General features: G+C 39.3%; 4 protein-coding genes, 1 long non-coding RNA gene, 1 other non-coding gene and 1 pseudogene across 12 annotated transcripts; 6 read left to right on the top strand and 1 right to left on the bottom strand.

Annotated features, from left to right (window-relative positions):
* Window positions 1-14,357: 14,357 nt before the first annotated feature.
* On the top strand, window positions 14,358-52,074 carry LOC148875876 (callose synthase 12-like). 4 transcript variants are annotated; one of them, XM_088965567.1, is made up of 4 exons: window positions 14,358-19,803; window positions 19,946-20,179; window positions 20,278-20,386; window positions 51,808-52,074. In XM_088965567.1, exons 1-2 carry the CDS (start codon window positions 14,810-14,812, stop codon window positions 19,998-20,000), a joined length of 5,049 nt encoding a protein of 1,682 aa, XP_088821693.1. In that variant the 5' UTR covers window positions 14,358-14,809; the 3' UTR covers window positions 20,001-20,179; window positions 20,278-20,386; window positions 51,808-52,074. The 4 variants fall into 4 exon arrangements, with proteins under 4 accessions (XP_088821693.1, XP_088821694.1, XP_088821691.1 ...); XM_088965568.1 differs by having other exon boundaries at window positions 20,278-20,381; XM_088965565.1 differs by having other exon boundaries at window positions 14,358-20,179.
* Window positions 17,805-17,885, top strand: LOC148875877 (small nucleolar RNA J33). The gene has a single exon (XR_016106433.1). It is a non-coding gene; the product is annotated as a small nucleolar RNA J33 (small nucleolar RNA).
* A 5,810-nt stretch (window positions 52,075-57,884) lies between the features above and the next one.
* On the top strand, window positions 57,885-59,189 carry LOC148875878 (uncharacterized). The gene is made up of 2 exons (XR_016098457.1): window positions 57,885-58,324; window positions 58,437-59,189. It is a non-coding gene; the product is annotated as an uncharacterized LOC148875878 (long non-coding RNA).
* Window positions 59,190-63,990: 4,801 nt separating this feature from the next.
* Window positions 63,991-233,259, top strand: TPC1 (two-pore channel 1). Its single transcript, XM_088965604.1, has 24 exons — window positions 63,991-64,518; window positions 67,393-67,533; window positions 67,788-67,895; window positions 69,076-69,171; window positions 72,869-72,999; window positions 93,402-93,462; window positions 93,705-93,871; window positions 96,490-96,595; window positions 96,987-97,064; window positions 107,017-107,078; window positions 142,224-142,296; window positions 157,723-157,788; window positions 157,930-158,073; window positions 169,545-169,602; window positions 181,090-181,197; window positions 185,674-185,737; window positions 210,086-210,254; window positions 210,687-210,751; window positions 211,035-211,125; window positions 218,606-218,692; window positions 231,568-231,642; window positions 232,254-232,288; window positions 232,402-232,510; window positions 232,923-233,259. The coding sequence occupies exons 1-23, from the start codon at window positions 64,387-64,389 to the stop codon at window positions 232,487-232,489; spliced, it is 2,205 nt and encodes a 734-aa protein (XP_088821730.1). The 5' UTR covers window positions 63,991-64,386; the 3' UTR covers window positions 232,490-232,510; window positions 232,923-233,259.
* Window positions 233,260-234,027: 768 nt separating this feature from the next.
* Window positions 234,028-234,953, top strand: LOC148875880 (MLP-like protein 423). Its single transcript, XM_088965605.1, has 2 exons — window positions 234,028-234,436; window positions 234,502-234,953. The coding sequence occupies exons 1-2, from the start codon at window positions 234,166-234,168 to the stop codon at window positions 234,783-234,785; spliced, it is 555 nt and encodes a 184-aa protein (XP_088821731.1). The 5' UTR covers window positions 234,028-234,165; the 3' UTR covers window positions 234,786-234,953.
* A 930-nt stretch (window positions 234,954-235,883) lies between these two features.
* On the bottom strand, window positions 235,884-236,231 carry LOC148875881 (guanine nucleotide-binding protein subunit beta pseudogene; annotated as a pseudogene).
* Window positions 236,232-251,319: 15,088 nt separating this feature from the next.
* Window positions 251,320-255,967, top strand: LOC148875882 (mannan endo-1,4-beta-mannosidase 2-like). Of its 4 annotated transcripts, XM_088965634.1 has the most exons (7): window positions 251,412-251,572; window positions 251,658-251,754; window positions 252,224-252,585; window positions 253,396-253,593; window positions 254,214-254,336; window positions 254,472-254,683; window positions 254,888-255,967. In XM_088965634.1, exons 2-7 carry the CDS (start codon window positions 251,730-251,732, stop codon window positions 255,279-255,281), a joined length of 1,314 nt encoding a protein of 437 aa, XP_088821760.1. In that variant the 5' UTR covers window positions 251,412-251,572; window positions 251,658-251,729; the 3' UTR covers window positions 255,282-255,967. The 4 variants fall into 4 exon arrangements, with proteins under 4 accessions (XP_088821761.1, XP_088821760.1, XP_088821762.1 ...); XM_088965635.1 differs by lacking the exon at window positions 251,658-251,754 and having other exon boundaries at window positions 251,320-251,572; XM_088965636.1 differs by having other exon boundaries at window positions 251,412-251,750.
* The last annotated feature ends 18,833 nt before the right edge of the window (window positions 255,968-274,800 follow it).

Raw genomic sequence — 274,800 nt, forward strand, 5'->3', positions numbered from 1 at the left:
GAGAAAAAGGAGCTGGAAGAGCATGAGGCGACCTTGAAGAGGGGGCTTGCGGAGCGGGAGGCAGCACTAAAGAGGGAGGTGGAGAACCTCAAGGCTCACGTGAAAGAGCGAACTGAGATACTCCTTCAAGCAATGGAGGAGGCCAAGGTCAAGGTTGTCGAGGAGTACAGGTCTTTGACGGAGTACCTGAGGGAGATGGTAGAGGTGGGGGCGGCGAGATACTGCAAATGTTTTAAACTTAGCTGGTGGCTAACCCGATGTGAGTTCCCCCAACTCAACCTCAGTGTCATAACTACTTCGAGGGTCACAGAGGAGATGGCCATCGAAGCTGCCCAAGATCCAGACTCTGAAGCAGAAAGTGACGGCAACCTGTTTGATGAGGAGGAGGAGGAGACTGTGTTAGACAGTTTTGTATGCCCTTATCTTCAATATGATTTGATGTACTTTTGTTATTTAGTGGAAATAAATAAAGTGCATGTTTGATTCATATTGTTTGGTTTAATTCTGTGTAAAACCCTAAAACTGGACATTTATAGAGACTCGTGTTAGTTTTAAATGTTCACAGCCGTTGGATAAGTCTGGGGAGATTTATCCTGCCAAGGCTGATGCTGTTGTGCCACCAAGTGTTGGGATGGCCTGTCTAAGCCACCAGGGTAAGACCCGAGGCACATGCAGTATGGGATTACTTGAATCCTTGAACCGGACCAGATTTCCAGTATTGCCCTGGACCTTGGAGATAGATGGGAAAAACTGGAAAGTTACACCTGACCCCTAGACTCGATTATGACATTTCACTAGGTGTTGGATCAGGCTGCCTTTGATATGCCAATCAGTGAGATCCTTAGCGGGGATCAAAACCTGGGTATGTTGGGGCAGTTTGATAATTCATCTGAGTGGGTGATCATAGTGACAGAATCAGCCACTTTGTCGGACAAAGGGTAATGATCGGGAATGCACTCTCTCTGATGGAAACCAAACTGCCGGCAGTTGATTTCAATCGTTGGAATTTTGTTTTGCAAAATTAATATATTTATATATATATGTGTACGGTTTCAAATTGTTTGCAAATGGTTTTTATTCCCGGGATCCATGTGAGAGGAGAGTGCGTCACTGTTCCTTGCAGCCGAGGGAGAGGTCCTCTCTTGTCGGGCAGTGCTTGATCATTAAGGGCTGAGAGGTTAAGTGTAAGACCATTGAGGATAATACCTGATGGGCTAATCTTGCACCTGCCCATAGTCCCTGGGTTTTTATAAGATGGCTTGGCCCAGGGACCACTTAATGTAAGTGTTGGGCCCAAAGGGTCCATATGATGGACTCAAGGGGTTCATTGAGTTTTTCAGTGAATTCGGCTGGGCCTTGTTTTAGAGGCTAGGCCGAACCCATGTGGTTGGTGTGTAGATCAATGCTTGGGTCCCACGCCATACAAATAAGCCCAACTGGGCAGCAGATTGGAAAGTAATTAGACACTGAACACTTAATGGGCCAAAAGCCCATTTCGAGGTGGGCTGATATGATCACCCATCCATGGGGCGAATTTGAGATTAAAGTTAGTAAAAGGATTGGGCCTTTAGCCTTATCCACTCTTAGAGACCAAATTCAAATTAGATTTGAATCTGGTATCCTCTTGATAAGATCAGGAGTAAGCTAACTTTATCTGCAGAAAGGATTAAGATTATCCCCTATCCAAATACTGATTTGGATTGGAATAACTCCTAATAAGGAGGTTTCTTAATCAAGAAGAAAGGAGGAGAAACCCTAACCAAGAAAGAGATTACAGCAGATTTCGAACCAAGAAAAATCGCAAGAAAGTTTCCTGCGAATTGAGATCATATCTCATACTCTCCAGAAAAAGAGAAAAAGCAGTTCAACCTTTTTCGTTTTGGAGATCTCCTCCTGCCGCCGCCATCTGCCATTGCAAGATTAGATCTTTGCAGAAAAGAAAGTCAAGAAATCTGTTCTTGACATCAGTCTTGCAAGAAAGACTGAAAAGGGTTCAGTGTTTAGTACTTCCAGAGGATTCTTGTGAAGGATTCAGTGTGTAGGACGCACCCTGCTGGTTCTGTTCCATTCACAGCTGTGTCATCTTCAGCAGGAACAGATCTTGGAGCATTCTTTGGGCGTGAACACCAACTTTGGGAGATACTGTTTCTCCGGATCAGGTATATTCCTCCCATTTATCTTTTGGTACAGATCTGGTTTGATTATGGTTCAAATAGGATCCTTGAATATTGTATTCTAAATTTAGGGAATATGATTCCCAGTTGGGAGAAGGTAGGAAATTTTTGAAATTCGCCCACCCATTCTGCAACCTTTATGGCGTCCATTAGATGGATCCTACCATTCTTTCAGACTGGTGGTGGCGAAGCCTCTACCAAGGACGAGGAGCCCCGAAATGAATATAAGCTTCTTTTTTATCCTTTATGATGTATACCCCGAGTCTCCAAGTTCGGTTCATAGTGAAAGTTTCACTTTTTTTTTGTACTCAAAACTTTACATCAATGAAATACAAGTATTTTGGCTCTCTGTGCAAGAAATTGTGTAAATAACTCCCGAACTGGCGAACTAAACCAAATAAGAGTAAAAAATGTGTTAGTCACCCTGAACTTTCGAGCTAACGAGCTGGATTACGAGTAGGGATAACCGGAGTAGATTTTTTTCAAAGTGTTGGTTACCCCGAATTGTCGAGCTAACGGGCTAGATTTCGAGTAGGGGTAAGTTCGCATCATTGTACGTCGAGGTGGGCAGACACTGTAGGGTATATACCCGACCTGTCTGCACACAGGCTACTCATTTAGGTGTCAGTTATCCCTCAGTGCCGAGCTGTCGGGCTTGACTTCAAATGGGATCAACCTGTTGTCATATGCCAAGGTGGGTTTGACATAATAAGGTTTGTACTAGAACTGTCTAAGCTTTAGGCATGAGAACGGATTTGCCTATGCCGAAAAGGCAACTAGGACTTGTTTGCCTATGCCGAAGAAGCAACTAGGACTTATCTGCCCATGCCGAAGAGGCGAATGGGACTTATCCGCCCATGCCGAAGAGGCAACTGGGTCTTATCCGCCCATGCCGTAGAGGCGATTAGGACTTATCGTAGTGCCGAGGCCGTACGTCAGCTTGACATCATGTCCCTTGGGCTTTTAGGAATGACTCACAGTTCTCTCTCCAGATCAGTGATCACAAATAATATCTTCTTAGGTTGCCGATGTTCCACGCTCGAGGTACTTGTCCCTTCCAGAGTCTCGAGCTCATATTTACCTTCCCCGAATACCCGTCTTACTCGGTTCAGACCTTCCCAATTCAGTCCAAGCTTACCAATGTCAGGCTCAGGTACAATAAAGTTCCAAAGAACCAGGTCGCCAACGCAGAGCTGTCGCTTTTTGTCCCGGGCGTTATAGTGCCGAGCTACTCTCTGTTGGTAAGCTGAGTCTGGATGTATGCTAGGTCCCGTACTTCTTCTACCAGGTCTAGGTTGGTATGGAGCTCGTCATCATTTGTCTCTTCGAAATGTAGGCTCCTCAATTTCTGCTGGGATCACCGCTTTTGTGCCGTAAGTGTGGTTAAAAGGAGTCTCACCTGTGGCAGTCTTGATGGTAGTCCAGTAGGCCTAGAGTACACTGGGTAGTTCATCTACCCCCAATCCGTTGGCTCGAGCTAAGCGAGCTTTCGGTCCGTGAAGAATGACTCTATTGGTGACTTCAGCTTGCTCGTTCGCATGGAGGTGTGCTATCGAGGTGAAATTTTGCTGAATTCCTATTTCGGCACACCAATTCTGAAACTTAATATCCTTGAATTGCTTCCCGTTGTCGGAGATGAGTACCTGAGATAGCCCGAAGCAACACTCTATTGGTGACTTCCACCCACTTCATAAAATAGTTTATTGCTATGACCAGAAACTTCCTTTGTCCTATCGCTAGCAGGAATGGGCCAAGTATGTCAATTCCCCACTGTGCGAAGGGCCATGGGCTAGTGAGGTATTTCATACCGACAGCAGGTCGGTGGTGGATGTTAGCATGCCTCTGACATTTGTTGCATTTCTTGACGAGCTCGAGTTTATCTGCCTTCATCGTGGGCCCATAGTACCATTGCCGTAACACCTTCTGTGTGAGACCCTACCCCCAAGTGTCTGCCGAACAAGCCTTCACGGGTGTCGCGGAGTACGTACTCGAGCTCTGAGTGTTGCAAGCAGCGCAGATAGGGGAGCATAAAGGACCTTCTATACAACTGCCTGTCTATAATGATGTACTTAGCTGACTGGCGCTCTACCCTCCGGGCTACCATTTGGGCCGCATGACATTTTGCAGGGAGGGTCCCGTGAAGCAGGTAACTCACGAGTGGGTCGGTCCAGCTCGGTTCTGCTTGTGCTACAAGAACGACCTCTCCTGCCCCCCCCCCCCCGAGAATGCTAGGCCGAGGTAAGTCCTTTATATACACGGTCTACATGGTGTTACTGCTCGTGCGGGCTAATTGGGACAAGGCATCAGCCTCAGCGTTCTCGAACCTCGGGATCTATCTGATGAAATAGGAAATGAAGTTGCGTAGGATCTCCTTAACTTTGCCCAAGTAAGCAGCCATGGTGGGGTTGCGGGCTTCATACTCACCGTTGACTTGGTTGACTACGAGCTGAGAGTCACTACATATTATGAGGTGTTTCTCCTCCATTTCCCTTGCTAGGGTGAGCTTGACGACCAATGCTTCCTACTCTACTTCATTGTTTGATGCCACGAACCCAAACCGGAGTGCGTATTCCAGCTTCACCTCACTTGAACCGTACAAAATTGTTCCTGCACTGCTTCCTTGTTGGTTGGACGAGCCGTCAACGTAGAGAACCCAGGGCTCCTCATCCCAGGCTGGACCTGCTTTGATCGGGACCGGTGCCGCACTGGTTGATGCTTTCATCGTGTGTTCGAGCTAGATCAGCTTGGGAGTTACGGTACTAAATGTATATTCTGCTACAAAATCGGCCTAGGCTTGGGCTTTGATTGTCGTCCGAGGTTCATACCAGATGTCGTACTCAATTAGTTCGATAGCCCACTTCGTCAATCTGCCAGAGACCTCTGACTTGAGCAGGATCTGTCTCAAAGGATTGTTGCCGAGGATGACGATGGTGTGGGTTTGGAAGTATGGACAAAGTTTGTGAGCTGCTATGATTAGCGTGTACGCTAGTTTCTCGATCTCTGGGTACCTGGTTTATGCATCCAGCAAAACTTTTCTAACATAGTAGATGGGTCGTTGGACCCGATTTACCACTTTGATTAGTACTGAGATGACCAACTTGTCACTCATGGAGAGGTACAACTTTAGTACATCCCTTACTTCGGGTCGGATGAGAATCGGGGTGCTAGCTAAGTATCTTTTTAGCTCGTTGAAGGCGAACTGACACTCTACAGTCCACTCGAAGTCTCTACTCTTTTTTATGGCTATAAGAAAGGGTAGGCAGCGATATGCCAATTTAGACATAAAACGACTCAGGGTGACTATCCGACCATTCAGCCTCCGAACCTCTTTTAGTTTTGCAAGGTAGCCTCATATCTAAAATAGCCTTTATTTTTTCCGAGTTGGCTTCGATGCCACGCCGGTTAACTATATAACCCAAAAATTTACTTGACATGACCCCAAAGACACACTTGTTGGGATTTAATTCCATATTATATTTTTGTAAAATTTGGAAAACACTCTGCAAATTATCTAACAAAAAATTTGAACACTGGGTCTTCACGACCATGTCCTTAACATAGCATTTGACTTTATTGCCGATTAACGGCTCAAAAATTTTGTTTACAAGTCTTTGAAAGGTTGCCCTGGTATTTTTTAGTCCTGAGCGCATGACCTTGTAGTAATACAACCCGAGCTCAGTTATAAAGGCAGTTTTTTTTTCATCGATGGGGTCCATCCTAATCTGATTGTACCTGGAATAGGCGTCCATGAAGCTTAACAACTCATGCCCTAAGGTCGTGTCCAATAGGCGGTCGATCTTGGGTAGCGGGAAGCAGTCTTTCAGGCAGGCTCTATTCAGGTTGGTGTAATTGATGCACATGCGCCACATGCCATTAGCGTTTTTTACCAGAATTGGGTTAGCTACCCTGCTCGGGTAATGAACTTCCCTGATGAACTCTGCTGCTAAGAGCTTCCTGACGGCTTCATCGACTATCCTCCAGCATTTTGGGACGAGGGTTGCGCTTTTTCTGTCTAACTGGCCTGACTAAGGGTTCGATATTTAATTATGAGTTAGAATCTTTACCGCGGACCAGGCAAATATATCTAAATTTTTTAGTAAGAAGTTTACCAGTTGAGAGGCTCATCGATCGAAGTGCCAATATGGAGAGTCTTGGCTGGGTCATCAGTTGAGACCAGGATGTCGGCCTTCTCCTCTGTTGGGGCAGCCGACTCATTGGCATACTCCATTGGTCGCTGAGCTCGATGTTAGCCACTAGCTTTGCTTTGCCCTTGAGGGCGGCTATGTAGCACTTGCGATATTCAAGCTAGTCACCTCGCACAACTCCTACTCCATAGTTCGTTGGGAACTTCATTGCCAGGTAGTAAGTGGATACTACCACACGTAGGACGTGCGTAATGGGCCGACCTACTATGGCATTATAAGGAGAGGGATTTGCGACCACCAGAAATGTGTGCTCGAACCTCGTGATATTCGGCCACATGCCGACCTCTACGGGTACAGAGACTCGCCCAAGAGGTTTGACCTCCTCATCACTAAAGCCTACCAGGGGAGTGTCTGTCAGCTTTAAGTCGCTTTTCTAGAGCTGCAGCTTGTCGAAGGTGTCCTTGAACAGTATGTCTACTGAGTTACCCGAGCCCACCAGGATGCGCTTGACTTTGAAGTCGTTAAGCCTTAGTTTTATCACCAAAGCATCGTCATGAGGATATTGGATCCTGCGCGCAATGTCCTCCGTGAAGTAAATTGGTTCTTCAAGTCAAGATCGCTTTTGCGGGTTCTCCTCTTTGTTTTCTAGTTCACGGACTGAGGTTCGTCCGGCTACTGAAGTACACCCTGCGATGATGGACCCGCATGTAATCATGTTGATTACCCTACGGATCGATCTCTCCTCGAGCGACTACTATGGCGACTGATCGTTCTGCCTACTGCTAGACTCGAGGGCATTCCTTCTCTGGTCCCCTTGTTGGTCTGCTTGCCGATCTTCCTGGCATCTTTCTTCTCACTGTACAAAATTTTTCAAGTACTCGCGGCGGATGAGCTCCTCGATCTCGTCGCGGAGGTTCCTACAGTTCTCCGTATTGTGCTCGTGATCTCTGTGGAAGTGACAATAGACATTCCGGTTTCTTGTTGCAGAATCTCCCCTCAACCTAGGAGACCACTTGACAAAGGAGGAGTGCTTGATGGCCATTACGATTTCTCCTCGCTAAGCGTTGAGAGGTGTGTAGTTCGTCATTTCAATAGGTGGGGTCCTGGAGCGCCGACCTGACTTGCGAGATTGCGAAGGAGATTGGCTCCCTGACTTGTTTCCTCCCTTGGTCGGGGAATTGCTCTTTCTTCTTTTGTGTCCGTCACTACCTGTGTTGTCACTATTTCTTTTTTTTTTCTGCCGGGTTGTTAGCCTTTTGGTTCATTTCCTCTTCGGTTCCGATGAAATGGTCAGCTAGCTTGAGGAATTCTATGATGTCTTTTGGCTTATTAGCCACCACATGCAATTTGAACTCTCTATGAGTTATTCCTTTCTTGGATGTCGTGAGTCTTACTGCCTGGTCTAAGTCAGGGATCTACAGGTAGGTGTTGTTGAAGCGCTTGATGTAGCTTCTAATCAACTCTCTTTCTCTATGAACCACATTGAGGAGGTTTTCCTACAACCTTTGGCACTTCTTGTTGGTGATGAAGTGCGAGGTAAACAACTTTGCGAACTACGCCTAACTCTTGATCAATCCTGGCGCGAGGTTCCGGTACCAGGTCCAAACTACCCCCTTAAAAGTGGTGGAGAAAGCCAAGCACATGCAAGACTCATTTGCCCCAGTTAGGTGCATCTGAGAGTAAAAGGAGTCCATATGATCATTAGGATCAAAAGGCCCGACATATTGTTCAGGGGAGGCATGTTGAAATCTTTGGGCATCGGGGTTGCCAAGAGCTCGGGTAACAGGGGAGACGACCCGAAAAGTAGGGGAGGAGCGACCTTTGTAGTTACCGAGCTCGCCTCCTCCTTACCTTTAGCCTGTCCTTCTTATTGGTTTGGTCTCACTGACTGGTTGTTCTAAGGTGAAGTACGGCATGCCTTGCGACTCCTCTGTGGCTGCTTCTTTATCGGCTCGGCATTTGTGCTGCTGATTTCGGTATGCTCCGGTACCGTTATGTCGCGAGGTAGCTCCTGGTTCCTTGTGGATTCTGGGGCTGGCTATCATGGACGAAGTGGCCTAGCCTTGAGTTTGCGCCCCGAACCTCGAATTGGTTACCTGCAAGCAACCCACCTTGCTGCAAACGCCGAGGAAGATTGGCCTTGTTAGGATGAGTATCCCCGAACCTGTTTCTGAGGTTCCCTTGCAAAGCAGGTGGAGTAACTTGACCGTTTACCCTCCCGCGGGTTGAGACCTAACTCTTGGGAGGAACTGGGACTTGGGAAGCCTCTTTGGCTCGACGGGGAGATTGAATGCTATGGTTCATGCGAGGTCTATTCTGATTCTGTTGGGCCCCTGGGTGCCAAGGTGGGACTGGTTGCTGGCTTTGCGGCAATGGGGGGTACTATTGCTGCTACTGCTAGTAGAATAAGTACTATTGAAATTAATGAACATGTTGCATTTGGACCTGGATGGTCCATACGAATTGCACCAGGTTGTCAAATTGTGATTCAATTTGTTGTAAATATTAAAATTCTTCGTTCTGATAATGGCCACAAGTATTTTTCCACACACTTTCAATAATATTTGGAACAACATGGCATTATCCATCAAACTTCATGTACCTACACCCCTCGACAAAATGGGGTTTCTGAAAGAAAAAACCGTCACTTTTTGGAAACTACTTGATCCCTCTTACATCAGATGAATGTCCTCAAACCTTTTGGAGTGATGTTGTACTCACATCTTGCTTTTTATTAACCGCATGCTCGTGTCTATCCTTGAAGGCCAGTCCCCTTTCTCTGTTTTGTATCCCACGTTGTCTCCTTTTCCCATACTGCCAGAGTTTTTGGATGCATGTGTTTTGTTCATAATCTTGGGCCTGGATGGACAAGTTAGATCCTAGATCGACTAAGTGTGTCTTTCTTAGCTATGCAGGACTCAAAATGGGTATACGTGTTATAACCCTCGTTCTCGACATTCTTTTGTGTGTTTTGATGTTACATTTTTTGAGTATGTTCATTTCTTCTCCAAGTCGGATAATTCTTCTCCTCTGTTGCTATCACCCCTTTTCCAGTTCCTGTTGAGGATCCCATTCCTATTGTTCAGGTCGTCACCCCGTCTTTGCCTCCAGTGCAACTATCTGAGAGAGAACCACCTATCCGGCAAATGTATACACATCATCAGGCATCGGATCCTCCCCTAGCTTCGCCATCGTCGACAGATCTGGTAGTTGATTCCACCCTAGCCCCAACTCCAAGTTCTGACATTGATCTTCTTATTGCTTTGCGGAAAGGTAAACGCAATTGCATTCTCAATCCCATTTCCAATTATGTTATCTATATCTCACATTTCGGCTTCCCATCGACGATTTGTTTCTATGTTATCTTCTGTCTCTGTTCCCAAGGATGTTTAGGCAGCCCTCAATTCTCTAGGGTTGCGCAAAGCAATGGAAGAAGAACTCTCGGCCCTGACTCGTACTCATACGTGGGACCTCACTACTCTTCCTCCTGGTAAGCATGTGGTCGGATGTAAGTGGGTATACACGGTTAAATACTTACCTGATGGAGGTGTTGAATGGTTGAAAGCTCGGTTAGTTGCCAAAGGCTATTCACAACAGTATGGTATTGATTACACGGACACCTTCTCTCCGGTTGCCAAAATTGGGTCAGTTCGTGTTCTGATTTCTCTTGCTGCTATGTTTGATTGGCCCTTGCTTAAACTTGACCTCAATAATGCCTTTTTACATGGTGATTTTCTTGAGGAACTGGACATGGAGCAACCACCAGGGTTTGTTGCTTAGAGGGAGGGTCAGAAGGTATGTAGACTTAAGAAGGCTATTTATGGACTTAAACAATCTCCTTATGCATTGTTTGGGAGATTTAGTGAAGTGGTAAAGAAGTTTGGAATGAAAGTGTTAGGTTGATCATTCCGTATTCAGCTATGAATCAAGTGCTGGGAAGATTCTCTTGATGGTACATGTAGATGACATTGTTATCATAGGCAGTGACGGACCAAGAATTGATAGGTTGAAGACTTATTTGCATGATCACTTCCAAACAAAGGATCTTGGCAAATTAAGATACTTTTTAGCGATAGAGGTTGCAAGGTTCAAGAATGGTATTAATATATGCCAAAGGAAACATGTTCTTGATTTGCTAGAGGAAACATGGTTGTTGGGAAGGTACAGAAGGTTAGTGGGTAAGCTTAATTACCTAACCATCACTCGACTTGATATCTCATTTGCGGTTAGTGTAGTGAGTCAATTTATGCAAAATCCGAGAATCCCACACTGGGAGGTAGTCCTAAGGATTGTGAGGTATTTGAATGGTGCTTTTGGTCATGGTTTGTTTTATAAGAGTGGAGGAAGTGTTGAGATAAAGGGATACATAGATGCTGATTGGGTCGAGTCCATATCTGAGATAATGTCCACTACAGAGTATTGCACTTTTCTTGGTGGGAACTTAGTGACATGGAAGAGTAAGCAGCAAACAGTGGTAGCAAGAAGCAATGCGGAGGCTGAATATAGGGCTTTGACTCACACAACATGCGAATTGGTGTGGTTGAAGCATCTACTAGAGGATATGGGACATTAGATTGACACTTATGAAGCTATACTGTGATAACCAAGTTGTAGTTCATATATCCTCTAATCTAGTGTTTCACGAAATGATGAAGCACATAAAAGTGGATTGCCACTTTGTACGTGAGAATGTGCTTAGTGGAGTGATAAGTACAACATATGTGAACACATGAAATCAATTGGTAGATCTGTTTACCAAAGGGTTGAATCGGGGAAGAGTGGATTACATATGTAATAAGCTGGGAATATATGACATATACTCACCAGTTTGAGGGGGAGTGTTAGAGTCGGTTGTACAAGGGTAGTACAGTCTTTTTATGTATAGTTGTATATGTACTGATCTACTGATGTGGCTCTCACTTAAGTGTGGGCACAATGGTAATCCTTGTATATCTTAGAAGAATATAAATAAAAGAAGGGCCGATTAGAGGTTTTGAGATTTTACTTGCTAGTTCGGCTATGACTTTTCTCATTCTTTTTCTTTTCTTTCTCCTTCTCCTTCTCTCACTCTTTTCCTTCTCTTTCTTCTGATCTGAACATATAAGAACATCTAATTTGAGTTTTATCAAGCTCCTTAGGGTTAGTCTCAATGTTCCCTTCTCTTTTCAAGTGTTGAGTAATGTTGTATGTTCAAGTAATATTCGACATATAAGCGTTATGGTTCAAAGAGATTTGCAAGGAAAAGAAATATGAAAGAAGGTTGTGTGTGGCTCCAGGGTTCAATTGGTATTTAGTATAAAGAAGGCTATAATCAAAGGGAAAGTCAATGTTATGTTCAAGCTACTCGTATGCTAATTAGTTTAAGTTTGGAAGAAAAGCAATTGATTTAAAGTTATTCTAAAGCAATCATACTAGGACCTGTGTGTAACTCAACAAGATGAAAAGATTAGTGGGGCATAAATTTTTTTTTCTCCCACACCTTAGGAGATTGAAATATCTATTGGATTTTAATCTCATAAGAGATTAAATCTAATGGGTTTGATTGGTCAATTACATGAGAAATTGCACCTGCACACTTGGTTGAAAAATCAATTTTCTCTTACAAAAAAAAAACTCAGTTTTGAACTTGTCCCACATTGGATAATTACAAGGTTTGTTTTCAGTATTTCAATAGGAGTTGGTTTACACTCCTTAGAATTAGTAGAGGAGAGTATAAGGATTCGATACCGTGCAACGCGCGCGCACGCGTGTGTGGCGCAATGAGGCGCTTTAGAGGCGCACTTTGCTCGCACCCGTGTGGCTCGCGATGGGCGGCTCTGGTTTTGGTGCGTTGATGACTGTTGATCACCTTTGATGAGATCAACGGTCATGATTCGATCGGGTGTGATCAAGAGGCACAATTCAAAGTTAACAGTCACCAACTGTTAACAACTTTTTAAACAGTCACAATGTTTGAAATTGTGAATGTTCAAGGTGCCCTATCTAACAGCACATACCTTTTCCTCATACATATTCACAAATTATTTAAGGAGCACGAATTTGACTCCAAAACATACAATTTCGAAATTCACTATCTCTCATCTCTTAGTCCGGTCTGCTACAGTCTCACAGAAGGTTTTTTTGGAGACTCTTCAACTTTGCTGGTTGCAGATTCTCGCCCAAGGCTCTGTTGTCTTGGAAACGAATTTGCCTGTAACCCAACAGCAAACTTAGTAAAACTGAGTGGGGGCAAATAACGTTCTAAAGACAGTGTTTTGAGACGCGCCTCAGAGCTTCTTCTCCAAAGTTACAATGTTCCCATCTTCCCCAACAATATCATCATCAATATCTAACCATGAACTCCAAGCCTTGATGGTTTTGGAATCCATCAATATCTAACCATGAACTTTGACTTTTACTGCACCATAGACCCTCTTGAAACCCTCAAGAGCCAACCCTCTCAATATCTAACTCTCTGAGTTGTGCCCAGCACCACAGAGTCCACGGTCCCTCTTGAAACTCTGAGTTTCCAGAGCCAGCCTTCTCAATATCTAACCCTCTAAGTTGTGCCCAGCACCACTGGCCCGAATAGGGATGGCTCCTATTTTTGTTTTGAATTACTCTGAGTTTTACTGCACTTTTATCGTACTCATCACCCTGTGACACTCACTTTCTCTCAGTCTCTCTCTCTCTTTCTCTTTACCTCTGTGAGGTCTGGAGACCCTAAACTGCACTTCTCTCAGTCTTCTCTGTTTGTCCGTCGACTCCATCCTTCCTCGGCCAATTGGCCTTGACGAGATTACTGAATGGTCGAAAGACCACAAAAGACAAACATAAAAACAGAAGAAGCAACTTCTTCTAGTTTGAAATAATATTTTGTATGAGTGCAGGTGCAGGCTCTTGATATGATACGAGGTAAAAGCATACTTCGATTCACATTTAGAGGGAAACCTTTCAACAGAAGAAGCAACAGAAGTCACGAGGGAAAAGTACCAATGAGAGCTGTTTTCAAAACAAAAATTGGTTTGCTCTGTACTAGGGTGGTCGGCGGTTCTACAGTGGCGGCGACGCCCGGTGGTCGGCAGACGAATGAGACTTCTTACTTCTTAGTTTCTCAGTCTGCAAAAACGATGGTCGCTTACAGACTGAGCTGCAACTCTGTGCACTGTGCTATGGTGATCGGCGGCCGGCAGTCGGCGGTTATACGGTGGCGGCGATGCCCGGCGGTTGTGTTGTGCGACACTGCGACTGCGAACTGCGGTTCTAATAATATGGTTCTACCTCTGCAAGTGAAGAAGTTGAACAGTGAACAACTCTTGACTGAACGTATTACTCTTACCCTAATAATTTAATACACTATATATAAGGGGTATAATTGTAAATTACGACCGGGGTCGGGGCGGGTTCGGGGATTTGCAGGCAGACTCCATCCCCGCCCTATCCCCGGTCCGGGGCAAAAAAAATCCCCGACCCTCTTGCATTTGCTACCGGGAAAAATCCGCCCTGTTCGGGTCGGGTCGGTCTGGGGACCCCGCTTTGTGTGTAAAATTACCACCCTTAAGAATGAAAGCAGAGGAAAAAGCGAAAAGGCCAAAACGCCAAGGAATATCTGATGGAACTGCAGACGCAACATTGTCAAAAGGTAATCCAATCAGTTTATTCTAGACTGTTGTAGATTCTCTCCGGTTAGTTCGAAGAGAGAAGATCGTAGAACCGGCGACGTGGAAGTTCCATTTCACGACATTCGAAAGACCTAAAAGCTTCGGAGTTCGGAGAGCTGGCGCCGGGATCGGAGCTAACGTGTCGCAGAAGCAAGATTGTCAAAAGCCGATGATCCAATCAGCCTACAGAGTTAGTCTGACAAGTCTCATGAAAGAGTAAAAGCTGTTTCCGCATTGGAGCTGACGTGGCTATCTTATTCCAATTGTCATATGGTCAGCACTGACTCCTTGAGCAATAATTGTGCGTTAAACACTTAAACCGTTTACAGACTCCAACGGTTCTATACTTTCTATTTTACGGTTTTTTCTCATCGGAAAAGGCCGATTATATAATTATTATTTAAAAAGTTATTATTATTAGATTTTAGAAGTTGTACGTTGGAATCGACAGCTTATCAGGATAAGACGCAAGCGACAAAAAATTGAAACGTAAAGAATAAAAGGCGCCCTTTCATTTTGGGGCGGGCAATCTAACAGCAGGTCGCATATGAAGGACAAGATTTCACAGTCGGATTCGAATCTATGAACCATCTCTACTCCTGTATCCCACCTTGTTCGTCTGCATATTCCATCAGATATCAATTCAGCGGTGAAATCTTTGCTCTTACGTAAGCGACTGTTTATCAAATCACAGCCCTTCAAATTTTCCAAATTTCTATTTCAGCACGCATGTGACTTCCTGTCATTTTTCCCGTACTCTATCGTCTTCGCCTGCTAAGGCGGAGGCAGCACACACTCACACAAACGTGACAGAAGCATTGTCCGGGGTTCCCCCGATGCTGCCGCCGCTATGAGCCTCAGACAGCGCCCGGCGGTCCCTCGCGGTGGTCCGGGGTATGGCTCCGTCTACGGCCCCAACCACGGCCTCGACGGCTCGGCCCCATTTCCCACCCCCGTCTTATCTGAATCCTTCAACATCATTCCGGTTCACAGTCACCTTGCGGTTGCGGATCACCACTCTCTTCGTTGCCCTGAAGTCCGCGCCGTCGCTGGTGCCCTCCGCAACGTCGGAGACCTTCGCATGCCCCCGTTCGTTCCATGGCGCGAGGGCATGGACCTCCTTGACTGGCTAGGCGTCTCTTTTGGCTTCCAACGCGACAACGTTCGCAATCAGAGGGAACACCTTGTGCTTTACCTTGCCAACGCCCAGATGCGCCTCCATCCCCCTCCTGTCGACGTCGACGCCCTCGACCTCAACGTCCTACGCCGATTCCGTCGCAAGCTGCTGCACAACTACACATCTTGGTGCTCTTATCTCGGCCGCAAATCCAGCGTCTTGCTACGCAGTCGCCGTGATGACTCCCGCCGCGAACTCCTGTACACTTCTCTTTACCTCCTTGTATGGGGCGAGGCTGCTAATCTCCGCTTCGTCCCTGAATGTATCTGCTACATTTTCCACCACATGGCGAAGGAGCTTAACGCGATCCTCGACGACTATGTAGACGGACCTCCTACCCCTTTCACCTGTGGCGAGAATGGGTTCTTGATCCATGTCGTTACTCCTATTTACCGGATAATTAGTGCTGAGGTTGATAGAAGCCGTAACGGCACCGCCCCTCATTCGGCTTGGAGAAATTACGACGATATTAACGAATATTTCTGGAGCCACCGCTGCTTCCGCCGACTCGGGTGGCCACTCAATCTTAACAGCAAGTTCTTTCAAACTAAGGGTAAGGACAAGGGCGTGGGTAAGACGGGTTTTGTTGAACAGAGGTCTTTCTGGAATATATTTCGCAGCTTTGATCGGCTCTGGGTTATGCATATATTATTTCTCCAGGCCGCCATTATTGTTGCTTGGGAGGGCACGGAGTATCCGTGGACGTCACTGGAGAGTCGTGATATTCAGGTTCGGCTGCTCACTGTATTCATTACCTGGGGATGTCTTCGTTTCCTCCAGTCAGTGCTTGATGCCGGGACTCAGTACAGCTTGGTCACAAGGGAAACATGGTTAGTCGGGGTGAGAATGGTACTGAAGAGCATTGATGCCATAGTATGGACTGTTGTTTTTGGTGTCTTCTATGGAAGGATTTGGTCCCAGAGGAATCACGACGGAAGGTGGTCTGATGAGGCAAACCGTAGACTGGTGACTTTCCTCGAGGCTGCGCTCGTTTTCATAGTCCCGGAGCTTTTGGCTTTAGCTCTTTTTATTGTACCTTGGATTCGGAACTTCCTTGAGGAAACAAATTTCATCTTGTTCTATATTTTAACTTGGTGGTTTCAGAGTAGGACCTTCGTAGGCCGTGGCCTTAGGGAAGGTCTTGTGGAGAATATAAGGTATACTTCGTTTTGGGTTGCCGTTCTTGCTTCAAAGTTCACCTTCAGTTATTTCCTCCAGATAAAGCCCATGGTTGCTCCGACGAAAGCTGTTTTGAATCTCAGGAATGTATCTTACAATTGGCATGAATTCTTTGGTAACACTAACAGAGTAGCAGTATTCTTTTTATGGCTTCCAGTGGTTTTGATTTACCTCATGGATTTGCAGATCTGGTACTCAATTTTTACCTCCATTTTTGGGGCAATAGTTGGGTTGTTCTCCCACCTGGGTGAGATTCGGAACATGGAGCAACTGAGGCTGAGGTTCCAGTTCTTTGCAACTGCAATACAGTTTAATCTCATGGCGAAGGAGCAACTTCTGAATGCAAGGGGGACATTGCTGGGCAGGTTGCATGATGCCATTCACCTGTTGAAACTGCGGTATGGGCTGGGCCGGCCATTTATGAAGATTGAATCGAACCAAGTGGAGGGGAAGAAGTTTGCCCTACTGTGGAATGAAATAATTAAAACTTTCAGGGAAGAAGACATTATTAGTGATCGTGAAGTGGAGCTCTTGGAACTGACACCAAACATGTGGAACATTAGGGTCATTCGCTGGCCATGTTTTCTTCTGTGCAATGAGCTGCTTCTTGCTCTCAGCCATGCAGCAGAGTTGGTGGATGCACCTGACCAACGGCTCTGGTATAAGATTGGCAAGAATGAATACAGGCGATGTGCTATTGTAGAAGCTTATGATAGCATCAAATATATGCTCATTCAGATTGTCAAACATGGCACTGAAGAGCATTCCATTGTTAGGCATGTGTTCCTGGAAATTGATAGCGCACTTAACATTGGGAACTTCACTAAGACGTATAAAACAACTGCATTGCGACAGTTACATGCCAAATTGGTAACCCTTGTTGAGCTCCTTACCAAGCCCAAGAAAGATGTAAATAAGGCAGTGAATGTATTGCAGGCCTTGTATGAAATATACATTCGAGATTTCCCCAAGGTGAAGAGGACCATGGAACAGCTGAGGGAGGACGGCTTGATGCCTCTCAAACCTGTTACCAGCAGAGAATTGCTTTTTGAGAATGCTGTTCAGTTGCCTGACATTGCAGATGTATCTTTCTATCGGCAGGTGCAGCGTTTGCAGACAATTCTTACATCTAGGGACTCGATGCATGACATCCCAAGGAATTTCGAGGCAAGACGCCGTCTAGCCTTCTTTAGCAACTCGTTGTTCATGAACATGCCCCATGCTCCTCCAGTTGAGAAAATGATGGCTTTTAGTGTTTTGACACCTTATTACAATGAGGAAGTCCTGTACAGCAAAGAACAATTGCGGACGGAAAATGAAGATGGAATTTCTACCCTGTTTTATTTACAAAAGATCTATGAAGATGATTGGGGGAATTTCATAGAGCGAATGCGCCGACAGGGGATGGTGGGTGATGAAGAGATCTGGACGAAGAAGCTGAGAGACCTCCGTCTTTGGGCATCCTACAGAGGCCAGACGCTATCTCGTACTGTAAGGGGAATGATGTATTACTATAAGGCTCTCAAGATGCTGGCATTCCTTGATTCTGCATCCGAGATGGAGATCAGGGAAGGTGCACAAAAGCTTGCTTCTGTTGGTTCAGTGGGGCTAGATGGCATTTTGAATGGTCACAGCTCAGGTATCCAACAGTCTTCATGGAGTCTGAGTGGGGCGAATAGTGATGCAAGTATTTTGTTCAAAGGCCATGAATGTGGGAGTGCTCTGATGAAATATACATATGTAGTCGCCTGCCAGATTTATGGGACACAAAAGGCAAAGAAAGACCATCGAGCTGAAGATATTTTATATCTAATGAAATGTAATGAAGCTCTTCGAGTTGCCTATGTTGATGAGGTTCACAAAGGGAGGAATGAGGTTGAGTATTACTCTGTTCTTGTGAAGTATGATCAGCAGTTGCAGAAAGAGGTGGAAATCTACCGGGTTAGGTTGCCTGGTCCCTTAAAGCTTGGAGAGGGTAAACCAGAGAATCAGAACCATGCTATTATCTTTACCCGTGGTGATGCTGTTCAGACCATTGACATGAATCAGGACAACTATTTTGAGGAGGCCCTTAAGATGCGGAATTTATTGGAGGAATATAATACCTATTATGGTATCCGGAAGCCTACTATTTTAGGAGTCCGTGAACACATTTTCACTGGTTCTGTGTCCTCTCTTGCTTGGTTCATGTCTGCACAGGAGACAAGCTTTGTTACCTTGGGACAGCGTGTTCTTGCAAACCCTCTCAAGGTACGAATGCATTATGGCCATCCTGATGTGTTTGATAGGTTATGGTTTCTGACTCGAGGTGGCATTAGTAAGGCTTCCAGAGTAATCAACATCAGTGAAGACATATATGCTGGATTTAATTGCACATTACGAGGTGGCAATGTGACACACCATGAGTACATCCAGGTTGGTAAGGGAAGGGATGTTGGATTGAATCAGATATCAATGTTTGAGGCTAAGGTTGCTAGTGGCAATGGTGAGCAGGTTCTGAGCAGGGATATATACCGGTTGGGTCATCGACTGGATTTCTTCAGGATGTTGTCGTTCTACTACTCTACTGTGGGGTTCTTTTTTAACACAATGACGGTGATCTTGACTGTTTTTGCATTTCTCTGGGGTCGCCTTTATCTGGCTTTGAGTGGGTTAGAGAAGGCCATGAAGAATAATTCAAACAATAACAAAGCACTTGGTGCAATCCTGAATCAGCAATTTATCATCCAGCTTGGTCTATTTACTGCTCTCCCAATGATTGTGGAAAACTCTCTCGAGCATGGGTTCCTTCCTGCAGTATGGGATTTCTTGACAATGCAGTTCCAGCTTGCATCTGTTTTTTACACGTTCTCTATGGGAACTCGTACACATTTTTTTGGCCGGACAATTCTTCATGGTGGTGCAAAGTACCGAGCCACTGGGCGTGGTTTTGTTGTGCAGCATAAGAGTTTTGCTGAGAATTATAGACTGTATGCCCGTAGTCACTTTGTAAAGGCAATTGAGCTTGGAGTGATACTTACTGTTTATGCTTCACATAGTGTTGTTGCCAAGGACACCTTTGTTTATATTGCCATGAGCATCTCAAGTTGGTTCTTGGTAGTATCATGGTTCATGGCCCCCTTTGTGTTCAACCCTTCTGGATTTGATTGGTTGAAGACTGTATATGACTTTGAAGATTTTATGAACTGGATATGGTATCGGGGAGAGATTTTCACTAAAGCCGAACAGAGCTGGGAGACTTGGTGGTATGAAGAACAGGATCATCTGAGAACTACTGGTCTTTGGGGAAAATTATTGGAGATAATTTTAGATCTCCGTTTTTTCTTTTTCCAGTATGGGATTGTGTACCAGCTTGGCATCTCTGCTGGAAACACTGCTATTTCTGTTTACTTGCTATCTTGGATTGGTATAGTTGCAGGTGTTGGAACTTATATGATAATAGCATATGCTCAAGACAAATATGCTGCAAAGGAGCATATATACTATCGGTTAGTCCAGCTCCTTGTCATTACAGTTACAGTGCTTGTGATAATTGTCTTTCTGGAATTCACCCATTTCCAGTTTTTTGATATCATCGCGTGTTTGATGGCATTTATCCCAACTGGGTGGGGATTAATATCCATAGCACAGGTACTCAGGCCATTTCTGCAGTCCACTGTGGTCTGGGACACCGTGGTTTCTCTAGCCCGTCTGTATGATATGCTTTTTGGTGTAATTGTTATGGCCCCTATGGCACTGCTAGCATGGCTTCCTGGCTTCCAGTCCATGCAGACAAGGATCCTCTTCAATCAAGCATTCAGCAGGGGTCTCCAGATATCTCGCATTCTAACAGGCAAAAGATCTAATGTTGATTTGTGATATGAGGTAAGTTTTTATTTTCATCTTTCTGGAGTCTTGATTTCTGAAGCTATAGATTAGTTTTCACTTATTTCTATATTTTTTTTTTGCTTACTTGATTGCAGTAGTAAATTGGGGTCTAGCTGCATCATTTGTTTCTTTTATTTAATAGCGTATATGTTGGGACGAAGCCTGTTAGCGCATGGCTGTGGCAAGGAGCAATATCCATGTGAGGTATTACCTTATTCTTGGTTTCTTGTTGCTGTTTAGAATGTCAACTCTGACAGTCTTTTCATTTGAGCTAATGGCTTATATGAAATTTGTGTTTAAAACCTCTGCTGGAAGTGGTTGTAATTATATGCTTGAACTGTTCTCTTTACGTGTAGTGTTTTAATTGCTTTTTTCCTCTGCAAAGTTAGTTTGATTTCTATTTTGTTATTAGTAATCAAAGAAAATCCATCAAGACGGAATAAGCAGGAGATAGTAAACAGGAAGCATATGGACTTTGTGGCCCAATCACTGTCAAAAAAGTTTTCCTCACCTCACCAAAGTGCCCAACTCAGTCAGAAACAAAAACTCCCTTCTCCATAATCCACACTCATCTAAACACCCATGTGCCTAATCTCATTGTGGTATCAGTCCCTCCCTTGAACTTCTCATTAAATGAAATATCTCTCATGTTATCACCCCCTTCTACACCCCAAAACATCACTTACCTCTCCACTCTACCCCATATAAGATTTTAAAGAAATATTCCTGAAAGCAAAATGCCTATTTCTCTCAAAAAAGAATAAAATCACCCTCCAATTTATCAATAAGTCAATAGTTCTCTCTTCTTGTGCACCAATTGAATTTATGCATGAAGCAAAATACCACTCCTAATCCCCAAAGTATCAACACTAAATGGTGCATTCTCCAGATTTCAGTACCACAACTTGAACCTTTGCAAGGAACGACAGAATACTTCTAATGGGTACAGAATCCTTCGGTCATTGCTGTTGGAGGGTAGGCCAAAGGCCGAACCATGTAAATTTGTGTGTGCTTGCTTCTAAGTTCTAACATATCTTCCTTTGCTTCGTTTCACTGTGCCATTTGAATATGTATTTCTAGGTTTTGTGCAATGCCACATGAATATAATTGTAGATCTGAAGGCCTGTAGGCTTGAATGATTTGCTCCTAGTCTTTTTTGTTTTTTTTAAGAAACTTAATTGGATCCACTATAACCTAGTCAATAAATATAGATCCCAACTTGGTATTACTTAGACAAATTTAGTAAATACATTCATAAGTCATTATTTAAATGATATTGAAATTCAATTATCATCCCGTAAAAAGAATTGGTCAATAGGGACTTATCAGACCTCAATGGTTTTAAAGAGCTTGAATACAAAATGTTTTACTAGATTGACAACAACTCATCATTCTACTTTCTATGTCCTAATTTCTAGCACCAAGGCACCAAATTAATACCAAACAAGAGAAGTTTAGGGTTTCACATTTTAGGGCTTGGGTGTGGGGATTTTGTATTTATGGCTTAGGATTTGGTGTTTTAGGGTTTGGTTGTTGGATTTAGGTTTAGTATTTTCAAATTTTTGGTACGTGTGCAACTTGGGTGGGTTGGTTTGGGTTGAAGGTTAACTAACCTAGGGCTAACTCTAAACTCTAAAGGTGCAAACCTCAGGCTTGAGCCTAGCCCAACCCGAGTTTAAGTGGAAGTTTCTCGACCTAGGCTCAACCTGAGCTTAACCCAACTTGAGTTGGGTTGGGCCAAGCTTGGGCGGGTTTAAATGAATTTATGTATATATATTTGTATATAGTCATCTTTTATTGGGCTTTATGACCGAATTTAATAGTAGAATTGATTGCAAATGTGTTAAAATTCCATTTACAAATGTGCTGTGAATAAACCCTAGTTCATTCTAGGTCAAAGTAGAGAAGAAGAAAGAAGAAAGAAAAGAGAAAGAAGGAGAGAAGAAGAGTGTTCGGTCATACTAGAAGAGAGAATGTGAAAAATCACTCTCCTAGCCGACCCACTTGAATTTTATTCATAAAACTTAGAGTTACAAGAAAGACAATTTTGTCCCTTATAGAAGATGGGACACATAACTTAAACTCAGATACAATAGACCTTTCACTTTCAAGAAGATACACCAGAATGACCAAAATACCCCTGACTCGAGCATTCTAACAGTCCCCCTCAAGATGGAGAGTATATATCATATAGTCCCAGCTTGTTACAAATGTAATCTATTCTTCCCCGAGACAATCCTTTTGTGAAGAGATCTGCTCACTGATTTCTTGAGCTCACACGAGATGTAGTTATTACCCCACTTATCACTTTCTCTCTCACAAAGGGACAATCCACCTCAATATGTTTAGTTCTTTCATGGAAGACGGGATTGGATGAGATGTGAACAGCAGCTTGGTATGGGCCACAGCCCTGTACTCTGCTTCTACACTACTTCTTGCCACCATCGTTTGCTTCTTGCTCTTCCAAGTCACAAGATTGCCACCCAGGAAGGTACAATACCTTGTGGTTGACCTCCTGTCTGATATAGAGCCAGCCCAGTCAACATCTGTGTACCCTACTATCTCAAGAGTTCCTCCATTTTGGTATAACAAGCCACGACCTGGAGCACCCTTTAGGTACCTAACAATTCTCAAAACAGCTTCCTAGTGAGGAACCCGGGGGTGTTGCATAAACTGACACACCACACTCACAGCAAATGATATATCTGGTCGGGTAATGGTTAGGTAGTTCAACTTTCCCACCAACCTTCTGTATCTTCCAGGATCATCAAACTCTTCACCTTCATCCACACTTAACTTGACATCGAGTTCCATAGGAGTCTCTGCTGGTTTAGCACCTAACAACCCTGTTTCTTCAAGTAAATCAAGAACATATTTTCTCTGACATAGGTTGATCCCCTGTTTTGACCTCGCAACCTCTATTCCTAGGAAATACTTTAGCTTCTTCAAATCTTTCGTATTGAAATGGTCCTGTAAGAATTTTTCAGCCTGTCAATTCCATTGTTGTCACTTCCAGTTATGACAATATCATCCACATACACGACTAGCAAGGTTTTCTCATCTTTTGAGTTATAGATAAACATAGAATGATCAACCTGACACTGTTTCATCCCAAAGGCCTTTACCACTTCACTGAACCTGCCAAACCATGCACGTAGAGATTGTTTTAGTTCATAGATTGCATTTTTGAGCCTGCACACCTTACCAGCCTCCCCCTGAGCAACAAACCTTGGTGGTTGCTCCATATACACCTCCTCAACAAGATCATCATGTAGAAAGGCATTTTTGATGTCAAATTGTACGAGAGGCCAATCATACATAGTAGTTAATGAGATCAACACTGGTCTTTCTTTTGGTGAGTCTTCCCTAGCTCTCTTTTTTGATTTTGCGTGTTTCCATTATGTCTAGCTTTAGTTTCGAAAGCCTTTTAGGCGAGAGCGGTGAATCTGCTTGAGCAGAGGTACCTCGGCTCAGGCCATAGATCTTCGTCCTACCGAGGAGGTTACTTCGGGTCAGGATGCGATCTGCGGTCCTCCCGAGGTGGACTCACTTCAGGGGGAGCGAGAGGCCTTTGGTGACTTGGCTCCCACCTCGCATCGAGGTCGGATGCCAGATAACTTTGGCCCGTCGACAATGATGACGGATAGGCTCCTATCCCTAGTAGCCCACTATAGACTTCCAAACGACCTCATCTACAATATCCCCTTAGGTAATTTCCTTTGGGAGCATGGTCTGAAATGGGATGAGAAGTACAAGTATGTTTACCATTCCACGAAGCAATAGGGTGATGAAGATCTGAGGGAGAAGGGGCAGTAGCAGGATCTGTCGACAGGTGCTGAAGTGGAGGAGGGGCCGAAGCACTTCTGCGGGTATACACTTGAGTAACTGGCGGCCTCTCTGTAGTAACAGGCATATGATGTGCATCTGCAGTAGGAATGGGAGCTACAGGAAGAGGAACCACAGAGGGAGAAGAAGAGACCCCGACATCTGAGAAAAATGGAACTGATTCAAAGAAGGTGACATTAGAGCACACAAACGATTTATGAAATTTTGGGTTATAACACTTATACCCTTTCTAAGTCCTTGAGTAGCCAAGAAAAATACACTTCGTAGCTTGATCATCTAGCTTGTCTACTCCAGGCCCCAAGTGTTGAGCAAAACAAACATAGCCAAAGACTCTTGGGGTGAGAGGAAATGGAGACAAAGTGGGAACCAACACAGAGAAAGGGGATTGACTTCCAAGGATTGACATGGGCATCCGATTTATCACAAAATAGGATGTAAGAACAACATCACTCCAAAAATGCTTTGGGACATGCATATTGATCATCAAGGACCGAGCAGTTTCAAGAAGATGTCTATTTTTCCGTTCAGCTACACCGTTTTGTTGTGGGGTGTAGGCACAAGAAGTTTGATGACTTATTCCATGATGTTGTAGGTATTGCTGAAATGGTGAGGAGATGTATTATTTGGCATTATCGGAGCGAAGTATTTACATATGAACACCAAATTGAGTGCGTATTTCAGCATGAAATTTCTGAAAAATAGAGAACAATTCACTACGGTCTTTCATAAGATAGATCCCTATCATCCTTGAAAAGTCATCAACAAAGATTACAAAATACTTAAACCCATTGTATGACACCACTTTAACTGGACCCCATACATCGGAATGAACTAAAGCAAAAGGACTTGAGACATGACTATCAATTCTTGGACTAAATGAGACTCGATAATGATGAAAGATGACTCAAGGAAGGAACTACCAGCTTCAAAGCCTTGAGAGAGGGATGACCAAGTCTGCAGTGCCATTGGAGAGGAGTAAGAGACGATTGAAAAGCCACTGGGGGCCACCACCATCAAGGTAATACATACCACCGGCTTCATGCCCTCCACCAATCTTCTTCCCCGTCTTGAGATCTTGAAACACACAAGAAGAAGGATAGAAGGTTACAGAACAATTAAGGAACTTGGTTAATCTGCTAACGGACATAAGGTTAAAAAGGAACTTAGGAACATATAAAACAAATGCTAAAGACAAGGAGGAGATCAACATCACCAACACCACAAATAGGAGATGTAGAACCATTAGCAAGTGTAACTATTTGAGATGTGGAGGAGCGAGAAAGGGAAGAAAATACATCAAGAGTCCCAGACATATGGTCCGAGGCTCCGGAATCAATGATTTAGGGTGAGGTTTTGGAAGCTAAGCAAGTCATACCTGAATGGGCAAGTGTAGCTGTGTTTTGCTGAGATGTTTGAAGGAACTGCTCATATATTGCCCGTGGTACACTCACCATTTCCTGCCCAGAAGCACAAGTGGGTGTGGAGGGGGTTGGGGCAGTTTGCTGGGTTTCAGTAATTGTGCTACTACTCTTAGATGTAGCATGGTTAGCCCAAGTGTTGGGTGGACCACGCAAATCATAGCAGAAATTAACTGTGTGCCCCTCTAAGCCACAATGTGTACATTTTCTCTGAGCATTACTCCTTCCTTTTCCACGGCCTCCCCCTGACTCTCGGCCTCTAGTCCGGCCACTTGCCCGGTTAAACATGTGTCCACCACGGTTGCTTGGAGGGCCATTGCTGCCACCTCCACTTCTATTTCCACGGCCACTTCCTTTAGTCACTACCAAATCAGATCTATCAGAGAAGGAAGAATGTTCCACCGGCTCAATGGATGTCTTCTTAAGACGGGCAAAAACTTCTTCAAGTGAGGGGAGAGCTGATCCCCCCAATATCTATGCTTTGATTGGCTCATACCCAGCCTTCAAGCCCACAAGAAACCTAGTCACATCAAGTTGTTCACGTTGCTGCTGTTGGATCTTGACATCTGATGTTAGAGGGTGATACACATTTAGCTCATTGCGGATGTTCCTCAAACTTGCATAAATACTCTTCTAAGCTTTGACTTGTTTCAAATTGAAGTACTCTTGGTATAACTGATATACCCTAGTTGTGTTGTCTTGTCCAGGGTAAAACTTTTTTAGCATGATCCCAGATCTCTTTGGCTGTATCTAGGAACATGAAGTTCACACTAATCTTTGGTTCCATGATGTTCAAAGCCATGACTTTATCTGTGCATCATCTTGTTCCCAATCACTGAACCCAGGGGAATCAGAGGGAGGTTTCTCCTTCCTCACATGTTTTTACTTTCCTCTTGGCCTTCACGAACACGTCAACAGATTTTGCCCATGGTACATAGTTCTCCCCATTCAACTTGATGGATGTCATTTGAACATTTAGATAATCTGGAGAAAGCATGATGCCGGTTTTGTTGTCATTCCCATCTACAGATGAAGCCATCTCAATTATTTCACCTTTGAATATACACCACCATCTGACACTTCACAAGACTTATCTCATTTATGATACCACCAACTCCACATTCTTCAACTGCACATTACACACAAGACTTATCTCACTTATGATACCACCAACTCCACATTCTTCAACCGCACATTATACACTACACTCTGAAGCTGAAATCATTCAGTCAACACATCAAACACTTGGACTGCACACCGCAGAACCATTTACCATCAACACACCACGACTGAAATTACTCAGTCATTTCATCGAACACTTGTTCTTCATACTGCAGAACTGATTACACACAAGGTCTAGGGGTTCACTTTTAAGCATTTAGAATCGTAGATATGTCAGCCACCACAACACAACCATCACCACACCACTGCTGTCGTGGACATCAGCAGTCTACTATTCTTCTTTCAGCACACATGCGAGCAAGAAAACAAAGGAACATGACTGATATGTGTATCAGTTTCACCCAGCACCACAACAACTAACTTTTGAAGCACAAAAAATTAGTATTCACAGTCCATTTCTGAACACACGGCAGCGGTGTCCATACCTGTATATGTCTAGCCCTCTTCGTACACTGAATAGAGGGTCTAGTATACCACTTCAACGACCACCACAGCACTGACCAAATGCATTCTCACCTCCAGGCCCTCAAAAACGACAACTCCTTTTCAGCCCTTTATCGAGTCTTCAATCAGGTCAGCTGTAGGATGAAACCTACTGTGAAGCTGACGGTGAACCGAGGAAGAAGGCAACAACAAGAAAACACGAGACCTTATTGCTCTGATACCATGCAAATAAACCCTAGTTGATTCTAGGTCAAAGTAGAGAAGAAGAAAGAAGAAAGAAAAGAGAAAGAAGGAGAGAAGAAGAGTGTTCGGTCAGATTAGAAGAGAATGTGAAAAATCACCATCCTAGCTGACCCACTTGAATTTTATTCATAAAACATAGAGTTACAATATAGACAATTTTGTCCCTCATAGAAGATGGGACACATAACTTAAACTCAGATATAATAGACCTTTCACTTTGAAGAAGATACACCAGAATGACCAAAATACCCCTGACTCGAGCATTCTAACATGTATAAACACATATTTTGGTCCAAAAACAAGGCAAATATCTGCTTTAATGCTTTATATAGTATAGATATTTAGATATAGTATATATGTGCCCTATCAAAAAATATATGATATGCCAAAAAAAAGATATGATACATATATGTATGTACTTATTTAGGCAAGTTGGGTTGGGTTGGGCCAAGCTTGGCCACATTCCAAGCCCAACCCAAGTTAAAGTTAGGCTTGACTTTTCCAGCCCATGTCCATCCCACAACTTGAAAACTTAGGCCTAATCTGTGCAAAAGCATGGGTTAGGCCCACTCAAGTTCCACCCCTAGTTTTTGTGTCTATGGTTAGTATCTAAGGTTTTGGGTTTAGGTGGTTTTCGACAGGGTTTAAAATGTCGATGTTGATGGAAATGTTGCTTACCCAAATATAGGGCATATGTCGGTAATGTCGGATGGAAATATTGAATATTATGAAATATGTGGAAATATGCAATGATATCCTGTAAAATGATAGAAGAAACGTTAATACACCTTTCTAGACTATTATCTTGCATGGTATCATATAAATATTATGAAATATGTGGAAATATGCAATGATATCCTGTAAAATGATAAGATATGCAGTGATATCATATAAATAATACAAACCATTTAATATTTTTATTATTAATAAGATTATTTTATTTTATTCTAATAGTATTTAGTTTAAGTAATATATTTATTATTATATAAAATATCTCACTATTTTTGTTTTTTATGAATATTTTATGTCAAATATTAACTTTCTTATTATGATTTCATTTTTATTACTTTTATAACGAGGGTCTACAATATCACCACATAAACTATTTATTAAATCATATAAATTAGATAAACAATTTAATAATTTATAATTTTAAAAATATTTTATTCATGCATTTTATTTTATTTTAATAAGTAGTTAGTTCAATCAATTGTTTTTATGTATATTTTATATTTTATCTTAAACATTAATTTTCTTTTCTTTATTCATTTTTGTTGGCTTTTATAATGAGGGTCTACAATGTTGCTATCGACCTTCATATACTTGTGTAATAAGACTATAAGAATGTATTAAAGATTCTTTTTATTAGTTTTCTATTAGGAGCATGGTTCAAAATATCAATTGTGTATCGGGAGAGGCACATTGGTACTTAGATACAAGCGGAAATACCTTTTTTTAGTTTTTTTTTCAAAATTTGGTTTTTGAGAAGATATTTAAGCATGTTTTTTATTAAAAAAGAGTGGGGTCCTGAAATGCTTGTAAACAGGCGTATCGGACCCCCAAAGATACGATACGATACACCCAATATCAAAATTTTGAACCTTGATTAGGAGGTCTATAATATTCCAATAAACGATATTGCATTGTAACACACTTGTAGTTTTGTTTAAAGATTCCATTTATGGGCTTGCTTTTGTGGTGGTCTATAGACTAAGGAGCCGTTTGGCAAGTCTTTTTGAAAGATATTCTGGAAGCTTTGACAGTCAAAAGCTGTCGTGAGTTTTTGCATCAAGATCTTAACAGCTTGAAGACTGTTTGGTTAAGGCATGTCTTTCCATGCATCTTTCCGCACGGAGACAAGTTGAAAAAAACCGAAAAGCTCCATTTGGAGCTTCCTGAAAATAGCCCAAAACAGGCTTTGCGCATCTTTTCGACGCAATTTCTTTTGGCGGCTAGATCTCCTACGAACCAAACGGAAAAAGACCACAATGCAGTCTTCCGGGCTTCTAAATAGACGACAGATTGCGCAGAAAGACGCACCAAACAGGGCCTTAAATAGACCATCGTGTACTGTAGCATTTCTTTTATAACATAAACTTAAACATTTAGGCTTAAGGGTTCATTGGTCATTTGAACCCTCAACCTGAAATTTCGAAGACTCTACAAAGATGCAAAGATGCAGTGGCTTCCAAGTAGGGAATGGGGAAGTAAAGATTCCTCTTCTGTAATTTGTAGATGACGCTCTTTTTCTGTGACGCATCTTGGGAGAAAGTCTGGAATGTAAAGGCAATCCTAAGATGGTTCGAGGTGGTTTCAGGCTTACACATCAACATCCAAAAGAGTGAGATAATGGCAGTCGGGGAGGTGGCGAACCTGGTTTCTTGGGGGGGTGATTGGGGATGCAAAGTGGGTAAACTTCCTTCAAAATACATGGGTATGCCTTTGGGTGAAAGCTGTAAATCCAAAGCCATTTGGGAACCCATTATTGAGAAGGTTGATAGGAAACTGGCCTCTTGGAAAACCAAGTACTTGTCAAAAGGGGGGAAGTCACCTTAATTAAAAGTGTCTTCCCTCCCTGTCTACTATTTGTCTTTATTTCCAATTCCAGCTAAATAGGCTGCAGCTTTTGAAAAAAAAAAAAGATGAGAGATTTCCTGTGGAGGGGTTGGAAGGAGGATTCTAAGTGTCATTTGGTAAACTGGAAGAGAATCTTCTCATCCAGGGCAAAGGGAAGTTTTGGGATAAGATCAGTGAAAGATGTCAACTCAGCCTTGCTAGGGAAATGGCTATTTGAGATTCAACGAAGAAGATTAGTTGTGGCAAAGTATGGCTCTAGCAGCAGGGAGTGGGAGACAGAAGAGGCAAAGATCCCCTTATGAAGTGGGAAATGGTCACAGGGTGTTTTTTTGGAAGGATTATTGGTGCGAGGAGGTCCCTCTATCGACCCTATTTCCTGATCTGTTTGAGATGGGTGTAAATAAGGATGCTTCTGTGGCTGACTATATAGCGAGGCAAAATGGTTATGTTGCATGGAACACTCTGTTTAGGAGGAACTTGAATGACTGGGAGGTGGAGTCTTTGGTCAACTTGCTGCAGATTTTGTATGATGCCAAGATCCCGGGCTCAGGGGAGGACAAAAGGAAATGGTTGTTTGAGAAGTCGGGCTCTTTCTCAGAAAAGTCCTTTTTTAACTACCTTTAAGGGAGGAAACCTCTCACTTTCCGAGCAACGGACCTGGATCAGGCCTGTTCCATCAAAATTAGCTTTTTTTTTTTGGTCTGCAGTGCTGGATAAGATTCTAACTAAGGATAATGATATCTAGCTAGAAGAGGTTTAGAAGTGACAGATCTGGAATGCACATTCTGTAATGGAAATGTGGAAAGTACTAGCCATTTGTTACTGCATTGTGATTTCACTTACTGGGTTTTGGACAAAACTGCTAGAGCTTTTTGGAGTTAATTTATGTTTCCCAAAGGATGTGAAGGGTTCCTATTCCTAGAGGCTTGGTTCCTAGGAGGCCTCAGAAGGCTGGAAAAGTAGCTTGGAGTATCCTCCCCCCTGCTGTTTTCTGGGCAGTGTGGGGTGAAAGAAATATTAGAATTTTTGAAGGCAGAAATCAAAACAAGAGGTACTCAACAGGGTTATGGGAGTGGTGTTTTCGTGGCTGACAAATCATCCACTTTTTAAAAACAGGCAAACTTGTTCTTTTTTTTGAGCCTGATTTCCTTTTTATAAGAAGATCATAGTGTTTTTTTTTTTGGGAGGGGAGGGGGGTTGTTTTTGGAGGTCGGCTTTTCTGAGTTTTACTGTCTATTTTGCTGTTCAGTCTTTCATTGTACAGCATGGTTCAAAGTATCGATACGCCTCCGTGTATTGGCAGAGGCGTATCGGTACTTAGATACAAGCAGAAATAACTTTTTTTTTTGCAAAATTTGGTTTTTGGGAAGATATTTAAGCATATTTTTTATTAAAAAAGAGTGGGGTGCTGAAACACTTGTAAACAGGCGTATCGGACCCCCAAAGATACGATACGATACGCTTGATACGGGGCGTATCGTATTGAAATTTTGAACCTTGTTGTACAGGGGCCTTTTTGTATGCTGCCCTTTTGTTATTAATGAATTACTTTACCTTACAGTTGCCAAAAAAAAAAAGATGCAGTGTGACTGTGAGGATTTTAGGAATCTACAGATGAAGACGAAGAAATAGAAGAGGAAGATGAAGACAAGCATTCTCCTCAACCTCAAGTCCTCAAGTCCTCATCTTCTATTTTTTTTTTTCTTTTTTCCCCTTATTTTTCATGGTTTGTGATGTGGACGTGTATTGGGAGCAGCAGCAGCAGCAATGATCCGGTGTTCTCATCTTATCCAATTCGGCAGCAACAGTCTTATCTATTCAGCAGATTAGATTAGACTATCTTGTTATTTTTATCTTATTAAGTTAGATTATCTTATCTTATTAGATTAGGATTAAGAGAGATTATCTTAAGGAGCCACTATTATTGAATAAAGGCATCCAAAATTTTCCCCTTGTAATCTCCTTGTAATCTCTTTTTTAAGGAGCCACTATTATTGAATAAAGGCATCCAAAATTTCAGTCAAAGAGAAGAGTAAAGGAGAGTTAGGGTGATCTCTTGGACAAATCACCCCTTAGGTCGCCATGATAGGGTAAGCACGCAAAGGGAGGGGCAAGGGGAAACTGTAGAGAAGATGGGCCGAATGGCCCATAGGCTGTTACTGTATATTATCTTTATGTTCGTTCTCTATAATGGGCCTTATTCTGGGCCCATACTCTTTTATGTTCATCTTTTGTAATTTCTTGTCCAACTAAGGACCTCTCTTGTAATTACTAAAAGATTAACTTAATAAAAGTGTATTAGAGAGTTAGAGGGAGGTTAAGTTCGATCTCCTCATCCTCTAACCCCTCTTGCCGCAGCTCTCTCTTCTCTAATCCTCTCTTGTTAGTTTTCTTTGTTTCAAACACAGTCCCTACTTCTAGGACTGTTTTTCAACTTGGTATCAGAGCAGGCCATTGCTTGGCGTGCCCCTCATGTGGTTCTAGTTCAGCCAACTACATGAGGAGGTTTTAGGGCTGAGAGTTTACAGTCATCTGCCTGATTCTTGGAGGTCATTGGAGGGTTCCCAAGATTCTACACACTTGGAGAAGGGTTCGGTGACCAGGAAGAATCAGAGAACAAGTTGCTTTGCTTGATTTAAAATCAGAGAAAAGGGTTTTCGAAGTCATCCTAGAGGACAAGTGTTCGGCCTGGTTTATTGTTCAAACCAGAGACTCTCTTGCTGTAAGTCTTTGCTCAGTTGTTTATGGGTTAAATTTTCACTGTTCTGGACTGTTAAAAGGTCCGAAGTTTCCTTGGAAACAGTACAGCTATTCGGCTATCCTCTAGTCTGATTTAATCCAGAGACTTCTGGGTTGTTTTTTATTTCTTTTTTGGACTGTCAAGTAGCCGAAATACCTTTGGAATCACTACTGCTGAGACTACTTCATTCGGCCACTGTTGCTGGAATGCTCCTACTCAGAAATTTTTGGGTTGCTTTGGAGATCCTATTCGGCTGATTATTGGGTTGGGAAGTTGCTGAGACTGTTTTAAAACTAAGTGATACTAGTCTCATCTTCATTCCAAACCCTTCTTGAAGGCTGAAACAGTAAACAGTGGGTTGTTAAGTATTGCACACTGGGTGTCTTTTTTGAAGGCTCAAACAGTAAAGAAAGAACTACCACCGAACTCTGCATGATGGATTTCTCAAACTTTGAAAACAAGAATACTGCTGAATATGGGCAGATTTTGGGAACCCCAACCGATTCTATGCTGGCTGTAACTACAGTCATGTTTGATGGGACCAATTACTTAGCTTGGTCACAATTAGTGAAAATCCATATTTGTAGCAAAGGAAAATGGGGTTTTATTTCTGGGAGCAAGAAAGCTCCTTTAGAGGATGATCTATCTTATGAGAGATGGGTACAAGAAAACTACACTGTGATTGGGTGGCTTGTGAACTCAATGTAGCCACAGATCAGTCAACATTATCTGTGGATGAATTCGGCTAAAGAGATCCGGGATAGTGTTGCAGAGACTTATTCCCAGAAGTTGAATGTTGTTAGAGCTTACAAACTGAGAAGTGATGTGAAGAATCTAAGACAGGGGGAGAAGTCACTTGCAGCATACTTCTCAATCTTAAAATCTATATGGCAAGAGATTGATTTGATAGAGGCTGTGACTTGGGATACCCTTAAGGATGCTGAAACATTCAGGAAATTGGTTGAACGGAATAGGGTGTTTGAGTTCTTGACAGGGATGAATTCTGAATATGATATTACAAAGCAAAACATCTTGTCCAAGGAAGAAGTTTCATTGTCACAAGCATATACTCTGGTCAGCAGTGAAACAAGTAGAAGGCAAGTGCAGGTTCAAGGAGTTGGTATTAATGATCATTTTGCAAATATGGGAATTAAACCCAAAGGGGTTACAGAAGCTCACAGTGGCACAGGAAGGAAGGAAGTGGTGTGTGAATATTGTAAGAAGCCAAAACATTCAAAGGACAAGTGCTGGAAATTGCATCCCAATCTTGTACCTATCAGATTTCAAAAGAAGAATGATAGTAGAAAGACAGGAAGTGCACATGCAGCCACATGCACAGATACAGAGGTTGAATCTACCAGTGCATAGTTGGCAGCCATGAAAGCTGAATATGAAAAGTTTGGAAAGATGATCAGTCAGCTTGAAGGTGCATCTTCATCATCCATCCCTTCTGGAAGTTCAATCACCATTGCATTTGCTCACTCAGGTATAAGGGCTTCCGTTAACCATGCATCCACCTCAGGTAAACACAAAACCCCTTGGATCATAGACTCAGGTGCTTCTGATCACATGACCAATCTTTCCACTTTATTTGTTTCATATGATTTACTTCCTGGACGTGACAAAATCACCTTAGCTGATGGTTCTCTTGCTCCTATTTCCGGCAAGGGAACTGTCAAGGCTACAGACTCCTTACTCTTATCTTTCACTTTTCATGTGCCTAAATTAAATACCACATTGTTATCTGTAAGTAGCCTGACCAAATCATTGAATTGTTGTGTAACCTTTTTCCCTTCTCACTGTGTGTTTCAGGACCTGAAGTCCCAGAAGGTGATTGGGGAGTGGCCATGAAGCGAATGGAATATACTTGCTCGACACCCCTGGCCAATGCTTTGATCATCCCAAGAATGTTGTTTTTGGTTCTACTTTTTCAGAGTCTGTTAGTCAATTTATGTTGAGTCATTGTCGGTTGGGTCATTTACCTTTTTCTGCTTTAAGCCATTTGTTTCCAAAACTGTTTAAGGGAGTCAGTTTGTCCAGTCTCAATTGTGAGTCCTGTCAGTTGTCAAAGCATTGTAGAAAAAAATACCCTGTGAGAAATAAAAGATCCTCTTTTATTTTTCATATTGTGCACTCTGATGTGTGGGGGCCATACCATTTATCCTCTATGGGGGGTTACATATATTTTATCTTGTTTATTGATGATTTCTCTAGATTCACCTGGATATACTTAATGAAATCCCGGGATGAAGTCCCAAGACTTGTGAGGCAATTTCATGAGCTTGTTCTAACTCAATTTGGTACCAGAATTAAGGTTTTCAGATCTGACAATGCAAAAGAGTATTTTGAGAAGAGTTTATCCTTGTATCTTTCAGACATGGGGGTTATTCATCAAAGCTCCCGTGTTAGAACCCCTGAACAAAATGGAGTTACTGAGAGGAAAAATAGACATATTGTTGAAGTTGCAAGGAGCCTTTTGTTTGCCTCACATGTTCTCACAAGATTTTGGGGTGATGCTGTACTTACTGCTACCTATCTCATAAACCGTATGCCATCCAGGGTACTAGGGTTTAAATCCCCCTTCAGTCTTCTTCATCTAGACAAGGATCTCTTCCCAATTCCTCTTCGTGTGTTTGGCTGTACCTGCTATATTCACATTCCAAGTGTGCAAAGATACAAGTTTGAACTGAAAGCCCACAAATGTATCTTCCTTGGTTACTCCCCCACACAAATGGGTTATTGCTGTTTTGATCCAAAGACTGGCACCCGACATGTCTCTAAGTATGTTACTTTTAATGAACTTTCTCCTTTTTACGGTTCATCTCAGGATGGACATTATCCACAGGGGGAGAGTCTGTCACAAGTTTTTGCTCTTCCTCTTCCTGTCCTAGTTGAGTCTCTTGACAAACCTGCATCCTCACCAAGTGAGTCAAAGGAGGATCAATCACTTCATACCTCTTGTCCCAGGGACCTTATTTCTTTACCCCCTCGCCCTATCCATAACGGGTACTGCTTCAACTCCTTTGGAATCATTTTTTCCAGACCTTGATGTCCCCATTGCTATTAGGAAAGGGAAGCGAAAATGTACTGCACATTGCATTTCCAAACACCTTTTTTATGACATGCTTTCTCCTTCATACTTTGCCTATCTCTCTTCTGTTGCTTCTAACCCCATTCCTAGGTCTGTCTCAGAAGCTCTTGGGATTCCAGAATGGAGAGATGCTATGGAAACCGAAATGGATGCTCTACATGCAAATGGTACTTGGGAGGTAGTGGATTTGCCTGAAGGGAAGGATCCGGTTGGGTGCAAGTGGGTTTTCACCATTAAATACAGGGCTGATGGAACTATTGAGAGGTACAAGGCTAGGCTTGTTGCAAAAGGCTATACACAGAGATATGGGATTGACTACTTGGAGACTTTTGCCCCTGTTGCCAAGATGACATCTGTGAGGGTTCTTTTATCTCTGACAGTTCACTTTGATTGGCCTCTCTATCTGTTGGATGTAAAGAATGCATTTCTGAATGGTGACTTACATGAGGAAGTCTACATGTGTCTTCCCCCAGGGATGTATGGGAAAGATATGCAAGGAAAGGTATGTAGATTGAAGAAATCTCTTTATGGTCTTAAACAATCTCCTAGAGCCTGGTTTGAGAGATTTAGAGCTGCACTTGTTAAATTCGGCTATGTTCAGACACAGTCGGATCATACTCTGTTTGTGAAGAAAAGTAGATCTTTGGCAGTGTATCTCATTGTGTATGTTGATGACATTATAGTGACTGGTGATGATGCCTCAGGCATTTTGGCTCTTAAGTCTTTTCTCCGTACAGAATTTGAGATTAAGGATCTGGGGGAGTTGAGATACTTCCTTGGCATAGAAGTTGCCAGATCCAAGGATGGGAACCTTATTTCCCAAAGGAAATATGTTCTTGATTTATTATCTGAAACTGGAAAACTGGGTGCAAGACCAGCTGCAACTCCCATTGATGTGAGTCACAAACTTTCAGCTACAGATGGAACTTTGTTGGAAGACAAAGGGGTTTTTCAGAGACTTCTTGGGAAGCTTCTGTACCTGTGCATGACTAGACCAGATATTGCGTATGCTGTCAGTTGCATTAGCCAATTCATGCATGCTCCTAGAGATATTCATATGGCAGTAGCAGAACGGATTTTGTGCTATCTGAAAGGCTCTACAGGGAAATGAATCCTATTTACCAAGCATGACCACTTGAAACTTGAAGCCTATACTGATGTTGATTGGGCTGGAAATATGGATGACAGAAGATCTACTTCAGGATATTGCAGTCTGGTGGCTGGTAATGTTGTCTCTTGGAGGAGTAAGAAACAATCTGTTGTGGCCAGATTTTCTGCAGAAGCAGAGTATAGGGCCATGGCACATGGGGTCTTGGAATTGTTGTGGCTAAGGTCCTTAATGGAAGAACTTGGGATTGATCATGACAGACCCATGATGTTGTACTGTGATAATCAGGCTGCCATCAACATTGCTCACAACCCGGTACAACATGATCGAACCAAACATATTGAAGTTGATAGACATTTTATTCGAGAAAGAGTCTCCTCCAGAGAAGTGTGCCTTCCATTCGTTACCTCTGAAGGACAATTGGCAGACTTTCTTACCATAGGCATCTCCAAGGCAAGACTTCATCATGACACTGGCAAGCTGGGCATGATTGACATCTATGCTCAGCTTGAGGGGGAGTGTAGAGAAGATGGGCCGAATGGCCCATAGGCTGTTACTGTATATTATCTTTATGTTCATTTCTGTAATGGGCCTTATTCTGGGCCCATACTCTTTTATGTTCCTCTTTTGTAATTTCTTGTCCAACTAAGGACCTCTCTTGTAATTACTAAAAGATTAACTTAATAAAAGTGTATTAGAGAGTTAGAGGGAGGTTAAGTTCGATCTCCTCATCCTCTAACCCCTCTTGCCGCATCTCTCTCTTCTTCTCTAATCCTCTCTTGTTAGTTTTCTTTGTTTCAAACACAGTCCCTACTTCTAGGTTCAACTGAAACTAGAGGTTCTCCCCGTGGACCGACCCGTGACAAGATTCTACGCCCGGGTCCATAACATTTTGGTATCAGAGCAAGGCGTCATGGGTGATCTGGAGCAACTGCCGTCCAGGGTCCACGAACTCGAGCACCGGCTCATGGAGACCAGCTCAGAAGTACAGGAAATCAAGGACGAAGTCAGGGAGCTACGACGCCTGATGGAGTTATTCCTTTCTAGCAAAGAGAGGAACACAGAAGGGGTGACAGCCACTAGCGGCTGTCGACCAGATCTGCTAGAGTCTTTCGGCGAACAGCAGTTCGGCAACCAGGGGGCCGCAGTCATCCCCAAGTGCAGCAGGTTAGAATTCTCGCCGTACAACGGCAACGGAGATCCCTTGGGCTGGCTTTACCAGTGCGAGCAGTTTTTTCGAAATCAACGGACAGACGACCGGAATAAGGTAAGCCTAGCTGCCTTTCACTTAACAGAGGAAGCGCAACTCTGGTTCTATCTACTACCTTCTTAAATTTGGGCCCCCACTAACAAGCAACCCCTTAGGTGAATTGATTAACCTTAAACAAACCAACACGGTGGCAGAATACCAGTGCTAGTTCCAGACCATTCTCGCGAGGGCATCTTTAGTGCGACCGGACTAGCAGGTAGACTTGTTCACCGCTGGGTTAGCAGAACCCCTGCGGGTGGACGTGGAAATGCAGAATCCCCCCAACCTGGTTACAGCCATGAATATAGCTCATGCCTTCGAACGCAAACTACAACTCCGTCGCGGAACCTTCAGTACGGGGCGGCCTCCATCAGCATGGGCATCCCCGGAACCACTCGGAATGGCTCCATATTCAGCAGCCAGCCAAGAACGGAAGCCATAGACGAGCAACAGATTCATATCAGCATCCAGTGTGGGGAGCAGCGTCATTGCACCCCCTATTAAGCACTTGTCCAGGGCTGAGATGGCGGAACACAGGGCGAGGGGACAATGTTTTAATTGCGATGAACTCTACTCAGCAGGGCACAAGTGCAAGAGACTTTTCTGCCTCCTGGTGAAACAAGAGGAAGATGAGGATGAACCCTCTTTCATTGGAAGCCGATCTAGGAGGGCAAAGTCATTCCACCTATCCGGGATTCCTTTGATGGTGTTTCTTGACACCCATCCTGAATTTGAGCTTGAGGACAAGCTCGTAGTCCAAGAGGGGAGTAATGATGTGGACGCGTATTGGGAGCAGTAGCAACAATGATCCGGTGTTCTCATCCTATCCAATTCGACAACAATAGTCTTATCCATTTAGCATATTAGATTAGACTATCTTGTTATTCTTATCTTATTAAGTTAGATTATCTTATCTTATTAGATTAGGATTAAGAGAGACTTATCTTATTAGATTAGGATTAAGAGAGATTATCTTATCTTATTAGATTAGGATTAAGAGAGACTTATCTTATCTTATCAGTCTTATCTTATCAAGATAGAGTTGGAGGTCTGCCTATTCAGCAAGGAGTCTCCCTAAGAGCAGGACTCTTGTAATCTCCTATTTAAGGAGCCACTATTATTGAATAAAGGCATCCAAAATTTCAGTCAAAGAGAAGAGTAAATGTGAGTTAGGGTGATCTCTTGGACAAATCACCCCTTAGGTCGCCACGATAGGGTAAGCATTCAAAGGGAGGGGCAAGGGGAAACTAGAGGTTCTCCCCGTGGACCGACCCGTGACGAGATCCTACGCCCGGGCCCATAACAGTTTGAGAGGGAAATAGGGATAGTATTGCATACCTGAATCAAGATGAAACTTGAGAGTGTGATGAGAGCAATTTCTTTAGAGTTTTAGATGTCTAGTGCCTTGTGTCTTGTTCGAAGAAGGTATTTCAATGCAAGACCGAGGATAGAAGCCACTCTTGTGCCTATTCGAGCTTGAAGTTATAGTTCCTTTTTTTGACGAGTATAGTGAAATTTTATTAATTCAGAAATTGATTTAGAATTGTAATTTCGTACATCCCATGGAGAGGCGCGAGCTGCAGCCCCTCCTAGAAGCTTACAAAGGTAAACTAGGAATAAATTACAGAAATCACAGCTGAGCCCAAAACAGTTCTTCCCTATTTACCCCTTGCTTGGCTAGCACATCAGCCAAAGCATTTGATGATCTCCCCACCCATTGTAAAGAAAGCAACATATTCCTTGTCATCCAATTAAATTTCTTAACTTCATTATTGTAGCACCATATAACATCCTTAGGGTTTTTCAACCAGCCCCACCACCACCATGGAATCCCCTTCAATTATCAAATGCTTTACCCCAATTGGTTTGCAAATTGCACCCCTTGTACAACAGCTAATACTCTATCTTATTAAAATCTCCGAATCCTAAAGGGCCCGAGTAAAGTAGAACAATCTCTCCAATCTTGTTCCTTGGAACACCCCCATTCTAGATAACCCTGGGTTACCCAAGATACTTCCATCAAAGTTCATCTTCAGTGAACCTTCAGACGGAGGAGACCACCTTGTAACTATCTTGTTCTTAAAGGAAGAACACCTCGCTACTACTGACCAGTTTCTCCAAAAGTCATTATATGAGAGTTGATGAAAATTTTCCCAAGTCTTCAGCCAAAGTATTGCCCAATTCAACAAACATTCTTTCGGTTCCTGGCTTCTCCTTTCCTTCTCTTGAAAGATTCTAGCATTCCTTTCTTTTCATAATGTCCAAATCAGGGCTGCTTGAGCACATCTCTACGTAATTCTCCCTCTTTTTATAGGCCAAGAGAAAGTAGAATGGTCAAAGATCATGCGATCTACTGGTAAGCTCCAACTACTCCCAAACAACAAGAGTAACCAAGTCCATAAGTCTGTAGAAAATGGACAAGGTATTAGTAGATGGTAACGATCCTCCCCATGAGCTCTACAGAGGGCGCACCAATTGGGAGAAATACAAAGGAAACATCTTTTCTTTTGTAAGTTACCTAGTGTGTTTACTTTCCCATTGTACACTTCCCAATAAAAAGCCATAATCTTTGGGAGAATTGGCTTGCACCAAACTTCCTTTGATGGAAAAAACTGTTGGACAAAAGATTGAGAGATGGACTTGAAGTAAGAAGAAGCACAAGTAAAGGTCCCTTTGGGCCTAGGAGTCCACACCCTTTTGTTTGGCTTAGAGGGATCCATGCAAACCCGAAGGCAACAAAGCAAGTCAAAGAGGGATTCAATTTCATTATCCCTTAATCCCTACGAAACCTGAAATCCCAATTAGGAACCATAGGTGTTCCCGATGATGAGACAAATTTTGAAACCACCTCTTTCTTATACAATGAAATAGAAAATAAGAAAAGGAAAAGGTCCTGTAGAGGTGTGTTTCCTACCCAGATGTCCTTACAAAATTGGACAACATTGCCAGGACAAACTTCATACCTGACAAACTTGAGAAATTGAGGAAGGGTGTTGTGAATGGCCTTCCAAGGTGCTACGAAGTTAGCCTGCCTTGATACACCGGCAACCCAACCATTCTCTGAACTCCCATGAATGCTTCCCACCACTTCATGCCAAAGCTTCTCACTTTCCAATTACCATCTCCACAACCATTTCCCCAACAGAGATTCATTTTTTTCAACCACCTTCCTATTCCCAAACCCCCTCTTCTTTACTTATACAAACAATTTCCCATTTAATCAAATGGTTATTTTTTCCTTGTCCCATCTTCCACAGGAAATCTCTCATCAACTTCTCCAACTTCCTAGCTTCCCTAAATGGTATCTTACAAATAGATAAGAAGTAAGTGGGTAAGTTAGCCAATGTAGCTCTTATTAAGGTGATTCTCCCTCCCAAAGAGATGTAGTTCTTCTTTCACGAAGCTAATCTCTTCTCAAACTTTTCTAGCATTGGGTTCCAAAGTCTGTTCTCCTTAGGATTTGCCCCTAATGGAAGCCTCAAGTAGGACATAGGCCAAGAAGATATAGAACACTCAAGACACTCTGCAATAGCCTTAACCTCTCCATCCTCCAAGATAAGACCCGCTATGTGACTCTTTTCCAAATTTATTTTCAGATTAGATATTCTTTCAAAACCTTTGATTGACTCCTTTAGGTTTTCTTCCTTCTCGCTAATACCTTCTTCACAAAAAATCAGTAGGTCATCTGCAAACTGAAGGTGGGTGATTGGGATCTAGTTTCTCCCTACTCTTCAACCCCTAATGGTATCTTCTCTGTTTTCGTTAGTAATGGTTCTACTAATCACATCGACTACCAAAGCAAATAGGAAAGGAGAGAGTGGGTCCCCTTGCTTGACGCCTCTGCAAATTGAAATTAACCAATATAGGGTAGTGACAAGTACTAATACACCAAAGCATCCAACTACACCGCTTGTCCCCAAATCCACAGTTCCTCATCACCTTTGATAAAAACTCCCAATGCACCAAGTCATAGGCCTTTTCAAGATCGAATTTACAAATGAAACCTCTTTGCCTAGACCTTTTCATTTCTTCCACACATTCATTCGCAATTAGAATTTTATTTGTTATTTGTCACCCTTGAATGAAAGCCACTTGGGTTTGACTTCGGCTGATGATAGATGGGAGAGCTTCTTTGATCCTCAAAGAGAGCATTTTAGCCAGGATTTTATAGATGCTTGTCACTAAACTAATAGGCTTAAAATCTTTCGGGTGGTTGGCATCAATCTTCCTAGGGATTAAGGCCAAGAATGTGGCATTGACTCTAGTGCTTATTATGTGGTTCTCTACAAATTCCTTAAAAACTTCAACCAAATCTTATTTTAGCACCTCTAAACAATCTTGATAAAAAAGCCATTGTAAAGCCATCTAGACCTGGAGCCTTGGATCTATCCATTAGAAAGACAACTTGCTTAATCTCTTCTTCCTCAAAATTCCTTTCCAACCACCTTGCCTTTTTATCATCCAGTTTTGGTCATTCCACCCCTTCCACAAACTTTCTGCCTATGTCATCTTGATTGGTAATAACCTCCTCATCTATCTCTAACTTGGTCACAAAATTCGTTCTTCATCTCCCATTGGCCAAGTCATGAAAGAATCTAGTGTTCCCGTCACCTTCATCTCCCATTGGTACAAGTAGAGATACAATGCAGAGTGGGTTTAATAGGAGGAAGGTGATAGTCCAATGTTAGACAGTTTTGTATGCCCTTAGCTTCAATCTGATTTGATGTACTTTTGTTATTTAGTGGAAATAAATAAAGTGCATGTTTGATTCATGTTGTTTGGTTTAATTCTGTGTAAAACCCTAAAACTGGACATTTGTAGAGACTCATGTTAGTTTTAAATGTTCACAGCCGTTGGATGGCCTGTCTCAGCCATCAGGGTAAGACCCGAGGCACATGCAGTATGGGATTACTTGAATCCTTGAACCGGACCAGATTTTCAGTATTGCCCTGGACCTTGGAGATAGATGGGAAAAACTGGAAAGTTACACCTGACCCCTAGACTCGATTATGACATTTCACTAGGTGTTGGATCAGGCTGCCTTTGATATGCCATTCAGTGAGATCCTTAGCGGGGATCAAAACCTGGGTATGTTGGGGCATTTTGAGAATTCATCTGAGTGGGTGATCATAGTGACAGAATCAGCCACTTTGTCGGACAAAGGGTAATGATCGGGAATGCACTCTCTCTGATGGAAACCAAACTGCCGGCAGTTGATTTCAATCGTTGGAATTTTGTTTTGCAAAATTAATATATTTATTTATATATATATGTACGGTTTCAAATTGTTTGCAAATGGTTTTAATTCCCGGGATCCATGTGAGAGGAGAGTGCGGCACTGTTCCTTGCAGCCGAGGGAGAGGTCCTCTCTTGTCGGGCAGTGCTTGATCATTAAGGGCTGAGAGGTTAAGTGTAAGACCATTGAGGATAATACCTGATGGGCTAATCTTGCACCTGCCCACAGTCCCTGGGTTTTTATAAGATGGCTTGGCCCAGGGACCACTTAATGTAAGTGTTGGGCCCAAAGGGTCCATATGATGGACTCAAGGGGTTCATTGAGTTTTTCAGTGAATTCGGCTGGGCCTTGTTTTAGAGGCTAGGCCGAACCCATGTGGCTGGTGTGTAGATCAATGCTTGGGTCCCACGCCATACAAAGAAGCCCAACTGGGCAGCAGATTGGAAAGTAATTAGACACTGAACACTTAATGGGCCAAAAGCCCATTTCGAGGTGGGCTGATATGATCACCCATCCATGGGGCGAATTTGAGATTAAAGTTAGTAAAAGGATTGGGCCTTTAGCCTTATCCACTCTTAGAGACCAAATTCAAATTAGATTTGAATCTGGTATCCTCCTGATAAGATCAGGAGTAAGCTAACTTTATCTGCAGAAAGGATTAAGATTATCCCCTATCCAAATACTGATTTGGATTGGGATAACTCATAAAAAGGAGGTTTCTTAATCAAGAAGAAAGGAAATTTCGAACCACCTTGAAGAGGTAGAGGATATCTCCTGCGAATTGAGAGAGGATCTAATTCATACTCTCCAGAAAAACAGAAATAGCAGTTCAGCCTTTTTCGTTTTGGAGATCTCCTCCTGCCGCCGCCATCTGTCATTGCAAGATTAGATCTTTGCAGAAAAGAAAGTCAAGAAATCTGTTCTTCAGTGTTTAGTACTTCCAGAGGATTCTTGTGAAGGATCCAGTGTGTAGGACGCACCCTGCTGGTTCTGTTCCATTCACAGCTGTGTCATCTTCAGCAGGAACGGATCTTGGAGCATTCTTTGGGCGTGAACACCAACTTTGGGAGATACTGCTTCTCCGGATTAGCTATATTCCTCCCATTTATCTTTTGGTACAGATCTGGTTTGATTATGGTTCAAGTAGGATCCTTGAATATTGTCTTCTAAATTCAGGGAATATGATTCCCAGTTGAGAGAAGGTAGGAAATTTTTGAAATTCGCCCACCCATTCCGCAACCTTTATGGCGTCCATTAGATGGATCCTACCATTCTTTCATCCAAATCTTTTATCTTTGAAGAAGGATTAAGAAGGTAGAAAGATTGGGGTGGGGGCTAAAAAGGCAAAAAGAAAGAACAAGAAAAAGCAGTAGTAGAAAGGGGTGGGAGAGGGGCAAAGAAATGATCCAATAAAAGAGGAGATAGAGACACTGAAAAGAAAAAAAGACGATGAGTGAGGTGGAGAGGCTGAGATGTGGAGTTGACTATGAAAAAGGAGGTACAAGGAGAAAGGAAAGAAAAATGGATTAGTTTAAGATAACCTTAGGGTCTTGACTTATGTTGTTTCCTATGAAGATAACCAGTTGGAATGTAAGGGGTTTGGGAAGTCAAAAGAAAAAGAAGGGTGATTAGTGAAGTTTTTAGGGAAAGAGAAACCCGATATTGTTTTAATTCAAGAAACAAAACTAGCAAAGGTGGATAGAAGATGGGTGAGGAGTATGTGATCAGCCAAAGGATTAAGTTGGGATTTTGCACAGTCATGGGGAGCTTAGGGGGGCATTATAACAATTTAGAAGAATGAGGAGATGGAATGTATTGAAGAATTGGTTGGCAACTTTATTGTCATAGTGAAGTTAACTAGGAAAGAGGATGGGTTAGAATGGGCATTAAGGGGCCTATGGAGTTTTGGGAGGCACTAACAGCCATAAGGGGTTTATGGAGTGGTCCTTGGTGTTTGGGGGGTGATTTTAATGTCATTAGATTTGTGAATGAAGCAACCAACCCTAGCTAGAGTATGCTTGGAGGGGAATGGTAGTAAGGGCTCTTCTTAGACCAATCTTTGATCATTGTTCAATTAGGCTCACACAAGAAAAAATAGAAGGGCCTTGTCCTTTTCGGTTTGAGAACATATGGCTACTTCATCCCGAGTTTATAAAGAAAGTACAACTATGGTGGGAAGAAGATCAGGTGGAGTTCAAGTGGAATGGCTATGGATTCTATAAAAAGCTACAAGCTTTGAAAGCTAGGATCAAAGAGTAGAACACAGAGGAGTTTGAAAGAGTGAAAGAAAGAATAGAATGGATTACTAAAAGGATTCAAGAAATTCAGTAATAACACTTTGGAGAGGTTGGATGGAATGGAGACAAGTATTTATCAAAAGAAAAAAGTTGGAGACAAAAGTCTAGATGTAAATGGATAAAGGAGGGAGATGGAAACATAGTTTTCAAGGCGCCAAGGCGATAGGTGACCACAGGGCGCCTAGGCTTGGAATTTTAAACTGTTAATTTTCTTGAGTATTTACTTTATCTATGCTTTTCTAAGCTATTTTATTGGTTTTGTGTGCTAACTAGCAAGCTGTACACCAACTATTAACTCTATAAATCATTCAAATGAATATAAATTTCATATAACTAGCAAGCATGTACACTAACTATTAATTGGAAAAAAAAAGTGCAGGAACTAGGAAGGGAGGAGAGGAGTATAGGGGCGAAAGAAGAAGATGAAGAAAAATGGGGGATTAGGGGCAGGGAGGAGTATAGGCCCCTGTTTTTTTTTCTTAAAGGGATTGTAACTATCGGAGAGGAGTATAGGGGCGGAGCCCCTGTTTTTTCGAAAAAAAAAAAGCAAAAAATGACTGAAGTTGGGCTGGAAGAACTTACCTGTTGAAGCTGAGGTGTGATGGAGTTGGGCTGGCATGAAGTCTTCGGTTCTCCTTCCTCTCCAATCAAACCGAAAAAAAACCCTTAGGTTACGAATAAATAAAAGAAAATGGCTTTGTATTGTTGTCTTAATAATAAAATGATAGCATGTAACCGGTTTTATTTTAAAAGAATAAAACATCTAAGAAAATATCAAAATAATAAATTAAAAATTAGATGTATGTAGGCGCCCGCTTAAGTCTTTGAGCGAGCACCTAGTATACAAAATCCGGGGCATTTGGGCGAGGCGACCATGGAAAACTGCTTAGTCACCTAGGCGTCGCCTTGACAACTATGGATGGAAATACCAAATTCTTTCATACCTTGGCAAATGGAAGAAAGAGTAAGAACACTTTGGAGAGGTTGGATGGAATGGAGAAGTGCTTACAAGGGAGGAAGAGATAGCAAGAGCTTTTATGGATAATTTTAAAACCATTTATGACAGCCCAAGTAGAATGAGAGAGGACATTTTTTATTTTGAGTGGCAAACAGGGAGTAGAGAACTAATGGAAGAATTAGAAAGAAATTTTGAGATTAGGAAGTGAAAGATGTTTTTTCAATGGAAAGATCTAAAACCCCGGGTCTAGATGGTTTCACGATGGCCTTTTACCAAGATTGTTGGGAAATCATAATTGGTGACTTAATGGAGGTGTTTCTAGAATTCTTTGAGAGAGGTAGGATTAACTTGGGTGCCAACGCTACATTTATAGCTTTGATTCCCAAAAGGTGGATGTAGGACACCCAAAGGATTTTAAACCCATTAGTTTGGTGGGCAGCATGTATAAGATCATCTCTAAGGTGTTAGCATTGAGAATTAAAAAGGTACTTCCTTACCTGATTTCTCCAAAGCAGGGAGCATTTGTGTTTGGGGGACAAATCACTGGTCACTTCCTTATTGCCAATGAGTGTGTCGATTATAGAAAAAGAAAAGGAGAAAAGGGGCTGATTTGCAAACTTGTCTTGGAAAAGGCTTATGACTTGGTAGACTGGGGTGTTTTTATGGAAGTTTTGAGAAATAGAGGTTTTGGAAAAAGGTGGTGTAGATGGGTCAAAGGTTGTGTGTCTTCGTGCCACCACTCTATTTTGGTGAATGGGGTAGCCATGGATTTTTTCCCCGCAAAGAGAGGTTTGAGACCAAGAGACTCACTCTCCCCTTCTTTTTCACCTTAGTAGTGGATGTGTTGAGTGTTATGATCTCTATAGCTGACTCCAGAAATCTCATCAGTGGGTTGAGAGTAGGGAGGCAAGAAGTAGTTGCCAATCTAAAATTGTTAGTAGAAGGTTTTGAAAAGGTCTCTAATTTGAGAGTAAATTGGAGTAGAAGTTGTGTGGCTGGGATTAATAGGCTAGATGAGCAAGTGCCTTCCTTGGCTAGGACTTTAGGTTATGGGACAACCGAGTGGCCTTTAAAGTACTTAGGGCTATCTCTGGAAGGAAACCCAAAGTCAGAAAGCTTTTGGTACCCAGTCTTGGAAAGACTCATAAAGAGACTAGTAGGGTAGAAGAGGAATTACATCTCATTAGGGGGTAGAATCATTTTATTAAGTCAACACTAGCAAACTTGCCAATGTACTTGTCTACCTTCAAAGTACCTATTAAGGTTGCAAATTAAATGGAAAAAGTAATGAGAGATTTTCTTTGGGAACATGGGGATTCAAAAAAGGATAATCTAGTGAAGTGGGAAGTGGTCTTTAGGACAAAAGACAAAGGGGGATTAGGAATTGGAAATGTCCAATTAAGAAACACAACACTGTTAGAGAAGTGGTTATGGAGATTTCCAAAGGAGCAAGAAAGTTTATGGCATAGAGTGATAGAAAACATACATGGATTGGCAACTAATGGATGGGATGCTGGTCTCGACCCTAGGGCTTCTCGTTCCTCCCAGTGGAAAGACATCGTTGGTATCTTGCCCGCCTTTCTCATTTATTCAGGTATGATGCTTGCATGGGTAATAAGGTTCTTTTTTGGGAGGACACATGGATTGGGGGACCATCTTCTTAAGGATAAGTTTCTGACCCTCTACTCCCTTTCTTTGAACAAATTTAAAATCATCTCTACCTTTCATGTCTCTGGAGAGTTGTGGGATTTGGGTTTCAGGAGATGGTTGAGGGATTTAGAAATAGGGTTGGCAGATGAACATTTCTCTCTTCTAAACTTAGTGTTTTTGGACCAATCTTGTCTTGATAGTAGAATTTGGTTAGAAGATTCCTCTGGTTGCTTTTTGTGCTCTTCTTTCTTCAATGCTTTAATGCACTCTTCCAATTTGGTTTACACTTTGCTGTAAAAGAAGTGTGGTGTGCTCCTGTACCCCCAAAGGCCTCACCTTTTGTCGGGAAGTGGTTCTCCAAAAAATAAACACCTCGGATATGCTTAAGAGAAAACGACCAAATTGGTGTTTATCCCCTCATGTTTGTAGCCTTTGCTTGAAGAGTGGTGAGACGGTAAATCATCTACTAGTCCCATGTCCTTTTGTTACTCTTATTTGGGATTGGTTCTCCTCTCTCTTTGGGTGCAGGTGGATTCCTCCTATAAGCGTGGTGGATCTTTTTGAATTTAGCCTTTTCCGTCAACCAAAGATAAGAGAAGGGTGATGTTGAGAACAACGAGGGCAGCAGTTATTTGGACAGTGTGGGAAGAGTGAAAAAACATAATCTTTCGAGGGCAAGAAAAAACTACACATGAACTCATAGAAGGGATCACAATCAAGGTTGTACATTGGCTGAAATTGTTGGGGGTGTCTTTGGAGATGGGGAAGGAAGAGTCCTGGCCCTGTTTTCTGGCCCAATAGGTTTGGGGGATTCTCTTAGAGCAGAAGTTTTGGCACTAGTACAGAGGCTCAAACTGGCTAAACAACTGGGCTTTCAACAATTGGAAGTGGAGGGAGATTCAAAGTTGGTAATAAGCTGGATGCAAACAAACAATTTGGCACCTGGTCCCTTAGACAACCTATAATGGAAATTATGCACCTGACATGGGAGCTTGAAGTCTGCTTTAAATGGGCTAGGAGATCAGCCAATGCAATAGCCGATACTTTGTCAAAGCAAGGAGTTAGCAGGGAAAACCTTTTCTGGGCATGTTTGTAATTTACTTTTATGTTGAAGGGTCACCTTGATTATGAAGGTGACAGTTGTACTAAGTCTCCTTAAGGATTAATGAAAGTTAACGTTTCCTATCAAAAAAGAAAAAAAGTGTACTCTCACATCCATGCCTTGTGTCACACATTTAAACTTCTTTTTTTACTGTTATATTTATACAGCCTGACTTCTTCCTTTTGTAGCTAACCCACCACCAGCTTTGAATTTCCATCTATAACCAACTTACTAATGTGCATATTGTTTGGCTCTTTACAGCCTTTCCATCATGGCCAAAACCTCAGCCCTCAAAGAATCCCCTACACCTATTGGCACTGAAAACAGACCAATAATATTTCCCTCCTCATTCCTGAAATCACCGCCAATTCCTCAAGGACCCGGATTGCTTGTTCTACTCCCCATCAAAATTTAGCTTAGTGAAGCCCTGGGGTGGTGGGGACCAAATGGGAGTACAGCACTTGTAACAGTCTTATGTCGATCTGAACAAGCCACTTCTTTCCAATTTCTCATAATTCCATTGAAAAACCAGCCAACAACTAAGTATTTAACCCACTGAACCACCATAACAGTGATAGTCTTAACTAACTAGTTGATGCTTTGATAACATTGCTTGTATCTCCTCTTTGCTCATTTATTAATAAAACTTATTTTGTGTTTTCCAAAACAAAGTTGTCTAGTTTCAGAATGAACACTCAAGACCACCCTCATCACATCATCCTTAGAAATCATGGCATCCCCCTCCTCCCAAACAGATCAAAGCAAGGTTGCTTTTATACCACATTAGTGGGAGATGAGGAAAGGGACCTCTCAAATTGCAGAAGAATCTCATCTGGAGGAGATGAATTGGCATCAAATAGGGCAATGACAATAAATACCTGATTCAAAACAGTAGATCATAAAAATGATAATGGCCAAGTTGATATTTTGCAATGGCACATCGCAGGTTATTAGTCTTGAGCTTCAAGTGCATCCCTTCCCTGCCAAAAAAGCTCTTATTTTGGGAGAGTTAAGACCAAGTCAGATTTCCTGTACGGGAAGTATCAGGGAAGATGATTTCATTGGGATTAAGGGCTTTAAAGAGAGAGGACCATCTTTAGCACACATTGGGAGCTAATTTTCATTAGACTCCAAGATCTGCAGACTCACTTGCTGATTCTCTAGCTCATGGAGGAGTCAATAGGCAGGCAATGGAATGGGGCCTTTGCGCTGAAAAATGTATTTGGGTCAAGGAGCTACACCTTTTGTAATACATGGTGAATAAAGACTATATATTGTTTCAGTTTATATTTGCATCTATAAAACTTATCCAGTTAGGTTTTCCATGGCAGTTGAAGGTGAGGGTGGACCTTGGCGCAATGGTTGGTTTGCTCCATTGTGACCTGGGTGACCAGGGTTCAAATCTTGGAATAGCCTCTATGTATGTGAAGGGGTAAGGCTGTGTACATCTGTTCTTTCCCAGACCTCACATTGGTGGGAGCCTTGTGTACTGGTTTGCCCTTTTATAATAGTTGAAGACCAAATAAAGTTATGTTTAACTTAATTAGAAATAGTAAAAATATTGCATCAAAAGGCCATTACCCAATGTTGGTCCCAGCTATCTGGGATCTTGGGAGGAGTGGAAGTCGAAGTCGGAATCTCACAAATGCCAGCTATCTGGGGTCTTGGGAGGGGTAAAACTCAAACACGTGTTCTCACACTTGCCAGCTTAGAATTTTGCTATTATACCAAGCAATGACCCTTTAATGAAGCATGCACACACACACACACACACACACACACACACGCACACACACATTCTCTAAACAGTTGAAAATTTAGAAAGGTAGAAGGCATAGCTGCCTTGAAGGAAAGTGAGGTCTTTAATGGTAGAGAAAGCTTTGCAGGTGATCTTTCTAATACAGTTATTGCTCCTTATATGAGGGGTGCTGGCAATCAAGAAGTACTGGATGTGGGCAACATCTTGGTGGTTCTCTGATTATCGTCATAGATCTGGTTTTGCTGTTGAGGATAGGCTGGGGTTACGGTTCTAAGGTGGGGAAAGGAACAAAGAGATTGCTTTTGAGCATGCACATATACATATATGTGTGAGTTTTTTTCTCGAGTTGCATCAGTTGCAGAGCCCACCTTTATTTTGAACGAGAAATCTATGCTTCTGGAAACATGATGAAAGCTGTGGTCAGTCAACCCCGGCCCGCCCGAACGGTCAATCTACTTGCTGGACTAGCTTGATGCTTAAATGTCACTAGCATAGCTCTAAACCACAGAATGCACCTTGTTTTTTATATAAAAAATCCTAGTCTGAGTGTTCAAGGAATATATGGAAGTAGTGAATAATTGCTCATTTTGTTTAACCATCCATCATTTTTCATCTTTTATAAGAGAATATTAGATCTTTTCTGACCACATATGCATGTATTATGGTGTTGCTCCATTGTTATTAACTGCAGTACTCTCTGACAGGAAAATGATGTTATTTTGCAGGTTTAAAAATGGAACTAGGTGTAGAAAACTAGAGTAGAGAGGCTGCAGCTTCAATTCCACTGACAAACGTTCTTAGTGTGAAATCCGCAGAGGTGGGTTCCATCTTTGTTTCTATCAACTTCATGGATGGAAAAAATGTAATCATGTCTTCATCTCGGCCCACCTTCCCTGTACTTGTCATGTAACGGATTTTTGAATGCTTCCCTTCATGTCTAACACTAGTCTGAACACGTTGTAAATAATTTTCAATAGAAGCCTTTGCTTTTAGGATCGTCTTCCTCCTCTTCTATAAGGAAATAATCTGCTGTTCTTGCTGAAAACCTGTCAGCTGTAGACTGTAGCCAACAGTCATGAGAGTATGATGATCTAAGGCTGTGTTTGATTGAAAGAAAAGGTAGGGTAAGGAAGGAAACTTAATGAAACCTGTACAAACCTTGTATTAGGTTTCCTTGCTTTTCCCTTCCTTTTCCTATCTTTTTCTTTCAAATCAAACACAGCCAATCCAATAATTCCATCATTTATACTGTTATTTGGGTATATTTGTCTTTTCATGCTTATGCTAGTGCTTCCCTGATCCCTCTCTAGGCATGTGACCTTATTAATGATGGCAGAGCGGAATGACGAAACAGGATATCATGTAAATGGTAATTGGGACAAGGCTTAGATATAATTTGGATATATGTCTCTGTGCTCATGCTAGTGCGGCCCTTGCCCCTCGGAAGGGACGTTCTACATTTTATTAATGATGATAGAAAGGAATGGCAAAACAGTATTCATGTGACCACCTCATATAGACCGGATCTGCTCCTCACATATACGCGCTTTACACGCACATTAAAGAAAACCAACAAATTCAGGACTCCAGTCTTCCTGGTATCTCTTCCTACTCGATTTATAAGAGGCGCATAAATAAGTTCTGCCGTTTTTCTTAGTTGATTCTTGACCCGGCCAGTCGAACCATTCAGACCGTTATTTGGTCAGGATTCTACGTCTGGTTAGTCAAGACCCATTAGATAAGACCCATTAGATGATAAAAAATTGTTGACTTGGTCAAGAATTATTCGACCCGGTCATTGGGTTGTGGGTTGTACACTCAATATATGCAAACTTTTGAAGGCCATAATTTTGTACTCTGAATCTCCAATATTTGATTAGGGTGATTTTTGGTTTTTTTTTTTCTTTTGATTTTTTCTTTTGATTTTGGGTAACTTTTCAAGATCTATGCGTCCCAAGGTATCGTAAGCACCTTGCCCCGCTATTTTCATAAAAAAATCCCTTTTGGCCTCAAATTGTAATTTTTAATATTTTTATAAATAAAAAATTAATAATAGAGCAAAAAAATATAAATTAAATATAAAAATACATGTAACATATCTAAAACACATTTATACACCCGGAGGCAAAAACAGTTCAACCTCTGGGTCAGTTTTTTAAATATTGATTTTGATTCTACATTGCACGTCATGCCATTGCCCGTTGGTTATGGCTATTGTTTAGAATATAAAATAATAACAAATGAGGACAAACATTATCAAATCACGGTTCCTTGGTCTAGTTGTTAGGACATTGGACTCTGAATCCAGAACAAGTTGGTGCATGCCCCTGCAACTCCTAAGCCATTATTAAATCCTAACAAAGGTAAATGCTTTAAATAAGACAACTGCTTAACAATATCTATATTGAAATGGAACCATTCTGATCATCAGTTTTCGGGTTATATATTTTGGTCGTTCAGTTTAAATGGATTGTCAGTTCTGATTAAAGATAATTTAAAAAATAGATAAAATAAAGAAACAGTCAAAAACCATTGTCTGGGTCAATAGTTTGACCACCTGAGTCAGTGATGAGTTGCTAACTAAATCAGCAGTTTTAGCCCATGAACAGTTTTAGGGTGAAATAGAACCAGTTACCTGACCGATTCCTGGGTCAATCAGTTCGATCATCTGATCTGGTCCGGTTTTCAAAACCATGATTAAAAGAAATTGTCCCATTTTCATTTTCATTTTGTCTTAAACGTTTTCACTAGTTATTGAATAGGTTGCATGACCTACTTATCTCTCCAACTACTATGATTTGAGTGGTGGCATTAGACCGTTAAAATTGAAGGCTAGAAACAAGGAATATTAGATTCAACACTTGTTGGGCTATGATTCCGGAAAGACATAAAATTCAACGGGGGAGGGGGGTTTGATTGGTCAGATGCTTTCCCTCCCTCTTTCTGGCATCATATATTTTTCCTTCCAAGAACAAGTCTTTTTTTTGGCTTGAGAAGTCCTGATGCAAATGCGTTTCGGATGATGTAATATACTAATATTTTAATGGTTAAAACCATGCCATTCAAGCTAGAGCGTATGATATCTGAAGTTAATCAATATGTTTTTAAAATTGGTTAGTTTCCTCATATTTTTATCACTTTACATTTTGAAAAGTCATAGGGACACCTCTTTATCATGCACACATGAATATTAATATTCACTAGATTCTACAATGTTGAACAATAAGACTTTTAATTTCTAGTTAAAAGAAACGTTTTAGTAGTATACAGGAGTGAATACATTGTGTTGGAATCTATTGAAAACCCCTCAAGATTTCCTTGCATACTCTTAAAGCATGGGAATCCAGTGATACATTGGAAATATTTCTCCATGAATTTAACATACATGTACGAGATATATTCTCAATTTTACATGTGCAGAGTTTTTGCTTGTGGGAGATCGGGCTCCATGGAAATTACATCCACCAACTTTCTTACCAGCTAAGCCAATTGGTACTGTTGAACAGGGATGGTAGTTGAAATGGCAATTTGGCAAAGATAAACTTTTAGTGTGCAGTACAAGAAATACCCCTCGTTCAAATTTGTAGTGAACCCCTCATTGATTTCTTCTAATTGTGCGTAAACTTGGGATTGAACCCTACTTGCACCTGGGTTGAGAGGTTTATGGGTTTGGGAGATAGGCTATGCATTGAAATCTAAAAGTTCAAGGTGGGCCTTTGTTGCAAATGAAAGTTTAAGGGCTAAGTGTCACTAGTCCAAAATATAAGATACCAGTCTAATTTCACCTTTTAATTTGGGGCTTAAAATGCCAAAATTATCCATGATATAGGACACAGTAGGATTGGAGGTATATCCCGTATCAGAGGTGTATCATACAACACACATATTTGACTCCCTATTTAAAAAGGGAAAATCTATGATGTGGAAAAGATATGGTATGGAAAGAGTTTTGGCCAATCAAAACCCACCCATGAATTTTGATAAATAACACCTGATTGGCTACCACGTTTATAATTTCAGTTGACTTGTTAGAAGTTTTTCATATATCATATCTTTTCCATATCATAGTCGAACCCATTTAAAAAAGAGGAGCAAGTAAAATTTGATTTCAAGTCACCTAGCGCCCAATATTTAAATGTGTCATTAGCCACTAAGTCACCTTTCACTTTATGATAATAAAAGAAATAAATTAAAATTTTAACTTTAATGTCTCATGTGCAATCTAAATAAATAAATTAGTTAATATCAAATTAAAATTTTTATCAATTATTATTAGTATTTTAATTTCCATTAAATAACAACACATTTATTATTTACAAAATATTAGAGAATATACTATAAATTGAATTTATCAAATCCACTAATCTACATTTATATCAAAAAGTTGATTTTATATTTCAGAAAATTTAAAGAAATAAAATATTAATAATGGAATAACTATTTTAGTAATTAAAGTTTATAAATTTTCATATGATATGTATCATTGAAATTTTAATAGATTTGATATATTTTAAGCTAAGATTATACATTTTTTGTAAATTATTAATTGATATTTTAATTTGCATTTTATAATAATATATTTTTTATTTACAAAAATAAAAATTTTATTTACCAAACATTTGAAAATTAATTTTTTTTAATTGACCATTTTGTTAATGGTAAAAATTAAAAATAGTAAAATATAAAATAATTCATATAATAATTCAAATATAATGGTTTCTTATGTTTTGTGCCTTAGACTTAAATAGAAAATAAAATTATAACAGCTTTGTGCATTTATTAATTTAAAAATCTTATAATGTTTCTTTGACTCTTGATTGATGTATTATCAATAAAATTATATGATATCTATGCATCCTACTATATTAATTGTAATGTATCACTTCATATATACCATAAGATATATATTTCATATGTATTTATACATAATTTATGGCTAATTTGATATTAAATTTAGTATTATTAATATATTTATAGAATTCATATAAATTTTCTTAGTATATCCAAGTGTTTTTATATTTTTAGCTCATTCTCAATAAATATCTATATTCATATCAATATCCAAATTGTTCAATAAAATACTATATGATTAATTAAAACAAAGAACAATGATGAATGATCTAGGCCCCTAGCAGTTTACAAAAAAAAAAAAAAATCTAGTCCCCTAGCATTATTGATTAGCGATTCATAAGGGCCCGGCCTTGGGTACCAAAAGGAAATGATTCCAATGCAAAATCATTTATTCTAAGGGAAAATTCCAGATTAGTACTTTGTACTTTGGGTCTAGTGTCACTTTGGTCCTCGAACTTTAAAATGCAACAATTCAGTATCTGAACTTTCAAAACGTGAAAATTTAGTACTTGTCATTAACTAGCTCTTAATCAGCCGTTAAGTGACATTTTAAAAAAGACACAAACTACCATTCGAGTGTCATCTAATTTTCTTTATCAATTATCCAAACATTGACAAAAAAAAAAAAAAAATTAATAGTCCCAAATCCTTGCCTCTTATATTCAAGGTTCAAAGTATTGATATGATACGCATATCGATAGTATCGTATTGGTACTTAGAAATGACCGAAACTCTTTTTTTTTTTTAGTTTTTTTTTCAAATTTTGGTTTTTTGGGAAGCTAAAATGATGTTTTTTATTATTAAAAAAAGTTGAGGTTTTGAAACCCTGGAAACAAGCATTTTGGAGCGTATCTTTTTCAAAAGATACGATGCGATACACCCGATACGGGACGTATCATATCGATATTTTAAACCAAACATCTATTCGAGAAAATTGGGGTCACCAAAATGCCCACTCAAACATAACCCCAACTTTCTTGAATGAAAGAAGCAAGGACTTGGGATTGTTAATATTTTTATTAACTTTTAGATGGTTGATAAAAAAAATTAAATGACACTCAAAGGATAAATTAAATGACACAAAAATAAGAGGGTACTAATCGAAAATTTCCCTAATGCATGGATACCTTCACCGCTTTACGAGATGTGAAACGGTATCAAATCCGTTTCCATTCTGTCCCTTTCAGCCTTCAATACGATAGGGACAGCAATGTCATGTTCAACCAACCATACACGCGGTTTTGCTTTTGCATTATCCGGAATTTCCAATCGTTGTATTTGTACTGTTCCAAACTGAGCCTAAAAGCTTTTCCGATTCGAGACCGCGTAAAATTGACCCCTTTTCTTATTTTTACGTGCAAACAAAACAACTTTTTTAAAAGCTTCCATCTCACCTGTCGTTTAGTAAGGTTGATCACATAAATCTTTTAGGCCCTGCTTGGTTCGTAAGAATAGGAGTTATTTCAATTTCAATTGTTTGATTGGATAGAATTAGAATTCCCTTTCTATTTCTGGTGGAATGATCATTATCTCGTTTCTCTCCCTCTTTTGAGAATGAAATATCATTCTTATATATTTCAATTTTCATTTTCATTTTTGTTTGAATCAAATAAATCATGAGAATAGACCATTTTGATTCTAATTCTGATTATAAACCAAACAGATCTTTAATAAATCAAGAAAAAAATAAAATAAAAAAGTCTTCATCATCCCAAATGATGAATTCACACTGGTGCCCCACAATACATGTGGATCCAAGAATATTTGTGTGGGGGAGGGGGGGGCAACTTTATCATTATAATTTCTAAAATAAAGTAACCTTTTAAAAAATATAAAAAAAAGGTAAAATACTGTTCATTTCCTTCTTGCTTCAGATAACTACTTCCGATGACAGCTAATTCATGATAAAAGATTATTTGCATTATTTATAACATTGTACAAGATTTATTTCCTTCTCATTTTCTTTCCCCTTTAATAAGAACCTAGCGCAAGAATTGGATTCATTCTCCAAAGCCCTACTGCTTTACCTCCATCGTTTTATCTTTTCCCCATTTTTCTTCTCGTCATCCTCCTCCTTTCTTTTGTTTCTCCCCATCGCTTATTCTCCACAGTCGACGAACCAGAATCAAACAAGCTCAGCCCACCGTCCCCTTCTCTTATTTTCCTCCTTCCCCTTCTTCTTCCCCCCTCTTTTCCTCTCCTTCTCTTCTTCGTTCGTCTTCTTCTTCCCCTTTTCTTCCCTGTTTCCGCAACTGAATCAGACCCGGGCTTCCTCGTTTTGTTCTCCAGTATCGAATATCTCCACAGATGGCAGAATGATAAGGATAACACAATGGGAGCTTCAAGAGACATTAACTCGACCCAGAATTCCAGTTTGAATCGAACACCATTGTATGTTACCATAAGATGGCATTGATCTGTTGAGTTCTATTTGAACTCTTTTTCCTGTTTTGTGTAAAACTCTGATGAATTCCGTTGACACGCCCATCTTTCTCCGTCATAGGAACACCGAATCAGTTGCAGCACCGAACATTGCAGTGAAGACCACATCGAGGAAGGTCAAGACCTCCCTCATTCATAGCGAGAAGCACGGGAAATTAACTTCTCTCTCGTTAATTGTGAAGATCCGAAGTGTCTTACGGACGGTTGATTTTCAAGAAAAAAAAGGGATTATAACTGAAGGAAGAAGGGAGATGAACAATATTTTTACTCATTTTTTTATATTTTTATTTAAAAAATATATTTTATTCTAAAAGTTATGTTAAAATTTAAAAATATTATTTTTATTGATTATACGATGCAAAAATTACCCTTATCAGCCATAATCCAAAAAAAATCTCGTAACCTTTTGTGCACGATTTTGTTTATAGCCCATTGGTCTGCCACTGTCTGAAGTACAGGAGACGTAGATTGGTTATCCTTTGAGTTTGTGGAGATAAGAACGAGAAGGCTCAACATGTGGTCATGGGCCCTCCATGTTATCACTATTGACTTACACTGTATGATGTACATTCTGACACTTTCTAGCGCATTGCCCCCAACTCTCCCTCCCAACTCCCAACTAATGCAGATAATGAATTGAAAATAATTTGTTTGAAATTTGAACCTTGGACTCTTTGGAGAGAATGGATGGCAGTGCGAATGAAGAATTTCAGAGTTTTGTTTAATTTTGTTTTGGATTTTTTTCTGCTTCATTTCTTATTTTACTTTGTACTGCAATTAAATAAAATAAAGTAAAATTTGAAATAAAAATAAATGTATACTGTTTCATGATTCCTTTCTTTTTATTTTGTTGGGTTTTTATTCCTTTAGGGTTTCTCGTTCTCTCTGTTTTATTCTTTTTTTTTCTTATTGTTTCCGTATTTTATTAACAAAGAAAAGACCTAATTAATAGTAAAAGAGAGTACATGTTTTCTAATTATAAAAGTTATAAAAGGGATTCGACTATAATACCGAAAAGATATCATATCCCAAAAACTTGTGACCAATTAACCAGTATCAGAAATGTGGTAACCAATTAGATGGTATTTATCAAAATTCACGAGTGGGCTTTGATTGGTCAAAGTTATTCTTGTACCATGTCTTTTCACCTACTAAAATGTACAAGAACCAATTGGATCCCTCAATTAATAACTAATCCTCTCTAATATCTTACTAATTGATAAATCTTAGAAGAATATTTATTTGTATTATTACTTTTTTTTTTTGAAAAGCACAAAGTAGATTCATTGAATTTGATCATCATCCAATACAGGTGTAAGGAAATTAGGGGTGAAGACCTTATTAGGATGCATTTTCTTTATTATACTAGTAAGTGTGCACGTGGCAGTCCTAGGTGATGATAATGATAGGAATAATATATCCAAAATTTTAAATAAAATTCATATAATATATATATATATATATATATATACATATATTATTTTCACTATTAACCGGATGCAGATTGCAAAATCCAAATCTGATTATGTAAGTACCTCATATTAGGCTAAAAGTTTTGGGTATCATTGACAGACCTACCCACTTGGCTAGACTCTTCTTTTTATAATGATTTATCTTCCTAGTGTTTTTTTTTTTTTACATTTGTCAAAAAAAAATGTAAGATTTAAAGAGAGGGAATTGAATAAGGTCAAAATTGTAGTTCAAACTACATTTTAAACGTCACAAATTAAATACGGATTAAATTAAAAAAATGGATCTTTTAGTCTAAAGAAAATTCCATAATCTTATTCATATTTTTAATAGTAGTATAAATATGAAGTTATAGATGCGTTCAATTTTTTCTATATTTTTTCTGTGTGTAAAAATAATATTGTTATTTACACTTATTTTTTATTTAATATGATAAATATAGGATATTATACATGTGCCAAAATATTGTTTTTGTAAAATTTATGTACTTCTTTTATTTGTGTTTTTATATTTTATTAATTTTTATTATTTAATTATGACATTAAATGTTGACAACTTTTACCCAAAAGTTGAACTATTGATTTCCACTAAACAGAAGAATAATTTAACTTTTTGGTTTGTTTTAGATCATGTATTTCATTTTCATCGTCAATAAAATTATTCTTGTTTATTACATTTGTTTTTAATTTGATTTATTAAAAAATCATAAATGTGTCTATTTTTTTACTTTTTTTTATAATTTTCTATATTTTCATTTTCATCAATAAAAATATTCTTGTTTATTACACTTGTTTTTTTTTTTAATCTGATTAATAAAAAATATCATAAATGTGTATTTTTTCTACATTTTGTAAATTTCTATATTTATTTCTATTTATATTTTTTTATTATCTATGATTACATGGGTTGGCTAGTTTGATTTGGATAGTTGAATTGCTTAGCCATCACTTGGATAAAAAAATATTTCATTTTTGAGTAAGTTTAAAATATATAGGTTTGTATTATTAAAAAGTATCGAGTATAGAGAGATTTGATAACTTAAATATGAGATTAGTGAAAAATAACTTAAATATGAGATTTAATAAAGGAGAATAGGAGTTAATACCTTAAATACAAGAGTTAATTAGAGGGAATTAAATGAGGTGAAAATCATTAATTAAAGTTAATTATATTTTCAACCTTCATAATTAGAGATGGACTTAATAACAAATGTGGACATTTTAGTCAAGAAAGATTCCACACATAGATTTATATATATTGTATACTTACGCATAATTTATTTATTCTAGAGATATAAGATGACCTTATTGGGTATTTTGCTTATTTAGGAGAAGACCCATTTAGACAAGGATACACTAGGATGATTAAAATTTCCCAACTCTAAGGTTTGAACACATTCTACAAAAGGACAAATAGAAACCCCCTTTTTCCTTCCATCTCCGTGATTAATCCAAAAATCATCTCTTCCCACCCATAATTTTCAAAATAGTTGCTATTAAGAAGTGACCATGGCTTATAATTTCAACAATTTATAGTTCTTGTTCACATCGGAAAGGGAACTTCTGAATTGTCAGGTTATTATTATTATTATTCTCTTTTACTACAAGTCTACAAGTTAGGATTTCAGAACTATTTAGGCTGCACTTGGTTGCAATGCAGATTTGAATTAGATATAAATTTTGCACCTAGTTAAGTTTTGCATCGACTTGTTTGAGATTATGGCTCGGTTTGAAAGGAGTATAAATATAAATATGGAGAGTGCAAACAATGTATTTTGTATTATTTTGTATGTATTTATACTGTACATATTTGTATTTGTACTTCTTCCAATGACTTGGCTTAGAAATACAGAATACAACTATACAAGGCTTTGCATTATACATATTTGTATTTATACTCTTTCCAATTGATTCAGTATGGGAATAGTGCACACAATGGACAGTAAAATTACAAGATTTAGAAATACCACATATAAGGTTTTTCACTTTAACATATATAAATTTGCACTCTTTCCAAACTGATCCTATAGCTTGTATTTTTATCTGATGCAAAATTTGTACTCTTTGTCTCGTTATATCAATTGTTAGTGCAAATTTGCACCACTTCCTCCTACCTTGATATTCTCTTATGTAAAGTGGGTCTCATATCAATTTTCTTGTTACCTTACTCCCCCCCCAAATAAATAACCTCCCTCCCCTACCTCATTTGTCTTTCATTGGCAAAGTTTTTAAAATCAGACCGGATAGGGAATCGTTGTAGGTTCGGTTCCTGAGTCGAACGGTCTGATCGTCCAGTTTAAATGGATGGCCCACTCTGACAAAAAAAAAATAAAATAAATACAAAAAAGAACGGCCAAAAACCGTTGTCCAATTTGACAGTTCGACAACTCAATCACCTAGGTCAGTGGTTTGCTTACCAAATCAATGATTTTTGGCCAAAAGACAATTTTGCGGTTAAATAGAACCAGTCAAGTGATTGGTTCCCAATTTTCTAGTATGACCATCCCATCCAGTTCGGGTTTGAAAACAATGTTCATAGGCACTATTTTACTTCTTACAAGCAAACAAATTAAGTTCAAATCTCAAACAAAAGTAAGATTCACACTTTGTTCATTTGCATTCCTATGCATTTACACCAATGCAAATGAAATTCAATCTATTCCATCATTTTCAATGGAGATACGAGTATACAACAAATATTTCAAGAACGAGGTGTAAAAAGGGAACTATAACTTAGGGTCTTTCTCGAAAAGAAAAAAGAAAAAGCTAGAACTTAGGACATACTTGGAATCGGAATTGCAATCCCTTGAACTGGAGTCAAAATGATCTATTCCCAAAATCTATTTGGTTCAGACATGAATTAAAATCAATTGGAATAGGATTTCATTCCAAAGGAGGGAAGGGAAATGGTTCAATTGAGGGAGTGCCATAGGGTTCAAAGTATTGATACATATTGGGCATACTGTATCATATTGGCAAGGTTTTGATACACCTATTTAAAGGTGTTTTCATAAATCTATTTATTTTATTTATTAAATAATATAAAATATTTATAAAAATGAAATTTTGAGAAAACAAAAAATAAAAAACGCATTGTATCAAGGTTTTTAAAATCAACCGGGAGAACGAACCGGTCAGGGGTTTGGTTGCCGGGTCGAACGGTTAGCCTGTTCTGACAAAAAAAAAGGTCAAAACTGTTCAAGTGGTTAACCGCCCGGGTCAGCGGTTTGCTGACCAAAATCAACAGTTTTTGGTAAAAATCCAGTTTTGGGGAAAAACGGAACCGGTCACCGATTCCCAGTTTTTCTAGTCTGGCCGTTTGGTTTGGTTCGGTTTTGAAAACCATGCATTGTATAAAGTAGCAATGCACCTTTGTGGATGCATAGAAGTGTACCGATACGTGGATTTGAGCCGAGTTGAGCCGAGTAGCTAGCTATTTGAGCTCGGCTTGCCAAGAAAGTATGGTGCTCGAGCTCAAGCTCGGTTTGAGCTAGAGACTTGAGTTCAAGTTTGGCTTGAGTCAAAAGCTCATAAGCTTGAGCTTGACTACGAGCTAAATGCTTTATAAAAATAAAAAAATTATATTTAAAAATTATTGTTATTTGATATTTAAAATATTAAGAATTATAATAATTAGTTATTGTTATTATTATATATAAAAACAAAATATTATATATATATATATATATATATATATTAATAACATTTTTATTGTATACATATTTTTCTATATGTATAATGTTTTTATATTTATTATTTTTTATATGTATGTATACTTATATAGATATATGTAGAAGCTCGATTAGGCTTGCGAACTTCATGAGCCGAGCTTTATTAGGCTCAAGCTCGACTTAATTAGCAAATATAACTATAAATTAGGCTCGAGATCGATTCAAAACTAGGTTTAAACCGAACTAAGCTGAGCTCAAATAGCTTGTGAAAAGCTAAACTCGTGGCCACCCCTATGTCACTTCGAACCTTAACCCAGAATGGGAATGGAATTCTAATTTTGTGGGGTCACGAAATTCTGATTCGAGACCCCTATTAGCTATTCCCTCTAACCAAACGGGCCGTTAGAATAGATTTTTCCAAACTAAGTGTTGCGTGTTGTATAATAGAAAATCAAAAAAATCGAAAGGGCGTGGCGAGAAGTCAGACAACTATATTCTATTAGTCTATACAAACAGGGGATGCTTTGGATATTGCCATTAGACGTCATTAAATTCTTCGTCCTTTTCGTATTTAATAAATACAACGCTGGACATTAAATCGGCTTTTAACCATTATCACTAATGCGATGATCCATCCATAATTTGCAGTCAAAACAGGTGGCATTGATCGTACACTTCCGTTTTCACAGAACTCTTGAATCTTAACCGACGACTTGGATCTTTTTGTTAAAGCGGTCCTTTGATTATTTCTTACTTCACATCCTTCTCCCGCTTCGTTCACTGACATAATTATTAAGCCTGCTTATCCTAACCAGAATTCAACAGCGAAGAAGAAGAAGAAGAAGAAGAAGAAGAAGAAGAAGGAGAAGAGATGCTGAAGCCTTTGCTTGGTGGCGAAAGCAGTAGTAGTGACCAACAGTTGGGACAAAAGGTGTTCCGCAGAAGGTCTGATGCCATCACTTATGGCTCACGTTATCAAAAAGCGGCAGCACTTGTAGATCTGGTTAGTTTCTCTCTCACTCTTATTCAGTTTGGATCACTGGGGGCTTTTGCTCTATAACTGAGTCGTGTTGTGCAGCTAGACATCATTGTTTTCAGTTCTGGATGTTAAATTCTGTGGGCTCAGTGGTGAAAATTCTGGAGATCCTCTAAAGGTGGATAATGGTTATAGAAAGAACCTCTATGATCGGTCAGGAAATTTAGTGTTGATGACGGGTGCTGAAGGTGGTGACATTGTACTACAATTAAATGCCATCTTGAGGAATTTGACAGAGAACTGAAGATTAACAAACAAAAATAAAACCCCCGGAACATGAGTGTTGTTATGACTTACAAGATCATTGGAAGATGTAATGATCATTTGGTTTGTGAAATTATAGATCGATAAAGGATGCATGCATGGTTAACACAGTTACAATAGTTTGTCATGTTGTAGTGTGATTACTTGTCTTAGTTATTTGATACCTTTGCAGCAACTAATTATTTCCGAAAGGGGTGGTGTTCTCTGCCTTAGTATTCCATTGGTATTGATTATTGAAGCAGATGGACATTATGTAGGAGTTATTGCAATGTATTTTCTTGGTTGCCTTCTAGGCCTTATGTCATATAGGTCAAAAGAAGTGCATACGAATTTGAACTGTTGGATGTTGTAATGCTTCTCAAGTGGATCATAGGCCAATGGCTACAAATCAGATGGTTATGGTGCTATTTTATTCTTTGGCCTTGGTTCACTCTGTTTAAGTTCTAACGAGACTCTTGGTATTCTCTGCCTGATGCTCTTCCATTTCTGTTTTTGGTAAGCACATGGATAAGTGAATGAACAAAGAGCAGAATATTTGTCAACTTTGATGTATGGAGATTATTGAGACCTTCACCCATGATGCTGCATCTAAGATTGTGTAAACAAAATTGTTAGCTTTTTTCCTAGTGAGCATAATTGTTCACCAATTATCCTGAAAACTCTTAAGGTTCACAACTGAAGAGGTTGACTCTGGTCCTTTGTATATCGCAAATGTTTTAAAGATTGGAAGCACTGTGAAGTCCAACCAAGGGCTATGAACCAACATTTGAAATGTTAGTCATCCAAACATAGAAAGCATGGCAGAAATGTTGTATAGAAATGTCATAAAAATTACAAACACGGTGTAATCATTGTGAGACACACAATCATATAGAATAGCATTTTATGCAATGATGAAAGAAGCATAGATAAACCCTTTTAAATTATTAACTTGGTCCAAACCATCTAATAAAGCTAAGAAACTAAGGTTAGTAGACAAATTCATACCTTGCAAAGTTGTCTTGTAAACTTTAAGAGTTAAAGCTAGATAGTAGAGTGAGTTTAAGCAAAATTAAAAACTCATACAAAGTGGTGTTTCTAATAGATCAACCAAATAATCTATTACATGAACAAAAACTATCATTTATGTCTGGAAAAAACTACTAAAACTAGGATCATGGCCATTAGGCAGACAATAATACTGCTACTCCACACATCTATAATAATGTTGCCAACTTGTGTTATAATACCATTTCATGTATTCCACATAATGCCAGTAGTTTTGACAGGGAATTTGTTGATTCCAGTAGTATATTGTGTCAATACCCATGGAAATGGAAATATAAGGGAATATGTGGACATTTTAAACTATGTTATGAATTGCACATTGAGAAAGCTATTGTTAGCTATATCACCTAGATATGACACTTATGAGGCACCTCTACATCATTTATTCGAAGGAATTTAGGAGTAGATTTAATAGGTGATAAAATGAAGGAAAGTAGACTAAGATGGTTTGGTAACATATTGAAGAGGCCATCTATAACACCCATAAGAAGAAGAAATCTGTTACAAGTTGAATGGATAGAAGAGCTAGGGGCAGATCAAAAAGGACATGGGTTGAAGTAGTGAAAAATGAAATAGCAAATTATGATTCATGTAGCTGATCTTATATTATTAGGACTTGGGACAAGGATTAGATGATGATGATCCTGAGGGTAAACGATGCCCAATGTGTTGTTGAAATCCTAAGATGGGTAGAGAGAAAGGAAGTTGTGGTAGTAGGGGTCATTACGTTAGGGCCATAAAACATTGGCTGTTTGGTGGTTGGGGAGGGTAAGAGGTTGGATTGTTTACTGGTTGTAGGTGATCCTATATGGGTTCTCAAAGGGCAGGCATTTTGTGATATCTTGTCTGAGGGGTGTGGTTTCCATATCTGTTTGGTTTATTTGGTATCTCTGGTCGTCTGAGTTGGGGTTCAAGTGGGATGCTGCATTAAATATCTTTTTATAGGAAGGTGCTGTCAGGGCTTAAGTATTATCTTTTCTTCTCCCTTTTCTTTTTTTGGTTCTTTTTTATTCTTTCATGCCTCTATTTTTGTTTCTTTAGGTGATGAATTTTGTTACCTTTCAACAGAAAAATAATAGTTGAAACTGTACAAAGGTTGTGTTTTGGTTATACTGGTTGTGGATACTTTTTTTTTTTTGAGGAAAAAAGGTCAAATATATTGTGTTTCCATAGTACTGATTACAAGTCTATGTGCAGTAATTGCACAGGATAAGACAAAAAACAAAAAAAACTCCCGTCTGTTTTTCATCCATCTAATTGTTTATGCTGATTGTTAAGTGAATGCAGCAATGCATTTCACAAATTTGATATTCTCCAATTTTTCCATGCTAATTAGTAATGAGTCTTTATCAAGTTCTTTGCTCCGAGACATTTTTTGGCCTTTGGACATGACCTAACTGCAATCTCCCTGCTCCTAGATCATCTTCTGAAATAATTGTTGTTTTCTTAAGTTGTAGCAAGTCATTCTGGTTCTTGTACAGACCACAATCAAATAAGTAAGAAGTGTATTTATTTATTTATTTATTTCAGGCTGAAGATGGTATTGGCTTACCTGTGGAAGTTCTTCATTCAAGATTCGAGAGTGGAGCAAAGTTCTACTTCATCTATATTAAGTTTGACTTCCTCTGGTTTCTTAATCTTTTTGCCTTGATAGTATTGAATTTCTTTGAGGTCAGTTGAATTTTTATGGTTTCTTGTATTACTTTTTCATATGCAAACTGGTGCTGGGCCTAGTGTAGTGTATATTGAAAGATGCCATTTACTGGTTTATTGCGTTTTTCTCTGTATATAGCAACATGCATGGCTTTGAATTTTATGTTTCTGTGCTCAATATTATTCTCCTAAGTTCAGTGCCAGTTTCTGGAATGTTACTGATATGGATAGCTAATTAACTCTCCTTTTATTTTCCATTTAAATTTTTGCAGAAGCCTTTATGGTGTGCCAAGACTACTACATACTCTTGCAATAATAGAAAGTATTTCTTCCTTGGGCAGCTACCATACTTAACTGCTACCGAGTCGCTTGTTTATGAGGTTGTTGTGGTTGATTTTTTGGACATTTAAGAAATGTTTTTTTTTTTGGAATCTTACTGTTTTTCATAAAAATTTTCAAAATACCCTTTTAAATTATTGGGGGAGGGGGGAATTGCTTGGTGCAATGGTAAAATCTTGGTCTGACAAGCATGAGAACAGGGGTTCAAGTCTGAGAGTGGCCACTTTGTGTAATTGTAAACAATGACAAAGGTTTGGTCTGTATCCAGTTCACCCCTCCCAAGTCTGGACCATCATTGGGCAATGCCTTTTAAGCTATATATTAATTAGTGCATGCAAGCCGATCCCAATTAGTTGGGATTAGGGATTAATTCAGTTGAATATCTATTAGCACTTATAAATATATTCAACTCAACTCAACCAAGCCTTGTCCAAACTATATGGGATCAGCTACATGAATCCTGTTCTGCCATTCAACTCTATTCACTGCCATATCTCTCACTATTTCAATCCATGTTTGTTTCGGCTTGCCCCTATCTCTTCTATACCCTTCCATTTGCAACAGATCACTCATAAATATATTACTTGTCCAAACTATATGGGATCGGCTACATGAATCCTGTTCTGCCATTGAACTCTATTCACGGCCATATACATTGTTAAATTATGGGCCATGAAATTATCTTTCATTATTTTCAATCCATGTCTGTTTTGGCCTGCCCCTATCTCTTCTATACCCTTCCATTTGCAACAGATCACTCATAAATATATTAGTTGTTTAAGTTCAATCATTTTTATGGGATTCAAGCATGACTCAGTCATGATATGCCTGTTTGAAACACTGTTGGTTCAAAAGTCTATTTTGATGATATTAATATGGTTTGTTGTGGTCTGACTAAGTTTCCTGACAGGAACTAGATGGACTATCACAGTTCTTGGTCGTTAATGGTTGGGAATGTCTAGTTGATTTTTCATCTGACAGATAGTATATTTATTTCCAAACCTATGAGACTTCATTTATAATCCATATGGTCAAAACTAGACTAGAGGAAGGACACTGTCTCATCTGGAGTTTGTGCCTCAAATGACAATGTAGAGATGACTATAGGATTCCATTTTATTGTGTAAATGCAATTTTTTCTGACTGTTAATCAGAACCTATCCATTATATGAATCAATTCTATTTAAATGACTTGTGTCTTTTTTCTTTTTTCTTTTTCAGGGGATAACTCTCTTAATACTTGCCATACACACCCTGTTTCCAGTTGCATATGAGGGATACCATCTTTATTGGAAGAATCATTTGAATAAATTAAAGGTATTTAGTTTTTAATTTTTCTTTGAGGATTACTTTTCAAATATCAACATTTACCCTTGAAAAGGTTCTGGTTGATTATTGAAGGATGGAAATCTCATTTTTTTTTTCTACAAACATCCTTAAACCAAGTCTTGAAAACCTATGAAAATATTCTGCTTTCTATGTGGTTCCTTCCATTTTGTCAGCAATTAAAGAGTATCAAAAAACATGGTTGAAATGAAAATTCCCCTAGTTCATAATCAAATTAAAGGTTAAGTTCGTAAAAGGCTTGACTTTATATTGACTATTGTCTCTGATGAGTTTAACTATTTTTTTTTGATAATAAAAAGAGAAATTTTATTAAAATAAAAAATACTAAAAGAGTGCAACCAACCACATGAAGCGTTTTTAACAAAACAAGAAAGCTGAAAACATAAAATGCATTGAATACAATTTAATCCAATACTATGTAGATCCAATGATGTCCAAAGCTTCTCCTCTAAGTATTCCCTTTCTCCATTTTTGAATTCTTGATGCACATGAACCTAGTCAGCAATCATTTGTGAAACATCTGCTACCAATTTCCTCATTGATCTAAATTTTTCTTCAAATATGTTCCTGTTTATTTCCTTCCAAACAGTCCAGCAAACTGCAAAAAGGTATCAAAACTCCAAATGATTTTTGTCTTTTTTCTACCTCTTATCCCAGAGCCTAAGCCAGGTTGCGGAAATTTCTTTTGGAAATTTAGGGCAGAATTTCTGCACATTGAAGATGCCAAAAAAGAAGTCCCAAATGAAGTATATAATTACATCGGATAAGTACCTTGCATTCTTCTAATTTTCCAACATATAGATGCTTTTTTGAAAAACTTGGGTGGCATTTTGTTAGGCTTTCTAAGATCCTTTAGATCCCCCAAACCTGAAAGATCTCTTAGGCTTTCAAAGATGAAGATAAAGCTTGGAAAGTCTGTTTGGTAGCATTGATCTCCAAACCATTGCCTTTGGTCTCATGAGTCACACAAAGAGCGACTTCTAGTTGTTTTATAAATAACTAGAAAGATTTATGAGCTTTAGAATAGAAGCTTAAAGCAAAAAATTGGAATGATTCTTCCATTGAAGTTTCCTGTTTTTGGTCCTTGGCTTCTATTGGACTGTGGCCTTCGAAGAACAGCTTACCAAACTCTAAAAACTTCGTGGTGTTTCTTATGTAATGCTTAGCTATTAAGGATTATATGGATCTAGGAAACAAAAGAGAAATTAATGTAAGTGTAGGATCTGAATAGGGGGTCTACATATATTGGTATGAGAAGCTAATTGTTGTCAGTTATATCTTAAGTTGAACATTACATTTCTGAATTTACTGAAGCTCCTGTTATGTTTGGTTCAGTTAACCATAACCAGCTAATCAGCTTTTTCTCTATTATACTACTTAGCTCTTCTGTTCTTTCTTTTTGTAAGACTGAGTTTACTGCTGCTCTTCTTCTGGATCTTGGATATTCTTGACATCATATCTAGAAAAACAACAATATGGTTGAGTTCTGGAGGGGAATTACATGTTCACAATTTCCATACAAAACAACATTCTAAAGTCAAACTCTAGACCACTGTTGTCACCCTAAATGTCCTTTGAATGCTTAGTTTCTCAAGCCAAGCAAGATGGTTCTGTTTGAGAATGTCTGACAAAAGTGAGGATAAAGATGATTAATTGAACTACCTAAACCCTAAGGAGGTTTCAGCAAAAACTTCTTGAAGGTATCTTTTTAGAGAGAAGCACTTTTAACATTTATATGAACAATCACCTATTAACAAACAAGAATTTCAGTTCATGATGTAGGACCAGCCGAGTTCTAGTCCTTAGAATATGTTGAATGATCTTCTTGATCAGAGTTTTATGGCTGTTGATTGCTGTAATAGCTTCTTGAAGGAATAAGAGAGAAAATAGGGAGAAAAAAAAATAATACCTGGAATCACTCACAGGGTGCCTAGAATCACTCTAGGGCATGGGAGTCACTCACCATAGCTAGCATAAGCTGAAGAAAACTCAATATATTTCATTGCTCTTTATGTAAAACGTCCATACATATTTATAGACTCTAAACTCGTAACAATCCTAGGAGTCAAACTGTTAGACTCATAATAGTCTTAGGAGTCAAACTGTTAGACTTAATAATCCTAGTAGGACTCAAACTAAGCTGTCATATCTTATTTCAATTCAAAGAAGACTCAATAACTCTAATCCTACTTATGCAATGACTCTGAAATTTTAAACATAAACAAACTATAACTAGACAACCAAACCCTATTATTGGACCCCACAGAAAATTGAAAAAATAACAAAAATACCCTTACTGTCCAAAAATACAGAAATACATAAAATATCGTAAAATTCCAAATTTGACTCTTAAGCGCCTGCATCAGTTCAACTTTGAAACTAGACTCATTGATTGTATCTCAAAATGAAAATAAAGATTCTGATTTTAGCTTGATATTCATATGTTATGTTCAACGTCTCTACAGGGATCCATTGAACATCATGGCCTTTGTATTTGGCCCTGTACACATGTATAAGTTGTAAAACAAGAGTAAAAAACTAGGGTTTAGAAGAGAGAAAGGAAGAGGAGAGAAGAAGAGATGTGTCGAGAGGTTGTGTGTGATTGTTACTGTTCACACCCTCAAAAGATCTTTATATTTTGAAAAGAGAAAATTACAAGGAAGCTCCTACGTGGGCACCCAAATACAAAAAGAGTACAAGGGAAGAGAAAAAGTCCAAAAACACCCAGCCCACCTTGTCAAGGTTCTTAGCAAACTTTGGATGGTGAACACCTTTAGTGAGGCAATTAGCTAGTTGGTCTTCCGACCTTACAAAAGGAAGGCAAATCTCTCTGCTAGCAACTTTTTCTCTAATAAAGTGTCTATCCACCTCAATATGCTTTGTACGACCATGTTGGAGAAGGGGGGTATTTCTGTGGATTTTTTTTTTTGGTTATTTCTCTTTTATCTGAGCTGTAGCTCATCTCCAAGTAGGGTTTTCAAGTATTGGGAGCTTGGGTTTTGAGGAGTCGACCTATTTGGTGCCTTGCAATCCCTCTACCACTATGTGTCTGCATAAAAGGCCAGCTTGATGCCATTATTACTGCAGTTCACTGTTCTAGGAGGAGTTTTCTTCAGGTTCAAATCTGAAATCCTTAACAATCCAACTTGTTTGTGTTGTTTTCAGTTTTGTATTTTTATACTTATTGCTGTATTCTTGAAGTGCTGCATGGATCTTGCTTTCCTGTCCATATTAGAAAGGAAATGGAAAAACAATTCTTCTTACCTTACTTCCTAAAACATTAGAAAAGGGCAGGAAAAATATCCTGTTACCAACTCTAACAAGGGAATTCTATTTAGGAAGGACAAAAAGGACAAAAAATTTAATCTGGCTGAAACGTGAGAATATTTATAATAAAATTTAGACATTGTGACTAAGATAAGGGAATCTAGTGTTAAGGTTTTACATATTGAATGTAGATATCTGATCTATGATCTATAGCCTTACATCAAAATATTTGAAATACTTGTTGCAAATGGTTACACATTTTGAAGTATATGTGGTCACCCTTTTCTGTCTTTTCATTTAAATACCATAAAATTAAGTAGCACACTTGTCATATAATAATTTGTGGTAATCCATGGATTCTCTTACACTCGATTTAATTGACATATCTTTGCTTTTGCAGGTTATTTCCTTGTTAGTTTTGATTGCCGATTTAGTGATCTATTCTCTCTATTTATCTCCAGTGCCCTTAAATTCCCTGCCTTTGAGGATTGCTCCATATGTCCGTGTTATCTTTTTCATTTTAAACTTTAGGTATGCTATCAAATCTATGTTTATTGATTATGTGGAGTAGTTAATGTATCTTTGCAGTTATATGGAAGTATTGAAATTAAATGTGCATGATGCAAGAGCTAATTAGTCAGGTTTGGGATATTTTGAATTTTTATGTATCAAAGGATAATAGGGATATTGATGTAACTTTTCAGAAGCTATTTTTTTGTTATTTGTCAATTGTCATTAGTAGGTTTCCTAATGGCATTAGGAGTGGATTTTAGGAATTAACTCTTATAACTGAATACAGAGTTATTTTGGCAAGTCAGAATTTTTACTAGTTAAAGAGTCTTAGTCCTAAGTCACGTAGGATTTGTCTTATTCCTAAGCCTACTTTGGTAGTGCTTCTTAGTTGTTATAGAGTAGGAAAACAAGGAAAAGAGCTGACAAACCTTCCCAGTTTTTCTTGTAAATGAATTTGAGTTTCTAGGTAGTGTTTTTAGCTGATTTTATCCTTTTGTCTGGTAGATTTATCCTCTAAGTTTTATTATGCTTGAATGGAAACCAGAGTGTCTATCCTGTAGGGGATGTAAAAAATGTCACTACATTACATCTTGTTGGTTTTCTCGATGTTGGGCTGTACCTATATCAATCTATTTGTTCAATTGGTAACTCCAACACTTGATTTGGGAGAACTAAAAGGTGTAAAAGAACTATTTTTTCTTTTCTTCTCTATTGTAGATTTAGCTATGGTAAATCTTCATGGTTACCCTTACCTAAGGTCTCATTGAGGTGTATTCTGATGAAGTTCTCTCATTTCATTGACACATAGAAAGTAGAGGTTACTGTTGGTTCGGCTGATTTAATGTATATGTTAGTCATTGCTGGGTCTTAAGTCATTAGTTATTGGGCCTAAACTTGTTTAATGTTTTATTTGTCTAGTTGTCCCATCACTAATCAGGGGCATTCTAGTCCATTCATGTAGCACTATGTGATAAACATATATATAAGATAGTAGGGTCGGCTGAAAGGTTTAGAGCCGCCATTCTCAAACTTTCTCCTCTTGTTCTTCTCTTCTTCTTCTTCGACTACTGTGTTCCAGCAAACATGGTATCAGAGCATTAATCCATTCTTATCTATTCCTTCTTTTTCCTTCTCTATCTTGGTCGCTGGGAAGAAACCCTAGGGTTGACCGTAGAACACAAAAAGATCTGTATCTAGGGTTTCCCTTGGTTGTAGGGCCCAAGGGGAGTTTGTCCCAGAAGCTGATGCCCTACTAGACTCCTTACAGCAGGTAGTAGCCATTCGGCTGCTAAGAGAGATCTGTGTGGAACAGATCTAGGTGGAAGGACTGATTTCGGCAGTCCTAGTACTGGTCGTAGGGGTGACTACAGTCTACGACAGCAGAAGTCAAAGCCCAGCAGAAGTCAGCACAGTGCAGTGGTGGGTTACTCTTGGTTTCAGATCTGTTACGAGTTCTCAGGACTGTAACAACCTCGCTAAGTCTGAAACAGTATTCTTTTGTAAGTAAACCCTAGTCGATTCTAGGTCGAAGTAGAGAAGAAGAAAGAAAAGAGAAAGAAGAAGAAGAAGATAAAGAGAGTTTGACCAGACTAGAAGAGAGTCTAAAAATCCTTTCTCCCCTAGCCGACCCACTTGTATTTATTCAAAACCATAGAGTTACAAGAAAGACCATTTTGTCCCTCATAAGAGATGGGACACATAATTTAAACTCAGATAAAGCAGATAAACCAGAATGGTCAAAATACCCCTGACTTGAGCATTCTAACACTCCCCCTCAAGCTGGAGAGTATATATCATATAGTCCCAACTTGTTACAAATGTAATCTATTCTTCCTCGAGACAATCTCTTTGTGAAGAGATCTGCCCACTGATTTCCTGAGCTCACATGAGATGTGGTTATCACCCCACTTATTACTTTCTCTCTTACAAAGTGACAACAACCTCAATATGCTTAGTTCTCTCATGGAAGACGGGATTGGAAGATATGTGAACAACAACTTGGTTATCACAGTATAGTTTCATGGGTTTATCAACTGAGAATCCCATCTCTTGTAGCAAGTTCTTCAGCCATACTAGTTCACATGTGGTATGGGCCATAGCCCTGTACTCTGCTTCTGCACTACTTCTTGCCACTACTGTTTGTTTCTTGCTCTTCCAAGTTACAAGATTGCCACCAAGGAAGGTACAATACCCTGTAGTTGATCTCTTGTTTGATATAGAACCAGCCCAGTCAGCATATGTATACCCTACTATCTCAAGAGTTCCTCCATTTTGGTATAACAAACCACGACCTGGAGCACCCTTTAGGTACCTAATAATTCTCAGAACAACTTCCCAGTGAGGAACCCGGGGATGTTGCATAAACTGACTCACCACACTCACAGCAAATGATATATCTGGTCGAGTAATGGTCAGGTAGTTCAACTTTCCCACCAACCTTCTATATCTTCCAGGATCATCAAACTCTTCACCTGCATCAACACTCAACTTGGCATTGAGTTCCATAGGAGTCTCTGCTGGTTTAGCACCTAACAACCCTGTTTCTTCAAGTAGATCAAGAACATATTTTCTCTAACATAGGTTGATCCCATGTTTTGACCTCACAACCTCTATTCCCAGGAAATACTTCAGCTTCCCCAGATCTTTCGTATTGAAATGGTCCTGTAAGAATTTCTTCAACCTGTTGATTCCATTGTTGTCACTCCCAGTTATGACAATATCATCCACATACACGACTAGCAAGATTTTCCCATCCTTCGATTTACCGGGAGGAAGAGCGGTGAGTTCCCACGTGTGATTATGTTGTAGTGCAGAGAGTTCTTCCATGGCTTGCCGCCACCCTGGGGTGTTAAGAGCTTCCTAGACAGTCTTGGGGATGGGAACAGATGAGAGTAATGATATAAAATTGAAATGAGCAGTAGAAAGGTGAGCAGTAGAAACATAGTGTGAAATGGGGTGAGAAGTACAAGTACGTTTACCTTTCCTCAGAGCAATAGGAAGATCAAGATCTGAGAGAGGAGCAGTAGTAGGATCTATTGACAGGGGCTGAAGTGGAGGAGGGTCCAATGCACTTCTGCGGGTATACACGAGTGATTGGCGACCTCTCAGTAGTAACATGCATAGGATGTGCATCTGTAGTAGAAATAGGAGCTACGGGAAGGGTGTCCACAACAGGTACAGGAAGAGGAACCATAGAGGGAGAGGAAGTGACCCCAACATCTGAGAAAAACGGAATTGATTCAAAGAAGGTGACATCAGAGTACACAAACGATTTATGGGATTTTAGGTTTTTAACACTCATACCCTTTCTGAGTCCTCAAGTAGCCAAGAAAGATACACTTAGTAGTTCGAGCATCTAGCTCGTCTACCCCAGGCCCCAAGTGTTGAACAAAACAAACACATCCAAAGACTCTTGGGGTGAGAGGAAATGGAGACAAAGTGGGAAACAACACGGAGAAAGGAGATTGACTTCCAAGGGTTGACATGGGCATCCGATTGATCAGAAAACAGGATGTGAGAACATCACTCAAAAAATGCTTTGGGACATTCATATTGATCATCGAGGATCGAGCAGTTTCAAGAAGATGTCGATTTTTCCATTCAGCTACACGTTTTGTTGTGGGGTGTAGGCACAAGAAGTTTGATGAATGATCCCATGATGTTCTAGGTATCGCTGAAATGGTGAGGAGTTGTATTCTTTGGCATTATTGGAGCGAAGAATTTTAATATGAACACCAAGTTGAGTGCGTATTTCAGCATAAAATTTTTGAAAAGTAGGGAACAACTCACTATGGTCTTTCATAAGATAAATCCATGTCATCCTTGAAAAGTCATCAACAAAGATTACAAAATACTTATACCCATTGTATGACACCACTTTAATTGGACCCCATACATCAGAATGAACTAAAGCAAAAGGACTTGAGACACGACTATCAACTCTTGGACTAAATAAGACTTTATGATGTTTTCCCAATTGACATGACTCACAATCTAACGATGAAAGATGACTCAAGGAAGGAACCAACAACTTCAAAGTCTTGAGAGAAGGATGACCAAGTCTGCAGTGCCATTGAAGAGGAGTAAGAGACGACTGAAAAGCTACTGGAGGGCCACCACCATCAAGGTAATACAATCCACCTGCTTCATGCCCTCCACCAATCTTCCTCCCTGTCTTGAGATCCTAAAACACACAAGAAGTAGGATAGAAAGTTATAGAACAATTAAGAAACATAGTTAATATGCTAACAGACATAAGGTTAAAAGGGAACTTAGGGACATATAAAACAGATGATAAAGACAAGGAAGAGAGATCAACATCACCAACACCACAGATAGGAGATATAGAACCATTAGCAAGTGTAACTATTTGAGATGTGGAGGAGCGAGAAAGGGAAGAGAATACATCAAGAGTCCTAGACATATGGTCCGAGGCTCCGGAGTCAATGATCCAGTGTGAGGCTTTGGAAGCTAAGCAAGCCATACCTGAATGGGAAAGTGTAGTGTTGTTCTACTGAGATGTTTGAAGGAACTGCTCATATACTGCACACGGTACACTCACCATTTCCTTCTCAGAAGCACAAGCAGATGTGGAGGGGATTGGGTCAGTTTGCTGACTTTCGGTAATTGTGCCACTACCCTTAGTCATTAGCATGGTTAGCCCAAGTGTTGGGTGGACCACGCAAATCATAGCAAAAGTTAACTGTGTGCCCCTCTAAACCACAATGTGTACACTTTCTTTGGGCATTACCCCTTCATTTTCCACGGCTTCACCTTGAGTCCTGGCTTCCCGTCCGACCACTAGCCCAGTTAAACATGTGGCCCCCACAGTTGCTTGGGAGTCCACTACTGCCACCACCACTTCTATTTCCACGACCACCCCCTTTAGTCACTACCAAACCAGATCTGTTAGAGAGAGAAGAATGTTCTACCGACTCAATGGGTATCCTCTTAAGATGGGCAATAATTTCTTCAAGTGAGGGGAGGGCAGACCCCCCAATATTTGTGCTCTGACAGGCTCATACTCAGCCTTCAAACCCACAAGAAACCTTGTCACATCAAGCTGCTTACGTTGTTGTTGTTGGATCTGAACATTTGATGTTAGAGGGTGATACACATTGAGCTCATTACGGATGTTCCTCAAACTTGCATAGTACTCTTCTAAGCTTTGACTCCCTTGCTTCAAATTGAAGTACTCTTGGTACAACTGATACACCCTAGTTGTATTGTCTTGTCCAGAGTACAGCTTCTTAGCATGATGTATCTAGGAACATGAAGTTCACACTAATCTTTGGTTCCATGCTGTTCGAGAGCCATGCCATTATATGTGCATCTTCTTGTTCCCAATCATTGAACCCAGGGGAATCAGAGGGAGGTTTCTCCTCCCTCACATGTTTTACCTTCCACTTGGCCTTCAAGAACACCTCCCCAGATTTTGCCCATGGTACATAGTTCTCACCATTCAATTTGATGGATGTCATTTGAACACTTAGATAATCTGGAGAAAGCATGACACCTGTTTTGTTGTCATTCCCATTTTCAAATGAAGCCATCTTAATTATTTCACCTTCAAATATACAACACAACCTCACACTCTTTCACAAGACTTATCTCACTTATAACACCACCAACTGCAACTTCTTCAAATGCATATTACACACCACACTAAGGCTGAAATCACTCAGTCATCACATCAAACACCTGGGCTGCACGCTGCAGAACCATTCACCATCAACACACTATGGCTGAAATCACTCAGTCATTACATCATACACTTGTTCTTAATACTTCAGAACTGATTACATACAAGGTCTAGGAGTTCACTTTTAAATATTTAGAATCATAGATACACCAATTACCACGACACAACCACCACCACACCATTGCTGTCGTGAACTTCAGCAATCAACAACTCTTCTTTCAGCACACATATGAGGAAAAATGCAGAGGAACACTACTGATATGCATATCAATCACACCGAGCTCCACAACAACCAACTTTAGAAGCAAAAAAAAAAAAAAAAAAAACAGCATTCACAGTCCCTTACTTGGACAAACAACAGCAGTGTTCATACCTGTCCACCTTCAGTCCTCTTCGTACACTGAATAGAGGGTTTAGTATACCACTTCAACGACCACCACAACAACAACAGGAGGCATTCTCATCTCCAGGCCCACAAAACGACAGCTCCTTTTCAGCCCCTTATCGAACCTCCACTCAGGTCAGTCGAAAAATGATGACTGTGAAAGTTGGCGGTGAACCCAGAAAGAGAACAGCAGCAAGAAAGAAGGGAGAATACGACCTTACAGCTCTGATACCATGTAAGTAAACCCTAGTAGATTCTAGCTCAAAGTAGAGAAGAAGAAAGAAAAGAGAAAGGAGAAGAAGAGAAAGAGAGTTCGGCCATACTAGAAGAGAGTCTAAAAATCCTCTCCCCTAGCCGGCCCACTTGTATTTATTCAAAATCATGGAGTTACAAGAAAGACCATTTTGTCTCTCATAAGAGACAGGACACATAACTTAAACTCAGATACAATAGACCTTTCACTCTTAAGCAGATAAACCAGAATGACCAAAATACCCCTAACTCGAGCATTCTAACATCTTTGTACTGAGTTGCAATCGTGATCATTGTAAGAGGGAGGAGATGTCTTCAATATCGGGGGTAGTGTCTTCTAGGGATAATAGATCTGGTGGGAGGTCTCCTAATCTAGAGAATCCAAATCTGCACAGCTTGCAGATCACCAGTGTGTTGTTGGATGAATACAATTTCAGAGAATGGTCTATTTCTTCCATGCTCTTCATTACTTCCCGGGAACTCACAGGTTATTTAGATGGGCAGAAGAAGGAACCTGAAGTGGGTAGTGTGGAGTACGCAGTTTGGCGTAAGGAGAATGCTACTGTTATGTCCTGGCTGCTTGCTTCAATGACTCCAAGAGTAGCCAGGACTGTTCAACACTTTTCCACTGCTGCTAAGATTTGGGAGAAAGTGTCTAAAACTTATGGATAGAGAAAGAACAATGCCTGAATTTATAGGCTAAACCAAGACATTGCTGCCTTGAGACAAGGAGATATGACAGTTGCAACGTATTTTGCAACCCTAGAAGGACTGTGGGAAGAGCTTGATCACCACTTTATTCTTGATTGGGAAAATGCCAAAGACAAGGAGAGGCATTATAAACAAATTGAAGAGGGTAGAGCCTTTAAGTTCTTGGCTGGTTTAGACCCAATATATGAGAGCATAAGGTCTCAAATTTTGGGAAGGGATGAAATGCCAGATTTACATCATGTTTATTATCTAGTAAGGAATGAAGAGGTCAGGAGGAAAGAGATGCAAGTTGACACTTAAATACAGCCAGCTGAACAGCCTGTTGAACATTCAGCCCTGATTTCTTCAAATCAAAAGGGGAACAAGTATTCAGACAAGAGGCATCTTAAATGCACTCATTGTGGAGGTGAAAGGCATGTAAAAGAGAAGTGTTGGGTTCTTTATCCTCATCTGAAACCAGCTGCCTTGAGGAAAGACAAGAAGCACCAAAAGGTTCAAGCAGCAAGTGGGAACCTTGTTACTAGTCACAGTGGTGATAGCACAAAGAACACATCAACAATTGCTTCTTCTCCCATGGGACAAACTGCTAATTCCTCTGTATTTGGGTCCTTGGGTTTCATTGCTGATGAGGTAGAGGTCCTTAGCTAGGCTTTAACCCATCTAAGGACTAACTCTCTTGCTTCCACCTCCCTTGCCAGATTAGGTATTGTCTCTGCTTTTAGTGCAACTAGTTCTATTGACTCTACTTCTTGGATTATTGATTCCGGTGCAACTGGCCACATGACACATATGTCCTCTTTATTTTCTTCCTATCACTTATTGTCTGGTCAAGATAAGATGAGAGTTGTTGACGGTTCTCTCTCCACTATCTCTGGGAAAGGGGTGGTTGACCTAAGCAAGGACCTTTCTCTTAAATCTGTTCTGCATATTCCCAATCTTACTTCCAATCTCTTATCTATTTCAAAGCTAAGATTTTGAACTATAGCATAACCTTTTTTCCTACTCATTGTGTCTTTCAGGCCAGATTAACGAAGAGAACGATTGGGAGTAGTCATGAGTATGGAGGTCTCTACTATTTTGATGCAGACATCAGTTTGGCCTTACAAACATCTGCTGCTAGTAGTCAGAATAATGTGGAGTCAATAGCTAGGTTACATTTGTGGCATGCTAGGCTAGGTCATTTACCTTTTTCATCATTGGAAGGGTTGTTTCTTGAATTATTCAAGGGTATTTCAAGTCAAAGTTTAGTTTGTGAAGTGTGTCAGTTGTCAAAACAATGTAGAACTGTTTATCCAGTTTCTAGTAATGAAATTCAAGCTCCTTTTGATTTGGTTCATTCTGATGTTTGGGGCCCTTCGCCTCTTGTTTCTGTTGATGGATTTCGTTACTTTATCAGTTTTATTGATCACTACTCACGATGCACATGGATCTACTTGTTAAAAGGACGTGATGAAGTGCCACAGATAACCATGGCATTTTGTAAAATGAATGAAACACAATTTGACAAGAAGATTAAGCAATTCCGGTCAAACAATGCTGTTGAATATTTTGAAAGATCCTTGAACTTGTTCATGGAGGATGTTGGCACGCTACATCAGTCATCTTGTGCTAGTACCCCTCAATAGAATGGGGTTGCTGAGCACAAGAATAGACACCTATTGGAGACCGCTCAAGCCTTACTATTTCAGCACAAGGTTCCCAAGCACTACTGGTCTCAAGCAGTCCTTACCGCATCATATCTGATAAATCGGTTGCCACCCAAGGTGTTGGGTATGAAAACTCCTTTCTTTGTCCTTTGTCCTAATCTTCCAGACTTTCCTCTTCCACCTAGAGTCTTTGGTTGTGTATGTTTTATACTTGTAAAGGATCCAAAGAAGACCAAGTTGGATCCTAGGGCTACAAAAGGAATCTTTCTAGGGTACTCTCCTACACAGAAGGGTTACAAGTGTTATGATCCCATCACCAAGAAGATATATGTCACAAAAGATGTGGTACTTTTTGAGTCTCAATCCAATTTTCATTCTTCCCAGAATCCTCTTCAGGGGGAGACTAGTGGGGTGGAAGAGGATTCTTCTTCCCCCTTTTTGTGCCGCTTTCTGCCTCGGGCCTTCCATCTTCTCCTCCTGATCCGCCTAGTCGTAGCATCCTGGGTGAACCTAGTGAGGCTCCCATTGTGCCTGTTACCACTCTTGATGCTGCAGATGTTACTGAGGACTCCAGTAGGCAACAAAAAGATATAAGAATCACCTACAACAGAAGGAAAAAGGGCCCTCTAACTCATGGCAGCAACCAATCGGACTCGGATCAACCTGTCTCAGCAACTCCAGGTAATCTTATCACACATACTTCTGATTTGGATCTTCCTATTGCTCTTCGTAAGTCTACCCATTCTTGTACTATCCGACACCCCATTGCTGAATTTGTTTCTTACTCACATTTTTCTCCTCATTATTCCTTTGTGTCTGCTCTCTCCTCCGTGCATGTCCCTACTAGGTAGTTAGAGGCAGTGTCTGATCCAAGATGGAAAGAGGCTATGAATGAAGAAATGAAAGCCTTAATGAAAGCAAGGACTTGGGAATTAGTGGATCTACCAGAAGGGAAGAGCACTATCGGATGCATGTGGGTGTTCACTATAAAGCATAGGGAGGACGGGTCCATTGAAAGGTACAAGGCCAGACTTGTGGCAAAGGGGTTTACTCAAAAGGAAGGGAATGACAACTGTGAATAAACCCTAGTTGATTCTAGGTCAAAGTAGAGAAGAAAAAAGAAGAAAGAAAAGAGAAAGAAGAAGGAGATAATATGAGTGTTCGGCTAGACTAGAAGAGAATGTGAAAAATCACTCTCGTAGCCGACCCACTTGAATTTTATTCATAAAACTTAGAGTTACAAGAAGACAATTCTGTCCCTCATAGAAGATGGGCACATAACTTAAACTCAGATACAATAGACCTTTCACTTTCAAAAAGATACACCAGAATGACCAAAATACCCCTGACTCGAGCATTCTAACACTCCCCCTCAAGCTGGAGAGTATATATCATATAGTCCCAACTTGTTACAAATGTAATCTATTCTTCCCCGAGACAATCCCTTTGTGAAGAGATCTGCCCACTGATTTCCTGAGCTCACATGAGATGTGGTTATCACCCCACTTATTACTTTCTCTCTTACAAAGTGACAATCAACCTCAATATGCTTAGTTCTTTCATGGAAGACGGGATTGGAAGATATGTGAACAACAACTTGGTTATCACAGTATAGTTTCATGGGTTTATCAACTGAGAATCCCATCTCATGTAGCAAGTTCTTCAGCCATACTAGTTCACATGTGATATGGGCCATAGCCCTGTACTCTGCTTCTGCACTACTTCTTGCCACCACTGTTTGTTTCTTGCTCTTCCAAGTTACAAGATTGCCACCAAGGAAGGTACAATACCCTGTAGTTGATCTCCTGCCTGATATAGAATCAGCCCAGTCAGCATATGTATACCCTACTATCTCAAGAGTTCCTCCATTTTGGTATAACAAACCACGACCTGGAGCACCCTTTAGGTACCTAACAATTATCAGAACAACTTCCCAGTGAGGAACCCGAGGATGTTGCATAATTTGACTCACCACACTCCCAACAAATGATATATCTGGTCGAGTAATGGTCAGGTAGTTCAACTTTCCTACCAACCTTTTGTATCTTCCAGGATCATCAAACTCTTCACCTGCATCAACACTCAACTTGGCATTGAGTTCCATAGGAGTCACTGTTGGTTTAGCACCTAACAACCCTGTTTCTTCAAGTAGATCAAGAACATATTTTCTCTAACATAGGTTGATCCCATGTTTTGACCTCACAACCTCTATTCCCAAGAAATACTTTAGCTTCCCCAGATCTTTCGTATTGAAGTGGCCCTGTAAGAATTTCTTCAACCTGTCGATTCCATTGTTGACACTCCCAGTTATGACAATATCATCCACATACACGACTAGCAAGATTTTCCCATCCTTTGATTTATAGCCGAACACAGAATGATCAACCTGACACTGTTTCATCATAAAGGCTTTCACCACTTCACTGAACCTGCCAAACCAAGCACGTGGAGATTGTTTCAGTCCATAAATTGTCTTTTTGACACCTTACCAGCCTCCACCTGAGTAACAAACCCTGGTGATTGCTCCATATACACCTCCTTAACAAGATCACCATGTAGGAAGGCATTTTTTATGTCAAGTTGTACGAGAGGCCAATCATACATAGCAACTAATGAGATCAACACCCGAACTGAACCAATTTTAGCCATAGGAGAGAATGTCTCCATATAGTCCACACCATATAACTGAGAATAGCCCTTGGCCACTAACTGTGCCTTCAATCGTTCGACACTGCCATCAGGAAGATGCTTCACTGTATAGACTCATTTACACTCAATAGTGCTTAACAGGCGGAAGGGTGGTGAGTTCCCACGTGTGATTATGTTGTAGAGCAGAGAGTTCTTCTTCCATGGCTTGCCGCCACCCTGGGGAGGTAAGGGCTTCCTGTACAGTCTTGGGAATGGGAACCGATGAGAGTAATGATATAAACTCGCAATGAGAAGTAGAAAGGTGAGCAGTGGAAACATAGTCTGAAATGGGATGAGAAGTACAAGTATGTTTACATTTCCGCAAAGCAATATGGAGATCAAGATCTGAGGAAGAAGGAGCAGTAGCAGGATCTGTCGACAGGTGCTGAAGCGGAGGAGGGTCTGAAGCACTTCTACGGGTATACACTTGAGTAATTGGCGGCCTCTCTGTAGTAACAGGCATTAGATGTGCATCTGTAGTAGGAATGGGAGCTATGGGAAGAGGGTCCACAACCGGTACAGGAAGAGGAACCACAGAGGGAGAAGAAGAGACCCCGGCATCTGAGAAAAATGAAACTGATTCATAGAAGGTGACATCAGAGCACACAAAAGATTTATTAAATTTTGGGCTATAACACTTATACCCTTTCTGAGTCTTCGAGTAGCGAAGAAAAATACACTTTGTAGCTCGAGCATCTAGCTTGTCTACTCCAGGCCCCAAGTGTTGAACAAAACAAACACATCCAAAGACTCTTGGGGTGAGAGGAAATGGAGACAAAGTGGAAAACAACACGGAGAAAGGGGATTGACTTCCAAGGATTGACATGGGCATTCGATTTATCAGAAAACAGGATGTGAGAACAACACCACTCCAAAAATGCTTTGGGACATGCATATTGATCATCAAAGACCGAGTAGTTTCAAGAAGATGTCTATTTTTCCGTTCAACTACACCGTTTTGTTGCGGGGTGTAGGCACAAGAGCTTTGATGAATGAATTATTCCATGATGTTCTAGGTATTGTTGAAATGGTGAGGAGATGTATTCTTTGGCATTAACGGAGTGAAGTATTTTCATATGAACACCAAATTGAGTGCGTATTTCAGCATGAAATTTCTGAAAAATAGAGAACAATTCACTACGGTCTTTCATAAGATAGATCCATGTCATCCTTGAAAAGTCATCAACAAAGATTACAAAATACTTAAACCCATTGTATGACACCACTTTAATTGGACCCCATACATCAGAATGAACTAAAGAAAAGGATTTGTGACACGACTATCAATTCTTGGACTAAAGGAGACTCGATGATGTTTTCCCAACTGACATGACTCACACTCTAATGTTGAAAGATGACTCAATGAAGGAACTAGCAGCTTCAAAGCCCTGAGAGATGGATGGCCAAGTCTGCAGTGCCATTGGAGAGGAGTAAGAGACGACTGAAAAGCCACTGGGGGGCCACCACCGTCAAGGTAATACAAACCACTTGTTTCATGCCCTCCACCAATCTTTTTCCCCGTCTTTAGATCATGAAACACACAAGAAGAAGGATAGAAGGTTACAGAATAATTAAGGGACTTGGTTAATTTGCTAACAAACATAAGGTTAAAAGGGAACTTAGGAACATTTAAAACAAATTCTAAAGACAAGGAGGAGAGATCAACATCACCCACACCACAAACAGGAGATGTAGAACCATTAGCAAGTGTAACTGTCTGAGATGTAGAGGACCGAGAAAGGGAAGAAAATACATAAAGAGTCCCAGACATATGGTTCGAGGCTCTGGAATCAATGATTCAAGGTGAGGCTTTGGAAGCTAAGCAAGTCATACCTGAATGGGCAAGTGTAGCTGTGTCCTGTTGAGATGTTTGAAGGAACTACTCATATACTGCCCGTGGTACACACCATTTCTTGTACGGAAGCACAAGTGGGTGTGGAGGGGGTTGGGGCAGTTTGCTAGCTTTTAGTAATTGTGCTACTACTCTTAGATGTAGCATGGTTAGCCCGAGTGTTGGGTGGACCACGCAAATCATAGCAGAAATTAACTGTGTGCCCTCTAAGACACAATGTGTACATTTTCTTTGAGCATTACTCCTTCCTTTTCCATGGCCTCCCCCTGACTCTCGGCCTCCAGTTCGACCATTAGCCCTGTTAAACATGTGTCCACCATGGTTTCTTGGAGGGCCACTGCTGCCACCACCACTTCTACTTCCACGGCCACTCCCTTTAGTCACTACCAAACCAGATCTATTAGAGAAGGAAGAATGTTCCACCGGCTCAATGGATGTTCTCTTTAGACGGGCAAAAACTTCTTCAAGTGAGGGGAGAGCTGATCCCCCCAATATCTGTGCTCTGACAGGCTCATACTCAGCCTTCAAGCCCACAAGAAACCTAGTCACATCAAGCTGTTCACGTTGTTGTTGTTGGATCTGGACATCTGATGTTAGAGGGTGATACACATTTAGCTCATTGCGGATGTTCCTCAAAGTTGCATAATACTCTTCTAAGCTTTGACTTCCTTGCTTCAAATTGAAGTACTCTTGGTATAACTAATATACCCTAGTTGTGTTGTCTTGTCCAGAGTACAACTTTTTAGCATGATCCCAGATCTCTTTGGCTGTATCTAGGAACATGAAATTCACATTAACCTTTGGTTCCATACTGTTCCAAAGCCATGTCATTATCTGTGCATCATCTTGTTCCCAATCACTGAACCCAGGGGAATCAGAGGGAGGTTTCTCCTCCCTCACATGTTTTACTTTCCTCTTGGCCTTCAAGAACACCTCCACAGATTTTTGCCCATGGTACATAGTTCTCACCATTCAACTTGATGGATGTCATTTGAACACTTAGATAATCTGGAGAAAGCATGATGCCGGTTTTATTATCATTCCCATCTACAGGTGAAGCCATTTCAATTATTTCACCTTTGAATATATACCACAATCTCACACTCTTCACAAGACTTATCTCACTTATGATACCACCAGCTCGACCTTCTTCAACTGCACATTACACACTGCTAAAGCTGAAATTATTCTGTCAACACATCAAACACTTGGACTGCACACTGCAGAACCATTTACCATGGCTGAAATTACTCAGTCATTTCATCGATCACTTGTTCTTCATACTGCAGAACTGATTACACACAAGGTCTTGGGGTTCACTTTTAAGCATTTAGAAACATAGATATGTCAGCCACCACAACACAACCATCACCAACCACTGCTGTCGTGGACATCAGCAGTCTACTACTCTTCTTTCAGCACACATGCGAGCAAGAAAACAAAGGAACATGACTGATATGTGTATCAGTTTCACCCAGCACCACAACAACTAACTTTTGAAGCACAAAAATTAGCATTCACAGTCCATTTCTGAACACACGAGAGCAGTGTCCATACCTGTATACGTCCAGCCCTCTTCGTACACTGAATAGAGGGTCTACTATACCACTTCAATGACCACCAGAGCACCGGCCAGAGGCATTCTCACCTCCAGGCCCTCAAAACGGCAACTCCTTTTCAGCCTTTTATCGAGTCTTCAATCAGGTCAGTTATAGGATGATGAAACCTATTGTGAAGCTGGCGACGAACCCAGGAAGAAGACAGCAGCAAGAAAACATGAGACCTTATTGCTTTAATACCGTGTGAATAAACCCTTGTTGATTCTTGGTCAAAGTAGAGAAGAAGAAAGAAGAAAGAAAAGAGAAAGAAGAAGGAGAGAAGAAGAGTGTTCGGCCATAGTAGAAGAGAGAATGTGAAAAATCACTCTCCTAGCCAACCCACTTGAATTTATTCATAAAACTTAGAGTTACAGGAAGACAATTTTGTCCCTCATAGAGGATGGGACACATAACTTAAACTCAGATACAATAGACCTTTCACTTTCAAGAAAATACACTAGAATGACCAAAATACCCCTGACTCGAGCATTCTAACAACTACAAAGAAACCTTTGCTCCAGTAGCGAAGCTCAACACAATCCGGGTTTTATTGTCATTAGTTGCAAACTTTTCATGGGATCTACATCAGCTGGATGTGAAGAATGCTTTCCGAAATTGCGATCTACATGAAGAGGTATTCATGGATCCTCCACCAAGTTATGTTTTTGATAGGAAAGTGTGTAAACTGAGGAATGCATTATATGGTCTTAAGCAATATCCTCGGGCTTGGTTTGAGAAGCTTTGTGGGGTCATGAAGAAAGTGGGGTACACTCAAACAGGGGCAGATCATACCTTGTTCATATGGAAACTAAATAGCAAACTTACAACACTCGTTGTCTATGTGGATGATATGGTGATTATTGGGGATGATCTGGAAGAGATAAAAAGATTAAAGGAGTTCTTGGCTTCTGAGTTTGAGATCAAAGACTTGGGCCATCTGAGATATTTCCTTGGGATTGAAGTTGCTAGGTCAAAAGAGGGCATCTATATATGTCAGCGGAAGTATGTCCTTGACCTCCTAGAAGAGACAGGTATGATGGGGTGTAGGCCAGCAGATACTTCAATAGAACAGAACCATGGTCTACAGGAATCAGTAGGAGGGGACTACCTTGATAAAGAGAGATACCAAAACATGGTAAGGAAGTTGATATATCTGTCTCTCACTCGACTAGATATTGCTTATGCTGTACATGTGGTTAGCCAGTTCATGCAATCTCCAAAGATCCCTCATATGAGAGCAGTGAAAAGGATTCTTAGGTACTTGAAGACTTGCCCAGGAAAAGGAATTATGTTCAAAAAACACAAAAAAATTGAAATTGAAGCGTATACTGATGCAAATTGGGTCGGTTCTGTTGGGGACAGGAAGTCAACTTCTGGGTATTGCACGTTTGTTGGAGGGAATCTGGTTACATGGCGGAGTAAAAAGTAGAATGTGGTTGCTAGATCAAGTGCAGAGGTTGAATATCGAGCTGTGGCTCATGGTATTGCTGAACTTTTATGGCTTAGAACCCTTCTTAGTGAGCTCGGGATAAAGATCGAGTGTCCTCTTAGGTTGTATTGTGACATCAAGGCTGTCATCAACATTGCAAATAACCCAGTGCAACATGATAGGACGAAACATATTGAGATTGACTGACACTTTGTTAGAGAAAGAATAGTCTCAGGGGAACTCTGCATTCCTTATACTCCTTCCGAGATGTAGATTGTAGATGTGCTAACAAAGGGGCTAGCTTCAACGAAATTCTTGGACTTACTTGGCAAGCTAAACATGACTGACATCCATGCTTATCTTGAGGGGGAGTGTTGGTTCGGCTGATTTAATGTATATGTTAGTCATTGCTAGGTCTTAAGTCATTAGTTATTGGGCCTAAACTTGTTTAATGTTTTATTTGTCTAGGTGTCCCATCACTTATTAGGGGCATTCTAGTCCATTCATGTAACACTATGTGATAAACATATATATAAGATAGTAGGGTCCGCTGAAAGGTTTAGAGCCGCCATTCTCAAACTTTCTCCTCTTCTTCTTCTCTTCTTCTTCTTCTTCGGCTACTGTGTTCCAGCTAACAGTTACGATGTCATAGAAGTTGGATTTGGAAAAATTCAATGAGTTGTCAATTTGGTTGGAAATGCTTTTTCTTGGAGAGGAAAGGTTTTTGGAGCTAGATCAAGGTGGATCTTGATATGCATTTCTTTTTTGGTGCCTCTATTATTTTCAATGGTTTCCCTAGAATATTTTTCATGGCTAAATAAGGCATTAGGCGAGTTGATCCAATCTTGTCCTTCCTCCTTGTCATTGTTGGTGCTTTCTTTACTTGTTTGCTTAGTAAGGATGTATATCTAGATCTTTGAAGGTTTTGAGTGCAAATGGGATGTTTCTGTTAGATAGTGTATGCCCTCAACTCCAACAAGAGTGATGTAAACTGATATTTGTTATTGAATAAATTCAGTTCTTTATTATTTCATGTATATATGGTATGATTTTGTGTAATATTGCTTAAGCTGAACATTTATGAGACGAATGTTAGCTTAAAATGTTCTCAGCTGATTGATAAACATGGGGAATTTATCATGGTAAGGGTAACACTTTTGTGTTGCTAAATTGGTGTAGTGTGTTTCAACTGCTCAGGTTGGACCTAAGGTACAACGAGTGGGTGCCTAAGAAACATTGAATGGAATCATTTCTAGTTTAACCTTGGACCTTGGAGATTGAGCCGAATAGGGGTAGTTTAGTCATCTTATGTTTGTTAAGTGATTTGCTTATGTGGCAGTTTTATTAGAGACACTCTGCCCCACACTTAAGTAAGGGCAGTTTAGTCTTTCTAAATGTCATTAGAATCTAAATGACTATTAAGGGGGTCGACTGAATGGAATAACCATCAGATTTCGACAAACCCTTTTTTTCCTTCTTCTCTTCTTTCTTCTCTTCCCGGTTCGGGTTACTGTAGCAACATTCGAAACAGGATTAATACTAAAAAAACATATATTGAATTAAATATAAAAAATTCTATGAAATAAATAATTTGTATGCTTAAACTTAGAAAATATTACAAATAAATTTTAGTATATATTAATTGATTATTTAATTATGATGGAATATGTTATAAACATAAAATGAAATACAAAATAAAAATAAAAAACATTAGTTTCATATTAAAATATATGTAATAAAAAGAAAATATGCAAATTGGCCATAAAAGTAAATAAATTAAATTTATATGTATACCTTGATGCTTAAGCCTTGCCTATTGACACCCAACCGCCTCTCTGCTTTTAGCCTTTTAAAACCTTGTTTGGTGTAAATGTGCTATCCATTCCAATGGCTAAGATGCAGGTAGTATTAAACAAATTTCTCTTCATTGTCCTTTGAAATTGATGTCATGTTTCACTATTATACCTTTGCCACCCATTGTGATGTGGGAAGGGTAAGACTGTTAGATTCTAGGACCATAGGTAAGGGGTAATTTATTCTTATTTGTAAGCTCCCAATGCTTGGAAAATGGAAACAACCTCTCTGTATGTGCAGGGGTAAGGTTGTGTACATCTGTCCCTCCCCAGACCCCGCATTGGTAGGAGCCTCGTGCACCGGACTGCCCTTTGTAAGCTCCCAAGCTTTAACTCATTTTCACTTTTCATGGACATAGCTTGGGTGTTAGGTTTTTGTGGACACATGGTTGGTCCATGAAGTTTTCCATTTCTGCATTAAACTCAAAGGGTTGAGGGAGATAATGCATCAGGCTGTTCACAAGGGCCAACTTAATCCTCTTCCCCAGGGTATGCAGATGGAAGAACCCTAAGATAGTTGTCAACCTTGACTATCCATAATATACAATCCATATTATATCTAACTAACTGCCTATCTTAACTCCTCTCCTCTATGTCCTTGGCAGGTCATTGTTGTCTCAGAAGAATCTCTTAAGGGCATTTTAAAGTTTTTTTCACTGTTACTAAGAAAAAGTGAGCCACCAGTTGAAGTGCAAGATATCATCATTTTTACTTGGACAATTGGACACCCAACCTGTAATTGGAAAGGACCAAATTGTTAACAGCACTCTATCAACTAAGTTACATCCCTTGAGCCATGTGCACCATGCATGGAATCAGATGATTCTGTTCTTTTCCCTAGCACAAGTGGGCCATACTGGACTTAGGAAGGGAATCAATAGACTCTTTTCTGGAGCAAATCAACTAAGTTATATCCACTTGAGCCATGTACTCCATGCATGGAGTCAGATGCTTCTTATATTCTTTTCCCTAGCACAAGTGGGCCATCTTGGACTTAGGAAGGGAATCGATAGATTCTTTTCTATAGCAAATAATCCTTCCAGACTGCAACAGAGAACTCTTCATTTGCATTGTTCTCTCCAATTGTGTGTGTTTTACCCTTCTCTACAATGAAAAATCTTTGTTAAATTACTCCATCAAAGATAAAAGGATCTTAAATGGTATCTAATTATATAAACGAAACACGAGAATAATTGAAAAAAATAGAGTATAATAATGGTTTTGTACTAGGGTAGCTGTTATTTGGTGTCTATGGGGTGAGAAAAATACGATAATTTTTGGAAACAAAGTGTTTATATGTTTCTACAACTCATCATGATTTTTAATTATTCACTGTGTGCTAGCTAGAGAAGAATTCAAAGGGGGTTATTGTTAATGATCTTGTAAGGTGGCAGATAGTGAGGGGAGAAGAAAATAACCCTAGTGTTTCAGGTAGAAGTGATTAGAGATGGAGGAGTGGACATTATTATCAGCTTCTCTGGATGAGCAGGTGTAAGGAATCCACTCAAAGATGAATTATTAGCAATTCTGCAATGGTTAAAGTGTGCCTGATCAGCATGGTGGTTGTGGTTTGCAAGCTGAGATTTCTGGCAAGACAAGTCAGGACACTGGCTTCCAATCTGAATTCTTCATTAGATGGATGAGCAGATTTCTTTAGCAAGGTTTAGGTGTTCCAATGGAAAACTTTGTGTGGGTGGACCAGAGCCTAGAATCAATTTGTAAAGTAAGAATAGTAAAGGGTCCTGTCAGCTTCAGGCTGTCCTTTTCTTTCTTCAATCATGTAAAGTTGCTTTCTTGCGATAAATAAACTTTTTTAGAGGCCACAAAACGTTGCTTTTATTCTACATTTGATGTCTTATTCTTTCACTTTGGATCACTCAAATGTTTACTAGTTGCTACTTCAGCCAAGGGAACAAGCTAAGTCTAGGTTTTGGTGCCTAGGTCCACAGGTGATAATGTGTTCCCTTGTCAGAAAGCCTTGCCTTGGTGCCGTTTTTTGATCAGTAAGAAAAATTAATTTTATTGATTTAATGAGAGAGATTAGTGCAAAGTGATGAATAGGCTACCTTGCCTTAGTGCCTTGATAACTATGTCTTCCTGTATATGCTTTGGAATTGGATGGTTTTGAAGATAAAAGCTCTTTTGTTTAGGCTGGTATTTTAATTTTGCTTTTGATTGATTATAGAAATTATAATTTCAATATTTCAATTTAACAACAGAAATATTTAGTTAGATTAATTTATCAACAGAAATCTCAATTTGAGCTTCCTTGATGTGATTGTTCTTATTTTATTTTTGGACTTAGGGAATTACGAGCATGCATTGTCACCTTGGCTGGAATGGCTGGAACTTATTTAAATGTCTTGGTAACCTTCATTCTCAACAGAGTTATAGTTTAATAACTCTATTTTGGCTCCCTATTTTCATTCTTGTTAGATTTTAAGATGTTTAGAAAGATTAAATCAATCTTGTTATTTTTTGACAAGCTTTTCTGCAGAGAATCTACTTATTGGATAACTTCAGTTTCAGATCCACTAATCTGTATAGCGTTCTTTTTTTATTTCCTTTCGCTAATGTGCTTGATGTGTTGGGTTTTCATGTAATGCAGGCTCTTTGGCTTTTATTTCTTCTGTTCTCCAGTTGGTTAGCTTATGTTATATTTGAGGATACCCTCCAGGGGAAAACAGTATTCACATCCTATGGCACAACATTGTATCAAATGTTTGTTTTGTTCACTACCTCAAACAATCCTGATGTGTGGATTCCTGCATACAAGTAAGTTGAATTAGAATAGTGATTCAAATTCATGAAAGGGAGCGATTTAGATCCATGCTTTAATTTCTGCGGAACATTTTCGTTATTTTTTTTAGTGCGACCTAGGGTTGCAATTTGGGCATATGTTAGTTATACATTTCTTAAAATTTTGAAAGGCCAAGCCCTAATGCGGTGGAAATTCTTCAAATTGGGTACCCAATTTGCATCTCTACTGAAACCACAGGCCATTTTCCGCTAGATTTTTCTTTTTGAAAAGATTAAGTTCAGAATCTCCAACCCCTACTCCCTTTTTAAAATTTCCTTTTCTTCTGTGAAAGAGCAAGTTTCATGTGGGGTGCCACTGTAGTGATCGAGGTTCTTGTATGACTCAACAATGCATATTTCTTTCAACACATGTGTCTTTGGGAAGATAAATTGATTGGGAGTTGCAAGTCGTACTCTGAATATTTTCTATCCTATTAAAACATTCATGTAGTAAAGGGAACAAAGATTGAAGCATATTATGAAATGGTGGCAAATGAGTTTGTTTGGGTTTCATGTTTTAGTAGATTGACATGGTTGGGATTAGGATTAAAGTTAATCAACTGGTAGTAAATCTTTTGGCATGTATCAAATGGATTAGGATTAAAGTTAATCAACTGGATAGGAGGGTATATGATCCTGAGTTTTAGGGGTGAAACTTGTGCCAGGTTTGTCCAACAAGATAAGGAAGTCCCAATAGAAAATAAAAGATAAATAGCTTGATCCCTCAATGGCTCTGTAACCTACATATGGTGGAAAACAAACTCAATTAGGTCGCTAAATATTCCTTAAATAATCTTATGAATCTTATTAAGGTTTTAAACAAAAGCCCTTGGAAGAAAACTAGAAGAAACACAGGAATGACAAAGTGGAAACCAGGATTTGATTTGATTGATAAGAACTGTATAATCATAAAATTCATGAATTAAATTGTAAGATACAAGCATCAATTTTAAGATTTTTCTAGAAAAGGATTTAGATGCAAGGTTTGAATCCAAGCCCTTGGGTTTCATGATTCATATCATGAACTGTATCATAAATTATTAGATTCTGACAACTATGCTCATGCCTCCTAGTGATTCATTAATAGCCTTTGTCTGATGCATTGACCTTCCCCCAAAAGAGCTTCTAGTCACCTCCTTTGGTGATGTGGAGTAACTCATTGTGTCCATTACCTCCCTTGAGATTTTTTTTTTTGATAAATGATTAATTTATTATTATCAAAAAATTAAAACCAGTACAAGCAACTCTTGGAGAGGTGCAAGTTGTGACCTCCCTTGAGATTTGCAGGGCACTTTCCATGAGATTGGTGCGTATGCAACCAATGGTTGTCTAGAAGGAACAAATCCTATTGATTTCTTTAAGGGCATTGCACAATCCCTAACTCCAGCATAGGTAAGGAAAATGTCATTGTCACCTTCTTCACCCTTTATTTTCTACTAATATATAATTAAATAGAAGCTTTTTCAAATATTTTTTAGAGCCTTGGCTATCCTTAAATTATTTTACATAATTGACTAGATCTTCATCTCTTGTGGACTTGTTAAAACTCCTAGCCACTCTCATATTGATAAAATACGGATACCCCCATCCGCCATATCCTTCAAACCCTATCTTATATCCTATCAACTATTGATCTTGAAACATCTCTTGGTTTTCCTTGTGCATACTTGGTTGGCACAATGGCTAGAGCATTATTATGGTCTTCACTTGCCTCACCAAGCTTACCCTCAAGAATAAGTGAGCTTGAGCTCTAGGCATTTAACTTAAGATTTGGAAGGCCCACTTGCCACTTTTTATCCATGGGTTCTAGAGACACTGATGGTTGATAGTGGAGATGCCAAAAATTGATCTTGAACGGTTGAACTACATCTTGGTTTACCTTGCCCATAATTGATTTCATTAATGGCTAGAGTGTTATTCCAGTCCCCACTCACGTCACCGGGCTTACCCTCAAAGAATAATAGGTGGGATTGAGGTCAAGGCATTTTACTTACAATTTGAAAGATTCATTCACCATTTTTTGTGTCCATGTGTCCTAGAGGCACCGATTGTTGGTAGCAGAGATACAAAAATTGTTTATTCCATGTCATCATCTCTTTACTTCAATTACCTACAACGGTGCCTCTTCCTATGACTGTCTTCCCCTCTTTGGTGGTTTAAAAAATGTGGCCAATGTATGATGCTAATTATGTTATAAGGATCATTTTTCTTTCTTTCTTTTTTAATTTATTTGTTTTAGAGTGATGTCCCTAGGATTTGGTACTTTTTTGAATAGTAGGAAGGCTGATTGAATTTTCTGTTTCTTATACATACAATGCATGGAAAATGAGTGGGATTTTCAACAGGTAACCTTATATTTTGATCAAGAGTCGTGATATAGGTTTTCTCCTGCCTCATCTATGTCCAAATATTTTTGTTCCAATTTTTTTCCTTTTAATTTTGTTCTGAAAACTTTGTTGTTTGTTTCTCCTTTGGGCTACTTAATTACTCTGCCATGTTAAATTTATAATGGGACTTCAGACATTCTATCATGGCTACATATTGTTACATAATATTCGTAGCATTCATGTCACAACTCTACTTTTTTTTGCTAGGGTTTCACGTTGGTACTGCCTGTTTTTTGTTCTCTACGTACTATTGGGGGTCTACTTCATAACTAACCTGATTCTTGCTGTTGTGTATGATAGCTTCAAAAGTCAGGTAATTTGCTTTTTCAGGCACCAAGTAGAATACTAAGGGTCCATTTGGTTTGCAGGAATAGGGGTCTGGAATCGGAATCGGAATGGGCTATTTCGATTCCAACTGTTTGATTGGGCGGAATTGGAATCCCATTCCTGTCTGAACCTAACAGACTATGGGAATGGACCATTCCGATTCCGATTCCAGAGGATTTCGATTCCGATTCTGACTATGAACCAAACGGACCCTAAAAATGTAACTCTGTAGTGTAAACTCCTATCGTCTTTACAGTTTTATAAATTCATTTCCTACGGCCAAGTTTCTTCATTTGCTTTAGTAGTAACTTTTTTTTCCAAGAAAAGGGCTTGAGTTATCAAATTACATTCATGCTTATGCCTCCTCTCTTTTTCAGCTTGCAAAGCAAGTTGCTGAAATGGACTTGATGAGGAAGCGCAATCTGGGAGAAGCCTTCAATCTTATTGATGAGCATGTAAGTCTGCTTAACATTGTTCTGTTGATTTCTCTTGCTGGCTACTAATCTATTGCAAGTTTATGCTGCATTTGCTTCCTGTGTATGCATTCTACTTTTATATTTCAATCTCTGTTAATTATTCCTACTCATACAGTCACATTCCCTTGTGCTTAAAATTAGTTTCTCTCTCTCTCTCTCTCTAAGCGACATCGGTGGCCATGGTTCAAATCTTGGAAACAGCCTCTCTATATGTACAGGGGTAGGGTTGTGTACATCTGTCCCTCCCTAGACCCTGCATTGGTGGGAGCCTCATGCACTGGGCTGCCCTTTATCTATCTATCTATCTATCTATCTCACTCTCTCTCTCTCTCTCTCTCTCTATATATATATATATATATATATTGGAAACATGAAATGTATGCCTGTAAGGGCCTTTTAGTCTTTTGAGTATGGCATTGTATTTCCCCTGTTAAGAATCACTTAACAGGGGCACTTCTGTAATTTTTCACATTCAACAAGGAGAAGAGACCAGTTTGTATTTTCTTCTTGTAGATCCTTTTTCTCTTACACCTTTTCTTCTTGTTATCTATTGTACAAAGCATCTTTCTCTATCTTTTTCCCTCTTTTTTCTTCCTTCCTCTCTCTCTCTCTCTCTCTCTCTCTCTCTATTTTCAAGTTATTTCATGGTATCAGAGCGGTGAACTTGACAGTCGCTGTTCATGCTCCTTTTTGCACCCTAGGAGTTGAGAACTCTCTCTTTTCTAGACAAGCAGATAAAGGGGCTTAAAAGGACGTGTCCTCCCTTGGGAAAAGAGGGTTTAATGCCTTAAGTTGATCAGTTTGAAGTATTTGCGATGGTGTACTAAGCCCTCCCTTACTGCAGCCCTAGACGTGAATACAGGTACGTGTACTGAGTGCGGCTGGTTTTTTTGGCAGTTTATGGTGTTTAGTTTTGTGTGTTGTGGTGTGGGAACTTACCACGGTGTGTGGAGGGTTTTGGTACCCTACAAGTGCTTGTGTGGTCTGTTTTTTGTTCTTTTAGGTATGCAAACTACTGTAGCAAGTTACTGTTGTAGCATTTTTTTTTTGGGCGAAGAGTTGCTGTAGTGAGTTTTTCATCTTATGGTTGGTGCTTGTAGCTGTTTTTCTCACTGTTGGGTGTCTTATCCAACCCATGGCTGCATCCAGTAGTAGTTCCAAGTCTGTTCTAGTTGTACAATCAGACTTTATGAATACCCAATTAACTACTGTGAAGCTTAATGATAATAATTGTGTACAATGGGCTAAATCATGGAAGTCTCCCTACTTGCAAGAGGGAAGTTGAAATATGTTAAGGAAGATCAACCCAAGAGTGGGTCTGAGGGGTACAGTGAATGGGTGCAAGAAAATGCTCAGATTATGACTATCTTATGAAATAGTATGGAAAACAACATCAATGTTAATCTCATGTTTCTAGACATTGTTAAGGAGATTTGGGAGCATGCTTGGAAATTGTATTCAGGTCAAGGACAATGTGACAAGGATATACTGACTATATTAGGATTATTTCTCTCTTCAATAGGGTGATAAGAGTGTAAAAGAGTATTATGCTACATTGAAAATTCTACAGAATGAATTGAATGATTACCATTCATTCTCCTGATTTGGAGGTACAAAAAACTCAGAAGGAACATTTAGATGTTTCCAAATTCCTATCAGGATTGAGGTTTGAGTTTAAGCCTGTGAGAGCTCAAGTTTGGGGAAGTATTGGTCTTCCTTCCCTTTTCAAGGTGTTTTTTTTTTTTTTTTTTGTATCCGGAGACATGCCACCCCTAGAATGATCATTCTACTACTTCATAGAAGTCTGCCTTACTAGCAACCTGAGGTGGTGGTGGTAAAGGTGTTAGGGGAAGAAGTGCAGTTAGAGGTATTGGCTGTGGTGGAAGTAGGGAAGAAAGAGGTGGTGGTAGAAACGTTGGTGATTCTGGCATTGTTAGGGAGTTTAGATGTTTCCAGATTCCTATCAGGATTGAGGTTTGAGTTTGAGCCTGTGAGAGCTCAAGTTTTGGGAAGTAGTGATCTTCCTTCCTTTTTTAAGGTGTTTTTTTTTGAATCCAGAGACATGCCAACCCTAGAATGATCGTTCTACTACTTCATAGAAATATTCCTTAGTAGCAACCAGAGGTGGTGGTGGTAAAAGTGTTAGGGGAAGAGGTGTAGTAAGAGGTACTGGCTATAGTGGAAGTAGGGAAGGAAGAGGTGGTGGTAGAAACATTGGTGGTTGTGGCATTGCCAGAGAATGCACAAATTGTGGCCATGAGGAGCACACAGTTGCTTTTAGTTATGACTTGCATGGCCCATCATCTTCTTGGGCCAATCATGTAGTGGTGGAGGATGACATTGGTATTAATGATCTTACTGTTGAGTTGCTTGCCATAGGAGTTGGTAAGAGTAATGAATTGGTCTCCATCATCGTAAGGAATATGAGAGACTTTGTCAGGCTTCTTCCTTGTCTTCCAAGTCCACTACTACCCTTTATCAGTTAGGAACAACTTGTTTAGTTTCCAGTTCTGATCATTCACCATGGTTAATTGATTTTGGAGCTTCAGATCATATGACTAGATCTTCAGATATTTTTGAGTCCTTGTTTGCACCCTCTACTATACATATAGTTACATTAGATTGTGGCATTCTTCTCCTATTAATGGTATTGGTAATGTTTCCCTTGGTTATGATATTAGTCTCAACTTTGTTTTTTTACATTCCTAAATTTCCCTTTAGTCTCTTGTTTGTAAGTAAATCCACTAAGTCATTAAATTGTTTAATTACTTTCTTTCCTTCTTATTGTGTTTTCCAGTATCTTATGACAGGGAAGATGATTGATGTATTAGACAGTTATGCCCTTAGCTCCAATCAGATTGATGTATCTTTTGACATTTATTGTAAATGAATAAAGTACATAATTGATTCATGTCATTATGGTGTGTTTCTGTGTAATACCCTTAAACTGGACACTTATGAGACTCGTGTTAGTTTAGAATCTTCACAGCCGTTGGATAGATTTATCCTGCCAAGGTTGACACTGATGTACCGCCAAGTTGGTTGGGGTGGCTTGTCTCAGTTGCCAGGGTGAGACCTGAGGTACATGTAGTGTGGGTTGTGTCGGATCGGGCTATCTTTGATATGCCAATCAGTGAGATCCTTAGAGGGGGTCAAAACCTGGGTATGTTGGGACAGTCCGAGAATTCATTTGAGTGGGTGATCATAGTGACAGGATCAACCCCTTTGTCGGACAAAGTGAATGATCGGGGATGCACTCTCTTTGATGGAAACCTAAAGTGCCGGTAGTTGATTTCAACCGTTGAAATTTGTTTTTTGCAAAATATATTTATATAGAGATATACATATATATATATATATTATGGTTTCAAAATGTTTGCAAAATGTTTTAATTCCCGGGATCCATGTGAGTAGAGAGTGCAACACTGTACCTTGCAGCCAAGGGAGAGGTCCTCTCTTGTCGAGCAGTGTTTGATCATTATGGGTTGAGAGGTTAAGTGTAAGACCATTGAGGGTAATACCTAATGGGCTAATTTTGCATCTGCCCACAGTCTTTGGGTTTTCATAACGTGGCTGGACCTAAGGACCATTTAGTGTAAATGTTGGGCCCATTGAGAGTCCATAGTGATGGGCTCAAGGGTTCACTGTCTCCTACAATGAATTCGGCCAGGCCTTGTAACAAAGGTTGGGTTGAACCCATGTGGCTGATGTGTAGATCAATGTTTAGGTCCACACCATACAAAGAGAGCCAACTGGACAGTAGGTTAAGAGGTTAAGTGAACACATAAACTTAATGGGCCTAAAGCCCAATTCGAACTATGTTAATTAGATTAATTAAATAGGGGAGGATCTGGGTTTGGATCAGCATATAAGGATAAGAGGATAAGTCTTATCCACTTAAAGAGTCTAGATCCAAATAAAGATTTGGATCATGAAACTCCTAATTTGATTAGGATTAAGCTGATCTTAAACTACAGATAAGATAAGGGGTTATCCTTATCACTTAAAGAGTTCAGATCCAAATAATGATTTGGATCAGGAAACTCCTAATTTGATTAGGATTAAGCTGATCTTAAACTGTAGATAAGATAAGGGATTATCCTTATCACTTAAAGAGTCCAGATCCAAATAAAGATTTGGATCAGGAAACTCCTAATCAGATTAGGAGGTTGTCTCTTTAAGGCTATAAATAAGAGATCAGGGCGGGCATGAAAACATACCAGACAAGACACAACAAACTGCAAAGTTCTTCCCTGTTCTTGCCGCCCCTACCCAGTTCGGAGTGATCAAGAATTGTTCTTGATATTGCTTCTTGGTAGAAGCAGCAATCTGAAGTCGTGCTCACCAGCCCTCTACTCCATTCTTGCTGAAGAATTCGGTTCTTGTTGAAGAGCTGTCCTGCTGATCCTGCTTCACCTCACACTGTGTCATCTTTAGTGGAAGCAAGTTTTGGTTTTCTCCTTGGGCGTGAACACCTTCATTGGGAGTTACTGCTACTCTGTATCAAGTATATCCCTCTCCTCCCTTTTGGTTTCAGATCTGGTCCGGTTTGGTTCAAGATTGATCCTTGAAAATGTAGTTTTCTAAAATAGGGAATGCGATTCCCATATGGGAGAGAGAGAAATTTTTGAAAATTCGCCCAACCTTCCTGTAGGGTTTGGCCATCCATATGATGGTGTTAGATAGTTTTGTATGCCCTTAGCTCCAATCAGTTTGATGTACTTGTGACATTTATTATAAATGAATAAAGTGCATTTTTGATTCATGTTATGTGGTGTGTTTCTATGCAATGCCCTTAAAACCAGACACTTATGAGACTTGTGTTGGTTTAGAACGTTCACAGCCAGTGGGTCAGTCTGGGGAGACCTATCCTGATAAGGCTGACACTGATGTGCCGCCAAGTCGGTTGGGGTGGCCTATCTCTGCCACCAGGGTGAGACCCGAGGTACATGCAGTGTGGGATCAGCTTGAGACCTTGAACCGGACCAGAATTCCAGTATTGCCCTGGACCTTGGTGACTAGTGGGCAATACTGGAATGCTACACCTAACCCCTAGACTCGATTATGGTACCACACTAGGTGGCGGATTGGGCCATCTTTGATATACCAATCAGTGAGACCCTTAGAGGGGGTCAAAACCTGGGTATGTTGAGATGGTTCATGAACCAATCTGAGTAGGTAATCATAGTGACAGGATCAGCCCCTTTGTTGGACAAAGGTAATGATCGGGGAAATGCACTCTCTCTGATGGAAACCAAAACTACCGGCAGTTGATTTCAATCGTTGAAATTTTGTTTTGCAAAATATATTTATGCGATATAATATATATATTATAGGTTTCCAAAATTGTTTGCAAAAGGTTTTAATCCCCGGGGTCCATGTAAGAGGAGAGTGCAGCACTGTACCTTGCAGTCAGGGGAGAGGTCCTCCCTTGTCGGGTAGTGTTTGATCATTATGGGCTGAGAGGTTAAGTGTAAGGCCTTTAAGGGTTAAACCTGATGGGCTAATCTTGCATCTGCCCACAGTCCTTGAGTGTTACAAGGTGGCTTGGCCCAAGGACCACTTAGTGTAAGTGTTGGGCCCATAGAGTCCATATGATGGGCTCAAGGGGTTCACTGGGCTTTCTAGTGAATTCGGCTAGGCCTTGTGACAAAGGCTGGGCCGAACCCTTGTGGCTGATGTGTAGATCAACTATTGGGTCCCACCCCATACAGAGAAAGCCCAACTAAGCAGCAATTTGGAAGGCTTAAGTGAGCACATACACTTAATGGGCCAAAAGCCCAATGTGAGCTGGGCTAATTAGATTGGCTTGAATGGGGCGAATCTGAGATATGGACCAGCCTTAAAGGATAAGGGAAAATCCCTATCCACTTAGTAAGAGTCCAGATTTGAATTTCAAATCTGGAAACTCCTAATCAAAATTAGGAGGGCTGATCATGATCTGCAGATTAGATAAGGACTCTACCTTATCACTTAAAGGGATCAACATCTCCTAATAGGATTAAGAGCTGATCCCTTTAGGATTATAAAAGGAGGAGGGGGTGGCAGCCTCAAAACACACTCATTTGAGATATAGATACAACACAGAAGAGAGAAATCAGCATACAGTGAGACTGTGCAATTTCTCCCTGCCACCTCCTTCCTGCCGCCGCCGCCTTTAGCAGTTCATCTCCACTCACGTGGGAGTCATCAAGAAGGGTTCTTGATTTCAATTCTTTATGAAAGAATTGAAAAGAAGTTGTGCTTACCTGCCTTCCAGTGGATTCTTGCGAAGGATCCAATTCTTGTGAAGAACGTTGTTGATTCTGCTCCGTCCTACACTGCACCATCTTCAGTGGGAGCAGTCTTTGGTGACTTTTCTGGGTGTGAACACCTTTGTTGGGGGATACTAATTCTCCGTATCAGGTATTTCCTTCTCCTACTGTTTTGTTCAGATCTGGTTCGGTTCTTGATTCAAGATTGATCCTTGAAAATTAGTTTTCTAAAATAGGGAATGCGATTCCCAGTTGTAGGAAGGAAAGAAATTTTTGAAATTCGCCCATTCTATTCCACTTTATCCGGGTGTCCATATGATGGATCTTTCCATTCCTTCAGATGGATCTCTCATCCCTTCATGATGGAGGTCATGAAGTTGGAGCACTATACTACTTGGGTGTTGGTGGTTCAATGAAAGCTCCTCACTCATTCCTTACTCCTCACTAGGGGCATTGTTGTTTGGTTCATCCTTCACTTTGTGTCTTGAAGAAGTTAGTTCCTAGTTTGGTGTCGGTGTCTTAGTTGGATTACCAATCATGTCACTTCAACAAGTATCATAGAGTCACTCTTGTTCTCAAAAAAAGATAATAGAGTCACAAGTCCTTTTGATCTTGTTCACCTAGATGTTTGGGGCCCAAGTCATGTGTTGTCTTATAATGGATTTAGATATTTTGTGACCTTTATTGATGATCATTCACGAATGACATGTTTATATTTAATGAAAGAATGTTCAAAATTCTTCTGTATTTTCCTTTCCTTTCATGCTTAAATTCGAAATCAATTTGGTGTTTGTATTAAGATATTTAATGCAATGGAATACTTTCATATTTCCTTTCAAAGCTACTTTGATACTTACATCTGTCTTCCTGTTTCCACACTCCTCAGCAAAATGGTGTAGCTGAACGGAAGAATCAACACATTATTGAGACAATTTGTGCCTTATTACTCCAAATATTTGTTCCTAAAACCCATTGGAGTGATGTTGTTCTTACTTTGTGCTTCTTGATCAATCATATGCCTACATTTGGCCTTGTTGAGAATTCTCCCTTGTTTATCATGTTCCCTTCAAGATCCCCTCTCTCTCTCTCTCGTGTTTTGTGATGTGTTTGTTTTGTCCATCAATTGGGCCCTAGACATGATAAACGTGACTCCTAGGCAATCTATTATGTCTTTCTTGGCTACTACTGCACACAAAAGGGGTAAAGAAATTATGATCCTATCCTCCGTAAGTCATTTGTTGTTCTTGATGTCCTTGGTGGCTAAGCTGTTATCTATATGTATTATTATTTCTTTAGTTGTCTATTTTGATTGGCCCTTGTATCAACTAGATGCCAAGAATGCTTTTCTAAATGGTGACTTTGAGGAGGTGTACACAAAACAACCTCCGGGGTATGTTGCTCAGGGGGAGATTGGAAAGGTATGTAAGTTGTGTAAGGCCATTTATTGTTTAAAGCAATCACCACGGGCATGGTTAGGTAGGTTGAATAGTGTTGTGTAGGTGTTTGGTCTCAAGCAATGTGGAGATGACCATTCAGTTTTCAGTAAGGATACTATATTAGGGAAGATTCTCTTGGTAGTTTATGTTGATGACATAGTCATTATTGGTAGTGATGTTAGTGGGATTAATGATTTAAAGCAGTTTTTTCTACATCACTTTCAAACCAAGGATTTCTTGAAGTATTCCTTGGGTATCGAAGTAGCCCGCTCGAAGTGGGGCATCTTGTCACAATGCAAGTGTTTCTTGAATTTGTTGGATGAGGCGGATCTACTAGGGGCTAAGCTAGTGAGATCCCTATGGATCCTAATGTGAAAATGATTGATAGTCAAGAGGAACAATTCAATTATCCTAGAAGGTACAAGGAATTAGTTGGCAAATTGATTGATCTCACAATCACCCATCTTGATATCTCCTTTAGTGCAGGGGTTCTGAGTCTATTCATGCAAAATCCAACAATCATTCACTGGGAAGGTGTTGTAAGAGTGTTGAGGTATCTGAAAGGTGCTCTAGGCTAGGGATTACTATACAAGAAAGGGGGGAGAACTAACCTTAGAGGGATATTCCGATGTAGATCGGGCAAGTTCGTCAAAGGATAGGAGGTCTACTATAGGGTGCTTTTTCTTTTTATGTGGCAATCTCATTACTTGAAAAAGTAAGAAGCAGAGTGTAGTTGCTAGGAGTAGTGCTAAAGTTGAGAACAGAACAATGGCCCACACCACTTGTGAGTTGATAAGGCTGAAACATCTACTTCATGAGATAGGCATTCCTATAGGGAAACTTGTCAAGTTGTTTTGTCATAATCAGGCTGCTACTCATATTGCAACCGATCTAGTATTTCATGAGAGGACCAAGCATATAGAAGTTGATTGTCATTTTGTAAGAGAAAAGGTGATGAATGGTGATATTGTTACTCCTTATGTCAAGTTGGAAGATCAACTAGCAGATTTGTTTACCAAGAGCTTGTGTCGTACTAGGATGGATTATATTTGAAACATGCTGGAGCTCTATGATATATATACTCCAACTTGAGGGGGAGTGTTGAAATGCATGTTTGTAAGGGTGATGTGGACAGAAAGACAAATTACATGCACCTCAAGTATTCAGCAATAAGCACAAGAAATACCAAGTCGAAAACAACAAAATAAGTTGGATTTTTAGGGATTTCAGACCCGAACCTGAAGTAAAACTCCTCCTGGAACAATTCTGCTACAGTAACAATGGTAGCAAGCTGGCCTCCCACGTAGACACACAACAATGGAGGGAATGGAAGGTGCCAAAATGGGTCGACTCAAAACCCAAACTCCCAATGCTTGAAAACCTTAGCTGGGGATGAGCTACAGCTCAAATAAGAGAGAAAGAACCAAAAAAGAACCCTACAGAAACAACCCTCTTCTCTTTTATAAGACTCACTAGCTTGCTGGACAAGCCAGTTAAAATATTTACACATAAGCCCCTAGAATGTTTCCTCTCATAAGAAACTCCTTAAGAATAAACCAACTTCAAATGAACCCTCAAAAGATAACTTTTGTTATAAAAAGACCCAAGAGACTAAAACCCAACAGATATGCACCCAACTGCCCCTGACCAAAAGTCTGACTTAATGACAAAAACACCCCTGGTTCCAAACTGTCAACAAAGCTACCCAAAAACAATTTGGGATCCTACTACAAGAAAAGCATGCAAAACAGAATACATTCACACATTTCTTTTTCTTTTTTTTTTTCTTTTTTCTTCTTGCCTCATCAAAGGACCTTTTAGTCTTTCGAGTATGGCACTGTATCTCCCCTGTTAAGTATCACTTAATAGGGGCATTCTATAATTTCACACATTCAAAAGAGGAGATTAACAGTTCAGGTCGACAAGAAGAAGAGACCAGTTCGTATCTTCTTCTTTTACACCCTTTTTTTTCTTCTTGTTTTCTACTGTACAAGGCATCTTGCTCTATCTTTTTCCCTCCTTTTTCTCTCTTTAGTCTTAAGTTATTTCCAGAAATATCTTTCTTCCCCTCCCTCCCTCCCTTGATGCAAATACATTTCAAAAGGTGTAAGTTCCATTATGCTCATCTAAAATGGAAGAATGCTTATGTTTTAAATTTCCATGTGATGTCTTTGTGTTTTTATGTATTGTAATGATTAAATACATCTAAGTAACAAATGTTCTTCTTATGTGCATTAATAGGGTCTTGGGTTTATTAACAAGGAGCAATGCATTCATTTGTTTGAAGAGTTAAACAAATACAGGTAAAAAACTCGTCTCACTTCCTTCTACATGCCATCTTTCTTTTTTCTTTCTTTCTTTATTTTTATTTTCTGATGTTATGTAGGTCCAATGCAATCTTACCTAAATTATACATTCATCGTTGAGCATGAATATAGCACTAAGCAGAGCAGAATGGTGAAACAGGATTCACGTAGCCTGCCCCGTATAGTAGGGATGTGGCTTAGATGATGATGATGATTGTTTGTTCAGTGGCTTCAGCAGTTCAAACCACTTAAGAAGAAACAGAAGAACAGTCGAACCTCATAGATAAACCCTATCAGCAGACCATAATGTAGATTAGTCAATGATTAATTATACAATAACTAAATTGCCCCCACTTAAGTATGGGACATGAAGTCATATTAGAACTGCCACATAAGCACATAACTTAACTGAATAAAATGACTAATCTACCCTTATTCGGCTAGCTCTAACACTCCCCCTCAAGCTGGAGAATATATGGCATATAATCCCAGCTTGTTACATATATAGTTCACTCTCCCTGAGCTTAAGCCTTTTTTAAACAAATCTGCCCATTGACCACCTGAGCCCATATTTTCTGTGCTTATCTCTCCAGTAAGGACCTTCTCCCTCACAAAGTGGCAATCAATCTCTATGTGCTTTGTTCTAGTTGAAAAACAGCCCACTTGATGTATGGAACTGTTTGAGATTAGATGCAAACCAGAAAATAAACAAACAAGAGAGGAAGAGAAGAGAGAGCTGGCGGCAATGAGTGTTAGAGAGTAAGAGGTTCGAACATAACCCTTCTCTAACACTCTAAACATCTTATTAATAAGTTAATCTTTGACAAATTACAGAGAGGCCCTTGAGTGAGCAAGAAAATACAAAAAACAGAATATTACAGAGTATCGGCCCAGAATAAGGCCCACAACAGAGAGAAACATAACATAACATGAAATGACAGTCTATGGGCCATTCGGCCCATCTTCTCTACACTCCTCCTCAAGCTGAGCATAGATGTTAATCATGCCCAGCTTGCCAGTGTCATGTTGAAGCCTTGCCTTGGAAATGCCCTTGGTGAGAAAATCTGCCAGTTGTCCTTCAGAAGTAATGAATGGAAGACACACTTCACCGGAGGAGACTCTTTCACCAATAAAGTGTCTATCAACCTCAATATGTTTGGTTCTATCATGTTGTACCGGGTTGTTAGCAATGTTGATGGCAGCCTGATTATCACAGTACAACATCATGGGTTTGTCATGATCTACCCCAAGTTCTTCCATTAAGGACCTTAGCCACAATAATTCTGAGACTCCATGTGCCATGGCTCTATATTCTGCTTCTGCGGAGGATCGAGCCACAACCGTTTGTTTCTTACTCCTCCAAGAGACAACATTACCAGCCACCAGACTGCAATACCCTGAAGTAGATCTTCTATCATCAATATTTCCAGCCCAATCAGCATCAGTATAGGCTTCAAGTTTCAGATGACCATGTTTGGCAAATAGAATTCCTTTTCCTGGAGAGCCTTTCAGATAGCACAAAATCCGTTCTGCTGCTGCCATATGGGTATCTCTAGGAGCATGCATGAACTGGCTAATGCAACTGACAGGATACGCGATATCTGGCCTAGTCATGCACAGGTACAAAAGCTTCCCAAGAAGTTTCTGAAAGACCCCTTTGTCTTCCAACAAAGTTCCATCCGAAGCTGAAAGTTTGTGACTCATATCAATAGGAGTTGCAGCTAGTCTTGCACCCAATTTTCCAGTTTCAGACAACAAATCAAGGCCATATTTCCTCTGGTAAATAAGAATCCCATCCCTGGATCTGGCAACTTCTATGCCAAGGAAATATCTCAACTCCCCCAGATCCTTAATCTCAAATTCTGTACGGAGGAAAGACTTAAGGCCCAGAATGCCAGAGGCATCATCACCAGTCACTATAATGTCATCAACATACACAATGAGATACACTGCTAGAGACCCACTTTTCTTCACAAAAAGAGTATGATCTGACTGTGTCTGAACATAGCCGAATTTAACAAGTGCAGCTCTAAATCTCTCAAACCAGGCTCTAGGAGATTGTTTGAGGCCATAAAGAGATTTCTTCAGTTTACATACCTTTTCCTTGCATATCTTTCCCATACATTCCTAGAGGAAGACACATGTAGACCTCCTGATGTAAGTCACCATTCAGAAATGCATTCTTTACATCTAACTGATAGAGAGGCCAATCAAAGTGAGCTGCCAGAGATAAAAGAACCCTCACAGATGTCATCTTAGCAACAGGGGCAAAAGTCTCCAGATAGTCAATCCCATATGTCTGTGTGTAGCCCTTTGCAACAAGTCTGGCCTTGTACCTCTCAATAGTCCCATCTGCCCTGTATTTAATGGTAAAAACCCACTTGCATCCAACTGGATCCTTCCCTTCAGGCAAATCCACCACCTCCCAAGTACCATTTTCATGTAGAGCATCCATTTCAGCCTACATGGCATCTCTCCATTCTGGAATCCCAAGAGCTTCTGATACAGACCTAGGAATGGGGTTAGAAGCAACTGAAGAGAGGTAGGCACAATATGAAGGGGAAAGTAGGTCATAAGAAAGGTGTTTGGAAATGCAGTGTGCAGTACACTTCCGCTTTCCTTTCCTAACAGCAATGGGGACATCAAGATCTGGGAAGGGGGATTCCAAGGGAGCTGAAGCAATACCTGTTATCTCATCTGTGATTGGGAGGGTATGAGCCTCATCTGTTGTAAGGGAAACCACTTGCTCATTCCTGGATCTCTGCCTTTGATACACTCTGGGATTATGGGTAGGACGAGGAGGTAAAGAAATAGGAGCACTAGGACAAGAGGAATGAAGTGGCTGATCCTCCTTTGATTCATTTTGTGAGGATACAGATTTGTCAAGAGACTGAACTGGGACAGGAAGGGGAAGAGCAAAAACTTGTGACAGACTCTCCCCCTGTTGACAATGTCCTTCCTGAGAGGAACCATAAAAAGGAGAAAGTTCATCAAAGGTAACATCCATAGAGACATGTCTGGTGCCAGTCTTTGGATCAAAACAACAATAACCCTTTTGTGTGGGGGAGTAACCGAGGAAGATGCATTTGTGGGCTTTTGGTTCAAACTTGTGTCTCTGCACACTTGGAATGTGAACATAACAGGTACAACCAAACACACGAAGAGGAATTGGGAAGAGATCCTTATCTGGATGAAGAAGACTGAAGGGGGATTTAAACCCTAAAACCCTGGATGGCATACGATTTATGAGATAGGTAGCAGTAAGTACAGCATCACCCCAAAATCTTGTGGGAACATGTGAGGCAAATAAAAGGCTCCTTGCAACTTCAACAATATGTCTATTTTTTCTCTCAACAACTCCATTTTGTTCAGGGGTTCTAACACAGGAGCTTTGGTGAATAACCCCCATGTCAGAGAGATACAAGGATAAACTCTTCTCAAAATACTCTTTTGCATTGTCAGATCTGAAAACCTTAATTCTGGTACCAAATTGAGTCAAAACGAGCTCATGAAATTGCCTCACAAGTCTCGGGACTTCATCTCGGGATTTCATTAAGTATATCCAAGTGAATCTAGAAAAGTCATCAATGAACAGGATAAAGTATTTGTAGCCCCCCCATAGAGGATAAGTGGTAAAGCCCTCACACATCAGAGTGTACAATATGAAAAAGAAAAGAGGATCTTTTATTGCTCACAGGGTAATTTTTTCTACAATGCTTTGACAACTGACATGACTCACAATTGAGACTGGACACACTGACTCCCTTAAACAGTTTGGGAAGCAAATGACTTAAAGCAGAAAAAGGTAAATGACCCAACCGACAATGACTCAACATAATTTGACTGACTGACTCTGAAGAAGTAGAGCCAAAAGCAGCATTCTTGGGATGATCAAAGCATTGGCCAGGGGTGTTGAGCAAGTATATTCCATTCGCTTCATGGCCACTCCCAATCACCTTCCGAGACTTCAGGTCCTGAAACACACAGTGAGAAGGGAAAAAGGTTACACAACAATTCAATGACTTGGTCAAGCTACTTACAGATAACAAGTTGGTATTTAACTTAGGTACATGAAGAGTGGAAGATAAAAGTAAAGAGTCTGTAGGCTTGACAGTTCCCTTGCCAGAAATGGGGGCAAGAGAACCATCAGCTAAGGTGATTTTGTCACGACCAGGAAGCAAATCATATGACACAAACAAAGTGGAAAGGTTGGTCATGTGATCAGAAGCACCTGAGTCAATGATCCAAGGGGTCTTGGGATTACCTGAGGTAGATGCATGGTTAGCGGAAGCCCTTATACCTGAGTGAGCAAATGCAGAGGTGGCTGGACTTCCAGAAGGGTTGAATGATGAAGTTACACCTTCAAGCTGGCTGATCATCCTTCCAAACTTCTCATAATCAGCTTTCATGGCTGCTTTGAATGTAGAGAAGATGGGCCGAATGTATGTGGGCTTTGAATGCTTTAATAGTCCTCCCAAACAACAGAAAATAACTCAGCAAAGGACTGAGAAAAGACTTACAGCAAGAGAGTCTCTGGTTTGAACTATAAACTAGGCCGAACACTTGTTCTCTGAGGTAACTTCAAAAGTCATTTTTTCTGATTTCAAATCAGGCCAAACAACTTGCTCTCTGATTCTTCCTGGTCACCGAACCCTTCTCCAAGTGTATAGAAACTTGGGCACCCTCCAATGACCTCCAAGAACCAGGCGGATGACTGTAAACTTTCAGTCCTAGAACCTCCTCATGTAGTTGGCTGAACTAGAACCACATGAGGGACACGCCAAGCAATGGCCTGCTCTGATACCAAGTTGAAAAACAGCCCACTTGATGTATGGAACTGTTTGAGATTAGATGCAAACCAGAAAATGAACAAACAAGAGAGGAAGAGAAGAGAGAGCTGGCGGCAATGAGTGTTAGAGAGTAAGAGGTTCGAACATAACCCTTCTCTAACACTCTAAACATCTTATTAATAAGTTAATCTTTGACAAATTACAGAGAGGCCCTTGAGTGAGCAGGAAAATACAAAAAACAGAATATTACAGAGTATGGGCCCAGAATAAGGCCCACAACAGAGAGAAACATAACATAACATGAAATGACAGTCTATGGGCCATTCGGCCCATCTTCTCTACAGTTCTCTCATGAAAAACAGGGTTAGATGAGATGTGAAGTGCAGCTTGATTGTCACAGTACAATTTCATAAGTCAGTCCATGGAGAATTCGATTTCTTGTAGGAGATTCCTCAGCCATACTAATTCACATGTAGTGTGTGCCATGGCCCTGTATTCGGCTTCAACATTACTCCTTGCCACAACAGTCTGCTTCTTACTCTTCCACGTCACAAGATTTGCTCCAAAATATGTGCAATAACTTGTAGTAGATTTTCTATCCGACACTGAGCCTTCCGAATCTGCATCTGTATACCCAATTACCTCAAGTCTTCCTCCTATTTTGTACAATAACCCACGGCTTGGAGCTCCCTTTAGGTACCTTACAATTCTAAGAACTGTATCCCAGTGAGGTATTTGTGGGTTCTGCATAAATTGGCTCACCACACTGACTGCAAAGGAGATGTCTGGTCTTGTGATAGTCAAATAGTTCAGCTTCCCCACTAACCGTTGTATCTTATAGGATCATCCAATATTTCCCCCATATCACTGCTCAACTTAGCATTTGGTTCCATGGGAGTTTCAACTGGTTTTGCACCTAACAGTCCTGTTTCATCTAGCAGATCAAGAACATGTTTTCTTCGGCACAGGTTTACACCTTGTTTTGATCTGGCAAATTCTATACCCGAGAAATACTTCAACTTCTCAAGGTCTTTTGTTTGAAAATGGTATTGCAAAAAGACCTTTAGTTTATCAATCCCCAATTTGTCACTGCCAGTTACGACAATATCATCCACATAGACCACTAGTAAAATCTTCCCGGCTTTTGAATCATAGCTGAACACTGAGTGGTCAACGTAACGTTGTTTCATTCCAAAATTCTCCACCACTTCACTAAACTTCCCAAACCAAGCACGAGGCGATTGTTTCAACCCATAAATTGTCTTTTTCAGTTTGCACACCTAACCATCCTCCCCCTGAGCCATAAACCTAGGTGGTTTCTCCATATATACCTCCTCCATAAGGTCACCATGAAGGAAGGCATTTTTAATGTCAAGTTGAAACAAGGGCCAATCATATATAACTGCCAGGGAAATTAAGACACAGATGGAGCCAATCTTGCCATTGGAGAGGTCTCCATATATTCCACCCCATACAATTGTGAATAACCTTTAGCAACAAGTCTGGCCTTCAGACACTCCACACTACCATCCGGCATGTATTTAACAGTATACACCCATTTACAACCCACAACATGCTTACTGGGAGGAAGAGTAGTGAGCTCCCACGTTTGAGTATGCTGAAGGGCAGAGAGTTCCTCCTCCATTGCTTGACGCCACCCAGGTGAGGTAAGAGCCTCTTGGACATTCTTAGGTATAGAAATAGATGACAACAGTGAAGAAAACTAGCGATGTTATGCGGAAAGGCGAGAGACTGAAACAAAATTGGAAATGGGATGGAGGGTACAACTACGTTTACCTTTCCATAAAGCAGTGGGAAGATCAAGTCCTGAACGTTCTGGGGCAAGAGCAACAACAAGATCCACAGATAGGGTGGAAGATGGAGGGGGATCCGGTGTCTGTCGATGAGTATACACGTGCCAGATCGGTGGTCGTTCAGTAGGAATCTACACTAGAGGAGGTGAAGGGTCAGCCCCAATTGGAACAATTAGAATGGGATCACGAACTAGAAGAGGAAGAGGAGGCAAAGGTGGAGATACCAATTAAGGGTCAATCCACCGGCTTCATGCCCTCCACCAATCTTGTTCCCCGTCCTGAGATCCTGAAAAACACAAAAGGAAGGGAAAAATGTAATAGAGCAATTAAGGGTCTTAGTTAATTTATTGACTGACACAAGATTTAATGGAAATTTAGGTACATATAGAACAGATGATAAAGAAAGAGAAGTCGTGTCAACATTACCAATACTGCGGATGGGAGAAGAGGGACCGTTGGCAAGGGTAACAGTTTGAGATGTGGAAATTTCAGAGAGGGAGGAGAACACACTTGGAGTCCCGGTCATGTGATCAGAGGCTCTAGAGTTAATAATCGGGGGAGAGGGTTTGGATGCCAGACAAGCTATACCTAAGTGTGCAAGGGTAGCTGTAGTATGTTGTGAAGCAGCCTAGAGAAACCTCTCATCCTCATCACGTAGTACACTCATCATCTCCTTCCCGGAAACAGATGTAGATGTGGAAAGTGTTAGATCTGTCTATAGGTTATCACTGACATCAATCCACTTGAAAGAAGAAGAACTGCTTATCATATTAGAGAAGTAATACAGGTTCGAAGAGAGAGAGAGAGAGAGAGAGAGAAGGGGTTTGGTGGTTAATAATCTGCCACTCCATACACTTCTTTATTTATAGCTTTAGGTTCCTTACAAGAATAGGAAATAAACAAAAATTAGAAACAATAAGGCCAGCCAGCCTAACTTAAAAGAAATTAGAAACTTCTAATAAATGAAATTAGAAACTACTAATAAAAGAAATTAGAAACAACTAGGTGTAGGTATGAAACCACATACACTAGAGCTTAAGTGTGGGTATGGAACCCCACACTCGTGGCTATCCATTTCTTCACTCCCCCTCAAGTTGGGAGTAGATATTTGTCATGCCCAACTTGCATAGATTTGTCTCCAATTTTCCTTTTGTGACTGCTTTGGTGAAGAGGTCAGCTAACTGCATGTCTGAGGCAATGTAAGGAAGACATACTTCTTGAGATGTGATTCGCTCTTAGATAAAATATCTGTCAACCTCAATATGCTTAGTCATGTCATGCTGTATAGGGTTGTGGGCATCATTAATTGCAGCTTGATTATCACAATACAACACCAGAGGCTTCTCATAATCAACCTCCAACTCATTAAACAAGGATCTCAACCATAACACTTTTGCAACACCTTTGGTCATGGATCTGTATTCTGCTTTTGCACTAGAGCGAGCAACAACATTTTGTTTCTTGCTTCTCCAGGAAACAAGATTTCCCCCCACAAATGCACAATATCCAAAGGTGGACCTCCTATCATCAACACATCCAGCCCAATCCGCATCTGTATACACTTCTATTTTCATATGACCATTATTCTTGAAGAGTATACCTCTCATTGGACATCTCTTTAAGTAGGCAAGGATCCTTTCTACTAAAAGGAGATGGGTGGTCCTAGGAGAATGCATGTATTGACTGACAACACTGATGGCATAAGAAATATCTGGTCGGGCTAGATAGAGATAAGGAAGTTTCCCAACCAGCCTTTGGTACATAGCCTTGTCCTCAAGGAGTTCTCCACTTTCCGCACTTATCTTATGGTTAGGCTCAATGGGAGTATCAACAGGTTTCACTCCTAACTTGCCAGTTTCTTCCAATAAGTCCAGAACATACTTCCTTTGGGAGATGAAAATTCCATGCTTAGGTCGAGCTACCTCAATTCCTAGGAAACAATGTAACTTTCCTAGGTCTTTCACTTCAAATTCCTTGTGAAGGTGCTGTTTAAGGGTTTCAATTTCACTAGTGTCACTCCCTATTATCACAATATCATCTACATAGACTGCAAGTAGAGTCAGGGAATGACCTGTCTTCTTAAGAAGAGAGTGTGATCTGACTGAGTCTATATGTATCCAAATTTGGCCAAAGCCAATCTAAACCTATCAAGCCAAGCTTTCGGGGACTGTTTCAGCCCGTACAAGGCCTTCTTCAAAAGGCAAACTTTCTTTCCTGCTTCTATACTATAAAAACCAGGGGGTAACTCCATGTATATTCCTCTTGCAAGTCTTCGTTGAGGAAGGCATTCTTAACATCCAACCGAAATAGTGGCCATGAGAAGTTTGTAGCAATGGATAGAAAAACTCTAATAGTGTTCATTTTTGCAACAGGTGCAAAGGTTTCTGTATAATCTATGCCATAAGTTTGTGTGAATCCCTTTGCAACCAATTTGGCCTTATACCTGTCTACAGTACCATTGGCATTATGTTTCACATTAAACACCCATCTGCATCCAACAGGTTTCTTCCTATTGAAAGTGTTAAAATAATTGATTTATGTTTGCTAGGTTCAGTTTGGCTGATTAAAGCCTTTTTTATTTTAATCTATTTTTGTACTATCACATAGTAGGGGCACAAGGGTCATTTCACTTCTTATTTTTTTTGCCCTATATATTATAATGAAGCTGGCGCTGCCAGCACCGTTCCATTGCCTCAACACTTCTTCCTTCCTTCTTCTCTTCTCTTCTCTCATCTTCTCTCCTCTTATCTTCTCATCTCTTCTCTTTGCTGTAACCTTCAATCAGATTTACTGTCAAGATGGTATCCGAGCGTGGCCATTGAATCTGGGCGATCAAGTGTCTTCTCCAAGCTGCTGAATTTGGGCATCAGACATGCAACTGGTACCGCCCCATTTTTTTTCTTTTCTTTTCTTCTCTTCCCTTGGTCGTGTACCAAGAGGAAAACGAATGGACCTTGTTGAGCAAGAGCAAGAGAAGAGAGGAGAGGAGAAGAGAGAAGAGAGGAGAGTCGAGTGGACTGAAAGCCCTCCAGAATACAGGGGGCGAGTGAAAGAATTATTATTTATACTGGTCCAGTCGTACAATATAAACAAGAGAGAAATTACAACAGTACCCTTGTGGTACTAAACCTGAGTACACAAACAACTGCCAACACTCCCGCTCAAGTTGGAGCATAGATATCAATCATGCCCAACTTGTCACAAAGATCATGATGTCTGGAAAGGTTTAAACCCTTTGTAAAGATGTCTACAAGCTGGTTCTCAGAAGTGACATAGGGGGGTACACACTTTGCCTGTGATAACTTTCTCTCTGATAAAATGCTTGTCAACTTCAATGTGCTTTGTTCTATCATGTAGCACCGGATTGGCAGGAATGCTTATGGCTGCTTTGTTATCATAGAATAGAGTTATAGGTTTGGCCGCTGGGAAACCCAACTCCCCCAACAAATTCTTTATCTACATGCCTTCAGCAACCCTGTGGGCCATAGCACGATATTCAGCTTCAGCACTGGATCTAGCCACCACATTTTGCTTTTTACTCTTCCATGTAACAAGGTTCCCTCCTATAAAGGTGCAGTAGCCACTGGTAGACTTTCTGTCACTTTGGGATCCAACCCAATCTGCATCTGTATAAACTTCAACTTTCAAATGTCCGTGCTTTTGAAATAACAAGCCAATACCCGAATACTTCTTTAGATATCGGAGGATTCTCTCTACTGCTTCAAGATGGGAGGACCTAGGAGCATGCATGAACTGACTGAGGACACCAACAACATATGCAATGTCTGGGCGAGTCATAGAAAGGTATAACAATCTCCATACAAGCCTCTAAAACTGTTTCACATCCTTGAGAGGTTCACCACGACTGTCACCTAATTTATGGTTGGGGTCAATGAGAAATGAAGATACCCTTCTTTGATCGGGCGACTTCAATTCCAAGGAAGCATCTGGCAGGTCCTAGATCCTTCACTTCAAACTGAGTGGAACTTCAATCTCTGAATTTCATCCTCCCAGTCACCAATAACAATTATGTCACCCACATATACAGTTAGAGCAGCAATTTTACCTTCTCCTTTTACAAACAGTGTGTAATCTGATTGACATTGCCTGTGTCCTTTCTACTGAACTGCCACATGGAATCTACTGAACCAAGCTCTTGGTGATTGTTTCAGCCCGTATAAGGACTTCTTCAACTTGCACACTTTTTGTTCATTGCCTTGAGCTAGAAAACCAGGAGGTTGAATCATGTACACTTCCTCTTCAAGGTCAGCATTCAAGAATGCATTCTTGATGTCAAGCTGGTGTAAAACCCAATCCAGATTAGCCGCAAGAGAGAAAAGGACTCTAATGGAGTTCATCTTTGGCAACGGGGGCAAAAGTTTCTGCATAATCAACTCCATAAACTTGAGTAAATCCCTTTGCCACTAAGCGAGCTTTATACCTTTCCACTGTTCCATCAGCCTTATGCTTGACTGTGAACACCCATTTACATCCAACTGGAACCTTTCCCTTAGGAAGATCAACAAGTTCCCATGTGCCATTTTTGTGAAGGGCATTAATTTCTTCCTTCATGGCATTTGTCCATTCAGGAATTGAAAGAGCTTCTGCCACATTCTTAGGGATAGTGACATTGTCAATAGAGGTAAGGAAAGCACGGAATGAGGATGAAATGTTCTCATAGGAGACAAAATTGGAAATGGGATGTTTAGTGGTGCACAATCTAACACCCTTCCTGTGAGCAGTAGGATGGTCAAGATCATTAGTAGTAGAGGAATCATTTTCAATAGATTCAAGGACATCATTGGGAGCCAAAATACCTGAGTGAGTATGATCCTCCCCCGAGGAGTCTGGTGGCACTGGAGGTACAGCTTCCAGATTCTCTACAGCTCTTGAATTTGGATGGCCTTTACGACAACGAGAAAAAACACAAAATGGCGGAGGGTTAGGAAGAGAAGGAAGCTGAACCGGTTTTTCCTCATGCCTACACTCCCCCTGAGGAGAAACAAGAAAGAAAGGCTCATCTTCAAAGAAAGAAACATCCATGGAGACATAGAATTACCGAGAAACAGGACTAAAACAACGGTATTCCTTTCCAGTGAAGGAGTAACCAAGAAATATGCAAGAGATAGCACGAGAATCCAGTTTCCCACGAGTGGGAGACAGGTTTTGTACAAAACACCGGCAACCAAAGACACGCAGAGGAATAGAAAGAAGAGAAGCCTTAGGAAAGAGAAGTTGATGTGGGGTTTTGTACTCTAACCGACGAGAGGGCATACAGTTTATAAGGTAGGTGGAACAAAGAACGACTTCAAGCCAAAAACGTTTGGGAACATTCATATGAAGTAGTAAACCCCGAGCCACTTCAAGGAGATGTCGGTTCTTCCGTTCAGCCACACCATTTTGTTGTGGCGTGCGGGCACAAGAGCTATGGTGAAGGGAACCACGCAAAGCAAAAAACTCCGTGAGGTCACTATGAAAAAATTCTTTTGCATTGTTTGATTGAAAATTTTGGATTTCAGTTTGAAATTGAGTGAAGACCATCCGCTGGAAATCTTGAATAATTTTTGGTACTTCTTCCCTGGTTCGCATCGGGTAAACCCAAGTATATCTAGAATGATCATCAATGAGGGTAATGAAATACTTGTAGCCACTCTTAGATGGTAAGGTAACATGGCCTCATACATCAGAATGAACAATGTGAAAAGGAGATTCAGATTTACCATTTCTTTGAAGAAAATGAGTTCTACAATGTTTACTTAACTAACACGTTTGACAAGAAAAATCAGAAACAGACATTGACTTAAACAGTTATGGGAATACAACTTTCAAAGACTCAAAAGACAAATGACCAAGACGACAATTCCATAAATAGACTTTTTTCTTACAGGACTGACTCAGACTCTGTAACATGAAGACCAGCCTTATTCTCCAGCATGTAAAGTTCATCAGCTATACGCCCCCTACCAATCGTCCTCCCCGAGGCCAGATCCTGAATCACACAATGAGAAGGGAAAAAAGTCACTGAGCAATTCAAGGAATTAGTAACACTACTAACAGAGAACAAATTAATGGGAAATTTTGGAACATGAAGGACATCAGAAAGGGTAAGACTAAGAGGAAGAGAGAGAGTTCCTTGACCAGCTATGGAAGCGTATGATTCATCGGCTAGTCTCACCTTTCCTTGACCAGCTATGGAAGCATATGATCCATCGGCTAGTCTCACCTTGTCTGGCCAAGATAAGATGAGGGTTGCTGATGGTTCTCTCTCTACCATTTCTGGGAAAGGAGTGGTTGACCTAAGCAAGGACCCTCTCACTCAAATCTATCTTGCATGTTCCCAATCTTTCTTTAAATCTCTTATCTGTTTCAAAGCTTACCAAAAATTTGAATTGTAGCATAACCTTTTCCCTACTCATTGTGTCTTTTAGGACAGGTTGACGAAGAGAACGATTGGGAGCGGTCATGAGTGTGGAGGTCTCTACTACCTTGATGCAGACATCAGTTTGGCCTTACAAACATCTGCTACTAGTAGTCGGTCCAATGTGGAGTCAATAGCTAGGTTACATCTGTGGCATGCTAGGTTAGGTCATTTACCATTTTCATCATTGGAAGTGTTGTTTCCAGACTTATTCAGAGGTGTTTCAAGTCAAGAGTTAGTCTGTGAAGTCTGTCAACTATCAAAGCAATGTAGAACTGTTTATTCAACTTCTAGTAATGAAATTGAAGTTTCTTTTGACTAAGTCCACTCTGATGTTTGAGGCCCCTCTCCCATTATTTCTGTTGATGGCTTTCGATACTTTATCAGTTTTATTGATCAATATTCTCGATGCACATGGATCTACTTATTAAAAGCACGAGATGAAGTGTCGTGGGTAACCATGACATTTTGCAAAATGATTGAAACATAATTTGGCAAGAAAATCAAACAATTCAGGTCAGATAATGTTGCTGAATATTTTGAAAGGTCCCCGAATCTATTTATGGAGGATGCTGGAATGATTCATCAGTCATCTTGTGCTAGTACTCCCCAACAAAATGGGGTTGCTGAACGCAAGAATAGACACCTATTAGAGACTGCTCGAGCCTTACTATTTCAACACAAAGTTCCAAAAAACTATTGGTTTCAAGCAATCCTTACTGCATCATATATGATAAATCGAATGCCATCCAAGGTATTGGGGATGAACTCCTTTCTCTGTTCTTTACCCTCACCTTCCTGACTTTTCCCTTCCACCGAGAGTCTTTGGTTGTGTTTTCTTTGTACATGTCAAGGATCCACAGAAGACCAAATTGGATCCTAGGGCTACGAAGGGAATCTTTTTGGGGTACTCCCCTACTCAGAAGGGGTACAAGTGTTATGATCCAGTCACCAGGAAAAAATGTCACAAAGGATGTGGTATTCTTTGAGTCTCAGTCCTATTTTCATTCTTCCCAGAATCCTCTTCAGGGGGAGACTAGTGGGATGGAAGAGGATCCTTCTGTTCCCTCCTCCTTTGTGCCTCTCTCTACCTCGGACCTTCCATCTTCTCCTCCTGATCCACCTAGTTGTGGTATTCCGGGTGATTCTAGTGAGGCTCCCATTGTTCCAGCTACTCTAGTGAGGCTCCCATTGTTCCAATTGGACTCGGATCAACCTGTCTCAGAAACTCAAGGTAATCCTATCAATTCCTTTGACTTGGATCTTTCTATTGCCCTTCGTAAGTCTACCCGTTCTTGTACTACCAGACACCCCATTGCTGATTTTGTGTCTTACTCACAATTGTCTCATCGTTATTGTTCTTTTGTGTCTGCTCTCTCTTCTGTGCATGTCCCTACTAGGTATTCAGAGGCAGTATCTGACCCAAAATGGAAAGAGGCTATGGACGAAGAAATGAATGCCTTAATGAAAGCAGGGACTTGGGAATTAGCAGATCTACCAGAAGGGAAAGGCACTGTTGGATGCAAGTGGGTGTTCACTGTGAAGAATAGGGAGGATGGGTCCATTGAAAGCTACAAGGCTAGACTGGTAGCAAAAGGGTTTACTCAAAAAGAAGGGATTGACTACAAAAAAACCTTTGCTCCAGTAGCAAAACTCAACACAATCCGAGTTCTATTATCATTAGCTGCAAATTTCTCATTGGAGCTACATCAGTTGGACGTGAAGAATGCTTTCTTCAATGGTGACCTACATGAAGAGGTATTCATGGATCCTCCACTAAGTTATGGGTTTGACAAGAAGGTATGTTGACCGAGAAAAGCTCTATACGGTCTTAAGTAGTCCCCTCATCCTTGGTTTGAGAAGCTATGTGGAACCATGAAGAAAGGGGGTTACACTCAAAGTGGGGCAGATCATACCCTGTTCATAAGAGAAATGGCAAACTTACAACACTTGTTGTCTATGTGGATGATATGGTACTTACATGGGATGATAAGGAAGAGATTAAAAGACTAAAGGAGGTCTTGGCTGCTGAATTTGAGATCAAAGACCTGGGCCAACTGAGATACTTTCTTGGGATTGAAGTTGCTAGATCCAAAGAGGGCGTCTATATATGTCAGCGGAAATACATCCTTGATCTTCTACAAGAGACAGACATGATGGGGTGTAGGCCGGTAGATACTCCAATAGAACAGAACCATGGTCTACATGAGTCTGTAGGAGAGGACTACCTTGATAAGGAAAGATACCAAAAGCTGGTGGGGAAGTTGATTTACCTGTCCCTCACTTGCCCTGGCATTGTTTATGCTGTACATGTTGTCAGCCAGTTCATGCACACTCCTAAAATCTCTCACATGAAAATTGTGGAAAGGATCATCAAATATTTGAAGTCTTGCCCGGGGAAAGGAATTCTGTTCAGAAAAAACAATAAAATTGTAGTTAGTTGAAAAACAGTCCACTTGATGTATGGAACTGTTTGAGATTAGATGCAAACCAGAAAATAAACAAACAAGAGAGGAAGAGAAGAGAGAATTGGCGGCAATGAGTGTTAGAGAGTAAGAGGTTCGAACATAACCTCTCTCTAACACTCTAAACATCTTATTAATAAGTTAATCTTTGACAAATTACAGAGAGGCCCTTGAGTGGGCAGGAAAATACAAAAAAACAGAACATTACAGAGTATGGGCCCAGAATAAGGCCCACAACAGAGAGAAACATAACATAACATGAAATGACAGTCTATGGGCCATTCGGTCCATCTCCTCTACACTCTCCCTCAAGCTGAGCATAGATGTTAATCATGCCCAGCTTGCCAGTGTCATGTTGAAGCCTTGCCTTGGAAATGCCCTTGGTGAGGAATTCTGCCAATTGTCCTTTAGAAGTAATGAATGGAAGACACACTTCACCGGAGGAGACTCTTTCTCGAATAAAGTGTCTATCAACCTCAATATGTTTGGTTCTATCATGTTGTACCGGGTTGTGAGCAATGTTGATGGTAGCCTGATTATCACAGTACAACATCATGGGTTTGTCATGATCAATCCCAAGTTCTTCCATTAAGGACCTTAGCCACAACAATTCCGAGACTCCATGTGCCATGGCTCTATATTCTGCTTCTGCGGAGGATCGGGCCACAACTGATTGTTTCTTACTCCTCTAAGAGACAACATTACCAGCCACCTGACTGCAATACCCTGAAGTAGAACTTCTATCATCAATATTTCCAGCCCAATCAGCATCAATATAAGTTTCAAGTTTCAGATGACCATGCTTGGTAAATAGAATTCCTTTTCCTAGAGAGCCTTTCAGATAGCACAAAATCCGTTTTGCTGTTGCCATATGGGTATCTCTAGGAGCATGCATGAACTGACTAATGCAACTGACAACATACGCAATATCTGGCCTAGTCATGCACAGATACAGAAGCTTCCCAAGAAGTCTCTGAAAGACCCCTTTGTCTTCCAACAAAGTTCCATCCGAAGCTGAAAGTTTGTGACTCATATCAATAGGAGTTGCAGCAGGTCTTGCACCCATTTTTCCAGTTTCAGACAACAAATCAAGGACATATTTCCTCTAGGAAATAAGAATCCCATCCCTAGATCTGGCAACTTCTATGCCAAGGAAGTATCTCAACTTCCCCAGATCCTTAATCTCAAATTCTGTACGGAGGAAAGACTTAAGGGCCAGAATACTTGAGGCATCATCACCAGTCACTATAATGTCATCAACATACACAATGAGATACATTGCTAGAGATCCACTTTTCTTCACAAAAAGAGTATGATCTGACTGTGTCTGAACATAGCCAAATTTAACAAGTGCAGCTCTAAATCTCTCAAACTAGGCACTAGGAGATTGTTTGAGGCCATAAAGAGATTTCTTCAGTTTACATACCTTTCCTTGCATATCTTTCCCATGCATTCCTGGAGGAAGACACATGTAGACCTCCTGATGTAAGTCACCATTCAGAAATGCATTCTTTACATCTACCAGACTTGTTGCAAAAGGCTACACACAGACATATGGGACTATTGAGAGGAATCAGTTCAATCTTGAAAACTGTGACAGTCCAGCTCGGTGGTTGCTCTTTCTATACTATTTCAGCCTTCAAAGGACACCCAGCAAACCTCCAATCACCAGGTATTTCAGGTTCCCAACAGCTGTTGTCCCAAAGAGAAGAAAAAAGGCCACAGTCCTTAAGAGACCTTTTGTCGAACACTCAGTATGCAGTAGTTAACAGCCTACTCTTAAATAGAAGAAACCACTTGAAAGTATTCAGTATAGGTCCAAGAAGAGGCTGGGAAGAAGATGAGACTAGTACCACTTAGTTTAGATCAGTTTCAGCAGCTTGGCAGTCCAATAATCAGCCGAATAGCACTTCCAAAATAACCCAGAAATTTCTGAGTAGAAACAGTCCAGCAACAGTGGGCCGAATGGAGGTGGGCTTTGAATGCTTTGACAGTCCTCCCAAACAACAAAAAATAACCCAGCAAAGGACTGAGAAAAAACTTATAGTAAGAGAGTCACTGGTTTGAACTACAAACTAGGCCTAACACTTGTTCTCTGAGATAACTTCAAATATCTTTTTCTTTGATTTAAAATAAGGCCAAACACCTTGCTCTCTGATTCTTCCTGGTCACCGAACCCTTCTCCAAGTGTGTAGAAACTTGGGCACCCTCCAATGACCTCCAAGAACCAGGCGGATGACTGTAAACTTTCAGCCCTAGAACCTCCTCATGCAGTTGGCTGAACTAGAACCACATGAGGGACACGCCAAGCAATGGCCCGCTCTGATACTAAGTTGAAAAACAGTCCACTTGATGTATGGAACTGTTTGAGATTAGATGCAAACCAGAAAATAAACAAACAAGAGAGGAAGAGAAGAGAGAGCTGGCGGCAATGAGTGTTAGGGAGTAAGAGGTTCGAACATAACCTCTCTCTAACACTCTAAACATCTTATTAATAAGTTAATCTTTGACAAATTACAGAGAGGCCTTTGAGTGGGCAGGAAAATACAAAAAAACAGAACATTACAGAGTATGGGCCCAGAATAAGGCCCACAATAGAGATAAACATAACATAACATGAAATGACAGTCTATGGGCCATTCGGCCTATCTCCTCTACAAAGTTGAAGGATATACTGATGCAGATTGGGCTGGCTCTGTTGGGGACAAGAAGTCTACTTCCGGGTACTGCACATTTGTTGGAGGAAATTTAATTACATGGAGGAGTAAAAAACAGAATGTGGTGGCTAGATCTAGTCCAAAGGCCGAATATCGATCTATGGCTCATGGTGTTGCTGAACTTCTATGGCTTAAGATCCTTCTTGGTGAACTTGGAATAGAGATCGAGTGCCCTCTCAGGTTGTACTGTGAAAACAAGGCTGCCATCAACATTACAAATAACCCTGTGCAATATGATAGAACGAAACATATTGAGATAGACCGCTACTTTGTCAGAGAAAGAATCGTCTCAGGAGAACTCTGCATTCCTTATACTCCCTTCAAGATGCAGATTGCAGATGTTCTAACTAAAGGGCTAGCTATAGTGAAATTCTTGGACTTGCTTGGCAAGCTAAACATGATTGACATCCATGCTTAGCTTGAGGGGGAGTGTTGGTTCAGCTGTCTTAATTTGTTTGTTTTATCTTTGTTGTGTCTTAAGACATTAGTTATTGGGCCTTAGTTATTCGGCCTAATCTTATTTAGTGTTTTATTTGACTAGGTGTCCCATCACTAATTAGGGGCATTCTAGTCTATTTATGTAACATTATGTAATGTTCTTATATATAATAGATTAGGGCTGGATGAGAGTGATTTTGCCGCCCTTCTCATATCTTCTCCTTCTTCTTCTTCTCTTCTCATTCGACAGCCTTATTCCAACAAACAGAATTGAAGTTGCCCACTTTCACAAGGGCATCTTTATTTCCCAACGGAAATATGTACTAGATCTACTAGAAGATACAGACAAACTGGGGGTAAGATGAATTGACTCACCAATTGAACCTAACCATCATTTGGGAGATAGTCAGGGAGAGTTCTTGAAAGATGTGAAGAAGTTTCAGAGACCTGTAGGGAAACTCTTGTATTTGTCTATGACCAGACCTGATATTGCTTATGCAGTGAGTGTCCTTAGTCAGTTCATTTACAACCCTAAGACAACTCACCTTGAAGCTGCAGAGAGGATCCTCAGATACCTCAAGAAGTTTCCTGGAGCTGGTTTGCTGTTCCAGAAACATGGACATTTAATGGTGGAGGTATATACTGATGCTGATTGGGCAGGGGCAGTTGATGACCGAAAGTCTACCAATGGATATTGTGCCTTTGTAGGGGGAAACCTAGTCACATGGAGAAGTAAGAAGCAAAGTGTGGTGGCTAGGTCTAGTGCTGAAGCAGAATACAGAGCTGTCTCATGGAGTTGCTGAAATCAAGTGGATAAGAAATCTGTTAGGAGAACTGGGTTTTACAGTTAGCAACCCTATGTCACTCTATTGCGACAATAAGGCTGCTATCAACATTGCAACTAATCCAGTCCTCCATGATCGGACGAAACACATTGAAGTGGACAAGCATTTTATTAGAGAAAAACTTGTAAGTGGAGAAGTGTGCACCCCATATGTCAGCTCAGAAGAACAACTTGTAGACATCTTCACCAAAGGCCTTCATCATGTGTGGCATAATGATTTGTGTGGCAAGTTGGGCATGATTGACATCTATGCTCCAACTTGAGGGGGAGTGTTGAAAGTGTTAAAATAATTGATTTTATGTTTGTTAGGGTCTGTTTGACTGATTAAAGCCTTTTTTATTTTAATATATTATTGTACTATCACTTAGTAGGGGCACAAAGGTCATTTCCCTTCTTATTTTTTCGCCCTATATATTATAATGAAGCTGGCGCCGCCAACATCGTTCCATTGCCTCAACACTTCTTCCTTCCTTCTTCTCTTCTCTTCTCTTCTCTTCTCTTCTCTTCTCTTCTCTTTGCTGTAACCTTCAATCAGATTTACTATCAAGACTTCCCTTCAGGCTAGTTAACTAGTTCCCATGTATTGTTCTTGACAAGAGCATCCATCTCTACTTGCATTGCTTCCTTCCATTTAGGTATCAAAAGAGTTTCTTGCACTTTTCTGGGTATAGGAATAGCAGAAATAGATGCCAAGTAAGATCTATAGGATTCCAAGAGACAATTATAGGAAAGGAACTTGGAGATGCAATGGGCTGTGGATGAGGTGCAATGGCACTTCCCTTTACGAATAGCAATTGGAAGATCAAGGTCATCTATCGGTGAAGGCTGAATATCTGTAACAGTGGAATCAACAGTGGGAGCAGTAGTAGTGTCTGGATCTGGAGTTGTAGAAGATGTTGGAACTGGCCTAGATTGTTGTTGAGTACGAGAATCAACCTGCCTCCACTACTTTCTGTGATACACTCTCAACTCCCTGCATTTTTGACAACCTTCTTTGCAACTCCACCCCCCCCCTCCCCCCAAGTAACCGGGACAGGTAGAGGAACTCTTGGAGCTGAAACTGATATCCCTTCCTCCCTATTCTCCCCCTGAGGAGAAGCCTTATGATAGTAGGGCATATCCTCAAAAAAGGTGACATCCATGGATATAAAGCGCTTCCCTGAAACTGGCACATAACAGCAATACCCCTTTTGATTTTGTGAATACCCAAGGAAAATACACTAGTGGCTTTGGGATCAAACTTGGAGCGATGAGGTCCAAGGATTTGAACAAAACAAGTACAGCCAAAAGTTTTGAGGGGAATAGTGAATAGGTCCTTATCTGCATATAGAAGACTGAACGGGGTTTGCATGTTTAGGACCTGTGAAGGAACCCTGTTAATGAGGTATATGGTTGTACGGATTGCATCTCCCCAGAAGCATATGGAACATTGGAGTTGAGCATGATGCTTCTGGCTACCTCTAAAATATGCCTGTTTTTTCTCTCAGCAACCCCGTTTTGCAGAGGTGTGTGAGGACAGGTGCTCTGATGAATGATCCCATGATCAAGGAGATAGTATGCCAAAGGGTTTTGCAAAGTAATCCTTGGCATTATCAGATCTAAGAATCTTGATCTTGGTTTCAAATTGAGTTAGGATCATCTAATGGAAATCTTCAGTTAGAGTGGGAACCTCATTTCGAGAGTGCATAAGATAGATCCATGAAAAACGGGTATAGTCTAATTCCACCCCCTCCCCCCCCCCCCCCCATGGTGGGAGTATGGTAGGGACCCCAAACATCGGTATGCACAATCTGAAAAGGATGGTTGCTTCTTTTATTACTTAAAGGATAAGATGATCTACTATGTTTTGCAAGTTCACAACTTTCACATTTTAACCCAGACACTTCTACTGACTCAAACAAAATTTGAAAAAAGACTCTTTAAAGACCCAAAAGCTAAATGACCTAAGCGGTTGTGCCAAAGCATAATCTTACTACAAGGCTGAGAAACAAACAATTTCCCTACTTCACTTTGCCCCCCCTATGAATGCTCTAGTAGGTAGACTCCATTCATCTCACGGCCAATCCCAATCATCTTCTTCATTTCCATATCCTAAAAAATACACCAATCAGGGAAAAAAGTTACTGAACAGTGTTTTATTTTTAGTAATACTACTAACTGAAAGTAAGTTGGCACTAAGCTTGGGAACATGCAAAACTGAGGATAGGGTGATGGTATCTGATAATCTGATGTCTCCCTTGCTAGAAATTAGTACAAGAGAGCCATCAACAATAGAAACTTTGTCTCTCTCAGAGGATAAACAATAGGTGCTAAATAGAGTAGATATGCTAGTCATATGATCTGAAGCACATTAATCTATTACCCAGGAAGGTCTAGTATTACCTGGGATAGTAGCATGACAAGCAATAGCTCTTGTACTTGTATGGGCAAGGGCTGAAGTAGGCTGAGCTGAATTACTAAATTCATTTTCTAGCTGAGTCAGAGCATCTCAGACTGCAGCTAGGGTATCTAGAGGAGTGCCTCTTGTGCCTGATGAAGTTGTACTATCAGTGTTGACAACTATATTAGCATTCCCTTTCTTATTTCTGAGCTTTGTTGGAACTAGATGAGAGTGCAACTTCCAACAGTGTCCTTAGTATGTTTAGGTTTCTTGCAGTGTTCACATACTAAGTCCTTCTTAGCTTCCTTCTTCTCCTTCAGTCTTCAAACTTGATCAATCGGTTACTGTCAACACCTTGAATCTTGATCAAAGAACCAAGAAAAAGCTGATCAGCACCTCCAATCTTGATCAAGAGTCGATCTTGATCATTCAATTCCTGCCTGATTCTTCCTGATTACAAGAAGCTCTCTCCAATCTTAGGACAGCTGCTAAAGCCTTCTTGTAACCTCCAAGAATTAGCCGAAGTAAGGATCTTTCTGAACTTTCAGCCCTAAACAATTCTCATGTGGTTGGCTGAATTAAATCCACATGAGAAACTCTAGATCGAAGGCTCTAATACCAACTTGAAAGAAGAAGAACTGTTTACTATATTAGAGAAGTAATACAGGTTCGAAGAGAAGAAAAAGAGAGAAAGAGAGAGAGAGAGAAGAAGAGTGAAGAGAGGAGAAAAGAAAGAAGGGGTTCAGTGGTTAATAATCTGCCGCCCTATACACTTCTTTATTTATAGCTTTAGGTTTCTTACAAGAATAGGAAATAAACAAAAATTAGAAACAATAAGGCCAGCTAGCCTAACTTGAAAAGAAATTAGAAACTTCTAATAAAAGAAATTAGAAACTACTAATAAAAGAAATTAGAAACTACTAGGTGTGGGTATGAAGCCATAGACATTAGAGCCTGAGTGTGGGTATGGAACCCCACACTCGTGGCTAACCAACTATTTCTTCAAATCCCATGAGCTACTACATGATTAGCCCATGTAGAAGGTGGGCCATGGAGATCATAACAAAAATTCACTGAATGTCCGTCCCTGCCACAGTGGGTACACTTCCTAGTAGAGTTACTTTTTCCTTTACCACGGCCTCCCCCTGATTCACGACCATCACCACGACCAAATATAGAACCACCACAACCTCCTCAAGAAGCATGTCTTCCTCCTCTAGTACCACGTCCGCCTCCTCTGGCTATCACAAATGCTGATCTGTCAGACGGTGTGGGACTCTCTGTAGATCCCAAAGAAATCCTGCGAAGCCATGCAAAAACTTTCTCAAGTGTAGGAAGAGTAGAGCCTCCCAATACTCGGGCCCTAACTGGTTAATTCTTTGATTTCAACCCCACTAAGAACCTAGTGACATCTAGTTGCTCCCTCTGTTGTTGCTGAACCTTAACATCTGGAGTGAGGGGATGATAGACATTGAGTTCATTTTTGAGGTTCTTCATACTGGCATAATGCTCTTCTAGGGTTTTATTCCCTTGTTGCAGATCCAAATACTCCTAATAGAGCTGATATACCCTTGCAGTATTATCCTGCCCAGAACAAAGCTTCTTGGCATTTCCCATATGTCCTTAGCTGTATCTAAGAACATAAAGTTGGCACTTATTTTGGGTTCCTTGTTTCATAACCATGTTTTGATTTGGGCATCTTTCTGTTCCCAGTCATCAAACCCTGGAGAGTTAGCTGATGGTTTATTTTCCTTCACATGTTTCACTTTCCTCTTTGCCTTGAGGAAAACTTCCATTGACTTGGCCCATGGCACATAATTCTCACCATTAAGTTTAATTGAAGCCATCTGCACACCCAGAAAGTCGGAGGGGATCATCACACTCAATTTCTAATCACTAGAACCATCTCCTGTTGCTGTCATTATGTCCCCCACTGCTATTTCTAATGCTGAATTCTCAATCACCAACCAAATACTGCTGTCAAGGCAACACTACAGCAGTCTCCAAACTCAGATGATAGGTTCACAACTAGTCACAATCAATCACCACTGTGCACACTACCATTCAGATTAAGAACAAAAGGTAAACCAGCATTTAGACAGCACCAAGAAGGCAGAAAATTGATGTAGGCAATTCGGCCATTCCTTCCAGCCCAAAAAAAACACAACTTTTGTTCTTGTTCACACCACTACTGATTACACAGTCATAAATCACCATGACAGTAGTTCAGCAACTCACTAACCACATACAAGCCCTCTTGAAGCTGCTCAATAAAGGGTGAGCATCACAAGCACCACCACACAATCATAGCTGTCACACATGGTACAGGTCTGTCTGACCTTTTCAGGGGGAACTACCAGTCCAAAAACATCAACTACTACCACTGCAGTAACCTGTCAGTCGATTCAGGTCACTTGTGACCAACAAAGGTTTCAAAAACAATCGACAGACCCCCCCAAGAGGGTCAAACATACCCTTACACCATTTGGTCACTGTAAACACAGCCTGTTCTTGGACCTTTTGCCAAGAACCAAGGCTACAAACAACTTAGTTCTTTAGGTTCTAATCAGTCCGAGCAGATTTTTGAGGGTTTTCAACCCAGAAATACCAACAGCACAAAAAAAAAAAGTAACCAACCTTGATGGAGAGATTCAGTCGACTATCCACTTACTTCTGGAGTTATTCTCTTTGAAAGAAAATCATGTTCTGAGCAGAGAAAGAGGGGCCGAAGTGTTCTCAGACCTAGGTCGAGTCTGTGTTCTGCATTTGCAGTCCAGAAAGAAGAAAAAAAAAAGGAAGTCACGATCAGAGAGAAGCAGCAGTCACGATCAGAGATTTAGAGAGCAACGTCCTGCTCTGATACCATATTTGTTCAGTGGCTTCAGCAGTTCGAACCAGAAGAAGAAGAAGAAGAAGAGTTGAACCTGATAGCTAAACCCTATCAGTTGACCATAATGTAGATTAGTCACTAATTAATTATACAATGACTAAACTGCCCCCACTTAAGTATGGGACAGGAAGTCATATTAGAACTGCCACATAAGCACATAACTTAACTGAATAAAATGACTAATCTACCCTTATTTGGCTAGCTCTAACAATGATGATGATGATGATGACGACGACTTAGGATCAGGGAACTTAGCTCTTAGGAACACTGCTTTGTTGGGAAAAGGGTTGTGTAGTTTTCCATTTGAAAGAGACAGGCTGTGGCACAAGATATTCATATGATGATAGGATTGAGAATACTGTGGTTGAAGTCAGTATTCAAGATATTGGGTGTGGATGTGTTGAAGAAGATGTGACTGATAAAACTGATGGGCTCCATTCCAATGTCTATTGTAGATTTTGACACTTCATAGATTCTTGGGGAGGCCAGAGTGAAGATGAAGAAAGCTGGAGTGAAGATCACAGTGGATGTCAGGAAAGCAGGTATGATGGAGGAGAGGAAAAGGTTCTTCATGCAAGTCTGATAGGAAGAGTGGTGGGAAGATACATGGAGAGTTAAAAGACTGAGACCTGGGCAGCATTAGAATGGGGGAAAGAGAAGTTGATGGGAGTGAGAAGGCTGAATGCAGGTCTTTTTATGTTTCAGAAAAGGAAAGCAGCAGAATGGGTATTGGAATCTGAGAAGACAATGGAGAGGGAGTTTGACCTAAGATTAGATTGGTGGTTTCTGGCGGCCGATGAGCTAGTTTCTGGGGCCTGGGAGAGTGATGTATACAATTTGGATTGGAGTGGATGGAATTCCTTCACATGCTTGGAGAATCTTGACGTTCGAAGAAATTGCTGGGTCTTTCGGTAAATTCGTGAAGTACGATGATAGGAATAGAACTTGGGAGAACCTTGATATGGCAAGGATTTTAGTCGAGGTCAGGGGCTCTGTTGATATTCCAGATAGGCTGATACTGGAATTCGCAGGTGAATCCTATGAATTGAGATTGATTGTTGAGGGAGCTAATGTTTCTCCTTGTCGAGGGAGCTCATATAAATACTAAGACCTACTCTATAGTTTGCGTATTACTAAGACACCTCCTCTACTTTGCAACCTCTTTACTTAATGCACCTTTGGTTAGGAACCACTTGTATATCTGTTTGGTAACGATTTTTTTATTCGAAAAAAATACCTGTAAAAAGTTACATATGACCCTTATAGAAAAAACCCTCCTCCACATTATTTTATTCCAAAATATAAACAAAAGTTAAAGCAAAAATAAAGGAAGATAACAAAAATGAAAATAAAAGTAAAATAGACATTAATAGAAAAATTAGTTTTATTTTTTATTATTTGTTGCCTTCCTTTATTTTTTATAAGTTGTTATCTTCCTTTATTTTCTATTTTAATTTATTATTTTTCCTATTATTGTCTATTTTATTTTTTTAATTTTCTGTTACTTCAAATTGACATTTTGGTTAATTCTTTTCTTTTAACTCTTTTGGTTGAACAAACATTAGGGTCAAAAATGTCATTTTACACTTCTGTCTAAGAGAACCAGCAATAAATTAAATGGTTACAAAGCGGAGGGTGTCTTAGTAATATACAAACTACAGGGAAGGTTGTAGTAACTAAGTGAAACTGTAAGGGGTGTCTTAGTAAATGAACCCAAAATAAATTTGTTAATAATTTGAAAAGAAACAATGCAGATAAGAGACAGAACATACCAGAAATTTAACATCTTGGTTTGAATGGTCAACCCTCTCATCCTGTATTTAGAAAATTGATGGACATTCTTTATACTTATTGTCAGTTTGTGACTACAGCTGCCTACTGCCATGATTATTTATATTGTTGTTCAGATTATGTGCATCAATCATTTATTATTATTATTATTTACATTTTTCAGTGTTAGCCTATTCTGGAGACTCATACTGGGGATTCATTGGCAGTTTCTTCTGAAATTTCAGTTGGGTCATAATGGGTCAAATAATTAAATTCACTTTGTATTTTCATTCTGTATGTAAAACCATCCAAAAACTAATTAAATTCAAAGAAAACATGTAAGCTTTTATTAGTCTATGGAACTTAAACTCTAGTGAAGCCAAAGTTTGTATCTCAAAAATTACTCCACAAACTTATTTGACCCATTATGATCCAATTGCAAATTGAGAAGAGACTGCCAATGATTTTTCTGGGTTTGGTGGCATGCCAAGTGAGAACCCAATATCAAAATCAAGTTTTGGTCTGTCGACCAAAATGCTTCTTGAGTGAATCCATAGAAACCAGCCTTTGTATGACCCCAGATGATGCCCTTCCACTAACTGGTGGATCTGAAATTTTAGAATGAAAAGTTACGTGTAAAACCACCACACATTCAAAGTTCACGCTAACCCAATGGTTTGATGTTGAGATACAAGCTTGTGAACAGACTCTACAATGTGGAAGTTGTTGTAACTACTCAAAGTGGTAACACTCCCCTTTTTTATTACACTTCTTATGTTTAGGAGTTCCTTTTAAAATAAATTTTGCATCCTTTAGTTTCTAAATATTCCAGACTGAAGAAAACTGAAGAGAGGAGAGATTGAGAGTTCGGCAATGAGGGTTTGAGAATGAGAGTTTCGAACCTACTCTCTCTCAGCACCCTAACACTATTTTATTAAGATAGATTTGAATAATTACAAGGAGGCCCTTAGTTGGGCAAGAAATTACAAAGAACTTAATATAGATAGGATGGGCCCAGAATAAGGCCCATTACAGAAAAACATAAATAACAAGAAAGAATAAACAACCTATCAGTACACTCCCCCTCAAGCTGAGCATAGATGTCAATCATGCCAAGCTTGCTGGTATCATGCTGAAGTTTTGCCTTGGGAATGCCTTTGCTGAGAAAATCTGCCAACTGTCCTTCAGATGTGATGAAAGGAAGACACACTTCACCCAAAGAGACCCTTTCCCTAATGAAGTGTCGATCAACTTCAATATGCTTGGTTCTATCATGTTGCATTGGGTTGTGAGCAATGTTGATGGCAGCCTGATTATCACAATACAACATCATTGGCTTGTCATATTCAACCCCAAGTTCTTCCATCAATGATTTTAGCCATAATAATTCAGAAACTCCATGTGCCATGGCCCTGTATTCTGCTTCAGCAGAAGACCGAGCAACAACCGATTGTTTCTTGCTTCTCCAAGAAACAACATTACCAGCCACCAAGCTGCAATACCCAGAAGTAGATCTTCTGTCATCAATGTTTCCGGCCCAGTCAGCATTGGTGTAAGCTTCAAGTTTCATATGACCATGCTTGGCAAACAAAATACCCTTTCCTTGGGAGCCCTTCAAATAACATAGGATTCTCTCTGCTGTTTCCATATGAGTGTCTCGGGGAGCATGCATGAATAGGCTAATGCAACTGACTGCATATGCAATATCTGGCCGAGTCATGCATAGGTACAAAAGTTTCCTAAGAAGTCTTTGAAAGATTCCTTTGTCTTCTAACAATGTCCCTTCTGAAGCTGAGAGTTTATGACTCATATCAATAGGAGTAGCAACTGGTCTAGCACCCATCTTTCCAGTTTCAGAGAGCAAGTCAAGAACACACTTCCTTTGGGAGATAAGAATCCCATCCTTGGATCGAGCCACTTCTATGCCAAGAAAGTATCTCAATTCCCCCAAATCTTTAATCTCAAACTCTGTATGGAGAAAAGATTTAGATCATGAATTCTTGAAACATCATTACCAGTCACTACATTATCATCTACATACACAATGAGGTATACTGCCAGAGGTCCACTCCTCTTCACAAAAAGAGTATGATCGAACTATGTCTGCACATAACCAAAGTTAACAAGTGTTGTTCTAAATCTCTCAAACCATGCTCTAGGGGACTTTTTTAGTCCATAAAGAGATTTCTTTAGCCTGCATGCCTTCCCTTTCATATTAGTTCCATACATCCCTGGAGGAAGAGACATATAAACCTCCTCATGTAATTTACCATTCAGAAATGCATTCTTCACGTCCAATTGATAAAGGGGCCAATCAAAGTGAGCAGCTAAAGATAGAAGAACCCTCACAGATGTCATCTTGGCAACAGGTGCAAAGATCTCCAAATAATCAATCCCATATGTCTGTGCATAGCCTTTTGCAACCAGCCTGGCCTTGTACCTTTTAATGGTGCCATCAGCTCAGTATTTGATAGTAAAGACCCACTTGCAACCGACTGGATCCTTCCCTTCAGGCAAATCCACCACTTCCCATGTGTCATTCTTATGTAGGGCATTGATTCCAGATCTCATAGCATCCCTCCATTCTGGAATCTTAAGAGCTTCTGATACAGACCTGGGAATAGGGTTAGAAGCAACAGAAGAGAGATAGGCAAAGTATTAAGGTGAAAGCAAACTATAAGAAAGGTTCTTGGAAATGCAGTGTGCAGTGCACTTCCGTTTTTCTTTCCTAACAGCAATGGGAATATCAAGGTCAGGGAAGGATGACTCCAAAGGAGCTGAAATAGTATCTGTTGTCTCTTCTGTGACTGGAAGTGTATGAGGCTCATGTATTGTAGGAGAAGAAACAATCTGCACATTTTTGGATCTTTGCCTTTGATATACCTTGGGATTGAGGATAGGACGAGGAGGTAGAGTACTGGGACAAGGAGAATGGAACGACTGATCCACCCTTAATACATTTGAAGGAGAAGCAGACACATCAAGAGACTCAATAGGGATAGGAAGAGGAAGAGCAAACACCTGTGACAAATCCTCCCCCTGTGGACAATGTCCTTCTGGAGAGGAAGCATAAAAGGGGGAAAGCTCATCAAAGGTGACATCCATTGAGACATACCGATTGCCAGACTTTGGATCAAAACAACAATAACCCTTCTATGTGGGGGAATAACCAAGGAAGATACACTTTTGAGCTTTGGGTTCAAATTTATGCCTTTGGACACTTGGAACATGTACATAACAGGTGCAGCCAAAGACACGAATAGGAACAGGAAAAAGGTCCTTGTCCGGATGAAGAAGAGTGAAGGGAGACTTAAACCCCAAAAGCCTGGATGGCATACGGTTTATAAGGTAGGTAGCAGTAAGAACAACATCACCTCAAAACCTGGTAGGAACATGTGAGGCAAATAAGATACTTCTTGCAACTTCAACAATATGCCTATTTTTCATCTCAGCAACCCCATTCTATTCTGGGGTCCTAGCACATGAGCTTTGATGAATAACCCCCATGTCAGAAAGATAGCAGGATAGATTTTTCTCAAAGTATTCTTTTGCATTGTACGATCTGAAGATTTTAATCCTGGTATCAAATTGGGTTAGACCAAACTCATGGAATTGTTTTACAAGTCTTGGAACTTCATCACGGGATTTCATCAGGAATATCCAAGTGAATCGAGAAAAATCATCAATAAACAGGATAAAATATTTGTAGCCACCCATGGAGGGTAAGGGGTTAGGTCCCCACACATCAGAATGCATAATATTAAAAGGAACAAAAGATCTTTTGTTACTCAAAGGATAATTGTTTCTACAATGCTTTGACAATTCACAAGACTCACAATGAAGACTGGACAAACTAATTCCCTTAAACAGTTCAGGGAATAGATGACTCAAGGCAGAAAAAGACAGATGACCAAAATGACAATGACACAACATAATCCGACTAACAGACGCTGAAGAAACAGATCCGAGAGCAACATTCCCAAGATGATCAGTGCATTGTCCGGAGTATCAAGCAAGTATATTCCATTCGTCTCATGGCCACTCCCAATCACCTTCTGAGACTCCAGATCCTGAAAAACACAGTAGGAAGGAAAAAAGGTTAACAACAGTTTAGTGACTTGGTTAAACTACTTACAGACAACAAATTAGTTTTTAGTTTAGGTACATGAAGGGCAGAAGGTAGGAACAAGGAATTTGTAGCCTTGATAGTTCTCTTACCAGAGATAGGGGCAAGTGAACCATCAGCTAAAGTGATTTTATCACGTCCAGGAAGCAAGTCATATGAAACAAAAAGGTAGAAAGATTGGTCACATGGTCAGAAGCACCTGAGTCAATAATCCAAGGGATCTTGAGATTACCTGAAGTGGTAGCATGATTGGTAGAAACCCTTATATTACCTGAATGAACAAATGCAGAAGAAGTAGAATTTCCTGAAGGGTTGGAAGGAGAAGTCACATCACCCAGCTGACTGATCATCTTCCCAAACTTTTCATATTCTACTCTCATGGCTGCCAACTGTGCAGAAGCAGACATCTCTTCACTATCTGGCCCGGCAGCTACATTTGCACTTCTTGATATTTTACTATCATGTTTTTTCTGAAACCGAATGGGAACAAGATTAGGATGTAGTTTCCAGCACTTGTCTTTGGTGTGTTTCGGCTTCTTGCAGTACTCACATATAACTTCTTTCTTTCCTGTGCCACCAGAAGTTCCAACATTCCCTTTAGGTTTAAACCCCATATTGGCAAAGTGATCACTAATATCAGCCCCTTGAACCTGGACAGCCCTTCTGCTCTCTTCACCATTCACCAATGCATAAGCTTGTGACAATGAGACACACTCCTTGGAAAGAATATTTTGTTTTGTGATATCATATTCTGGGTTTAGTCTAGTTAAGAACTCAAAAACCCTGTTCCTTTCAACCAATTTTATGTAGGTCTCTGCATCATTGGTGGTGTCCCAAGTTACAACTTCTATTAGGTCAATCTCTTGCCATAGAGATTTCAGACAGCTAGAGGCTTCTCCCCTTGCCTTAAATTCTTTACATCACTTCTCAATTTATATGCTCGGACCACATTGAGTTTTTGGGAATAAGTTTCTGCAACACTGTCCCAAATTTCCTTTGCTGAATTCATCCATAGGTAGTGTTGGCTAATTTGTAGCTGCATTGAGTTCACAAGCCACCCAATGACAGTGTAATTTTCTTGCAACCACTTCTCGTAAGATAGATCATCTTCTGGGGGAGCCTTCTTACTCCCGGAAATGAACCCCCACTTTCCTCTACTACATACATAAATCTTTACTGATTGTGACCATGCCAGATAATTAGTTCCATCTAGTTTGACTGTGGTCACAATCAATAAGGAATCACTTGGAGTCCCCTGAACCAGTCCATATTCAGTACCACTTTTGTTTTCAAACTCCGAGGAGTACATCATGTGAACACTTCAAATATGATTTTAGATGACTTCTACAAGTATACTGAATGAGGACGAGCAAGAACTGAGTTCAGCCGACCACAAGAAAGCAATACACTGAGTTCAGCCTTCAAAAAGTAATCAGAAATTTCTAGGCACTGTGTACTCAGCTGAAGTACCTTTTCAAATCTGGACTTCAAGGTAACCACCAAAGAAATAGCCAAGAAAAGTAAATACCATTTGGTGTTGCTGAAAAGGCCTTTTTACAAACACGGTGTGGGCAATAGAGACAACCCCGCTGTCAAAAAAGAAAAAAAGGCCTCAAGAACAGTTCGTACAGCCTCCCAAAAACAGCCAAATATAAGTAACAATCCACAGCCTTGTTACAAGGATGTTTCGGCAATTTTGACAGTCCAAGAAGGAGTGAAAACAGCCCAGAAATTTCTGGGTTAAACCAGATTCAATGGCAGCTGAAGGTAGTACAGAAAAACCAGAAATTTTCGGACACTTCAACAGTCCAAACACAGCCGTAAGTAGTACAGAACAACCCGAAATTTTCGGACACTTCAACAGTCCAAACACATCAGAAAATAACCCAGAAATCTGAGCACAACTTACAGTTTCGAGCTTCAAGCCAGAACCGAGCTGTTCCCCTTCCTTTTTTTCTCTGATTCTTCCTGGTCACTGAACCACTTCTCCAAGAGATTCTAGTCTCGGGAACTTCCAATGACCTCCAAGAATCAGGCAACACGAGCCTAAGCTTCCAGCCCTAGAATATTGAAGTTCAGGCCTGCTCTGATACCATGAAGAAAATTGAAGAGAGGAGAGCTTGAGAGTTTGGCAATGAGGGTTTGAGAATGAGAGTTTCGAACCTACTCTCTCTTAGCACTTGAACACTATTTTATTAAGATAGATTTGAATAATTACAAGGAGGCCCTTAGTTGGGCAAGAAATTACAAAGAATTTAATATAGACAGGATGGGACCAGAATAAGGCCCATTACAGAAAAACATAAATAACAAGAAAGAATAAACAGCCTATGGGCCATTCGGCCCATCTTCTCTACACAGACACAATTCCTCCTCATCCTAACCCTTGTTTAGATGGACCTCAAGATCTGTTAACTCACTAGCTGATAGGGGGAGGCATGGGAAGTTCAAGTTTGCTATCATATATTTCTAGGTTCCCCTCCCCTGTTCTCGAGCTTCTCCCCCTCCCTCTCCTCCTCTTCCACATGGGAACAGGCACGAAACATCATCATTTTCCTCAGGAAATTTGGTGGTTCTCCATAGCGTCGCTTCAGCTTCTGACGTGATCCAGACTCTCTGCCAACAGCCATCCACCTGCAACTCAATTGATCTTTGGATAACTTCAGGAATCAGGATGCACCCCCGATATTCCCATTCTTGCAGCATGAAGATCCTGTAAATCCAGAAGCTTCACCGAAATTAAATCAACTGAGAAAAACTTACTGTTACAGTTAGGGAACCAGTGCTCCACTGTAACCACGCCATCACACGTTTCTATTGCCTGCAAATCCATTATTTCTTCTTCAGATTCAACAGTAGCCTTTCTTCTCTCAAAAGGTCTGATCAACAGAATTTGGTCGTGGGCACCTCCATAACCGGCTTCCAGTCAGCCACCTTTCCTTTTCTTCAATTAGAACCATCCTTGGAGTCACTGTCGGTCAAACCACCGTCATGGTATTGAAACTTTTTTCTTCAACTTCACCCCCTTTTGAAACCGACCTTCTTCTCCTTCCCCTTCGAGCTTTGTTTTCTCCTTCCTCATTTGAAATTCCTGCATTGCCTCAGCTATCAAGGCCCAGCCCCTCCTCTGTTATCCCATTGGGATACAAATCCTCTTTATTCTTCTATCTACCAGTTCTTCTGTGAAGGCAACGGACCAGGCTTTCTCATTTCTCTTCATCACTACATCGAAACTCCTTCCCTCCTTGAAACTATTCCTCCATTCTGGTATCCTAATAGCGTAAACAGCCACGCCCAGAAAACCTTTGAACCAAGTCACTATGTCTTCCAGCAATAACATTGAGGTCCAATTTTCCTCATAAAGCTTCAGATAATCCAGTCCTTCACATCTCAATTTTACCAGCCTGAATTTCTTTGCTTCTATCACAATTTCCTTTGACCGCACTATTTTTGAACCTAAATTTCCTCTCACCACAGTCCCTTCTCATAACCATCTGACCTATTCAATTTTTTTTCTTTATCTAATCTTGCAACCTCCCATTCCCAAATCTCTTTGTTTGCTTCTCTGCAATCTACCTTTTTTCTTCTATAGCGTGGTTTGAACACTACTTTTCCCACCTCGAACTTGGTGTTATGACCAAGAGAGAACAGCAAAGGAGAGAGAAATAAGCTGATCTCATCAGGCCAACTAGAGATCCTTCACTCCATTCCAAAAACAAAGATATTAAATACAAAAATAAATAACACTAGTAGACATCTTAGCAGCTTCCCTCTCGCCCATCTCTTGAAAATCATTTGTGCCAATATTTGCCTCCATCTATTTCCTCTTCAAAGAAGACATCCTATAGGACTGGTGGTTTCACTCTTTGCTTTAAGCTTAGGGGATTAAGTCTTTGTAATTATCTCATTTTTTTGATAACATTGACTTGAATTATATTAAAATGAAAACAGAATATGTACAATACAAACGGGCATTCCTTGGAAAGTTAGAGGCACTCCCCCCTCCAAACAATTTAATCTCAAATTGCAGTTGTCCCCAAAACAATTGATCCCTGTTAGCCCCCTGTTTAGCTAATGCATCAGCTATCCCATTGGCCGACCTTTGGACCAATTGAATCCTTGTAATCATGTTTCTTGTAATTATCTCATTTTTAGTCTTAATGAGATCTACATTATTGATATAAATTCTTGCTAGGATAAAATTCAGTAGTACCAAATACTATTGGAATGGATTATAGCATTATCCATTCTAAATTTAGCTTTTGAATCTTAACCACTGATAATGTGTTAGTGCCTTTATATACAAATTAAGAATGCCATTTTTATGTCTGCATCCTCATTTGTTTAGTAAATGGATTAACTAAATTTCTCTTACTACAGAACAAGTACATTATCTCTTCCTTTTCTTTTATTTATTATTTGTCTTTCTACCAAGTTTCAGTGGTCCATTAATTTCTTGAAGATCATTCATAAAAATGTGATTTATGCAGGACTTTGCCAAAAATATCAAGGGAAGATTTTGAGTCCATATTTCATGAACTGGATGATAGCCATGACTTCAAGGTATTGTGTTAATGTTTTTGATGAAATGATTTGTCTGATCAGCTGACTCTTCAGAGTCCTTGTAAAATTGCAGATGTCACATCAAATAATGCAGCTACTGTTACAGTGTAACAAGAAGGGTTGATGAGTATCCCTGCTATACAGTTCACCAAGAAGTCCCTAAACTACTTGTCAAGGTTAGGGAAGAAGGGGCTGAGTTGTAGCAGTATTGAAACCACTAGGTTCTGAAAAATCTGACAGAAACCAGGGCTGAGATCCTCTGGTTTTTTTGTGCAAGAAAACTGAGAAGAGAAAAGCAGGAAATAACTAAACTCTCTTTATTCCTTCCAAGAAAACTGCCTTACAATCAGTTCTTGTTGTCTTAAATAGACCTTTCCATACTTAGACTTGGAAAACAACCAGGAAACCAACATTAGAAAGACTCCTAAACTGAAAATTACTCTTATTATAAGAATCATAAACTGACAAATTACTCTTATAAGAAGAATCCTAAACTGACAAAACTACTCTTATGACATGTTGAACAAGAGAAAGGGAGAGAGGAGAGGCGAGAGGACTGAGAGCCCAAAAAGAATACTGCAGGCATGCAGTATGTTATTATTTATACTAGGATGGCTGTATAACTTAAAGAATGAAGAAATTACAAAAGTACCCTTGCGGTACCAAACATATATACAACATCTGTCAACACTCCCCCTCAAGTTGGAGCATAGATATCAATCATGCCCAACTTGTCACAAAGATCATGATGTCTTGAGTGGTGTAGTCCTTTTGTAAAGATGCCTGCAAGTTGGTTCTCAGAGCTGACATAGGGAGTACACACTTTGCCTGTGATGACTTTCTCTCTGATAAAATGCTTGTCAACTTTGATGTGTTTTGTTCTATCATGTAGCACTGGGTTAGCAACAATGTTTATGGCTGTTTTGTTATCACAGAATAGAGTCATAGGCTTGTCCACTGGGAAACCCAACTCACCCAACATATTCTTTATCCACATACTTTCAGCTACACTGTGAGCCATTGCACGATATTCAGCTTCAGCACTGGATCTAGCAACCACATTTTGCTTTTTACTTCTCCAGGTAACAAGGTTCCCTCCTATAAAGGTGCAGTAGCCACTAGTAGACTTTCTGTCATTTTGAGATCCAGCCCAATCTGCATCTGTATACACTTCAACTTTCAAATGCCCATGTCTTTGAAATAACAAGCCAACACCAGGAAACCTTTTTAGATATTGGAGGATTCTTTCTGCTGCTTCAAGATGAGTGGACCTAGGTGCATGCATGAACTGGCTAAGGACACCAACAGCATAAGCAATGTCTGGGCGGGTCATAGAAAGATATAACAATCTCCCTGCAAGTCTCTGAAACGGTTTTACATCCTTGAGAGGTTCACCTTGGCTGTCACCTAATTTATGGTTGGGATCAATGAGTGGACCTAGGTGCATGCATGAACTGGCTAAGGACACCAACAGCATAAGCAATGTCTGGGTGGGTCATAGAAAGATATAACAATCTCCCTACAAGTCTCTGAAACGGTTTTACATCCTTGAGAGGTTCACCTTGGCTGTCACCTAATTTATGGTTGGGATCAATGGGAGAGTCAACTGGCTTCACTCCCATATTTCCAGTGTCCTGAAGTAAATCTAGGACATATTTCCTTTGGGAAATGAAGATACCCCTTTTTGAGCAGGCAACTTTAATTCCAAGGAAGTATCTGGGAGGCCCTAGATCCTTCACTTCAAACTGAGTGACAAGGAAACTCTTCAACCTCTGGATTTCATCTTTCCAGTCACCAGTAACATCTATATCATTAACATATACTATTAAAGCAGCCATTTTACCTTCTCCTCTTTTCACAAACAGTGTGTGATCTGATTGACATTACTTGTATCCTTTCTGCTGAACCGCAACATGGAATCTATTGAACCAAGCTCTTGGTGATTGTTTCAGCCCGTATAAAGACTTCTTCAACTTGCATACCTTCTGTTCATTGCCTTGAGCCTGGAAACTAGGAGGTTGTATCATGTAAACTTCCTCTTCAAGATCACCATTCAAGAATGCATTCTTGATATCAAGCTGATGTAGATCCCAATCTAGATTAGCAGCAAGAGAGAATAGAACTCTAATGGAGTTCATCTTGGCAACAGGAGCAAAAGTTTCTGCATAATCAACTCCGTACACTTGAGTAAACCCCTTTGCCACTAAGCGAGCTTTATACCTCTCTACCGTTCCATCAGCCCTATGTTTGACAGTGAACACCCATTTACATCCAACTGGATCCTTTCCCTTGGGAAGATCTACAAGTTCCCATGTGCCATTTTTATGAAGGGCATTAATTTCTTCCTTCATGGCATCTGTCCATTCAGGTACTGAAAGAGCTTCTACCACATTCTTGGGGATAGGGACACTGTCAATAGAGGTAAGAAAAGCATAGAAAGAGGGTGAAATGTTCTCATAGGAAACAAAGTTGGAAATGGGGTGTTTAGTGGTGCAAAATCTAACACCTTTCCTGTGAGCAATAGGGAGGTCAAGGTCATTAGCAGCAGAGGTATCAATTTCAATAGAATCAGGAACATCATTGGGAGCCAAGTTACCTAAGTGGATATGATCCTTCCCCGAGGAGTTTGATGGCACTGGAGGTTCTAGATTCTCCACAACTCTTGAATTTGGTTGGCCTTTGCGACGACGGAAGAAGACACAAAAGGGCGGAGGATCAGAAAGAGGAGGGAGTTGAACCATTTTCTCCTCATGCCTACACTCCCCCTGAGGAGAAATAGGAAAGAAAGGCTCATCCTCAAAGAAAGAAACATCCATGGAGACAGAATTTCCGAGAAACAAGATCAAAACAACGATATCCCTTTTGAGTGAAGGAGTACCCAAGGAATATGCGAGGAATAACACGAGAATCCAATTTCCACGAGTGGGAGGCAGATTTTTGACAAAGCACCGACAATCAAATACACGAGGAGGAATGGGAAGAAGGGGGGCCTTAGGAAAGAGAAGCTGATATGGGGCTTTGTACTCTAACCAACGAGAGGGCATACGGTTAATGAGGTAGGTAGAACAAAGAACAACATCAAGCCAAAAACGTTTGGGGACATTCATATGGAGTAGTAAACCCCGAGTCATTTCAAGGAGATGTCGGTTCTTCCGTTCGGCCACACCATTTTGTTGTGGTGTTCGGGCACAAGAGCTACAGTGAAGTGAACCACGCGAAGCAAAGAACTCCGTGAGGTCACTATGAAAAAACTCTTTCGCATTGTCTGATTGAAAAATTTGGATTTCAGTCTGAAATTGAGTGAAGACCATCCGCTGAAAATCTTGGATAATTTTTGGTACTTCCTCCCTGGTTCGCATAGGATATACCCAAGTATATCTAGAATAATCATCAATGAGGGTAATAAAATACTTGTAACCACTCTCAGATGGTAAAGTAATAGGGCCCCATACATCAGAATAAACAATGTGAAAAGGAAATTCAGATTTACTATTTTTTTGAAGAAAATGAGTTCTACAATGTTTACTTAACTGACATGTTTGACAAGAGAAATCTGAAACAAACATTGACTTAAACAGTTCTAGAAACACGACTTTTAAAGACTCAAAAGACAAATGACCAAGGCGACAATGCCATAAATAAACTTGAGGGCTTTGTACTCTAACCAACGAGAGGGCATACGGTTAATGAGGTAGGTAGAACAAAGAACAACATCAAGCCAAAAACGTTTGGGGACATTCATATGGAGTAGTAAACCCCGAGTCATTTCAAGGAGATGTCGGTTCTTCCGTTCGGCCACACCATTTTGTTGTGGTGTTCGGGCACAAGAGCTACAGTGAAGTGAACCACGCGAAGCAAAGAACTCCGTGAGGTCACTATGAAAAAACTCTTTCGCATTGTCTGATTGAAAAATTTGGATTTCAGTCTGAAATTGAGTGAAGACCATCCGCTGAAAATCTTGGATAATTTTTGGTACTTCCTCCCTGGTTCGCATAGGATATACCCAAGTATATCTAGAATAATCATCAATGAGGGTAATAAAATACTTGTAACCACTCTCAGATGGTAAAGTAATAGGGCCCCATACATCAGAATAAACAATGTGAAAAGGAAATTCAGATTTACTATTTTTTTGAAGAAAATGAGTTCTACAATGTTTACTTAACTGACATGTTTGACAAGAGAAATCTGAAACAAACATTGACTTAAACAGTTCTAGAAACACGACTTTTAAAGACTCAAAAGACAAATGACCAAGGCGACAATGCCATAAATAAACTTGACTCTTACAGGACTGACTCATAGACTCTGTAACATGAAGACCAACCTTATTCTCCAGCATTTAAAGTCCATAAACCATACATCCCCTAACAATCGTCCTCCCCGAATCCAGATCCCGAATCACACAATGAGAAGGGAAAAAGGTCACTGAGCAGTTTAAGGAATTAGTAACACTACTAACATAGAACAAATTAATGGGAAATTTTGGAACATGTAGGACATCAGAGAGGGTAAGGCCAAGGGGAAGAGAGATGGTTCCTTGACCAGCTATGGAAGTGTATGATCCATCAGCTAGTCTCACCTTGTCTCTTCCAGAAAGAATGTGATAGGTTTGAAAGTAAGAGGACGTTCCAATCATGTGTTTTGACGCTCCAAAATCAATGATCCATGGAGAGTCAAGGGTGTGAGAAGCAACATGGAAAGTTGTGTCAAAGTTACCTGACGTAGATGCAAATGAGGTTGAGGGAGGAGCATCCATCTGACGAATTGCTCTACCATAGAGCTCTAAATGGTACGGAAGGAATTCATAATATCCTCCCTTGGGTCAGATCCAGAGAGATGTGTCTGAGTCACAGTATGGATGGAGGGCTGATTCTCCCGAGTAGCCATGTTGGCCATAGTGTATTTCTTTGTACCTTGCTGTCCTGACCTTTTATTCACATCTGAACCTTGCTTCTTATTCAGATCTTGGGCCCATTTTGGTTTCCCATGAAGATCCCAACATGCATCTCTGGTGTGTCGGGGTTTCTGGCAATGAGTACACCACAATTTGTCTTTATCCTCTGTTTTTTCTAGAGATCTCCTTTCTTGGAAGAATTTCCCACACTAGTAAAGACACCCCCTTTTGCTGCCAACACAATTGCATCTCCACTAGGGCTGTTCATCAAATTCCTTCTGCTCTCTTTAGATTGTACAAGAGCATAAACTTCCTGAACTGATGGAAGATCCTTAGAACTGAGAATTTGGACTCTGATAGATTCATACATAGGGTTCAAACCATGTAAGAAGGCAAACACTCTTTGCTGGGAGACAAGTTTCTTATACAGTTTTGCATCCTCATCACACTTCCAGTCCACAATCTGGTAATGGTCCAACTCCTTCCAGACAGAATTCAAGTCAGAGTAATATACCGATAAACACCTCTCCCCCTGTTTACAAGTAGACGATTCTGCCTGTAGTTGATAGATCTTGGCATAGTGTCACAGTTCTGAATATGTAGATTTTGCTTGTTCCCAGATCTCATATGCTGTTTCAGCCCACATGAAATTCTTCCTTATTTGAGGTTGCATGGAGACTAAGAGCCAAGACATAACCATGCTGTTCTCCTGATTCCATCTATCATATTCAGCACTCCCAGAGTGTGGTTCTTTAATTCTCCCATTAATATAGCTTATCTTCTCCCTTGCAGTGATGTATGGCTTCATCCCTCTTGACCACTCTAGGTAATTTAAACCATCAAGAGGGACAATAGCCATGGGAAAGGATAGGTCACCACCTCCACTCATGATTTCAGATTTAAAAACAACACCCAAAGGAGGAGCACTGCCTAAAAAAAAAGATTGTTGTTGCAGCACACAAACAAGTCCTTATGACCTACAGTTTCACAAGGATCCAAAAACAAACACTTCTGTTGCATCACATAAATAGGTCCTTATGACCTACGTTTTTTACAGGGATCCAAAAAACAAAACACTGTTGTTGCAGCACATAAACAGGTCCTTATGACCTACGGTTTTACAGGGATCATATGACCCCACAACAGAATGGAAGGAGAAAGGTGAAGTTCACCACACACCTAATCGGCAGACCTGGTACAGGTCCAACTTTAGGGCAGCCAAACAATCAATGAGAGCAAAGTAAAAAAGGTTACTTTAGTCCATCAACAGGGGAGCTGAACAGTCAATGAGAACAAAGTAACAAAAAAAAGGTATTTCAGTCGAATACCAGGGCAGCCGAACAACAGATGAATAGTAGATGAACAACAGATAATACCTTCGTGAACATCAGATGATAGCCTCTGAAAGTTTCAGTCGAACATCAGGGGGTGAAAACAAAACTTCTCCATGAAAGTTTAAGTCGAACGTCAGATGAAAATTTCTCCATAAAACATAACCTTCTCCACGTTGGAAGATGAAAAGTCAGGCAGACTTCTACTTGCTGAAAGCCGAACAGCAGATGGACACAACTGGAAGATGAAGGGACAGACTGCTCAACTTTGAAAGATGAAAAAAAAATCAGACTGCTTGACATCACCCTTAAGGTCTGGATGACCTGCTCTGATACCATGTTGTACAAGAGAAAGGGAGAGAGGAGAGGCGAGAGGACTAAGAGCCCAAAAAGAATACTACAGGCGTGCAGTATGTTATTATTTATACTAGGATGGCCGTACAACTTAAAGAATGAAGAAATTACAAAAGTACCCTTGCGGTACCAAACATATATACAACAACATCTGTCAACGACAAAAACCCTAAACTGACACCCAAAAGGGCCTGTTCAAAAATAAAACTGAAGATAATGTAGGACCCACTTGGTTGAACTAACAGGGATGCCTTAGGGCTGATATAGCCCCCTTTGAGAGTTCTCCTTAGTCACCTTGGGGTGGTCCCACTGTTTAAAGAATTGATTTATGTCATGCTCAGAGTCTAATGGAGGTTTGATGAGCTGCAATTTATTATTTTGGGGGCAGTACAGGTTGATGTTATTGAAAGAATGGTAGGATCCATCTAATGGACGCCATAAAGATTGCGGAATGGGTGGGCGAATTTCAAAAATTTTCCTACCTTCTCCCAACTGGGAGTCGTATTCCCTAAATTTAGAATACAATATTCAAGGATCCTACTTGAACCATAATCGAACCAGATCTGAACCAAATGGGAAGGGAGGAATTATACCTGATCCAGAGAAGCAGTATCTCCCAAAGTTGGTGTTCACGCCCAAAGAAGACACAAAGATCCACTCCTGCTGAAGATGACACAACTATATGTGGAACGGAACCAGCAGAGTGCGTCCTATCCAAAGGACCATCCTTAATCCTATCCAAAGGACCACCCTTTACCAGCCTTGTGGTTCGGTCAACATCGATATGGCCAAGTCGGTAATGCTAGAGGCACATGGGATTTACTGTGTCACGAGTCCTTTTCTTGGGATTTTTGACCGACGTAGTTTCGGTTAAGTTAGTTTCCAGAGAAGGATGTAGAACATAGAGACCGTTCTCCAGTTCCCCGCATGCGATGAATTTGTTATTCCGTTTAACAGTAATCATAATACTAAAATAAATAGTATACCCATCAGCACACAGTTTAGAAACAAAAATTAAGTTTCTTCTTAAGTTCTGTACATAAAGACAATCCTTAAGTACAAGCACTCCTTCTCTAAAGACTAATTCTACGGTTCCTATTGCCGCAGTTGCAACACTTGTAGTCGTTCCCAAGAATAGTGTCATTTCGCCTTCACTCAATCTTCTGCTAACTTTGAACCCCTGCAGTGAGTTACACGCATGAGTTGAAGCCCCGGAGTCAACACACCAGGACACAGAAGTAACTAACATATTAGTTTCTATGGCACAAGTTTCAACGTTACCTTGCTTAGATTCCAGGTAGGCAGGACAGTTCCTCTTCCAGTGGTCGGTCTGCTTGCAGAAGTGACAGACATCAGATGCCTTGTTCTTCTTCTGCTTCTTAGGCTTGGCAGCTTTCTTCTGGGGCTTCTTTGCCTTTCTCTTTTTCTTGCTCAATTTGTTAGCTTCAGCAAGCATAACCACAGGCTCATCCTTTTTGAGTAGATCCTCGGCCCTCTGCAACATATTGCTGAGTTCCTGGACGTTGACATTCAGCTTATTCATGTTGTAGTTCATTGTGAACGCATTGAAGGAAGAGGGCAAAGAATTCAGGATGGAATCCACTTGCGTGCCAAGATCTAGCCCGGATCCAAGGGCTTCGAGTTCGTTAATGTAGCCCATCATCCGAAGACAATGGTCATGAACTTTCTGCCCTTTGGACATCTGCGCGGTTATGAACAGTTTCAGGACCTTCTGTCGAGTAGAACGGTTCTGCTCTTCATACATTATCTTTGGACTGTTCAATATGTCCTTGGCTAGTTCAATCTGATCGAACTGCCTCTGTATTGATTTGTCAAATGAGGCAATGACAAAGCAGCGGGCTAGGGAGTTCTTATCCTCCCAATCTTAGTAGTCCCTCCTACGGGCCTCAGAAGCCCTATCACCCGGACACTCCGGGGCAAGATTTTTCACTACCTTATCTAACTTTTCGGAAGTTAGGACCAGCATAAGATTTTTGTACCAGTCGGCATAGTTTGGGCCCTTAAGCTTGTTATCGTCTAGAAGCTTTGCGAATTGACCGTTTGCCATTTTTTGATAAAACAACAAAGACGTTAGTCCACAACCTTAGTTTGATTCATGTTACCTACATAGATATGGTTTTTAATCTATGTTCCATTCTCATTTGTTCATCTCTGAGATTTCTCTCATTTCTTAGTGACGAAAACGACGGAATGTCTCTGGAAATGGGGGAAATCACATGGGGTGCGTGAAGCCAATTGTTTCAGCTGCATAACTCCACCTTTCTGTGACGGATCATATCCACTCATCGAATGAGTTTCCCTTTGGCCTCTGTCAGACAAGGTTCAGAGCCGTTTTCAAGTAAACCTTTCTGTCCAGTGAGTGCTCACCCATCATATTCAGGTTACGCCAACGTACCGTGAGAGAGTTCCCATTTTCTAGTGAAGCTCCTCCCACATCGGTCTATGACGCCCCTATCATCTTATGAAACACTCTGACAGATCCAACAGCAAATGGATAGCCCAATTTTATGGTGCGTTTCCTCATTACTGAAGGACCCATCATTGTGCTAATGACGGAAGGCATTTAGAGAGTCCGTCATATGGATTTCCCTATCACATACACTCATATTTGTTGGAGGGAGCAAAATTACGCCCTAGTTCTAATTTTAGGTCAAACTAGAGTGACTCCCACTAACTTTCATAAAGTCAGATTTCTGGTGGGTCTTAAGCGGCTAGGGTTTTTGTACGCATCCCTTTTCAGGGTTGTGGGCCCACCAAGTTAGGAGGGGTCATCCAATGACCTTAAGGGACATCATGGCAATGATGTGCATTCAGCCATGGTGTGCACAAGAGCAACTAACGAGTCATCATGGGCCAAGTGCTTATGGCCCATGGTTGCAGCACATCAAACATCCAAACATCACATGTAAAGGAAGAATTGATCCAATCAATTAATTGTTGTAAAGCCCATTGAACAGCCCATTTAAAATCCATAACATTAACAATTAATGTCGATTAGGTGTATGGGCTGAATTGCAGTCAGCAGTTCGGCCCATACAGCTTTTCTCACAAGAGTGGGCTTTTGTAGTTTTGACCTTTTAAAACTAGGCTTTATAGGTGGGCCGAATTAATCCTCGTTATTGAACATCAGATTTGGAAGAGCAAGTGTGACAAAATTGGACTGAAAACAGTCCCCTTCGAACCCTAGATTCGGTCCAAACAGATTTGGTCCAATCTAGTCCGAAATTGTCCGAAACTGATTTTCAATTCAAGAGTTAATTCATGAAAGATCTGAAATTAATAATTTCAATTTTAAACAATCACAAATCAAATATGGACTGTTCGCACCACCTGCAAAACAGAGGTTAATCACTGGGGTTGCAGTTTCACAAACTGCAAATCGCAGAAAGCGATTTCTCCATCTGCAAACTTCCAGCGCCGCCTTCTTCTTCCTTCTTCTTTAATCAAGAAAATAAAAGAAACAGAAATCCTATTTCTATTAATTAATTACATTCTTGATCAAATCCTTTACATTCAGTCTAGAAACAAAAAATATTTACAGACTGAATTGAATAAAATAAATAAATAAAAAGGAAAAAGGGTGCGCAGACCATCTACGCCAAATCTGCACTGCGATCTCCAAGTTTGAATAGTCCATTAAATCAAAAAACAGTTTCAAATCTGATTTCAGATCAATCGCCCTTAACAAGAAACAATTTCTTGAAAAAAGGAAAACTATTTGCGCATATCTTGGCAGAACATCTTCTGTCCATCTACGCAGGTTCAGATCTGATTTTCTTTTAGTTCAAGATTCGAACCTGTGGCTCTGATACCACTGAAAGAATGGTAGGATCCATTTAATGGACGCCATAAAGATTGCGGAATGGGTGGGCGAATTTCAAAAATTTTCCTACCTTCTCCCAACTAGGAATCGTATTCCCTAAATTTAGAATACAATATTCAAGGATCCTACTTGAACCATAACCGAACCAAACCTGAACCAAAAGGAAAGGGAGGAATTATACCTGGTCCAGAGAAGCAGTATCTCCCAAAGTTGGTGTTCACGCCCAAAGAGGACACCAAGATCCGTTCCTACTGAAGATGACACAGTTGTATGTGGAACGGAACCAGCAGAGTGCGTCCTACACACTGGATCCTTCTCAAGAATCCTCTGGAAACTCTGAGCACCAAATCTTTTTTCAGTCTTTTCTGCAAGACTGATGTCAAGAATGGATTTCTTGATTTGTTTCTTCTTCAAAGATCGAATCTTGCCAAAAAGAATGGCAGCGGCTGGAGGAGAACTCTTGGGATGAAGATGGTTGAATTGCTTCTTCTCTCTGGAGTGTGTATGAGATCCAATCTTAGTTCGTAGGATGATTTCTTGCACACAACCCTAGGTTCGAAATCTGATTATGATCTCTTAGGGTTTCTCCTCTTTTTTCTTCTTGATTAAGAAACCTCCTAATTAGGAGTTATCTCAATCCAAATCAGTATTTGGATAGGGGATGATCTTAATCCTATCTGCAGATTAAGTTAGCTTACTCCTGATCTTATCAGGAGGTTACCAGATTCAAATCTGATTTGAATTTGGTCTCCCAGAGTGGATAAGGTTAAAGGCCCAATCCTTTTGCTAACTTTAATCCCAGATTCGCCCCATAGATGGGTGATCACATCAGCCCTGCTCAAAATGGGCTTTTGGCCCATTAAGTGTTCAGTGCTTAATTAGTTTCCAATCTGTTGTCCAGTTGGGCTTCTTTGTATGGCATGGGACCCAAGCATTGATCTACACACCAACCACATGGGTTCGGCCCAGCCTTTATTACAAGGCCCAGCCGAATTCACTGAAAAGCTCAGTGAACCCCTGAGCCCATCACATGGACCCTATGGGCCCAACACTTACATTAAGTGGTCCCTGGGCCAAGCCATCTTATAAAAACCCAGGGACTGTGGGCAAGTGCAAGATTAGCCCATCAGGTATTATCCTAAATGGTCTTACACTCTCAGCCCTTAATGATCAAGCACTGCCCGACAAGAGAGGACCTCTCCCTCGGCTGCAAGGAACCGTGCCGCACTCTCCACTCACATGGATCCCGGGAATTAAAACCATTTACAAACATTTTGAAACCGTACAAATATATATATGTATATTAATTTTGCAAAACAAAATTCCAACGATTGAAATCAACTGCCAGTAGTTTGGTTTCCATCAGAGAGAGTGCCTTCCCGATCATTACCTTTGTCCGACAAAGGGGCTGATCCTGTCACTATGATCACCCACTCAGATGAATTCTCAGACTGTCCCAACATACCTAGGCTTTGATCCCCGCTAAGGATCTCACTGATTGGCATATTAAAGACAACCCAATCCGACACCTAGTGAAGTGTCATAATCGAGTCTAGGGGTCAGGTGTAACTTTCCAGTTTTGCCCATCTGTCTCCAAGGTCCAGGGAAATACTAGAAATTTGGTCCGGTTCAAGGATTCGAGTAATCCCATACTGCATGTGCCTTGTGTCTTACCCTGGTGGCCGAGACAGGCCATCCCAACACTTGGTGGCACACCAGTATCAACCTTGGCAGGATAAATCTCCCCAGACTTATCCAATGGTTGTGAACATTTAAAACTAACACGAGTCTCTATAAGTGTCCAGTTTTAGGGTCTTACACAGAATTATACCAAACAAAATGAATCAAACATGCACTTTATTTATTTACACTAAATATCAAAAGTACATCAAATCGAATTGAAGCTAAGGGCATACAAAACTGTCTAATAGTTATGCATCACCAAACCTTTCCAACCTTTGCACTATCAATAGCTTTAGTGATTTGGATAATTATAAATGGATAAAGGTATGGGCTGTGTGGCTCTCTAGAGCAATTAGATAAAGCAGAAGGTATCATATAACAAAATAAGAGTTGAGATGTGTTTCTTCATGAGATTCTTCCATTTAATACCAAAATCTACTCTTGTAGCTTATTTTTATAAATTATAGTTCACATGGTCATACACCTTTTCCTTTCCAGGCCTGCTCTGCATCATTCTTGAGTCTCCACAATAGTTTTTTATTAAGACTCATCGACAAATCTGTTTTCCAAGAAAAAATTCTTCTTAGAGTTGAGAATTAAATGTTTCTATCACTTTCTTTACTTTTGGTGTGAGGATATCTGAAATTTTGGTGTGACCCTTCTTGAGCAAAATTTCTTCGCTCCAATGAGAAAGGGAGGGAATATTGTGGAGGTGGGATATATCTGCCATTATTTGGTTAATTTGGGAAGAAAAGTGATGATCTTCAGGGAGGAGGTCCATACTAAAGAATTTTTGCTTGAGAATATTGCCATGAAAGTAGCCCATTGGGTGAAATCAATCCCTCTTTTTGAACCCTTCTTCATAGATTATTTTAAGGGGATGGTAATAGGGGTGATCATTCCTATCCCAACTTGGCCCGAAATTTTATACATACATACATTGCATATTATGTCACATATAATATATTTATTATAAATATTATGTAATATAAAATATATATTATATGCATCATATTATAATAAGTCTAGCTCGGACTTGGCCTAGCCCATCTTATGATCACCCCTAGTTGGAAAAAAGGTTGCACCCTCATCTTCAGCTATAAGTTTAACATCGTGTAAATGGTCTCTATCACCCCTAGTTGTAACTTTGACAAGTACAACTTGGGCAACTTAGGAATATTAGGAGTGGGGTGGGGAGGGATGTTTAGAAATCATGGAGTAGTGGTTCTTGAACATCCCTAGGTATTGGTTCTTGAGGTGCAACCATGGAGTGCCGTATCACTAGAGCTTTACCCTCAATGTCCCCTTCCAAGTTTTCTTCCTTAAAGAATTAGCTTCAGTAGTTTCAGCCACTTGTCCATCCTCAACATGGCTTATATCATCTTGTTGTTCATCAATGACTTCATCAATCATATGTGTTTGTCCTTGAATCCTTCTCTTAGGCCATTCATTGGAATGATGTCCCAATTCCATTCACCTGAAACATCTAATAGTAGGCTGCCCTTGATTGCTCTTTGTTGCATTTGAGGTCCCTTGGACTTTAAGTCATGTTTGGTTGATCACACGACCCCTACCAGTCGCGACACTAAGACCTACTGATGAAGATGTACCTTAGACAACACTTAGTTTCTGCCTTGAGCTCTAACTCAATTGAGCTTCAACCTTCAGAGTTAGCTGATATGCATCCTTTATCTTATACGGACAATGTAGGCTGACTTGATCTTGTAATGGCAACCTCAAATCATATCTACTAACTTTTTTCTGTTCAGTTTCTATCATATTACTCCAAAGAGTAAATCTATTAAACTCTTTTCTGTACTTCTTTATACTCTTTTCCCGTTGCCTTAAATTCTGCACCTTTTAGTAAAGAGTTTGCTCATAATTTGGTAGTAAGAGTTGCAATTTCAGCTTTTCTTTCATTCTTCCCCAAGAACTAACCTTTCTTTTCCCCTTTATCTGTGCCTTTGATAAATTTTCCACCAATCCAAGGTTGTCCCATGCATCTTTATTGTTACAGGCTTTACTTTTCTTTCTTTATTCATTTCCTTCCAATCAAATTAATTTTCAATGTTGTCCAACCATCTAGAAACTCTTCAGGTTCCACCTGACCATCAAACTCGTTAATATGAAGTTGAACACTATGACCTTGATTGGATTGTAAAGCTTGCACTATTTGGTCTTCCTATCGCTGGTTGTTATTCCTTTCATGCTGATCACCTCCAGGTTGCTCAATGCTTGACTTGATTCTTCACTAATAATGTTAGTGAGCTTGTCTTCTTCCTCCAAGCCCCAAATTACTTGCTACATCACCATCCCTAGCAGCATTTTGAGCTACAAGTTGAGCAGGATGTTCAATCTGTTCTTGCTGCCATCTTATAGGCTCTTAGAAAACCTCTTTAGTGACATGTTGTGGTCTTCTACCACCCCTACCATGTCCACCCCTTGCAGCCATAATAATATAGCAAAATACAACAAGGAGATGAACTTTGAAGAAAACCCAAGGAAAGAACTTGCTTTGATACCACTTGATGTGGACAGAAAAACAAATTACATGCAGCACTTCCAAGAATACAACAATAGTCACAAGATATACCAAGTTGAAAACAACAAAACAAGTTGGAATTTTAGGGATTTCAGACCTGAACCTGAAGTAGAACTTTTCTTGTAATAGTTCCCCTACAGTAACAATGGCATCAAGCTGGCCTCCCGCATGGACATGTAGCGATAGAGGGGTTGGAAAGTGTCAAAATGGGTTGACTCCTCGAAACCCAAGCTCCCAATACTTGAAAACCCTAGCTGGGGTTGAGATACAGCTCAAACAAGAGAGAAAGAACCAAAAAGACCCCTACAGAAACAACCCATTTATCTTTTATAAGATTCAATGGCTTGCTGGAGAAGCCAATTAAAATATTTACATATAAGCCCCTAGAATGTTTCCCTTTCACAAACAACTCCTTAAGAACAAAGTTAGCTTCAAACAAACCCCCAAAAGATAACTTTTGTTACAAAAAGACCCAAGAGGCCAAAACCCAACAGATGTGCACAGAACTTCCCCTAACCGGAATCTGAATTATAAAATAATGAAAATACCCCTGGACCCAAACTGTCAACAAAGTACTCGAAAACAACAATTTGGGACCCTACTAGAAAAAAAATACAAATACAGAATACATTCACATTTCTCTCTTTTCCCTTTTTTTCTTCTTTTTTTGGGTTCATCAGTACGTGATATATAGTTCTTTTGCTATGTAATTGGAAACTTTGCTTGTTTTTCTTTTTTTGATTCATTTACTGGACTCAATGGGTGTAACCTGCAGATTAATTCAGATGAATTTGCTGACCTTTGCAATGCTATTGCGCTGAAATTTCAAAAGGAGCCCATTGTATGTTTTCTAATAACTTAATGTATTTGAGATGTTGTTACTTAATGTTCCCATTTCTATCTTAAAGCCTTAGTGTAGAATGTCTTCATTATGGATTATGAAGATGTAACTGTGATTTTGTTACTTTGCATCCCTTTGCAGCCACCTTGGTTGGAAGGCTTTCCTACATTTTACAATTCACCCACATCTAAGAAGTTAAAAGCTTTTGTTCGGAGCAACAAATTTGGATACATTATTGTCTCCATACTCGTTCTCAATCTTGGTGCTGTTATTATTGAAACAACGGTATGACTGGGCCAATGGTAATATTGACATAATTTAGGTTCTCTAGGGTTCTCCTGAGACAATGTAAACTTTAGTGTTCTGGATGTAACTCTTGATAAAATGGAATGATGAAACGAGATCTGTACAAGTATTTTGAATAAAGATTTTCAATCTGAATAAAAGGGCATTGATATCAACAAAATGCAATTTTCTTAAAAATATTAATTAATTTGTCCATGATATCTTTTTAGCTAAAGTAGCATAATTTGATTTAGGTTATAACCATTTTGCCTTTTAGGTGATCCTTTGTTGAGAATTGCTTCTTTGAATATCTTAATGTAGTTCATTTGTTATCATTCTTAACTTCTTTACCGATAATTTGATATACTGCCTAATTAGAACCTTAATTTGAAAGTGCCATATTTGTTTGTCTGTGGCATAGGATCTACGTTGACTTGAAAAGATTTTGATCTCTGCACTTAAAGTTTTTCTGTGTTTTTTTTCTTGGTCAGAAACAAGGTTGAGAGCATTTATTAGTGAATGGAAGGAATGAAAATGGGATGAAAACTCCTTTCCAAGTTAATAAATATTTGCTTCTTCTAATTGGCTAGTTAGAGAATTGATTATGGAATACAGATTTGAATTGGAGTATTTTAAGGAGCATGCTCTCCATGTTTTCTGTTTCTAAATGAGTTATCATTGCCTTCTTTATTTGTCTTCTCTTTATTCCCTTTTACCTATCATGTGCAATAAAAAATAAGAAAAAAAAAACTATCATGTGCAATCTGTAGGGTTTTTCCCCTTCCTATTCTACATCACTCCTCTCTATCCATGATGTAGAGATTGCAGCACTAAGTATGAGGAAGAACATAGAAGCTCTAAAAAAATAAGAAAGGATAGCAATCACACCCTTGATATCATATTTTTTCTTGTTTAGTTATGATTTGATGATTTCTAATTGTTTCTCAGTGAATTCTAGCATTTTTAGTTGATTATTCATGTTAAAGGGTCTTTGAATTAGTTATTAAGGTTTACTAGTCATAAGACAGGGTACTCTTGTACTTTTGTTTTAAGCTATAGGGGTACTCTTGTACTTTCATTTTAAATTGTTGTTTCCCTTCTTTATAAGGCATCTTCTTAGCACATAATGGGGAGATCTTAATACTTTTTTACCCAAAAAACTTGCAGCAGCTTGCTTTCCTTGCTTCTATCTCTTCAAGTTAAAAAAAAAAAAAAAAAAAACTCTGCTTCAAAACACTCTAGGCTGACAACATCAATACTTGCTCAGTAAGTCTGCCATAAATTTTCATAGAAAAATTAGATTGAGGTGATTTATGCTCGTTTTACTGCTTATTCAATGACCTTTAAAATGACATTTTACATGTTACATGTCATGCTTCACTAAAATAAAATGGGTCCAGAAAGGGGCTAGAAATCAATTTTTATTGTAAATTCAATAGGAAAAAATTGCAATAAAATCCAAATTTTCATCACCTTGGAGAACAAATATAGGCATTAAGCATTTTGAAGATCTCAGAAAGAGCTTTTAAATGCATTTGATTTCAGTGGAATATTGTTTTCTATAAAAAGTGTTAGCGTAGGGGTATTTCTGTCTTTATACCTTGATTGATGTTGCTGATCTGTAATGTTGTGTTGAAACATGTGCTCTTAACTTAAGTAAGGGCACATAGGTCTTTTCAGTTATGTTTTAATAATAATATAAATAGTTACTAGCCGACTGGGAGAAGAAAAGTTAACTCTTTCAGTTCGAACCAGTATTCTCTCTTTCTCTTTCTCTCTCTCTCTTTCTCTCTTTCTCTATCACTCTTTCTTCTTCTACATAACTGAACTCAATCAGGCCGAACTCTAAGGCAGACCTGAATTATAACATGGTATCAGAGCTAGGTTAAATCTGCCTAGATTTCTGCTTGCCTAGGGTTCATTCTCTGTGCACCCTATCTAGGGTTTTCCTCTTTTTTTTTTCTGTGTTCGATTGGAGATAAGGGAAAGGGCTGAAAAGGAGTGATCGCCCTCTTCCCTTGGGGGTCTCTATGCCTCCAGTTAGGTCGTATGTGGTCGGTTGTTGTGATTTCTGAGATCGCCCTCTCCTAGTAGAGGAAGAATAGAGGGCCGAACTGTGTGTGGCTGTTGTGTGTGAAGCGGCTGTTGTGTGTGGACTGCTCTCCTGTTCACATGGGTGTTACTTCAGCGATAAGGTAAGAGATTTTAGTGCATGATATCTGTTATGGATTAAATAGGAGGTGTGTTTTAGACCATTTTCTAGGGTTTCGGCTAGTAAGTATTTATATTATTATTAAAACATAACTGAAAAGACCTATGTGCCCTTACTTAAGTTAAGAGCACATGTTTCAACACAACATTACAGATCAGCAACATCAATCAAGGTGTAAAGACAGAAATACCCCTACGCTAACACTCCCCCTCAAGCTGGTGAGTATATATCATATACTCCCAGCTTGTTACATATGTAGTCCACTCTTCCCCGACTCAAGCCTTTTGTAAATAAGTCAGCCCACTGATTTCCTGTATTAACATGTGTAGTGTCTAGCTCTCCATTCAGCACCTTCTCCCTCGCAAAGTAACAGTCAACCTCAATGTGCTTGGTTCTTTCATGAAACACTAGATTAGAGGAGATATGAACTGCAGCCTGATTATCACAATAGAGCTTCATTGGAGTGTTAATGTTGTACCCTACTTCCTATAGAAGGTTCCTTAGCCACACTAATTCACAAGCGGTATGCGCCATAGCCCTATATTCTACTTCTGCACTGCTTCTTGCCACAACCGTCAGCTTCTTTCTTTTCCATGTCACCAGGTTACCTCCTAGAAACGTGCAATAGCCTGTAGTAGACCGCCTATTAGACATAGAACCGGCCCAATCAGCATCAGAATACCCTTCTATTTCAAGTTTTCCCCCACTCTTGTATATCAGACTGCGACCCAGGGCCCCTTTTAGTTACTTCACAATTCTCAGAACCGCATTCCAATGAGGAATCAGAGGTTTTTGCATGAACTGACTTACCACACTAACTGCAAATGAGATGTCTGGTCTGGTAATGGTTAGGTAGTTCAGTTTGCCCACAAGTCGTTTATATCTGCCAGGGTCTTCAAACACTTCACCCATATCACTGGTTAGCTTGGTATTTGTATCCATGGGTGTTTTAGCTGGTTTGACACCCAACAAGCCTGTTTCTTCCAGCAAATCAAGCGCATACTTCCTCTGGCACAGGTTAATCCCATACTTGAATCTCGCTACCTATCCCCAAGAAGTATTTCAGTTTACCCAGATCCTTTGTCTGAAAGTGATCCTGCAGATAAGTTTTCAGCCTATCAATACCAATGTTATCATTCCCAGTAATAACAATATCATCTACATACACCACCAACAGTATTTTTCCTCCCAGAGAGTCATGACTAAATACAGAATGGTCAACTTTGCACTGTTTCATGCCAAACTTCTTTACCACCTCACTGAACCTACCAAACCATGCTCGAGGAGACTGTTTAAGCCCATATATAGCCTTTCTTGGTCTGCACACCTTACCATCCTCCCCCTGAGCAACAAACCCTAGAGGTTGCTCCATGTAGACCTCCTCGATTAAGTCACCATGCAAAAAGGCATTCTTGATATCAAGCTGATATAGTGGCCACTCATACATGGCTGCAAGAGAGATCACAACACGAACTGACCCTATCTTAGCAACCGGTGAGAAGGTCTCTGTGTAGTCAATGCCATAGGTTTGGGAGTACCCTTTTGCAACTAATCGCGCTTTCAGGTGTTCAACACTACCATCAGGCAGATAATTAACCATATAAACCCACTTACAACCAACAACTTGCTTCCCAGGAGGAAGAGCAGCGAGGTCCCAAGTATGATTGTGATGAAGGGCTGAGAGTTCTTCTTCCATGGCACGACACCACCCTGGAGAGGCAAGGGCTTCCTGGACATCTTTAGGAACAATAACCGATGATAACAAGGTAACAAACTGGCAATGGGAAGCGGAAAGGTGAGTAAGAGAAGCATAATTAGAAATGGGATGAAGGGTGCAAGTACGTTTACCTTTCTGCAAAGCAATGGGTAGATCAATCTCAGATGCTAAGTGGGGGTCTGGTGCCGGATCCGTCGACGGAGATGTAGCCGGAGGAGTAGTAGCTGGTGCACGTGGGCGATGTGTATATACATGACGGATAGGTGGGCGTTCAACTGGTGGTGGCACCGGAGGCAAGGATTTGGTCACAACTGGAACAAAGGGAGGAGGATCGACAACGGGAAGTGGAAGAGGAGGAGGTGATGAGGAGGAAGAAGCATCACCAGACCCCAAAAAGAACGGAGTAGACTCAAAGAAACTGACATCAGCACACAAAGGACTGTCGAGAACCAGGATGGTAACACCTATACCCTTTCTGGGTCCGAGAATAGCCAAGGAAGATGCACTTGAGAGAAAGGGCATCAAACTTGTCGTTCCCAAGACCCGGATTATAGACAAAACAGACACACGCAAAAACTCTCGGTGTAAGAGGGAACGGAGACAAAGAGGGAAACAAGACCTGAAACAGAGACTAGACACTACACATGTTAATACAGGTTGCAGTTCATATCTCCTCTAATCCAGTGTTTCATGAAAGAACCAAGCACATTGAGGTTGATTGTCACTTTGTGAGGGAGAAGGTGCTGAATGGAGAGCTAGACACTACACATGTTAATACAGGAAATCAGTGGGCTGACTTATTTACAAAAGGCTTGAGTCGGGGAAGAGTGGACTACATATGTAGCAAGCTGGGAGTATATGATATATACTCACTAGCTTGAGGGGGAGTGTTAGCGTAGGGGTATTTCTGTTTTTATACCTTGATTGATGTTGCTGATCTGTAATGTTGTGTTGAAACATGTGCTCTTTCTCTCTTTCTCTCTTTCTCCATCACTCTTTCTTCTTCTACATAACTGAACTCAGTCAAGCCGAACGCTAAGGCTGACCTGAATTATAACAAAAAGTTATATTCAATTTAGTATAGAAGGGTCCATTCATCAAAAAGAATTTAGTATAAGTAGAAGATCAAGATTGCAATCAGTCTTGAACCCTAATAGAATTTAGGTTAAGAAAAGCAGAAGAAAAGTGAGAGGAAGGAGAAGGAAGAGAAGAGAAACAGAAGAACACAAGGGTTTGAAAGGAGGGACAGATTCTAACACATCTTCTGCCGCCACTCTCTTAGTATTTATAGGTTATGTTTAGTACATAGAGAAAAGGACAGATCTGCCCTTAGTACTTACATGACAAATAAAGTAAATAAAAAGCTGAAATAAATAACAACTGAAATAACAAACTGACCCCAACTGACACTACTATGACTGAAACAAATAATTACACATGCTGTCCTACGAACACAGTGGGGACCACTGCTGTGGGGCCCACATCAGTGTTCTCTACACTCCCCCTCAAGTTGGGAGTAGATATTTATCATTCCCAACTTGGATAGGTCTGCCTCTAACTTCTTCCTTGGTACAACCTTGGTGAGGATATCTGTGAGCTGCATATTAGATGTGATATACGGGAGAGACACTTCTTGTGATGCGACCCTCTCTCACACAAAATGTCAATCAACTTCAATATGTTTAGTTCTGTCATGCTGCACTGGGTTGTGGGCTATATTAATTGATGTTTGATTATCACAATACAACATCAAGGACTTTTCATAGTCAATGATCTCAGCCATAAGATTTCAGCCACTCCGTTAGCCATTGACCTGTATTCCGCTTCAGCATTAGAGCGGGAAACAACACTCTGCTTCTTACTCCTCCAAGAGACAAGGTTACCTCCCACAAGGGCACAATATCCAGAGGTAGACCTTCTGTCATCAACACTCCCAGCCCAATCGGCATCTGTATAGACCTCCACCTTCATGTGATTATTGTTCTTGAGCAGTATACCTCTACCCGGGCATCTCTTCAAGTATGCTAATATTCTCTGTACCGCAAGGAGATGAGAAGTTCTAGGGGAATGCATGTACTGGCTAAAAACACTAACTGCATAACTGATATCTGGCCGAGTGAGGTAGAGGTATAGGAGCTTTCCAACCAATTGTTGGAACATAACTTTGTCTTCAAGAGGCTCCCCGCCCTCTGCACTAATCTTGTGATTCTGTTCAATGGGTGTATCAGCAGGCTTAACACCTAACTTTCTAGTTTCCGCCGACAGATCTAGAACATACTTTCTCTAAGAGATAAAAATCCCCTGTTTAGATCTAGCAACCTCAATACCCAAAAAATACCGTAGTGCACCAAGATCTTTCACCTCAAACTCTTGATGAAGGAGCTGTTAGAGGGACTCAATCTCATGGCTATCATTTCCTGTCACCACAATATCATCAACATAGACTGCAAGTAGTGTCAGAGAGGACCACCCTCTTGATAAATAGTGTATGATCTGACTGGCCCTGTTAATAACCGAACTTTCCAAGGGCTAATCTGAACCTATCAAACCAGGCTCTGAGTGACTGCTTCAAACCATACAATGCCTTGTTCAGTCAGCAAACCTTCTTACCTGTCTCTGTATCATAGAATCCAGGAGGCAACTGCATGTAGACCTGTTCCTGTAAGTCTCCATTCAGAAAGACATTTTTAATATCCATCTGGAACAAGGGCCAAGAATGATTTGCTGCAAGGGATAACGGAACTCGGATGGTGGTCATCTTGGCTACTGGGGCAAAGGTCTCCAAGTAGTCTATACCATAAGTCTGGGTGAACCTCTTTGCGACCAGCCAAGCTTTGTACCTTTCAATAGAGCCATTAGCATTATGCTTTACAGTGAATACCCATCTACATCCAACCGGTTTCTTTCCTTTTGGTAGGTCAACCAGTGCCCAAGTGTTATTCTTGAACAGGGCATCCATTTCGACTTGCATTGCATCTTTCCATTCTGGAACTGATATGACTTCTTGCACTGTTCTTGGAATAGGGACATTGGCAATGGAAGTGAGATAGGACCAGTAAGAGGGAGATAGACGATCATAGGATAAGAACTGTGAGATGCTATGAGCTGTAGATGTGGTGCAATGCCGTTTCCCTTTGCAGACGGAAATAGGGAGATCAAGGTTATCCACAGGAGGGGAAGTGGCAACAGTGGAAGGTGTCTCAGTAGGCTCTGGATCTAGAACCGCAGAAGGAACTGGAGCTGGCCGGGACTACCGATGACTAGGATCAACCTGCCTGCATCGCCTGTGATAGACTCTCAACTCCTGATCCCTCTGACCACCCTCGCCATTATAGCCTTCATCACCCAGTTGAATAGGTAAAGGAACAACCCCACTTCCATTGCGCTCCCCCTGAGGAAAGAGACTCAAAATCCCACTCTCACTGCTCTCCCCCTGAGGAGAAACCCTAGGATAATAGGGTGCCTCCTCAAAGAAGGTGATATCCATGGAGAAAAACCTTTTCCCTGAAACCGGATCATAGCAGCAAAAACCCTTTTGAGTTTGTGCATAACCGAGGAAAATGCATTTGGAGGCCTTAGGTTCAAATTTGGAATGATGAGGCCCGAGAAGCTGAACGAAACAGGTACAACCAAAGGTTTTAAGGGGAACAATGAACAACTCCTCGTCTGGGTATAGAAGGGAAAAAGGGGTTTTCATATCAAGAACCCGGGAAGGAACCCGATTAATGAAATATACTGTCGTGAGGATAGCATCACCCCAAAAGCGAATAGGTACATTGGAGGTAAACATAATGCTTCTAGCCACCTCCAAGATGTGCCTATTCTTCCTTTCGGCATTGCCATTCTGTTGCGGTGTACAAGGGCAAGTGCTCTGGTGAATAACTCCATGGCTGAGAAGGTAGGAGGTCAATGGCTTAGCAAAGTATTCCTTTGCATTATCAGATCTAAGGACTTTGATTTTGGCTCCAAACTGATTGATAATCATCTGATGGAAGTTTTGGGTCATAGTAGGAACCTCATCTCGAGAACACATAAGATAGACCCAAGAAAAATGAGTATGGTCATCAACAGACAATAGAAAATATCTATACCCACCCATAGAAGAGATGTGATATGGCCCCTAAACATCAGTCTACACAATATCGAAAGAAGAATTACTCCTTTTATTACTCAAAGAATAAGAAGTTCTACAATGTTTGGCAAACTCACAACTCTCACACTTCAACTTTGATAACTCAATAGACTCAAATAAAGTAGGAAACAAACTCTTCAAAGACCTAAAAGACAAATGACCTAATCGATTATGCCAAAGCATAACCGGACTCACAGACTGAGAAACAAGAGACTTCTTATCCACTGACTCCTCCCGACAAGAACTCTCTCCAAGCAGATAGATCCCATTCGTCTCACGGCCAGTTCTAATCACCTTCCTCGTCTCCAAGTCCTGAAAAACACATCGGTCAGGGAAAAAGGTTACTGAACAATTCATATGTTTGGTAATACTACTCACTTAAAGCAGGTTAGTATCAAGCTTAGGAACATGCAATACAGAAGATAAAGAGATAGTATCCGATAGCTTGATGTCACCCTTGCCCGAAATGGGAACAAGAGAGCCATCAGCAATGGATACTCTATCTCGGCCAGAGGACAAGTGATAAAAACTGAACAATGATGGCAAGCTAGTCATATGGTCGGATGCACTTAAATCTATTACCCAGCAGTGGTCAGTATTACCTGGAGCTGAAGCATGGTAAGTTGAGGCTCGAGTACCTGAATGTGCAAACGCAAATGTGGCAGGAGTTGATGGTGGACTGAGACGGCTGAGCTGAACTCCCAACTTCATTTTCCAACTGTATGAGGGCAGCCCGAACAGCGGCTAAGGTCTCTAGGGATGTGCCTGATAAGGATGCTAAATCAGTGTTCACGGCCACGTGAGCATTACCCTTCTTATTTCTTAGTTTTGCTGGGACCAAGTGAGGATGTAGCTTCCAACAAGTATCTTTTGTGTGCTTGGGTTTCTTGCAATGTTCACATACCAGGTCCCATTTATCTTCCTTCTTCCGGTCCCTTTTTGGATCACCCCCTGACTTAGGTTTAATAGCTGTCAGGGCTGGGAAAGGGGGTTGAGACTGCATCATGATTTTTCTCCTGGTCTCTTCACTATGCACCAGGGAGTATGCTTGAGAGAGGGTCACACCATCTCTGGTCAGTATTTGTTGCTGGACAATGTCATATTCTGAATTCAAGCCAGCCAGAAACTCAAACACCCTATTTGTCTCGACTTGCTTTCTGTGATTCTGTGCATCTTTGGGACTCTCCCACTCAAGGGTCTCTAGATGGTCAATCTCATGCCACAAGGATTTTAAGGTAGAGAAGTAGACAGAAACTAGCTTTTCTCCTTGTTTAAGGTTGTTCACCTCACACTTCAGTTCATAGGCTCTGGCAACATTAAGGGGTTGGGAATAGGTTTCTTTCACAACATCCCATATCTCCTTGGCTGTCTTTGCCCACAAGTAATTCCGGCTGATATGTGGCTGCATAGAATTACACAGCCATGCCATAACCTGAACCCACTTGGTGTATGTTGGGTCCTCCTTGGAAGGTTCTTTCACATCTCCAAAGAGGCAACCCAGTTTTCCCCTTCCTCCAATAGCCATCATGGCTGATTGAGCCCATTCCAAGTAATTTGACCCATCAAATCTCATAGTTGTAATCTGAAACCCAGTTTCAGATACACTACCATAACTTCTGTTTTCCAAAACTACTTTCTCCCTGATTTTTAAACTCCATCTTTGGTCAAGAATCAGTAGCTATAAACTGTTAGAGCCACTACACCAGAAAATAGCACTTGGACAGACGGTCACAACCAGAAAACAGTATGAAATCAATGCAGGTCTGATCTGAAACCAATCAGTAATCACTGTATATGCATGAACTAGTGCAGGCCTGATCTGAAACCAGTCGGCAATCACAGTATATGCAGGAAACCAATACAACTCTGATCTGAAGTCAATCGGCAATCACAGTACCAGGCAGTCTGTCAAGTTTTTTTATCCCCTAGAAGAGCTCGAAGCCAAAAATAGGCCTGAAACCAGCTTAGAGAGCAATCTGAGATGCAGGAGCAGAATTAGGGTTTCAATCGTAGGTCTGAAATAAGTGCTCAGCCGCACTCTCCAAGCAGTCCGTACAGTTAGGACCTGTTGTAGGGTCAATATGAAACCCTAAAACTGATCACCTCTGAGAGAAGGGGGTTCAGCCCAATAGTCAAACCCTATATTAGAGAGAAAAACCTTAAAGCAGTTCGGCCTCTCCTTCTAGATAGGTCCAACCTATCTCTACTGATAGCAGTCTCTGGAAACTAAATAAAACTTACTTATGGAATGCTGTTCACTGCCTTCCAGGGTTACCTGAACCCTAGCCTTTGCTGCTTCTTCCTGATTACCAACTCTCTACAAGTCGCGGCAAGTCCTCAACAACTGTGAACCTCTTCTGGTAATCTCCAAGAATCAGTCGACGAATACTTCTTCATAAGCTTCCAGCCCTAGCTGGTCCTCATGTGGTCGGATGGACTAGACACACATGAGAAGCCCTAGATAGGCTCTGATACCAAGTAGAAGATCAAGACTGCAATCAGTCTTGAGCCCTAATAGAATTTAGGTTAAGAAAAGCATAAGAAAAGTGAGAGGAAGAAGGAAGAGAAGAGAAACAGGAGAACACAAGGGTTTGAAAGGAGGGACAGATTCTAACACATCTGCCATTGCCACTCTCTTAGTATATATAGGTTATGTTCAGTACATAGAGAAAAGGACAGATCTGCCCTTAGTACTTACATGACAAATAAAGTAAATAAAAAGCTGAAATAAATAACAACTGAAATAACAAACTGACCCCAACTGACACTACTATGACTGAAACAAATAATTACACATGCTGTTCTATGAACACAGTGGGGGCCACTGCTGTGGGGCCCACATCAGTGTTCTCTACAGTATAGAAGGGTTACTAAAAGTAAGGAAAACACAGTTTATTTGTAGAAATAGTTTTTAAACTCATAGTATTTCTTCTCCCAACCTCAAAATCTCATTCAAAGTTCCATGCATCTATTAGTAATAAAACATACTATTGGGTTAGCCAGGAGGCAAAATGTGGTGTCTACAATCTCGAAAAGAGTATCTCATGTATCTTTTCCTCTGTTTTACTTCTATGGAAGTTTCTCTAACTTAACCATTTCTTGTCTATTAGCAAATCTCAGTCTATGCTTTGGTTAATCAAATAAAGAAAATATGAAAATCTAGGGTTCATAACATTTTTCTACTCCAGTTTCTAGTATTCTGTTACTATTCTTTTGCACATGGCTTAATGAGTTCCTTAACAATATTGAAGGAAATCATTATCCTGTCTCCTTCTATTTTGTAATATTGGTTTTAATTTTTATTTGAGAGAAACATTCAATTAGTGGCTTACCATATTATATTTTTTTACTTTATTTTATCCGTTGTTTTCTTTTTCCATGGTGATTTGGAATTGTTATTTGTCTTGCAGCTTGATATAGAGAACAATTCTGCTCAGAAGATTTGGCAAGTGGTTGAGTTTGTCTTTGGTGAGATTTTAACAAATTCTACTGCCACACATTTCATTTTACCACTGGGTTATTTTCTTCATTTCCAATGTACTACTTCTGTTGTATATGGTCCTATCCTTTGGTTGGGGGCAAGCTATTACTCCTTGATGTATCTTTTTATTTGTATGGCATTGTGATGTTGGAATGGGAAATCAAATACTGGTAAGTATTTTACAGAGATTGATGAATTGGTGTCCTGGCAATAAACTTGACTGTAATCATTTTTATATGTGAAAATGTTTGAAGGCCTATATATTTGCCAAAAACAACAAATTTTCATTAATCAGGGAAATAGAAGATAAAATGAAACATGGTCCAACGTAGGATAGCCGAACCAAGGTGCCATCAAGAGGAAACCAATACCATCCAAAAGAAAAAGAAAAATACAGCAACAAATTACCTTGGGATTTTGATTCCCTCAATATTGAGATGGTTGACCTTGAAATTCACATGAATGATATGTAAGAATGGGGTGGGCTGCAGGGGGGGATTTTAAAGAACATATTTATCCCCTGAAAAGCTCTATTAGTACAAGCTTGTCTTACATTGCTGGTCCCAAGCCTGGTTAAAAGAGGAGGGTTATGTCAGGCCAGAAGTTGACATTAAAACTTTTGCTAAACTCTTATAAACATGGATCCTGAATTGTTGAAGGGTCCGTAAGCGTTACGCTCCATTCTGTACTGAAAAGAGCAGAACGGAGGAACAGGATTCATTTAGCCAATCCCATATAGTTGGGACAGGGCGTAATTGAGTTAAATCTATGCCCTAAAACTTAAAAATTCACTAAGCTCACACCCCATGGTTTCCTTGCAGAAAAGCAACATTGTTTTTTTTTGTTTTAACTCTTCGATTATTAGGATTCCCCAAAAAGAGCAGAAATGCATTTTTTCTCTTCTCTCTCTTTAGAATTCCTAAAATCTCTCCCTCTCCCCTTTTTGCTGTCTTCTTCCCTATATCTTAATTTTATTGGTGTGCAAATTGTTAATTTTATTAAAGTGATGCCATTGTTTTTTGAATTGTCTTATTTTGCTTTTGTTTTTTTTTTTATCATCATCTTTATATTCTTCATTGTAATCTTTGATTGAATAATCCTTAATGTGAAAGTTTCCTTTTGAGTATAAAAAGCTCAACTGATCTTAAAATTTTAGTTGTGGTTGAATATAACTTATGAAAGAAGTAGGGATAAAAGTTAAATGAATTAAATAGAACACTCAATAAAGCCAACACAAACTTTCATGATCATTTTTCTTGTTCTTTTGGTTCTATTTCATTTTTTGCATGGTTTTCCTTCTTGTTTTTTCTTGAACGTAGTTGTAATTTTGACTTTAACAAAAAAAATCAAATAATAACCATGAATTATATGCAAATTCTATGAGAACAATGAGTCAAGTGTGATAAATTGATAATTGGGAGCTTAAATATCATCACCTTTCTTCAATGAGAATACTTCAATCAGTAGCAACCAACAAGCACAACATCAGCATAAAGTAATTATAAGTAACAAAGAAAGTGATCTAGAATCACCATAGGGTTCTTAGATGTTGTAAGCATCACACAACTGAGGTTGTGGAAATAGTAAGTGATTATAGTCTTCCTTGGGGTAGCCAGACATAATTTAAGAAATATCAATAAACTAACCCTGATTATGTTAACCTAAAATAAGTGTAAGTGGACTTATAATAAGCAACTAGTTTAACTGGGATTCAAAATGAAAATAAAAGGATCTTCTACCAAGACATTAACCAAGGAAGCAGAAGCCCTTTCAAAGGAAGCTATTCAGAAGAAGGTGGAACGCTTTCTACTTCAGGAACAAACATAAAGAAATTGATCACTTTAGTTCGAAGGGAATCATTGATAAATGCCTCTGATAAAAAAAATCTTTCTTGATATAGAAAACTAAAAATAATTGATGAAAATAAATTGCCTCCAATAGGATTTGAACCCATACCAAAGGTTTAGAAGACATCTGTCCTAATCATTAGATAATGAAATATTCCTATCACAAATACAAGAAAATAATGGGGAAAATTATGGTAGTATATGACGTTGGCAATAGGTGTTAGACATGAATGGACATCTTTTTATGCTCGACTTGGTGAAATAATGTACTAGCATTTCAATTAAAACTGAGAAAATAAAATTTACTCATAGATATATGTATATAAACAATGTAAGACTTGTAATTTCCAATGGTTAAGTTCCGAATAAGGTTGAAGTTGCATAGCACGAGCTAAGGGAAATTATTCTTTGAAGCCATCAATGCCAATGAAGGTGTTTGTGGAAGGGGTTGAAATAGGAAGCTAAATATCATCTGGTGGGGTGGAAGGAAGTGTGTAGACTGTAGAGTAAAAAGGTGGGTTGAGGGGGAGGGGGGGCGGAAGACCTTGTCTCTAAATTTGTCTCCTCCCTGGAAAATCCGTTGGCACTAATTGGGATTTTGGGTTTTGTAGAGGCATAAGGGAGGAGGGAATTGATTTCCTACCTAGTCTGTTAAGCCTCCTTGACAAAGTTTGCTTGGACCCTTATCATCTAGATAAATGTGTTTGGACACCCCAGTCGATTAAGTTTAGGTCCCTTTTTCAGTCTCCTTCTATCCAGCCCTTCCATGCTAAGGAAATCTGGTGCAAGCCTATTCCCCCTAAGATTTTGGCTTTTTGTTGGAAAGTGTACTATGGGAAAATAAACACCTTGGATACTCTTCAAAATAGAAGATTTTTCCTTTGTATATCACCTAACTGGTGTATCCTTTGCAGATCTCATGGAGAGGATTGTTACCATGTACTAATATCTTGCTCCTTTACTGCAGAGTTATGGGAGTGGCTCCTGTTAGTGGTGTTAGTGAAGGGTATTTCGGTCTTTGTACTTGTTGAACTTTGACATCAGAAGTGAGAGGATGATAGACATTTAACTCATTACGGATATTCCTCACACTGGCATAGTACTCCTCAAGGCTCTAATTTCCCTGTTGCAAATTGAAGTATTCCTGATACAGTTGATATACCCTAGTGGTATTATCCTGACCTGAATACAGTTTCTTAGCATGATCCCACACCTCTTTGGTTGTGTCAAGAAACATGAAGTTCACATTGATTTTGGGTTTCATACTGTTCCACAACCATGTAATGATCTGTGCATCTTCCTGTTCCCAGTCTTCATACTCCTGAGAATTAGTGGGGGGTTTCCCCTCTCTTATATGCTTCACTTTCTTCTTCGCCTTCAGAAAAACCTCTACAGACTTGGCCCAAGGATCATAATTCTCTCCATTCAGTTTAATGGAGGTCATTTGGACATTCAGGTAGTCAATAGAGATCATGACACTAGGTTTACTATCACTGTTATCTGCCATTGCCGAACTCCCTTATCACTGAATTCTGAGCACTGAATTATGAGCACTACACACTGCACACTACACACAGACACTTCACCGAAATCTGCACACTGATTTCAATCAGTAATAAATGCTGAGAACTGCAACACCACAAACCCTAATCACCGAAATCTGCACACTGATTTGAGTAGTATTAAATGCTGAAAAAAAAAACTGCAACACCTTAGCCCCTACTCACCGAAGTCTACAACCTGATTTCAGCGATATCAAGTGCTGAAAACCACACTTGTAACACCACAAACCCTAATCCACACTATTGCCCTTTGAATCACACACACCAGAATAAACCCTAGCATACTGCAATCGAAACCCAACATGCGAACTGTACTACACCTCTCATGTATTCCATAACAGAAAATATGCATAAAAAAAACTTTACCTCATCGCCTGAAGGCCAACCACACGAAGGGCTGAGACACCACTGCACCACACGTACCATCCCTAACTAGGGCTTAGAAACCACAACAACCAATCACCAACGACACAATCGGAGGCATAGGAACCTCCTAGGGAAGAGGGCGATCACTCCTTTTCAGCCCTTTTCCCAGTCTCCAACTCACAGCTGAGAAACCCAAGAGAAGCCCTAATTCGAATGCGCAAAAGACAGAATTATAGCAAGTCTGATTTGTTGAACCTCGCTCTGATACCATGTTGAAGTTTGACCTGCCCTAGAATTCTGTCTTGTTCGTTGACTGTAAAGTAAAGTAAACAACAAGTAGGAGAAGAAAGAAGAAGAGAGAAAGGAGAGGAAAGAGAGAAAGGCTGGTTCAAATTAGAGAAAGATGATCTCCCTAGATTCGGCCAGACCTGTTATTATATTATTAACTTGATGAAAAAGACTTAAGTGCCCTTTTTAAGTAAGAAGCACTCGAACTAACATAACAGTACACATCAACATTCTCAACAAGTACGAAGACCGAAATACCCCTTCACTAACACCACTAACAGCTCCTTTACTACAGAAGTAAGCTTACTCTTTCATCCTTCTTCCTTCCCATGGCATCAAAAAAGAGGAAGAATCACGTGGAGGTGTGCTAGAGCTGCACTGATTTGGACAGTGTGGGAAGAAGGAAATGCTAGAATCTTCCAGGAGGAGAGGAAAATACATGAATTGGAGGAGTGCATTCTGCATAGGGTGATATAGTGGCTGAGATCCTTGGATTCATTCCACCAATTCTCCTTTAATGATACATGGAGGAATTGGTCAGCGGTAGCAAGCAGCTCCTCTTTAAAGACTAGAATCCATATGAGTTGGGAGCCCTCTCTTGAAGGTTTTTTGAAGCTGAATTTTGATGGTAGCAGTGAAGGTAATCTAGGCCCCTCTGGAATGGGAGGGGTACTGAGGAATGAATTTGCTAATGTGGTCCTCCTCTACTCGGGTCCCTGTAATCTGAAGAGCTATACTCGAAGTAGCAAGGAAGAGAAGAGAACCACAGAACTGAAGAGAATGTCGAACTGTACTATCCAGTCGACCAGTCCTTTATTTATAGATGAATATAGTACAAGGTACAAGAAATTACTGGGATGCCCCTGATTAGTGATGGGACACCCAGATGACTTAAATCATTAAACAGGATTAGGCCCATTAACACAAGCCCAGTTACAAGATAAGTTAAACATAAGAATGGGCTAATAAGAACTCTTATCAGCCGAACATCACTCTAACATTCTAACACTCCCCCTCAAGCTAAGCATGAATATCAATCATGTTTAGCTTGCCAAGCATGTCCCTGAACTTCGTTGATGCCAGCCCTTTAGTTAATACATTTGCAATCTGCATCTCTGATGGAGTATAAGGCACACAAAGTTCTCCTGAAATAATTCTCTCTCTGACAAAGTGTCGATCAGTTTCAATATGTTTTGTCCTGTCATGCTGCACAGGATTGTTGGCAATGTTGATAGCAGCTTTATTATCACAATACAGCTTGAGAGGACCCTCAGTCTTGATACCAAGCTCATTAAGGAGAGTCCTGAGCCATAAGAGTTCAGCAACCCCGTGTGCCATAGCCCGGTATTCTGCTTCTGCACTTGATCTAGCCACAACATTCTGCTTCTTATTACGCCATGTGACTAGGTTTCCTCCCAAGAATGTACAGTAACCTGAGGTTGATTTTCTGTCTCCAACGGACCCAGCCCAATCAGCATCAGTGTAGGCTTCAATTTCAAGTCTACTGTTTTTTCTGAATAGAATTCCTTTCCCTGGGCAAGTCTTCAAGTATCTGAGGATTCTTTCCACTGCTCTCATATGAGGGGCCTTTGGTGAGTGCATGAATTGACTGACAACATGCACTGCATAGGCAATGTCTAGCCGAGTAAGGGATAAGTATATCAGTTTTCCTACCAACTTTTGGTACCTTTCCTTATCACAGTATTCTTCACCCATTGATTCTTGTAATCCATGGCTTGGTTCTATTGGAGTGTCTGCTGGCCTGCACCCCATCATGCCTGTTTCCTCTAGGAGATCTAGCACATACTTTCTTTGACATATGTAGATTCCTTCTCTTGATCTAGCAACTTCAATTCCAAGAAAGTATCTCAGATTTCCCAAGTCTTTGATCTCAAATTCTGAAGCTAAGAACTCCTTCAGCCTCTTCATCTCTTTCACATCATTTCCAGTAATTACCATATCATCCACATACACAATGAGTGCTGTAAGTTTGTCATCATGTCTCCTTGTAAACAATGTATGATCTGCACTGCTCTGAGTGTACCCTACTTTCTTCATGGCCAAACAAAGTCTCTCAAACCATGCTCGGGGAGATAGCTTCAAATCATATAATGCTTTCCTTAGTTTACGTACCTTCTTTCCAACATCATATCCAGGTGGGGGTTCCATGAATACCTCTTCATGAAGATCACCATTTAGGAAGGCATTCTTCACATCCAGCTGATGAAGTTCCCAAGAGAATTTTGCTGCTAATGACAGTAGAACCCTGATTGTGTTGAGCTTTGCTATTGGGGCAAAGGTTTCCTTGTAGTTAATTCCTTCCTTTTGTGTAAATCCCTTTGCCACAAATCTAGCCTTGTACCTCTCAATTGACCCATCTTCCCTATGCTTTACTGTGAATACCCACTTGCACCCAACAGTGCCTTTCCCTTCTGGCAGGTCCACCAATTCCCATGTCCTTGTTTTCATTAGGGCTTTCATCTCCTCATTCATGGCTTCTTTCCACCTTGGATCAGATGCCGCCTCTGAATACCTGGAAGGGACACATACAGAGGAAAGAGCAGACACAAAGGAATGATAGGCAGGGGATAAGTGTGAGTAAGAAACATAATCGGCTATGGGATGCCGAGTGGTATAAGAACGAACAGGCTTATGGAGAGCAATAGGAAGATCCAAATCTGAATTGAGTGAATCAGAATTACCTTGGATTGTAGAGACAGATTGATCTGAGTTCAACTGGTTGCAATCATGAGGTTGAGGGGCCTTCTTCCTTCTACTGTATGTAAGTATCTCTTTCTCTTGTTTACTGGAACCTTCAGGAGCATCAGCCGAATCTGGAGAAGCAACTGGGACAGTGGAAGTCTCACTAGGTTGACCCGGAATGTTACATCTAGTAGTAGTGGAAGGTGATGAAATGGGAACAAAAAAGAATGGAGAATGAGAATCCTCTTCCAACCCACTACTCTCCCCCTGAAGAGGATTCTGAGAAGACTGGAAATAGGGTTGAGACTCAAAAAAGACTACATCCCTAGTGACATATTTTTTCTTGGAGACAGGATCATAACACTTATACCCCTTCTGCGTAGGAGAGTACCCCAAAAATATTCCCTTTGTAGCCTTAGGATCCAGCTTGGTCTTCTTTGGATCTTTCACATGTATGAAAAATGTACAACCAAAAACCCACGGGGGAAGAGGAAATTCTGGAAGAGTGGGACACAAAACAGAGAAAGGGGTCTTCATACCCAGTACCTTAGATGGCATTCGATTTATCAGGTATGATGCAGTAAGAACAGCTTGAGACCAATATTGCTTGGGCACATTGTGCTGGAAAAGAAGGGCTCGAGCTGTCTCCAATAGATGCCTGTTCTTGCACTCAGCAACCCCATTTTGCTGAGGGGTGTAAGCACATGATGATTGATGTAACATGCCTGCATCTTCCATGAATGAGTTCAGGGATCTTTCAAAGTATTCAGCTGCATTGTCTGAACGGAATTGCTTGATCTTTTTATCAAATTGTGTTTCAACCATCTTGCAAAACATCATAGTTATCCGAGGAACTTCTTCACGTCCTTTCAATAGATAAATCCAAGTGTATCGAGAATAATGGTCAATAAAACTGATAAAGTAACGGAAGCCATCAATGGAAACAATGGGTGAAGGACCCCAAACATCAGAATGAACCAAATCAAAAGGGGCTTGAATTTCATTACTAGAAATTGGATACATTGATCTACATTGTTTTGACATTTGACACACATCACAAATTAAACTCTAACTCGGAATGCCCTTACATAATTCGGGAAACAACATTGCTAAGGAAGAAAAGGACAAATGACCTAGCCTAGCATGCCACAAGTGCAGCCTAGCTATTGACTCCACACTTTCCGGACTAGTAGTAGAAACTTGCAAGGCTGAGCTGACATCTTCATCAAAATAGTAGAGGCCCCCATACTCATGACCACTCCCAATCGTTCTCCTCGTCAATCTGTCCTAGAAGACACAATGAGAAGGAAAGAAAGTTATACTGCAGTTCAAGTTTTTTGTAAGCTTTGAAACAGACAACAGATTTGAGGTAAGACTAGGAACATGTGGGACTGATTTAAGAGAGAGATCATTGCTTAGGTCAATCACCCCCTTTCCAGAGATGGTGGAGAGGGACCCATCAGCTACTCTCATCTTATCCTGGCCAGACAACAGATGATATGTGGAGAATAAGGAGGACATATGTGTCATATGGTTAGTGGCTCCGGAGTCAATCACCCAAGAGGTAGAATTAATGGAACTAGATGCACTAAATGCAGAGGTTGTACCTGATTTGGCAAGAGAGGTGGAAGCTAAAGATTGTTCTTCTGACGGGCTAATGCCCGACTGAGAACCTCTACCTCACTAGCTGTGAAGCCCAAAGTACTTGGTCCAGAGGAGTCGGCAGCCTGCCTTGCGGTGGAAGATGACACTGTCTGAATACTCTGTGAGTTGTCACTACTGTTGTTGGTGGCAAGATTCCCACTTGCTGTGTGGCCCTTATGTTGCCTTTTGTCCTTTCTCAGAGCAGCTGGCTTCAGATGAGGGTACAGGACCCAACATTTCTCCTTTGTGTGTTTCTCACCACCACAATGTGTACACTTGAGGGACTTCTTGTCTGAAAATCTATTCCCCTTAGTGGAGACTAAGGCTGAATGTTCTCCAGGTAGTTCTGTTGACTGTGTCTGGGAGTCAACTTGCATCTCCTTTCTCCTTACTTCTTCATTCCTCACCAGGTAGTAGACATGGTGAAGCTCAGGTAATTCATCTCTCCCTAGAATCTGTGACCTTATACCTTCATATACAGGGTCAAGACCCGCCAGAAACTTGAAGGCTCTACCCTCCTCAATCTACTTATCATGCCTCCCCTTATCATTAGCATTTTCCCAATCCAAAATCAAATGGTGGTCAAGCTCTTCCCAGAGGCCTTCCAGTGTTGCAAAGTAGGTTGCCACGGACATGTCTCCTTGCCTTAGGGCTGCAATGTCTTGGTTCGGTCTGTAGATTCTAGCATTGTTCTTTTTCTGGCCATATGTCTTAGATACTTTCTCCCAAATTTTAGCAGCTGTGGGGAAGTGATGAACAGTTCTGGCCACCCTAGGAGTCATAGAGGCCAGCAACCAAGACATGACTGTGGCATTTTCCTTGCGTCACACGGTGTATTCAGGACTGCCAATTTCTGGTTGTTTCTTGTCTCCATCCAAATAGCCAGTAAGCTCACGAGAGGTAATGAACAGCATTGCTGAGACAGACCACTCTCTGAAGTTATACTCATCTAGCAGCACACTTGTAATCTGCAAGCTGTGCAGGTTAGGGTTTTCCAGGTTTGAGGACCTTGTAACAGGTCTGTTATCTCTAGACGAAACTTCACCGGATAGTGAGGACATCCTGAATTCAGTCCAAGAGTTGTTCACAGTGCAATAGGTGGTTCTGTTTAGGACTGGCCGAAGTGGTCACAGTGTTCACAGTGCTGGTAGAAGTGTTCACAGTTCGGGTACTGTGCAGTGCTGTTTAGGACTGGTCGAAGTAACTGAACCAGTTCACAGTGCTAGTAACTGAAGTTACTTCAGTTAGGGCTTGTTCTGCAATCTGAAGTAACTGTGCAGTGCAGTAACTGAAGTTCACAAAGTAGGACTGATAACTGACCTGAAGAGAATCTGTAACTGAAGTTACCACAGTTCTGCCCAAGTCTTGCTGGGGCACGAAGCTGCAACTGTAGAGAAGGCTAAGTCTTTACCACTTATTCTGCGCAAGTCTTGCTGGAGCACGAAGCTGCAACTGTAGAGGAAGCTCTCCCCCTTTCGGCTAGTGCTAGGACTGCTGAAATCAGTCCTCAACTAGGTCTGTCCTATATAGACCTCTCTTAGTAGCCCAATAGCTACTATTTGCTGGAGATAATCTAGTAGGACATCTACTTCTGGGTCTTACTTTCCTTGAGTCCTACAACCAAGAGAAACCCTAGGTTCGAACTTGCTTTACTCTCTTACACTCCTAGGTCTTCACTGCAGCAACCCAGAAAAGGAAGAGAGAAGATGAAAAGACAGCAAGAGAAAAGAGTGCGCCTGCTGAAACCAGGAAGGAGCTAATGCTCTGATACCATGTAATCTGAAGAGCTATACTCGAAGTAGCAAGGAAAAGAAGAGAACCACAGAACTGAAGAGAATGTCGAATTGTACTATCCAGTCGACCAGTCCTTTATTTATAGATGAATATAGTACAAGGTACATGAAATTACTTGGATGCCCCTGATTAGTGATGGGACACCCAGATGACTTAAATCATTAAACAGGATTAGGCCCATTAACACAAGCCCAGTTACAAGATAAGTTAAACATAAGAATGGGCTAATAAGAACTCTTATCAGCCGAACATCACTCTAACATTCTAACAGTCCCCTTGTGATTGGGAACTCTACAAGAGCAGAATTGCTAGCTGCCATCCAGGGAGTACAGCTTGCAGTTCAGCTAAGTGTGCAACGACTACTTTTAAAAGTGGACTCCAAGGTGGGGAGTGGGAAAAGGATTCTTTTTTGGAAGGACTTATGGAGTGAAGATGCGCTGTTAAAGGAGATTTACCCAAATCTGTTCAAATTTGCAACAAATAAAGATGTGATGTGGCTGATTGTATGGAAATTCAGGATTGTTGTAGAATTTGGAACCCCCAATGTTGAAGGAATCTGAATGATTGGGAAGTGGCCTCACTTGTTGACCTGTTACAAAAACTATATAGTTTAAGGGTGAGTGAGCAAAGGGAGGACAGGAGGGTGTGGACATTTTAGATAGTGTGGAACTGTGGATTGTGCTCTCTATAGAAGCAGCATGGAAACAACAGATCATCTGCTACTCCATTGTAGCCAGGGTCTGGAAAAGAATGGTATATCTGTTTGGGTTGGAATTGTGCTTTCTGGGTGATGTGGAGAGCTTTCTAGGTGATGGTTTTTAGAAGTCTTGAGCAAAGAGGGTAAGGTGGCATTGGAAATTATCCCAGAAACAGTTTTTTTGACTGTTTGGGGGGAGAAACACACAAATATTTGAGGGTAAGCAGGGCTCAGTAGAGAAATCATCAAGTGTTGGGTGTGTTTTCTTGGTTGACAAATCACAAAATTGTACAAAGGGAAAAATTACAACTCTTTTTTAGCTAATGGGAAATCTTTTTGTAATGACATAGTCTTGAGTTGGGTTTGGGATGTCTAATTGCTTGTATGTCCCGTGTACAGAACCTCTCAGGGGTTGCTATTTGTACATCATCTTTTTTAGGAAAAGATATATTTTACTGTTATCAAAATAATGCCAATGAAGATGTTTCTTTTACTATGAGTTCTACACATATTCTATGTTAAAAAGGTTCTTGAAACTACCAGATGTTGACAAAATGTACTCATTTTTTACAGGCTGGGTTTATGTTTTAGAAATGGCTCTGAAAGTCTATGCACTTGGATTTGACAATTATTGGATGGAAGGACAAAACCGATTTGATTTTGTAGTGACGTGGGTAATAGGTAATGAAATGAAACTCTCAGGTCCTAATGGTTTTCATATGTTATATAATAATGTACTTGACATTCTCACTTTCAAAGAACATATGTTCTTGTTATGTTTCCATTGCATGTGGCATGGCTATTTGTTTCTACTATAGATTCTGAATCTACAGTCTGTAAAGAGAAGAAAAAGAAGTTCAAAGACAAAAAAAGGGAAAAGGTAGAATTGTATTGCCTAGATTTTGTTGCATGCAAGGTTCAAAGTATCGATACGATACGCATTTCGGCTGTATCGTATCGGTACTTAGAAACGGCCGATACACACTTTTTTTTTAGTTTTTTTTCAAAGTTTGGATTTTTGGGAAGCTTATAAGATGTTTTTTATTATTAAAAATAGTTGGGGGTCCGAAACGCTGCATTTCGGACCATATCTTTTTCAAAAGATATGATATGATATGCCCAATACGGGGCGTATCGTATCGATACTTTGAACCATGGTTGCATGACCACTTCTTTTTGTTACCCAAAATTACTAATCGGACATAAATGCCCTAGGATTCTAATCATTTAAGATTTATTCTCTCTTTTCTAATATAAAATTTCTATAAAAATTGAATCCCTTCTTTCAGGGTTGTTTGCTCCCTATTTCATCATTTAAAGAATGAGAATCATGTTTAGAATTCAAAACATATTAATACTCACAAGATACTTGTAAGTATATTTTGACCCACTGAAATTTTATTCTACTTTCTGAAACTAAAATCAACCATAAACTTGGATTTAAACAATGATTTAAATATCATACGATACGTCCGATACGGGGCGTATCGTATTGGTATCGGCTTGAGGAGATACAGGATACGGGATATGCTACGAATAAACCCTTATCTCCTTAATCGCGCGTGTTGTAATGATACGCCTTCGTATCGGCTCGTATTGTAATGTATCGGAGTGATACGCACCGATATGGCCGATATGGATTGGCATTTTCTGCACGCACGTTTATCTTCAAAAGGGTGCGCCTAGCGTGATTCGAACACAAACCACCCAGCGCCAAACCTTAAACACATGCATAAACCATTAAGTCACCTTTAATCTTGTGTAATCCAATAAAATAAAATATCTTTTTTATATTCTAGTGTCCAAATGTAATACAAAAAAAAAAATACATTTATGTTTAACAATTCTAGAAAAATAAAAAAATAATGTTCAAAACTAATATTTTATAAACTAATAGAATAAATAATTTCTTAAATCCACATTTATATAAAATATTTGTTTAATCTCAAGAATTTTATACAAAAAAAGATATTAATAATAGAATAATTATTTTGGTGCTTAATATTTATAAATTTGATCATGACATGTATCTTAAAATTTTATAAATTATTAATTAATATTTTAATGTTAACTAAATAAAAGTGTATATATATATTATTTATAAAAATAAAAATATTATTTACAAAAACCTCGAGAATATAATATAAATTGAATTTGTCAAATCCATTAATCTACATTTATATCAAAAAATGATTTTTTATCTCAAAATTTATGGAAACAAAAATATTAATAATGGAATAATTATTTTAACAGTTAAAAATTATGAATTTGCATATGATGTGTATATTAGAAAATTTAATATATTTGAAAGATTTTAAGTTAATATTATATATTATTATAAATTTTTAATTTATATTTTAATTACATTTTATAATAACGTTTTTATTGTTTACAAAGATAAAAGTATTGTTAACTAAACATTTGAGAATTAATTTTTAGTTCATTTGTAGTTAATATTAAAAATTAAAAATAGTAAAATAGAAAATAATCGACATAATAATTCACATATAATAGTTGCATATGTTTTGTGCCTTGAAATTCAATAGAAAATAACATAATAATAGTTTTGTGCATGTATTAATTTTTAATATATATATATATATATATATATATATATATATATATATATATATATATATGTTCCAATAGGATTCTTGATTGATACAATATCAATAAAATTTTATGATTTCTATGCATCCCACTATATTAATTGTAGTATATTTCTTCACATATACGTTTAGAATATACATTTTCTATGTATCTATACATTAATTATGCCTATTTTGATCTTAAAAATAATGTTATTAATATGTTTATGGAATTTATATTCATTTTTGGCGTATCCATATTTTTTCATCCGTATCCATGCATTTCCAAAGCGTATCCGTATCCGTATCTGAGTGGTCCGATACGATACCCGATACCGATACTTTAATCCTTGGATTTAAAGACTCAAGACTTTCAGTTCTTATTTATAATTAAAGCAAACAAATTTCTATAAGTAACTCGTATAAAAAACAAATTTAACTGTAATAATCCTCTATGTGAAACGAAAGTAACCTAAAACTAAGAATTCTTTGACAAATCCATACATTGTCTAAATTTTACATATTTCTCATTGTTTAAAATGTATAAATGTTTCCTAGCATTTCTATGAAATATTTCTATTTCTATGAGTACTGGAATGAAATGTTATAGGAATATTTCTCAATGTGTTCTCCTGTGTTTGAAAATCTTTTATTTGTTTTAAACAAATTTTACTTAGTTATATCACTATAAGATTTTCAATTTGCATGCACGTAGATATAATCTAGGGATCATTGCTTAGTTTAATGTAAACGGTCTGGTAAGTGTAAGAACATGAACTTGATGTAAGGTCACCTACTTTGATCCCAAATGGTGTAGGATTAATGATAGGGATTGGTTAGATTAGGAGGAGTCTTAGGATTTAACTACAACAAATTCAACTTTGCCTCCAAATTTTGGGTTTCAACATAAACTTGAAGAAAACATGCTTGGATCAATTCCAGTCCTTTAGAGATGTTGAATAAACTTCAATGAAAATTTGTGAGCTTAGGATGACTGTAAACATTATAGTAGAATTAAAGAGAAGATGGATAGAAGAATGCAACATTGGTAATCCAAGTCCTTCTGGAATAGGGGATGTTTCCAGAGATGCAAGGAATAACGTAATAGCTATGTACTTGGAAACTCCTTGAGGTCAGGACTTCTTGATATCCTACAAGGCTTGAGGATGGGTAGACCAATGAAATTTAGGAAGTTTATTGTAGAAGGGGACTCAAAAGTTGTGATTGGGTGGTTGTAAAGCATTAGTCAAGCAGTTTTGCAGTTCAGGCACACCATAAAGGAAACCAGGCATTTGGTATGGGAACTTGAGGCAAATTTTCACTGGGTTAGAAGATCTATAAATTGCTTGGCTGACACATTAGTCAAACAAGGGGTAAATAGGGAACAAATGTTTGGTCTCAAGCTCAAATGTAGAAAGAATAGAAAGGTGATGTAATAGTTTGATACATAGATATTGCTTGGCATTGTACATGACCATTTTTTATTTTTACATAATCTAATGAAGTTCAAAAGTTACCAATAAAAAAAAGGATGGGGAGAGAAAATCTAAAATCACTCAACAGGAAATAAACCTTGATATTACTCTAAATCACGTATTTTTGTGGATTTTTAACTCATTAGGTTACTAAGTGAATAAATTTTTTATTTGCACCAAAATTAGGTAATTTGAAAAATTTTAACATGGTAAACGTGAAATACAAGTCAATGTAGACTATGACTTGTGGAATGTGTTCTTGGTCTTAACCTTTTTTTCTGTTAAGAAAAAAAATGTCTTTGAAGCTTCTGGGAAAAATTTCATTACCCAATGTTGGTCATAGATATAATGTGTATTTAAAGATTTTGAAACAGAAAATTTAGGCTAAACACAAGCTGTTCAAAAGTTGCTTTAATCATGTTGGAGTTCTGGAATCTTTGGCTCATTTGAATATTAATTGAATAAATTTTCTACACACCAAAACTAAGGCACTTCAACTTTTGGCATGCAGAACTTGAAGTAAAAATTATTTATAGTTCTCTTTTGCACAATGGAAATTTCTGTCTGAACCATTAAAGGGATTTTAAATGGAAAGAATGCAAATTAAAAGGTAAAAGGAATAGAAAATTAAAATACCACATAACAGATGTTGTTTTTTTAAATACTTTATCATCTTTCCTCATAAACTTTTACTTTAAAGCATTCACCTTTTGTCTTCGGAAGGCTTATCTTCCTAACAAACCATTAGAAAGTTCCATAGATTACTTTTGGCACATCTCATAATGACTAACTCTATGCTACATTCCCTTGGCAAAGTGGATATATGATGAAGGATACTAATAAAATTGTAAAGTTTCACTGCTTATTTAATCCTTCCTTGAGTATTCTCTAGAGTTGTTTTGATTGTTAATATCTAAAATCCAATGAAAAGATTTTCCCCTCACTTTGAATCTTATCAATGATTTTTACATATCAATGTGATGATGAGTTACTTTTGCATTTTTTGAGAGGAAGAGCTTTGTTCCTTCCCTGGTTTACCAGGGATTATATGATATCAGTTTACAGGTGGATGATATGAACTTTTGTTGTTGCAGTTATTGGAGAAACTACAACTTTTGCCTCTCCCAAAGGACTTTCTTTTCTTTCTAATGGAGAATGGTACCTTTGATTCTTGGGATCTTTCCATTTTTGATAGCATACTTTAATGGTTAGTAGATAGTAGTGAGTGTAATGAAGGAGTAATTCTATTCAAGATTTGGATTTTGAATTCCTTGGATACCTGTTTAAAGGCATCATGTTCAAAAAGAAATCCATAGAAGAATAGCATATATATACATATATTGATAATAAGGTAAGGAAGAATCTTATTAGTGAAAAAACGAAGTACATGAAAGAAGGTGATGAGATGCCACCATCACAAACTACACAAAAAGCAAGCATGCAACAAAATTCAAACATCCTATACATAAACTACAATATCAAGAAGAGACCAAAATTCTGCTCCAAATGACTTTACATCTTCAAATTCTAGATGCACCAACAACCATTAATATAAGTAATATCAGATTAGGGCATGAGAGGTAATTTTTGAATCTCACCCCATTCATTTGAAACTCTTGCGCCTTGGTATCAAAGCCCAAGGGGGCACGATCAATAATAGAATGATTAAGGGGCTCAAGGTCAAGTAGCTGCTTACTTGGATTACTTGAACTTGAGGCATCAAATTGTGGTGGTTGTGCAGTGTCAGGAGAAACCTTCTTATGCTGCCTAGAGAAAATCTTCAAGGGAGATACAACCAGAGAGGGTGGATGCAGTTGCAAGGGAGAGAAAATCTTTGAAGGGGGTGAAAGGGAGTAGAGCTACCAACACAAGGAGGACTAGAGGTACCAATAGAAGCAGAAACAAGAAGGCAAAAAGGAGTTTGATCTTCATTGACACTCTTCCCTTGAAGAGAAAGATGAGATTATTGAAAGGAAGGAGTGGACTTAAGAAACATGATTTTTGACATCCTTGGACACAAACCTTTTACCAGACTGGGGATCAAAACATCTATAGCCTGTCTAGACAGGACTCACAGGAGAATACCCAAGGAAAATGCATTTGATAGATATTGGATCAAACTTTAGACAAGGACTCATTTCATGAACAAAGAAGAAATAGATAAAAATCCAAAGAGGAAGATTGAAGGTTGTCTCATCAGGAAATAAGAGTTGATAAGGGTATGGAGATGAAGGGTCCGTGATTGAAGTCTATTGATGAGATACAGTTTTTTGGACTGCATCTCCCCAGAAGTGAGTTGGAACTTGCACTTGGAATAATGAACTTCAAGAATCTTTAACCACATGTCTGTTTTTTCTTTTAGACACCCCATTCTATTGGGACGTATATGAATGTGAGTTTTGATGAATCACTCCCTTTTCTTCAAGGAACATTTGTAGATACTTTTCAAAATGCTCTTTTGCATTGTCAGATCTTATTATTTTAATTTTTTCTTAAATTGTGTCTCCACCATGCTGAAGAAATTCTTAACAATAGAAGACACCCCATTCTGCTCTTCATCAAATATTTTTTTGAAAAGTAAAATAAAAAAGGAGAATATGGAAGGAAGGTGATAAGATATCACCCGAGAGAGAAGATTACTGACTGAGACACAACTTTCACAAACCCTCCATCAACTACAAGACTATTAAAATAGGAGTACTAACTCCTCTAGGATCATATCATCATACAACTTCACTATTGAAATGATTGTTATATGAGCAAAACGAGTTAGCGGAAATAGGACCCTAATCTTCCCCTTCAAACACCTGCTTCTAACCATCATCATCTTCATCCCACCTCCATTTATCCCTTTCTTCAAAATTTCTTCTCATTTCTTCCTCTCAAATTCTTTGAAGGCTTTCTTGGCGAATTCCTCACCATCCCAGAAGAACAAGACCAAGCTTTTGCCAATCTCTACATCTTTTTTAGCCACTTCCTCAATGGAGATACTTTGGTTTTCTCCACCTTCCTCTCAAGGCTTTTATCGTAATCTCTTACAATAGTAACAGATATGTTCTCTATTGCTTCTCCTTACTATTGTGTACCCAATTGCTTACCCGGGTTAGATTCAACCAGACAATCCTTGTCATTAACAGTTTCATTTGTCATCTTAGTAAGACTACTTCTCTTCATCAAATATAACCATGTGTATCTTGAATAATCATCAATAAAGAGAACAAAATACTTATATCCACCAATGCAAGCCATAGAGTATGGGCCCCAATACTTATATGTATCAAATGAAAGGCAGCATTGCTTATTTTATTACTTGCAAAACATGTTGTTATACAATATTTTGAAAACATGACAAACTTTACATTGTAGACCATAAATAAACAGACTGAAATAAATTGGGAAACAGAAGCTTTGTAGAACTCAAGAAAACATGGCCAGGGTGACAATACCACAACCTCCATTGTTTCTTCCACCACCTCTTCCTTACTTCTACCACAACCACCTCTAACACCATGACCTACACCTCTAAATGTACCTCTCCCCCTAAAACCCCTTCCACCACCATCTCTAATTGCCACTAAGGCAGACTTCTCCGAAGAAGTAGAATGATCATTGTGGGGTTGAGTCGGTTGGCATGTCCTACAGATATGCGAAAACACCTCGAAAAGGGAAGGAAGATCACTACTTCCCCAAATCTGAGCTCTTATAGGTTCAAATTCCGATCTCAGTCCCGACAAGAATCTTGCAACATCTAAATGTTCCCTTTGATCTGTAATCTGCTGTACCTTTAGATTAGGGGAGAGAGGTTGGTAAACATTCAATTCATTCCATAAACTTTTCAGAGTTGCATAATACTCCTATACACTCTTATCACCTTATTGGAGAGAAAAATAATCTTGATACAGTTGATAGATCCTTGTTACATTGTGTTGTCCCGAGTATAACTGTCGGGTATGCTCCCAAATCTCCTTGGCAGTGTCCAGAAACATGAGATTAATACTAATTTTGTTTTCCATACTATTTAAGGCAGTCATAATCTGAGCATTTTCCTGCACCCATTCACTGTACCCCTTTGACACACTCTTGGGTGGATCTTCCTTTACATATTTCAACTTCACTCTAGCAATCAAGGATAATTCCATGGATTTAGTACCATTGAGCTTAATGATGGTTAAGTAGGTATTCATAAAGTCCGATTGCACTACTACAGAAGGCTTGGAGCTATTACTAGAGGCAGCCATATGAAGAGTAAAACACCAAACAAGGATTAATGACAGTAATCACCAATCACAAGATGGAAAGCACACTACAACAACTTTAAGCTCAAGTACGAGTACAACAGCACCTTGCTACAGTAGTTTGAAGCCCTAGAAACCAACAAACAAAAGCTTGCACAAGCTTGTAGAGTATAAAAGGATTCTACACACCATAGGAAGTGAGTTCCCACACCACAACACACCAAATTAATCACCAAACATAGTCACAAACCTGCCAAACTCAACACACATATGTGTATTTACGTCTAGGGCTGCGGCAAAGAGGAACTTAATACACCACACATTAAACCGACCAACTCAAGGCATGACCAGTCCTTTTCAGTCCCTTTAGCAACTTGTCTCGAAAAGGAGTTCTCAACTCCTAGGGCGCAAAACAGAGACGTGAATAGTAATCCACGAGTTCACAGCTCTAATACCATGTTATTGTTTGTAAATAAAGTAGAAAAAGAAAGGGAAAAGGAAGAAAAAGGTTAGGAAAGCTGTATTGCATAGTAGAAAACAAGGAGAAAGTAGGAGGAAGAAGAAAAGTAGGTTTTAAGGAATACGTACTGTATATCCCTTCCTCTCGACTTGCACTGTAGCACTGTTCATTAAACATTCGAAAATTACAAAAATGCCCCTGTCAAGTGATTCTTAACAGGGGAATACCAGATTACATCAAATGACTAAAATGCCCTTAATATATCAACAAGTATGATTGGGAGTGACCGTGAGGCGAATGGAGTATACCTTCTCGATGTTCTTCCTAGTCATCAGAGCCATCATATTAGTAGTAGGAGTAATGAGTCAAAGTTAGTGGGTCAAATTATGCTTTGGCATAAATGGTTAGAGCATTTGTCTTTTGAGTCTCTACGCTTTTTGTTTCCAAAACTGTTTGAGTCTATTAAGTTGTCCAGTTTGGAGTGTGAGGGTTGTTAGCTTAGAAAACATTGTAGACATTCATTTAAGGCAAATAATAAAAGATATTTTTCAGTTTTTTACATTATTCATACTAATGTTTGGGGACCATATAAAGTTCATTTTATGGGTTCCTACCATTATTTTCTTCTATTTGTGACTATTCATGGTATTCTTGGGTATACTTTATGAGATCTCGTGATGAGGTACCTTCTTTGGTACAACAGTTCAATTTAAATGGTGTTGACACAGTTTGGAGTACGAGTGAAGGTGTTCAGATTAGATAATGCTAAGGAATACTTTGAGACAGACCTGGCATCATATTTATTATTATTAGAGCATGGCGTTGTCCATCAAAGCAGCTGCTACACATATATTCCACAACAGAATGGTGTAGCAGAAAGAAAGAACAGACATATCGTGGAAGTGGCAAGAAGTATGATGGTGAGCTCCACAGTTCCAGTTCAGTTTTGGGGTGATATAATTCTCACAACAATCTTCTTGATATCGGGTACCCTCTCATGTTTTTGGATACATTGCTTCGTTCAGCCTTCTTTTCCTAAGGGGGAGATGTTTCATGTTCCATTGAGGGTGTTTGGGTGTGTATGCTTTGTCCATATCCTTACTCTTCACCACTTGAAGCTGGACCCTAAAGCAAAGAAGTGTGTATTCCTCGGGCATGCAAGAAATTAAAATGGGTATTGTTGTTATGATCTCATTTTAGGGAGTCAGTATGTCACCATGGATGTCATTTTCTTTGAGTCCACACCTTTCTTTTTCAAGGAGTCTTTCTTAGGTAGAGTATTTTTGGGGAGGAAATGAGCAACCCACACCACTTCTTATTCCATCTCTTGATGTAGGACCTTTGTGATTCAACACTATTATTGCAACTAAACTCAGGTTGTAGGTGTGTAGAACAGAAACAAATATCAGATTAAACGAAAGAAGAGAAGAGAAGAGAAGATGAAAGAAGATAATCCTAGGAAATCACACCTAAGGGTGAGGGAAATCACACCCCCAACTTGGTAATCACACCAAATTCTATAGAGAAACCTTCTTTGTTCATCAGCCAAAACTGTCTTTCCAAATGTGCCTTACAGGCTTAATAAGAAGCAGCTTCCAAAGGAAGAAACTTGCCCCCCAAGTTAGCTTGCCCAACAAGCCACTTACAAAAAGAAGATAGGTTAGACTAAACCTGCTCCAAACAATTACAAACATAAATCCAAACAAAGGGAAATTACTAGACTAAGACCTGTTTTCAAACATAACCCACTAAACATGCAAAATTGCAAAAATACCCTTGCTGTCCAGAAATGTAAGAAAACCAAATAAGTCCTGTCCAGCAGCAAGCTCAACCACACAGAGAGCATCTTAAGGTGGATTGAAGACTCTAGTGTCTTCCCATATTGATGCACAACTAATCCAGCTCCCATGTGGGCCCCACATATTCATAATGATGCTAAATGAGCATAGAAGCAGCTTTGGTTCTCTTTTGATATGCCTTAGGTTGACCCCTATTAGCTCCTTTGCCTACTCCAGTGTTTAACCCACATGTTCCACCTACTTTGCTTTCTCCATTACATCCTGCTTCTCAATTTTTTACATGACAGCGTCTACAGCAACATAGGGAGGTTGATTCCACGGCAGAGGAACCCACGCCACTTCCCATTAGTTTATTTAATATTCCAAGTTCGGTTGACATAGACCCAGGTATGCCTTTTGCTCCATCTGATGTTTCAGTTCCTGTTGATACTACTACCCCTATTCCTAACACCATTACAGATGACCTTGACCTTCCTATTGCACTTCGAAAGGGGAAGAGAAAGTGCACAGCCCATAGTTGTGAAAGCGGTGTAGGCATCACTTAGGTGTTTAGGCACTTTTTGGGCTAGCCTCGCCTAAATGCCATATGATATACATATTTAATATATTTTTTTTATATTTTAAGTCTAGAAGGTTTGCTTTTCATGGAGCAAAAAATAGGGGCCCCACCCCTTCTTTTTTGTATTTTGGAACAAAAACAAGGGCTCCATCCCTTCTTTTTCTTTTTTTTTTTTTGGAACAAAAATAGGGGCTCCACCCCTCCTTTCTCTTCCACTTCTTTGTGGAACAAAAAATATCAGCTGACTAGAACAAAAAACAGGGGCTCTGCCCCCTTTTTCATTTTTTTGAAACAAAAACAAGGGCTCCACCCCTTCTTCTTTCCTACTCCTCCTACTCCTTTGGAACAAAAAATAGGGGTCTGCTCCTTTTTTTTTTCTGGAAGAAAGATTCTTCTTTATCATTTTTATGAAGTAAAACAGGGGCTCAACCCCTTCTTGTCCATCATTGTTGAGGTTTTTATTTCATGTTTTCTTTCTTCTAAGACAAGAATAGGGGCTCTGCCCTTTTGTTACTTCTATTTTTATGGCAAAAAGAAGGGTTCATCCCCTTTGTGTTCTATTTTTTTAGACATTAAGCGTTGTGTTAGAGCTGGCCGAATAAGGGTAGATTAGTCAATTTGTTTCTGTTAAGTTATGTGCTAATGTGGCAGTCTTAATAGAGACTTCCTGTCCCATACTTAAGTGGGGGCAGTTTAGTCTTTGTACCACTAATTGGAGACTAATCCATATTAAGGCTCGACTGATAGGGTTTAACCTATCAAGTTCGACTGTTCTCTTCATCTTCTTCTTCTTCTTCTTCTTCTTCTTCTTCTCTTCTCCTGGTTCGGACTACGGTAGCTACAGAAATAACATGGTATCAGAGTAGGACGTTACTCTCTAAGTCTCCTCAAAGATTCGTGACCTGCTCCTTTTCTGTTCGTGACCTCATTTTTTTTTTCTTTCTTCTTTCTGGGCTGAAGAATGGAGAACCCAAATTCGACCTAGGTCTGAGAACACCTCAGTACTTCTTTCTCTGCGCAGAACCTGACTTTTTTTTTTAAGAGAACAACTTCAGAAGTGGATGGTCGACTGAAGCTCTCCATCGAAGCTTGGTTACCTCCTTTTTTTTGTGTTGTTGGTATTTATGGGTTGAAAGCCTTCAAAATCTGCGGGGACTGATCAGAACCTAGAGAGCTAGGCTGTTTGTTGCCTTGGTTCTTGGAAAAAGGTCCAATAATAGGCTGTGTTTACAGTGGCCGAATGGTATAAGGGTATGTTTGACCCTTTTTTTGTTGGTCTGTAGTTGTTTTGAAGCCCTTGTTGGTCACAAGTGACCTGAATTGAATGACAGGTTATTGCAGTGGCAGTGGTTGTTGTTTTCTTTGGATTTGTAGTGCCCTCTGAAAAGGTCAGACAGACCTGTACCATGTGTGATATGGTTGTGTGGTGGTGCTTGTGATGCTCAATCTCTATTGAGCAGCTTTAAGAGGGCTTGTATGCAGTCAATGAGTTGCTGAATTAATGTCAGTGTGATCCATGATTTTGTGAAATCAGTAGTGGTGTGAACGAGAACAAAAGTTTGTGTACCTATCAACTGTGTTTGGGGACTGTAGTGTCTGGAACCATCAAACTTCTGACAGCAGTACTTAGTTGGCTACCAGGAATTCAGATTAGAAGTAGCATTGGAAGAGCATCATGGCAGAGATGGTTGTAGTGATCGGAAACCTAGTGTGGTGATTCTCTCTGACCATCTGGGTGTGCAGATGACTTCAATTAAACTTAATTGTGAGAACTATGTACCATGGGCCAAGTCAGTGGAAGTTTTTCTCAAGGCAAAAAGGAAAGTGAAGCATGTGAAGGAAGATAAACCGCCTGCTGACTCTTCAGGGTTTGATGACTAGGAACAGGAAGATGCCCAAATCATGACATGGTTATGGAATATGACAGTTGTTTTGTGTACTCAGGTTTAGTACCACAAGGGTACTGTTGTAATTTCTCTCTTGTTTATATTGTATGACTGGGCCAGTATAAATAATAACTCTTACACTCGCCCCAGTATTCTGGAGGATTTTCAGTCCATTCGACTCTCCTCTCTTCTCTCTTTTCCTCTCCTCTCTTCTCTTGCTCTTGCTCAACATGGTATCAAAGCAAGTCGTCCAGGCCTGAAGGGTGGTGTCAAGCAAACTGTTCAATGTCGTGCAGATGGTCTCTCCATCTCCCAGAGCTGCATCCCTCGAAATGCTAAGCTGTTGCATCTAGTTTAACCCAGAAGTTATTGTGACCTTTCATCTCCCAGAGCTATCTCCATTGAACTCCTAATCTGGTGTACTCAGTTCGACCCAGAAGTTACAGAGTCTTTTCATCTTCCAGCCCAGAAGTTGTACCTCTTGTCTGCTCGACTATAGAGAGGCTATCGTTTGAGGTTCGTAGAGGGAGTTATGGTTTACAGAGAGACTATCATCTGAAATTAAAAGAGGTACTGGTCATCTTCTGTTCGACTGCCTTACTAATTGTCTGTTCAGACGATTGATGGACTGTTGATTGACTGTATTCCTTAACAAAGTAACTGTATTCAGCTGTTTTCTTTTGGTATTATGGACTGTTGATGCCCTGAAGCTGATATTGTATTAATCTTATTGATTGACTGTTCGACTACCCTGTTGATCTCATTGACTAGTTGGCTATCAGGCCTACTGATTAGGTGTGTGTTAAACTTCACCCTTTATTTGTCACTCTGTTGGGAGGTCATATGACTTCTGTTCAATTGTAGGTCATTCAGACCTAGTGTTGTACTGCAACTGCAGTGTTTCTTTTTGATTCCTACAAAATCGTAGGTCATACAGACCTGCTCTTGTACTGCAACAGAAGTGTTCAGACTTTGTTCTCAGTGAAACCGTAGGTCAGAAGGACCTGTTTCAGTACTGCAACAACAGTGTTCAGATTTTGTTCTCAGTGAAACCGTAGGTCAAAAGTTTCTGTTCCAGTATTGCAACAGCAGTGTTCTGATTTTGCTCCCAGTGAAACCAGAGGTCAGAAGGACCTTTTCTGCACTAGCCTTGTACGGCAGTACTCATTTGGTTGCTGTTTCGTTTTTATTCTGATATCATGGGCAATGAAGATTCAGCCACATTTGGAGTTTCCTCAATGCTGAATGGAATGGGTGGGGGTGACCTATCATTTCCTATGGCTGTTGTCCCTCTTGATGGTTTAAATTACCTAGAGTGGTCAAGAGGGATCAAATTATACATCACTGCAAGGGGGAAGATAGGCTATATTAATGGGAGGATAAAAGAACCATCCTCTGGGAGTGCTGAATATGATAGATGGAATCAGGAGAACAATATTGTTATGTCTTGGCTCTTGGTTTCCATGCAAACTTAAATAAGGAAGAATTTCATGTGGGCTGAAATTGCAAATGAAATCTGGGAACAAGCAAAATCTACATATTCAGAATTGCGACACTATGCCAAAATTTATCAACTGCAGGCAACATCATCTACTTGTAGACAGGGGGAGAGGTGTTTATCAGTTTATTACTCTAACTTGACCTCTGTCCTTAGGGGGAGTGTAGGCATGAGGAGAAACTGGTTCAGCTTCCCTCTCTCCTTGACCCTCCGCCTTTTCGTGTTTTTTCTCGTCGTCGCAAAGGCCAACCAAATTCAAGAGTTGTGGAGAATCCGGAAGTTGTACCTCCAGTGCCACCAAACTCCTCGGGGGAGGATCATACTCACTCAGGTATTTTGGCTCCCAATGATGTCCTTGAATCTATTGAAAATGATTCCTCTACTGCTAATGATCTTGACCGTCCTATTGCTCACAGGAAGGGTGTTAGATTATGTACCACTAAACATCCCATTTCCAACTTTGTCTCCTATGAGAACATTTCATCCTCATTCCGTGCTTTCCTTACCTCTATTGATAGTGTCCCTATCCCTAAGAATGTGACAAAAGCTCTTTCAGTTCCTGAATGGACAAATGCCATGAAGGAAGAAATTAATGCCCTTCACAAAAATGGCACATGGGAACTTGTTGATCTTCCTAAGGGAAAGGTTCCAGTTGGATGTAAATGGGTGTTCACAGTCAAGCATAAGGCTGATGGAACAATGGAAAGGTATAAAGCTCGCTTAGTGGCAAAGGGATTTACTCAAGTGCATGGAGTTTGAAGAAAACTAAAGAGAGGAGAGCTGAGAGTTCGGCAATGAGGGTCTGAGAATGAGAGTTTCAAACTACTCTCTCTCAGCACCCTAACACTATTTTATTTAGATATATTTGAATAATTACAAGGAGGCCCTTAGTTGGGCAAGAATTTACAAAGAACTTGTAGAGAAGATGGGCCGAATGGCCCATAGACTGTCATTTCATGTTATGTTATGTTTCTCTCTGTTGTGGGCCTTATTTTGGGCCCATACTCTGTAATGTTCTGTTTTTTGTATTTTCCTGCCCACTCAAGGGCCTCTTTGTAATTTGTCAAAGATTAACCTATTAATAAGATGTTTAGAGTGTTAGAGAGAGGTAATGTTCAAACCTCTTACTCTCTAACACTCATTGCCGCCAGCTCTCTCTTCTCTTCCTCTCTTGTTTGTTTATTTTCTGGTTTGCATCTAATCTCAAACAGTTCCATACATCAAGTGGGTTGTTTTTCAACTTGGTATCAGAGCGGGCCATTGCTTGGCGTGTCCCTCATGTGGTTCTAGTTCAGCCAACTACATGAGGAGGTTCTAGGGCTGAAAGTTTACAGTCATCCACCTGGTTCTTGGAGGTCATTGGAGGGTGCCCAAGTTTCTATACACTTGGAGAAGGGTTCGGTGACTAGGAAGAATCGGAGAGCAAGTTGTTTGGCCTGATTTGAAATCAGAGAAAAAGAATTTCGAAGTTATCTCAGAGAACAAGTGTTTGGCCTGGTTTATAGTTCAAACCAGAGACTCTCTTACTGTAAGTCTTTTCTCAGTCCTTTGCTGGGTTATTTTTTGTTGTTTGGGAGGACTGTTAAAGCATTCAAAGCCCACCTCCATTCGGCCCACTGTTGCTGGACTGATTCTACTCAGAATTTCTTGGTTGTTTTGGACTGATTCTACTCAAAATTTCTGGTATCAAATTGGGTTAGAACAAACTCATGGAATTGTTTTACAAGTCTTGGAACTTCATCACGGGATTTCATCAGGAATATCCAAGTGAACCGAGAAAAGTCATCAATAAACAGGATAAAATATTTGTAGCCACCCATGGAGGGTAAGTGGTAAGGTCTCCACACATCAAAATGCACAATATTAAAAGGAACAAAAGATCTTTTATTGCTCAAAGGATAATTGTTTCTACAATGCTTTGACAATTCACAAGACTCACAATGAAGACTGGACAAACTAATTCCCTTAAACAGTTCAGGGAATAGATGATTCAAGGCAGAAAAAGATAGATGACCAAAACGACAATGACACAACATAATCCGACTAACAGACTCTGAAGAAACAGATCCGAGAGCAACATTCCCAAGATGATCAGTGCATTGTCCCGGAGTATCAAGCAGGTATATTCTGTTCGCCTCATGGCCACTCCCAATCACCTTTTGAGACTCCAGATCCTGAAAAAAAACAGTAGGAAGGAAAAAAGGTTACACAACAGTTTAGTGACTTGGTTAAACTACTCACAGACAATAGATTTGTATTTAGTTTTGGTACATGGAGGGTAGAAGGTAGGAACAAGGAATCTGTAGACTTGATGGTTCCCTTACCAGAGATAGGGGCAAGTGAACCATCAGCTAAAGTGATTTTATCATGTCCAGGAAGTAAGTCATATGAAACAAACATTGTAGACAGATTGGTCATATGGTCAGAAGCACTTGAGTTAATAATCCAAGGGATCTTGATATTACCTGAAGTGGTAGCATGATTGGCAGAAGCCCTTATACCTGAATGAGCAAATGCTGAAGCAGTAGAATTTCCTGAAGGGTTGGAAGGAGAGGTCACATCACTCAGCTGACTAATCATCTTCCCAAACTTTTCATATTCTGCTCTCATGGCTGCCAACTATGCAAAAGCAGACATCTCTTCACTATCTGGCCCGGCAGCTACATTTGCACTTTTTGATCTTTTACTATCATGTTTTTTTTGAAATCGAATAGGAACAAGATTAGGATGTAATTTCCAACACTTGTCTTTGGTGTGCTTTGGATTCTTGCTGTACTTACATATAACTTCTTTCTTTCCTGTGCCACCAGAAGTTTCAGCATTCCCTTTAGGTTTAATCCCCATATTGGCAAAGTGATCATTAATATCAGCCCCTTGAACCTGGACAGCCCTTCTGCTCTTTTCACTACTCACCAATGCATAAGTTTGTGACAAAGAGACACACTCCTTGGAAAGAATATTATGTTTTGTGGTATCATATTCTGGGTTTAGTCCAGTTAAGAATTCAAATACCCTGTTCCTTTCAACCAACTTTTTGTAGGTCTCTGCATCATTGGTGGTGTCCCAAGTTACAGCTTCTATTATGTCAATCTCTTGCCATAGGGACTTTAGGGTTGAGAAATATACAGCAAGAGGTTTCTCCCCTTGCCTTAAATTCTTTACATCACTTCTCAATTTATATGACCGGGCCACATTGAGTTTCTGGGAATAGGTTTCTGCAACACTGTCCCATATTTCTTTTGCATCCACTTCTCGTAGGATGGATCGTCTTCTGAGGGGGGCCTTCTTACTCCCTGAAATGAACCCCCACTTTCCTCTACTACATACATGAATCTTTACTGATTGTGACAACACTAGATAATTAGTTCCATCAAGTTTAATTGTGGTCACAGTCAATAAGGAATCACTTGGAGTCCCCTAAACCAGTCCATATTCAGCACCACTTTTGTTTTCAAACTCTGAGGAGTACATCATGTAAACACTCCAAATATGATTTCAGATAACTTCTACAAGTATACTGAGTAAGGAGAAGCAATAACAAAGTTCAGCCGACCACAAGAAGGCAATACACACAGTTCGTACAGCCCCCCAAAAACAGCCAAGTATAAGTAACAATCCACAGCCTTGTTACAAGGATGTTTCGGCAGTTTTGACAGTCCAAGAAGGAGTGAAAAAAACAGCCCAGAAATTTCTGGGTTAAACCAGATTCAATGGCAGCCGAAGGTAGTACAGAACAACCAGGGTTTTCAAACACTTGAACAGTCCAAATACAGTCGAAAGCAATACAAAATAACCAGAAGAAAACTGAACCCAGAAATCTGAGCACAACTTATAGCTTCGAGCTTCAAACCAGAACCGAACTGTTCCCCTTCCACTTTTTTTCTTTTCTCTGATTCTTCCGGACCACCGAACCACTTCTCCAAGAGATTTGAGTATTGGGCACTTCCAATGACCTCCAAGAATTAGGCAACATGAGTTAAGGTTCCAGCCCTTGGACATTGAAGTTCAGGTATGCTCTGATACCATGAAGAAAACTGAAGAGAGGAGAGCTGAGAGTTCGGAAATGAGGGTTTGAGAATGAGAGTTTCAAACTACTCTCTCTCAGCACCCTAACACTATTTTATTTAGATATATTTGAATAATTACAAGGAGGCCCTTAGTTGGGCAAGAATTTACAAAGAACTTAATATTTACAGGATGGGCCCAGAATAAGGCCCATTACAGAAAAAGAAAAACATAAATAACAAGAAAGAATAAACAACCTATGGGTCATTCGGCCCATCTTCTCTACAGAGTTGATTATGCAGAAACTTTTGCCCCTGTTGCCAAGATGAACTCCATTGGAGTCCTTTTCTCTCTTGCGGCTAATCTGGATTGGGATTTACACCAGCTTGACATCAAGAATGCATTCTTGAATGCTGACCTTGAAGAGGAAGTTTACATGATTCAACCTCTTGGTTTTCTGGCTCAAGGCAATGAACAAAACATGTGCAAGTTGAAGAAGTCCTTATACGGTCTGAAACAATCACCAAGAGCTTGGTTCAGTAGATTCCATGTGGCAGTTCAGGAGAAAGGATACAAGCAATGTCTATCAGATCACACACTGTTTGTGAAAAGAGGAGAAGGTAAAATTGTTGCTCTAATTGTATATGTGGATGACATAATTGTTATTGGTGACTGGGAGGATGAAATTCAGAGGTTGAAGTTTTTTCTTGCCACTCAGTTTGAAGTGAAGGATCTAGGACCTGCCAGGTACTTCCTTGGAATTGAAGTTGCCCGATCAAAGAAGGGTATCTTCATTTCTCAAAGGAAATATGTCCTAGATTTACTTCAGGACACTGGGAAGATGGGGGTGAAGCCAGTTGACTCTCCCATTGACCCCAACCATAAATTAGGTGACAATCGTGGTGAACCTCTCAAGGATGTGAAACAGTTTCAGAGGCTTGTCGGGAGATTGTAATACCTTTCTATGACTCGCCCAGACATTGCATATGTTGTTGGTGTCCTCAGTCAGTTCATGCATGCTCCTAGGTCCTCTCATCTTGAAGCAGTAGAGAGAATCCTCCGATATCTAAAGAAGTATCTGGGTACTGACTTGTTATTTCAAAAGCACGGACATTTAAAAATTGAAGTTTATACAGGTGCAGATTGGGCTGGATCCCAAAGTGACAGAAAGTCTACTAGTGGCTACTGCACCTTTATAGGAGGGAACCTTGTTACATGGAGGAGTAAAAAGCAAAATGTGGTGGCTAAATCCAGTGCTGAAGCTGAATATCGTGCTATGGCCCACGGGGTTGCCGAAAGCATATGGATAAAGAATTTGTTGGGTGAGTTGGGTTTCCTAGTGGCCAAACCTATAACTCTATTCTGTGATAACAAAGTAGCTATAAGCATTGCTGCCAATCCGGTGCTACATGATAGAACAAAACACATCGAAGTTGACAAGCATTTTATCAAAGAGAAAGTTATCACAGGCAAAGTGTGTACTCCCTATGTCACTTCTGAGAACCATCTTGCAGACATCTTTACGAAGGGTTTAAACCTTTCCAGGCATCATGATCTTTGTGACAAGTTGGGCATGATTGATATCTATGCTCCAACTTGAGGGGGAGTGTTGACAGTTGTTTTGTGTACTCAAGTTTAGTACCACAAGGGTATTGTTGTAATTTCTCTCTTGTTTATATTGTACGACTGGGCCAGTATAAATAATAACTCTTACACTCGCCCCCAGTATTCTGGAGGGTTTTCAGTCCACTCGACTCCCCTCTCTTCTCTCTTCTCCTCTCCTCTCTTCTCTTGCTCTTGCTTAACAGTATGGAACCCAAAATAAGTGCCAACTTTATGTTCTTAGATATAGCTAAGGACATATGGGAACTTGCCAAGATGCTTTGTTCTGGGCAGGATAATACCACAAGGGTATATCAGCTCTATCAGGAGTATTTCGATCTACAACAAGGGAATAAAACCCTAGAAGAGTACTATGCCAGTATGAAGAACCTCATAATTGAACTCAATGTCTATCATCCCCTCACTCCAGATGTTAAGGTTCAGCAACAACAGAGGGAACAACTAGATGTCACGAGGTTCTTAGTGGGGTTGAAATCAGAATATGAACCAGTTAGGGCCCAAATATTAGGGGGCTCTACTCTTCCTATACTTAGGAAGTGTTTGCACGGCTTCGTAGGATTTCTGTAGGGCCTACAGAGAATCCCACATAGTCTGACAGGTCAGCATTTGTGATAGCCAAAGGAGGTGGACGTGGTACTAAAGGGGGAGGACATGCCTCCCGAGGAGGTCGTGGTGGTTCCGTATTTGGCCGTGGTGGTGGTCGTGACTCAGGGGGAGGCCGTGGTAAAGGAAAAAGTCACTCTACAAGGAAGTGTACCCATTGTGGCAGGGACGGACATTCGGTGAATTTTTGTTGTGATCTTCATGGCCCTCCTTCTACATGGGCCAATCATGCACTAGCTAGTGGGGTTGATGTTAGTGATAACCAATAGGAAGGTCTAACTCCTTCCACATCTACATCTGTTTTCGAGAAGGAGATGGTGAGTGTACCGCGTGATGAGTATGAGCGGTTCCTCCAGACTACTTCACAGCATACTACTGCCACCCTTGCCCACTCAAGTATAGCTTGTCTGTCATCCAAACCCTCCCTGGATTATTGACTCTAGAGCCTCTGATCACATGACCGAGACTCCAGGTGTGTTCTCTTCCCTCTCTGAAACTTCCACATCTCAAACTGTTACCCTTGCCAACGGTTCCTCTTCTCCCATCTGTGGTGTTGGTAATGTTGACACGGCTTCTCTTTCTTTATCATCTGTTCTATATGTCCCCAAGTTTCCATTCAATCTTATGTCTGTTAGTAAATTAACCAAGGCTCTTAATTGATCTATTACATTTTTCCCTTCCTTTTCTGTTTTTTAGGATCTCAAGACGGGGAAGAAGATTGGTGGGGGGCATGAAGCTAGTGGATTGTATTACTTTGACGGTGGTGGATCATTAGTTGCACTTCAAACTTCACTCACTCCTCTACAGTGGCATTGTCGACTAAGACATCCATCTCTCAAGGCACTCAAGATACTAGTTCCGTCTTTGAGTCATTTGTTGTCTTTACAGTGTGAGTTGTGTCAGTATGGGAAACATCGTCGTGTTCCCTTCAGTTCTAGAGTTGAAAGTCGCATGTTGAGTCCTTTTGCTTTGGTTCATTTAGATGTTTGGGGCCTGATTAAAATAGTCTTATAATGGTTACAAGTATTTTGTCACTTTTATTGGTGGTTGTTCAAGGATGACATGGATTTATTTAATGAAAGAAAGGAGTGAATTATTTTCCACTTTTTCAAAAATTCCATGTTGAAATACGTACACAATTTGGTGTTCCAATCAAAGTTCTTCGTTCTGATAATGGTCATGAATACTTTCTTACTTCCTTTCAACAGTATTTAGAACAACATGGCATCATTCATCAAACTTCATGTGCATCCACTCCTCAACAAAATGGGGTAGTTGAATGAAAGAACCGTCATCTCCTTGAAACTGCTCGGTCTATTTTTCATCATATGAATGCTCCTAAACGTTTTTGGAGTGATGTTGTACTTACTGCGTGTTTCCTTATTAATCGGATGCCCTCCTTCATTCTTCATGGTCGGTCTCCCTTCTCTATCTTGTTCCCCACCTTGTCTTCCTTTCCATTAACACCTCGTATCTTTGGTTGTGTGTGCTTTGTTCACAATCTGAGTCCTGGAATAGACAAGCTGGATGCACGCTCTATTAAGTGTGTCTTTCTTGGCTACTCTCGGACTTAAAAATGGTACAAGTGTTACAATCCCATTACTCGGAAGTGCTATGCCTGTCCTGATGTCACCTTTTTTGAGTCTGTCCCCTTCTTCTCGGGACCTGAAGTATCTGTATCATCACCTTTGCTTCCTCTTCCTCTTCCTCTTCTAGTCAGTGATCCTGTTCCGAGTGTTTCAGTTGGGGTTGACCCTTCACCTCCTCCAGTGCAGATCCCTACTGAACGACCACCGATCCGACATGTGTATACTCATCGAAAGACACTGGCTCCTCCTCCAGCTTCTACCTTGTCTGCGGATCCTGTTGTCCTTGAGCCTTTAGGACTTGATCTTCCCATTGCTTTACGAAAAGGTAAACGTAGTTGTACCCTCCATCCCATTCCCAATTTTGTTTCAGTATCTTGCCTTTCCGCTTCACATCGCCAGTTTGTTTCACTATTGTCATCTATTTCGATACGTAAGAATGTCCGAGAGGCTCTTAGCTCACCTGGGTGGAGGCAGGCAATGGAGGAGGAACTCTCTGCCCTTCAGCATACTCACATGTGGGAGATCACTACTCTTCCACCTGGTAAGCATGTTGTGGGTTGTAAATGGGTGTATACTGTTAAATACTTGCCAGATGGTAGTGTGGAGCGTCTGAAGGCTAGACTTGTTGCTAAAGGCTATTCACAGTTGTATGGGGTGGACTATATGGAGACCTTCTCTCCAATGGCTAAGATTGGCTCTGTCCATGTCTTAATTTCCTTGGCAGTTATGTATGATTGGCCCTTGTTTCAACTTGACATTAAAAATGCCTTACTTCATGGTGACCTTATGGAGGAGGTATATATGGAGCAACCACCTGGGTTTGTTGATCAGGGGGAGGATGGCAAGGTGTGTAGACTGAAAAAGGCAATTTATGGGTTGAAACAATCGCCCCGTGCCTGGTTTGGGAAGTTTAGTGAAGTGGTGAAGAATTTTGGAATGAAACAATGCGAAGTTGACCACTCAGTGTTCAGCTATGATTCAGAAGCCAGAAAGATTTTATTAGTGGTCTATGTGGATGATATTGTCATAACTAGTAGTGATAAATTGGGGATCGATAAACTAAAGGTCTTTTTGCAAAATCACTTTCAAACAGAAGACCTTGGAACATTGAAGTATTTCTTGGGTATAGAAGTTGCTAGATCAAGACAAGGTGTAAACCAGTGCCAAAGAAAATACGTTCTTGATCTGCTGGATGAAACAGGATTGTTAGGTGCAAAACCGACTGAAACTCCCATGGAACCAAATGCTAAGTTGAGCAGTGATACAAGGGAAATATTTGATGATCCTGGAAGGTATAGACGACTAATGGGCAAGCTGAACTATTTGACTATCACGAGACCAGACATCTCCTTTGCAGTTAGTGTGGTGAGCCAATTTATGCAGAACCCTCGGATACCTCACTGGGATGCAGTTCTTAGAATTGCAAGGTACCTGAAGGGAGCTCCAGGCCGTGGGATATTGTACAAACCAGGAGGAAAACTTGAAGTAATTGGGTATACAGATGCAGATTGGGCAGGTTTTGTGTCTGATAGAAGATCTACTACAGGTTATTGCACATTTCTTGGAGGAAATCTTGTGGCATGGAGGAGCAAGAAGCAGACGGTTGTGGCAAGGAGTAGTGCTGAAGCCGAATATAGGGCCATGGCACACACTACATGTGAATTAGTATGGTTGAGGAATCTCCTACAAGAAATTGGATTCTCCATGGATAGACCTATGAAATTGTACTGTGACAATCAAGCTGCACTCCACATCTCATCCAACCCTGTTTTTCATTAGAGAACAAAGCACATAGAGATTGATTGCCACTTTGTGAGGGAGAAGGTCCTTATTGGAGAGATAAGCACAGAACATGTGGGCTCAGGTGATCAGTGGGCAGATTTGTTTACAAAAGGCTTAAGCTTAGGGAGAGTGAACTATATATGTAACAAGTTGGGATTATATGACACATATTCTCCACCTTGAGGGGGAGTGTTAGAGCTAGCCGAATTAGGGTAGATTAGTCAATTTGTTTCTGTTAAGTTATGTGCTTATGTGGCAGTCTTAATAGAGACTTCCTGTCCCATACTTAAGTGGGGGCAGTTTAGTCTTTGTACCACTAATTAGAGACTAATCCATATTAAGGGTCGACTGATAGGGTTTAACCTATCAAGCTCGACTATTCTCTTCATCTTCTTCTTCTTCTCTTCTCCTGGTTCGGACTACTGTAGCTATAGAAATAACACGTTGCTTAGGCAGGCACATAGGCAACTAAGCGCTCCCCTGTTGCCTATGTTCACCTTGGCTCCTAGAAAACTATGGCATAGACCATTTTATCTCACATCATCTTTTTCACAGTGGATTAAACTAGTACAGGAAATAAGAAAACTTGGGGTTAAACTAGTTGATACACCCATTGACCAAAATCATAGAATTAATGCTTTAGATGGTTGAGCTAGTAAAGGATGTTGGGAGCTATCAAAGATTAGTGGGCTGGTGGTTAGTGTGGTGAGCCACTACATGCATGCCCCACGAGTTCAACACTGGGAAGCTATTGACAAGATTCTTGCCTATCTGAAAGGACATCCAGGCAGAGGGGTCTTATTTGCTGACCATGGACATTTGAATTGGAAGCTTACATAGATGTTGATTGGGTCATTAGTTAGTCTTATTGGGCACAAGGCTCATTAGTTTAAGTTATTTTTTTGAAGTTGCTTTTATGTTATAAACAGTAGCCACCCCATTAAGGGCATTTTAGTCTTTATAAAAAGTAGCCACCCCATCAAGTTCTTTGATCTTCCTCTTTAATGCATCTAGGTTTAAATCTCTACCTTTTCCTTCTCTCATTTTTACTGACTTATAAATTTCATTTTCTCCCTCTTTATTACCTAATTTAAGATATAATTAACCATTGTTGACTAAATTTTGATTGCAAATGAGAGATATAGAGGAGATGAAGAGGTCTAAGTGTAACGGTTGGGTTTGTAAAATAGATTAGGATAAGGCTTTTGACTTTGTTGATTGGTCCCTTCTGGACCTTATTCTTGATAAATGTGGATTTGGAGTGTAATGGAGGAAATGAATGGTTAAAAGTATGCCTACAGTCGTGTCATTACTCAATTCTTGTGAATGGGAGTTCTAAAGATTTTGTCTTGTCTAGAAGAGGTCTTAGACAAAGATCCTCTCTTTCCTTTCCTATTTACCATCTTTGTGGATGTTCTTAACAGGTCCTTAGTGAAAGTAGACAATTTGGGTCTCTTTTAAGGTTTGAGAATAGGCATATATCAAGTAATTGTGCCCCACTTATTGTTTGCTGATGACATCATCATTTTTGAGATAGTGAGGAAGTAGGGATGAAAAACATTAATCTCTTTCTGAAGTTCTTTGAGAAAATAACCAATCTAAGGTGAATTGTTGTTTTAAAAGCATAAAGCACAAAACAAGCACAAGGGGCATTTTGTGCCCAAGGCACAAGGCAAGGCACTTGCCTTTTCGAAGCAAGGCACAAAATGCAAAAAAACAAATAAAAAAATTAAAAAATTAAAATATAAACATAATATTAATTAAAAATGTAGACTTAAATTTTAAAATAAATGTTTAAAAACTATCATATCAAATTAAAATTCATAAACATAACTTGTAAAACATATTCAAAATGAAAATTTAAAATAAAATCAAACATAACATTTAAAGAATATTCAAGCATGTAAGTTCTCAATCTCTTTATTTTTTCCCAATTGCATTACTTCAAATAGCAAATGTAATGTTAAACATTTTGCATTCCTGATTCTACAAGTCGCTTTTGTATCAACCCCCTATTTTCTAATGTTGTTCATTCATTCATTCATCCTAATGAAATATATATTTAAAATAATTAAAATTATAAAATCATTTTTTCATAGATATTAAGAATTTAAGACCTTGATATGGAATTATCCGGGTTTGCCTTGATTAGGGGTCAACCCTAATTAAAATTATAAGATCATTTTTTTCATAGATATTAAGAATTTACCCATTGAATTTGTTTCAAGTAACATGTCAGGTTATCCAAGGAGTCGACCCTAACCCAGCCAGAAGTGAAGTTGGGTAGGAAAAAGTCACCCTTAACCCTAACTCAATCGTTAACCTGATGGACCTGACATTTTCAGGTTGGGTTAGGGTTGCATTTGGGTTAACCCAGCCCAAGTTGCATCCCTATATCAGATGGACCCCCCATCCCAAGGCAACATGAAACTGAATTTCAATTGGTGCAGCATTAGAAATTTTGGATTGGTAGGTATTGGAGGAGTGTTCAAAAATGAAGGAAACATTGTGCTATGTTCTCGGAAGCCATCAGGGTTGGAGCCTCAACTAAAGCTGAATTGTGATTAATTTTATACAGGGTAAGTCAAGCCAAAGCTATGAATATCAGAAACTTGATTGTTGAAGGGGACTCCAAAGTGGTAGTTGGTTGGATAATGAGTAATTAGGAGGTTCCTTGGAAGCACAGATATGATGTAGGAGAGTTAAGAATCATCATGTGCAAAGTGGTAGTAGTTGTTTCTTGGATTCTAAGGTCTGCAAATGGGCTGGATGATGGGTTGGCAAAACAAGGGGCTACAAGGGACAGATTGTATTGGGGTCAAGTGATGTAACTTTACTACTTTTGTTGCTTCTTGTTCTTTTGTTTTCTTGTCTTGTTAGCTGATGCTAAAAAGCCCCATGGGTGTATCGTTAATCATGGACTTATTAAATATCAATAAAAATCTTCCTATTACGCATGAAAAAAAATGAAAACTTTCTACATTTTTAGTCTTTTGTCGATCTTTATAGCAATCTTGTTTTACTTTGATTACATTTTGAACATCTTCATTCCACCCCCAAGTTTTTTATCACTTCGCCATTTTTTAGATTATCCTAAAATGTTTTTTTGTTATTCTTTTTATACAGTTGGCCATTTCAAACCACATATTTCTTCATCTAACTTCCTTTTTTTACTTTGCCTCTAAATTGTACTAGTTTTTCTCCTTTTAGATTAGCCCACCTAATTGTTGAACACCTATTTTCTACTCTATTTCTCTTCCATTTTTTTTAAATATGCACTTACACCACCATTATATTATGTGGTTAATATTTCCTTGCAATAACTTTTCAATCTTTACCATTATTCATTCTATCCTCCTAGTAAGGTAGAAATCTATTTGACTTAAATTTGATCCACTTTTAAATGTTATTAAATGTTCATCCATTTTTTATATGTTGCAGTAGCATAAGTAATTGCAAATTTTAAAATTGTATTTGTTATTTTATTCCTCTCCCCATGTGCATTTGAATCTCATCCTATAAAATTCTTCTCTTCACTTGGAATTTCTTGGATTAGTCCTTCTAAGTTTTCCCAAAATTTTCTAAACCCGTTTGAGGTGCATGAGCACTAATTATGTTAACTGTTTCGTCCCCTAAACTAAATCTTATTAAAATGGTTCTATCACCAACTCTTTTAACATTTACAATTTCATTTCCATCATTCGCTTCTCCAATGTACCACGGATTATAGCCATCAATTTATTTAGATTTTCCCCTCTCATTTAGATTCCTATAAGCATGCAATATTAATCCATCTCCTCTTCATTGCGTCTACTAATACCATTTTTTTCTATTAATGTTCCTATATTCCAAGTGTCATTGTTGGCAGAAATTTCAATTGTACAAATATAAGAAAATTTTCAGAAATGTTGAATGTCATATATAAATATAGTAAAAATAATAGGCGTGGAAACACTGTAAATTATGTAGAAATATACAATATTATTTTATGAAATGATAAAAAAGCATAGAAACACCCTTTTATATTATTATCATGTTCTAAACCATCAAACAAAGCCATGAAACTAAGGTTAATAGGCAAAACAATGCTCTATGAAGTTGTCCTGCAGACTTTAAGAACTAAAACTACATAATAGAGTGAGTTCAAGCAAAACTTAGACACAGAAAGTGAAAATGATTCTAATAGGTCAAAGGTTAACCAAATAATTTATTACATGGACAAAAGCTAAGAGTTAACGTCACTCTAAAAAGAATTTAAGATGGCTCAAAGTGGTCATCATCTGTTTTTGTCTTTAATATAACTTATCTTCAATACTATTGCCAAGTCACCATGTTATAATCCTATCTCATGTACTCCACATAGCATTGGTAGTTTTTATTGGGGAATATGTCAATTCCAGCAATATTTTGTTTTTGTACCTATGGAAATGGAAATATGTCATGGAAATATTAGGAGAAGCAATAGAGAACGAGAGATAAAGTGAAAAGATGGACCAGACCATATAACTTATTTAAAGTTAAAAGAAATGACTAGATGGTTCCTATAAAGAATAAAGGCAGAATTCTGTATAAAAAAAAGGACTCTGGCACAATCTGATCACCTACTTACCAATAAAATGGCTATAACATTCCCATAACACTTTAGGTTCACAAGATCTTGGTTTCATTGAAGTAACTAAGAAATTTGTTTTATGAAACCAAAACCTTGTCAAAATTTCAACTTTAATTTTAATTTAACTCCTATAACATAGGTTGCGAGAAAATGGCAAACTTGAATTTGAATTTCTTAAAATTCTAGAAAGAATTCAAATAAGACCCTTAAAACTTGTTTGACTGTTTAGGCTAATCAAGCAAATAGCTGCACAATAAAAGAACCAAAATAACCTTAAGACATCAAGATTTACCTGAACTAGAAAAATAAAGAAAAATTAAGAAACTGTTACTAGAAGAGGAACCAAGTGAAATTGATTTCTTTCTCCATAGTATCTTTCCCTTCTACATGTTGCATAAATTTCCATTGAAAGAAGGAATTTGTTTCAAGTAACATATGCCTTAAGGGAGATCATTCCATCCATAGGACAAAGAAGTCAACTCTTGTCCAGCTTTCATGGTGTCTGGAATGCTATTAGCTACATCCTGATGTTGGTATTGATCTTGTCAAGTAGTCAATTGTTTCACTCCTTTGTCCATCTCTTGTGCTAGAACACTAGATTCAAGCTTTCACAGCTTTTACCTTGTTGCTTCCCCCTCTTCCTGATCAGTTTGGTCAAGTGACTGGGAAACAGCTTATGCTACCATTTTTAATTCCTCATTAAGACTTATCTATGGTGCAGTGGTTCATTTTTTCAGTTTATCACTGACCTCACTGATCCCATATTGATCCTATGTTACAAACATAGCCTCTTAATCACTTTAAGAAATACCTGAAGCATGTATTAATTTTTACCTTTTGATTTCTGACTAACAGGATCCGCTACCTTCTTATTGCGAGAATGTTGCGATTAATAAGGCTTTTGATGCGCGTTCAACGCTACAGAGCTTTTATAGCAACATTCTTGACCCTGATACCAAGTTTGATGCCATACCTTGGGACTCTCTTCTGTATTCTGTGCATTTATTGCTCCCTTGGTTTACAGGTATAGGGAAGGATACTTCTCATAATATTTTTTGTTCTTGAAGAGACTAGATATCTAAATTATATTGATTCCCTAATGTTAATTTACAAATTATTACTTAATATTACAACAAGAAAGTTGTCATGTAGATTGTGCCTGTGAATGGCCAATCTAAGGTTCTTACCGTCCCAAGCACATACCTACATGTACTTTGTTCATATTTTACCATTATAAAAAGTATAAATAAAAAAATTTGGTATTTAGTCATAATAATTATTTCTTTGCACTTGAGTTTTATGGTGTCAATTATGGTGTCAGCTTTTCATTCTGTTCATTTTATCAGTATTTTTTTGGTAATGTGAGAATGCTGTCTGAATCTGAACACATTAATCTTTTCCATCTAAAGTGTTTTTTTCTCCAGAATTTCCATAACATATTTTCCCTAATTTCTAGGTTTTTGGTGGGATTGTGAATGCTGGAAATTCTGATCTGGATGGAACAGATCTTGCTGAAAACGAGTATCCTGTGTTATTGACAAAGTTTTCTTTCATTCTATTGCAGCACTACAATTTACTTCCAAGCATAATGTATCTGATAATGATTCATCTTATTACAGAATTTCATATTCTCTTCTACTTCATGGGACATAAATAATTGTAGATGTTTCTAGAATGCTAACTGCTGATAAACTGTTCATAACTTCAACGGCAGAACCATTTGTGCAAATTTGTTTGGTTTCTTGTATATTAATCTCTTCTTGAAAGTTTCAATTCCTTGAACCAATTTTCTTGACAAGATCAGCTATCTTCTTTTCAATTTTAATGACTATCCAAATGGTATGGTGACTCTTTTCAATTTGTTAGTCATGGGAAATTGGCAAGTGTGGATGCAGGTATCACAAATATCTGAGTTGCCATAATATTTTGTTGTTTTATTTGGTGAATGCTGCCTCCTATCTCATGAATTCATCATCATCATCATCATCTAAGCCTTATCCCAACTATATAAGTTCGGTTACATAAATCCTGTTTTGTCATTCCACTCTGTTTAATACCATATTCATTGTGAATTGCATCTCATTTTTTTTTTTTAATTATCACAACATTTTTTTGGGTGTACAGGGTGGTTTATGTTGTTTGCTGGTGACATATTATTAATTAATGAAACTAGATGGGGATTAAATGTAAATTTTAAAATTAGATTCATGAAAAAATGCCTTAGAACAAGAGGTTATAAAATAAGTAGGACAAAAATAGAATATATGCAAACTTTAATAATAATAATAATAATAATAGGAGTGGAAATCAGGGTGTATTTATGATTGAATACCAACAAATATCTCAATGTGACCTCCTTTGTTACCTTGGTTCAACAATCCATGGCAAGGGAAATACCAAGGAAGAAGGCACCAACAGAACTAGAGCAGGATTGGAAAAAGGAGAGAGGCATCTATAGTCCTATTTGATAGAAGAATACCAATTAGGTTAGCAGGGAAATTTTATAAAGCAATTATAAGGTCAGCAATGTTGTTTGGAGCAGAGTGTTAAGTAGTCAAGAAACAACATGTTGAAAAAATTAGTGTAGAAAAAATGGAAATGTTGAGATGGATGAGTGGGAAAACTAGAAAGGATAGTATCAGAAATGAATTTATTCAAAGGAATCTAGGAGATAGATGATAAAATGAGGTAAAGCAAACTAAGAAGGTTAGGTCATGCACAGAGAAGATCATCTACAGAACTGATGAGAAATTATTAAAGAAATTAAGAGCCCATAATTTAAAACAGATATGATACCTCCCTTAGAAAGATGGTTCTGTTATCTATATAGTTGACACACAGCTTAGTTGAGTTGAGTTGAGAGAGAGGATTATCATTGATCTCAACACATCAAGGCACACAGCTAATATGTGATTTTTCCAATCATACTCATTGAAATTCATCCACAAAATGTTTTTATTTCTCTCTCTAAGAAACCTATTGTTAGAGTCAGCTGTACAAGGGTAGTGCAGTCCCTTTATGTTTAGTTATATGTGTACTGCTCTGCTGACGTGGCTCTCACTTAAGTGAGGGCACAATGGTAATCCTTGTATATCTTAGAAGAGTATAAATAAAAGAAGGGCCGACTAGAGGTTTTGAGATTTTCTCTCTAGTTCGGGTTGTGACTTTTCTCCTTTTTCTTCTCTTTCTCCTCCTTCTCTCTCTCTCTCTCTTTTCATTTTTTTTCTTCTGATATGAACATATATGAACATCTAATCTGAGTTTTATCATGGTATCAGAGCCACGATAATCAGTTCAGATCAGTTGTCTCCTTTTCTCTCTGTTCTGCGCATTCCTCTCTAGGCTTTTTCAGAATTCTCATTGATATTTAGAGAGTTTTCCAGAAAGGAAGAAAATGACTGGTCGTTTTCTCCTTTTGGGGGTTTCCATACCTCCAATGAGTGCAGTCGTTGTGGTTTTGTGTGGTTGGTAGAAAACCCTCTACTCGCAATTCAAAGAGGGCTGGTTTTGTGATGGTGACAGTGCAGATTTGGTACCCTCTACTTGACAGGTACATGATCTTCGAACTAAGTTGTGGTATGTAGCAAGTTTCTTTTATATGTTGCAGAACTGAAAATATTATTCGTGAGGTGTGTTGTGAGGGTTTCTAGTGCTGACAGTAAACGGAAACAGTAGTGCTGTTGCTAAAAGTGATAAACAGTTGTGAATATTATTGCTGAAACAGTGGTGAATAGTGTGAGTATTGCTGCTGAAACCTGGTACTAGGAACCCTAGTGGTGTTCAGTCATTCGTGTGGAGTGTGGTGATTTATTAGGGCAGTAGAGTAACAATTTAGTGGTACAACCTCCCACTGTTTTTTTGTGCAGTCATGGGAGACAGCAGTGAATACAAATCAAGTGTGATGGTGCCTTCTGATTATCTGAATGTGCAGATGACCTCTATAAAACTAAATGGTGAGAATTATGTCCCTTGGGCTAAGTCCTTTGAAGTTTTCCTGAAATCCAAAAAGAAAGTGAAACATGTGAGGGAAGATAAACCCTCAATTGATTCTTCAGGATATGATGAATGGGAGCAGGAGGATGCTCAAATTATGACTTGGCTATGGAACAACATGGAGTCCAAAATTAGTGTGAACTTCATGTTTTTAGATACAGCCAAGGAAGTCTGGGATCAAGAGTATGAGCGGTTCATTCAGGGTACATCTCAACAGAACACAACTACCCTTGCACACACAGGTACGGCTTGTCTGGCATCCACATCTTCCCATTGGATTATAGATTCTGGAGCTTCCGATCATATGACTAGAACTCCAGGTGTGTTTTCATCCATTTTTCCATCCTGCACTTCCCAATTTGTTACTCTTGCCAATGGCTCTACATCGGCCATATGTGGTGTTGGTAATGTTGACACTGACTCATTATCCCTCTCCTCAATTTTATATGTTCCAAAGTTTCCCTTCAACCTGATGTCTGTTAGTAAATTGACTCAGTCTCTTAATTGCTCAATAAATTTTTACCCTTCCTCTTGTGTGTTTCAGGATCTCAAGACGGGGATGAAGATTGGTGGAGGGCATGAAGCTGGTGGACTGTATTATCTTGATGGAGGTGGTTCGGCAACAGCTCTTCAGTCATCTCTCTCCCCTCATCAGTGGCACTACAGACTTGGTCATTCATCTCTTAGAGCTCTTCAATTACTTGTTTCGTCGTTGCGTCATCTTTCTAATTTAAATTGTGAGTCGTGTCAGTTTGGGAAACATCATCATGTCTTCTTTAGTCCTAGAGTTGATAGTCGTACATCGTGTCCTTTTTCTCTTGTCCATTCGGACATCTGGGGTCCAAACAGAGTAGTGTCTTATAATGGTTACAAGTACTTTATAATTTTTGTTGATGACTATTCAAGAATAACATGGCTTTACCTTATGAAAGAAAAGAGTGAATTGTTTTCTATCTTCTAGAAATTTTATGCTAAAATTTGCAATCAATTTGGTGTACATATTAAAATTCTTTGTTCTGATAATGGCCGTGAGTATTTTTCCACACACTTTCAAGAATATTTAGAACAACATGGCATTATCCATCAAACCTCATGTACCTACACCCCTCAACAAAATGGGGTGGCTGAAAGAAAAAGCCATCACCTTTTGGAAACTACTTAGTCCCTCTTACATCAGATGAATGTCCCCAAACCCTTTTGGAGTGATGTTGTACTCACATCTTGCTTTCTTATTAACCGCATGCCCATGTCTATCCTTGAAGGTCAGTTCCCTTTCTCTGTTCTGTTTCCCACGTTGTCTCATTTTCCCCTTACTCCCAGAGTTTTTGGGTGCGTGTGTTTCATTCATAATCTTGTGCCTGGAATGGACAAGTTAGATCCTAGATCCACTAAGTGTGTCTTTCTTGGCTATTCTAGGACGCAAAAAGGGTATAAGTGTTATAACCCTTGATCCCGACGTTCTTTTGTGTGTTCTGATGTTACATTTTTTGAGTCTATTCCTTTCTTCTCCAGGTTGAATACTTCTTCTCCTCTGTTTCCATCACACTCTCTTCTAGTTCCTGTTGAGGATTCCATTCCTCTTGTTCCGGTCGTGACCCTGTCTTCGCCTCCAGTGCAGCTACTTGAGAGAGGACCACATATCCAACAAGTGTATACACATTGTCAGGCATCGGCTCCTCCCCTAGCTTCGTCACCGTCGACAGATCCGGCAGTTGATCCCACCCTAGCCCGAACTCCAAGTTCTGACCTTGATCTTCCTATTGCTTTAAAGAAAGGTAAATGCAGTTGCACTCTCCATCCCATTTCCAATTATGTTTCTGTATCTCACCTTTCGGCTTCCCATCGACAGTTTGTTTCTATGTTATCCTCTGTCTCTGTTCCCAAGGATGTCCAGGAAGCCCTCAATTCTCCAGGGTGGCGCCAAGCAATGGAAGAAGAACTCTCGGCCCTAACTCGCACTCATACGTGGGACCTTACTACTCTTCCTCCTGGTAAGCATGCGGTCGGCTGTAAGTGGGTGTACACGGTTAAATGCTTACCTGATGGAAGTGTTGAACGGTTGAAAGCTTTGTTAGTTGCCAAAGGTTATTCACAGCAGTATGGTATTGATTACACAAACACCCTCTCTCCGGTTGCCAAAATTGGGTCAGTTCGTGTTTTGATTTCTCTTGCTGCTATGTTTGATTGGCCCTTGTTTCAGTTTGACGTCAAGAATGCCTTTTTACATGGTGCTCTTCTTGAGGAGGTGTACATGGAGCAACCACCAGGGTTTGTTGCTCAGGGGGAGGGTGAGAAGGTCTGTAGACTTAAGAAGGCTATTTATGGACTTAAACAATCTCCCCGTGCATGGTTTGGGAGATTTAGTGAAGTGGTGAAGAAGTTTGGAATGAAACAGTGTTAGGTTGACCATTCCGTATTCAGCTATGAATCAAATGCTGGGAAGATTCTCTTGGTGGTATATGTAGATGGCATTGTTATCACAGGCAGTGACAGACCAAGAATTGACAGGTTGAAGACTTACTTGCATGATCACTTCCAGATAAAAGGATCTTGGCAAATTAAGATACGTCATAGGGATAGAAGTTGCAAGGTCCAAGAATGATATTAATCTGTGCCAGAGGAAATATGTTCTTGATTTGTTAGAGGAAACAAGGTTGTTGGGTGCCAGACTAGCTAAAACACCTATGGAACTGAATGCTAGATTGGGTTGTGATACAGGTGAGGAGTTTGAGGATCTAGGGAAGTACAGAAGGCTGGTGGGTAAGCTTAATTACCTAACCATCACTCGACCTGATATCTCATTTGCAATCAGTGTAGTGAGTCAATTTATGCAGAATCCGAGAATCTCACACTGGGAGGCAATCCTAAGGATTGTGAGGTATTTGAAGGGTGCTCCAAGTCGTGGTTTGTTGTATAAGAGTGGAGGAAGTCTTGAGATAGAGGGATACACATATGTTGATTGAGCCAGGTCCATATCTGACAGAAGGTCCACTACAGGGTATTGCATTTTTCTTGGTGGGAACATAGTGACATGGAAGAGTAAGAAGCAGATAGTGGTAGCAAGAAGCAGTGCAAAGGCTGAATATAGGGCTATGGCTCACACAAAATGCGAATTGGTGTGGTTGAAGCATCTACTAAAGGAGATGGGATACTCGATTGACACTCCTATGAAGCTATACTGTGATAACCAAGTTGTAGTTCATATCTCCTCTAATCCAGTGTTTCACGAAAGGACAAAGCACATAGAAGTGGATTGCCACTTTGTACATGAGAAGGTGCTTAGTGGAGTGATAAGTACAACATATGTGAACACAGGAAATCAATGGGAAGATCTATTTACCAAAGGGTTGAATCGGGGAAGAGTGGACTACATATGTAACAAGCTAGGACTATATGACATATACTCACCAGCTTGAGGGGGAGTGTTAGAGTCGGATGTACAAGGGTAGTACAATCCTTTTATGTTTAGTTATATATGTACTGCACTGCTGATGTGTCTCTCACTTAAGTGAGGGCACAATGGTAATCTTTGTATATCTTAGAAGAGTATAAATAAAAGAAGGGCCGACTAGAGGTTTTGAGATTTTCTCTCTAGTTCGGATGTGACTTTTCTCCTTCTCCTTCTCTCTCTCTTTTCCTTCTCTTTCTTCTGATCTAAACATATATGAACATCTAATCTGAGTTTTATCACTTATAAATAGCTACCTAACAAGAGAAAACATTTTCAAAAAACCGATAAGGAGAGAGAAATAAAAACGTCCTTAACTTTCTTTTGATCCTTATATTTATATATCTTTTTCTTGTTTTGATCTATAATGAAGAGTTTCTGTTAACATAAATATTAAGTTCATTGAGTCCTTTAAATGACAAATGATCTAAAAGAGAGAAAAATATGCAATAAATACCAAAGGTTACAATACAAATGTTCCAAACTTCCACTACATCATCCTTTTCTCTTTTAAAATCAGTGTTTGTGTCCTTGACTATAATCATGTTTCAATCAATGATATTAAAGTATGTTTCTTGAGATATCCTTGGAACTGAATTTGATTGTTTATGGGGTGCCCTTCTACTTTAACTTTTATCCACTGAAACTTGAATTTGATTGTTTATGGAATTACCACAATTGGTTGTGGTGGAAGCCCTTAAGTTACATTGAAAATGAAAAGAAAGAAACTTCATACATCCTCAATAACCTGAAGTCAAGAAGAAAATGCTGTCTTCTTTGCTCGTTTTCATATTAAACCAACTTAAACTCCCATTTATTCAATCGGTACAGTTTAAGGATCTTATCTAGCATAACATGCCAACTAAAAGCCTCCTCCTAAGATGGATAAAGAATCTTCTTTGCTCTTCACTAGTCGTGTCAAGAAGAAATTCCTCCAAATTCTAGGAATCATGAACCATAAATTGGAAATCCTTCCTAAATTGAATATTTTGCTCAATATGCAATTGAGGGTGGCCTAACCATGAACATGCCACTGGTTTCTTGCCTCCGAAATCCGACTATGCCTTTTTTATGAGTTTCCATGTCCTGTCTTTTATCCTTTCTTTTCTTTTTTCTTTCTTTTTGGGATGTTGGACCACATATTTTGTATGCATCTTTTCCTTTCAATGCATTTGATATTTACTGAATGAAAAAATTAAAACCTAGGTAATCAAATCTCAACCATTTACCTAATGTTCCTTAAGTAAAAAAAAAATTGTTAAATAACCAAAATATCCTTAGTGTTGTCATTTTTTGGCAATAAATACATACGTAAATCCTTTAAGAAACTAGAATAGAGATATTCTCTTTGAAGTGGCATTAATATCTAGCCTTGAGTGACTCATGGAATGTATCAAACATGGGCAAATCAATATTTTTATTGGGGGAGGGGGGTGAGAATTGGTGAAATTACAAGGAGTGCCGCAAATAAAGGCGGGGATAAGGTAAGAGGATGTCAACACTTCTTACTAAAGGTTAATTTACTTTTGGTTTGCTTGTTACATGCTTTTGGTATGTTGGACATACTTTTCTCTTTTCTCTATGTCAATACCAAAAGTGTCCACTGAAATGTGTTCTGAAGGGGAATGATAAAAAAGAAGTTTAACTTGCTTGTATCCTCCCCCCTCCCCCATCCAATGAGTGGATTGGTCAAGGCTTGACATCAAGTGAGTATTTTTGTGGTATATCAAACAAATTATGCAATTACATGTCTATTTCTAGTTTTATTGTCATTGTAATTCCAAGCATTATGTATTGCCATTGTTTCTTGTGCTGACAATCATGATTAGTTAAGTTGGGAGTAGTGGTAGTGAGTAGTGATTTATGAAATTGATTTATCATTTTTACTAGTGAGTAGTGATCAAAGTTGCTAATTTTTCATCATATAATTTCAGGGCTATAAAGAACTGACTGGAACATCTTGGACCCTTGTATACTTTATCAGTTTTTACCTCATAACAGTCTTGCTGATTCTTAATCTGGTAAAATTCATCAATGCTCTCCTCTAAGTTTTCTATTCTTACTACAGTATATTATTTCTGATGCATGAAAAACTTAGACATGAAAATGGTTGCTGCTTCATCTTGGTTGTCTTTCAATAGGTGTTACTTGGTCATCTGAAAAACCTAATACATTTGAGCACTAAAGGCTCAGATGCAAGCTTTTTATTCAATAGATTAATCATTGAACTTAAGCACCATTTATGCATTGGCACCTTGCTCTCATGGTACTCATATTAAGAAGCAAGCCTTCAACAAATGTTATAATTCCTATATTCTTAATGGCTGAGAGTTCAGGGAGCGAAAGTTTTAAATAGGTTGTGTTTCGATCTAGAAATGACTATTAAGTAAAAAATATGTAACCTGTTGATGCATTCTATGCTGGAACAGAGAGCTTTGAGAACTATTTAACTTTCTATAGGTATGTAAAAGTAAAGGAAATTAGTTATTTGAATTCAGAAATTGAGTTCATGATGTGTGGCCTCTAAACTTCAGTTGGGAACTATTAGTAGCACTTCCTATGTTTGATAACAGTAGAACTACCCCCTGTCAGAGTCAGTTCAACAGTCAGAAGAGAGAGAGAGAGAGAGAGAGAGAGAGAGAGTACAGCTGAATGGTGGGTGTGACACCTTGTGTCAGTCAACACCCTAAAAGATATATTTACATTAAGTTGTAAAAGGACAAATCTGCCCTTAATGTACAGGAGAGAGATGGTACAAAGAATAGATATACAACAAAGAAAAGTAAAAGTACAAAAATAGCCCTACGACTATATTTCATTGTCTCTACACTCCCCCTCAAATTGATGCCTAGGAATAAGCATCAGTTTGTCCATGAGAAATAGATGCCGAGCCCGTGTCATTGCTTTAGTCAACAAGTCTGCTAGTTGGAGCCCGGAAGAGACATGAGGAAGAGATATGGTACCCTCAAGAAGGAGATCATGAATGAAATGGCAATCAACTCCTATGTTTTTGGTGCGCTCATGGAAAACGGGGTTGGATGCAATTTTTATTGCACTAATATCGTCTACATAGAGAGGGACAAACAATGATGGCTCATTTAGTATTTCAAATAGAAGAGTCCGAAGCCATATGATCTCACTACACATGGAAGACATAGCCTTGTATTCAGCTTCAGTGGAAGATTTGGACACAGTAGCTTGTTTCTTGCACTTACATGAGATAAGAGAGTTGCCTAGGAAAACACACCAACCAGTAGTGGACCGTCGGGTGTCAGGGCTTCCAGCCCAATAAGCATCCACATAAGTCATTAGATGAATTGATGATGAGGAGAAGAATATCCCATGTGATAGTGTGCCCCACACATATCTTATAATCCGATGCACTACAAATAAATGTGGTTGTCTTGGAGAAGACACAAATTGCCTTACTATCTGAACTGCATAAGATATGTTTGGCCGAGTCACGATGAGATAGATTAAACTGCCTACTAGATGATGACAAAGGGTAGGATCTTCAAGGGGAGAACCATCATCTTTGTTGAGTTTCAGGTTCAATTCTAGTGGAGTGTCCGCAATCTTAGAGCCACTAAGATTTGTCAGTTTAACAAGATCAGCCACATACTTTTGTTGATTAACAAAGTAGCCTCGAGAATTTCTGCTCACTTCAACTCCTAAGAAATATGTCAAAGGCCCCAAGTCCTTCATCTTGAAGGACTCACTGAGTAACTGTTGTAGCCTAGAAATTCCTTTTGTGTCATCCCCTGTAATGAGTATATCATCAACATAAAGGAGTAACATCATTACTCCCATCTCCCTCCTTAAGATGAATAAGGAATAGTCAGAAGGACTCTAGATAAAGCCAGCATCAGTGATGACAGATCTGAACTTCTCAAACCAGGCCCTAGGAGTTTGCTTCAGGCCATAAAGTGATTTCTCCAGACGACAAACAAGGTCCCTCGTGTATCACATGCATGTTCCCAAACCCTTTTGGAATGATGCAGTGCTCACCTCGTGCTTTCTGATTAATCGGATGTCCACGTTCATCCTTGATGGTCATTCTTTGCTTCAGGTCTTGTTTCCCGCTTTGTTTTTGTTTCCTCTTACGCCGAGGGTATTTGGGTGTGTCTGCTTCGTCCATAATCTAGGTCCTGGGAATGACAAGTTCGATGCCCGTTCTCTTAAGTGCATCTTCCTTGGCTATTCTCGGATCCAGAAAGGGTATAGGTGTTACCATCCTAGTTATCGATGGTCCTTTGTGTGTGTGCTGATGTCAACTTCTTTGAGTCTACTCTATTCTTTTTGGGGTCCGGTGATGCTTTTTCCTCATCACCTCCTCCTCTTCCACTTCCCATTGTCGACCCTCTTCCCTTGGTTCCAGTCGTGACCAAACCCTTGCCTCCGGCGCCACCACCTATTGAATGCCCACCTATCTGTCATGTGTATACACATCGCCCACGCGTACCAGCTACTACTACTCCGGCTACATCTTCGTCGACAGATCCGGCACCAGACCCGCACTCAGAATCTGAGCTTGACCTCTCCATTGCTTTGCGGAAAGGTAAACGCACTTGCACCCTTCATCCTATTTCTAATTATGTTTCACTTACCTTTCCGCTTTCCATCGCTAGTTTGTCACCTTGTTATCATCAATTGTTGTCCCTAAGGATGTCCAGGAAGCCCTTGCCTATCCAGGGTGGTGTTGAACCATGGAAGAAGAACTCTCTACCCTTCATCATAGTCATACTTGGGACCTCACTGCTCTTCCTCTTGGGAAGCAAGCTGTTGGTTGTAAATGGGTTTATACGGTTAAGTATTTGCCTGATGGTAGTGTTGAACGCCTGAAAGTGCGATTGGTTGCAAAAGGGTACTCCCAAACCTATGGTATTGACTACACAGAGACCTTCTCACCAGTTGCTAAGATAGGGTCAGTTAGTGTTGTGATCTCTCTTGCAGCCATGTATGAGTGGCCACTATATCAAATTGATATCAAGAATGCCTTTTTGCATGGTGACTTACTCGAGGAGGTCTACATGGAGCAACCTCCAGGGTTTGTTGCTCAGGGGAAGGATGGTAAGGTGTGCAGACTAAGGAAGGCTATATATGGACTTAAACAGTCTCCTCAAATTGATATCAAGAATGCCTTTTTGCATGGTGACTTACTCGAGGAGGTCTACATGGAGCAACCTCCAGGGTTTGTTGCTCAGGGGAAGGATGGTAAGGTGTGCAGACTAAGGAAGGCTATATATGGACTTAAACAGTCTCCTCGAGCATGGTTTGGTAGGTTCAGTGAGGTAGTAAAGAAGTTTGGTATGAAACAGTGCAAAGTTGACCATTCTGTATTTAGTCATGACTCTCCGGGAGGAAAAATACTGTTGGTGGTGTATGTAGATGATATTGTTATTACTGAAAATGATAACATGGGTATTGATAGGCTGAAGACTTATCTGCAGGATCATTTTTAGACAAAGGATCTTGGTAAGCTGAAATACTTCTTAGGGATAGAGGTAGCAAGATCCAAGTATGGTATTAATCTGTGCCAGAGAAAATATGTGCTTGATTTGCTGGAAGAAACAGGCTTGTTGGGTGCCAAACCAGCTGAAACACCCATGGACACAAATACCAAGCTAAGCAGTGATATGGGTGAAGTATTTGAAGACCCTGGCATATACCAACGACTTGTGGGTAAACTGAACTACCTAACCATTACTAGACCAGACATCTCATTTGCAGTTAGTGTGGTAAGCCAGTTCATGCAAAAACCTCTGATTCCTCATTGGAATGCAGTTCTGAGAATTGTAAAGTATCTAAAAGGGGCTCCGGGTCGCAGTCTGATATACAAGAGTGGCAGAAAACTTGAAATAGAAGGGTATTCTGATGCTGACTGGGCCGGTTCTATGTCTGATAGGCGGTCTACTACAGGCTATTGCACTTTCCTGGGAGGTAACCTAGTGACATGGAAAAGTAAGAAGCAGACGGTTGTGGCAAGAAGCAGTGCAGAAGCAGAATATAGGGCTATGGCGCACACCGCTTGTGAATTAGTGTGGCTAAGAAACCTTCTACAGGAAGTAGGATACAACATCAACACTCCAATGAAGCTCTATTGTGATAATCAGGCTGCAGTTCATATTTCCTCTAATCCGGTGTTTCATGAAAGAACCAAGCACATTGAAGTTGACTGCCACTTTGTGAGGGAGAAGGTGCTGAATGGAGAACTAGACACTACACATGTTAATACAGGAAATCAGTGGGCTGACTTATTTACAAAAGGCTTGAGTCGGGGAAGAGTGGATTACATATGTAACAAGCCACCAGCTTGAGGGGGAGTGTTAGCGTAGGGGTATTTCTATCTTTATACCTAGATTAATGTTGTTGATCTGTAATGTTGTGTTGGAACCAGTGCTCCTAACTTAAATAAGGGCACATATGTCTTTTCAATCATTTTTAATAATATAAGTTCCGTCTGACCGACTGGGAGAAGGTTAGGTTGAGACTTCTAGTTCGAACCAGAATTTCCCCTTCTCTCTTTCTCTCTTTCTTCCACCTTTCTACCTCTTTCTACCTAACCGATCTCAGACAGATAGAATTCTAAGTCAGGCCGAATCATAACACCCAAGAACTTAGGAGTATCCCTGATAGGTAATAAAATGAGTTAAAGTAGATTAAGATAGTTGAATTTAGTATGTATTTTTGAGGTTTTTGGGCAGATTTGTACAGATTTAGTAGTTTTTTTTTGTTTATTATTTGTTTAGATAGGAAGTGGGGATCACATCACACTTGTTGGGTCCCTTTTGAGTGCTTCTTTTAAGTTATTTATGCAGTTTTATGTGTTAAGTACCCTATAAGGGCATTTTAGTCATTGTACCCTCATTTTATTAATTAAAAGTATAAATACAAATGAGACTGATTTTCTCTCTCTTTCTTTCTCAATCTCTTCTCTTCTCTTTCTCTTCTTCCTCAAGAAACATCTCTTTTCTTTACAGATTCTTTGATTCATCAATTTTCTACTTGGTATCAAAGCAATACTAGGGTTTCCTGGAGTTCTTCCATGCAGTCCTAGATCAGCCGATTGCATGAGGAGATAAAGGGCTGATCGATCTACTTTAGACTGCCTAATTCTTGGATTTTTTTGGTGGGTTTTAGTCATTAAGAGGGTGATCTGTGTTTTGGCATCAAAATCAGGAAGAACTGGTGTGTGGAAAAGAGTCCTAGTCAAGTTGGACTCTTCATTTTTTATCTGATATTGGGTGCTTGGACCTTTTTGGAGTTCTCTAGGTTTTATATAGGGGATAGTTTGGTTTTTCGCTTTTCTTGAGTGATCGATTCACTTTTCTCTCTGATGGGAGAAGCTAGCAGAAGAGGGATTGCTCTCTGGATAGGTTTTTCCTCTTCTGGAAAGGTCTGTTGCCCTTGTGTGTGAGATCGATTTGATCTTGGAGGCTTTCTACCTACTTATTTCTTATTTTTGAATTGTTTGATGTTGAAATGGAGAGTTAGAATACCGAGCAGAAGTCCATCGATGACATGGGTTTGGGTGTAGGAGGTACTAGCGATACTTTTGGGTCTGGAATTATTACAATAGTAAAATTGGATGGTACAAATTATTTAGAATGGGCCAGTTATTTAAAAGGTGCGCCTAGGCGCACAAGTGAGGTGCATTTTAGGGTAGGCGCCTCACCCAGGTCCTAGGTGCATACCTTGTGCACCTAGGCATGCTCTTGGTGCACCTTGCGCCCTAGCCCAGGTGTGCACTTTTGAAAATTTGGCACTTTTTCCTTTTTATGAGTCTAACGGTTGGGCTGGGGGCGTAGCACAAAGGCGGCTCATAGAATTAGCAATTTAATATGTCACATTCGCTACTTGAAGTAACGTAATTGAGAAAAAAAAGAGATTGTGGGTCTTATATGCTTGAAAATGTTTTATATGTTTGATTTTATTTTTAAATTCTCATTTGAATATGCTTTACATGTTATGTTTATGTATTTTAATTTTAGATAATAGGTTTTTTAAAACATTTATTTTAAAACTTAAGTTTATATTTTTATTAATATTATGTTTTATAATTTTTTTATTTTTTGGATTTCTTGACATTTTTTTATTTTTTAGCATTTTTTTTAAATTTTTGCGCCTTGCTTAAAAAGGCGCATGCTTTCCTTGTGCCTCAAGCTCAAATTGACCCCTGCGCCTTGCACTTTTAAAACACTGGAATGTGCACAATCAACCAAGATAGTCATTGGTGCTCGTGAGAAAATGGGGTACATCATTGGAGAGGAGAGAAAACCTGATACAAATTCCTCCCAGTGGGTATAGGAGAATTGAATGGTGATGTACTGTCTATGTAATTCCATGTTACCTCACATTGGTAAAAGAATTTTGTGGGCTAATACTGCAAAGGATATTTGGAATGGAATGACTGAAACCTATTCCCAGAGACAAAATTTAGCTAGAGCCTATCAGTTAAGGAATCAGGTGATTAATACAAAACAGGAAGATAGACCACTTGCTATGTATTTCTCCATGTTGAAAACACTTTGGCAGGAGATAGATCACTTAGAGACTATAGTTTGGGAGAGTACGAAGGATGCAATAACCTATCAGAAGTTGGTGGAGAAGAATAGGGTATTTGAGTTCTTGGTTGGACTGAACCCTGAATTTGATATTTCTAGTCAACACATCCTTTCTAGAGAAAGTGTGACTCTTTCTCAAGCCTATGCCTTTGTTTCTAAAGAGGAAAGCAGGAGGAATGTCATGCTGAGATAGTTTGGGATTAACCAATTGGCTATGATTAGTACAATCAAATCTAAGCCAAATGAAGACAGGGGGAGTAGTGAGATTAGGAGGGAGAATAAGAAGGACTTGGTGTGTGACTATTGCAAGAAGCCTAAGCATACTAGAGACACTTGTTGGAAGCTCTACCCACATCTCATACCAGCTCGGGTCAAGAATAAGAGGGAAAATGCAAATGCGGCAATTACAGAAGACTCTTTGGGACCTCTTACCCAAGTTGACTTGGAGTCCATTGCAGTAATAGCAATGAGAACTGAATTGGAGAAGTATGGACAACTTATGAGAAAGAAGGATCATCTGGTTCTAGTTCTTCAGATGGATAGTAGAGTGCAGGAGCTAGTCACACTACTTCCTTTGCTCATACAGGTAGTTCATATGCGGTTACAAATTATGCATCCACCTTAGGTAAGGAGAGGCCTCCTTGGATTATAGACCCAGGAGCATATGAGCACATGACCAATATATCTACCCTTTTTAGTTCTTACCAACTATGCTCTGGTAGAGACAGAGTCTTTACAACAGATGGTTCCTATATTCCCATTGCTATGAAAGGGAAAGCTAGAGTGACTAATGACATTACTTTATACTTTGTCTTACATGTCCTTAGACACCATACTAATCTTCTTTCTGTGAGTAGTCTGACAAGAAATTTGAATTGTTCAGTGATTTTCCTTCCTGGTAATGGTGTTTTGCAAGATCTAGAGTCAAAGAAGACGATCGGGAGTGGCCATGAGGTGAATGGAGTCCACCTTCTGGATGAGATTCTAAGACATTAGAGCCGCCATGTTAGTAGCAGTAGTAGTAGTGATCAAAGTCAATGAGTCAGATTATGCTCTAGCACAATTGTTTGGGTCATCTTTCTTTCAGTTCATTGAGATGTTTGTTTTCAAAGTTCTTTTAATCTATCCAGTTATTTAGTCTAGAGTGTGAAAGTTGTCAGTTGGGAAAGCATTGTAGACATTTTTTTAAACCAAGTAATAAAAGAAGTTCTTTTGCCTTTTCATGCTGATGTATGGGGATCTTATCACATTTCTTCCATGGGTGGTTACTATTATTTCTTTTTGCTTGTGGATGATTACACATGGTATTCTTGGATATATTTGATGAGATCATGTGATGAGGTACCTATCAACAGTTCTACCAGATGGTTCTCACACAATTTGGAGTGAGGACTAGGGCTTTTAGATCAAACAATGCTAGAGAATTCTTTGAAAAGGATTTGGCCACATTTTTTGGAGCATGGGGTGATTCATTAGAGTAGTTGTGCATATACATCGCAGCAAAATGGGGTAGCAAAGAGGAAAAATAAACACATTGTGGAGGTGGTAAGAAGTCTTATGGTGTGTGCTTCAGTTCCTATTTGATTTTTGGGGGATACAGTTCTCACGGTCATGTATCTGATTAACCATGTACCTTCATGCATTCTGGGGTTTAAGGTGCCATTTAGTCTTCTTTTTCTAGATGGGGAGATATTTCATATACCTTCGAGAGTTTTTAGGTGTGCTTGCTTTGTTCACATTCTTGGTTCTCATTGTAGGAAGTTGGATCCTGAGGCCAAGAAATGTGTTTTCCTTGGGTATACTCAAAACCAAAAGAGTATTGTTGTTGTGATCTAGTGTCAAGGAACATGTTTGTCATTATGGATGTTACCTTCTTTGAGTCTACATTCTTTTTCTCTAGTTGTTCTCCTCAGGGGAAGTGTTTTGGGGAGGAGAACTCACAATCCGTTCCTCTTCCTATTTCATTTGTTTCACTTCCTTCATCTGGTCCATCAGTTCCACCTGTTGTTTCGCCATTAGCAACTCTAGTTCCACTGCCTGATCCACTACGGCCAGCCTCACAGTTTTTTCAATGCCAACACAAGAAGAGGGTTGACTCCACGCATGCTCCAATAGAAGAACTTGCACCACTCTTCGTTAGTCCATTTGAGATTCCAGGTTCAGTTGATACAGTTCTAGGTATTTTCCTTGAGCCTGTGCCTATTATTTTCCCTGATCCCATTGATGATGTTTCTGTACCTAACACTAATGTTGCAGCTATACCCATTGCAATCCGTAAGGGAAAGAGAAAGTGTACGGCCCATTGCATTTCACACCATCTTTCCTCCAGTACCCTATCACCTTCCTACCATGCCTTCATTTTTTCCTTTGATTCTGTGTTTATACCTAGGAATGTTAGTCTCTTTCCAAACATGAGTGGAGAATAGCTATGCAAGAAGAAATGGTGGCTTTGGTTAAGAACCATACATGGGAGATAGTTGATCTTCCTACAGACAAAGAGACAATCAGATGTAGATGGGTGTTCGCTGTGAAATACAAGGATTGATGGTAGTATAGAGAGGTAAAGGCAAGGTTGGTTGCAAATGGGTATACATAGACCTATGGCATTGATTACCTGGAGACCATTACACCAGTAGCTAAGATGAATTCAGTTCGAATTCTCTTGTCTCTAGCAGCTACTTATTCAAGGCCCCTCTTCCAACTTGATGTTGACAATGCATTCCTTAATACTGATTTGCAGGAGGAGGTATATATGGACATTCCACCTGGTTTTTATGAAAATGTTGGTGAGGGGAAAGTTTGTAGGTTGAAGAAATCATTATATGGTTTGAAACAGTCACCTAGGGCATGGTTTAACAGGTTTAGAGGGGAACTTATCCGGTTTGGATTCACACGGACTTAATTGATCATACTCTCTTTATGAAAAAGAGAGAAGCACTTGTGCCAGTATTGATTGTGTATGTGGATGATATAGTTGTTATAGGGAATGATCTAAGGGAGATTGATGCACTCAAGAAGTCACTACAACAAGAGTTTGAGATCAAGAATCTAGGTGAACTAAAATATTTTCTGGGGGTTGAGGTTGCAAGATCTAAGCATGGGATATTCATCTCTCAAAGGAAGTACGTGTTGGACTTATTGCAGGAAACTAGGAAGCTAGGAACTAAACCAGCGGATACTCCTATTGACCCGAACCATAGGATTAATCTTTGGATGATGAGTTGGTTAAAAATGTGGGAAGATATTAGAGGATGGTAGGCTGCCTATTATATATATGTATGACATGCCTAGACATTTGCTATGTTGTTAGTGTTGTGAGCCAGTACATGCATGCTCTTCGGGTTCAGCACTAGGAAGCCATTGATAGGATACTTGCACACCTGAAGAAGCATCCTGGCAGAGGGATTCTATTCTCAGACCATGGGAATTTAAAACTGGAGTCCTATACAGATGCAAATTGGGCAAGTTGTCTAGATGACAGGAAATCCACATCAAGGGTATGCACCTTTGTGGGAGGAAATTTGGTTTCATGGAAGAGTAAAAAACAATTAGTGATGGCTAGGTCAAGTACAGATGCCAAATATAGATCTATGGCCCATGGTGTTTCAAATCTACTTTGGGTTAGATCCTTGTTGAGTGATATTGGGATAAGAGCTGAGGAGCCCATGATATTATATTGTGACAACCAAGCTGCAATCAATATTGCCCACAATCCAGATCAACATGATAGGATAAGGCACATTGAGGTTTCAAGACACTTCATAAGACAGGGGGTGACAACCGGAGAAGTTTGCCTTTCTTATGTCTCCTCTGAATTACAATTAGTTGATGTCTTCACCAAAGGGGTTGCAAAGAACAATCTTAAACATGACCTACGCAAGTTGGGAATGTGTGACATTTACTCCCAACTTGAGAGGGAGTGTTGAGGTTTTGGGGCAGATTTGTGCAGATTGAGTGGTTCTTTTAAGTTATTTATGTAGTTTTGTGTTAGTCGCCCTATAAGGGCATATTAGTCATTGTACCCTTTTTAATTAAATGTATAAATACTAGTGAGGAGGGCAGCCAGAACTGATTTTTTATCTCTTTCTCAATTTCTTCTCTTCTCTTTCTCTTCTTCCTCAAGAAACATCTCTTTTCTTTACAGATTCTTTGATTCAGCAGTTTTCTACTTATATCATAAACAAAATTAATTAAAAAAGACTTTGATATCATATATCATGAAAAAAAATGAATTGACTATAACTTCTATGACACTTGAACCTATGGCTGTCTAGTAAGTATACAACATTTAAACCAATCTTGCTAAATGGATCAAATTCGGATCACCTTACAAAATTTATTAAATGAAGAATATATTGAGAGTTCAAGCTTAATAGGGTAATTTCTCTAATAGTCTGATGGGATTAGAAATAACAGGTATTTTCACAGAATTAAGTCTCTAATAAGATGAAGAAAGGAAAGGTTTTAGGACCATATAGTATCGTACCGGAAGTTTGGATACGTAGAGCGGAGGTGACTTACGATAGCTGACCAAACTATTTAATAAGATAATGTGAACAATGTAAAAGCTTGATAAATGGAAGATTAGCATCATGATGCCTATATATTAGGAATGTGATAGAGTTGCATTAATTAAGAATATTTTTGTCAGTGTAAAGACTAGTGAGCATCATCTATGACAACAACGCTAATACCATACTGATATAGGACCCTAATCCTCAATTCATTTAGATTGATATGATTCAAGGATGGATTGATAAGAAATTTCAGGGAAAACTGAACAGGAAATGATGTTTTTGAGGGTTTAAGTCTCAAGGTTTGGTTTGTAAGTGAGAAGCAAATCTAGGGATGGCGGATAGAGGGTTTCTGAGCTAGGGGAAGACCAAAAGGTACATGGATTGAGGTAGTGAAACATGATTAGAAGTCTTATAGTCTGAACAAGGACATTTCCTTTGTTAAAATAAAATGGAGAAACATAATTGATGTAGCCAATAGATATCTACATTATCTATATATATATATATATGTGTGTGTGTGTGTGTGTGTGTGTGTGTGTGTGTTGTTTCATCTTGTGTTTTCCTGGTAAGAAGATATTTGATTAGAAAATCAAACTGAACTAAGGAAATGTGATATCATATGTCTGCCCCATAAAGTCATCATCTATATTCTTTTATGCTTTCTTAATATTCTATTGTTTCCACATCTGCATTTTTTCTGAACTTGCTTTTCATTTGACAATTCTTCAATTTGAAGCATTTGCATGAGCCAAATCGGTTCTTAACCTGAAGTGGACCATGGTTTAGCATGATACCAGATAAGGTGGTATATGTGCAGTTCTAAGTTCTAACACATGCACAATGTAATTGATATACAAGGTTCCAAAACGTGTACATGAAATTTTATCAATTATTTTTATAATTTGTTTTTAATTTATTTCAGTGCTAAATATGAGACTGATATTTTACTCTAATGAAAGAAACTACACACTTAAATACCAATGTTGAAGAATTGCTAATCCAAATAAAAGTAGTTGGTGATGATCTAGCTTAAGTGTAAGCACAAGAAATGGGAGCAGAGCAATTTAGTCAATTAATTTGTAGTTAGTTTCTTCATTTATACCAAGTGTAAACTTAAGATTAATGTTTTGACAAGGGAGAAAAGAAAATAGAAATGGCCTCGTGAAAATTGACTTCACCCAATGTTGTAAGATTCATTTCACAAAACACAAAACCAGAAAGGCTACCAGATCATGGGTCAGATGATCCGACCTATGGGCAACCCACAATATCATATATTATGTATACATACATACATGTATACATGTATACATGTATATTGATATAATAATAAAATATAATATAATATGCATATTATAACATCTATTCAAGTTGTGGTTAGATGGTTTGTTTCTTGATTTCAATACAAGTGACTAGGGTTCAAGTCTTTTAACTCACATTTTTATTCAAATATATACATACATGATTGATCAATGGTAGTGTGTTACTTTACATAAGGAAGAGGTTATAGGTTCAAATATTGTTATCATCATTCTATGATTTATGATAAATCAGTGACCTGAGCAGGTTGTTGAAACCCAGACGGTTTTCAGTGGTATTCACGGGTTTCTGATGGGTCAGCCTGGTTTTCTCTATGGGGGTTGAGTGGCTATTAATTACATGGATTACAAAAGAGGCAAAAGAGTATATGATTGTTTGCATTATCTTATCTGTGCAATTTATTTAATTTTTGCTGAGAAAAATGTGAATATCTGAAAATCTGCATTTTTAGTACAAAAAGTTGATGTGTTATTCTTGTTTCTCATACTTGTTCAGGTCGTAGCATTTGTTTTGGAGGCATTTTTCACTGAAATGGAACTTGAAACAAGCAAACCCGAGGAAGAGGGCAAGGTTTGTACTCTACAATGATATTTATGCCTAATTCTAGGAAAATGTAGGTTTGTACTTTACAATGATATTTAATTATCCTTCTGTTCTCTTTTCTTTCTTTTTTAATTCGGCAATCACTTCTCTAGTTTGACAGTGACGTGATTCACCACTGTTACCTTTTCAATGGTCTCCCTTCGTCGTCATTGACTAGATTATTGGTCCATATCCTGTGTTAATTGTGTAATTTTAGGAAATGGTAAAATATTTACTTCTCTAAGTGAACTTAACTGGAAATGGGAGAAAGAAGTGGAAAGGAGAAAAAAATGCCTGGAGTGTTTAATAGTGCCAGTTCAAAATATTTAGAATTACAAGTATTATCTTTCTGTTTGAAATCAATGTTTCATGATTCTGTCTTGTTTGTTAGAGGAAAGAGCTTTTTATCTTTTACACCTGAGGGGAATTTTTTGTTACAGTAATAGTTGTTTTTGAATAAATCATCACAACTATCATTGACTAGATTATGGAATGTACCATTCCAGTTCCTGTGATGTGTAATAGTATAGATCACCACCATTATCATTTCTAATCCTATCTACATAGTCATATTTAAAGTGATTTTTTTCATGTTCCAGGAAGCGGGGAGGCAGGATCGACGGCGGTCTGTTGGGTGTGTAGCACCATTATGAGCTCATCATTTGGAGATGATCTGTGATTTGCTTCTATGTAGCCACACTGTAGACTAACATTTTCTTTTTCTTTTGCATGCTGTATGTCATGCAGCTCAAAAACACGAAGCCAAAGAGTTGATGTCCTTCTTCATCATATGTTGAGTGCAGAGCTGAATGAAACACAGATTTCCAATGCATAGATCTGTCATTCTTGATTGCTGGTAACTGACTGCTTACAACCCTCTGTTTCATTTTCATTTCCATTGTTAGAAGATTTGGTGGTTTAATTCGTATAGAATAAAAATTTCCATTAATCAATTTTGAGCAAGTATGCCCTTTATTAATGTGTCAGCTTCTGATAGCAGTTGAGTTTATCCACCAAATCAGGTTGATTTCATGTCTGTCCTAATTTGTGATCTAGCCACGTGCTTTCTTCTCCATTAGTGTTTTCAGTAGTTAGACTTACAATATGGTTTCTCCCTCTTGCTTTATGTTGTCTTTTGGTTAGTGCCTTTTCTTATGCCTCTTTGTAGCTGTCAAATGAATGTATTGACCCCTGATCTTTTTTCTTTTTTCTTCCTTCTACTGGCCTCCTATATTTGTTGACAAGCAGTGCTTCTTATCTATCTGCAGAGCTACAGGTTTTCCCTGTCCTGTGATCATACAACCAGTTGGATACCATAAAATGGATGGAAAAGATAATCTTGAGTTGGAGGTCTATTCCCTTGAACATCAGGTGTACTGAGTATACCTAAGATGTGTCTTTGTTGCATTGTAATATCTCCATGTATCATGCAAAGTTTTCTTTTTTCTTTGTTTTTGTTTCTTTCTTTTCTGATAATTCCATCATGCAATGTAGTTTAATAAAAATAAACAAGCTGTAAACCTCTATTGTATTCAGAGCAGGTTTTCTCTGTAATGTAAGAAACATTACAAAACCAACTAACATGAACTTAATCCTTGTTTTCCATCTTTTTGTAGTGTGATGAATACATAGCTAGAACATGTCCGAGATGGATGCATAATTTTCACCTGCAGTGGTAACAGTGTGATAAATATAAAATACTGGACTAGAATGATTACAGCTTTCTCGTTCCTTTTGCAGTTTGATGGGTTATTCATGTTCATTATCTTTTACCCGAGATGAATTGTTGTATGAAAACAACATTATAGGTAAGGCATTTCCCTAGCTAAGATCGAATTACATCTCACTGGTCTATAGAGAGCATCTGTCCACCCAAATGCTTGGAGTGTTTTTCCTACTAGCTCCTTGTTAACTGTCTGAAATTATGCCAACTTCATAATACAGAATTGAAAAATCCAGGACGAGATAAAGTGGTTTGCTTCTCTGCTTTATGCGATGTAATTACTCATAAATTTGGAATATTTTGGTCTAACCATTCCCAAATCCCAAATGGCTAAATGGCAAATTGCTCTGGAATATCCAACAAGTGGATTTTATTGTGAACTAAAATTTCATGTCTTTGTATGCCACTGAATCCATAATACAACAGAGTGCCCATTAATATATGTAAGGGAATCCTGTTTCGTGTTAATTACTGTTCTTGGGGTTATGTTCTGTTGATAAATAAAAGAAGAAAAGAAGATTTGAAGGGAGGAGCATCTACTTTAAGGTGATACGATTGAATTGAAGTGAATTGAACCTGCTTCTCTTCTGTTATTCCAGCTACAGGAGATGCAAACTTTTAAATGCAAATATGCAATAAATAAATAGAGAGAACCTCGCCTCATGCTTCACCGCCCCTTGGCCGTTGGAAGTTGAGGAATCCATCGCTGTGGATCGTATTGAGAGAGAGAGAGAGAGCACCCACTTGGTTGAATCTTATTTAACTATTTAAGTGGACTTTAACTGTTTATGGTAAAGCAATTAGCACGTGGAGAGCTTCTTTTAGTCCGTTCCTCTTATATAAACTCCTATATACTACCCACATTATCAACACACACACACACACAGATGAAGAGCATGAAAGGAGAAGTGGTGCTCAACATCCCCGCCCAGAAGGCATGGGAAATGTACAGAGACGATGAGATCATCAGCAAGATAAACCCAAATATGCTTGCCCGGGCTGAATACATCGAGGGAGATGGCAGCCCTGGGAGCTTGAGGGTCTTCAAGCTTGGCCCTGGTAAGAACTCTCTCTCTCTCTCTCTCTCTCCATGAAAGAAGGTGATATTGAATTAATTTATGCAGCTGTGCAAGGTTATGTGAGAGAATCCACTGAGAAGATTGAGAAGGTGGAGGCAGGGCGGTCCATAACTTACAGCGTGATTGGAGGGGAGCTAAGGAACATGTATGATCCTTACAAGGCCACCTTCTCATTTATCCCTCTACCCGGACAAGAAGGAGAGAAGTGTATCGCCGAGTGGAAGGCCGAATTCAAGCCGCTCTCTCCGTCCATACCTCCACCGGAGAAAGCCAAGGATGCTGCACTGGGATTCCTCAAGCACTTCGACAAATTCCAGCTGTGCCGCTGAATACAAGTTTGGCATACCACAGAGGGGATTATGTTCTCCAGTAGTCATCAGAAAGAGTCCGAATATATTCTGCATGCATATGTGCCAAAAAAATTTAATAAAAATTGCATGCTTGCAGCACATGCTTAATCCATATCAATAAATGAAGTTGGGGATTAACTAGTTTCAGTGTGTTCTATTTCGATGTTCTCATGTTTTGCAAATTTAGGCTACCTTTGGTTTGGTAGAAAGTAAGAGAAAATAGAAATTTGAAGATTTTTTTTTGGTAAATTACCAAGACCCTCCTTGTACTATGGCTCGGTGACAAATATCTCCTCTATTTTTTTCTTTTGCGATAAAGACCCCTTAAACTTTTATATTGGAACAAATACCCCTTCGGCTGTTAAGTCAAATGACAAAAAACGTTAAATTACCAAAATACCTTATTGAACTTTCTCTATTTTCTTTTCTTTTTTGCCATTTTCTCTTAAAACTCTCCAACCTTGAGTTCCACCTACAGTGCGTTGATCATGTATTTGAGAAAACCATCAATTTTCGTTGCTAAAGCATCTATTACTAAATCTGAACCGTCGAAAGCAAATGGCGGAGGTGAAGGTGGAGATGCAGAAGAACAGTACAGGGCGTATGAGGTAGAACTCGAGCAGCCATATGGGTTGAAGTTTGCAAAAGGTTGGGACGGTGGAACTGGGATGTTCCACTGTCAGGGACAAAATACTTGCTACCAGGTATTATTTGCTTGTGAATTGCATTTCCGACCAAAATAATCATGATTTTCCTTTTTGTTATTCTTTATAAAATTTGGACAGATTCCGCAATTAGCTTGTTACTTTTAGTGAATTGGGTTGGTCCGAAGGAGTTTATTCAAATATATTAATGGATTCGTTGGCTTTGCAAGTATAGAATAGATAAGCCAGCAGAGCGGTTTATAAGCAGGTCTTCACTAACTTTGTAGTTTGTACCGAATAATGGGCCTAGACAATCTAGAATGCTTAATGTTGGAGGTCTGCTACTTGTTATAAGCTTTGTTATTTGTGCATTTGCAGTTTTTGTTTTGAAGTCATTCTCAATTCTTCAAATCAAAATTCATGGACATGATCTTTATACACACCTTAGTATATCAGCTGTATGCCTTGATGGAAATTCACCTTCAAACACAGAAAGCCTCTGGCCTGTGGTAACATCCCACAAAACACACGTTTGATCTCCAGAATTGGTTATTAGGTGAATATCTTCATCTGGAACATATTGACATGAAGATACATAACACTTATGCCCGTTTAACATCCTTGATACTGGTAAATTCCCATCCTTGTCAATTGAAGAGTTCAGATTATCAACACCACCACATGCAACAAATTGACCATTTGGAGAAAAGGCACATGTCATGACCCATGCACATGGTAGCTTAATAGCATGAGTTTTCTCGCTTGTTAGAGCATTCCACATAATTAACCTCCCATCTTGAAATGCAATGACAATTCAATTCTTTTCAGGTGTCCAGCCCAATGAATAAACTTGGCAGATTTCTTAGAAAAATTATTAATTTGAGGTGGTGATGGGTGAGGTGGTGAAAACCAGCAGCGATGGGTGAGATGGTGATGATGACCAACTGACCCATCACTTTGGAGTAGTCAATTTGGGCTCTCAGGGTCTCCTGTGATTTGGGGGCAATGGTGCCTCTTGTGATGAATAATATCTTGTGGTCTGGGTTAGCTTAGCCAGAAATTAGTCTTACTATCAAATGGAGAGTCTGTCATGGTATGAAGGAACACAGGAAAGGGGAGGAAAGATGAATAGTTCAAAGTATATAAAAAGTTGAGTGATTTCATAAATTAAAGAAAAGGGTAGTTTGGGTATTTAAAAATTTTAAAATAGTCAAACAATAATCTTTTTCAAAGTTAACTGACGGAATGCTAACGGAAAGGGTCTTTGTCTAATGACTAAAGTTCAAGAGGATCTTTATCACAAAGAAAAGTACGGGGGGTCTTTGTCACTGACCTCATAGTACATGGGGCCCTTGCCATTTACCCTTTTTTTTACAACTTCAGTGAAATTCTTTTGGGACTTTTTCTCAACTTTCTGTTTCTTAGGCTCCATTTGATTTGTGAAAAATTTTGGGTGAGATGGAAAAAGATGGGATGGAATGGGATGAAAAAGTATAAAAATTTAACTTTACATCATTTGGTTTTATATGGAAAAATAATAGGAAAATTATCATCACAAAACAGAGTTCTACTTTCTTCTCTGTTTTGGTGTGATCCTAAATGCAAAGATGGTGGAGAGTGAAGGGAACTATCATAACGTAATTATCCTTGTTCTTCTGCTTTTTCTTCCTTTGATGGTATAGCGAGGCCAATGTAGTTGCTATGTCTTTCACTCCATTGCTTCCCCTTTTTTCGCTTTTGCTACTCTTCTGTTCCGATTGTTGTGATTCCCGTCGCGGTGGGGGTAGAGGAGGCAGCGGCGGTAGTGTTTGAGCCTGTGGTTGTGGTGAATGGATTTTCATGACTTCTGGTACACTATCATTCAGCTCTGTCATCACTCTCGGAAACCCACGAGGATTCTAGCCTAAGATCCGGGTAGGAGCTGCTGCTCCTCCTCAAGGATGGATGTGATTTGTCGGCCACGTGGGAGGTGTTGCTGTTGGCAACATTGGTATATTCATCATCAGTGCTACCAGAGGACTCATAGTTCCTCCTGCTGAGAATCCCACAAAAGGGAAGGAATGACAAAGAGCAAGAGAAAGAGAGCGGCGAGAGGCAATACGATGATCAGAATGACAGAGTTAGAAAAGAAAGGAGAAGAACGATGGTGGCTACGATTGATTGTAGTACTAGTTTGTAGCCAAAAGGGTGGTGTGTCTGCATCTCCTTCCATGATTTGAAGTTGGTTTTTTCTCTTTTTTTTCTTGCTTTTGGTTTTGCTTTTAATGAGAGAGAGAGAAGGGAGATAGGCATACAAAAGCAGACACACAGAGAGATAGAATAGAGAAGAAATGAGAGATAAAGAGAGGAGTCGGGGTCACATCAGTGGTGGGGCAGGAGGATGAAGATGAAGAAATTTGAGTTTTCAAGTTTTTCCACCAGGGTTGCACCATTTTGGTGAAACCCCGATTGCACAATTTTGGAATCTCGCATCCCACTTTTTTCTCATCCCATCCCCCTATTTCCCTTAAAACAAATGAGAGAAAAAACCATTTTTCTCATTCCCATTCCACAAGTCAAACGGAGCCTTGTATTCTATCAAGCCAAACAGTCTTATAAGAGGGATCATGATCACTGATTTTTATGAACTAGTGTAAGGGGCACAAGTTAAGTGCTTGTGCAAATATAAAGACGAAAAGGTAAAATCTAAAGTTACTTAAATTTAAGTTTTAGAGTAAAATACAAAAACCTCCTGTGTAGCTTCATAATCATAAAAATCTCTCATGTAGTTTCATTTTAACAAAAACCTCTGTTGAACTTTTAAAAAATCCAATGGAAACCTCCCTTTTGTCACTGACCCAGATGAAAAATGTTTAACCGATCTATAAATTTTTCTCAAATACCCATTTTACCTGTTTATAAAATAGGAATTATTGTTGATCAAAAAGTGAATAAAAGTAAAAAAAGAAATCTAATGTTTAATTGCTCATCTGATGTGGTTCAACAGCCAGGGGTGTTGATGAGTCAAATGCTTTTTTACAAGTAGGTTGCTTTGTGAAACACACCTCAAAATCTAACCAGGTTAGTAGGTTGTTGTGTGTCAATATTTTTTTACAAAATGTTATTTGGGGTGAAACAACCTGAAAATCTGCCCAGATAAGCGACTGACTGATTCCACTGGTCGATTCAACCACAGGTTGAAAACATCACTTTCAGCATTAACGCCCTTCTAATATGTCCAAAAGATAATTTTTTTTTATTATTATTGGCAATATGTAAACTGAAAATTGAAAGGTTTGGATGGATAATACTCAGATAAAATTACCAAATTCTTTATGTGCTTTCTCAACTTTCTATTTCTCTCTTCTTTTTCTATCAAACAAAATATAGCTTTTTTTTTAATCCAGTGAAGAGTTTTAATCGATTATATGAATATATAATCGTCCACCTGACAAATATATTATAGGTCATATATGGAGAACCCTACTTGACCTAAAATGGACACCATATTCACTCACTTTAAATTCCAATGATATTTTCAGCTTCTACACAAGCTAGTTTTTTGTCCATGGTGTAAGGTACGTATAGGACCCTTTAAGCCATTAAATAGGAGTTGGCATCTCCATGTTCCAATACCCTTTCAACATGTTGATCAAACACCATACATTTTACTATGAGATTGGAATCCACCATGTATGAGATGTGTAGTGTCAGATCATATTGGGAGGGTGTTGGAAATTATTTTGTTGGCAAATGATGATCTGGATTCACTAAATAAATAGACCTTAGGAAAATAGAGAGCATTAAATATGAATGAAAGGAAAAAAGGAAAAAAAAAAGTATAGAATTTTTCAAACTTGTTACACTATTAGAAGAACATTAATAGTTCTGGATTTTAAGGCATCTCATCTCTTTCGTGGTCACATGGTAAATAATTCAGGTTGCATCATGACCAGCTAACCATACTGGACTTACACATACACGTCACACCCATAAGTTCAAATCGCCTATAGCTCTATGCCTGATATTAGGCCAATCATGATATACTACATTAGCTCCTAACATATGGGGCCTATGTATTAGAGGTTTTGAAGTACTGACTTGTTTTATTTAACTTATTTGCAAGTACAATTGCCTCCCATGAAAATGCTTGGATGGATGAGTGGTAAAATTAGAAACAATAAGGTTAGAAATGAATATAGGAAGGAATCTTCAAATAGCTTCAATAAGTGATAAAATAAGAGAAAGTAAATTAAAATGGTTTGGTCATATGCATTGAAGACCATCTATAGCATCTATTAGGAAAAGTAATCTATTGCAGGTTAATTAGAGGGGCTAGAAGAGCTAGGGACATACCAAAAAAGAGTTGGCTGGAAGTAATATAGGAAGTAGTTGAAGCGTTCATAACTTAACGATGAATACAAAACTAAACATAACGGAATGGAAAAATAAGATTCATGTAGCTGACCAATATATATATATATATATATATAGGGTAGCAGTGATAGCTAAATTGGGCTTGGGAGTATGACATAATTGTAAGGCTCCGTTCGTTTTTTGGTAAGTTACTTATCCGGGCAAATACAATTACCTAGGTAAGCTTTTCCTGGGAAACACTTACCCAGGTAAGTGTATTTACCCATGTTCTTTTATTTCTCGGGTAAATAAGGCAATGACCATTTTAGTCATAAGAATCCATTATTAAAAGGGACACTTTTGTCCCATTCAAGTGTTAGCAACTTTCTTCCTAGGTGGGAAAGCTATTTACCCACCTAGGAGATGGGTGATACCCAAGAAAATAAACTTTCCTCGGTCCCCACATTAATCTGAAAAATGAACATGGTATTCTTGGTCAATGGGAACCAAAATCCTATTGACCAACTTTCCCACCTCTCAAAATCCAAAAAAAAAAACAAAAAGAATGCCCCCAAAAGGATTTGTAAAATGGTAAAAAAAAATAGTGAGAAACATTTATTTTATATATTCGAATTGAAATTCATAATGGCAAGAAGCCCATTCACTTGATGAATTGGGATAGAGTGTGTACCCCTAAGAGATGGGGGAGGTCTTGGTTTAAAAAACCTTCTTTGGGTTAGTAAGGCTAATTTAGCCAAGCTTGGGTGGAAAGTTATTAATGAAAAAAAAAAATCTTTGGGTGATAAATGAATAGATAACACCCCCCCCCCAAAAAAAAAACAAATAATATCATAATCCAATTTGGGAATTGGTTCCCTTGGAGGTGTGGCGAAGAATCAAAATGATCTTTCTTCCTTCCAAGTCCCAAGGCTCATAAAATGATTTGGAGTCTTGATCCTAGAGGAAATTTTATGGTTAGGTCAGCCTACACCGAAGACAGCCTCACAACAAGAGGTTTAAGAGAGCCACACCTATTGCTCAGCAAAATCTAGGATCTATTGTTACCTCCAAAGATCAAAACCTTTGGCTGCATTTGGAAACAACGTAAATACAGGTTCGATGCATTATTGCACTCCGGTCTTAATTTGCATATGTTTGGAAGCATTATAAAAATACCCCTAAAATTGAAGTAAAATCGCAAACATGTTTGAGTTTGCATCAATCTTGGGGTGGAAACTATTTCGATTTTTCAAAGTAAAAATTCACACCTCCTTTCATCGAGGGAAACAGGTGAATAGTTTACTCTCATCCACCACTCATCAGAACTCATCCATCTGAGCATGAGCAATGGATCTAAGAGACTGAGCATCGTCGTCAGCGACTATTAGATTCTATTTGAGCATCCGAGAGTTTGAGATCTGAACGTCTACCATCAGATACTCTACATCTGAACGTCAAGTCGTCAATGACAATTACAATCTATCTAAGCGTCTGAGCATTCGAGAGCCTGAAATCTAAACATCTGTCGTCGAATACTCTGAGTTTGAATGTCAGGTCGTCGATGACTATTACATTTTGTTTGAGCGTCCAAGAGTCCGAGGTCTGAACGTTAGTCGTCGATACTCTGGGTCTGAACATCAAGTCGTCAATGACTATTACATTATGTCTGAGCGTCCAAGAGTCTAAGATCTGAGCATTTGCCATTAAATACTTTGGATTTAAACATCAAGTCATCGATGACTTACGTTTTGTCTGAGCGTCCAAGAGTTTGAGATCTGAATGTCTATCGTTGAATAGTCTTGGTCTAAACATCAAATTATTGGAAACTATTATGTTTTGTTCGAGCGTCTAAGAGTTTGAGATCTGAATGTCTGTCGTCCCATACTCTGGGTCTAGATGTAAGTTGTCAGTGGCTATTACAATGAAAGGCTGACATCAATTGCAATTTATTGTTTATGTGGATTAGAATGATTGAAATTTGAGTTTTACTTGAGAGACAATGGCTTGAAAGTCTAAGCTTAAGTGTATTTCTAGGTCTTTTTCAAAACTAATATTCTCCTTCATTTGGTGTTGTTCTAATGGTGTTGTTGTTCTTGCCTTAACAACTTTCTACTAAAAAGATTTTCAACTGGGTTCAGTACAAAATTAACATATTGGCTCATATCTCAAGTGTTTTGGATTGGCCTAAGTGTCTTGAGCTCTAGACCAAGTGAACCACATGCCATTATAGGGTTGTTAACCTCCTCGAATGGTGGAGTTTGGCAAGTATTATTCTGTAATTCCACTATTCGGCAAGAGAAAAATGACTTAGAAGATTCTTCCATAGATACTCGGACATCGTCTTTCTCATCATCGTCATTGTGATGTAGATCACTTTCATCATATTCTATTCAATCAACTTCACTGTCATTGTCCTTGTAATTCTAGCACTTGTGGTTTGAATGATAAGATCCCAAGTTGGAAGTGACTGAATCATCTTTAGAGACCAATGATTGCTTGGCTTTCCTTGTTTCTTCTTCTTAATTTTTGTCTTTATAAATAGCCAAACATTCACAATTTAGCACCGTGTTTTGCATCAGTAGTTGCCAAACAAGAAGATTGTAAAATAAAACTAAAATCAAATCCTCAATTCCGTGCACCTAAAACAGAGGTGTCATAGTTTGGAGTGAATATTATTGCATTTACTCTACAACCAAACCCATCCTTTCTATTTCTCCTTCTAAATGGTTGCCTTCCCACAAAATCTTTACTACAAAAGAAAGGTTTTTCCATTAATGGCTCATACTCGATATGTGGGGAAGAAGAAGATTCAGACCATATCTTCAAAAATTGCATCTATGCTAAACAAGTCTAGATGGCTGCAAACCAGAATTTAACAGGTCCAAATAATAACCATTCAATATTGGTGGCACACTCTAGATTCGATGATTAAGAATACAATGGCTCCTCAATGAAAAGATTTTTAATGATAATTCTATTCCTCCTCTCATTTCTCTTGGTCGTTCATATGGAATGTTTATGGAGACCCAAAAAAGAAAGGCCTTGGTTTTGATAGTAAGCAAGATAGGAACATCTAGGGGTGTCCACGGGTCGGGTTGGGTCAATTATAGGTTTTTTCTCAACTGAACCGACATAGCCTGTTTGATAAACAAGTAACTTGAAATTGACCAGTTATAAGGGAAAATCGACCCAAGCATGAAGGGTCAGTTTTCGGTTTCATTGGGCCAGTTTGGGGGTGGTCAATTGATTATCTTGGGTGATTTATTGATTTGTAATCTTATTTTCCTATTTTGTATATGGCTCTTATTGGCTGATTTGGCTAATTGCATGTTTGAGTCAAACACCATCTTTTTTCTTAGTCATATAGGCTGCTGAGTGCTTAGACTTGTTCATGGGTTGGGCCAGGCCGACCGAGCTTTGTATATGTATCAACATAATACACTTAGGCCCAAGCCCAAGCTGGCCCGACCATCGGGCCTAGGTCTTAAGCCCGAGCACGGCCAAAAATTTGGAAACAGAATTTTTTTCTTCTTTTATTCAATAAAAAAGTGTTTTATTTATATTAAAAACATCCAAAACTCAAAAATAATAAACATCTCACTATTACTTGGAAAAAAGAGAAGAACAAAGAAAAAATATTGTATATATATATATATTTTTATTAAATAAAATATATTTTTATTGTTTAATATATAGTATCAAGTTGAGCGTGGGCTCGGGCCGGGCTTTTTTGAGAAAGCCCAAGCCTGGCCCAAAAAAAGTTGAGCCCGATGCTTTAGGCTTGAGCCTGAGCTCATGTGCCTAAAATTATGACCAAGCCCGACTTATAACGGGCTGGGCCGGGCCAGCCTGTCAAGCTACCCGGCCCATGAACAAATCAATGAGTGTTGCATCTATACTATTCCAAACCCAAAGATAGTTATTTTGTGCAAGTCTCTTCAACTTCAAGACTATTACAAAAAAGTAATGAATGAAGAGGAGCCCAATCGTCTCCAACTTCAAGACTAATGTAAAAAAGTAACAACTAAAGTGGAGTCGAACTGTCTATATTTGTAAAAAGTATTGTGTAAAGTCTTAAAAGTGGAGGGAGCCCCATTGTTTCTATACCAATACCAGAAGTATTATATTTCTACTATCAATAGTTGGTTCGGTTTTTAGATTGAAAAATCGAAACCAACCCAACCAATTGGGTTGTTTATATTTATAAATCAAGACTGACTAGAGTTTCGAGAAACCGACACTAGACTGGGTTGAATCGGATTAGTTTGATTGGTTTGGTTTTTCTTGTAAACACTCCTAGGAACATCATCTGGAGACAAATTCAGTGAAGACCACCAAAATGGGAGGATATCAAGATAAATTTCAATGCTTCCTACCTTGGCGATGACAATGGTTCGTGTGCCATTGTTTGCTTGTCTAGAAATAGTTTTGGGGAGGTCCTTGAGGTTAAGGTCTATTTTATTAGAGCCACCACTCTTAGCCTCACTGAAGTTTGGGCTGCCTTAGGAAGCTCACAATGTGGTGCTAAATTCTGCTAACTCCCCCATTTGTATTGAGGGTGTCTAATCAGTTATTGTCTAAACAAGAAAACTGAAATCCCGTAGATATTGAAGACTATCATTGAAGAATGCCACAAGAGGAGTGAGTTGTTGGAGTTCGAAATCTCTTATCGGCACGTGTTTTGTGAAGCCAACAAAGCTATGGACTACGTTGCTCAAAAAGGGATTAACTTTGGCTGTTGAGGCCAACAACAATAGGTTGTTGAGATAGTTTCTAGGTTGAGCATGATCTGGGCAATTCACCTATTCATGCCCATGTTTCGTTTTTAGTCAAAATAAATTAAGATGTAATTACTAAATTATCCATTCTCATGGTAACGTGGCATTCCCAGAAATTCTTTCAACAGCATAGGATGTTGGACCTCAACAGCTAAAGTTTTTCCCTCAGAAAGCCCTCTCTTCTTGTCCTATTCCTCACATTCCTATAAACTTAGTATCTATTTATGACCCTAAAATTAATGAAAAACATGCAAAAGAAACCTAGTCAACCATACAACTTTCTTTTTCTTCAAGCCAAAAATTAAATCATTGGTATACTTAAATGGACAGACAATTCTCTTGTATCTCTCTATGTATATGATAGACAACAACAACAACAACAACAACAACAACAACAACAATAATAATAATAATAATAATAAATGAAGGGATTTTGTAATATCAGAAAATGATCTCCTTTGCATTGGGATCTTGCTTTTTGAGTCATAAATCCAAAGGGAAGTTTTTATGGCATGAATTTAGTTTGTCTTACCTCTTTGTCTAAGGGCTACTACCTTATTTTGGTCATGTCTATCTTGGGTCATGAGGTGGGTGCAATTTGATATGGACTTTAACTTTTGGCATTTTATTGTATATAGTAGTTCTAAAATGTGAATCTCATTCTCACACTTGTCAGTTTGAGATTTCATTATCATATCACATCAAGCAATGAATTCAAATTTGCTTTTAAGAGAATGTTTCCCATAGGCAGCATTTGGATGGGGTATAAAACCTGGTTCGGTGTATTTTTACATTCTGGTCCAATTTTGCGGCCATTTGGATGGGGTGTAAAAATATACTGAAAATCGGTGTAAAAGTAAACAATGTGTAAAAACTCCGAATCAGCCAACGACTCTTCGTCTCCTCTGATCCTCTCTCTCACCATCGAGCACTTCGCTAGCACCCTCACCGCCGTTCTACCGGTCACCCCTTCTCTTCCACTCCCTCCCTCTCTTTTGCTCTTTCTCTTCTTTTCTCATCGTCTTTCACAGATTCGAATGCCCTAATCTCAGAACATAGAGGACACTCTCAAGTTTTCATCATCCCCATCTCGCAACGAATAGAAGGTACCATATCTAGAGCTCGCTACACTGCAACCTTGTTCATGACTACAACTATTACCAATGGCGCTACTCGCACTATTCCTACAACTCAAATGGGAATGGTACCCTATACGCATCGGAACATTCAAATTCAAAACCCTAGCTCTGGCTCCACCATCACCAACATTCTTGCTCTGTTGACTCTCTAATCCTTCCTTCTTTACCCCCTTATCGGCATTTCATGCCAGAGGCTCGGAGCTTTTTGTGTCGGAGCCTCCACGCTGTACTTGCCAAACTGGGCTACTCCTCCCCACATGGATTCCACCTCGACTAGGACTACTTAGCCATTTTCGGAACTTGTACTCCCTAGCTGAGTTACTGCGTGAACAATAGGTGCTACTAACCTTCTGAGAAATTGCCCCTCCAGCGGCCATCTTTGGTCGGTTGCTACTATTCCCAGCCAAACGGCTCCTAGAGAATGGCCATATATTGATGTTGAGCTCCGTTGCGTTTGCGCCTTGCTACTTTTCATTTTTTTCTTCTTGTCTTTGTCTCTGTCTTCATGATTGTTGGTGGTTGTAGAGGATGCCACGGTTGTCGTTTTCCTTTCACCCTTCTTGAAAATGTCCCCCATCGCTTGAATGTTGAAAGTACGGGCGATGACTCAAATAACAAAGCTGCTGACTGGTCTTGGCCAAGGCTCTGATTCGGGTTTTGGAGTGTGCATCTCCTCTGCATTGGCTTTGGGTTCCGAGTCAAGTGGGTCAGAGTGGTGGGAAGGGAGGTGGAGCGGGAGCAAAACGTTGTTAATGAATAATTCGTCAGTAGAGTAGAGGTTGGGTTGTGGGAAGGATGGGTTTCTGACCATCTAGAACTTGAACTCAGGCAAGTTGGAAGCGCTCCTCCTCCTTCCACTATTGCTGGGTGAGAGAATTTTGTGGGTTGCAGGTGTTTGAGCTTCTGGTTCAATTCTAGGTTTCTCCATGGATGCGACCATGCGAGAGTTGACCAGAAAGGGAGAGAGAGAGAGAGTGTGTGAGAGGGGAGATCTAGGAGGGAAGTGGGGAGTAGTTTTTCTTGTATAGAGGTGGGTGGTGTGAAGTTTTTTTCTTTCCTCGGGAGTTAGCACATGGTTCCGTGTAGTAGTTCCCAAAGAGATCGGCTTTAGTTAGTGCAAGGGCCGTTTGAACACTATTCGAACAGCCTTTACAACCATGAATTAGGAACATCCCCGTAGATATGTGCTTTATTTCATGGGTAGATATTCCCAATGCAAGGCTATGATGGTTATTTAAACGGACTTTGCTCTGACTGAATCCGGTTTCCCAAAACAGTTGAATTTGACATTAATAGGCATTTTAATTCTCAGTGTAGTTTTACACCCATGTTAATTCCAAACACACATAAAAAATACTCTTATGATTTACAATCATCTTCCAAACGCACAATAGTGTAAAACTAAACATTGACCGGTTCAACTTTTGTGATGATACATCTGGCCGTTTTTCATTTACATTGGTGTATTTTTGTATTTACACAGATAACAAATACATCCATAACAATTGTAGTTATACATCGAAAACATCTCCAATACTTTTATGTTATCATTCATGAATTTGCATTTGCTCCCCACAAAGTGTGCCCCACATACATCCTAACCATGTACTCGGAATTCCCAATGCACATTGAGATGTGCATGTGGGGCGCATGTAGGATGCCCCTTGTGGGGAGCCAATATGAACTCATCATTCATGGGCATGGCTTCAACTGATGTGGGATCCGTGTGGCCGAGGAGAAGATCCAGATTTCCAATCAATGGCCCATTCTTTTACTTGCTATATATAATAATAATTTTTTTATAACATATAAAGAAGATTCCTCATATTCCTATTCTGTTGGAAGATCTGATCATGGTTTTCAAAACCGGATCGAACTGAACGATCGGACTGAAAAAACTGGGAAGCAGTCAGGTGATTGGTTCCGTTTTCCCCAAAAACTGGATTTCCTCCCAAAACCGTTGATTTTGGTCAGCGAACTACTGAACCGGGTGGTTAACCATTTGAACCGTTTGAATGGTTTTGACATTTTTTTTTATTGTTTTTGAATTTTTTGTTAGAACGGGCCAAGCGTTTGGTTCGAACGATCGGACCATTCAACCCGATAACTAAACCCCTGACCAATTCGATCACCGGGTCGGTTTTAAAAACCACGGATTTAATAACCTTAACTTTACGTATACCACGACCCAGTTATTTATTTATTTTCTATTTAACATCAAATACTATTAATAGAATTAACAAATTAGATTAAGTATTAGTTTAAAAATGAAAAGAGTATAAATACAAATACATACAAAATAAGGAGCCTTAACAATAAAAACAATTGCCACATCAATAAAATCTCCTACCGACAAACAAAAAAAATAATAATAAAATAAAATAAATAAAAAGTGTGTGGAACATAAGCTCCGGGTTCATGCCTCTTTTCTTTTCTTTTTTTAATTCAGTGGGGACTTTACAACTGGGATAGAACGTCCCTCAAACCCATTAGCCAATGGTCCCCCAACCAAGCTGAAGGCAAGAATCCATCTGCACTACAACCAGATCACCCAGAAAGCAACCTTACTTCCTGAGCCAGTTAGGGCTTTTCAGCCCTTGCCTCCTAATTAGACTTGTTTATGGATCGAGTTTGAGTTTGCTTTTTGTCAAAATTTGAATGAATCCATCTAAAGCCCAAGCCTGAAATAGTATAAAATTGAGCCAAAACCCATTCCATGAACAGGTACAAAATATCAATATAATATGCACTGAATCATATCTATATCCAAGGACCTGAATACATTGAAAGACATAGGATTCGAGATGATAGAAAGCATCCCCTAAGCCTGTTTGAGAATTATTCAGGCTGATAAAATAAAATTAGAGAAAAAAAAGAGTATTGATCTATAGTATGAATGTTTATGGATATTTTAATCCTTAATTAAGAAAATTAAAAATTTCAAATAAAACAATAAATTGAAAAATAATTGTGATTGAATGAGAGATGAGTTGCAGGTTGGATTCTTAAGCATTGGAAAGCCTGATTCTAAACCCATCTCCCAAGTAAGCCGCATTCACACAGACACAGTAGTACATCGGTTCATGATTATGGCAATAAAAGGCAATGTTTGGTGTCGGATGGATCCCAATCAAATGACAAAAAGAAAAACACTGGGCCCCTTCCGAGTTACAATATCATTAAATCAACTAAAAATTTTTAATATTTTGTTATTATAATCTAAAATAAAAAAATATTATATTGAGATCTGTTGTACATTTTAGGGGGACCCATGAATTTTGATAGGAAAGATCATTCATCAATGATTGAAGGTAGACAGATTTCCTCCATTTGTTGCAATAGATTTAGGCTACAAAAAAGTTCCAAAATTGCATCGACTCCGCAGGAAACGTGCCCTGCAGTATATCCGAATCATACATTGAGAACATCTCCCCAGAGATGTGCTGTGGGGGCACGTTCTGTGGGGCCTGCAGCTCCTTGTTTAAAGTGATGCTGAGTGATCATATGAGTTAGTTACTTGGTTGTTAGTGATCAAATATTGTATTTAAGGCTTGATTGGTTTTTTATGACAATTGTTAGGGATTTGCAGTAAAGCTTCCCTTTTATAGTCACACACTCCATGTGGATTTACTAACCCCCCGCATTAATAGAATTTTTTTTTTTTTTTTTTCTCTTTGCAAATTGATGGTCAAGTTAAGTTAATTATGAAACCGAATCTGCTCCTCACAACAATCTCACATATATGTTTCGGTCGCATATCAGAAACATCTTCTATATTTATATATTATTTTTTATGAGAAGATATTTCCCACAGAAAACCCACAAACGCTCCACAGCATATCTTAACCCTATATTAAAAACATCTCCGACTGATAACTCTAAGAGATATTCGCAATACATGTTAAAATGTACACAGATGCGATTGTGAGGTCGGTGTGAAGAGTAAATCCCAATTCAGTTAATTATATTTATGAGTGGACTGGTATGATTGAAAGGATAGTTGCATCTTTTATTGAAGGAGCCAAATTAAACTAATAAAGACTCACAAATACGGATTTCTCATTTATTATATCCTTGTCAAATATACAAAGTATTTGTTGCTGAGGTTAAGTTTCATTCCATGGTACAGACATGAAAGATGGAAAAAAGGCTCAAAGGAATATAACTGATTGGGGCAATCAGAGATGGGAAGGCTTCTCAGAAAACGTGTTTCTTTAAAATATTAGATTCTACTTCATATAAAAAAACATTTCCAACCCATCTCATAGTAATCCCCTCTTTTCAAATCTCTTCTAACCCAGAACAAAATAAATTTCTAATGTTGTTTTGCCCTCACTCAAATAAAAATTTTGTACGGGAAAGAGGTGCAACTTGGGTTGGATTGAATTGAAAAAGTTAATAAAAAATGGGCCTGAGCCTGAATCCGACCCATTGTAAGTTGAAATTTTTTAAATTAAATAACCCATTTGCACCCCCGAAATGGGCCCCCAATTATTAAAAGCAAGTTTAATATTATAGGTTACAAAACAAATTCAAAACCCACATGTATATTGGTTAAATAAAATCAGCCCAAATCAAGGCCAATATAATATCCTAATTGAGCATATGTCTGATAGTGGAGTTGAAAAAAGTTTTTTAATTCAAAATAAAATATAGTTGAAGAATCCAAATAAAAAAAAAAAAAAATCTTTCACACAGTCACAGAGAGCCATCTCCTTCAAGAGGAATAGTTAACATGATTTTAAATTAAAATAAAAAATACATATTTCTTATAAAAAAGTATTCTAATTCAAATTCAAATCTAGTTAGTTTTCTAACCAAATCAATTGTATTACTATCATATCTATCGTTAGATAGTAAAGTGCAAACTAAATCACTATAGCTAAAAAAAATTCAAAAGATTGTTTAATATCACATATTAGAAACCCCTGATTTAAATAAAAAGGGTAAATTATAGATTAGTGCCATGTATTTTAGGGTTTCCCCTGAACTTTCATTTGCAATAAAGACTTCCTAATCTTTCAGATTCTGTCAAAAAAACCCCTCTCCTTTGAGTTGAATGGTAGAAGAAGTAAATTTATCAAAATACCCACTCGAAATTTTTTATAAAATGGAAATTGCAACAAAAAAAAGAAATTTCTATAAAAACCTGGAAGCAATAAACATAACATGCAATTAATATCAATTAAACCAATAACAAATGGAAATTAAAAAAAAAAGGCTAAAGTGAACCCCAACAAAGGGTAATTTGAAGATTTAAAATAGTTAAAAGTCACACAAAAATATTTTTTGAAATTTAATTGATGGAATGATAATAGAGGGACGTCTACCCGGAATCTGAAAATTAAAGGGGTCTTTTATCTTTGTTTTAAATGAAAGTAAAGGGGGTAGTTGTCACTCCCCAAATAACATGGTAGTAATCTGTAATTTACCTAAAAAAATTTATATTGACATTTGGGCCGAGCCCATTACCAGAATCCCTAGATATAAGGTGTTGCCCTTCAACCATCAGATGAGATGATTGAGTACGTATGTGGATTCTAATCAGACGTTGCAAAACGACATCTCACCTGAGGGCAGCTTTTTGTTTTCCCTTCTTTTGTGGCAAACGAAAGATGCAGTGGTGTCACCTCAGTGAATCAAAACACATTGTCTGGAAACTGGCACCTACCCTTTCCCTTCTAAGTACCAACCTGGGAAAAAAGATGCAGACAGCATTTGTTTGTTGAGAAACTTTGGAGTTACTTCTTAGAGGAAAACTGCAGCTTACTTTTCTCCTCCTCAGATTCACATGGGCGGGACGCGGAAGCTGTGGATCGTAGATAATGGCTCTGATGGCGGAATGGCTTGAGAAGTCATGAGACGGGAAGGTGATGCTTCAATGGAAAAATGGGTCTTTCGTTTGATTGTTTTCTTTTTTCTTTTATTAAATGAAGGAAAGATCTATGATCATAGGGCCCAGTGAGCCGAGTTGATACCTGCATTCTACCACACACTACTACCGTCTATCTATTCTTCTTTGGGTCGATGGCATCGCAGAGTGGGAAAGTAGGTGTGCTCTCTCATTTGTTTTGACCCTTCCCTTCTCTCATAATCTTTCTCAAACCAGTACTTTCGTATAAAACCCCAAAATCAGGACAATAACTCACAGAACAATCTCTCTCTCTCTCTCTCTCTCTCTCTCTCTCTCTCTCTCTGCTTGAGTTCTCTTCTAGTTCAATTATCGTAGACATATGGGCAACTTGTTGGGTACAAGCGTCTGAGATTTTGAGTTCGTTCTGGAATTGTTTTGGATTTTGGGTAGCTTCCTAGATCCTCTAAACGCCCCATTTGGTGTTGCCATCCAAAGAGGTTACATGGGTCGCTGTTTCCGTTTGGGTACCATGAATTTGATGAGTTGAGGGATCTAGGACGCTAAAAATTTGTTTCTTTTCTTCTTCTTCTTGTGCTGAGATCTACCTGGTTTAGATCTCAGAGGAGATAACACTGTCTCTGCTAATTTTAGGGGTTCAATATTGTAGGGAGAATGGTGGCGGGTAATGGCTTTTTATACCCACTTCTTGGTTTCGCATCATGTGTTGCATTTATTTACATGTCTTTGGGAGATCTGAGACTCAATTATTATGAAGAACCCAAGGTGGCCTTTGTGGAGAGGAATGGCACTCATTTCATTTTAGATGGAAGACCGTTCTATGTGAACGGCTGGAACTCTTACTGGCTGATGGATCAGGCTGTAGAGGATTTCAGCAGGCCCAGAGTCAGGGCTATGCTTCAAGCGGGTGCAAAGATGGGTCTCACTGTTTGTAGGACTTGGGCTTTCAATGATGGAGCATACAATGCACTGCAGATCTCCCCTGGACGATTTGAAGAGCGCGTCTTCAAGGTATTACATAAATTCGTATCCGGTTCTTGCTTTCCTTATATTTTTCGTTTGTGCAGGAATTATGCTACCACTCCTTACAGGGAAGCATGAATGTGTGGCGGGATCTGAAACTTTTTTCTTCCTGGGTAGAATTTAGTGTTGTTATAGCCAGGAAAATCTGATCACAAATATACAATTGATTATTCATTCGTCTACTAGTTTAAAAACTGGGCTTAAATTTTAAAAGGAACCGATTTTTCATGTATCTTTTTATTTACTTACCTAATCCGTTGCCCATTGGGTATCGTGATAGAGTGATCAGCAGATAAACTTTTTTCCAACGAAATTGTTTAAATGAACAGAAAAGCATATGCTGACACTTAGGAGAATAGAATTTTGGGTATTGGCCTCTTCTATTTTCTTTTTATTCTAATCTGTTTGTTAAGAAACAAACTTGTAAGAAATGGAAAAAATATTTGTTCGGGAACCAATTTCTGGAGAAAAAAATGGCCCATTCCCACTTTAATTGCATAGAGGGCCAGAGGCCTAAAAGAATCTAAATTTTAGAGACAGGTTTCGGCTCCAATTGATTATTCTTTGAATTATTACCTCTGTTTCAGTGCCTTGAGATTCTTCTTAGTCATGATGTTAATTGTCTTTTTCTAACCTGTTTATTTTTGCTTCATGCATTCAATAAAAAATGTAAATGGTAATTGTTGTGTATTTAATGTATTCATAGTCTGCAGTTACCATGGTGGTACCATTGCTATTACACTATATTATATTGGCTCTTTTGTCCTTTTTACATTTAATAACCATATAGACTGGCAGGCATTGGATCGTGTCATCGCAGAGGCAAGACGACATGGGATCAAGCTGATACTTAGCTTAGTTAATAATTTGCAAGCATTTGGTGGGAAGACTCAGTATGTCAAATGGGCGTGGGAAGAGGGTGTTGCATTGAGTTCTTCCAATGATTCATTCTTTTTTGATCCATCAATTCGCAAATATTTCAAGAATTATGTCAAGGTATGATTGTGGTGTTATTTGTAGATAATTTGTATGTCAATGAGGAATTTTGTATATTTATCTAAAAAATGAACTTTGTCTTAATTCTCTTTTCAGAGAAGCTAAAGCATGGTTTGAGTTATTCCTAAGAAATTTGATCAAGTTTGGCTAAATTGCCCAGAACCAAGAACATCTTAACTGATCGAAAAAAAAAGAGAGAAAAACATGTTGATTTTAGCTTAGCACTTAAAGCTATTGATCCTCAACCATGAAAATGAACCTGTTAACCCAACTTGAATGTCTAAATAAGCAGAAGTATCAATGAATCATGGCCTATGAAAACAAAGGGTATCCGCTTATAGAGAAACTGCATATAATTAGTATGTAAGTGTGCATGAGGACAGGCTTAAAGGACCTTATCTTCTACTGAGCATAAGATTCATTCCTCGTGATCAGGTAACATGTCATGGCCAGAAAAGCATAGTGAAATCCGCTGTCTCATTTGCTTTTGGTTAAGTTACTACCATTTTGGAAGGTTAATTTCAGACTTAATCCATGGAAGTCTTCACAGTATTATTGAAATACAAAATATTGCATTGCATTGGAGTTGTTATCAACTCAATATGACCTTCCTTTTGCAGGCTGTATTGACAAGGAAGAACAGCATCACAGGAATTGAATACAGGAATGACCCAACAATCTTTGCATGGGAATTGATAAATGAACCACGCTGTATGACTGATCCTTCTGGTGACACCCTCCAAGTAAGTGTGTGTGTGTGTGTCAGAGAGAGAGAGAGAGAGAGAGAGAGAGAGAGATGGTAGATACTGGAAATATTAGCAATCTAGGTTATTGATGAATTCTTGAGTTTGATTATATTCTCTGGTGAAGAATTGCAGGATTGGATTGAAGAGATGTCTCGTTATGTGAAATTGATTGATAAGAAGCACCTATTGACTGTGGGGCTTGAGGGGTTCTATGGTCCTAGGAGCCCAGAAAAATTGAGTGTGAACCCAGAAGCATGGGCGAGTGTCCTAGGATCTGATTTTATCCGCAACTCAAAGATTTCAATCATTGATTTCGCCTCTGTTCACATTTATCCTGATCAGTGGTAAGCTTCAAAAGACACCTTATCATTGTTCTGAATTTATTGTTCACAAAACCACATGCAATATTGGAGGTACCATGAAACCAAACATGGTGAAAATTGTAGCACTGAGAACTCTGTCTGAAAAGAAACACTTTTTGTGCTTTGATGTCATATTACCACTTAATGATCAAATCCCAAAATGTGTCTAATTCAATTAATCTGTAGGTTCAAGGAGATTGAACTTGAAGACAAACTGAAATTTGTCTCCAAATGGATGACTTCTCACATTGAAGACGGTGACAAAATGCTCAAGAAACCTGTAATGTTCACTGAATTTGGGCTGTCAAATACAAATAGAAACTTCCAACCATCTCATCGCGAAAAATTGTATAAAACTGTTTATGACATCATTTATGAGTCAGCAAGGAAGAATGGAGCAGGGGCAGGGGCATTTCCTTGGCAGTTCCTAGTTGGAGGCATGGAGGAATACAACGATGATTTTGGAATTGTTCCATGGGAGAGGTCGTCTACTTACAGGATGATATTGGAGCAATCATGTAGACTGGCTGGAATTGGAGGACATGATCAATCAAAGGGAAGCTTACAAGAAATATGTTGAAGATAGTTAATTGGTATTTTTTTTTTCAATTCTAAAATGCAACCTGCCAACCTCCCCACAGAAATGGGGCCTCTTTTGGGGTAGGGATTTTTTCATTTTATTTTACCAGAGGGGTGCAGCTCACAGTTTTTGTTCAGTACAGAAAATATATACTCCAAAACAAAATGAAAAGAGACCAGTGAGGTGTTATGCTAGAGGCAAGCTTTCTTGCTTGTTTCATGATGTTACTATAATTTAAGAAACTGAGTGTGCTATTCAAATATAGTTTTAGGAGCTTACCATAACAGGGAAGAGTGGTGGTTACAAAACAGTAGGCTTACTCCATAAAGCCAGAAATAAATTGATAATATGAGTCGACACAAACGTCGGTTGAAAGGGAAAAATATTTGGCCGGATTGATGATTCATTCCTTTCTGTAACTGAGATGGAACTCTCACCACATTCACTTGTATCTTAATTTCATGAGATGCTAGTAAATGGCTCATTAATTTAATTCATGGATTTCTTTCACCCTGGGAACAAGGTGGGCCTACAAGAAGACGTGCTCAGTTCTATCTTGTAATGTGTCTTTTCATGGGTTCAACCGTTCAACCACGTTTGTAAGTTTCCAAGCATTGAATAAACTTGTTAGCTCGAATTCCTGTAATTATTATTTTGTATATTTTTAGCAAATTTTTGGTCTATAAGTTTTTATTGTTTTATTGTGTTCTTAAGCAGCGGCTGACTCAGGAATAAACTTGTTTGCTCGAATTCCTGTAATTATTATTTTGTATATCTTTAGCAAACTTTTGGTCTATAAGTTTTTATTGTTTTATTGTGTTCTTAAGCAGCGGCTGACTCAGGAATTTTCTGTTGGGATCAAGGTAAACAAGAAAATGAGATAAGGAGGAGAAAAGGTAGTGTTTGGAGAGAATTAGGGCAGGAAGGTTTTGGTTTAATAGATTTCTTTAAAGAAAAATAAATAAATAAAATTTTTAAATTTAAGAGTTGGAAGAGCCCCCATCAATAAACAAAGCTTTTTCTGGTTTTGTTGTTGCGGGGTGGGGCGGGGCAAACCAAGGACCCCACTAATATACTTGGCTCGGCCTCACATATTATTTGGTCTTGAAGTTAAAACAGCTTGATTTGACGTGTTCCAACAGTCAAATTGAGTTTCTCAGCAGGAAAAGAACAAATGGTTTCCAAATAACATATTATTTGGTCATAACATATTAATTGGGTTTGAATTCAAATCGTAGGAAAAGAACCAAGTGAGTATTGCAAAGGAAAAGGACCATTTCAATGGTTGCAGTGGCCTTCATTTGCACCCTTGTTCATACACAACAACCTTGTCTCCCTTTCGTCTAGGGCTGCAAATGGTTTCCATTTGTCCAAATTTGAATTCAAACCCAATCTATTTAAGATGACTAAAATTCAATACATTTATAATTGGATCGGATTATGAAATTTTCCCAATCTGCACTATGATTCAATCCGATCCAATAATATTTAAATGTTTATATTTTGCCTAAATCTACATACAAGACTCATAAAACATTAATGAAAAGCAAAATTTGGATATGGGTGTAACTAGTTTCTAATAAAAGAGGTTTAAAAAATCGTTACGTATTGGTTGATATATATCGTATTGGGCCCTTCCTGATATATCCCTTTAGGGGTTGTATCGGGCAGGGCCTGGTTCAGAGGGTAATCGGGACTTAAATCGACTTCCCTAAATCAAAATTGAAAAAAATAAAAATTAAGAACCGATACAGGCTGATACGCTCTTTGAACCTTTGATAAAACATTAAAGAAAATCAAATTTGGATCTGTGTATAACTAGTTTGATCCGATCCATTTGCAGTTGTAGTTTCTGCTAAGTGCTAAAGGACAGGGGGGATCCTAACTTTGGGATTCGGTTTGTTCAAGGAGAATGACTACTGCTTTGCAAAACTGAAGGGCCAAGCAAAATTTGCGCCGCTGATAGTTGGAACCGACTTTTTTGAGGGAAGAGAGTGTGGAATATTTTTGTGAGGATGGAAGGTAAAAGAGGTTGTCTCTTTTGTATTCATCTTCTCAGAACAGAGAATACAGGTGTGCAATGGAAGGCCATAGCCATCTCATTCTTTTATTCTTCTACTAGTCCACACTTCAAAAAGACAATCTAACATCTAACTATATGAAGAAATTCCTGTAAAAGTAAAACTACTAGTCAAGCTCTGCATATGTATGGGCACATGGCAGTCTCATGACCCCCATTTATTATTGAAAATCTGTTCAAACTTCAAAATTTTATACAACATTAGAATGGATTCAAGCAATAAAGAATTAGCATGTAATCAAGCTGTTCTTCCAAGTCTAATCAAATATAGGAGTTGTTTACTTTTAAGAGGGTTTTAATGAGACGAATTGAATAAGCTCATTCACTTGCTCTTTGCGGATGACCTTGTCATTTTTGGCATGTGTTGCTCTTTTGATGTAAACAATATTTTGGATGTTCTTGATTCCTTCTGTAAATGGTCGGGTCAGGAAATAAATTTCCAAAAATCAGCTATTCACTTCATTGCAAACTCTCATAGAAGAAACAACTTTTATTCCATCGGCCTTTGGAGTTACCTCTTTGAAGACTAATGACAAGTATCTTGGTGGTTCCTTAATTATGTGCAAGGCTAAAACCTTGGAATGGATGTACTTGGTTGATAAACTTAAGTCCAAGTTGGCGGGTTGGAAGAAACGCACCCTCTCTCATGCTGGCAGATCCATGCATATAAGTCCACTCTTCAAGTGGCTCCACAATACATGGTGGTCTGATGCTGAGACAGCTGGCTTTCACCTTAGAAAGTGGTCCCAAATTTGTAGACCAAAAGCTTGTGGTGGGCTGGGCTTTCGCGATTTAGAGTTAACCAATAAAGCCCACATCATGAAATTGGGATGGAGATTACTCAAATATCCTTCGGCCTTATGGGCAAAAGTGCTTCACGCTAAATACTTCAGAACCTCAAACTTCTGGGATGTAAAACTAAAACTGGGGCTATCCTATATCTGGCGTGGTTTCTTGCTTGCAGAACTCATCTTCGCAAGGGTTGCCGCTGGATTATAGGCAATGGGTGGAGTGTCGGTGCTCTGATCCGTGTCTCTCTAATGCTATGGATCCTTCTAGCTGGCCTCACAGAAATTATCCTTTGAAAGTGGCTGAACTTATCAACCACCACTCGATGTCTTTGAATCATGAGCAGACTAATCACCTCTTTCAGCCGCACTCTTCTCAAGAAATCCTCTCCTTGGCCCTCCCTTTACATAGCAATATCGTGGAGGATCAATTCGTTTGGTCCCTTACTCCTCACGAGCAATTTACCACCTCTTCAGCATACCGTCTACTCGCTTCGGAATTGCCTTCTTCCTCAAATGCAACTTTCTTATTCGATGAATGTGAATGGGAAAAATTTAGAAACTCAAATGGGTCTGCCCCAAGATCAAGATCTTTCTTTGGAAGGGCCCTTAATGATGCGATTTCCATAAGAAACAGAATAAAGAGGTGGAATCCCAACTTAGATTCTTGCTGTTCGCTTTGTGGAATTGAGGAGGAATTTGTAGACCACTTATTCCTCAAATGCTCCATTGCGAAAGCTGTTTGGTTTGACTCCGATTTGGGGGTCCGAACTGATCTTTCCGAGCATCTTCCTGAATTGATATCGTCTTGGATTTCCCTGGGTTCTTCTGCTCTCTCCACTCATCATTTCTACCCATTGGCTTTCTCATTAATCTGGGCACCTATGGTTGACTCGCAATGCGGCTATCTTCCGCGGGGTTATTTGGTCTCCTGGGAGTTTACTGCTGGGTCCCTGGTAGGTATTTACCCCCCAACCCTTTGAGTGGTCCTACCGCATTCCCCCCTGTTGGCCTGGCGAAAATTAACTTTGATGGTGCAACTTCTCCCACTCGTGCAAGCTGGTTGTATCATCAAAAACCACTGTGGAAGCTTAATCTATGCTCGCGTGTTTCCTTCTAGCTCGTGCTCTGCTCTAAAGCCCGCACCTTTCTAGAAAGTCTTCTCTTTGCAATATCCTGTGAGCGGGTGACTGTGCTACCAACTTCTTGTTGGAGGATAATGGTATCCCTCCGTGGAGTGTAACTGCACTCTTTCTCAGTTGCAAAAACATCTTAAGTCATCACCCGGAGTTCTAAGTAGTCTTCTCCCCTAGATCGACAAATAAGGCGGCTCATGCTTTGACCCAGTTTGGCCTGTCATGCAATTCATCCTATACCTGATCATCTGTTCCTCTGTTTTTAAAGAAGATTGTTCTCGCTGATTCTGCTGAGATCTCTAATGAATCGTAGGCTTCCATGCCTTTTTTTCAAAAAAATAAAAAAAGTAGGAGTTATTCTTTTTGTTGGGCATGGTCTGCATGGATAACGATTTGTTCTTTGCATGCATTTCTTTCTTGCAGGAATCAGAATTGTCACCTTTGTTCATTAACTCAAATTGAGATTGGAAGTATATAAGGCCATGTTTGGGAGTGCTTATGTTAAAAATAAGTGCTTAAAAACAAGTGCTTATTTGAATAAGCATTTATTTATATTTGACATCCATTTTTTTCAAGTGCTTATTTTAAAAATTAAGCACTTATTTTATATTGGACGATAGTCTTTTTCTTCAATAAGCACTTGTGACTCTTTTGTCCTTCATTTTCTTTCAAAATTTCAAAATATCCAATCTAAAGTAAATGAATAAAAGTACTTTGATTGAATTGCTTTCGTAAAAGTACTTTCATAAAATTACTTTGGTAAAAGTATTTTCGTAAAAGTGCTCTTATAAAAGTATTTTCATATAAGTGCTTTCATGTAAAAGTGCTTTCGTAAAAGTAACAATGTTGTTGCTAAAAGTAACAATATTGAAAGGGTATAATTGGCATTCTAAAAATTTACTGAGGACAATTCTGTGAGGAAAAATTTAAGTAACTGCTTATTGTATGAACACTTAAAAAAAGTTATTTGGGCTTAAAAAATAAGCTCTTGTTTTTAAAATAAGCACTTATTCCGGGCATATTTCCCAAACACCAATAAGTGCTTAATGGTGTAGTTTCAACCCAAATAAGCACTTATTTTTAAACACTCCCAAACATGGCCTAAATGCTAAGAAACTCAGATCAAACCCCAAAGCTTATTACATACTACTGCATTGATGACTCAATTTGGAAGGAGTACAAATACAAATATGTACAATGCAAATACAAACAAAATAATACAAAGTACAAGGTTTTGCACTCTAAATATTTGTATTTGTACTCCTTCCAAAGGGATCAATTTACGTGCCCATTTGGAAGGGCTTTTGGGCAATGGTTTCTAGCTTTGCCAGGTGAGGTGGGTCTGGCACGAACAGCCTATAAGCTATGTTTGGAGAAAAACCCTTTTAAGTCTAAATATGCTGTCATTCATTCAAAAAATTTTGCTTTATTAATCTATAAAGATGGTTTTAATAGCTTCTTCAAAGCGGCTATTAATCAAATCTTTCACCCTCCCAAACAGGCCCATGTACCAATTATTTGGGTTGTGTGAGACTTCAAGTCCTCTACCTGTCAGCTCGGCCCAAGTAACTACCCCTCTAACAGTTCAGAGAAGCGTATCACATGATAGATATCTGTTAGCCTTTATTCTAGGGAGAATATGGAAAAATAAAAATGAAAAGGTCTTCAAAAATAAGTCTCTCCATCCTGAGTATTGTTAGTAAGGCAATAGAGTATAAAGTGATAAACTTGGTTAATGGTGGGAAGTGTAAACAAAAGAGAACTACATGGGTGAAATGAGATCCTCTTAAGCCCAAACAAGTTAAAATAAATTTCAATGCATAAAAAAAAATGATGGTTCAGCAGCTATTGGTTGCAAGTTTTTAAAATCGGACTGAAGAGGGAATTTTTCTGAGAATATCTGGGTCAGCAGTTTGCTGATCAAATCAATAGTTTTGGCCAAAATGCGATTTGGGGGTGAAATAGACTGGTTTCTGATTTTTCCGATTCAACCATGGTTTGAAAATACTGATTGGTTGTATTGCTAAAGATGAGCAGTTTATTGCATAAGTGAGGCTTGGGCTGCTTGTGATGCTCATAAGATGACAAAGGGATTCGGGAATACTAGTATTACCATGGAAGGTGATTCAAAGCTTGTAATCGATTGCTTAAAAGGTTATACATGTCACCGTGGAATATAAGGCTCAGTTCCGAAAGAGTACAAACATAAATATATATAATACAAATACATAAAAAATAATATAAAATATATGGTTTTGCACTCTACATATTTATATTTGTATACCTTCCAAATTGAACTATAGGCTAAATTTGGAAAGAATATAAATACAAATATATAAAGTGCAAAACCTTATATTTTGTATTATTTTATATGTATTTACACTCTACATATTTGCATTTATACTCCTTCCAAACTGAGCTATAATCACATATTCAGAGAGGCAAATTTTATAGAAGATTAGCTCGCGAATAAAAGGCATAGGATTCAAATACTTCTGATTTGTCAACAGTTTTTTTCTTCTATCTGTTTGTGGGATTCATAGGAGAGTGCTATTCCCCATCTTGTGTAGCCTGCTTCCTTGATTATCAATAAAAAAGAAGTAGAAGCATAGGAGCAGAGTTTTGTAACCAAAGTCTCAGTACAACAAAGAGTTTCAAAAGACAATTTTTTACAGATGTATTAGATATGACCAGTTCATGAGCTGGTTTTGGGCTAGGCCTTGAGCTGGGCTTTACATTAACAGAAATGCCCAGTCCCGAGCCTGGCCCAATCACGGGGCCTATTCTTGAGCCCAAGCATAGCTCTAATATAAAGCCCAAAGCCCAATGTATATCATGCAATATCCTATTTCCATATTCCAATATCATATCTTTTAACTTGTTCCTATCCAATCATAAAATTTGCACATAAAAAATATTGTTGCTGAGATACAATTATACACCTAATTTCAAACACACACATACATACCAAATATAAAAAAGAGAAGAGACCAAAAATAAAAACCAATGTTCAGAGAATGGACTGGGCATAGAACCAAAAAAGGGAGAGGTTCACAGGTCAGAGGTTCAACCGGGGTCGAACCATGATGACATGGCATATATATAATAATTTTTATAGGCCATATAAAACTTTGGAGCAACACAAGTCACGGGAAAATCTCAATACTAACCTTAAAATAAAATAAAAAACAGGGATTGTTGAACTCTGCAAGCCCTTTTGCAACGATGATGCCAATCGAATCAAGCCTTTGTCGAGTTCGCAGACCACAAGATCTCTGAAGAGACAGCCACCAGTGTCAAGAGCGATGCAAGCCGCTGGAACCATCGTTCAATCACCTGACGGATTCACGCCCAAGTGTCATCTTTCCGTCATCCACACGCACCATCAAGGCCATTTCCGAAGTTGAGGCATTCGCACTCATTGCCGATGACTTGAAGTTTGTGGCATTGCAGCAACTTAAACATAAGTTTCGGTTCTACTCACACCAATGGCGCACATGGGCTGCATGCTTCATTCAAACAGCATGGCATCGGTCCAAAAGAAGGAAGGATGCAGCTGAGCTCAAGTCTTCGGGAAAGCCTTGCGAACGCCTCGCCTGCCCCAGCTTTTGAACGAACTGTCCGGGTCAAACGACTGCCGATGGATTGGACCGGCGATGGTGTGACGGTGGGCTCGCCGGTAAGAATGGTATCGAGACAGAAAAACAAAGCAAAAACTAGAAATAGCTCAATCAAGAAAGTACGATTGTGGTTGAGTCAAGAGTTGTGGTCTGATCAAGATTTGCAGAGAGGAAACAAGAAACGTCGGTGAATGGCTAGATCAAGAATCGCTGGGCAGAATAAGCGCAGTTTGATCAAGGTCCACTGAACTTAGACCAAATAAAAAATTACAGAAGTGAAACAAGAAATGCAGATGAAGCAAGGAGACGCGGATCGCCGCTCTGATACCAAGATACGAAAAAGCAAAGAAGATAAATGGGAAAATAATATTTATTGATATGAATTCAATAGTTACAAGCTATTTATAATAAAGCTAAGGATGCAACCAGAGGACAGGTCGACAGCTTGAATTGGAATAAAAAGGAAAGAAAAAGATATATACAACTAATTGGAGTGAAACTATATCTCCTAGAATTGATGGAATACGCTAACAAGGCATCAGCACAATATTTCTTTTTTCAAGTGAAAAAAGAAAAAAAGATATTGTTTTTCTATGATGTGGTAGTTATTTTTTGTTTAAAGAAAAAAAAGTGAAGTTTTAATCATATTGCCATATTAAATATTTGTATGATACATGTGTTTTTGAATTTTTACAAAATTTTTTAGTTATGGAGTTGTTGAAAGATATTGAAAATGCGGAATTTTTTAATTAAAACCTTATAATATATAAATAATACAGCCTCCAAATAATGAGAGAAAATATGAATTTTTTGTTTTTACATAGAAAAATCTGAGAATGCTTTATATCACTTTACCCAATGTTTTAAGACTCGGCCAGGACCGGACGGTCAAACCATGAAAACCAGGAACCGATGGCCTTTCCGGCCGGGTTCCTGTTAAATGACAGTTTTGGGCCCTTTGGCAGGTTGGAAAGGCAAACTGGCCGGTTAGCCAGTAAAACCGGGACCCAAAGAGTATTTCTGTTTTTACTCGGGTTTGAGTCTTAAAATATTGATCAAATGTGAGGGCGGAATGATGAGACAGCAGGTTGAATGAATAATCAAATCAAAGCATCTAGACTGTTGAAGATGACGGTTTCACTTAGCAGAATTTCGTGGGAGAGCCAATGAAGAAGAGAAGAAGAAAGATGAGTGGAGAAAACAGTAGGCGCCCTTTGCGTGTACGTGTGTGAAGGGAGATAGATATCTCGAAAAGAGAAATGAAGGCGACATGAGAGGAGCAGAGAAGGCCACTCCAGCATAATTGAGATTCCTTCGGACGGTTCCGTTCCTAGCTTAGCTTAGCTACAAGGCTTGTGCTCTTCACAGTTGGCACTTGTCGCCGTGCCGTCTATAAATACCGGAGCCAATTACACCGTCCGGAGCCACAGCCAGTACAAGCCATCGATCAATCTCTCTCTCTCTCTCTCTCTCTCTTCCAGTTTCGCTTTAGTTTTACGTGCAAATCAGTCACCATGTCGACCTGCGGCAACTGCGACTGCGCTGACAAGAGTCAGTGCGTGTAAGTCTTCTTTCCCGTCCACCTCTCCATCTATGCATACTGGTTCTAAACTTCTAATTGTATCAGGGCTTAAATCCTTCTCTCTCTCTAGATCTCGTCTCTAGTTAATCCGATCATGAGATGACTAGCTAACTATCTGCTTTGGTCATTCCTATTCCAGGAAGAAAGGAAACGGCTACAGCATCGAGATCATCGAGACAGAAAAGAGGTAACCTCATAAGCATCCTTAGCTATCAGAGATGAACACCTTATAACAATTGAACCTGACACAGTACTAGAATGACATTATATTAAATTAATTCAACCAAACTGAAGGATAGACAATGATGATGGGTTTTTATTTTTAATTTCTTGTCTGCTTGTCTGCAGCTTCTATGAGGCTGCCGTGACCGAGGTTCCGGCGGCCGAGAACGACGGAAAGTGCAAGTGCGGAACCCAGTGCACATGTGTGAATTGCACATGTGGTGGCCATTAGGCAACAAACAGTGCTATTACCAAAGGGAGTGATATCAGATCGATGTAATAAAGGGTGGTGCAGTGGTGGTGTTCATCACTTGTGGTGAATAATTAAGTTGGTTTCGTTTGTCTGTGTTGATGTGCTAATGTTTGGAGTAGTGATCCATCAGCCCATCTCTGTGAGGGTAGTCTTCCTACATAGCTGTGTACTGATGTTTACTGTCTGTTCTGTTGTTTAATGAAGCTGTTATTAGTATAACCTGAATTATATATATTGATCGATATTAATTGCTTAGTTTAGTGAAGGAATTAAGATTTAAATAAGAAATGGTCAGTGATATCTGATCACTGATCTCGACCCAGATTCTCATACATAATAGAGGTCTTCTTGGCAAAAGAATAACGTGATATATCTTAATGACCATCCAAATCAATCGATCCCAGTCTTTGTTATTATGAAAGATATATCGATCGATCTAAAATTTAATCCACACACTAGTTCTGATAATCTGTTTGCATTGGATTTTAGTGCAAGAGATCGATCGATCTTCTTGGACCAGTCCATGCTGGGTCCGACCCTTTGGCCTACATGTTTGTTACGTTGTGTGACAAATTGATTGCTCACCGACGGCCATTTTCCCGGTCATGGTGCTCCATTTCATACATCAATAATGGTGGCTTTCAGTCTCGGAAGAATGGTGGAAAACTAGAAGTACGAAGAACCACAAACCATTACAATCACTTCCCAATTCTGATTGATTGATTGGACGCTGCTGACCTTAATCTTGTCGTTGTCGTGATTGGTGGTGAGATAGTGAGAGATGTCAGCTCATTTTCTAATCAGAGTTACATGCAATGAAAAAAGGGGAGCCCCATGTGAAACTGGAGCTATCATTTTGACTTTAGATTGGAATCTGCTTTAATGACGATGCCCCACTTTGTGTTGTCATGTGCCCCACCAGGCACCAATCCAAAGGTGAGAAATTGCTCATCACGTGAGGGCCCTTCTTTATTATTAAATTACAACCTGGTCCACCCATTGTTGTGACTTGTGAGCAGCATTTTGTTTCTTTCAATCGTTTAGACTGCACTCAATCTCAGAAATATGAAATTATACATAGTCTACTAGTATATAAACCGCATTCTGCATATAAATTTAGCATCGATTCATGGTCAGGATTTATTCACTTATACGATAAAGCTAAGATTTCTGGGGTGAACTGAGCATTAAACCCCCTCCAGAAAAAAAATCTATTCTTCCATTTGCTCTAATGCTTGTTAGAGAATAAAAACTCATTTGGATATCCCACTAATAGAGTAACAGCTTACCAACAACTTAAACTTTTAGGATAAATGGTTAGTTTCAGATGAGAGTCTGTTGTATGAAATGGTTTAGTGTTTTCAATCTTCTCATCGTAATTAATTAAATTTCAATATAAGATATGGATGGACTTGTGCTTGTCCATATTTTAAGTTTAATGGACTTTTATATAAGAAATGCATATTAAAGAATAAAAACTAATTCAGAGACCACACTTAATAACTTAAGGCCCATTTGGTGTGTATTTCTACGCATTCTTTCGGTTGTTTACAAGTTAGGAAGACCGATTTTCTGTCTATTTCTATTTGGTACACCAAAGATTTAGCTGTCAAAAGACGGAACGCTGAAAAGACACGAAAAGCCCATTTTGAGAAGTTCTAAATGTATCTTCTCACGCCTTTTGAGTTTTATTCTTGCGTGGAAAGACGTAAAAATATGCACGGAAAGACACATATCTCCCAAACGTGCTTCAAACTATTCAGATCTTCAAGTAAAAGCTCAATACGTTTTTTGACTGTCAGAACTACCAGAATATTTTTTCAAAAAGACATACCAGATGGACCCTTAAATTTTTAGGTTAAACGGCTAATTGAGAGCATTAAACTATGGTGAGGCACTGAGCTTAATTATTATTAATTTAGAAGTTCCAGTCTTCCGGGGCTGCTAACAAATTACTGATTCATACATCCTAGTAATCAAAAGTTCATTGCATTTTTCACCTAGTTTAACTTGGTTAAAAATACAATAAAGGAAATCGAATGATTTTCTATGAAAATAAAATAATAGTAAGAAATAAACAATATTTTACAGAAAAATAAAAAAAAAAGTTCCATTCCTTCTAATTTTCTCTATAACTCATTTTAAAATATAGATTCCTCCTTTTTGATTCATAGCTAGCAATTCATTCATATGTTTCTCAAGTATGAGATATTCAGGCTTGTTTTCTAAATTATGCAAATATGATTCGTTTTTCTATAATAATTTTTCAAGAAAATCATTTGTTTTCCTTCATTTTGTGTAACCAAACATGGCCTAACATGCAAGTAAAATCCCCTACTTGATGGGGTTCTTGCGTCCTAATCAATCCTTCTCTTACTGAGTACGTGCAGAGTGCCAGTCTTGGAAGTGCCATAAGTTGCTTTGAGAAAACTCTGGCTGTCGACATTTGATAGCCTCTGCTGCCTACGGGCTCCCTCCACGTGACATGTTAATCCAAACAACAGTTGTTGAGAAATTAGGGGGGAAATCGGTTAAACAATGATTCTACCATTGTCACTGCGTGAGACCTTAGTTCACACAGATTGGACATAACAATATATATACTGATGCTGAGTGGAATAATATATTATGCAGGGAGAGCCTTGTTGACAGCCCAGGCTATCAAACATGAACAGCCAAAGTTTTCTTCATCATGAAGGGAGAGAGCTGTGTGGACAGCACTGTTGAATGCAGACGCAGACAACCAAGCTTCTTATAGTTGTTTTGGTCAATAGCATAATTGGAATTGCAATTCCTGTCAGTCTCTGGATTTTGTAATTTGAATGGACTTTGTATTGCTGTGAAATTTGGCTGGCTGCAGTTTTAGCAGAATCCAGTATGCCAAAGGACCACCCATTTTATTCTTAGGAATGTAGGCAGGAATGGAATAAAAGTTCAGAAGCTTCCTTTTTTTTTTTTTTTAACTTTTCATGTATTACAAAGATATGAGAAATGTTGCACAAAGGTCCAACTTAACTTTAAATAAGATTATTTAAGCTTATACTTCTTTGGTCTTATTTTATGTTTGGTTTAAAGGAAAAGGTAGGGAAGGAAAGGAAAAGTAAGGACCTTTACAAATCTTGTATAGATTTTCCTACTTTTCCTTTCCTTTCCTTATTTTTTCCTTCAAACCAAAACATGGACTTAATCCCTTCCTTTTGCTTGTGAATTTGTACACTAATTGATGGGTAACTCTCAGTATCGATAAGCTTGGAAGTGAGCATCTATAACAATGCACTTTAAACACTCATGGATAAAGTGAAAAGATATGGATATGTTTGGATACATCAGGAAACTCCCAAGGTCCCACAAATGTATTTATAGCATTAAATCCAAGTTGAAATAATCATGAATGATGCATAAAAAGTGTATACTTTAATAGTTTATATGAAAAAATTCGTCACAATCAACAATATCAGGAGTTTGGGAGATGGATGATACAATGTACTGGTAAAACATTGGACAATGTATTATATAATTAATAGATCCACGAAAATATACAAAACCTATAAATCAAAAATTGCAAAGTACAAATAAAAAGGCAATTATTAAAATTTAATTGCTTTTTTATGTTCTATTCTTTTTAATTTTGTAAACTATCAAAAGAAAATAGGGAAAATTATAGCTAGAGTTGGCTATATATTTAAATTTACATTGTAGGTTGGTTTAGAAACCAACAGAACTCCGATAGCCGGTTGTACATTTCAAATTATAAAAAACCCCGCCATGTTATTAGAGGCTTATGTAGTTGTTGCCAACATAGGACTCTTAATCTATGTTGGACAAAAAAAAATTTATACCAAGACCAAAATGTCTATCTCTCGATCTCCTGCTCCCTTTGTCTCTCCCTCTCCCTCTCGATCTGCCTCCCACTATCTCTCACTCTCATAGTCATCTCTCGACCTCCCGCTCCCTTTGTCTCTCCCACTCTCTCAGCTTTGATCTATAGCCAAATCAAAATCTCTCCCTCTTTTTAAGTAGATCTCTCATTCTACCTCAGCCTTTCTCCTGTTCCCCCCTCATTTTTTTTTATTTTCTATAGAAACTTATATGGAATTAATCAAACCATATAAGTTATAAGTTAGTCAAGGGACTAACAACTTGTATAATCAAGTTATAATTTTCTATCAAGTTGGTGTAAATTTCATAGCCAAGAGTTTCTCGTGAATTTTATCAAAATTGGGCTAAGGGAGTTAAAGCCATACCAAGTTCGTCTTATGTTCTTTAATATTGTTTAGTTAATACCGTATATGTAAAAAAAATAATAAAAAAAAAGAATGAGAGAGGGAGCGAGAAAGAAACTAAGAGAGAACGATAGAGATTGAGGAAGAAAGGGAGATTGACCGAGAGAGAATGAGGGAGAAGGAAAGACTGACTTTGAGAGAAAATGAGGGAGCTGAGATTAAACAAGAAACAAAATGAGAGAGGTTGAAGGAGAACAGTAGGTTGACAAAGGAAGAGAACGAGAAAGATTGATTGAGATAATGTAAAACCCTTTTCTCAAATCACATAGTTGTTGAGCAGGGAGAGACAATTGTGAGAGTGAGAGAGTGGGAGGAGATTGAAAGACAAAGGGAGTGGGAGAGAAAGTGAAAACCCTTTTTATTATTTTCAAATAATAACATGGATTAAGAAACCCATGTTGGTAACAACCACATAAGCCTCTAATGACATGGCAGGGGTTTCTTAACCAACCTGTAGTGTCATTTTAAATGTTGAGCCGACTCTTATTATAATTTTCCCCGAAAAATTAAACCTAGAGTTTAATTTCTTATAAATTACTAATGTACGTAAATTAAGTCAAATTTTCAAATAATATTTTCTATTTCTTTAAATAATCAATATACTGTTATTTATTATAATTAAATTATTACCTAATAATTTACAAAAATATGTAATATTAATTTAAAATATCAGATCCATCAGAATTTATATGGTTCATATCATATCATCTTACAGTTCCTTCCTATGGTCAAAACCAATTATTTTATTGTGTTTAAAATGAAAAAAAATTAAAAAATAAAAAAAACCAATTATTTTTAAAGTATATATATATATATATATATATACATACATAAAATAACAATTTTATTGGGCTCTTTTTCTTTGGATCGGATGGAGTTAAATTCGCATATGATCTAATTATTAATTGGATGCAAGTTCTAACATCCAAATCCAAGAGAATCAGATTTAAAGTCAAATTAGTTATTGGACTTTCGAAGTCCATTGACATCCTTAAGTAAACCCCTAAGCTCAACATGGAAAATATATACATATAAGATATCTTTATACATTTTTATAATAAACTAAAATTAAATAAAAAACAATTTATAATAAATTATAGTTTTATAATTAATACGAGAAAATATATCCCTATCCCAAGCCCAGGAAAATATTATTACACTTGGTGTGGGATTGGCCTAGGCTAGGCATCCTATAAAATTATCAATGTGCAATCAAAATATGGCCCAAGATCTTTTATGTTTTTGGTTCATTATGCTACACAATAGGGGTAGCCCATCCCTCATAGGTCCTTCAGGTTCAATATTAATAATTTTTATCTAAAACTCGTTAAAGACCCAAAAAAAATGCATGCATGAGTTGTGCTCAATTTTGGTTCAATCTAATTACAAATGTCGCATTGCTCTTTGGGGAACAACTTAGGGGGTTGGGTCAAGTTGAGGATCAACCAAACCCCAACCCAAAGTCTTAAACCTCGACTTCGGGCTTAGATTAATTTAATTATGACTAAAAAATTTAAAATTTTATATATTTACTAATATTTAAGTAACATTTACAAAAAATTATAAGATTTAATCATTAATGAAGTAAAATAAAAATAGATCACTAATGGATAATATGGAAATATTAATTATTTTATTAAGTAATTAGCACTAATGTGTTCTTTTTGTTAAAAATTATTAACATAATTAATCCAAAACACTAAATTACTAAATTATTTTTGTAAAAAGATTACTAAAATAAAGATTAGTTATTTTAAACAAAATTGCATTCCTTCGGTCCTTCCTTATAATAAGGTATAAGTTTCCATTGTTTTACTTTTTGTTTGACAAATCTCGTACACTGTATGGGTCCCGGTTAGTAAGCAATTAAATCTCATACCACCTGGAAATATGAGAGCTAAACCAAGGAACTGTTAGACAGTCTTGTATGCCTTTAGCTTCAATCGGATTTAATGTACTTTTGTTATTTAGTGGAAATAAATTAAAGTGCATGTTTGATTCATGTTGTTTGATATAATTCTGTGTAAGACCCTAAAATTGGACACTTATAAAACTTGTGTTAGTTTTAAATGCTCATAGCCATTGGATAAGTTTGGGGAGATTTATCCTGCCAAGGCTGATACTGGTGTGCCACCAAGTGTTGGGATGGCTTGTTTCGGCCATCAGGGTAAGACCCAAGGCACATGCAGTATGAGATTGCTTGAACCCTTGAACTAGACCAGATTTCCAGTATTGCCCTAAACCTTGGAGACAGATGGGAAAAACTGAAAAATTACACCTGACCCCTACACTCGATTATGACACATCACTAGGTGTTGGATTAGGCTGTCTTTGATGTGTCAATCAGTGAGATCCTTAGTGGGGGTCAAAACCTGGACATGTTGGGGCAGTCTGAGAATTCATCTGAGTGAGTGGTCATAGTGACAGGATCAACCCCTTTGTCGGACAATGGTAATGATCGGTAATGCACTCTCTCTGATGGAAACCAAACTGCCGGCAATTGATTTCAATCGTTAGAATTTTGTTTTGCAAAATAAGATATATATATATATATATATATATATATATATATATATATATGTATATGTACGGTTTCAAAAGATTTGCAAAAGGTTTTAATTCCCGGGACCCATGTGAGTAGAGAGTGCGACACTGTTCCTTGCAGCCGAGAGATAAGTCTTCACTTGTCGGGTAGTGCTTGATCATTAAGGGCTGAGAGGTTAAGTGTAAAACCATTTAGGATAACACCTGATGGGCTAATCTTGCACCTGCCCACAGTCCCTCGGTTTTTATAAGATGGCTTGACCCAAGGACCACTTAATGTAAGTGTTGGGCCCATAGGGTCCATGTGATGGGCTCTAGGGGGTCACTGAGTCTTTTAGTGAATTCGGCTGGGCCTTGTAATAAAGGCTGGGCCGAACCCATGTGGCTGGTGTGTAGATCAATGCTTGGGTCCCACGCCATACAAAGAAGCCCAATTGGGTAGCAGGTTGGAAACTAGTTAAACACTGAACACTTAATGGCCAAAAGCCCATTTTGAACTGGGCTGATATGATCACCAGTTCATAGGGCGAATATGAGATTAGTGTTAGTAAAAGGATTGGGTCTTTGACCTTATCCACTCTAAGAGACCAAATTCAAATTAGATTTGAATCTGGTAACCTCCTGATAAGATCAGGAGTTAACTAACTTAATCTGCAAATAGGATTAAGATTAACCTCTATCCAAATACTAATTTGGATTGGGATAACTCCCAAAATATTGGGAGGTTTCTTAATCAAGAAGAAAGAGGAGAAAACCCTAGCAGAAATATCAGATTTTGAACTAGGGGGTTTGAGTAAGTAAGAAACACATCCTGCAATCTGAGATTTGATCTCTCACAGACTCCAGGGAAAGAGACAATTCTGCCCTCTTCGTCCCTGGACTTCTCCTCCTTCAGCCACCGCCACTACCTGTTGGAAGATTGGATCTTTGCAACAACAAGAAGTCAAGAAAGCAGTTCTTGACAATAGTTTTGCAAGAAAGACACTAGGATTCGGTGTTCAAGGTTTCCAGAGGGTACTTGTGAAGAATCCAGTGTGTAGGATGCACCCTACTGGTTCCGTTCCATCCACAGCTGTGTCATCTTCAGCAGGAGCGGATCTTGGTTACTTCTTTGGGCGTGAACACCAACTTTGGGAGATATTATTTCTCCGAATCAAGTATAATTCTTCCTGTTTCCTTTTGGTTCAGATCTGGTTTGTTTATGGTTCAAGTAGGATCATTGAATAATGTATTCTAAATTTAGGGAATATGATTCCCAGTTGGAAGAATGAAGGAATTTTTTTTTTGAAATTCACCCCCATTCCGCACCTTTCTTGGCGTCTATTAGATGGATCCTACAATTCTTTCAGTGGTATCAGAGCCACAGGTTCGAATCTTGAACAAAAAAAAATCAGATCTGACCCTGCGCAGATGAATAGAAAATGTTTTGCCAAGATCTGCACAGATTGCTTTCCTTTTTTTTTTCAAGAAATGGTTTCTTATTAAGGGCGTTTGATCTGAAATTAATTTTGTTAAATCCAAAAATTTATTTAGAATTGTTCTTTATTTATTTTTGATTTAATGGACTGTTCGAACCTGGAGATCGCAATGCAGATTTGGCGCAGATAGTCTGCGCACCCTTTTTTCTTTCTTTTATTATTATTTGGTCTGTAAATAATTTTTTTTTATTTTTCTAGACTGAATGTATAGGATTTGATCAAGAATGTAATTAATTAATAGAAATAGGATTTATGTTTTTTATTTATTTTCTTGATTAAAGAAGAAGGAAGAAGATGGCGGCGTTGGAGATTTGCAAATGGAGAAATCGCATACTGCAATTTACAGTTTATGAAACTGTAACTTTTGTGATTAACCTCTGTTTTGCAGGTGGTACGAACAATCCATATTTTTTATTTGTGATTGTCTAAAATAAAAAATTATTAATTTCAGATCTCTCTTGAATTAATTCTTGAATTGAAAATCAGTTTTGGACCTTTTCGGACTAGATTGGACCAAAATTGTTTGGACTGAATCTGAGATTCGAAGGGGGCTATTTTTCAGTCCATATTTCTCACACTGATTATTCCAAATCTGATGTTCAATTACTGGGATTAATTTGGCCCACCTGTAAAGCTCAGTTTTAAAGGGTTAAAACTGCAAAAGCCCATTGTTTTGAGAAAAGCTGTATGGGCCGAACTACTAACTACAATTCAGCCCATACACCTAGTAAACATTAATTGTTAATGCTTTAAGTTTTAAATGAGCCATTCGATGGGCTTTACAGCAGTTAATTGATTGGATAAATTCTTCCTTTACATGTGATGTTTGGATGTATGATGTGCTGCGACCATGGGCCATAAGCACTTGGTCCATGTTAACTCGTTAGTGGCTCTTGCACACACCATGGTTGAATGCACATCATTGCCATGGTGTCCCTTAAGGTCATTGGATGACCCCTCTCTACTTGGTGGGCCCCACAACCCTGAAAAGGGATGCGTACGGAATCCCTAGCCGATTGAGGCCCACCAGAAATCTGGCTTTATGAAAGCCAGTAGGAGCCACTTTGGTTTGACCTAAATTAGAACTAAGGCATAATTTTGTTTCCTCAAAGCCATTATGAGTGCGTGTGATAGGGAGATCCATTTGATGGACTCTCTAAAGGCCTTCCGTCATTAGCACAATGATGGGTCCATCAGTAATGATGAAACACACCATAAAATTGGGCTATCCATTTGCTGTTGGATCTGTTAGAGTGTTTCATTAGATGATAGGGACGTCATAGACCGATGTGGGATGGGCTTCACCAGAAAATGGGAACTCTCTCACGGTACCTTGGCGTAACCTGAATATGATGGGTGTGCACTCACTGGACAAAAAGGTTTACTTGAAAACGACTCTGAACCTTGTTTGACAGAGGCCAAAAGGAAACTCATCTGATGAGTGGATATGATCCGTCACAGAAAGGTGGTGGGGTTATGCAGCTGAAATAGTTGGCTTCACGCACCCTATGTGATTTCCCACATTTCCAGAGA

Source organism: Nelumbo lutea, chromosome 1 (genome assembly GCF_056320005.1).
Source record: "Nelumbo lutea isolate HS-2025 chromosome 1, American lotus-T2T, whole genome shotgun sequence".
NCBI classification, from domain to species: Eukaryota; Viridiplantae; Streptophyta; class Magnoliopsida; order Proteales; family Nelumbonaceae; genus Nelumbo; species Nelumbo lutea.

Bases quoted from the DNA above. Each gene is read 5' to 3' on its own strand.
- TPC1 (XM_088965604.1), top strand. From the start codon at position 64,387: ATGCTGAAGCCTTTGCTTGGTGGCGAAAGCAGTAGTAGTGACCAACAG. The intron at 67,534-67,787 runs GTCAGTTGAATT...AAATTTTTGCAG, and splicing joins TAGTATTGAATTTCTTTGAG to AAGCCTTTATGGTGTGCCAA. The intron at 97,065-107,016 runs GTAAGTCTGCTT...GTGCATTAATAG, and splicing joins TCAATCTTATTGATGAGCAT to GGTCTTGGGTTTATTAACAA.
- LOC148875880 (XM_088965605.1), top strand. From the start codon at position 234,166: ATGGTAAAGCAATTAGCACGTGGAGAGCTTCTTTTAGTCCGTTCCTCT. The intron at 234,437-234,501 runs GTAAGAACTCTC...TAATTTATGCAG, and splicing joins GGTCTTCAAGCTTGGCCCTG to CTGTGCAAGGTTATGTGAGA.
- LOC148875882 (XM_088965634.1), top strand. From the start codon at position 251,730: ATGGCATCGCAGAGTGGGAAAGTAG. The intron at 251,755-252,223 runs GTGTGCTCTCTC...TCAATATTGTAG, and splicing joins ATCGCAGAGTGGGAAAGTAG to GGAGAATGGTGGCGGGTAAT. The intron at 252,586-253,395 runs GTATTACATAAA...ATAGACTGGCAG, and splicing joins TTGAAGAGCGCGTCTTCAAG to GCATTGGATCGTGTCATCGC.
- LOC148875876 (XM_088965565.1), top strand. From the start codon at position 14,810: ATGAGCCTCAGACAGCGCCCGGCGGTCCCTCGCGGTGGTCCGGGGTAT.